At 44.4% G+C, this 288,358-nt stretch overlaps 3 protein-coding genes, 1 non-coding gene and 1 pseudogene across 6 annotated transcripts; 2 read left to right on the forward strand and 3 right to left on the reverse strand.

The window, feature by feature from the left end:
• Nucleotides 1-11,954: 11,954 nt before the first annotated feature.
• On the reverse strand, nt 11,955-144,088 carry Cryl1 (crystallin lambda 1). Its single transcript, XM_021182253.2, has 8 exons — nt 143,959-144,088; nt 128,486-128,593; nt 106,660-106,786; nt 48,318-48,479; nt 39,057-39,251; nt 21,798-21,903; nt 12,882-12,988; nt 11,955-12,549 (listed from the first exon to the last, which is right to left on the reverse strand). The coding sequence occupies exons 1-8, from the start codon at nt 143,997-143,999 to the stop codon at nt 12,436-12,438; spliced, it is 960 nt and encodes a 319-aa protein (XP_021037912.1). The 5' UTR covers nt 144,000-144,088; the 3' UTR covers nt 11,955-12,435.
• Nucleotides 75,281-75,389, reverse strand: LOC115029337 (small nucleolar RNA SNORA26). The gene has a single exon (XR_003834897.1). It is a non-coding gene; the product is annotated as a small nucleolar RNA SNORA26 (small nucleolar RNA).
• Nucleotides 130,601-130,967, reverse strand: LOC110309525 (large ribosomal subunit protein eL34 pseudogene; annotated as a pseudogene).
• A 28,139-nt stretch (nt 144,089-172,227) lies between the features above and the next one.
• Nucleotides 172,228-263,070, forward strand: Ift88 (intraflagellar transport 88). 3 transcript variants are annotated; one of them, XM_021181484.3, is made up of 26 exons: nt 172,228-172,340; nt 178,802-178,897; nt 182,853-182,915; nt 185,282-185,338; nt 186,290-186,343; nt 186,913-186,976; nt 189,055-189,124; nt 190,314-190,404; nt 191,268-191,372; nt 193,777-193,879; nt 195,037-195,151; nt 196,807-197,038; nt 199,702-199,772; nt 204,279-204,365; nt 218,913-219,012; nt 221,784-221,870; nt 223,385-223,571; nt 225,365-225,473; nt 225,778-225,928; nt 226,533-226,648; nt 232,431-232,483; nt 233,699-233,764; nt 240,861-240,967; nt 251,943-252,009; nt 262,117-262,227; nt 262,471-263,070. In XM_021181484.3, exons 2-26 carry the CDS (start codon nt 178,808-178,810, stop codon nt 262,590-262,592), a joined length of 2,478 nt encoding a protein of 825 aa, XP_021037143.1. In that variant the 5' UTR covers nt 172,228-172,340; nt 178,802-178,807; the 3' UTR covers nt 262,593-263,070. The 3 variants fall into 3 exon arrangements, with proteins under 3 accessions (XP_021037143.1, XP_085684810.1, XP_029325048.1); XM_029469188.2 differs by lacking the exon at nt 172,228-172,340 and adding an exon at nt 178,049-178,112; XM_085828684.1 differs by lacking the exon at nt 191,268-191,372 and having other exon boundaries at nt 172,258-172,340.
• Nucleotides 263,071-269,923: 6,853 nt separating this feature from the next.
• On the forward strand, nt 269,924-287,741 carry Il17d (interleukin 17D). The gene is made up of 2 exons (XM_021182594.3): nt 269,924-270,374; nt 286,996-287,741. The coding sequence occupies exons 1-2, from the start codon at nt 270,085-270,087 to the stop codon at nt 287,300-287,302; spliced, it is 597 nt and encodes a 198-aa protein (XP_021038253.2). The 5' UTR covers nt 269,924-270,084; the 3' UTR covers nt 287,303-287,741.
• The last annotated feature ends 617 nt before the right edge of the window (nt 287,742-288,358 follow it).

A 288,358-nucleotide genomic window follows, 5' to 3' on the forward strand; every position in this document is an offset into this window, starting at 1 on the left:
ATGTGCTTGGTGCCCTTGGGTTCAATCTCCAGCACTACAAAAATAAGTAGATAAATAAGAAGATGATTCTTGGGCAACTTTTCCTAACCTTTGTCCTCCTCATTGTCTCTGACTTGTCAGGGCTCGATTTTAGGAGCTCAGGCAAGACCTTTGCATGACAGTAAGAGAGATACCAAACTCCCAACAGATATCCCTAACAACTATATCAAGACATGATCTCCTCCCAGAGACAGAAGCCATTTAGCCAATTCATCTGTAAAGGAAGGGCCTCTTGAGAATGTTGGACATGTCTTTTGAGGTCTTTGCTGCCGGCTCTCTCCTCTTCTGCCTATTTATTCATGATAGAAATATATTTATGTTTTTCTTTAGAGTGAAGGGAAGTTTTCGAGGCAATGGAGGGCAAGAGGTGGTTTGGAAGATCTAAATTCTGAGTTCTATAATGTAAGCACCTGCTCACTTTCTTTGTATATCAAAGATAATATACACAAAATCCCTAGAATGGTATTGGGGTGGAGTAGTATATGCTCAGTAAGATGGAAGTTATCATCATCATCATCATTATCATCCTTACTGAGGATGCTATGGTTTGGGTATGGCTTGAGTGTGTCCCCCCAAAAAACTTCATCTGTGAGAAACTTGGTCCTCCGTGTTGCAGTAGTCTGAGGTGGAAGAACCTTTAATAGATAGGGTCTGGACATGGTAAACAGGCCTGGAGGTACCTCATGTGGGACATAGTTAGTTCTCAAAGGAGTTGATATAAAGGAGCAAGAGCCTGCTCTGCAGCCCCTCCCCCACATTCCCACCACTGTCCTCTATAAATCCCTCCCCCAGCTGAGGAGAAGCCAGTCCTTGCCCTCAAGCCTCCAAAGTAGGAGCAATGCAGGCAATTTGTTATCTCAATGAAAACTGTTCTAAGATGGGGGCAAAGAAATCAGAGATGAGGACTCTCCCATACAACTAGCCCTATGAACCACATCTGAGCTCCATCTACTAAAGAGGAATGTAGGCTTAGATTTTTCTAACCCGACTTTTAATATAGGTTCTTAACCTCCCTTCTAGCCCACCACCCACCAGAGGTAGTGGAAAAGAAAGGTTATTAGGATATGGGGGCGGGGGGGGGGGGGAGTGGACCGGTTTAGAAACAGTTCCTTTGAGCAAATCCATTCTGCATTGTCCAATTCAGTAGTGTCAGGATAGCAAACACAAATCAGCAGCGGTGGCATGATCTAGCAGGCTCCAGGTACAAAGTGAAGGTCAGCAAAGATGAAGAGCAAGACCAACAAAGCGTTACAAAGGTAGCCATGTAAGTCCCCATCACTGTCAGTTGAGTCATGTCTTGCCTCAGCAATACAGCACATGAATCTGTCTTAGCAAAACTCCACACGAGTCTATATTAGCTGACATCACTGCCAATCAGCCCGAGTCCATGGAAGCTGCAAGAAGCTGCCAGAACCCACCAGACGTTTTTTTGGTGCGTTTCTTTCTATGAAGTCATGAAAAACAATGACCACTAAGGAGTGACAAGGTATACCAATACCATCCAGCATCATCCACCACCTGTTGTGTTATATTTATATTCTTTTTTAACAGCATGTGTCCTTTCACATGTTTGCTTTAGTAAAACATCGTTTCACCTGGGTCTGCTTCAGCAAAACATTCCTTCACGTGTCTACCCAAGCAAAACACCATCCAACACAACTGACTTTCCAAAGAAACCGTAAGTTTCCACTTCAGATGAAGCTGAAGCTTAATTAGATACTACACAATAAAACTGTATGGCAATAGACACAGAATTCTGACCTTTGATGTCTCTTCTGACTCCAGTAGTCTATAATTTGCATCTTACAAAGGAGTGATTTTAAATGAATACTATAGTATAGAAGACAGTGATATTTGCCAGTGATGAGGGTGACTATAGCAATTCTGATGTTATTTGTAAAGTAAGCGTGGTAGTTTAAATAAGATTGGTTTCTATAGGCTCATACATTTGAATATGTAGACCCTAGTTAGTGGAACTGTTTGGAAAGGACTGTGGGGTGTGGCCTTGCAGAGGATGCTATTGAGGGTAGGCTTTGAGGTTTTAAAAAGTGTGTTGCTCCCCATTAGCTGTTTCTCATTTGTGATTTAGGATTATGAGTTCTCAACTGTTCTGACCATTACGTTTTAACTCCGCCATCTTGAACTCTGAAAGCCCAACCAAGTGCTTTCTCTGTAAGTTGCTTTGATCATGCTGTTTGATCAGAGAATAGAAAAGCAACCAATATACACTAATCGTATTGTTGCTGTGGCCAAAAATCCAACAAACAATTTAAAAAGAGGAATTTTTTATTCTGGCTCATGGTTTCAGAGAGTTAGCTCATGGCTGCTTGGCCCACATCCTTGAGCAGAATATCATGGTGGAGGGAGTGTAGCAGAGGCAGCTCACCTCAGGGTGGCAGAGACAGAGAGAGACAAGAAGTACCCTGGGATAAGATACTCGCAAAGACCAGCTCCTAGTGACTTATTTCCACCAACTAGGTCCTCCTAATGTTTCCAGAACTTTCCGAATAGTGTCACTTAGCTGACACCTGTGTCCCGGCACATGAGTTCATGGAGGGCACTTTTTCCCCCTTGGAGAATACTTTTGTTTAAACCACCCTACATACCTTCTGTAGGATCCACTATAGGTAGGCAGGAAGAAGAGCTGCACTTAGGGCCAAAGCAAACTACATTTTGTTGTTGTTTGGTTGGTCTTTGGTTTGTTTGTTTGTTTGTTTGTGGCATGGTTTAACTATGTTGCTCTGGCTGGTCTCAAACTCACACAGTAATCTGTCTGACACTGAGCCCTAGGGCCTGGGATTAAAAGCATGCACTACCACACCCAGTTTTATCTAAATTAACTAATAAAATATCTGGTAATCTGACCTAAGACCCTTTTTGTATATTTTGAATATTCAAATTTGTTTTATACTATCAAAATATTATATGTATATATTCAATCTGCCAGCAATTTGCACCCTAATTGGATCATAAACGGGAAAACACAGTTCAACTAACCCAACTACTTCATAGAGAAAGAGAGATGAATTTGCAGACATAGAAAGAACTGCAAAACATATTTTAAAAATGGGGAGGTTGATTTAAACGCAGCCACATCTGCCTGGAAGGGGTAAGAACCTGCCCAAAGTGCCCATCAAGTTGCAAGCCATTGAGCTGTAGAGAGAACCTGAGAGAACTAAGCACTGTTGAAGGAGTGTTGTTATTTTAAGTATGACAATGACAGTGGCTCTAACACTTAGCAACCTACCAGATAACTTGTATTTTTCCCACGCCATCATGCAAAGCTGTATCAATTCCCAGTGCCACATTAATCGTTGGTCCAGTTTTCAAAGGTTAACATGCATCAAGCGTAAGTTTTTCTTGTGAAAAGTAAACTTTCTATTCAAATCTCTGTCACAGTGAGAAACAAGGACTCTGGCTTCAAGATCCACAGAGATCAATAGATACATACCCTTTACTGTCCTCCCCTCTAAATGCATCAGAATGCCAGATCTCTGCGTCCTGTGAATATGAAGCTTTGACTCAGCTCCAGCTGCAAGCGTCTTTTCCTAGTTGACCACACCATAAGACATTTTCAAAGGGGCACCGCTTACTGTGTTCCTGTTTCCTCCTCACAGAAAAACACCACTTCCTCGAAAGCACAGCCCATGGTTACACGGCTGCGCTCTGAGGATTGTTGCTTATGAAATACTGTCGAGGACCAGAGAAGATTTGATGGACACCACGGAAGTGACACTCAGAAGCCAGTGTGACACTTCAGGAGACAGACCTGAACCAGTCTGAAGGACAGCTTAGTGTGCTGTATGGCTCAGTAGGGGAACACTTGCCTGGCATGGCCAGGCCTTGGGTTCAAGCCCCCTGATGGAATGAAGGGAGGATCCTAAGTTAACATCATCTAAGAGCACACAGGCAGCCAAGAGGTAGGAATAATTTGTTCTCCAGTGATTTATAGAGAGTCGTGTGTGACCTGACCTGTGCCATTGCAGCTGCACACTGACCTGAGCTGGCTTTCCCAGGTTTGCCTGTGCACAGTGCTTTAGGGAAAGACCTTCCCTTCCCTCTGAGTTCTATCTGATGCTTCGGTTCAACAAATGGAATAAAATGACATGCTAAGCAGGTGCCCCTCTAGGCAGCAGCCCTGGGACATCCTTTCCCAGAACCCTTGGTTCTGAGTGTCACTATTATGATGTCCATAAAATCTTCTTTTTGGTCCTTGACAACATTTCTTAAGTAGCAAGAGAATTTAAAGGTAGCCTTAAAACTAAAATCTAATAGCTGGCATCAGAATAAGAGGAAATGCCTAGGTTTTATAAAAGTTTTGTATATTAGACACATTTTAGCCTCTTATACATCCTCTAACATTAATTTGGGTTGACCCCAGTCACAGTGAGTTAGGTTAGTCAATGGGCTGACAGTCTTGTTTGTTCCTATCCCTATATGGGCTGTTTCTCCTTTTTACCATCATTTAGACTCAAGAAAATGTTTTCTGTCTAAATTACCACATGGCCAGGTATCTTCCTGTGAATCCTTTCAAAAGGCCTGAAGGATAAGAGACACATTCCGATGTCAGGGATATTTCCCAGTCGGCTTCAAGGATGTAAGCGAGATGAAATGGAGTTATTTGGGAGAATCGTGCAGGTGAGGAGGAAGATGAACAAAATCCCTCATGCTGTTGACTGCACTGAGAACACAAAATGGAAAGGCCGTTTTTTCAAAAAGAAAGAGAAGACAAGAGAAAGATAAAAGGATCAGTTAATATAGTCATGTAGGTATGGAGAGTGGCATTGGTTAGGTGGAAGCCAGAGACTACCAGCAGTCTGGCTGGCTAACCACCATGCAAGGCTACCCCTGCCTGCCCTATGTCAGGGTGGACAAGCCAGAATTCTGGTTGGGAAGTGAATTCTACATCAGAATGATAGAGGGTGACAGAGAGGAGATGACATTTGCACCTGAACTGATAGAAGATACAGAAAGTCAAAAGCCTACAGAAAGCTGAAGAGGTAGCTTATCTCTACTGGGTACAAATGAGCCCCCTCTCTGCACCCCGCCCCAGCGAGGAGACACCTTTTCACTAGTAAGATAAAAGGCTGGGAAGGGGAGCTTGAGAGAGACCTGGTCCTCTACAGGCCCCAGCTCCCTTCCCTTCTACAGCCTTTGGCTTTGGGCAGGAAGGATTTGGGGACACAGTGGCAGATGTCCTTGTGGCACTGAAGGTCCTATCTATACAGTGTGTTCTTTCTGGACAGCTTTAAGTGCTGACTTTAGAGCTGAGGTGTGGCATGGCGTGGCATGGACAAACCTGGTTAACTTTTACCTCAAAATCTGACTCAGCCCACAGGATCTTGAGAAACAATGGCTGACTAAGCTTCCTAGCCTGTGGTCTGTACTGCTCAGATCCAAGCAACAGGTGAAAGTCCCAACCACAAGTTTCTTGGGACTGAGGGTGTGGCTCAGTAGTACTACACTCGCCTAACATGTGTAGTAGTTTTGAGCCCTGGCACCACAAAAATTATTTTTCTCTTCTTCTTGATTTATCTTGTGGTGTTGGCCCTGAAAAGTGACGCTGACAGAGACGGTATAAAATCCAGACTTGGAGGGTCACCCCCTCTACTATCAGTGAGAGATGAGAATGACCCACAGATCTCCCCAGAGTCACCCAGAATGCATAGGGAGGTACAGACAGAGTCTCCAGCAGTGTTATTAGGTTGAGAGAGACCAGACTCATGCCTCACAACATGTAAAACCATGAGAGGTTGTATGCTGTTGAGGCCATCCCTGTGCCCCTGTGACCCTGTGTCACTCTACCTACAACTGCTAGCTACTGGGCTTGCATTATAAGCCCCAGACACTAAACAATTTCATATCAACATAAGACACCAAGACCCCAGGCAGCAAGGTCCAGAAGGATTGGGCAACTTGCACAAAGCTTCCTACTGAAGAGGGCAGGCAGTCTGGCCCCAGAGCCCAGGCTTCTAACCTCCATGTTTTGAGCCAGCCACAAGGTATAGTTGCATGGCATTAATCTTCAAGTCCATGCTACATTGGTCTTGTGTACCATTAGCTGGCTTCCCACTCTTCTGAAGGGGACCATCCGGCTCAGAAATCTGTTCTCAGGTTAAGTCTGTCCTCTCATCAGAATTCACAACTGGGTGATGAGGACACAGAATGTGTCGTGAGCCAAACATCAGACCCCAAGACTTGCCTGAGCTCCAACATGTCCCCATGGTCTAAGTCCCATGCATTGGAGCTCTTATTTGCAATGAAGAAATGCATTCTGCCTCATCTTAAAATGGCTTCCTGACTCATCTGTCTTCCTCTCTTCCTAGTCCATTCCCCAATTGTCATGGTGTCTCCTGGCTGCCCTTGGTGAGGCTCCTTTTTCCCAGGCCAGACTGGAGCCTGTGTTTGCCTGTGTACATCTTCCCAGAGTAGCATAGGTCTAGAGTCTCCTTTCCACATCCCAGAGAGGTCTGCCAGCCCTCCAGCACAAGCAGTAAGCTTGCTGCTTCCATAACCTTGGAGAAGGTCCCTTGGGAATTCTGTAAGTTTCATCTACATCTAAGGAAGTTTGTTTACTTGCTAATTAACTTTCCCTCCCCTCCATCTACACTCACCTACAATACCATACACTTCCTAAAGCTGGGGGTGCAGGAACTAGGTTAAGTCAGTGGTTACGGTAATGGCGGTGATGGTGGTGGTGGTGGTGGTGGTGGTGATGTTGGTGGTGGTGATGGTGGTGGTGATGGTGGTGATGATGGTGGTGGTAGTGGTGGTGGTGATGATGGTGGTGGTGATGGTGGTGGTGATGATGGTGGTGGTGATGGTGGTGGTGGTGGTGATGGTGGTGGTGGTGATGGTGGTGGTTGTGGTGATAGTAGTATTTAGACAGAGATAGTGGTGAGAGTGATGAAGGTGTTTGTGATGGTATTGAGACATTAGTGGTGAGTTACTGAATGTTCAGTAAGATCTTGCATTAGACCCCAGCACTCTGCGCTGAGAACATCTACTGTATGTCAAGATACTTGGTTTCTCTACTGCATACTGTTCCATCTGTACATGGTTGAATTAGTTTACTGAGGTTTGTCATATGGGAAACCTCATATGGATTCATGGGAAGCCAGCCAGGGGAGGGTGCTGGAGGCCATGTCCACCAAACTCTGGTTTTGAATGATTGAGAGTCCCTAGAGCAGGAGGTCCAATGTTAATTGCACCATGGCTTTTAGTATAAAAATAATACATGCTTGTGATAAAAGCCAGAGTATAAAGGAAAACACACATGCACACACACACACAAACACAATTAGAACTATTCAGAAATAAGCAAGCTTAACATTTCGAGGTCCTTCCTCCCAGGTGGTTTTTATGAAAATCTCCATGTGTGAACTAACAGCCTGTTATTCCCCAGTTGACAGATCAAGACCTCAAGGGGCTCTGGAGACTGACCCAGCTCTCCTTTCTCTGGAAAATTCCCTTTCTCACAAGAAGTTCTAGTGTTGCCGGCTTTGACCACATGAGAAATCACCTTTCCACAGGAGCTACACTTGGCGTGTGCTGATGAAGCCCCTAAAGTGCCACGGGGGTGGGGGGGAGGGACACAGGGGGGAGAGTGGGGGAGGCTCCAGCTGCTCACCAAGCCCAGCAAGAGTGTGCCTTGCCTCATGCCCCTCACGGAACTCCACCCACCTCATACTCAGACACCAATGAGCACTGCTTGATGCCCACTATGGGTCTCAGTGCCAGGGGCACAAAGGCGAAGGAACTTGTCAGTCTTTGGACTTGGGGGTCTTTTTCAGACTTCCTGCTGATACTCCATGCTATCACCTACATTTGGAAACCATCTTTATTGTGTGTGTGTGTGTGTACTGTCGGGGATGCTGTTTTGTACTTATTTCCATACAAGATTGTTCCAGTCATATTTACAGAAGTTTGTTGGGGGGGGGGTGGCAGGGGAGTTGGTTGGTTGTTTTTTGTTTTTAAGTAAGGATAATAAAACAAAAGAGATGTGGAAAAAAACTCTAAAGAACATGAAATATTCGTGTGGAGAACTCCTGGAGTCCTGCATTTGGGAAGTGGAAACAGGAGGGGACCCTGCCTAAAATAAATCCAAGCAAGCCAAATGCTAAGTCCAACTAGCTGTGACCGTCTCTTCATTCCAACCCACACCCACTAGGGGCTGCAGAGACTGGTCAGACTAGAAGGGAGCCAAGCAGAAGACACTGGACACTCATGTTGCTTAGTGAGTCAAGTAAGGCTTAGGAAGGTGCCCCTTGGGTCTGGGCAGGAGGCTCCTCTCAGAGCAAGACCCAGGACCAAGGCAAATTGGTGAGCTGAGCACAGGATGCAGCCACGCCACCCGTTCAGCTCCTTAGTACTTCCAAGTACAGCAGAGAGGGTGGCTATGAGGAGCCAGAACCCAGGCTACACTTGTTCCACGTATACCATGCTTCCTCTGCCCCTTTCATTACTCTTATTTTCATGTGTGTGTGTGTGTGTGTGTGTGTGTTCATGTGGAGTTCAGAGAACAGTCTGTGGGGATCAGTTCCCCCCTGCCACCACATGGGTCCCTGGGGTCGCATTCAGGCTGTCAAGCTTAGCAGCAAAGCCTCCACCTGCTGAGCCATTCCACAGGCTCCTGGCTTTGTTTCTATCCACACAATCAATCTGGTGGCACACTGGCAGCCATGTCTGACGTGTCTGCTTCTGTTTACATTGCTTACAACAATGTAAGGTCGGTGTGGGCAGTTTTCTTCTTTCTTTTCTGTCTGCTTTATCTTCAACATTTGAAGAAAGACTTGACATAATACAGATATTCAATAACTATTAAGTGAATCCACTGACAGTTAATAGATTTCTAACAATTGTGATAGCTAATGTGACAGTCTTGGCCATTCTTGTGGTTTCCCATAAGGGCCCACTCTCTGACAAGGTCAATGAGAATCAAGGCCACTCCTTGGATGGATGCAAGACCACTAGCTAGCCATATCACTGTGCATGACAGGACAATGCAGTCACCATTAAACACAGGGTACAAAACAAGGCCAAGCCCAAAATTAGCCTAGCAGTGAAGGTGGCCACAGCACGGGAGGGTTGCTCCCAATTACAGTGGGTCACTTGCATCAGACCTTTGAGTCTGTCTGAGCCTACAGGTGGAGTCTTCAAGGTCACTGACACTTATTCAGGGGACAGAATTGTTCTCTCAGCTCAGTGATCCTATCTCAGGCTCCTGAGTGCTGAGATTACAGACAAGTGGCTTTTAGAATGGAAACAAAGATGCTGGGCATTGGGATGCACCTATAACCCCAGTTCCTGGAGGCTGAGGCAGGAGGATCAAGAGTTCAAGGTCATTTTAGGCTATGTAAAACCTTGTCTCAAAGCAGTTATAGTTATCTTTTGATCCTCAGTTAAGAAGCTGAGCAGGAACTGTAGGCAGCCTGCTGTTGGCATCCCAAACAGGGCAATCATGGCGAGTCAGAACACAGAGACACTGTGACTGCTTTGGGAAAGACACTGGATACTTTCATCATGCTGAAAGATTTATGGCTTTGCAATCCCAAAAAAATGATTCAGAAACTAGTCAGGATGATTTTTGATTAGGCAGGTCCTTCTGGGAGATTAACTCCCTGTTTTGTTTTGTTTTTATAATAGTAATTTGAAATAGCGAAATCTATGACTGAAGCCTATCAACAAAGGTCCAGCAGTATTACCTGAGCATCGTAGACTCAATTATGATGTGACAAGGAACACTCTGTCTAGTCCCATATCAAATCTCCCTTGAACGTCCGTGTTTGGCTAAACCCAGATTCTACCCAGCTGCTTCCAGAACCATCTTCCTCAACTGGGGTCTATGTTCCCTTTCATTTGTTCTCAAGTTTGCTCTGTCTGTTATTTTCACTTAGGTGAGGGACAGCACTTGCATACCCTATCAATTCCCATTATAGGCTATGACAGCTACAAATAAGACCATGAAGCCTTCCCGCTACTATATCAGCTCCTCCCTAAATAGCCAAAGGATTGATTCCAGGATACCAAAATCCATAGATGTTCATGTCTCCCATATAAAATGGCTCTGTGTCTGCAAAAATCCCCCCTCCAATCCATCTGCATGCTGTAAGTCATGCCTAGATGATGCAACGTAAATACTGTGGAAATGGCTGTGACGCTCTATAGCTTTGACAGCGGTAAGGGGGACAGTTTGTACGTGTTGCTTTTTGGAACCTTCTGGAATCCTTCCCAAATATTTTAAATCTCTATTTGGCCAAATTCCTTAGATTGTGAATCTGCAGATATTTCCAAACATGTCTGACTTCCCCAGGAAGACACGGCAATGAAAGTATTAATATAGCTTAGACACACAACAAAGACCAACAGTTCTAAGTGGCACCACCTCTGTGCCCTACAGCAATGCTGCCTAGGACGAATGAGTGCCCTTGCCTAGAACCCCTAGGGTCTCACACATGAAGTCTCGGGTCCAGCAGCAGACATGGCCAGCCCTTCCAGGACTCTCCTGGCTCAGCAATGCCAAGAGCCAGACAGATCACAAGTGGGATCTACCTGTGCCCCGTGTATGGCTAGGTCATGTGGGCTCTCAGGCATGGTCTGGGGAATGCATGGCTTTCAGGTCTCAGGGAGGAGTTAGGCAGGCAGCTCTGAGAATAAACCTGTGATCCTGTAGTAGCCCTGGAAAGTGCCTGGGGGGGGTGTGGTGAGCCTCAGCTGCAGGGAGGTGCAGGGGCCCTCAATTGGATGGAGCAATAGCTCAGGAAGGGTGAGGGACTGAGTCACCAGCTCCAAGGGGCTGAAGCTCAATCAGGCAAAGAGGATGAGGCCTTTTGGGGCCCAATACTTCCTTTCCATCTTGTCACATGTCACCCCAGTGAGGTTTTCAAACACTTTCAGATCTCCTGCTCTGCCTCTCACTTTCTGACCTTGACCAAGGTAGCCATGGACACTAGCACTTGCAAGCCATGACAGGCAGCTCCTACTTGCAGGCATCCCCAGGTCACCCTTATAGCCCCACAGCAGGCTTGCCTCCAGTCTGGTCCTTTCTGCTGTCAGAGTGAACTTACTCGAGTCTGACCCATCTCGTACTGAAGAGAGAGTGAGTTCTAATCATTAGCATGTTCTAGGGCCTCTCTGCAGAGCTCTCTCCTGGCTGCTGTGAGCTGAGCCATTCTCAGCATAGCCTGTTCTGACCCCATGTTCTTCCTCTGCTGAGAGGTGCCAGCTGACTCCTATTGTCCACTGAGGCCCAAGTCCTTGAAGCCTCCCTTGCAGGGACTTTCAATGTTACCATATCCCTCCATGCACACGAGCCCTTGGGGCACTAGGCCAGTCTAATGGTCACTTGATTGTTTCATGGTAGTCCCAGATCCTCAGTCACAGGTGTGTGCTGAGGGCACAGGAGTGTACTGACCAGGACTCACAAACAAGTAAAAACGATCACGTCCTAGTCAGGATCACGGCTTCCACACCAAAGCAGCCTCCACCTTGAGGAGATGCAGCTCCCTACCCATGTGACACTGAGATCCTCGCCACCCAAAACTGCAAGGCCAGTGCCTTGCCAGAGCTGTCCGGGAGCCCTGTGATAGCCTCCAGTAACCAAGTCGCCGTGAGAGACATATGTACTGGTGTCCTCGGTGTCCTGGAAGCTTGTGCCCAGAACAGACATTATGTTGTAGGAGGTTCTAGAAATGACTGTTAAGCATGTGTCTCTTTGGTTGAACTCTGCACCATTTCATTTACTACAGACATGAAAATCTCAAAGGCTGGGAAGCCTGCAATGATTCTTAAACATCTGACCAGAGACCCACAGGGTACCACTGAGAAGCTTGGGGAAGCACTGTCCAAATTGGAGGACCGTACAGGTGTTTATGTAGAGTGTGTGTGTGTGTGTGTGTCCTCATGACACACACAGATTGTCCTCATGCAATCAAGACTTTTATTCAGAATAAGCGCCAGCAAACTGAAAGTGATTGCTTTTTTATGCAGGGTTACGGGACGCTCAGAGTGGGATTAGAAAATGATTACAAAAAAAAAAAAAAAAAAACTACATTTGAAGTAGATTAAGGTAACAGAGAGCTGCAAATCAGCACCTGGAAATGCACGCATAATCACACTGGAAAGAAAAGGTGAGAATCTTCAGCCTGTTTGCCTGGGTGGCAGGGAACCCACACCTCAGAACCTAAGCAGTGCTTCGATATCCCAATGCAGGGTTAGGCAGGAGTGCCCACAAGATACTTGGCTTCTATCACTGCCCATGGGGAAACACAGAGGAGCAGGCCTGGGCTTCAGGCCAGCTTCCTGGGCTTCTTGATGCTGCACAGGGATTGGATCAAGAGCTTCTCATCTCTCCAGTAGAGCTGCCCAGGAAGGAGGGGCAGCAGCGTTACAGGAAATTCACTTGGGCTGCATCTGGTACTTCAGTATGGAGAGCTTCATGAGGCAGTCGTCCCTCCACTGCCTCCTGGCAGCTAAGTGCTCCGGATCATCAGGAACCTTCATGCACATGTCCTGGGAGGAGAAAGGGGGAAGAGAAACAGAGTGCACATGCAGAAGTAGTAATCTGCCAGGAGTGCAACTGTCTTTTATGCCAGCTGTATGCATACCGCTTCCAAACCCCATAGTCAACAAAAGCTCCAGACCCTGAGATTCCCCAAGACAAGTCAAAACGAGCTGCTGGTCGCCATCACCTTGTCCTTAGGTATCCTGAAGTTCAGGATGCCAGTATGGGCAGTCAGGGAAAAGCAACCTTCGGAATCAAGGGTTAAGACTGCAGCTCCTGACAAAGCCCCACCCACAGGAGGTATGGGAGCAAGATAGCTAGGATTGGGTGGTCCACATACCTCACTAACTCTCTCCACTGTGGCCCCTGAGAACTCTGGAACAGGCCCGAAAGTACTGAGGACGCGCTTCATTCCTTCGCTGTATCTCTCACAGTAGCTAATCACACCTGCAATGGCATGGAAACGGGAACCCACGCATCAGCATCAGCGTTCCGGAACTCCCAACGGAGACCTCTGCAGAACAGTCTATCCTGGGAAAGGGGAATCTACAGAGAAGAGGTAGAAGGTAACCTCTGGTCTAGGTGAGCAGGACCTGCCCCAGGAGTCATTATCCTAGCTTTCTGGAAACTAAAATCCTAAAGAGAACTAGGGCCTTCAGACCTGCCATGTGTCCTTCACCAGTGCATCTCAGGGGTCCTTAGTGGGTGGTACTCATGCTCTGATGTATAGAAAGCATCCCCTTTAACCATGTGCTGTTGAGGGTGTATGCTGGGCTTCAGTGCATTTTTTCCCTTCATTTTCCTTTCTCTTTTACCTCCCACCCTTTTCTTTCTTTGGGATACAGGGGCTCATGTAGCCCAGGGTACATAGATGACCTGGGATGTCTAGTCCCACCTCCACTATTCAAGTGCTTGGATTATAGGCATGTGACACCACTCCTGCTGTATGTGGATCCAGGGTTTTATACTTGCTAAATAAGTACATCTTCAGGCTCCTCTCTTCCCCCCATCCTCCTGTTTTCAGACAGTTTCACTCTGTAGCTCATAATAACCTTAAACTCAAGGTAATCCTCTTGCCTCAGCCTCCCAAGTGCTGGCAGGCGTGAATCACCATGCATGGCCTCGATTCATTCTTTATGAACCCCAGATGTCAAAACTCAAGTCACTCCCTCCTTATCACACTCTTAAGCCTTGAGGGCAGGTTATGTTTTACCCGGTATTTACAAAGTGGGGCGGGCCGCACCGGAGGTCTATTCACCACTGGCTTATACTTCCAGTGTAAGGAGGGCTGGAGCCCGGCCTGCCCAAATCCCTGTGCACAGGCTGCCCCGCCCAGCCAGGATGATTCTTTTCCCCACTGCAGGGTCGTGGTGGAGAAATGAGTGGGAATGAGGAGGGGCACACAGTCAGTACGAGCAGCTGCAGGGCTGTGTGGGCTGAAGCCAAGACACTGAACCCAGATGAGCCCTGAAGGAAACTGCAAGCCTGGTCTAGCCTAGGCACCTTTCCAAAATGTAGCCACCCGCCCCAGGGTACTCAGTTCCCTCTTCTTTCTCCCTTACATGCTGAGCCTGGGATCTGCATGAACAGGCATGGGTTAGAGACAAGATAAGCTAGAAGCCAAAGCCTAGATTCCCAGAGGTCAAAGTGCTATGAGTCCTGGCTGTGCTAAGCCTGGCCCACTTCATTTTTTCCATTTTCTGATGCTAGACTTGGGTTCTACCATGAGATAGCCCTGGGAGCTTTGTTCAGTCTTCTGGAGCCACAAAGCCTCAGTAATAGAACTCGGGCACACAAAGTTGCAAACTTTGCACAGACTCTCATCTACCCTGTGAAGACAGTATCTGATGGATCTAAAACAAAAATGAGAACTGGATACTCTTTTATAAGAAGAGCTTGGTTTGGGGGTTTAGCTTTGATAGATCCACACTGAAACAGAAGCCAAAATTGTCTGGGTTTCTATTTTGTTTGTTTCAAATAGTTTTTCAGTGTGCCAAAGAGCCTTTGAAAAAAAAAAGTATGTAAAAGTGTGTGTGTGTGTGTGTGTGTGTGTGTGTGTATGTGTGTGTGTGTGTGTGTTGAGATTAGGTCTCATGTAGCTTAGGCTAGCCCCAATCTTACCTTGTAGCGAAGGCTAGCTTGGAAAACAGTCCATCCTATTTCTGTTTCCCAAATGCTGGGATTTCCAGCGTGCACCCTCCACACCCAGCTTGAGATTGCTTTGAAGGCAATATTAAAGCTGGCCAGCTTCCTGGCATTGGCACCTACAATTAACCGGTGGCTACTTTTTAAAGAGAAGATCTCACTGCATAGGTGTTAAGTCAGTAGTCCAGAACTCTGCAAATTCCTATAAATAACCCTTCCATGTTTAGTCTTCCGTAGTTGGTTCAGAATTACCACAGACCAGAAAAAGACGTAAATATGTCTTTCCCTTAAGAAACTAAGCATTTGTTTCATTTTTCCTATTTATTTATTCACACTAGCAATGATAAAATCTAGACACAGTGTATTCATTTAGAGTTGGGAGCAAGACACACAGAGTTGAATATACCTGAAAGATATTGAGTGATTACAAGTTAGTCAGCTTCCATCATTATGACAAAATCCCTAAGATAATCAATAAGGTGGTGAGACCAGCATTGAGACTATGTCCATCAGTCATTTACAAAACCACGGGGCGCTGGGTGTGGTGGCGCATGCCTTTAATCCCACCACTCGGGAGGCAGAGGCAGGCAGATTTCTGAGTTCGAGGCCAGCCTGGTCTACAAAGTGAGTTCCAGGACAGCCAGGGCCATACAGAGAAACCCTGTCTCGGAAAAACAAAAACAAAAACAAAAACACAGGGGTAGAAGGAGCTGGAGCAGCCAGACTTGCCTTAACCACACTGTGTGCATCCAGACCCTCCTTAACCACACTGTGTGCAACCAGACCCCCTTAACCACACTGTGTGCACCCAGACCTGCCTTAACCACACTGTGTGCACCCAGACCCACCTTAACCACACTGTGTGCAGTCAGACCCCCTTAACCACACTTTGTACAGTCAGACCCACCTTAACCACACTGTGTGCAGCCAGACTCCCTTAACCACACTGTGCAAGCCCTCCAAGCTGTGTTCCCAGCTCAGTCAAGCAGATTGGCTTCTCCATTGCTCCGGGCTGTTGGCAAGCAGAATGTGGTGATGGGAACACATGACAAGGAAAGCTGCTCACCTCACAATGGCCAGGATCCAGAAGAGAAGAGGCCAGCCTCCCAATATTCACACCCAAGGACACACCCAGTGGTCTAACTTGTTTCTAAACAGACCCCCAGCCCTTTTAAAACAAATTTGTTGTGTGTGTGTGTGTGTGTGTGTGTGTGTGTCTGTGTCTGTGTCTGTGTCTGTGTGTGTGTTATTTGAGTGGAGGTCAGAGAACAACTTGTGGGAGCTGGTTCTCTCCTTCTATTACCTGGGTTCTGGGAATCATGTTCAGGTCCTTGGGCTTGGTGTCAAGCCCCTTTCTTTACCCTGAGCCATTAAGATGGCTCAGGATTCCGCCTTTTAAAGCTCCTATGCTCCTTCCTAAATAACTCCACAAGCTGGTCAACCAACACTCTGCTCTATCACAGAAGAAAATGGGGAAGTTGGCTGTGGCTGCATATTTAATCAGCTTATAGGGAAAATGTAGCCTGGGACCCTCTCAGGAGCAGTTCTACCTCCCCGGCCAATGTAAGCAGCAGCCTCAAGGGGTTTGATACACAGACCACGCTTTATCTCTGGGTTACTTTACAGTCCTTCTATATGTGTTCACCTTTCACCATCCTGAAGCCATTCTAATCTCACAGAGATGTTCTAGAACTTTCTCTCTGCTGTACATTTATTTATATTTTCATTTTATGCACATGAGTGTTTTGCCTGTCTGGATGTATGAGCACTGTGTACGTGCTTGGTGCATGTGGAGTTTAGAAGAGGGCAATAAAAATGGCTGTGAGCTGGCATGTGGATGCTGGGAACCAAATCCTGGCTTTCTGCTAACACAAGTGCCATCTCTCCAGTGTCCATGGGACATTTGTTTCTTCAACATAGAATAAGATGTGGTAAAACTGTTTCTAATACAACTTATAACTCTTCCCCCACGCAACAAAATTTGACTTCTTTACATGAGAGGGAAAAAAAAAAACTGAGTGGAAATCGTCTCTAAATACCGATTCTACCAGAAAGGGACAAGCCCTGCCTTACCCTCTCACCCAGCTGGCTCACCCACACCTTCTTCCTTCCAGTCTCACTTTCCCTTTGCCCTTCCTTCTGTGCCTTCCTGCCTGTCCACATGAGCTTCACTCTTCCATAGAGCTTGCAGAGCTTGGTTTTGCAGAAGCTAAGCCTAGTTTTTTTTAAAGATTTATTTATCCTTATGCGCCTGTACAGTGTGTGTGTGTGTGTGTGTGTGTGTGTGTGTTTGGACTACACATGCGCCTGTACAGTGGTTATGAATCTCCATGCAGGTTCAGGGAATGAAACTTGGATTCTCTGGAATAGTAGCCTGGATTCGTAACTGCTGCTTCTCAGCTCTTTGACCCATGAGCCTGATTTCTTTTCTTTTCTTTTCTTTTTTTTTCTTTTCTTTTCTTTTTTTCTTTTCTTTTCTTCCCCCCCCCCACCCCTCTCTCTCTCTTTTTTTTTTTGAGACAGGGTTTCTCTGTATAGCCCTGGCTGTCCTGGAACTCACTTTGTAGACCAGGCTGGCCTTGAACCCAGAAATCCGCCTGCCTCTGCCTCCCAAGTGCTGGGATTAAAGGTGTGCACCACCACGCCCGGCTCCCAAGAGCCTGATTTCTTAAGAAATGCTTTTATGGACAAAGAATACCCAGAAAGGAGTTGATTCTCAAGATGAGATTTTGATTATCTGTTCTCTAGCTGTGAGACCTGCCAGGTAAAACAGGGGCTTTCTTTAACCCTAGCATCTCTACCAACAGGAAGCCCTCCTGTCTGCTGAATTTATGGGGTGAGACATGGCCCGCTATGCTGTACCTGGATGGCACACATGCCTGACTGACACTCCCCAGTACTGAACCCACACCTGCATGGAGTCACCTCAGCTAAGACAGTCTCACAGACTTTATGAAAACAGGTCAGAGGAGCCTGAAAACAGAATGACAATATCAAATGTCCTTCAAGGACAGGGTTGTCATGACAACAGGGCCCATTCCAGTACTGCCCCCTCCCCCTTTCCCCCAAGTTCAGCTGTTCCCACCGGCAATGGTGGGTAAACATAGACAGACAAGACCTCCAGCAGGCTTTCTTCTAAAAAACCTGGTAAGTGTCTACAAGACAAGGAACAATTAGTCCACCTGGAGGCGGGGGGTGGGGGGGGTGTGGGGGGGCCTGGGGCTGTCAGACTCTCAGATATGTCCCTCCACAGAGACAGCAAGACACAAAGTCCAAAAAGCTGCCAGGGACAGAGCAGGTCGGGAGTCTCAGCGAAGAAACAAACCTGGCCTGGTTGTAAGGCTGCCTCTATCCCTCAATCAAAAACTGGCCTCATCTAGACTTACTCTATATTTCTCCTTCCGGCTTGGGGGAAGCTTTGGGGAAAAAAATTAAGAAAATTGAAACCAAACAAAACCCCTGAAAGAGTAATAAATTAAACATGACAAGCAGAGTGAAGATAACAGTTAAACCTTGGGTGTGTAGCTCAGTCTCGCATGCCCAAGGCTCTGGGTTCCAGGCCCCAGCACTGCCACCAAAAACATAAGGATAAAACAAACAAGAGGTCATTGATTAAGCGTGTAATCTACCTGGACCACTACCTTCCAAGTCGTCTCTTTGCACATCTCCCCCATCCACCTGCCAGAAGGGGCTGCTGTCCCCCCACTGAACAGCTAAGAAAACTGAGGTGCGCTGAATCAAGTGGCTGATCTAAGCTGATCTCACAGTAGCAGCTAACAGACAGGAAAGCCAGGGTAGGCAGGGAGTATGGCTAACTGTCTTGCTGGCCAGAGCCTCTAGTGTGAAGCATATTATTTCACAAAGGATGCTTTTTTTTTTTTTAAAGTAGACAAGAAGGCAAACTGAGCAAGCATCCTACCCTATTGCTTTCCTACTTAGTTAGGATTTTCCCCTACCCTGCCAGCTTCTCAAAAGCACCCCTCTGCCTCAGGTCTTTCTCATTCTCGGGGTTTCTCAGCAAAGACTAACTTTTTTTTTTTTTTCTGTATTTCTATTCTTTCTTTTAGATACTAGCCAGAGCCTTCGAACCCTTTCCCTGGAACTCTGTGAAGTCTACCTTGATCTCCAAGCCTTCCCCAACCTTCCCCCACATAGCTGCTAAGGCTTTCCTAACACTCCCTCAAAAGGCAAAACTCTTCTTCAACACCCTCCCTGCCCCTCCACCCCGCGACTACTGACATTTACCGCTTGCCTGCCCTGGTGTTTTCTCTCAACTCTAATAAAATTATCCTTAAGTTTTAAAAAAATAAATAAATAATCCTGAAGTATCTGCAATTGCTTTGGAGGGGGAAAAAATGGAGCTTTTAAACCTAAAAACTTAACCTGAGATGAAAGCCACGTCGGCAAAACCAAGGAGCTTCCTCCCCACTCCAATCTTGATGGATTCCCAGTGACACCAGAAGAATTAAGGGCCATTGGTTCCCAGCCAGATCTTCTAACTTGTTAGCGCTGGGCTTTGGAATGCTCAGAAGTTGAAAACTACATCCGACCCCTATTATCATATTAAGCCAATTAAGCTTTCTTATCATATCAGTTTTGTTTGAAAAACTGTTGTGGCCTCCTTCCTGTCTGCCACCCCACTGACGCTGGAGTGTCTGGTATCCCTGGCTCCTGCTTCTGTTTGTTTGAGATTCAAAGCTCTTCTCAGTTCTCTCCCTATTGATTTCTCACAACCTTTAACTACCTTGGTTCTCTCGAGAAAAAGAAACACAGTGGTTATCAGGCAGGCCCACGTCCACTTCAAATGCTTGGCTATGCTCCCCACTCATACGGTCTGGCTGAAAAGACATCTGAAATGACCCAAGACCACTTCAATGACATCTCAAAACTCTTATTTCACTTGTATGAAGATGTCTTCTTGGTGTTTTCTTCTCATATTCAGCAATGATCTTCCCACACGAGGCATGGCGACCGCTGGGAGACTCCTTTCTCCCTTTGGCTGCTCACGGACGGCAAGGCTTGCTTTTAAGAAAGACACAGTTACTTAAGTGTTATTGCAGGGCTTGTGTAGTGGGTCCACAACACGTAATACTGTGTCTGCGAAAACTGCCATGAGTGTTGGTTGTTAACTGCTGTAGTGGAAACCTGACCGAGCTAGCAACCAAGCAGCGTGGGGATCATGGGACAAAAGTCAGACTCAGAGAGGCCATCGGCTCCAAGCACAACATGACAGCAATTTCCTCTCAACATCTACCAGGGCCCTTTAGTTCATCCAGGGTGTGAGCCCTCCCCTCCAGATCACTGGCACCAGTTTCTAGAAAGTCCTTTCTGCCACATGAGTCACATACGAAACACAAACCTGTCTGCCTGCTGTGTCCAGTCTTCCGTTCTAGTTCTGCCCACTCAGGAAGCAGGCACATAGCAGGATTGGGGAGGGGGGTGCACTCTGTAATCAGTCCCAACACTGAGAAAGCTGAGGCAGGAGGATTACTTGATGTCTGAGACCAATTGGGCTACATAGTATCGGGAGTGCTGGAGTAGGAGTGGGACCCTGTCTCCAAACTGAACAAAGAGAACACACTCCTACCCCTCTGCCCCACCCCTCAAAGGGAAGAAATCTCAATTCCTACCCCTCTGCCCCACCCCTCAAAGGGAAGAAATCTCAATTCCTACCCCTCTGCCCCACCACAGGGGGAAAAATCTCAATTCTTACCCCTCTGCCCCACCACAGGGGGAAAAAAATCTCAATTCCTACCCCTCTGCCCCACCACAGGGGGAAAAATCTCAATTCTTACCCCTCTGCCCCACCACAGGGGGAAAAATCTCAATTCCTACCCCTCTGCCCCACCACAGGGGGAAAAATCTCAATTCTTACCCCTCTGCCCCACCACAGGGTGAAAAAATCTCAATTCCTACCCCTCTGCCCCACCACAGGGGGAAGAATCTCAATTTCTACCCCTCTGCCCCACCACAGGGGGAAATCTCAGTATCTCTTGTGAAATACAGTCTTGACACTACAGATTACATTTGTTTTCTTTCTACTTTACTCCTTTACGGCTTAAGAGGACTCTGCTGGAGTAACGAACAGTCATTGTAGGAGCTTACAGCCACAGAGCAGTAAAAGGATGATAAAAGTTCCTTGCGGCTCAGCGGGATGGCGGTGGTGGTGGAAGGGTGCTTGCACGCAGAGGGCTCTAGGTTTGACTCCCCAGGAAAACAAAAGGAAAAAAGGGGGAGAAAACCCCATAAACACCATTTGCTATTGTATCAGATATGTCTCATGCCTATGGTTCCAGCATTCAGCAGGAAGACCATGCATTTGTGGCTAGCCAGGGCTATGTAGTGAGACTTCACTCCGGACAAAGAGAAAAAAGGAAGAGTTACTGCCATTTTAATACGGAGAGATAGCTAGCGTGTAGGGTAGCATCTTTCAGATTTCGGTGTATCGCGGCACTGGTGTGTTTTAATTTGCTCTGGGTTTCATCAGCTGGTCATCTTTGGCTCTTTTACAATCTGCTTCGATCTTATTCATCAATTATCTTTCTTTGGAATTACCAGGTCACACTGACTGCCCCCCCAGGCCTCTGAAGTAAGCTTCTGGACAGTTGTCTGGCCTGCCTCACCCTGCCAAGCAGGCCCCTCCTGTGCGACACCTGCCTTGTGACTCCTGTCCTTGGGGGTGGCCACCCCACTGATCTGCAGACGCACCTGAGGGCACTCCAGTGTAAACGATCTCCAGAGTAGACAAGACTACAGAAGCGTGTCTTTGTTTTCCTTCTTGCTTCTGTGATCAATACCTCGCAGAAGCTGCAGCCTCTCTCATCAAGCAACAGAGCACGATACACAGCACAGCCCCAGTCACAGCGCTTCCTTTTCTTCCTCTGATTCCATTAAGGACTCCTTGGCATCCAGAGCCTGAAGCCTCGCAGACCACTCGGACTTACATACCAGCTCACAGTCATCTGTGTGAGCGCCTGTCTGAGTTACTAGGGTTGATCAGAGTCCCTTCTAGGCACTGCCACTACTACTCTATTTAGAAGGAAACAGCAGACAATGGTGGCTAATAAAGCTCACAGGAATAGTCAACATCACATCTCTGTCCCAGGCATACCTTCAGCATTGAGGTGCATAGTCTCCAAGGGTCCGATGAAAGCATACCGCATGCCCAGCCCGTCTGACATGACCAAGTCCAGGTCGCTAGGAGATACTATTTCTTCCTACATGGGGAGAAGACAGCAACACACAGGTGAGCTCTTTGGAAAGGCAATTTCAAAATTGTGCTTGTTCTAACTTCCTGTAGGCAGTAGCACCGCCCCCCCCAAAAAAAAACAACAAAAAACTTACCAACACACTATAATATTTTAATCAGATTTTGTACAACCTAGCTACCCTATATGCATGGGTCCTTAAGAAATAAGACTGTATGGCACAGGCACAACTACCCCTTCTCCACGTTGCCATCCCTACATCTTGCCTGCAGCTTTGAAGACAGCAAAGTTAAAGGAGACCCAAGGAAAAGGTCAGGGGGCTTTTCTGGATATTTGTTGGGGGGAGGGGAGTTTACAACACCCGGAAGAACAGGAAATGGCTCTCAGGCTTCACCTGCCTGCAAGTCAGGCCTTGTTCAGCTTTTAATGAGTTTGTTTCTTTGATGAAGCACAGCTTAGGATGGGTTTGTTTGCGGAGGTGGGCCCTAGACATTTCTACAAATGTGAATTGCCAAACAAGAGGGAAGTCGCTATGTGTTGTGCTTAGAAAGCCAGCCAGCCAATTTGTGTGCATGGCTTTGGGCATGGGGCTAAAATCGTTAGTGGTAGAGCCTGGTGACACACTGCAGGTCTACTCTCTTCTGGGACCTCTGTACCCTGGGCATCTCAACTCTTGGCAAGGCAGATATGAGGAAAGAGGAGCATTTCCCTAAAACTCCCCGCTGACTAGACTGGCATCGTCCCTTTGGAACCTACCACGCACAGACTCTTTCCTGGGCAGTTCCTTTCAGAGAGGGCCCTGTGGGGCTTGCTATCAATAAAGCCACTAACCATGCCACCTTTCCTAGAAGCAGCTTGGGGGTGGGGACTCAGCTCTTAGCTGGAGGACCCAGTTCCTCCACAGAGATACACCCTGTCACGCTATGCACCTTGCTCCCAGTGACAAGCTCAGGCAAATCACCCATCAGACATGTCACCCCAGTCTGGGATTTAGATCTTTCTCTGAAAGGTCTGTCTGACATCCTTCTTAAGAAGACAAGCCTTGTCAGCCTGAAGGAGGGATCTGAGAAGTCACTACGGGTCGCCGGGTCATCATGGTTCCGCAGGGAGGAACCTTTTGTCCTTCTGATACCCCTGGGATTTGGGCTTCAGAGACTAAATCGCCCCCTGCTGGCCTGGGCAGCAGGGACTTTCCACTCCAGACTCCAAAGGTAACTAACTAACTTAGAGCTGCTGGCATTTTGGGCACCACCACTGCCACTGTACCCCAACTAACAAATGACATAGGGAGTCTTGAGTTTGTGTGTTCGGATCACCCCACTTCCACTTGAGGCAGCTTCAGGGAGAGAATAGTGATGCAGAATCAAGATGGAGGAGAGCCTACCGCCCTAGCAGGACAAACATAGCCATGTCAAAGAACCACTTTCCATCCAGCGGCAGCAGGTAAGATACAATCCCAGCACTCGGGAGGCAAAGGCAGGCGGATTTCTGAGTTCAAGGCCAGCCTGGTCTACAAAGTGAGTTCCAGGACAGCCAGGGCTACACAGAGAAACCCTGTCTCAAAAAACCCAAAACAAAAAACAAAACAAAACACACAAAAAAACAAAAAACAAATACAGAAAGACTGTGTGTTCAAGATGCACGCACAGAGTGGAGAGTTGTGATGAAACCAGGCACTGGCACCAGCTGTGGTCTTCCGAAAGTCGGATGCCCACCTCCTGCAATGACCACGTCCCTCAGTGCAGACTCCTCAGCAGCAGAGCTTGCTAGCTGCACATTTCTAACCATGCAGGTGCACAGTGCTCATTCTCATGTGACTTGATTCCGTTTCTCAATATCATGTTTTTAAGATACACACAGGGACGGGGATAGGGCTCTGAGAACTTTTAGAGCCTACGTTAAAAGAACTTCAAGACACTCAACCAATGAGCCACCTAGAGTCCTTAACCTTTGTTTTTCCTTTTTGGCTGGGAATGGAAGGAACCCAGCCTCGCATGTGACAGGTAAGCGCCCTCCCGACTCCCAGGAGCTGGCCTTTCTTTCTGAGGTCCTCTGGAGGAGGAGAACTATTTCCCTCAGTCCTTCCCCCACAGCACAGACAGAAGGGACGAATCTTCACTTCTGCATTTCTTTCTGCCCTGTGTGGTATTTCCAAGGGGATTCCTCAAGCCTGTATTTTTTCCCTAGAAGCTAATCTAGTGGAAGAAAATGGTCATGGGTATTTCCATCCAACTGTGACTGCGTTACTGCGGCAAACACGCACACTTCTCCCGGAAGCTGCACTGGGCGCACAACCTCTTACTCGGATGTGCTGATCCTCAGTTCTGCCCCTGAGCTCATTCCTACCCCAGCCATATCAGAACATGTATGACAGTACGTATAACAACTTCTAAGGGATGGAGGAGGTAGATACAGTGCTGATGGTGAGACACCAAGCTAACACATGACTCCTGAGACCTGGACGGGCTCAGCACACTAGTTTGCAGCATGGAACCCAATGCCAGTCCAGATTAATACTTATCGGAATAGCTACTGGTACTTCCTGCATTATGCAGCAAAATTCTCAAGACACACATACAAAGAACGGTCCCAGGAGGTTAGAAGAGTCCTAAAAACTCATACAAAGCAGTGAACACTGCTGTCACTGTTCTCAGCCTGGCTTTTGTACCTCATTCTGAGAAACCTCAGGGTGAAGAGGGCCCAGACACAATGGCAAGGAATCCCCTTTCACGGAAAAACTTCTGGGCTGGCCTTTCTTTAAGATCTGGGACTTAACACAGTCTACTCTGATGCATGAGGCTGGGGCCTGGGAGCGGCAAGACAGCCATCGGAAAGAAAACACAAGGCAGCAAACGAAGTGTTCAGTTACCCTGACACACATTTTATGCATAATTAAAGGTTTGGGGATTCTATTAGTGGAGACACACACACTCCTCCCTCGGTATCCATGGAGAGCTTATTACAAAATATCCTGTCTCCCCTTACCAAAGACCATGGATACTGAAGTCCCTCAAATGAATAGGTGCAGAACTGCCTTGAAGCCTCTATGCATTTTCTCATTACATCTTGGATACTTACAACACCTAACACAGAACAAACGCTGTGCGATAATTTGGTCCAGTGAGATGGCTCAATGGGTAAGGGTGCTTGCAGTCAAACCTGACAGTTTGAGTTCAATCCTTGGGTCCCACATGGTTGAATGATAAAAGGAGAGAACCAATTCCTGCAAGTTGTCATCTGACCTCCTTATGTATTCATGAATTCGTCACACACACACACAAATACATGTAATTTAAAATTTGTTATCACATCTTGTTCAAAGAACAAAGAATGCAACTCTATGTTCAATTTATAAAAATACGTTCAATCTGTAGTTCCTTAAGTCCGTGGGTGAAAAACAGACAGGTCACTCACTGTTTATACATACATGTATAAAAGACTTATTTCAACTGGCTTATGTGACTGTGGGCTGGTGAGTCTTGAGAGGCCTCAGTTCAGCTCTTTAGCCTTCTTAACCAGCTGGATGTGACCCACCCTGATTATAGAGAATAATGCTCTGTAGTTCAGGTCAGCTGATACACCAAGTCCCTCCAGGAACAGCTCCACGCTGTCTGACCTGCCTATCTGTGAGGTGGGAGAGGAAGGGGAAGATGCACGAATCCAGTGACTGACAGTAAGGAGATGCGCAGTGTGGTGACCTGGATTCTGACCAGAGGAGGGAAGGACGGAGGACAGGGGTCTTGTGTGGTGCACAGTATCTGAGGACTGCATCCTGTGACTGTCACCAGCTACACACACGTATCTTGCCTCCCTTTGACCGACCATGCTTCTGGTTTTCTCCTATGTGGCTGCTTTTCCCTCTTTACCCTCCACTCTTCTCTCATTTAATCCTGGCCACCTTCCCTTATCTAATTAAAAAGAAAGCCCAGTTTTGTTCTTCCATTTGTGCCTTGTTGATTTCCCCAGGCTTGGTCCTGACTTGTCAAGTATCTCAGAACACATATCCTTACTTGGCCACCACGGTCACCTCCAGGGACCCAGCCTTGTTACCAGGCATGCAGATAAGGTTCTACATGGGTTCCTCCCCTCCCTAACCTTCACCCAAACTGTTAGGATGTATGTCCAGTGTCTTAATTGAGAAACTACAGAAAAAAAAATGAAGGTTGAAGAGTAAGAAGTTATAACATGAATAAATCTCAGACTGTGGTATGTATAGTAAGACCTGAGACTCTGCCATCTCAGTCTACTAATGGGGACAGAAAGGAAGATAGATTTGTTTTGCTCTATCTTGGCCACTAGAAAGAGGTTACAGGCCACCCCTATTTACATGGAACAACCTTGAGCTGCAGGCAATGTCTGTCTCCTGTGGTGTTCCTGGGTAGGTTGGATAAGACAACCAACCAGTGTAGAAGTAACACCTATAAGAGCCAGGTTCAGAACTGTCCCATTCTAAGACACTCGGTCCTGGAGCCCTTGTAGATGGTCTACAGACAGAGTGTTTCAGGTATGGAGGTTTACATTGGGAGCTGTTTGGGCTCTGTAGCTTAGTAGTTAGAGCACTGGTCTTATAAACCAAGAACTACTGCAATGCATTTCACAAGAGATGAGATGAGACCATGGATTAGCTCTCTCCACTAGTACAGACTTCTATATTCTATTTTGTATTTTCTTCTCCATGTGTTACTGCTCTCTGATACACCACAAACATGGCAAGGGGATATGGGGATGAATGAGAGAGAGCACAGCAGTCAAGAGTGCACACTGCCCTCAGAGGACCTGAGTTTGATTCCCAGCATCCGTATCAGGTGGCTCATAGCAACCTGTAACTCCAGCTCCAGGAGCAAGAACAAAAAAGCCCTGGCTTAAACACTCCCTCCACACCCATGCCACCATCCAGGAGACGTGAGGCAAGAGGAAATCTTAATAAGGAGAAAATAAAAGAGAGCTGCTTCGTGACCCATAGTTACTCACAGGTTTGTGAGCAGCATGACTGCTTTCCAACACTTACAAGTTTCCTTCGAAGCAGAACACAGACATTCCTGCGTGATGACATGGGTAGATTTTGCTAACCGTGAAAGAACCCACACTTAGCTCATGCAACAAGACACTGAATCATGCCTAGGAAACACACCCTGTCAAGAGCCACCCCAGAGATACTAGGGAATGGAGATGAGAGAAGCCTCACTAGTGAGTCCGCTGGTAAGAGGCCCATGAGCCCCTTGGGTGGCAGGAGAAGCATGCATCATTCTGGGGGACATTTTGGTCACATCTAGCAAGTGGCAAAATGTCCTTCCCTGGCCTGGACTCCAAACTATCAATGAAAAGACTCGCCAGGACTAAGGCACAGGTGCAAAGGAGTCGCTGAGTCTAGGCCATGACAGAAACAGAAGCTACCTCCAAACAACCTACAATGGGAGAAACATCCAAACATTCAAAAGTCAATTAAATCAAATGAATATCAACGAATACTGGAGCATGTTAGGGAAGAGATGGATGAAAACCTGGAGGGAAGACAGGGATTTGCCTTGGGACAGGGCAAATACCTTGAGGTATTTTCTCCCTTTGAATTTTCTTTATAAAGTTTTGAAATAGGAACAAACCAAACCCCCCCAAAAAAAAACCCAAAAATATTGAATTTTCTGGAGCACTACCTCTCAGTGTACTGTGTAGATAGCGGTCTTCAGGGAGACAATGAACCATATTACCGAGTCTGAAGGACAAGGTATGTCTTCACCTTAAAACCAAGCAAAGAAAAAAAAAAAAGGATCCATCATTTTCTGAAAGGTCAAACAGAGTTTGCTACCAGACACCACGAGGACAGTAAGACAGACTAAGGGGCTCTTTGACTGGAAGGCCAACGACAGGAGTACACCCCAGGACCATCAAGGACTGGAAATTGTACAGTTCTTCATGCAGGAGAATATTTGCGTGGAGTACTGGTTGAGCACCCTAATCTAAAAATTTGAACATTTAATCTAACATTAGAATCACTAAATTTTATAGTCAAAAGTATTTCAGACTTCAGATGACTCGATTAGCAGCTCAGTCTGAACTGTATTTAATTAAAGGGTTTGGATTTGGTATAAAGATTTGAATAAGAAAACACAAGCCTCCAGCACCAAAGATACAGCATGGCGTAAGCCCTGGCTGCCTCGGGCACACCTGTAATCATAGAGCTCAGAATGCCAAGACACACAAGGGTGGGTGAGTAAGACCAATCTAGGCTACGAAGCAAGACCCTGACTTTAAAACAAAAAACAAAAAGATACCTCAAAGAGTTTTAGATCCCAAAGGCACCACCCAAGTTGGCCTCCACTTTCAGCTGGTGGAAGGTGACATCCCCTTACCCCAGCAACAAGAGTGTCTAGCTCTGGGTACCTGATGGTCTGTGCCTTCTCTTTGGGTACCAGATGTCTCTTCCTTCTCTCTGAGCACCCCCTTTATTCCTCCATTTTAGATACCCATTAACCCTGTCTGTTAACTTCCCAGTTTCAACCACCCGATTGGTCACCTGTGTGAGGGTTAGTAACGTGGTATAAAAACAGCATTTTCGCTTACAGCCTGCCTGCTTGCCATTCATCCCTTCCTCCCTGATGTTAAACTCAGGATCCTCCTGCCTCAGCCTCATAAACACTAGGCTTGCAGGTGTGTGCCAGCATACCCAGCATGGATTTCTTAGAGTTGTTATCTCTTCTCGAAGCTTTCAGAGGTTTCTGTCTGCTTGCTTTTGTTTTAAATACGCACGTGGTTATTGTTTCTCTCTCTCTCTCTCTCTCTCTCTCTCTCTCTCTCTCTCTCTCTCTCTCTCTCTCTCTGTGTGTATAATTAAATACATTTTAATGGAAAATGAAACATAAAATAACTCTCTTTGGAAAACAGAAATACTTAAATCTCTCCCATACATTGCTTGTCTTTAGGGCATGGTTTAATACTCACGAGAGTTCCACCTTCATTATTCTGATACTGCACTGGAGTGTAGAAGCAGATTACTGGAGGAGAGAGACACCAAGAAGCCATGTCTCAAAATAAACAATCATCTAGAAATCCAACATTTCTTAAGTCTATCTTGTGACTTAGTTGAAACTATTCTTTCTTGTAATTTTGTTGTAGCTGGTGCTAGGGCTGGAACCCTGGGCAAGTGTGCCAAGTGCTGAGACCCGCCCTCTGCCACCATGAGATTTCTTTCCTGGATAGAGCAGTTACCTCAGAAGAGCAGCCAGTAAAAAAAAAAATCTCCCTTTCCCATCATCACAACCCAATAATCAGTCATGCCACCCGCCTGCTGGGCCCCTTTCTCCTGATACACTGGGCCACCGGTCTGAATCCCTAGAACCTCAAAATTCCAGGTATCAACCCATGCCAGGAGTCAAATCTGAATGAAAAAGGCAGAGGTCTAGCCTCAGCCCTTAGCAGATCACTTCTTTATTAACAGCGCGTACTTATTAGCATCCGAGTAGCCAGCTTACAAAAAGGAGGTTAGGACAAATTCTAATGCAGACGATTCTCAGACAAACAGGCTCGGTTTCCCCAGCAGCGGGGCATATCCTGTAAATGGCTGTTACTAGGTATAGGCATGAATGTGCTCCCCTGAGAATGCAGACAGGGCCAAGTTGCTCAGCAGGAGAAAGAAGCCCTGAAGAAAAGCTGAGCTGACCCGTCCAGGGTGAAAGCTCCGAAGGCAATGCTCAGTTGCCGTTCCTTTGCACAGTGCCACCCGCTCTCCGGAAGAGTCCTACGCTCCTGGAAGCCCCACTTCCCAATATGTTTAATGTCCCGATCCTAACCCACTTCATGGGGTATCTATCTAGACTCTTCCCAAAAGACCACACTATTTCTATGGAATCTAGACAGAGATTGCACTGAATCTGTAGGTCTCCTGGGTCTGACATCTATAAAACACTGACTAAGGAAAGAAAAGATACAAATGGAGGTGTGGCCAGCGCTCATGGATCAGAAGAACTGATGGTGTTAAAGGTTCATCCCACCCAGGAGATTCACTTACTTGGGGAAATTTAAGTATTTTTATTTTATAGCTATTGCAAATGAGGGTTTTGTTTTTTAATTTTTGGATAGTCTGTTGCCAGTGTATAGAAATGGCTTTATACATTACACCTTTATTGAACTTTCAGCCTCAGTGTTCTGTCTGTGAACTGCAACTGTATCTGTCCTAGCAGAGCTTCCCCCATGGCATCTTTAGTATTTTCTGTATATAAGGCCACATAAGAAGAGGAGATGATTTAGTCTCTGTCCAATCTAAATGTGTCCTGTTTCCTCTTTTGTCTAGTTTATCCAGAAAGGATATCTAGTGTGGTATCCAACAGAAGCAGTGAAATTGTCAGCCCTGGTTTTCCTTGATCTTAGAGAAAAACTTTTGACTTTGAATTAATGTATGAGCTCCGAATTATGACATTTGCTGTGTTTGTTATACATGGCCTTTGTTGTGTTGTATTGTGTATGTCTGTCTTTCTGTCTGTCTGTCTTTCTGTCTGTCTGTCTTTCTGTCTGTCTGTCTGTCTTTCTTCCTTCTTTCCTTCCTTTCTTCCTTCTTTCCTTCCTTCCTTCTTTCCTTCCTTCCTTCCTTCCTTCCTTCCTTCCTTTTCTTCCTCCCTCCCTTTCTTCTTTTCTTTGAGACCTGTCTCTCAGGGTAGCTGGGCCCTCAGCCCTGCATCCTGCACATTGCTTCACTAAGAGCCCTCACTTCCCAGCCGGACACGCCCACTTCCCCTTGCTGCAAGCAAGGAATCTGGACAGAACTGTGATCTACAGCCTTCCCCGGAGCTGGGCATAGATTCCCAGACTGTTCCTCCTCCAGGTACCTGCTTCTACGCACATAGGTTCTCTTCCCCTGACAAGAAAGCTGATCACAATTTGCATCTCTGTTCAGGAAATCAAAGGGTGGAGTGTGGCTGGTGTAACACATATGAGCAATGCAGCCAAGGAGCAAGTCCAAGTGCGACAGGCTCGGGCTGGGAAACTTATGGTTGGTAGAGCAATTCTCATCTCTTGACAATTACAATCTTATGTTTGTTCTGACCTGTTTGTTATTGTTTCTTGAGACAGGGTCTCATTTAAGCCCAGACTAGCCCCAAACTCCCACTCACAGTTTGTGGTATCAAAACCAGCACCTCATTCCTCTCATACCTGCTTGGCAAGCACACTACTAACTGTGCGACTTCCCCAACCCAAATCTGTGTTTTAATGAGAGCAAATTAAGACTTTTAAAAAACAGTTTCTGAGTCAGAAATAGAGATAAACACTTTTAACTCCAAAACTCAAGGCAGATTTCTGTAAATTCAAAGTCAGCTTGGTCTACATAGCAAGTTCCAAAACAGCCAAGGCTACATAATGAGACTCTGTGTCAAAAATCAATTTTCACGTCCCTTAAGGAACAGTCAGAGGTATTTGGTGCTTTAAACTAGGGTTTAAATTCACAGTGTCAACATCACCTGAGTCTCTATTTACGTAGATGCTGGTATCAATGGGAAGCCTGCATCCCAGATAAAAAGACAGAACAAAACACATATAAACAGATGGAGAAAAATGAAAACAATTGAGAAATAAAATATCACATAAGACATGAAATGAAGACTCCATCAAGTACATGTTAAATTCTTATTAATATCTGATTAGGAAACAGAGCTGCCAGTCAACTAAGCTACCCCACCAGCTATAATGAGCAGAGTTTATCTTTGAACAGATGAAACAGTCTAGAGAGACCCTTAGGCCCAGGCCTCAGGGAAGTTACACTCAGGGCTTCTCCAATATTGACATCCATTAGAATCCCCTAGCTTGTCACAGAGCAGAGTCTGGCCCCACAGCCTGGGAAGACCTAGAGACTGCATTTCTTATGAGCACCCACATGAGGCTTGGGAACCCTGGGAGAGATCGCCTCTACTAAGCTGAGGATGTGAGGACCTCGGCTTAGGATGTCCCTGGTGACAGCTGCTGCACCTGAGAAAGAAGGCTAAATTCAGACGCTATCACCTAAGCTACGTGGCAGATACTGGTCTACGCCCTTACACAGAGACCCCCACCTAGTCCTCATCATAAACCAGAAAGAAATCATCCCTGCTTTATAGACCCTGCAGCAGAGGCAGGTCTTAATTTCCAACCATGCTGTAGCATGTGGACCAAGCCACTTAACGTATTAGTCAATTTCCTATTGCATAAAGTCTTTAGACAGCATGTTTCTCCTGGCATTGAGAAGTGACTGGCAGGTCTGAAAATGAGGTGATCGTGGGAAGTGGGAAGGAAAGCTTTCCAGGTTCTGAAATCCTACAGCAGAGGACAAGACTGCTATGAGCAGTGGGCTGCCCTAGGTGGGCTCGGCGAATTCCTAATCCTTGCTCCAATGTCGGTAAGTAATCACCTGTTAGTCTGATGGCATGACCTTGGAAGAACGCTTGGTTAACTGGAGTAATCCTCTCAGCACTTGGCACTCATGTCTGAAACAAAGCTCGGTGATGAAGTTCTAGAACCCCCAGGGCATCCTGACCAGATGCAGACTCAACCCCTTGTGGAAAATCAAGAGATAAAGCACTGAATCCAGTAGCTGGAGATGCAGGGGCCCTTAGACGGTCTCTCCACGACACAATACGCCATGTGATGACTTTAAATGGAATGTCTTGTGCGCTGGCAGGTGCTGAAGAGTGTGTGTATGTAGACTACCTTTTCCTGCCTGAAGACTAGACTTGCCAAAGAGGAAAATAACTGCCTTCAGTTTCTCTAACTTTCAGGAACTAAGCCTGCCTAGTACAGGATGAAGACTGAGAGGCCACCACACCTGGACAGACTTTGTCATGGGCCATTGTCTGCCTCCTGAGTCCATTCAACTTCCAAAAAGAATGGTTTTCCAGGTCATTCATTCTGCCTAAAAATCACTGCCCCTCAAATATGTCCTACAGTCCCTCATTTCCCTCCCCCTTACAAAGAAGGGCATACGGGCATCTGAACCTTGCAGGGTTATCCAGCACTCACTCACTGTCCTGTGATGTCCCTCTGGTAGGGTAACAAATTTGCATGCCTATCACTTGTCAATCTAGTCTTAGACCTCTCAAGGACAAAGGGGATGCTTTCTTCTCGACCCTCTAGAGCCCTAAGAATGGGAATCCTGCTGGGGATTATTCTGCCTACAAGGATAAAACATGAGGTAAGCAATTTCCAAGGCTTACTGCCAAAACATGCCAACCGGCTGAGACCCTGCTGATGGCTTCCTGACTCATTCCACCCACCTTGCCCCCGATGGGGAAAGAATTTATGGGCATTAGTCTCAGCTATTGTCTGGCCAAAGAGTTTTCATCACAACATAAATCCCCTTGCTGTGTTAATGCCTCGGGAACATAAACTTGAAATTACATTCCCAGCCAAAAGGATCTCATCACCCGGTGACCCAGCCCTGACAGGGAATGTTAGTGTTACTAGACTGCAGCCAGACCTGCCCTTTACCAGCTCATGAAGGTCTTGCGTGCCCCAGATATGAAGCCAAACTAGGAGGGGAGACAGAACAGGATTAACATCTGCAAGATGATACTACAGACCCCAGTTCCTTCATATCTTTGAATACCATTCTTCTCCAGAGGGGCGAGGACAGCAGCAAAGAGCCCATCATGGCTAGTGTGTGCAAAGTCAGGATAGGAACGTGCCTCTGGCTACTGCACATTCCCTTCTTACGTAGAAATGCTGCCCCGGTGTGGTACCCTCTTCACGAGCACCTGCCATGGACATGTCCACAAATGAGCCTTCGCCCCCATCTATCCTCCTTTGCTCCTCTTAGAATCCATCTTGGTTGCTTAGTCACAAGAATTCCACTATGTCCTCCCTAACTCGTGACTGGAATTGAAAGCAGTAAAATCAGACACTGACCAATGAAAGAAAAGGTTCTGCTGTTTAGACATCAAATGCCCCCCAAAGGCCCATGTGTTAACCCCTTAGTCTCCAGCTTGGAACTACAGGGAGGTGGTAGAGTTTAGTGGGAGGTCTTCAGGTCATAGGGAATGTGTCTCCAAAGGGATATAGAACCCTGGCCTTTCCTCTTCATCCCCACCCCCACCCCCAAATCTGGTGACTATAACATAAATAGGCTTCCATTTCCCCATGTTGATAGGCTGTCTTGTAGCAGGCACCAGTCAATTAGGGACTGAATCCTCCAATATTGTAAGATAAAATAAGTATTTGTTCTTTGAAAGTTGCTAATCTCGAGTATTTTACTACAGTGATAGAAAGCAGACTAATACAGTTTTGCTTCTCAAAATAAAATTTACAAATAGGTAAGATTGACAAATCCCTAACCAAACACAATGAAGAAAAGAAAAGCAGACATAAATCATGAAATTCAGAACTAAAGCCAGAGAGACCTCACTATAGACTCTGGAGGGCAGGCACATACAGAAGAGTGTGCATCAGTGCAAACATGGAGAGCAGGCACACACATGAGAGTGTGCATCAGTGCAAACAAGGAGGGCAGGCACACACAGGAGAGTGTGCATCAGTGCAAACATGGAGGGCAGATGCACACATGAGAGTGTGCATCAGTGCAAACAAGGAGGGCAGGCACACACAGGAGAGTGTGCATCAGTGCAAACATGGAGGGCAGGTGCACACATGAGAGTGTGCATCAGTACAAACAAGGAGGGCAGGCACACACATGAGAGTGTGCATCCGTGCAAACATGGAGAGCAGGCACACACAGGAGAGTGTGCATCAGTACAAACATGGAGGGCAGGCACACACAGGCAAGTGTGCATCAATGAAAACATGGAGAGCAGGCACACACAGGAGAGTGTGCATCAGTGCAAACATGGAGAGCAGGTGCACACATGAGAGTGTGCATCAGTGTAAACATGGAGATCAGGCACACACAGGAGAGTGTGCATCAGTGCAAACATGGAGGGCAGGCACACACAGGAGAGTGTGCATCAGTGCAAACATGGAGAGCAGGTGCACACAGGAGAGTGTGCATCAGTGCAAACATGGAGGGCAGGTGCACACATGAGAGTGTGCATCAGTGCAAACACGGAGGGCAGAACGGAGAGTCAAACACCACTGTACATTCCACAACTAAACACCATTATTTATCAGTTAAAACCAACATTTTTAAATTACAAAACAAAACAAACAAAATAAAAAAACCAAAGTCAATGAGCAAGTGAGAGTTATTCCAAACAGAGCTGGCTCCACACCAGCAATTTGTAATCCCAGTGAATGAGAAACACGGCAACTTCTCTGTCTATTTTTCCCATGTCGTCATCAAAACATCACCATGCTGGGTACAACAAACAGTCTGGGTTCCCTCCAGGCCTGGATGGAACTTGTCCTACCCTAACTTATACCCTAACCTAGGGTCAGAACATGGACAGGCACACTTGGCTTTGGTCTGCTCTGAGCCACTTTCACACCAATGACAGGGAACAGAAATACTCTTTTGGGCCTGCTGACCTAGCACCAGGGTGCCTGGACGAAAGGCACCATTTCTCACAAGCTTCCTTCACACCTACCACCAAGTTCTACCAAAGAACACCCCAGACTTGTGTGGGGCGGAAAGAGCCTTTCCCACTTCCAACTTGCTTTGTGAATCCAGAGAACAAGGAGACAGAGAACCCACAGTGATTTGGGGAGGTAAGGAAAACCTCCCACATATGGAAGTTCATGCTGTTCTCTGGGTCTAGCCACATGAGGAAGTCAGCCAAGTTTTTGTGCAAAGAGAGGGTCTGAGCCAGGTCTTGTGGTGCCCGTAAAGGAGGAGCAAGTGGTTCAAGGCTCACACAGGCTGCATGATGAGTTCCAGACTGGATAGACCTTCTTTAAATGACCTTGTCTACAAACGCCAGTGAGGGAGGGTGGGGACAGGAGGAAGAGAAGGGAAAGGGAGAGAGGAGGGGAGGAGAGGGGAGGAGCAGGAAGGGGAGAAGAAGGAAGAGAAAGGAAAGGGAGGGGAGGGGAGGGGAGGGGAGGGGAGGGGAGGGGAGGGAAAAAAGGATCGGGAAGGAAGGAAAGGGGAGGGGAGAGAAGGGAAGGGAAAGGAGAAGAGGAGAGGAAAGGAAAGGGGAGGGGAGAGAAGGGAAGGGGTGAGGCTTTGCAAGGCCAGTGACTAGCCTCAATTCAGTTCTTTTTAATATGTAAGTTTTGAAGCAAACAGAAAATCCCAATCAAGTTGAAACATCCCAAAAAGGTAAATTCAAGTTCAACTGGCTCTGTCTGGTTGAGTTGGAGTCACCTAACTCCCCGCCTACATAGAGGCTAAGAGCACAGCAGGCAGATTTGCAGCAGGGGGGTGGGGCTCTGGAGAGGTTTCTCTAATCCTTGCTGATTGCCCTGTTTAAAGAGGAACCAGGCCACAGGTAGCATAGACCTTCCTATAAAAAAAAATGTATGCAATAGTCAGGTATCCTTTAACCAGCTGCAGCAGGCACAGTGCTGGGGTCCTCTAGCTGGCACAGTGACTGTGGGGAGGACTTCTCTAGAGTCTATCACTCAGCCCTAAGTATCAGTCAGCTTTGGAGACCTGCAGAAAGGAAGGGATCCAATCCACATGGACACCTAGAAGCCCATGCCAGTCGCTGCTGCAACAATGCACCAACAGCCCCTGAGTCTGCTCAAGTCCTGGGAGAAGAGGTGAGGAGCTGCTGCTAAGGTGATATGGTGAAAAGGGAAGCGCGCTTCTGGATTCTACACCTCTGCCATCTTCGTCCCTTCTTCCTCCCTGCCCATGTGTAGAGCCCAGGGCCACACCTGCAGAGGGGAGACACACCTCCAGTTTAGTCCTAACAACCTTCAAGTCGCTTTTGCACTTGAGCATAAATTCTCTTCTAGAATCTCTTGAAAGGTGAGACTTTGGGTTGTAGCCCCACTTCCTCAGCATTCCCATGCCTCTTCCTGTCAACATCAAAATGTGTCCTGCCAGGCCTAAGACTCAGTCCAGGCTTGAGTGTCCATAGCAGCCAATGCAGAGGCACGTGTGAGACTTGCTTATTTGGGAGGCTGTCATACCCAAAACCATTCTGCCAACCAATAAAACAAATGCATCAGGCCTGCCAAGAGCGCCTAGAAAAGGGGGGCAGACAGAATGAACAAGCTGGTAGGGGTTTCCAGGACTGCAAACTCAGCATCCTTTCCAGGGTGCTTTCCTCTAACCATGCAAGGAGACGTACCAACACTGCTCAGATCTTCCGATCGATCTACAATCAGCTTCACTATGTGGTCAAAACCAGACCAATTTTTATGCACGCCTCCTGCCTAAGTCTACACATTCTTTCTGAGGTTGGTTCACACCTTTCAGAGTCAACTAAGCAAGATTTAACTCATAGCACTAACAACCAGACAGATCCCAAAGTAAAGCGCCCACACCCCCACTCTTTCTATGCTGCACTGTAGAACTGGTTTTTTTCCCTTGAGTCTATTACTAGATCTCTGTTCTAGTATTTTCAAAAGACCTCCAAGAAGGGTTTTTTAAATGCAGGATTTCTTTTAAAACATCCTGAAACTGATTGATTTCTAAAACATGCAAGGAGTGTGAGATGCCGGCACGTATCTTGTGGATGTCGAGTGGGAGGCAGATTTAAATACTGAGTCACGGCACAGCACCTCGTGCACAGTAAGTGGGATCCCATGATGACTCTAACAGGGAGAGTCAGACACATCATCCGCACCTGTTGAAGTCTGGAGGAAATGCTGCCAGGAAATAAAACACCCACAAAAGATGAGGTGCAGCTGGCTTCCTGGTTCCTGTTCTGGGTCTTCTGAAAGAACCTGCGGGGCTACACCCAGTGTGGATTGTCTGAGCCAAGTGCTGCCCTCCTTACCCAAAAACAAGGGCATTCTTCCTACACTTTACCTCTATGTATGTGGCTGCTTTATGCTTGACCCATGTCGAAGCTTGTCAAGAGCTGAAGATCTGACCCCTAGATTATGTGGCCCTTACCTCCATATCCTTGGGACCCCTCTGTGCCCTCTCCTGACAGACAGATCTTTACAGCAATGTTCATGACAACATATTCAGCCATGAGTGTTCTCATATGTAAAATGCTATAATTAAAGGATGAGGCCAAATCTATACAGTGAACCCTTCACATCCATGAGGTAGTTCTAGGACCCTCAGAGATACCAATGGATAGGTGGTCAAATTTATTACATAAATGGCTTAATATTTGTGAAGAACCTATGCAATCCTTCTATAACCTTCTATATACTTCTTTTCTTGTTCGTTTTGAAACAGGTTCTCATGTGGCTCAAGCTGGTTTCAAATACAATATGTAGCTAGGTATGACCTTGAACTCCTGCCCCCCAGCTTACACTACACAAGTGATGGGACTATAGGTGTGTGCCATCACACACGGCCTCCACATATGTTAGGCATACATATGTTAGGTAATCTACATGGCCTGCAATAGTAACACAATGTAAGTGCTGTGCTCATAGTTACACTGTACTGCTGAGGGGATGGTAGAGCAAAAGTCTGTCCATCTTCAGAAAATGCATTTTTAAAGTATTTTAAGCTATGATTAATTGAATGCGCAAATCCTAGGTATATGGATATATATGGTACACACATGTATACATTTCATTATACACACACATACACATATATGTTCCTTACTCATATGTAAGGCAAACCTTTTACTAACAAGTTTAGCATTCATCATGGTTTTTCCCAGTTCTTGAAATAAAACCGAGTCCTTTAAGGGAATACAAGTTTCCTTTGCATAAAAACAATTCTTTTTCATCCTGAAAATTTTAGACACCAGGAAGTAAAAATCTGTCTGTAGGAAAATGCAACGTGTCACCCACAGATAATTTTGTACAAAGGGCTGGAGAGAGTTTCTCATTGTGCCTTGCTATCAAATAATAAATTAGAGAGGGGAGTCTCTCAAACAGTGAACTGCTATATTGTATTCTGTCTCCAAATGGAATGCCCTGGGTCTCCAGAATACAGCAAGGACTCCTGAGTGTCCTCTAGCTTTCAGAGACCCAGAAAGTGACTCCTGCCCTACTCAGCCGTGGAGGTAGGGGAGGAAGGAAGGGAGGAAGAGAAGAAAAAAGGGAGGGAAGGAGAGGGGAGGGAGAGTAGAAAAGAGGGAGGAAGAGTGAAAGGAGGGACACAGGGGAGGAGACAGGTGGGATGGAGGTCAGGAGGAACAGGGAAGGAAGGAGGGACACAGGGCACGAACCTCCACCAGTCTCCAGGCCTCACTGATGACGGCGTACTGCAGGCGGTTCAGGACGAAGCCGTCAATCTCCTTCAGGACTCTCACTGGGGACTGCCCAATCTTCTTCATCAAGGCATAGGTTCTGTCCATTGTGGCTGGAGCTGTCTCTGGGTGGGGCACTAGCTCAACCAGGGGGACGTAATATGGTGGATTGACCTTAGGACAGGGGAGAGAAAAATAAGAGGGTCAAGGCCATGACCAACGGCCAGGTGTTGCTCTGGCGCACTCCATCCACCTATGTCAAGTGGCACAAGGGTGGGCAACTTTGGAAAGGTCCCTAGATTCTACATCCAAAGGTAGGTCTTCAGAAAGGAATGCACACAAACAATTGTATGGTTTTGCTTTTGAAAAGAACATACAAGTTGCCCCTTGTCATCCTGTTACATTTATGGAGAACCCATAAAAGTGCTCCAACCGCCTCAGGACAAGGTTTCTCCATCAATAACTGATGTAGCTTTACCCTTTCCCACTGTCCGGAACCACTTTCCCTTGCTGGTCTTCTCAGGCTCAGCCATTCTCCTGTGCCTGTGTTAAGAACAAGAACAGAAAAGCCAGGGGTGGTGGCTCCTGCTCGTCACCCCAAAGCCTGGGAAGGTGAGGCAGAGGACAGACACTAGCTTGAGTTGTGAGTTCCCAACCGAGTAAGCAAAAACACTCCACAGACAGAACCTACCAAAGCCTAGCTCTTCCCTGATTCCTCCTGGTATAGCTCACCTACTTTGGCAACCTCGTGTCCCATTCTGTTCTGGAAATCAGCAGGCCACACAGCATCTCAGCAGCCTTACACCTTGGAGTGGCTAAAGGTAGGAGAAACCCAGTGGTGTGGCCCCCAGTTCTGATTTTTCTCAGTTCACACTTAGTTCCTTGGCTATTTCCCATGAAGAAGTACCAAAGATCCCAAGAAAACACAGGCTTAGTAGTACCTAATGAGCCCGTACTATGCCAGTCTGGTCTGTGGGAAAAGTCCCTCAATGGCTTTTACTCTGTACACAGTGATGACTGTAGATGGTCACACAGCTATCCTCCACAATGACTTCTAATACTGTGTGTGTGTGTCATGCTCCTGTGTGTGCATGCTTGTGTGTGTGTGTGTGTGTGTGTGTGTGTGTATGCATGTGTGTATGTGTGCTTGTGCTCGGGCACACTGTGTGTGCATGTGAGTGTGTGTGTGTGAAAGGTACCACTTCAAAAAGGCAACTGGTTTACTCAAAGATATGCTTTATGATTTTAATGTTATTTTAAATTGTATTTTATTTTATTTGGTTTTAAAAATCAACTGTTGATAGGAAACTCACTATGTAGTTCAGACTGGTCTCAAGCTAACAGAGATTCCTCCTTCTCAGCTTCCTGGGTTCTGGGATTACAAGGATGGGTCTGTGGTTTTTTGTTTTGCTTTGATTGGTTGGTTGGTTGGTTGGTTGGTTGGTTGGTTGGGTTTTTGAGGCAGGGTTTCTCTGTGTAGCCTTCATTGTCCTGAAACTCGCTCTGAAACCAGGCTGGCCCCTGACTCTCAAAGATCCGCCTGCCTCGTGACAGCTAAGATTAAAGGTGTGTGCCATCACTGCCCCACACTTTTTTTTGTTTTGTTTTTAGTACTGGGGACTGAACCCACAGCTTCACTCACGCTAGGCAAATAGTCTACCACTGAGCTATATCCCTGACTCAACTCTAAATGAATAATTTATATAAACCAATGTCCTATTCTAATCAGCTGTCTCCTGCCAGATTCTTGTAAAAACTACTTATGACCTTTTTAAAAGTCAAGATTATGGGGGCTAGTAAGATGGATCGGGGGTAAACGTCCTTGCTGCCAAGCTTGACAACTGGGATTCAATCCCAAGGACCCACAGATTGGGAGAAGAGAACCAACTCCCGAAAGCTGTCTTACGACTGACCTCAGCATGTGTGGATGCACATACACCAAGCACACAAATATAAAATTACTCAAATAAGAACGTTAGGGTCATACAACACTGGAAGCACACCCACATCAGATGAACTGTACTTCAGTGCAGACTGGAGAAGCTGGGCTCCAAGTCTCTGCACCACAAGCAGAAAAAGCAGACGTGCATCTCCTAATAGCATGGAGACATTTTATTGTGCTACTACATCACAGGGTGTGCAGTGGTGGGGACTGGAGAGGGAACTGATGTTACACTTCCTTCAGGGAGGGAAGGTTTTCAAGATGGGTAATCAGGAAAAGCACATAGGTGTAAGCATTTAATGCCTCTGAGCCACCTCCTTAGGATGCTTAAAGTGGTCACCTCGATGGTAGGTGTATGTTATCACAGATAAAAGCCAAACAAACAAACAAACTAAAATCAGAAATTACAGTGTTCCAAACACCTCCCCTACCTCTAGCTAAAAATGCTGGTGTGATTTCCCATAGCCAGTATAAAAGTTGTGCGATGGCACTGGGCATGGTGGCTCAGGCCTTTAATCCCAGCACCCAACGCTCAGGAGGCAGAAGTAGGTAGGCCTCTGCGGCTAGCCTGGTCTACACAGAGTCCAGATCAGCTAGGGCTGTATAATGAGACCTAGTGCCCCCTCTACCAAAAAAAAAAAAAATGTGGTACAGCTGTCAAATATGGCACTCTTCAGACCTCCTGGACCTGAACCCACCTGCTCTTACATTATCCACAAGCTACAGGAAGAGCTCTCCAGGAAGGATGTTGTTACTTAGTCCACAGCACTTGACCTCTGACATTGAAGTCAGTCCCTGTTTGCAATGTGAAATAGCAGCGATAGTGCCCTGGGCCATGCAGTAAACTGAGGAAAGGGGAGTGCAAAATGTCCCAGAGGACAGAGGAAGCCGGCTTCAGATGGTGACACCACTTCTACGCCTGCCTGCCTGACCGGGTATTCTTCTCATGGGTCTGACTAAGGCAGAGTGATTTCCTGGTAACTGGCACAGATGTCTCCTTCCCCTCCTAGGTAATGGGGCCATGGTTTCCAGACACTGCAGGACAGTCATCCACCCACAGGCCATAGGGGTCCATCCTCTCAAGCTTCCTGGGAAGCAAACTGAAGACCCTCAGATAAACATGTCCTGATTCCAGCCCTCCTCCAGCCAGGTGCCAGGATATCCGGAAGCACATGTGTGCAGCACACCAGGGCTCCCTCAGCCAAGGGTGTAAATCAATGGGACTAATTTGGTGTCCAACCAGAAATTAGTACCTCCCCACCAAGAAAAGGCACAGGGATCTGGCCTTTCATCCCAGCTCCCAACAGGCTGAGGCAGGAGGTCTCAAGCTTGAGACAACTTGGATTTTTTTGGCAAGACCCTACAGAACAAGAGAGTTGGGTGTGGAGCTCGTTGGTACAGCCCTTTCCTAACATAAAGGAGGACACCTGGTGGCAGTGACCACAGACACTATGCAAGAAATCAGGCCCTTATCTACTTCCATAAAGAGATGCCCAGCAGCTGATAAGGAACCTGTGTCCACCCCAGCATCTGTGGTCTCCATCTAAGCTACCTAGCCTACAGAACAAAGCACCAAGAGGCACCATAGGTTCCACCAGACACCTTGATTCCTTCACAGATCAAGAAAGAAAATGGAGGCTACATTTTTAAAAGTGGGACCAAAACGGGTACAATGTTCTGTTGCTTGGGTGGGACAGTTGACACTGTACATTGGAACAAGGCCCCACCCCATCATGCAAGTCTCTCTAAAGCTACCCCCTATACATACCAACTCTGTCTTCCTCCCACAAGAAGAAAAGTTGATATAAAATACATCTGAGGGCAAGAAACACTATAACTGGGAAGGCAGGTGCATGAACACCTCCCCCCCACACACACCCCTTTGTGCAGCTCCCTGTAGCAGATCTTCCGCAGCCTCTCACGGGGCAGTCCAGGAAGCCCCGTGCTAAAGCCCATCTGAGGCCTCTGTGCTGACAGCACACGCCCACTTCTCAATACCTTCCATTCACCCTGGAGCAGAGGTGACCAGAAATTCGACCCTGCCTGTGCAGAAACCGTGCTTGAGAACAACGGAGCTGTCCTAACACGCTGGCTCAAGCATCCCTGTGTGGAGGTGGAGGCCATAACCTATTGCGTGATAAATATCCACTGAGCCAGGGCCTTGCAGGGGCATGACCAGGCTTCCTGTGCAAGCAAAGATCCCAGAGGACCACAGGGCTGAGGAGGTGAGAGCTCAGCCACTCTGGTCCGGTCTGTGGGGCTGGGAGAAAATGTAGACTCTCAAAGACTTGGAAGGACTCTTGAATATTTAGGACTGTCCAAATTATTCAAGATGCTACACCTACTCCCCTACGTGCCCTGCAGTGACAAAATCCAAAGATCCAACTTTGGCAATCTGATCTACTTTAGTTAACTCAATTTTGGCTAAAACAAAAACAAAAACAAAAAACTTATAAAAACAAAAAATTAACTCTCTGTGTGTGTGTATGTATGTATGTGTGTGTATATATGTGTATGTATATATGTGTATGTATGTGTGTATATGTGTGTATGTATATATGTATGTGTATATGTATGTGTGTATATATGTATGTGTGTGTATATATGTGTGTGTGTATATATGCATGTATGTGTATGTTAATGTATGTGTGTATATGTATATATGTATGTATGTGTGTGTATATGTGTGTGTATGTGTGTATGCACATGTGCATGTATACTCTTATGTCCTGCTAGGACTGAGACCTTTTGTAGGCTGGGTAATTGTTCTATAACTAAGATACAGCCTGAACCCAGAGATCAACTTGGGCTTCTATTTTTTTATTTACTTGTTTGTTTGTTTTTGAGATTAAAGTCTTACTCTATAGCCGCATGTCAGCTTTGAACTTATAAATGATCCTCCTGCCTCAGCATTCTTAGTCCTGGAATTACAGGGGTGAATCACTGCAGCTAATTCTAGAGAAGTTTGGTATTATGCTTTAGTTTGTGATGTTTAAAATATTTTTGTTCTTTAATAATTTTTTAATTAAAATATAATTAGACCATCTCTCCCTTTCCTCCCTTCAACCATTCCCATGTACCCAATTTCACAGCCTCCTCTTCGTGGTTTTACTATATTCCTAAATACAACATCCTCTGTCCATATAATGTTACTCATATGGATGTAATTATTAATATTTCAGGGCTGACCACCTAGTGTTGGATAATCAAATGAGGGCCACTTCTTTAGGAAAAACCCTTTCTCCCTCTGTCAGCATTCCTTAGTTACCTGCAGTTCTTTGTCTGGGGTTGAGGCTCGGTGAGATTTCCCCTTCCCTGTTAGTATATATCTATGGGTGCCATCTTTGTTCAAGTCCATGTTTAGGTCCTGAAAAGCTTTATGGCTGTAGTGTCTCCGACATTTCTAGGAAACACGATGTCCCAGCAGACTTCTTGTTTCTCTGGCTGCCCCTCTTCCATGAGGATCCCGGAGCCTTAGGTGCAGTTGTGTTATAGATATATTCATTGAGACTGGGCTCCACATGATCTCTTGTTCTCTACATTTTAATTGGCTGTGATTTTAAGAGTCTCTGTCTGTTGCAAGGAGAAGTTTCTTTGATAAGGGGTGAAACCTGCACTTACCGGTGAGTGTAAGGGAAATATTTAGAGTGTAGCTAGAAATTGTGCTGAATTAGTATTAGTAAAGCGGTGGTAATAGGATTTCCTCCATGATCCATGACTTCCTTCACCTTGACTTTCCAGTACCAGGCATAATTTCCCTTTTGTTGAGCAGGTCAATGCCCAATTAGACAGCTGTTAGCTGCTGCCAACATATGAGGGCCCCCACTGCAACCTTGGGATTATCGTGCAGTGCGGGTTACTATGGTGGCTCACAGTTATGTATCATAGCCAGGTAGGACTGTTGTTTGCTTCTCTCCCTTCATGTCTTGTATGTCGTGCTCTGGTGTCATGAAAGCAGTCCTCATGGAGGGCACTTTCAGGCCAGATCCATCTCTGGTCCTCCCCGTCCTGTGTCCAGGTACATTGTGCCTTCAGTATTTATTTTACGTTTCAGTGAGGGTCTCATAAAACCTGGCAGGCCTCAAACACACCATGCAGCTGAAGGTGACCTCCAGCCCCTAAGATCCCCCGCCTCCATTTCCTGAAAGCTGGGTTCCATGCCCGTGCTACCTGCCCCCGCCCCCACCCCCACACATACACACACATCAATTTCATACGTTGTTAGAGATCAAATCCAGGGCCTCTTCATTTGTACTAGGAAAGCCGTTTATCAACTGAACTTGTCTTCTGCTGTTCATCTTTGCCTAAACAAGGTGGGAAAGTCTTCTTGAAACTGTACAAGTAACTTCTGAAGTCTTTGGTTTAAGTGGTGTTCCTGTTTGATCTAACTCAAATGCAAAACAACTGATTAGAAACCAGTGGCTTTATACAAGCAAATGCCTTCCTCTGCAGTAGCCAGTGACTGTTTACAGAGGGGTGTGAGTGCGTGTGCGTGTGCGTGTGTGTGTGTGTGCATTTGTCATCTGCCTATCACAGGAAAAGAGAATGTCACAGCCTCAGTTAGTGTCCCCTTGGCTCTAAGGTCACGTGTGCATTTTGTACATGATGGCGGCCATTTCTAGTCTATGTTCTTTTGGTTCTGCGCCTGTGCCTCTGATGATTCATTGTCTTTCTTTCCACTGTATCTCACAATAGAGCAAACCATGGAGTGTGGACTGCATGTGTCTGGTGGGTGTCCAGTCAATCACCCCTTTTCTTCACACTGACCCATCTGGCACCTCCTCTCAACTGCTCTTCTTTGGAAGAAAACTTTCCATGCTCCCCACCCCAGCCCTGAGCCCCTCAGCCTTTCAAATACAGCCCTATGTACTGCATTGTGGAGGTCCAAACTGCAGGAGGCCATTATTCCCACACAGCAGCATTTCCAATGTGCCATGCTGCTGTGTACCTAAGATCACACAGTTCTTCAGAGTAACTCTCATGATCCTCTAGAACATGACTGGTGGGGCTTCACCATCCCCAGCATGTTCTGGATATCTGAAATGTTTTGAGCTCTGACACTGTGCTCAAAAATCTAAATTTTGGAGCTTTTCAGATTCAGGGGGGTTTTGCATTAAGACTGTTCAACTGGTAACAACTATGTAAATTCTGAAATACTCCTAGTCCCAAGCTTTTTGGCTAAGGAATACTGCTGTGGTTTGGATAGATGTCCTGTGAAGCTAGATAGGCAGCTCAGCAGTTGAGAGCACTAGCTGCTCTTCCAGAGGACTCAGGTCTGATTCCCAGCACCCACATGAAGGTTCACAATCACATGTAACTCCAGTTCTGGGGGATCTGACTCCTCCTCTGGCCTCTGCGGACACCAGACACACATGTAGTACATAGACACATATTCAAACAATCACCCATAACACATAAGTGGAGTATGTCAAATATATATATGCATATATAACATATATATTATATATGATATCAAGAAAAAAAGAAAAAGAAAGCCACTAACTAGCTTGTGTTTGAACACTTGGTCCCCTCTTGCTGGTGCTGTTCTGGAAGGCTGTGGAACCATTATGTTTTCTCAGAGGAGAGAGTGGGTCACTACATAATGGGTGTTGCAGTTCGTAGCTGACCCTGCCTCCAGCTCTTCTCTGCTTCCCTCCGCCTTGTTTTCTCTGCCATGATAGCTATCCCCTCAAGCCTAGAGCTAAAATGAACCCATCCTCCCCCATCTTCCCTTTATTTGCTTCCTGTCGGTTTGGCCAAATCAACAAGAAAAGTAGCTAACACAGATGTCCATTCTATATTCTCTAATCTTCCAACCTCCTCCTGCACTCCTGCCTCAGTGTGTGGGCTCTCCCAGTGACGTCATCATGACCCCATCCCACATAGTCCTGCTTGCTCCTGCCCTATGGCCTTGGCTTATGCAATACCTCAGCTCCCAGCACAGATCTCATCAACCTAGCCAGGCTGGCCCTGTTCCTCTATGTAGTTTTTGGCTAGTAATTATGCACAATAGGCCATCATATTTATCATGGCTGGAGCTAAATTAGCTTTCCCACCCAAACAGGCTGTCCTGGTTCTTCATGGTCATGCTGAGTTCACAGTCAGGACTCCAGCATCATTCACAGACACGTTAACCTCAGAAAGACTCGCTGAGCCCTCCCTCACCCGCTAATGAGAGCCTGTGGCCCAGCTCACCACATAAGGTGCTTCCGGTGAAGAAATGTGTTTAGTCAATTACAGTGGATGGTGAAAGGAACATCAGGGAAAGATGATTTCAGCTCAGACACCCTAAATCAGAATTTTGACAGTGACACCCATCAGATCTGCATCTTAACAGATCTGATCCTACTGTGAATAACACAAAGCAAGTGACATATCTACAAACTCCTGCATGACATCTCTCTCTCTCTCTCTCTCTCTCTCTCTCTCTCTCTCTCTCTGTGTGTGTGTGTGTGTGTGTGTGCCTGTGCATGTGCACATGTGTGCACACGTGCACATGTAAGCTCAAGCAGGTTCCTCTGTGTGTGGATGCACTTGTGCTATGGTCACATTTGGAGGTCAGAGGCCAATCTTGGGTGTCTGTCTTTGCCTTGTTTGAGAGAAGGTTCTGTGGCTTCATACATAGGGTGAACTGGTCCTTAGGCTTCAGGGTTCTCCTGTCTCTACTTCCTATCTCCCTGTAGGAGTTCTGGGATGACAGAAGCACACACTACTATTCTTAGGGATTCAAACCCAGGCCCTCACGCTTGCAAAGCACACACCTTGTCTACCCAGCCGCACCTCCTGCCCCAGCCCGGCCCACGTGGACATTTAATGAAGCACCCCCCCTCAACCCCCAGCCCACATGGATATTTAATACAGTACTTCTGCTCTAATGACTGCTAACCCAGCAACTAGCCCTATACCACATGATAAGTACCTGGAGGGTTAAAGCAGTAAATACAGTTTGTTTTATGCCATGACACCTTAGACTCACAGATAAAATTCCAAAGAATTTTGGATCCTATTCCTTTTCTTTAATGATGATATTGCATAATCCTAAGTGTCTAAAAAAACATCAAGTTGTACAATATTGACTAACAGATTGTGTGGTATGTGGATTATACCTCAATAAAGTGGTTTGAGATACTTGCAGATCCGGTGCAATTTATTGCCCCTAAAAAAGAATGAGATATGATCAGGTGCCAAACTTCCCACCCTCCCTGGGGCTGGAGTGCGACTTGGTACTTGCCTAGCATGTGATAGGACCTGGGTTTGATCTCCATGACCACAAGGGAACGAACAAACAATATACTCACAGGATGAGCCACAATGCACTGCTTCACATGAGCCAAGCCCGAGAACAGCTTGGAAGGCAGCAAACAAGAGCTGGAGCTGCTTAGGATGACCCGGTCATCCACAATGCGGTCCAGCTGGGCAAAGATCTTCTTTTTCAGTTCTAGGTTCTCTGGAACACACTCCTGAAAGGGACACATTTAGATGACTACTTCTGATCAAGACAACAGTTGGACTGTGTTGGCTTTGTTCCTAAAATGAACCAATTTGGAAATGGTGGATCTAGGGACCCATAATCCCACCATACAGTACCTTAAGAACAACTGAGGCAGGAGGTTTGCCTGGCTTTTCCCTGGCCTCCCCTTCTCCCCCTCCTAGAAGGCTATAAAACAGTTTTCTGCCTTTCCTAGAAGCAGGTCACAAGACCCTCTGCAGTAGGTATCCTGAGACACACAGGAGATATCTCAGCTTTGAGGTAAGGTATCTTAGCTTTGAAGACAGGGACCCAGACAGAAGAACCTACCCAGAAGCCTTGCTCATTTCCTAGTCTCTAACCACGGAATCAGAATCCCTTTGTCCACTCCTTTACCTGAACAAACACTCACTCTTTACCCAGCTGTAAAGCCACATGGGGTGTTTTGGATCCGACTTTTGACCAGTCCTAAGCCACATAAAACTTTATTAAGGTGCATGTGTGTTCTTATAGGGCTCTATTTTGTTAATAGAACCTCAGCTAGAGACCTTGTCAGAGGAGAGAAAAGATCACCCAGTGTCCCCTGCAGAGCACAGCAGGAGTGTAAGAGCTGAAGAGACTCCTGGCTAAGAAAGATAAATGCAGGGACTCTTGGTTTTAGATGGGTCTAAGAAGCTCTGTGAGAAGGCACTTGGGGGGTGACCCCTATTCCACTTCCCAGAACTAGGGCTTCAGGGAACCTGCCAACTGAAAGTTCTCATGAGGCAAAGTCAGGGAGCCCATTCTACAACAGAGCTCACAGGAGCCCTCCTCAGGCACACTGCTGTGAACCTGAGCGCTTTCATCAGGAATATCTCCCCTATCTGCCCCCACCATCACATCCAGGATTTTCAAGGGAAAAAAAATCTCATCCTCCTACCAAGGAAAGCATTGCAACTCCCCGGAGGCACCCAGGACCCATTTCTAATTGGGAGTCCTTCTGAAAAAGGCCTTTGTTTCTAACAATTGCAAAGCCCTAATGGGGTAGGCAACTGGATAGAGAAGATAGAGGAGTGCATTTGGATTAATTACTGCTGATAACAACCACTCTGAAATTCTAATTACAGGATTGGGTGGGCCTGAGATGGCAATCAACAGCCCAGGCCGGCCACAGGTAAGGAGTGTTCCTGGGAACTTGGGTTGAAGAGGCCAGCCTGCTCCAGATGGAAGCAACGCAGCATGAGAAGGCGCCCTCCTGCACCTATGGGGACCGCACTGAGGGTCACTCTTACCAAACCGGGTCCCTGTTCACCTGGGAGGCAAGGTACCCCCAACATCCCTTTATGGCATTCACTTTCTCTTCACAATGGCCAAAGAGCCAACAACTGGAATCAACCAGATGTTCCTTAACTAGAAAAATCTCAAGCCCTTATCCTTGAACTGATACGGGTAGGACTGAGGTACCTGCAGTTTTCGCAAGCATCCCGGAGATTCCTAAAGCTCAGAACCATTCTCAAGTTCAGCTCCAAAGAGCAATGTGACCTTTTTAAAGGAAAGAGTGGGTATGCCCCACATTTGGGATTCTACCAATGTCAGGATTCCCCCACCTCCTAGGTCAGTAGCATTTAACCTCCCTAATGCTGCAACCCTTTCATACAACTTCCCATGCTGTGGTGACCCCGACCATAAAATTATTTTGATTCTGTTATGAATCTTAATATAAATATCTGATATGCAGGATGTCTGTTTAGAACTGCTGTCTTAGCTGCTCACTGCCACCAACAGAGTCGTACTAGCAACTTGGTCACTTCTACAACGCTAATTGCCCAGCCAACTTCACTGGGACATTTCATTTATGTAACATTTAAGGGAATGAAAAGAACCCCAAAAGCCCAACTACAGAAACTCAGTGTCAAAGTGATATCAGAATAACTCCTCACAAATAAAAAATGTCAACAAGCCTATAATCCCAGCATTTGGGACGTAGAGGCAGGAGGATCAAAATGGTCAAGGGTATCTTCTGCTGAAGAGTTTGAGATTGAACAGGGCTGCACAGAGTCTCAGAAGAATATATAACAGATAGATAGATAGATAGATAGATAGATAGATAGATAGATAGATAGATAGATATACAGATACTCACAAGAAATAATAAACAAATAAAACAGAGGCTAGAGAGGTGGCTCCAAGGTCAATGGCATTTGTTGCTCTTGCAGAGGACCTGGGCTCAGTTCCCAGCATCTACATGGTAGCTCACAGCCATCAGTAAGTCCAGTTCTGGGGCATTCAATGCCCTCTTCTGGCTTCTGTGGGTACTAGGAACACACAGGTGCACAAATATGCACACAGTCAAAACACTCATCACAAAAAAATTAAAATTCTTAAAAAATATTCTTTTAAAAGTTTTATTCAAAAGGGAAGGGGTCCACACTGTATGTGTTGAAACTTTTTAAAAGTATAATCGGGCCACATAAAATTTTATTACGATCCAAAGGCCATATGAGCATCACATCTCAAACAGAACCAAAGAACAGAGTCATTTAAGAACTGTAAAGCCCATTGTGTTCTGTCCCCTTATCAAAAAAGGAAAAAGAGCTACAGTAGCTGGCCGTTCCCACTGAGTCCCTCCTGGATCAGTTAAGTCTGTGAGGTTGGTTCAGTTTAAATGGAGCCTTGTAGTCAAGCCAGAGGAGAAGGCCGACTCAGAGCTCCTGTGAGCCTGGAAAAGAATGGCCTCATTGTGTGCCATCATGCAGATTCTCCTCTGAAATTCTATGCCTTTCTCCAAATCGTTTGATCATGACAGAGGCAAGAAAACTTGAACCAGAGGAAACCCAAACCTGCTACAATTATGTAAGGGTTTCCAGTGGCCTGCTGGCTTGACATTTGGTTGCTCTTGCTGTGGTAGCCCAGTTGTGTGAGATGGATGGAGTCACAGACCTCAGGCTTCAAGCCATGTCAAACGCTGGGCTCAGCTCCCTGCTGTCCACAAAAGTAGCTCATTTTAGTCAGGATCTCAGACCCCAAAGGCTGCAGCCCTCCTTGCCCTGCAGGGCGTTTAGATGGGTCAGATGGCTACGGCAGAGGGGTGTGGCTTACTCACTTGTCTCTCCTCCACACCCTCCTGCTTCTCCAGTCAGTCTGCCTTGGAGGGGTGCAGTTCTATAAAAAGCTGCTTTGTGTGAAATACTTCTGGTGGCTGCCATCACCACAGCAGGCAACCAGCTTGCCTCTGCCTAATTAAAGTCTGACCACATCTCCCTACAGAGCTGGTTTATATTGTTTGTTTGTTTGGATTTGCTTCGTTTTGAGGGAGTGGGAATGAACACCACATCTAACAAATGATCCAGTCACACACAACCAACACCGCAGGCGTGCCCAGATTTGGGCAGCAAAACCAAGCAATGAACACTTGGGAAGTAGATTATGACAAAACTTAATTGTTAATTAAGAATTCCTTTTTTTTTGGGGGGGGGTGGTTTCGAGACAGGGTTTCTCTGTATAGTCCTGGAACTCACTTTGTAGACCAGGCTGGCCTCGAACTCAGAAATCCGCCTGCCTCTGCCTCTCAAATGCTGGGATTAAAGATGCGCGCCACCACCGCCCGGCAATTAAGAATTCTTAATGGCTGTAGAAATCAGCCTCCTTTTTTTTTTTTTTTTTTTTTTTTGGTCTGAGGCAGTAGTCAAGGCTGACCTCCCACTCGATTTGTAACAAAGGCTGATGTGAAACTCTAGCAGCTCCTGACCTCCCACTTCCTCCTCTCCCCCTCCCCCTCCCCCTCCTCTCCCCCTCCCCCTCCCCTCCCCCTCTGGCTTATGCAGCATTAGGGATCTAACTCAGGGCCTGACAACTGAGTCACATCCCTGTCCAACTCTCACTAGCCTCCAGACCCAGACACTAGATGAGGCTAAACGTCAACACTGCTGCCTTTGCCCCTTCCCTTCTCAAACAGAAGAAACTGAATGATGGAGTTATGAGTATACATTCTTTTAACTACAATGTTTATAAAAGTAAATCTCAGGCAAATGGCTGTGTCTGGTCGGCAGTTAAAGCTACCCGGATGGTTACGAGCTTTCAGGGCTGTACTCGGGTGAATCTGCACAGTGGCAGTCGGTCAGCTCACTGGGCTGGTTCCCAGAGAGGGCACAAGTACCTGCTTTTCAAGTCCTGCCTGCTGGCCACAGGACACGCAGTCCCACAGACGGTTGCCATGAAAGGCCAAGATGAGCTTTTGTTGAGTTTTGATTTTTCTTTAATGGCTCCCACCCCACCCTGCCTCACCCAGTCACCCCACACAATTTAAATAGCATCCTGTGACTCATGTAAAATATGTGGATGAAAACTTCAATGTGCTTTCCAAGAAAACCCACATATGACTGCAGTGCCTGAAGTACTTTACACACAACGTGGTTCTAGGAGCGGGTTTGAATGTGGAGGAAGCCGACTGGGAAGGCCAGGGAGACATTCTTGGGCTGGAGGGGGAGCAGAATTCAGACAGCACAGGCAGACTGTGAGGCTCTCTCACCTTGTAATCTACTTTCTCCTCAGTGTTTTCCCCCAAGAGCGCGGGTCTTTAAAAGCTATCATCAGGCTGCCACTCCTGAGGAGGAAGACGGGAAAGGGGAGAGAGGAAGAGGAGGCGAGTCCTGAGAGGAACAAGGAGTTTCCTTGCTCCAGAGGAAGTGGTGTCAAAAGGAGAAGATGTTCATTTTCAACACCAACCTCTCAGCCAAACGCATGGTACTCTGCCCAAACCAGGAGCTCATTTACCCCTGAACATCAAATTAAAGTGGTTTTGGTTTTTGGTTGGTTGGTTTTGAGGGTATTACAGGTGCTCACTCTGCTAGCCTAGAAGTTTCTGCAATGATCCAAAACAAACTACACCCAGAGATTTTTCCCAAGGGAAACAGCAGAGCAGAGCCTCCTGGGCAGGCGGGAGGTGGGGGAGGGCATCATGGGGGAGGGCAGCTGGGGAGAGAGGGTGAGCGGTCAGTTCCCTGAGCTTAGGTGTTCTGCTTATAGAGATTAACTGCTGTCTGTTCGAAAACGCAGTCCTGCCTCCGGTGACCTCACAGCGCCTCAGAAACAAACGTGGCTCAGCGCCATCCTCTGAGTACCTTCTCCCATCCTCATTCCAGGGATACTTCTGTACCTTTTATGAGGTCATCTATTTAGAATTTAAATGCTTGACATGAAAAAAATAATAGAATAAAAACAGTTCACTTACATCCCTATGTCATCGCTCTAGGGTATTTCTAGTCTTTCCTAGGAGGAAGAGGTGATGTCAGTCTAAGTGCCATGTGCTAAGCCATTGTACGGATGGAGCTTCAAGGGAAGTGACATTCTTAAATACAAGTCACTGAGGTTTCTTTGTTCTTGTAGGGTGTTTTTTTGTTTGCGTTTATGGGTCTGTGTGTGTGTTTAAACAGGATCTCATGTGGCTCAGGCTAGCCTGGACTTTACCGTTCTGTCTCCCCTGTCCACCTCCCAAATGTTAGGAGTACATGTGTGAGCCACTATACTTGGTTACAAGTTGGTTAAACTTTCAACAACAAAAAAGAAAAAAGAAAAGCTGCCCAACCACAGTAGACCAGACCAGGATCTCACTCTGTAGCCCAGACTGGTCCAGAATTCACTAGGTAGCCTAGGCAAACCCCATCTCTGCCTATGGCTGTACCACCATGCTACATTTTAAAGACGACACTCTGCTACTCTGCTATTTCCAATAAGTTAAAAATCCACTTTAAAGCCACAACATTTGTTTTATTTAATGGTGACAGCCAGATGCCGTGCTTGCTTCTCTTCCTGATTCCTTATCTCTCTGATCTGTTTTCCTCACCTATGCACTGAAGAAAGCACACACACTGCTCTTGCTTGAGGCAACACTTCATGTGTCCCCGGCTGGCCTCACTGTGGAGCTGAAGATTACCTTAAATTTCCCATTTTACAGGCACCCAGCACCAGGCCTGGTGCCTTGTGGCACTTGGCCTTCTGCAAGCTAAGCAGGTATTCATCATCCCCAGCCTGTTTGTGTTTTGTAATTCCATCTGGGATAGGATCTAGCTGGATAGCCATGACTGGCCTGGAATCTGGTTCTGGCCTGGCCACCTACTTTTGGAGATCCTCTTGCCTCTGCCTCTCAGTGCTGAGATGACACGCACACCACATCCCTCTCTCACCTCTGTAAAGAGAGAGTCCTAATTCTTCCTATTATGTACTGAATACTTGTTTCATTTTTTATAAATTGTTTTCTTTTTGAAAAAATGAAATCACACTGATTTTTCTTTAATGGTCTTATTTGGTGGTTTTGTTGAGTCAAAAATTTCTACTATGTACCAGACATGGAGGGAAACACACATAAACTTACCACTTGAGAGCCGGAGGCAATTGAATCAGAACTTTGATGCTGCCCCAGGCTACGCGAGACTTGTTTTAAAACATAAAACAAGATTTAAAATGTCTAACACACATATAGATACTCTAACCCTCGATTTCCAGGGTAATTCTAGTCTGTGTCAACATGAATAGTCAAACATGAGTGTTTGACCAGTCATATTGTGTGTGCTGTAGAGCAGAGACAGCCATGGAGTTCCCTTGAAAGTAGCAAGAATGTAGGGTAAAGACCCCATGTTGATGACCTGCATCACAAGGTCCCATAGAACCAAGAGAGTCTAGCGTGTGGCTGTGTGTTGGGGTAGGATGTGTGTATTGTTTTTAGGCTATGGTTGTTGATCCACAACTCCTTATCCAAGGCCTACTGTAGAAACCATAATGTTCTCCTGCCTTTATCTGGCCATAAAGAAATTCTCTGACCTTTCCTGACAGATAGGAGGTTATACCTCTCTTTCCAGGAGAGTGTTGCCTGTAAGGAAGGACTGCCAAGCAGCCTGCTGGGACACTTGCTTCCATAGCCCTTACTCACCAAGTCTCCCAGCAATTCAAAGGACAGGCTCAGATGACCTGCACCGATAAACAGGTGGGAAGCTGTGGACGGTGCAAGCCAAGGAAGGGTCTTCTGTCCTTGCCCCGATACCTCATCTGCAGCCTTTATGATAGGTTTTACAATAAACCAGGAAAGTCCTTTGTCTGCACCCTGTAATCTGATAGGACAAATTAATCGAACACGGTCATCCGTTGGACTATAGGAGCCCTGATTTATAAGAAGTTCAGAGAAAGATCAGGCCTGGGGCCCTTCAGCTGTAAATCACAGCAGGGAGAGGCAGTGGTAGGAAGTTGTAGGAATCCTGCCTGGATTACTAGTTCCAGGAGCAACACCTTGTCACAAAAACAAACAAACAGAAGAAGAAGGAAACCAGGAACTTCTGGAAGGCTTGCAGCGGGGGAGCAGCCTTAGGGGTTCTGCCCACCATCCACAAGATTGGTCAGACTCTGATTCCAGACAGGTAGATAGAACTTTCCAGATCTGACTTAGACAGCACAGTACAGCTTGCTTTGTGAGGGGTAGGGGGACCACACCCACTTCTGGAGTCTGTGTTGACTGTAAGACCACAAGGAAAGTATCACCTTGTGACTGACACAAACCTCTGTTGAGGCGCAATCTTGATGCTTTATCATCTCCCATCAACAGAGGAGTGGAAAAGGAGATGCTTTGTATAAGTGCATATGTGTGTTCGTTTAGGTCCCAAGATAGCTATAAAAAATTAAAAAAGATATATTCTATGACCCCAAAAACACAGGTAGACAGTTTCATTCCAGGGAGAGAGAGAGAGAGAGAGAGAGAGAGAGAGAGAGAGAGAGAGAGAGAGAGAGAGAGAGAGAGAGAGAGAGAGAGACTGAGACTGCCAAGTGGAAATAAACCTTTCTCCCATCAAACATGTGAAAACTTCTGATTCTAAAAATATGATGTGCTAGAAATTTAGTCCTCCCTCTTCAAATACTAGAAGATTCTACACAAAACAAACCGCCCTTTTAAATGAAGTACTTCACTGTCAGAAAGTTAAGAAAATCATCAAGTTAAAAAAAATATCAGGGCGGTGTTAACGTACACATTTAATCCCAGCACTCAGGAGGCAGAGGCAGGCAGACCATGAACTAAAGAGCAAGATCCGGGGCAGTCGTGGATAGAAAGAAACCATGTCTCAAAAACCAAACCAAACAAACAAACAAACAAACATCAAAGCGTCAGCATGGAAGCAGGTGCTGAGGCTGCAGGGTCAGGGGTCACTTCACTGTCTGGGTGAGGGTTGTTGCAAATCCCTTGTAGAAAGGCTGAAATGATGAGGCACGTTTAAAAGCCATGGTTCAGTCATCAAGACCCAAGTCAGAGACCCTGCCTTCAAAAATAAGGAAGACAGATCCCACCCAGGGTTGTTCTCTAGCTCCACATGTTTATCATACACATGAACACACCTACACACGTGTACCTACAAACATATTGTACACATGTTTGTACACAAAATAAAGAAGTGAATAGACAAATAAATGCATGAAATAGATTATGCCTTGCTGCAGGAAAAAAATAAAAATGGCAAGAGCCTGGGGTATAGTCAAATGGTAGGGCGCTTGCCTAGCATAAACAGAAGGACCTGAACTCAGCGTCTGGCACCAAAACACCAAAAATATTAGCAGACAAGCTGGATGTGGTGGGGCACGCTTTCAATCACAGAACTTAGGAGGCTAAAGAGGGGGCTCGTGAGTTCAAGGTCTCTATCTCAGGAACTGCTCACAAAATTTTATATATATAACACTAGGGTTTTCCCTAGGAATAATAGTGACAAGAGACAGACCAGTGTCCCTAAGAACTGAAGGTAAGCCTCAACTTAGCCCCAGCTCCAAGTACATTAGGGAAACAGACCAGTGTCCCTAAAAAATGAAAGTGAGCCTCAACTCAGCCCCAGCTCCAAGTATGTTAGGAAACCTGCTTGTAGCCCCTCTGTCTTCTAAGAACAAGTCTCTAGAGACAGAGCATCATCCAGAGCCTTGGCTTTTATACTGGTGCTATCTCACAATTAAACAAAAAAAGAAAATGAATACTAGAGACTCCTTGACTAAAAAGCAAGTGAAGCCAGAAACAGGGCCAAATGGCATTCAGAGAAGGTATTCCCAGATGTGTACTTTGACATAACAATAAATAATACATTTAATAAATTCAAAGGTTTTGAACATTCTCATAATAAAGAATCGAGTGGAAATTCAACAGCTGGAAAATACAATTAACTTCAATTAACCCAGAGGACAGCACTTCAAAGCAGATCAGACTTAGATAGAGACATGAAGACATATCAGGATAAAATATCCAAACTGAAGACTGCAGAATACAGGAAAAAGCAGGGCAGATGCATAGAAGTGCTAAGAGATGCTCATACCCAGGAAGGTGCACCCAGAAGAGGAGCAGGAAAGACTGTGGATGGATGGGGAGGGCACAGGAGGAGGGTGGGTAACTTCCGAGCCCGATTAAAGAAGTTGTTTTATGTGTTTGCTTGGGTTCCTAAGGATCTATTTCAAAGGATTTTTTCTGTAAGGGGGATGGATGTGCACATGTGTACATGCAGAGGTCAAACTCCACTTTGGTTTTTGAGACAGCATCTCTCCCTGGGACCCGGGACTCGCTGATGAACCTGGGCTGCCTTAGCCAGCAAGCCCCAAGTGTCATCCTGTCTCCCCCATGTCCTCTACCCAGTTCTAGGGTTACAGTGTCCTGGGGATTGAACTTGGATTCTCATGTTTTCAATGCAGTCACTTCCAGAACTGAGCCATCTCTTCATCCCTTTTTAAAGACTTTTGTTTATGGTCCAGCTAGCCTGGCACACTAAGCATGAACAAACAAACAAAAAAACTGTCTCAAACAAGGTAGAAGGCAATGCCTAACAACTTGAGGTTGTCTTCTGACTTCTACACATGTGCTGTAAGCACATGAATACACACACAATCACACATTACATTACACACATACATCACATACACTGACATAAAGTCTTTGGTTTTTTTATTATTTTAAGAATGAATTAATTAAAGTCCTATACTTGGGAGATGGCTTCTTTGTAAAACACGTTTGCCTTGCGAACACGAGGACCTGAATCTAATCCCCAGATACATGTAAGACTATGGGACATGGTGGGGTGCATGTGATATCCTAGCACTGGGAAGGGAGAGAAAAAAGGTTCCTGGGGCTCACGGGGCAGCTTGGCTAGCCTAGTGAGCCACAGGCCAATGCACTCACACTTTTTCAAAAAGCAATACCTAAACTTTCAGTCTAGGAAAAGCGAGTTCCCTTCCAAATGGAGATGTAGAAAGTTTCTGTAGCATTAACTACTACCAAATCAAAGATTCTCCTTCACGTAACATTTGCCCAGGGAAGAGAACTGAGTAGCATACTTAGCCACCATCTGGAATACAATTAGCCAATGCTTCAGATAAACAGAGTTACAATCTTTTTGATTAATAATACTACAGAAAAATAAAACTTTTGAAGTAGTGAGTCTTGGTCTTAAATAACAAAGAACCAAGAGAGGGGCACTTAAGTGCCAGGATTCTCAGAGTCGCTGCTGCTGGTCTAGTTAGTTCTCTGATGTCTACTACAGTTGGGGGGGGGGGTCCCTCAATGAAGAGCAAACCCTCTTCTTTCAAAAACAAAATGCATGACTGAAGAATGAATGGGGGGTATCTTGTCCCCCTAACCAGTCTACTTTAAGACTGAAAAACAATTCTACTGAAAACCCTGGGCTTAAAAGACTGCATTTAGCCAGGTACTGACTACAGCAAACACCCATGGTCCTCGTTATTAGAGAGGCTGAGGCAAGAGAACTCACTGAGCACAGGGGTCCAGGGCTATAGTATGCTATGTTGATTAGTATCCACACAGTATTTGGCAACCTTATGGTTACCTCTCAGGAATGGGGACCATGGGTTATCCATTCTGATCAGTAGTGGGAAGGTACCTAGGAACAGCCACTTCAGTGTCTGGACAATACAACCAGATCTTGTCATAAAAAAAAAAAAAAAAAAAAAAAAGCCATTGTCACTGTCATTGCATAGTCTGCATATTGTGTGCAACTTATGATATAGTTAGTTTTCTATATTCACTTTGAGAAGTTATTTAGCTCAAGATCTCTAAGAAGCAAGCCCAAAGATGGGACCAATCAAGAGTTAGCACATAACGTCTCTGCATATGCCAATGTAAGGAACAGACCTCCATCGGCAGCTAGAACGTTCTACTCTGCTTTGCAATAGCTTTTGGTGCTGAGAATAAATACACAAGGTTACTCCTGGCCGTGGGACAGAGTGACAGAAAACCCTGCAGTGTAGGAGACTTTCTAACCTATGTACAACTGCTCACTCACTCTCAGCAGCTAGGCTATCAGCTCCTCAGTATGACCGTCCACAGGAAAGTAGGGAGACTTGTTGGCCTTCCTGCTTGGATGAGTGGCATGAATAGCCAACAAAAACAAGCAGGAACAACTGAGGTTTTCTGTGACATCAAGTGTCTCCTGGAATGTGACATGAATATGTTTTTGTCTCACTGATAAGTCTAAAAGCAGGAGCCCTGAGATTCCCATTAGTGAGCTAAGTGAGGGGGAACAGGAATGAAAGCCCTGATTCCTGGAGGAGGGGCGAGAAGGCATGTTGCCCACCTCAGGAAGAGCCAGGAGCCCTGAAGAGCCTTGGAAGCCCCAGGGACACAAGACCTGAGACAATGGCTAAGCCACAATTTTGCCCAGACCTGAAGGGTCTTAAGCCATGAGTTAGAGAAGAGGACTTTGGGGAGGAGAACATGGACCCAGACCTTCATGGAGGACATGCGAAGGGAGGACAGAGAGATGAGAGTGGAGTACACATGGAGAGGAAATCTTATGGGAACTTCTAGGTAACTAGCCCTCATCTTAAGCATATGGTATTACTGACAGGAATGGAACCCTTCAGTGCATCTAGGGTAACCATAGAAACTCCAAACCTTACATTTTACCCAACTTCTAAATGTATTAACTCAAATCCCCATAGTAAAAGCCTAGTAGAAGGAAAAATGTGCTTAGACTTCCAGCCTCCAAAACTGTGAGCTGAGCAAATCCCTCTCCTTATCTCCCTGGGGGTCTAGTGGATAGAGTAAATATCTTTTCTTTTCTCTCTCTCTCTCTTTTTTTTTTAAAGATTTATTTGTATTTTATATATGTGAGTACACTGTAGCTGTCTTCAGACATACCAGAAGAGGGCATCATATCTCATTACAGATGGTTGTGAGCCACCATTGGTTGCTGGGAATTGAACTCAGGACCTCTGGAAGAGCAGTCAGTGCTCTTAACCACTGAACCATCTCTCCAGTCCCGAAATATCTTTTCTTTATGAAGTCCCCAACCTGAGGTTATTTTGTTATAACAAAGGAAACAAGTGCCAAACTGTCTGGTATAAACATGAAAGTAAGTTAAAGGAGCTATGTTAATATTTGAGAAGCAGACCTCAGGACAAAGAACAGCAAACAAGAAAGCAGACAAGGAAGAGCAAACGCCCTGGAAAGTTGATTGCAATGTTGCAAGAAGATTCATGAATCCTAAGCCGTGATGCCTCTCACAACAGAGCATGGGGTGGAAGAACGAGGAGAGAGCACAGGAGATTTTAGGACAGTGGGAAGACTCTGTTTGGTACCATAGTTACAGACACAGCTCAGTGTGCTCTTGTCCAAGCCCACTGAATAGAAGCCACCAAGAGCGAACCCCACCTTGAACTGCCAATGTGTTTCAGTGTGGTTTACCAATTGAGTTCACTGGTATGGGTGCTGAAAGGGAGGAGGTGGCAGCTGGGTGGTAGGATGGTTATGGGAAATCATTATACTGCCTTCATTTTACTATCACGCTAACACTTTTCTAGAGTAAGAATAAATAAAGAATTGCCGGGCGTGGTGGTGCACGCCTTTATTCCCAGCACTCGGGAGGCAGAGGCAGGAGGATCTCTGAGTTCGAGGCCAGCCTGGTCTACAGAGTGAGTTCCAGGACAGCCAGGGCTACACATAGAAACCCTGTCTCAAAAAAAAGAAAAAAAAAAAACAAAAAAGAATAAATTAAGATATTAGACAACATATTTTGGATATTAAAAACTAATTTCTTTATAAAGTTAAAAATAGAGAAGTAGGCAAATTCCTAGCTGCCATTATAGACCTCAGTAGTTATTTCTCAGGACAAGCACATAGCAAGAGCAATATTGTTATAGCAGCCAACTTGATCTGCTTAACTATTCATAGGCCACTTCTCCATCAGGAGAGGCTACACTTTCTTCCCAAGTGCACATATGGACAAGTCACAAAGATGGAGCATATTCTGGCCATGAACTAAAGATATCATCCAGGCATGCTCTTGCATTAAAACCAAATTAAGATAGAAATGTACACCAGAAAAATAATTGGGAAATATCCAGATGTCTAGAAATTAATTAATAATCCAGAGTGAAATTACAGTTATCATGGAAAATTGCAATTGTTTTGTTGAGACAAAGTCTCATTCTGTATCCCAAACTAGCCTTGGACTCACTATACAACTATATATAGCTTAGGCTAGCCAGACTGGAAATTAGAACATTTTTAATTTGACTAAAATGAAAACAATATATAAAATAATTGGTTTCAATGAAAGCAGAGTTGAAAGGGCAGTTTATAGTCTTACATGTGCATGGTGAGAAAGAAGGAAAAATTATTAAATTATTTTGGCTCCTTTGGTCCCTTTGACTTCTCTTTTTGTAAGCTAAAATTTCTCTGTTTGCTTGTTTATTTATTTTGCAGTGTTGAGATAGAGCCTGGAATGCTGACACATGGCCACTGAAGTGCAGGCCAGCCGTGGAGTTTTTGAGACCAGGTTTTGCTGTGTTGTTCAGGCTGGTCTCAAACTTGCAGTGCTCCCATCTGTGCCTCTCCAGCTCAATTTATTTTTTTAATTGATACACAAAAACACAAAAATCGAAGCTGGGGAGATGGCTCAGTGGGTGAGAGAGCTTGCTACGCAAACATCAGATTTTTATTAAAACGCAAGACCATCCCTTAAGAGAGCCGAAGAGAACTGGGCCGGTGCTGCATGCCTGTGATCCCTGCCCTTGGGAGGTAGAGGCAGGGGAACCAGGAGTTCAAGGCCATAATTGACTACATAACAAGTTCGAGGCCAGCTTAGACTGCATAACTCCCTGTCTAAAACAAGCAGGAAAGCAAGATTTCAGCAAACTAATTCCTGAAAGTGACACACAAAGTCGGGCATGTCTGTTGTGGGCTACAGAGCATGCTCACGTGTCTGAGTTCAATCCCTGGCATCGAGAAATCTTACCAACCATACAGAAACTATAAACAGACAAGATAGGTCAAACTTCGGTACACAACATTCTGAAGTCTACACATCTCAAAACACTGCATAACACCCTACAAATACATATCATTTGTGTGGGAGAGGTGTTGCACTCATGTGGCTGTACAGGCTCACAAGCCAGAAAGGATATTAGGTGTCTTCCTCCGTTGCTCTCAGCTTGATTCCCTCAGGTACAGTCTCTCACTGAACCTGAAGCTTGCCAACTGGCACTAGGCTGGCTGGCCACCAGTGCACTCCCGGGATCTACCTGTCTCTGGCTCCAATAGGGTTAAAGGGTGCACAGCCATGCACAGCCCTTTACATAGGTGTTGGGGATTCAAACCCAAGTTCTCATGTTTGTATAGCAAGCCCTCTCACCCACTGAGCCATCTCCATAGCCTCAATTTTTATGTTTTTATGTATCAATTAAAAAAATAAATAAATTGAGTTGGAGAGGCACAGATGGGAACACTGCAAGTTTGAGACCAGCCTGAGCTACACAGCAAAACCTGGTCTCAAAAACTCCGAGCCTGGCCTGCACTTCAGTGGCCATGTGTCCCCAGCATTCCAGGCTCTATCCCAACACTGCAAAATAAATAAACAAGCAAACAGAGAAATTTTAGCTTACAAAAAGAGAAGTCAAAGGGACCAAAGGAGCCAAAAATCATTCTGAGAAATTACAAAGTTCAATAATACACACTCCGATTTTCAAATGCTAGGTTTACGGGCCTGGACCACCACGCTTGGTTTATGTGGTGCTGGGCTCAAACCCAACGCTTCCTGTATGCTAGACAAGAAGTTGCCAGCCACTACATCCCTGCCCAGAAATGTTCTTTTAGGCCACTGAAGTTTTGGGGTTTTTTGCTTTGTTTTGTTTTGTTTTTTGGGTTTGTTTGTTGTGTTGTTTTTGTTGTTGTTGTTTTGGTTTGGTTTGGTTTTCTTCAAGACAGGGTTTATCTGTGTAGCCCTGGCTGTCCTGGAACTCACTCTGTAGACCAGGCTGGCTTCAAACTCAAAAATTCGCCTGCCTCCCAAGTGCTTGGATTAAAGGCATGCACCACTGCCTGGCCAGTGAGGCTTTTTTTTTTTTTAATATTTTTATTACATATTTTCCTCAATTACATTTCCAATGCTATCCCAAAAGTCCCCCATAGCGCCCCCCACTTCCCTACCCACCCATTCCCATTCTTTTGGCCCTGGCATTCCCCTATATTGGGGCATATAAAGTTTGCAAGTCCAATGGGCCTCTCTTTCCAATGATGGCCGACTAGGCCATCTTTTGATACATATGCAGCTAGAGACAAGAGCTCCGGGGTTCTGGTTAGTACATCATGTTGTTCCAACAATAGGGTTGCAGATCCCTTTAGCTCCTTGGGTACTTTCTCTAGCTTCTCCATTGGGAGCCCTGTGATACATCCAATAGCTGACTGTGAACATCCACTCCTGTGTTTGCTAGGCCCCGGCATCGTCTCACAAGAGACAGCTATATTTGGGTCCTTTCAGCAAAATCTTGCTAGTGTATGCAATGGTGTCAGCGTTTAGAAGCTGATTATGGGACGGATCCCTGGATACAGCAGTCTCTAAATGGTCCATCCTTTCATCACAGCTACGAACTTTGTCTCTGTAACTCCTTCCCTGGGTGTTTTGTTCCCAATTCTATGAAGGTGCACAGTGTCCACACTTTGGTCTTCATTCTTCTTGAGTTTCATGCGTTTATCAAATTGTATCTTATATCTTGGGTATCCTAAGTTTTGGGCTAATATCCACTTATCAATGAATACATATTGTATGAGTTCTTTTGTGATTGTGTTACTTCACTCAAGATGATGCCCTCCAGGTCCATCCATTTGGCTAGGAATTTCATAAATTCATTCTTTTTAATAGCTGAGTAGTACTCCATTGTGTAAATGTACCATAATTTCTGTATCCATTCCTCTGTTGAGGGACATCTGGGTTCTTTCCAGCTTCTGGCTATTATAAATAGGGCTGCTATGAACATAGTGGAGCATGTGTCCTTTTTACCGGTTGGGACATCTTCTGGATATATGCCCAGGAGAGGTATTGCTGGATCCTCCGGTAATACTATGTCCAATTTTCTGAGGAACCGCCAGACTGATTTCCAGAGTGGTTGTACAAGCTTGCAATCCCACCAACAATGGAGGAGTGTTCCTCTTTCTCCACATCCTCGCCAGCATCTGCTGTCACCTGAATTTTTGATCTTAGCCATTCTGACTGGTGTGAGGTGGAATCTCAGGGTTGTTTTGATTTGCATTTCCCTGATGATTAAGGATGTTGAACATTTTTTCAGGTGTTTCTCTGCCATTCGGTATTCCTCAGGTGAGAATTCTTTGTTCAGTTCTGAGCCCCATTTTTTAATGGGGTTATTTGACTTTCTGGAGTCCACCTTCTTGAGTTCTTTATATATATTGGATATTAGTCCCTTATCTGATTTAGGATAGGTGAAGATCCTTTCCCAATCTGTTGGTGGTTTTTTTGTCTTATTGATGGTGTCTTTAGCCTTGCAGAAGCTTTGTAGTTTCATGAGGTCCCACTTGTCAATTCTTGATCTTACAGCACAAGCCATTACTGTTCTATTCAGGAATTTTTCCCCTGTGCCCATATCTTCAAGGCTTTTCCCCACTTTCTCCTCTATAAGTTTCAGTGTCTCTGGTTTTATGTGAAGTTCCTTGATCCACTTAGACTTGACCTTAGTACAAGGAGATAGGAATGGATCGATTCGCATTCTTCTACATGTTAACAACCAGTTGTGCCAGCACCATTTGTTGAAAATGCTGTCTTTCTTCCACTGGATGTTTTTAGCTCCCTTGTCGAAGATCAAGTGACCGTAGGTGTGTGGGTTCATTTCTGGGTCTTCAATTCTATTCCATTGGTCTATTTGTCTGTCACTATACCAGTACCATGCAGTTTTTATCACAATTGCTCTGTAGTAGAGCTTTAGGTCCGGCATGATGATTCCACCAGAGGTTCTTTTATCCTTGAGAAGAGTTTTTGCTATCCTAGGTTTTTTGTTATTCCAGATGAATTTGCAGATTGCACTTTCTAATTCGTTGAAGAATTGAGTTGGAATTTTGATGGGGATTGCATTGAATCTGTAGATTGCTTTTGGCAAGATAGCCATTTTTACAATGTTGATCCTGCCAATCCATGAGCATGGGAGATCTTTCCATCTTCTGAAATCTTCTAGAATTTCTTTCTTCAGAGACTTGAAGTTTTTATTATACAGATCTTTCACTTCCTTAGTTAGAGTCACGCCAAGATATTTTATATTATTTGTGACTATTGAGAAGGGTGTTGTTTCCCTAATTTCTTTCTCAGCCTGTTTATTCTTTGTGTAGAGAAAGGCCATTGATTTGTTTGAGTTAATTTTATATCCAGCTACTTCACCGAAGCTGTTTATCAGGCTTAGGAGTTCTCTGGTGGAATTTTTAGGGTCACTTATATATACTATCATATCATCTGCAAAAAGTGATATTTTGACTTCATCTTTTCCAATTTGTATCCCTTTGATCTCATTTTGTTGTCGAATTGCTCTGGCTAGGACTTCAAGTACAATGTTGAATAGGTATGGAGAAAGTGGACAGCCTTGTCTAGTCCCTGATTTTAGAGGGATTGCTTCAAGCTTCTGACCATTTACTTTGATGTTGGCTACTGGTTTGCTGTAGATTGCTTTTATCATGTTTAGGTATGGGCCTTGAATTCCTGATCTTTCCAAGACTTTTATCATGAATGGGTGTTGGATCTTGTCAAATGCTTTTTCCGCATCTAACGAGATGACCATGTGGTTTTTGTCTTTGAGTTTGTTTATATACTGGATTACGTTGATGGATTTCCATATATTGAACCATCCCTGCATCCCTGGGATGAAACCTACTTGGTCAGGATGGATGATTGTTTTGATGTGTTCTTGGATTCGGTTAGCAAGAACTTTATTGAGGATTTTTGCATCAATATTCATAAGGGATATTGGTCTGAAGTTTTCTATCTTTGTTGGGTCTTTTTGTCGTTTAGGTATCAGAGTAATTGTGGCTTCATAGAATGAGTTGGGTAGAGTACCTTCTGTTTCTATTTTGTGGAATAGTTTGTGAAAAACTGGGATTAGATCTTCTTTGAAGGTCTGATAGAACTCTGCACTAAACCCATCTGGTCCTGGGCTTTTTTTAGTTGGGAGACTATTAATGACTGCTTCTATTTCTTTGGGGGATATAGGGCTGTTTAGATCATTAACCTGATCTTGATTCAACTTTGGTACCTGGTATCTGTCTAGGAACTTCTCCATTTCATCCAGGTTCTCCAGTTTTGTTGAGTATAGCCTTTGGTAGAAGGATCTGATGGTGTTTTGGATGTCTTCAGGATCTGTTGTTATGTCTCCTTTTTCATTTCTGATTTTGTTAATTAGGATGCTTTCCCTGTGCCCTCTAGTGAGTCTGGCTAAGGGTTTATCTATCTTGTTGATTTTCTTAAAGAACCAGCTCCTTGATTGGTTGATTCTTTGAATAGTTTTTCTTGTTTCCACTTGGTTGATTTCACCCCTGAGTTTGATTATTTCCTGCCGTCTACTCCTCTTGGGTGAATTTGCTTCCTTTTGTTCTAGTGCTTTTAGGTGTGTTGTCAAGCTGCTAATGTGTGCTCTCTCTAGTTTCCTTTTGGAGGCACTCAGAGCTATGAGTTTTCCTCTTAGAAATGCTTTCATTGCGTCCCATAAGTTTGGGTATGTTGTGGCTTCATTTTCATTGAACTCTAAAAAGTCCTTAATTTCTTTCTTTATTCCTTCCTTGACCAAGGTATCATTGAGAAGAGTGTTGTTCACTTTCCACGTGAAGGTTGGCTTTCTATTATTTATTTTGTTATTGAAGATCAGCCTTAGTCCATGGTGATCTGATAGGATGCATGGGACAATTTCAATATTTTTATATCTGTTGAGGCCTGCTTTGTGACCAATTATGTGGTCAATTTTGGAGAAGGTACCATGAGGTGCTGAGAAGAAGGTATATCCTTTTGTTTTAGGATAGAATGTTCTGTAGATATCTGCCAGATCCATTTGATTCATAATTTCTCTTAGTTTCACTGTGTCCCTGTTTAGTTTCTGTTTCCATGATCTGTCCATTGGTGAAAGTGGTGTGTTGAAGTCTCCCACTATTATTGTATGAGGTGCAATGTGTGCTTTGAGATTTACTAAAGTTTCTTTAATGAATGTGGCTGCCTTTGTATTTGGAGCATAGATATTCAGGATTGATAGTTCCTCTTGGAGGATTTTACCTTTGATGAGTATGAAGTGTCCCTCCCTGTCTTTTTTAATGACTTTGGGTTGGAAGTCAATCTTATCAGATATTAGAATGGCTACTCCAGCTTGTTTCTTCATGCCATTTGCTTGGAAAATTGTTTTCCAGCCTTTCATTCTGAGGTAGTGTCTATCCTTTTCTCTGAGATGAGTTTCCTGTAAGCAGCAAAATGTTGGGTCTTGTTTGTGTAGCCAGTTTGTTAGTCTGTATTTTTATCGGGGAGTTGAGTCCATTGATAATAAGAGATATTAAGGAAAAGTAATTGTTGTTTCCTGTTATTTTTGTTGTTAAAGTTGGCATTTTGTTCTTGTGGCTGTCTTCTTTTAGGTTTGTTGAGGTATTACCTTCTTGTTGTTTCTAGGGCGTGGTTCCTGTCCTTGTATTGGTTTTTTTCTGTTATTATCCTTTGAAGGGCTGGATTCGTGGAGAGATAATGTGTGAATTTGGTTTTGTCGTGGAATACTTTGGTTTCTCCATCTATGTTAATTGAGAGTTTGGCTGGGTATAGTAGCCTGGGCTGGAATTTGTGTTCTTTTAGTGTCTGTATAACATCCGTCCAGGATCTTCTGGCTTTCATAGTCTCTGGTGAAAAATCTGGTGTAATTCTGATAGGCTTGCCTTTATATGTTACTTGGCCTTTTTCTCTTACTGCTCTTAGTATTCTATCTTTATTTAGAGCATTTGTTGTTCTGATTATAATGTGTCGGGAGGTATTTCTTTTCTGGTCCAGTCTATTTGGAGTTCTGTAGGCTTCTTGTATGTTCATGGGCATCTCTTTCTTTAGATTTGGGAAGTTTTCTTCTATAATTTTGTTGAAGATGTTTGCTGGTCCTTTGAGTTGAAAATCTTCATTCTCATCCACTCCTATTATCCGTAGGTTTGGTCTTCTCATTGTGTCCTGTATTTCTTGGATGTTTTGAGTTAGGATCTTTTTGCATTTTACATTTTCCTTGATTGTTGTGCCGATGTTCTCTATCTTCTGCACCTGAGATTCTCTCTTCCATCTCTTGTATTCTGTTGCTGATGCTCGTATCTATGGTTCCAGATTTCTTTCCTAGGGTTTCTATCTCCAGTGTTGCCTCATTTTGGGTTTTCTTTATTGTGTCTACTTCCCTTTTTAGGTCTAGTATGGTTTTGTTCATTTCCATCATCTGTTTGGATGTGTTTTCCTGTTTTTCTGTAAGGACTTCTACCTGTTTGATTATGTTATCCTGTTTTTCTTTAAGGATTTGTAACTCTTTAGCATTGTTCTCCTGCAATTCTTTAAGGGATTTTTGTGCTTCCTCTTTATTGTCTTCTGCCTGTTTAGCAGTGTTCTCCTGTATTTCTTTAAGTGTGTTATTAAAGTCCTTCTTGAAGTCCTCTATCATCATCAGGAGATATGCTTTTAAATCCGTGTCTAGCTTTTCCGGTGTGTTGGGGTGCCCTGGACTGGGCGAAGTGGGGGTGCTGGGTTCTGATGATGGTGAGTGGTCTTGGTTTCTGTTAGTAAGATTATTACGTTTACCTTTCGCCATCTGGTAATCTCTGGGGTTAGTTGTTATCGTTGTCACTGTTTAAAGATTGGAGCAGAAGCTGTGTTCCACTCACCAGCAGTCTCTAAATCCTGCGGCGGGGGTCGTGGGTAGCTGACGGTACCCCGGTGCTGGTCCAGCCGGAAGAGGCCTGTGGTCCTACTCAGGCCGGTTTTCTGCTTCCCTAACTAATGCAGTCTCTGGTCCCGCGTGCAATTGGATTGGAGCAGAAGCTGTGTTCCACTCTCCAGAAGTCTTAAGATCCTGTGGTGGGTGTTGTGGGTAGCTGGTGAGTGTCAGCAGACCCTGCGCCCCAGCTGCCCTGGTGCTTTTCTGACCGGAAGAGGGTTGTGGCCCTATGTAGGCCGGATTTCTCTCTCCCCAGCCAGAGCAGTCTCAGGTCCCGCGTGATTGGACTGGAGCAGAAGCTGTGTTCCACTCACCAGCAGTCCCAAAATCCTGCGGCGGGGGGTCGTGGGTAGCTGGCGGGTGTCAGGCAACCCTGCGCTCCCGCTACCCCGGCGCTGATCCAGCCGGATGAGGCCTGTGGCCCTACTCAGGCCGGTTTCTGCTTCCCTAACTAATGCAGTCTCAGGTCCCGCGCAATTGGATTGGAGCAGAAGCTGTGTTCCACTCACCAGCAGTCCCAAAATCCTGCGGCGGGGGTCGTGGGTAGCTGGCGGGTGTCAGGCAACCCTGCGCTCCTGCTACCCCGGCGCTGATCCTGCCGGATGAGGCCTGTGGTCCTACTCAGGCCGGTTTCTGCCTCCCTAACTAATGCAGTCTCAGGTCCCGCGCAATTGGATTGGAGCAGAAGCTGTGCTCCACTCACCAGAAGTCTTAAGATCCTGTCCCAGTGAGGCTTTTTAAATGCGTAATTTATTTGTTTTGTGTGTATGTGTGTGTGTGTGTGTGTGTGTGTGTGTGTGTGTGTGTGCACCATGTGAGGCCAGAAGATGGTAGTGGATCTGGACTTACAGGTTGTAAGCTACCTGACATGGGTGCTAGGGGCTAAACTCAATTCTCTGCTAAAGTAGAAAGTACTTTTAACCACTGAATCATCTCTCCAGTCCCAAAGCCTATGAGTTTTATAACTAACTCACTTGTGTGTGTAGATGCAGGAGTATATCAGGGCCTGTGTTTGTGGGGTCCAGAAGCCAATCTCAGATGTAAGTCCTCAGGTACTATCCACCTTAGTTCTGCTTTTTGGTTTGTTTTGGTTTGTTTGTTTGCTTGCTTGCTTGCTTTTTCCTGACAGGGTCTATGTGGCCTAGAGTTTGCCAAGTAGACTGGTCTGGCTGGCTAAAGTAGAGACCCAGGGGTCTACCTATCTCCACATTGCAGGCATGGCTGGAATTTTTAAGTGGATTCTGGTGATCAGACTGAGGTCCTTATGTGTAAGTGTGCGACAAACTTTCTGCTGACCTCACTGTCTTCCCAGAACTATACCTCACTTTAAAAGAAAAAGATGTATTCATTTGTATTTTATGTGTCTGGATGTTTTGCCTGCTTGTATGTCTGTGCACCACATGCATGCTTGGTGCCCACAGAAGCCAAAAGAGGGTATCACATCCCCTGAAACAGGAGTTACAGACAATTGTAAGCTACCATGTAGATGCTAAGAATCAAATCCAGGTCCTCTGAAAGAGCAGCCAATGCTCTTAACCACTGAGCCATCTTTCCAGACCCCTATACCTCATTTTTGAGACCTACTTCAAATCATAGGACCTCTTGCCTGCCTGCTTCTCTCCCTCCCTCTCCTTTCCTTCATTACAGGGTCTCACTATGTATCCCATGCTAGTCTTGAACTCATAGTAATCCTCTAGAGCAAGCTTCATTTCTGTTCTCTAGTATGGACCGGTGCTTAGGAACCATTTGCCCCGACTGAATAAAGGGATTTGCCAGGAACCCTCCCCCCAAAGGATGCACCTGGCAGGGCCCTTACACACAGCCATGCTCACACCTCCATAGTACCAAGGGCTGTGAAAGACAAGAGATACTCAGTTCGTGAGAGCCAGAGGGAGTGCCATAGTAAGGAGTCTGCGTTGTGTTCTACTGATAGAGAAAAAAAAAAAAAGATAGGAGAATTTTAAATGATGGAGAGCCAATCAGAATAACCCTCAGGAAATCTAAATCAATGTCAGAAGAGACAAACGAGAGATGGATCTAAAATGAACTCAGGAAGTCGGGTGGATGGTGGGGGGTCTGGAGCTGAGGACCTGTGCCAGGCATCTGACTCAGTGGCTTGGCAGAGAGTGGCTTGGCAGAACTCTCCAGGCTAAGGATACAAATGATGGCCTTGGAGTAGGTGGACGCCGGGATGTGCTTCCAGCGCTCACACGGTAAACGCAATGATCCAGTCTGCAGCGTGAGAGCCAGGCAACAAAATAAACGAGGGCAGGTTTGAGCACTGTCCTAAGGGACGTTCTGGAACCCTCCCAACCTCTTAGGCAGACAAGATTTTCAGTGACTTGCCAGTGTGAATATCTCCTTGGCAGCTTCCATCACCAAGGAAGCCATTACATACCAGCACAAGCCATTTAGCAGCCTACACTTAGGATAATAATCAAGCAGTCACCCCACTCTTCACCATATTCTCAAAGACATCACAGGCTTGGTCTGCTCAGCCTTGTCTGGGCCTGTGGCTATGCAAGGCTCATAACACACGGGAGCCTCCAGTCTAGCAGTTCATTTAATTCTGGTCAACCACAGGGCCGGTAACCAGGTTTACCCCTTCCTAAGGCAGTGGGTAAATGGTGGTGTTTTCTAATACCTGCAGGAATGTGCCTTCCCACCGCCTTCAGACTCACATATCAGTCAATGGTGACGGCATGGCACCCAAGTGTGAAAAAGCAGAGAAATGTTGGCGTATGTTATTATCACTAATATTTCCAAGCATTTCAAAGGATACCCGGTACACAGCAAGCACTTTATATGCCATTTCATTTAATCCTCAGAGTAAAGTGGGGGAGATGTCTTAGTGGGAATAGTGCGCACCGCACAAGCATGAGGACCTGAGAGTGTATACCCAGCACCCATGTAAAAGCTGAGTGTGGTCATGTGCATCTGAAACCCCAGCTCAGGGCCTCGAAGCCACAGGGACAGGCAGCCCCTGGAACTCATCAGTCAGCTGATAAAGTCCATGTCCAGTGAGAGACCCAGTCTCAACAACTAAGGTGGGCACAGTGTCAACTCTGGCTGTCTCACACACAGGCAAGCACACCCACATATGCACAGACATACACATGCACAAGACATGCATGACGCGGACAGACGCACAAAAATAAGTAAGCAGATGTCAGAGTAACCTTGTTACAGTTTGGATTTGAAATGACCCCCATCGGCCCACGTGATGGTGCCTTAGTCCCCAGCCTATGACACTATTGGAAGATGGAACCCTTAGAAGATAGACCCTAGGGAAAGATCACTGCTCCCCACAGTAGGAGGAGCACCATTTTAAAGGGAACTGTATGATTGGTCCATTCCTCTTCCTCTTTTCTTCCTGACTACCGTGTATTCCCTCATCACCAGCCCAAGAGACCAGTGACAGGATAATACAGCCTGTTTTCTCCACGTTTTATAAATGAGGAACAGCCATGCACTCATGGAGCTAAGTCACAAACAGTAGTAGGACTTGGAGCCAGGTCTGTCCAGCCCACAGGCTTTGAACAAACAGGGGAACCAAACTCGGGTTCCCATCCCTGAGGCCAGCTCTTAGTCACTCATGCATCGCTCATGATTGCCAGAGACACCTGTGTGGGAAGCCTCTTTTAAAAACCAAGTCTGTCTGTTATCACTTCAAAAGCAGGATGTGTTCACTACAAAGAATTTAGGCAAGTCTTACTCAACTCCTCTCAAATAAAAAAATTGCAAAAAAAAAAAAAGTGGGATTTTTGTAGGGGAGGGGGAGATGACAGATCAGTGCACACACAAGCCTGTGTTGGAGATGGGACTTTCCAGTCACTACAGCCTGAACATGCACACCATGTGCAGTTAGTGGGAGCTCACAGCGCTTGACTTGACTTAGGAAAAAAAGTGAATGAGGCTCTCTTTGTATCATTCTGGTGGGAGCCAACTGGTATCAACTCAATCTCTCTCTCCCTCCCTCCCCTTTTCCCTCTCCCTCCTTCCTTCTCTCCCTCTCCCTCCTTCCTTCTCTCCTTCCATCTCTGTCTTTCTTTGTATGTCTGTATTTCTCTCTGTATGTCTGTGCCTGTCTCTGTCTCTCTTCACCCTTCCCTTCTTCTTTCTCTCTCTCCCTCCATCTCTGTATGTCTGTATCTGTCTCTTTCTTTCCTTCTTCCTTCTCTTCTTCCCTCTTCCCCTCTCTGTCTCTGTCTCTCTCCCTCTCCTTCTCGCTCTCTGTGCCTATCTCTGCCTCTCTTCATCTTCTTCCTTCTCTTCCTCCCCTCAACCCCCTCTCATTTTGTTTGTTGAGTCAGAATCTTGCCGTGGAGCATGGCTGGCCTGGAACCTGCTATGTCTCCCAGGCAAGCCTTAAACTCATGTCAACCCTCTTGCCTCCTCGGCACTGGAGTGCAGGAGTGCACAGTCACATCCAGCTAGTAAATCTGTCCTGTAAAAACTTTCTTTCAGCCTCCAGCAGGCTGGAGACATTTTAGCATCCCTCCTCTGAGTCAGGTGTTACACTGACCTCATGCCCCATTGTCTCCCAGAGGAGCTACGGAGCTTTAGAGGTCATTGTGACCTTGCTAAACCCACCTCCTGCCATCTCCTTAAACAGAGACAGGTGGCTCCTGTCTTTATTTTTAGTGTGAACCACAGATATGCAGATTAAGTCCATGCTTATCATGTCACACCTGAAAAACAAAACAAAATCTAACAAACCAAGCAAGAGCATGTGGATAGATTTCTTTACTGTGGTTGGAAAATTATGTCGAATGACACGTTTTGGACAGTATAATAACATGAGATGACACAAGACAACGTGAGCTGGATATACAGAAGTCCTCCAAGCCAGATACGTTAACACGGAGCATGCATGCCGAAACAAACATAGTCACGTGGCCACTAGGAGGCCACACACAGCTGTGTGGGACACCACTGTATCTAAAGGCAAGCAAGCAAGAAAACCTAACACCCATCAAATGGGGATTACATAATCTACAACACTGTCATGCCAACTGACTTATGAATGAACATAAGAGGGCTGATGTGCCGGTAAGAACAGACTGCAAAGAGTCTAAGTAAAGAAGCAAAGTTCAAAAACTACATGAAGCAGGTCACATTTAAATCAAACTTAAATGTGTACGAGTATTAAAGTATAATCAGGAAGGGCATCCATCAAGTTTGTACTGATGGCTGCCTTCAAGGGGGCGGGAGGGGGAACGATACTGAAGAGGGCCCACTGAGCACTTCTGTTAAGAAATAAAGGAGTCAGGCTATGATGGTGCGCATGGCTTTAATCCTAACACTTAGGGAGGCAGAGGCAGGTGGATCTCTGAGTTGGAGGCCAGCCTGGTCTTCCGTGTGAGATCCGGGACAGTCAGGTCTACATAGAAGAAAGAAATATAGGGAAATGCATGAGCTAAGAACACCCACTGGCCTGTCATGTCAAGGTGACAGTGAACGGAAGTGAGGTCACTCGCCACGCTTTTCTGTTTTTAATTTCTCACGGTTGATGAAAGGATTGTTATTAGGGAGTATTAAATGTCTAAAACCACATCCTTTTCATATCAAGTTGATATTTCTTTTTCCTGGTTTAGCTGTGGCTTCAAGAGGAGGTTGGCAGTGCCTTTTCTGAGTTAGTAGAGATTTCCCCTACCCCTCTGTGCTAGCCTCTTACAGGACTGTGTCAGCCTAGAAAGGGCCCAAACCGGTAAGTCAGAGCAAAACACCAAAAGACATAAAACACCTTCACATATTCTACAGAACATGCCTGTGACCAGGGTGGGCAGAGATAACCAGCAGGACAGCGCTTTTCCTCACCTGCCCTCAGGATCACTACTGCCAGTACTGCCAGGGGCATTTTTCCAAGCCTTATCATTTGTCACATGTAAAAAAACAAACAAACAAACAAACAAAAACAAACAAACAAACAAACAAAAACAGTAACATGTAGGTCATTGACCAACGAGGCTCACATTCCAGCCCTAGCACTACTGAAGCTGAAGCAAGAGATCAGGCCTGCCTGGGCTGCCCAGCAAGACCTTGTCTTACAAAACAAAACAGTGATGTAACGGAGAGACAGAGAAGGGATCTGCAACTTGGTCTCTGGATGTTCTAAGTCAGTCCAGATGAACCTACTTCCTTCTGGAGAACTGTAAAACACACTCCTACAGTAAGACCCCAGAGCTTTCTATTCTCTGAAACACCCCCCCACTCTACCCACCCCCATCCCTATCCCTGTCTCCATCCCCCTCCCCACATAACACCCAACTTGTTTTTTGTTTTGGGTTCATTTGGTTTTTATTTTGGGGGGAGTGGCAGGGGTGTATTTGTTTGTTGGTTGGTTGTTTTTTGTTGTTGTTGGTTTGTTTTTTTTTGTTTTGTTTTGTTTTGTTTTGGTTTTGGTTTTGTCGAGACAGCTTTCCCTAGCTGTCCTGGAACTCACTCTGTAGACCAGGCTGGCCTTGAACTCAGAAATTCACCTGTCTCTGCCTCCCAAGTGCTGGGATTAAAGGCATGCACCTCCACGCCCAGCTTGTTTTTTGGTTTTGTTTTGGTTTTTTTGTGCCCCCCCCACACACACACACACACACACAAGCTTCCCCGGAACTCTCTGTGTAATTCAGGCTGCTCTTAAGCTGTTGGTAAGCCTCCTCTTTAGGCTACAATTATAGCCATGAGCCACCACACTAGCTCTATTCACCTCTTAAAAATTACAGTGTGTGTGTGTCTGAGAGACAGAGACAGAGACGGAGACAGAGAGACTATACCATAGTGTGCCAGTAAAGAACCAGAGGCTAGAGGACAACTTTCAGAAGTCGGCTCTCTCCCTCCTCCACACGGGTCCCAGGAATGAGACTCAGGTTGTCAGGCTTCATGACAGTGACTATTCTCACAGAGTGTTCTCCTTCTGAAAAACACTTAGGCTGTTTTTAGTTTTCAACATTATAAACACTGCAGTGATAAACACTAGAATGTAAACTTTTGTGCAAACGGGGACTGCTTCTAAAGGGCCCAAACCTAGACCTGAAATTACAGAATATACTCACTTAGAACAAACAAGCAAGATGACATGCCAAAGAAAGAGTATGATGAAGACTTACCCTTGGTACCTGTAAATGTGACCCTATTTAGACACAGGGCTTCTATGGATGGAACCAAGTTAAGATGAGGTCTTCTGAGGGCCTACGGGACCCCGAGTTAGAGTGGACTCTAAATCCACTGTCTTATGTTTTCATAAGAAGACGGGGGAAGGGTGGGAGAGACATGCAGCGTGCCAGGAGCAGGACATGTGAAGACAGAGGCATAGGTTGGAGCAGGAGCGCTATCTGCCTGTGGACACCAAGGCTGACTCCAGAGAAGAAGATGGGAAGGGGCAGGCGTGGTGCTGCTCACAGCCTGCAGAGGGAGCAGCTGCTGGTGCCAATAGGGCCCTTTCAGAACTGAAAAACCCCATTTCCAATGTTTTAAATCACAAGTTCGCGGTGATTTATCATGGTGACCCTAAGGCACTAAAGCTCTCTAGTTTCACACATCACTACTAAGAACATGGGGGCATACCCTCTCCAAGGCTGCTTTAACAATCTTTGAATTTTACCAAATGGATAGAGAGAAATGCTTCCGACTTTCATGGACTTGAGTTCTTGTATAGTGTGTGTCAATCAGTTATCAAAGCATTAGGCCATCTCAACAACTGCACTCCTAGGATCTTTTGTGCTTCGTAGCAGTTCTTTATGTGTTAGCTTTCTGTTTGTTTTGTTTTGTTTTGTTTTGTTTTGTTTTTGAGACAAGATCTCTCTGTGTACCCCTGGCTGTCTTGGAGGTAGCTATGTAGACTAGGCTAGCCTTGAACTCACAGAGATCCTCCTGCCTTTGCCTCTCAAGTGCTGGGAGTAAAGGTGTGTACCACCATGCCCGGCTGTATTACCTTTTCTGAAATGCTATCTATTATAAAAAGGTCTCCTAAAATTCCCATTTACTGTCCGGTGTCTGAAAAGTTTAATCTGATGAAGATTGGTCACATTTGTTCTAGATACCATTTCACATTAGGAATCCCAGACAACTTTCAAGAATTTTTTTTTTGTTTTGTTTTGTTTTGTTTTGGTTTTATTTTTTAAGATTTATTCTGTGTAAGTACACTGTAGCTGTCTTCAGACACCCCAGAAGAGGGCGCCAGATCTCGTTACGGATGGTTGTTAGCCACCATGTGGTTGCTGGGATTTGAACTCTGGAATTTGAACTCTGGACCTTTGGAAGAGCAGTCGGGTGCTCTTACCCACTGAGCCATCTCACCAGCCCAACTTTCAAGAATTTAATAGAACTTTTCACTGGATATTTTAAAAACCACCAGCAGTTGGCCACCTTCACTGAGAGAAACACTCATTGCTCTTTTCAAAATGACAATGATGCTTCCTGCCCACAAATCCCCACAGGCCAATCCTTTAGTCGATTAAAATTTTTTCAAATGTTTATTTTATATATAATTTAGTCCTTTTTTTATGTCGTAGAAGTTGAGAATCCCATATCTGAGATGCTTGGGACTGGAAGTGTTTTGGATGTGGGTGTTTTTCAGATTTTGAAACATTTACTAACACATACTGAGACACCTCGGTGATGGGAGTCCTGTCCAAACCAAAAAACTCGGTTACTATTTCATTTATTCCCTGGCGTGGTCTAGATCTAGAATGTCTCAAGGATTGGCCACCAGTCTGTGGAGCCACTGGACAGTACAGAACCTTTACATTGTATGGCTTCCTATTCAACCCAGATAGAGAGGGTACCCACAGATCCCATATCTGGGTAGCATCCAAGTCAAGTTGGCTGAACTAATGAGTTTATAGGGGTTCTCTACAGGCACAGCAACAACCCCAACACGGATACCTTGGTTCACCGCTGAAGCTGTTTACCACATACTTTGTGAGTCTTGTGGGATGCATGATCCTTGTGTACCTCTTTCCCTACATACGGGAATATGCAGAGATGCTCTTCCTGTTGTGAGGCATGGCAGTTTTCAGGCTGTGCCTTACCTTGGGGAACTCCATTCTGCACTCAGCATTTGGCTCTATTTTGAGTGCAGAGGCAGGATGACTCTGTCTGTATCTCATTAAGTGTTTAACACCATCCAAGGCACAGGCTGATAAATAGCTTATTCCTATATGTAAACTCACCCAAGTAGATTAAAGAGACATGGGCTTATGAATGCAATAAAACCCTATCAGGGTAGAAGGCCCAATAATCCATTACACATATCAAGTACCTTTACCTGGATCCTACAAACAGGGAGCCACCTAAGGTGATGGCTATGTCCCCAGCCAACCTGTTATCTGAGCACCAATGTGTGCATCAAAGGAGGGACAGGCAGAGAGCTCCCATGTGTTCCCAGGGCCTCACATAGCATAGTTCCCCCCAGACCTATGCCTTGTCTCCCCTGCTTACGCCCCAGGTCTGAGGACTCTAACAGCTTGTCTGTGTCTTACTGAAGCACCCACAATGACTCTCTGCATTTTGTGTCAGCTCTGCTTCTGCCCCCAGTAAGCCTTCTTTGACTGCTTCCAACTTCTTTAACCCCTCTGTTGCCATTCTTTAATCTACATACATATGTAGATAGATAATACTATGTGAGTGAGGTGATCTTAGTGTTTATTCTAGTAATTAAGAGTATAATAAAAGAATCTATGTTTGCCATTGGCCAGCTATAAAGGGCTATCAAGACTACTTGTCAAATCACAAACAAGAGGTACCTTGTGGCTTTATTGTTATTCAATGCATTCTGAAAGTGTGAAAAGACACAAACATGTCTGCTATGCTTCAGGAAGAAAATGCTACACAACACTTAAAGAGGTGGGATATTTGGAAGGAGTTGGCCAGTGGGACTGGTCCCCTGGAAGGGTATGGGAACTCTGGTGCCCAAGACTGTTTCCTGGCTGCTATGAAGAGAACAAATCCCTGCTACACACTCCAGAAGTGACTGGCTGAGAAGGAGCAGGCCCAAAGCAACAAGGTCAAGTGGTCATTGTATATCATTAGACCTTCTAGTTGTCCCCCTCTCTGTCAAAAATCAGTCGCTCCCTCCCCAAGGAAAGCTGGGCATGCTGTGAGCCTACAGTTCCTATGGGGCTCTCTCCCTCCTCTGACAACCGCAGCACCCTCCCACCACTGCTCAAACTCAATACAAACGACTTATCTGTGGTGTGGTGTGGTGTGGTGTGGTGTGGTGTGGTGTGGTGTGGTGTGGTGTGGTGTGGTATGACATGTGTGGAGTGTATATAGGGGGGATGTCTATGTGGGAGGTGTCTCTATGTGTCTATGTATGTCTCTGTCGAGTGTGTGCCTCTGTCTGTGTCTGTCTGTATCTGGGGTGGAGGACCCTGCAGAGACCAGAAGAGGGCATCATTGTGGAGCTCATTGTGAGCTGAACTCGGGTTCTTTGCAGGAGTGGTAAGAGTTCTTAACCTCCTCACCATGTCTCCACTCCCATAACTTTACTCTTATTGATGCCTTGTAACTTCTAAGACATGTGTAAGGTCACGCCCCCCTCCTCAAAATTAATCCTATAAGAGCAAGGACACCACCTTGCTCCCTGGGATTTGAAGGGAACTGTTAGAACTGAAGGTGTGTTCACCATCTCTTCATGACCCTGCTGCGTCATGTAAGACCCAACACTACACAGTTCCTGTTCTGTAAAACTGAAGGCTCTCTCTCCTTTAGGATGCCTGGTGCTACCTGTGGTGTAAGGCCATAGCTCTTCTCACGTTCTGGGACTTGACAGCCCTTTCCTTCATTACACAGGACCTTCATTACACAGCCTGTCTCCCCCAAGGTTCTCCATCTCAAGGCCAGATCCTGACTGCCTGTGGCCAAGGACCTACCCTAAAAAAGCTCACCTACAGGGCCATCTCATGCCCACTTCCCTTCTGGGAACCACTGTAACAGCTTTAGCTCTAAAAGGCACAAACCAAAATCTCTGAGACTGAGCTAAACTAAGCCTTCCTCTTCCTCCACTGACAGTCTCAAGCATGCTGTCCCCATGACAGAAGCCCACTCACCTGTGCCTTCCTCACATACCTGAAAGTGTTGAGCATTCATGTGAATAGAATTATGTTTTATGAGAAAGTAGTGTAAAATTTTCCATTTGTGCCATCACACCCATACTCAAGAAGCTTGGGGTTTTTAGAATATTCTGGATTTTAGATTTTCGGATTAGTTATGCCCAACCTGGACCAACAACAACAATTTATGTAGAAAGACAAAATAATGTCTTTCTTTATCAGCCCTTCCCAAACATTCTAAGGTTGGATAATAGCCACAATTTAAAGGATTCAGACTTTTAAACATCCCAACTATTCGCTAAGTTTAGCAGGCTAAAGGACGAATAAACACAAGTTTCACGGCAGGGAGTAGCTTGAACAGGGCCAGGAAACGCAGCTAGGAGCCCCAGAGTTCCACAACCACTCCCCGCCCTGCTGACCTGCTGTGTGAACTCAGGCCAGTCACTCAAACAAAGACACAGCAGCTTCAACCCTAAGTCAGAGCACCCCAGCGTGCTAGGTTTCCTGGGGTGGGCTGGGATAAAGAGTTCCTAGGAACCCCTCTGGAGTGGACAAACTGGGAGGGTGGGTTTCATGTTCTCCCTTAAAAAAAAAAAAAAAGAGAGCCCTGAGCAAGCCTTGTGACACTTCCCCTGGGCCTTGGCGAAGACAGTTCAGCCCTTGAGAAAGAGAGAAAGAAAAGACAGGCGCAGCTCACACTGTGGCCACTCCCAGGCAGGTGGCTCACACACGCCTACTTGCTTAAGAGTTTGGGCATCTCTTCTCAGGAGAGGCCTGGCACTCACCCATAACGAGCTTACCAGAATATTGGCAGCTACAATCTACATGCCTCCTGAAGTCAGGACCTCAAGGGTTTCCAGCTGTCCTACTGGCAGAGTTGACAAGAAATTCTTAAACAAACATTAAAAGGCACAAGAGATAAAGGAAAAATGTTAATAAATTTAGTCATATTGGAAATGATGATTTATATACAAAAAGAAAAAAAGAGACCAAGAACACAGCAGGGCACCCTTAAGACAAAGGAGTTAGTATGTACAATTTACATGCATTTAGTATGAATCATTAAGAAGATTTAAAAGGCCGGGTGTGGTGGCGCACGCCTTTGATCCCAGCACTCGGGAGGCAGAGGCAGGTGGATTTCTGAGTTCCAGGCCAGCCTGGTCTACAAAGTGAGTTCCAGGACAGCCAGGGTTACACAGAGAAACCCTGTCTCGAAAAACAAAACAAAACAAAAAAAGAGTTAAAAGATTTTGCTTAAAAGAACAAAACAGGTTCTGAGCCATAGGCAAAGAAGAATTTAAAAAGTGCCTCAAATAATCAGGCTTTCAGATAAAGGAAGAACAGGTCACTACGTATCATAATCAGAGTGGCAAGCATTTACATCTCTCATGTAATTCTGGTGAGAAAATTAATTGGAATGCTCCAAAAAATTGTGTGTGTATGGTGTGTGCGTAAGTTGCTCTCATGTGTACTTAATTATTCATACAAATATAAATATTTATATAAATGTGTGAATGCTCACTAAAGTGTTCTTTTTTATTATTTAAAGATAATACTTTATTAAATTTTTGAGAATTTCATAAATGTATACAATGTTTTTGTTTTTCCAAGATAGGATCTTGGGCTGGAGAGATGGCTCAGCATTTATAGCACTAACTGTTCTTCCAGAGGTTCTGAGTTCAAATCCCAGCAACCACATGGTGGCTCACAACTATCTGTAATGGGATCTGATGCCCTCTTCTGGTGTGTCTGAAAACAGCTACAGTGTACTTACATATAATAAATAAATCTTAAAAAAATTTTTAAAAAGGCAGAGTCTCATCTAGCCCAGGCTAGCCTGAACTTCTGATCCTCCTGCCTGCCTGCCCGTACCTCTCGATTACAGTCAGGTACTACCACGCCTGGCTTTGGGCATTCTTTATAATTCAGGTTATTATAAGCTAAGGATGCTGAGGGGCCTGTCAACAGAGACAAACTACATGTGTAATATTTAAGCATGGCACTGAATGAAGACAAGTTGCAGAATAACACAGAAGGAGAACATTCATATAAAATTCAGAATCATCCAGTACAAATCTATGGCTGCATTTACCTGTAATGAAAACATTAGGATTGGAAGTACACATCAGTGTATAGCTCTCATGAGCAAGGCATGATATGAACCTCAGTGCTGAAACATGCACACACACACACACACGTGTGTGTGTGTGTGTGTGTGTGTGTGTGTGTGTGTGTGTGTGTGTGTGTGCAGTCACTGTGGCTCATGCCAGCAATCCCAACACTTAGGTGGCTGAACCGTGGGGACTGATATAAGTTCAAGGCCAACACAGGCTTCCTAGTGAGTTGCAGGCCTGCCTAAGAGAAAGACCCTGTCTCAAAAACAAAAACAAAACAAACAACAACAACAACCACAAAACCCACCCAAAATGGCAGGTTTCACATTTGGCTAAGTCCCTCTAGCTGCTGCTGTCTTAGCTCAGAAATCAAGCCACTTCAAGCTGCTGCTCACTGGATGGTTAAAAAGCTAGCCTTCTGTGGCTCTCCTTTCCCCAGCATCTGCTAGCCTAGCGCCTTCTGATATGCAGACCCAAGATAGTCTTAAATTAAACTTTACTTTTATCTAATGCCTTCGTGCCTTGTGTCACCTAGCAGGTAGGAAGGTCCCTGAAACCTACAGGATAAAGAAACTCCTTTGTCCTCCAGAACAGAAGGCCCTACCTCTTTAGGACTCTGGCTTGCTATTTGTGCTGGCTCCATCTAACAAAGCTTTTCTCTAGAAAGCTTGCCCTCCCCATCCAGGGCGCCGAGAGACCATGGCAGTGAGACTGTTATCTGTCCTAGCAAAGCTCTTCTGAAGGGTAATTTCTCTCCACCACCCTTCTACTGAACCAATTTTTTAAAAAAAATCTCTTTAATTTTTATTTAACATCATGTAGTGACCCTTTGAGGAAACATATTTGTGAAGTTGGGTTTTTAATTTTTAATTTATATTGTATGTGTGTTCCCATGTATGCAAACATACCATGATGCACATGTGGAAGTTAGAGGGCAATTTGTGGGAGTCAGATCTCCCTTGAATACTAGAGATCCAACTGTTCATCAGGCTTGGCAGCAAGCAAGTGCCCTACCTGCTGAGTCATCTCAGCAGCCAGCATTGGTTTTTTTGTTTTGCTTTGTTTAGCTCTTAAACCTGATGTTCCCATTATATAATTCTATACCATTTCGCATGTCTAGATTCTCTCATTAGAATGCTACCAGCCTCACCTTAAAATACCTGGAGCAACAGACATCACTGCCTTGACAGCCACGCTCCTTTATCTACACTAAAACATGCTAACTACTTGAATTTCACAAAAGAAGCTAAATTGCTGAAAATTTTCCAGTGTTGCAATCAGTGGGCTTCTCCCAATCCCACATCTACTCAGAACTTATTTTTCATGTTGAAACCATGCCTCAGCTATTCAGCTATCTTTGGTATGAACCCATGACCCCTGGTAGGATTTGCCTCCTTAGCCATCCGTGGAACATACTAGAACCTGTTGTGCAAGGCTTCGTTCTAGAAGTGCCTCCTTCTTTGCTGTACCTCGCCACCCAATTCCTAGTGTGCTAGGTGAGAGGCTAATGAGGCTTCCAGACACTCGTGTGTGACAGCGGAACACGGAGAGAGCTGACGTTGAGCTCCGTCACAGACAACACTGGTATCACAATCCACGTCCACAGCCAGGGTGCTCACCCTACTCCACAGTATCTGCTGGAAATACAACAAAAGCCAATTTTCTGGAGCTTTGGGTTGCCTCAGAAATCTTAATGCATAAAGGGCATTTCCTTCAAGAAACGAAGCACAGTATCAGGTAGGAAAAAAAAAAAAAACAAGCGTAAATTTAGGAGCTTTCTTTTCAATATATCCATCCACACCATTCAAATCCAAGCCCAATAGTGATTTATAAACACAACCTGACTTTAATCTTCCTTATACGCACCTGTAGACAAACAAGCAATATTTCACACCTCCAGTCCTGCCACCAAGCTTCTAAAGTGACCAGGCAGCCTTCTAGAAGGTCATGTCTGGGTCAGCATGTAATTTACAGTATGTGCCAGGCAAGTGCTTTCAGACAAAAGCAATCAAACACCTAATCCGATCTGCCTTGAACAATGAAGAAATGAGTTGGCTCACCTCACAGAAAGGTCAGACCTGAGGAAACTTGGGGTTCAAGTCCCATAGCAGCTTCCCACAAGCACATTCCTGCCTCACTCACTAAGGCAACCCCTGCAAAGGGGTGTAGTGGGGAGAGGACACCCTACCAGGATGTCTGTGCATCCTAGGCCCTAGCAGTGAGTAAAATGTGTCTGAGTTGTCTGAGGCATCTGAGTTGTCAAGGATGACAGGCCCTAGGGAACCTCAGGACTCTGAGGTGGGGTCAGCTGAGAGGACCCTGGGCCGCAAAAGAGAATGGGAACCAGCTAGCCCCTTGGCATTTGGGGGTGGGGTGGATAGTCTGTTTTCACAACTGAGCCTCTTCCTGTGCTGGTAGACATGGACAGTTGGGTTTGGGACAGAAGGAAATTGAGTCAAAACTACGACCTTCAGGCTAGTTCTCCTCTCGCTCCTATTGCCTGAGGTATGGAAACAAATACTCCATTTTCTTCACCACGTGAAGGAAGATCATGCAGAACTGGTGCCATGTGGCCAAGGACTGAAGAGTCAGCAGACAGGGTACACAGGTCAAGCCTCGGAGTGGGCAGCTGGCACTTGCTCTCTGCTGTCTGAGCCTCCGGACTAGCATTCAGAAAGTCCTGGGTTTCTCAGAGAGCTGCCTGGAGCCATGGAGGACAGAATCAAAGCCCACCAGGAAGCAAAGATCATATCTGGATATCAAGGCCCTGAGTCCAGGCCTAACGTCTAAATACAGCACTGTGGGCTCTGTGACAAAGTGACAAGCTTGCCACCAGAAACCCTGGTTACAGGGCTGCTAGAGGCTCCCATGAAATAATTAATGCAGAGATTGGAAGAAGAAGAAAGGCATACGAGGGCGGCATGTGAGGTGGCTGTCTTGAGGTAACTGTTATTTCATTTCTCATTTTATCACTGTTTAGTCAGCAGAACAATGACTCCCACATAGTCTAATGTCTTCTCAGGAAAGTACCACAACTAGGTTCATTGTATGTAAGAAAGAGAGACACTTCTTGCCACTCACTCACAGGGACTCTAATGAAAGGCCTCGCCCGGTTTCCGTGCGTTTCTTAATCTCTAGAGAAGGGATTCCCTGCCTGTGGACTGGGGAAGACATCAACAAAAGCATCCAGCACAAAGAGGATCGCACCATAAATGGTCCTGAGGACAGTGGGATGCGACAGTTGCTACCAGAAACTGTCCCAGTTAAGGACTGAGACAGACAATAGAGTTTAGGGAGTTGCTTTTTTTCTTTTAATTTGGTGTTTTGTTTTGTTAAGACGGTGTTTCAGTCTGTAGCTTACCATATGGCCCAGGATGACTCTGAGTTTGAGATCTTCCTACCTCAGCCTCCCTAGTGCTAGGCTGATAGGCACACACAGCCATGCCTGGCATAATAGAATTAATTACAAGGAACTGATGGTATTTTTCTACTTCTACCTTCTGCCATAACTGTGTCTATTCAAGTCCTCATGCAGGGCTCAGCTGAGGATCCAGGGGCGATTACACGGTGCCCATGGTCCCTGCTTTCTTCAGCTGCAGGGGCAACAATGAACTCCTCTAGGATGGCTAAGTTACAAAGACAGTTCACATTCCACCATTGATTAATGAAAGCAGAAGGGTTAGGGGAGACAAAGTTCTGTGGTCCGCAGTTTGACCCAGCCCTGGGAACAATGCACACCATCCATGCATGGAAGGAATCCTCATTTGTATAAGTGACTATAACTAGGAATTTGTTTACAACTAAAACATGTATCTCAAGGTTTAGCTTAAGGAAGGAAAAGGAAAAACAGGAAAACTTAGGAGGAAGCGAGTGTTCCTGGCCCTTTTCCTACCCCAGTACCACCCTTGTTCCCCCAGCCCCAGATGAAATTTTATTTTTCAGTTCCCAGCAACTCCAGATTAGGCTACTGTGGAGTTCAGACAACAAAACCCAAAGTACAGTGCCTTGACATGCTGAGTACATTCAATTAAAGGAATTAAATTAACTAATGGAATTGAAGGACTTAAAGCTGCTCTCAATAGAATTTGTCCCAACCCTTCCACCAAGTGCAGGGAGATTTCTCTGAAGTTCCCTGTACACACCGCATTGCCCACCGAGGGCAAGGAGAAGGCAGGGCTCTCCCAGGACAGTCTCTGTGACTCGTGTCCCAGGTGTGAGCGACCAACTGTCATGGCTTCTGAGAGATGGGAAGACAGCACAACCACTCAAAAAAGGGAAGCCGTCAACTGAAAGAAGTCTTTTTGGTCCCACCCACCCACAGCATTTCAGTCTGTGGACATCAACTTTCAAATGAAAATAAACAGCCAGAGGGGTGCAGAGTCAGCAGATGGAGTTCCCCAGGGGCTAAAGCAACAGGGTGAGTGGCAGGAAGCCTAAGGGCCAGGAAAACCAAACAAACGAAGATGGACGACTTCTCACGAGCCACCCAAACTCCAGAGTCCAGCAGTCCCTGTCTCGGCCCAGCACGGAGATCTGCCCCAGGTCCCTTATCAATATTAAGGAGTTCCTCATGCTCCTTTTAAACAGGCAGAGTCCCTGTTGTGTTCAGCACAGAACACGGGATCTAAAGGACTTGGCAAACGGCAGCCACACAGTGAGAACCGTGCATGCGAACACTTAGGGAAAAATACATGGAAACAAATGTGGCAGTGGTTAAATCCCTCCATGTTTATGCAGCGTTAACTCCCGGTGCCTCCAGACAGAGTGCTTACTTAGCACGCATCAGGCCCTAGGATTGGTCTTCAACAGTGTGTGTGTGTGTGTGTGTGCACTTGCACAAGCATGGCGTGACCACCCTTGCTGCCATCCTGTGTGTTCTAGCCTGATGATAAAATCAACTATTTCCCTAGCTTGAATTTGTTTATTCCATATAACATACTTTTATTTAAAAAAAAAATAGATGCCTATTCACTTCTACCTTAAGCATTAGCTGAACAACCTATAATCTGTAGACCATAATGAATATGATATAACTAGCACAAAGTCAAAACCCCACCCCAGAAATTCACTGTTCTATCCTTCTAAAATCCGTTCTGTGGGATCTTTTCAGAGATTTGGGCTTTCTGTTGTAAACTCAGAGGACAGCAAGGTCAGTAGGCTTGTTTCTATTTTAGTTTTGGTTTTGATACACAGCCCTACTGTGCAGAGCAGGCTGGCCTCAAAATGGTGATCCTCCAACCTTAGCTTCCCAAGTACTGGGATTACAGATATGTGTGAGCAAATTAAGCAAGCAAGAAAGAATATCAATGTTGGGTTGAGTGTGGTGGTACACACCTGTAATATCAGCACTTGGGATGTAGAAACACAAGGGTCGGGAGTTCAAGGTCAGCCTCAGGTATATAACAAGTTTGAGGACTACCTGGCCTACATGAGACTCTGTTGAGGAGAGGAGGGGAGGGGGAGGGGAGGGGAAGGGGAGGGGGAGGGAGAGAGGCAATGTTGGGACAGTGTCTTATTTAATCCATTTAGAAAGCAGTATGTACAATACTGGAAAACTTGAAATCAAGCCACACTAATAGATTGCTCCTAAAAAGGAGGGAGGGATGAGGAGAAATGGATCAGCGGTTAAGAGCACTTGTTGCTCTTACAGAGGACCCTGTTTCGTTTCCCAGCACCCAGATGGTTGCTCACAGCCATCTGTAATCCAGAGGGTCTGCTGCCCTCTTCTGGCTTCCTTCAGCAGAAGGCACGCACATGGTATGACTACATACATGCAAGCAAAACATACATATACATACACTAAAAACAAAATAAATAATTTTAGAAGGGGGAGAGGAAGATAAAATATTATCCAACAATGTGTATCAAGAGCCAGTCAGGCAAGAGTGTTCACCCGGAAATTCTGTTTTCAATGAAATCCCCTTTTAAACAGTAACTGGCAGCATGAAGGGATGCTTTGGGGAGATAACAAGGCAAGTGTGATTGCTTGAAGCACAGTACGGGTCTGGTCTGGTCTGGTCTGGTCTGGTCTGGTCTGGTCTGGTCTGGTCTGGTCTGGTCTGGTCTGGTCTGGACTGGTCTGGTCTGGTCTGGTCTGGACTGGACTGGACTGGACTGGACTGGTCTGGTCTGGTCTGGTCTGGTCTGGTCTGGTCTGGTCTGGTCTAGTCTGGTCTGATTTGGTTTGGTTGTTGTTAGGAATCAGAGGAACTGGGAATCAAACCCAGGGTGTCACCCACAATAGGCAAACTCTCTCCCTCTGAGCTGCAGCCCTAAAGTAGGTACTGAAGTAGCCATAAGAACATTACTTTCAGGGCTAGAGAGATGGCTCAGTGATTAAGAGCGCTGGCTATTCTTCCAAAGGACCTGGGTTTGAGCCCCCAATACCCACATGGTAGCTCACAACTGTAGCTAACTCCAGTTCCAGGGGATCTGATGCCCTCTTCAGGCCTCTATGGTTACTATAATATAATGCATGGTACACACAGACACTGTATTTACAAGTAGACTGCTACAAAGACCCTAGACCAGTGGTTCTCAACCTTCCTAATGCCGTGACCCTTTAATACCATTCTTCATGTGGTGACCTTCAACAATAAAATTATTTCGTTGCTACTTCATACTTTTAATTTTGCTACTATTATGAATAGTAATGTAGATAGCTGATATGCAGGATATCTGCTATCTGACCCCCAAAGGGGTCTCGACCCACAGGCTGAGAAGGACGGCCCTAGAAGAAACAGGCTCTAAGAATGGTGTTACTTACTGACTATAGAAACAGTCCCGCAAACTGTACCAGTGAGGACCTGGCATGATGGGTCATATAGAAACAATACACATGAAACTGGGGGCAAATAGATAAAAACGTAGCGAGGGTTTAAAGGCTTAGGGGACAACTGAATTAGATGTGTTTTCCTCTTTCTATCACTGAGACTTTGAGGATCACCAACATTTTTGGTTTCCTTTGCTTGCTGAGACGGGACCTCTACACATATCGTACACTGGCCCTGAAGTCACTGCGTAGTCTAAGCCGTCTTGCACTTGTGGTAACCTCCCTGCCTCAACCTCCCAGTTGCAGAGATTACAGCCACCAAGCCTGACCTACCAATACCTTTTAAAGGGGTGGTCTGTATCCTAGAGTGCCCTGAAATTTCTCCCAGAAACTGGCTGGCCCAGCCTGGGGAATGTCAATCAGAGAACTGGGGCTGTCCCCAGGTCCAGCTGAGGCAATGCCCCACTCCTAGCTTCCTCCTCTCCCATCCCCAAGGCAGCTCACTGTCACTGGGGACTGTCACCTGGGGTTCCAGACTAAGACAGAGCTCCTGCCTTCCACAGTCCTGCCCAGGACGTGGGCTTCATTCTCAGTCTCAGAAGGCAAAGGCCCGCAAGAGAAAAAAAGCCATGGATAGTTTCCTTCTGATCCTGCAGATCACACAATCTAAGACACACAGGTCATTGCTCCAGCTCCTTCGTCACCGAGGGGCTTGTGGGGTAATCAGTTGCTGGAGGGCAACCATGCTGGCCATTTTTAGGCCTTCCCTGCAATCAGATGGAATGCAAAGCAGGTACCCTGCCGGCCTGTGACTCTAATGTCCCTTTGTTCATTCCCTGACTAATCGCCCTGATTTGCTCACAGAACCTAATACAGTCATGTGTTACTTGATGGCAGGCATACTTCTGAGAGCTGCATGAGGACGTTATTTTGTGGTTGTGCAAACACACTGGAATGTAGCTGCTCAAAGCTAGAGCTAGTCCTGATTGGAGGCTGCACATGGTCCCTCATGAGGCATGGTGGCGGCTGAGGCGGTGAAGAGAAGAGGCCTGATATGCCTGGATTTCATCCATCCCTAGCACCACATGTAAAAACAAGACATGGTGTTTGTGTGTGTGTGTGTATGTGTGTGTGTGTTCTGTACAACAAGGTCTCGTGTAGCCTAGACTGCCCTTCAACTACACATGCAACTGAGGCTGATCTCAAAATCTTGGTCCTTCTACCTCAGTAACATCCCAAGTGCTGGAATTACAGGATTAACCACCAAAGCAAGATATATGTAAAGAGATATATAGATATAATATGTTATATATGATATGATATACATATATAATATATATAATCTATACTCTAAAATAATAATTTAAAATTATAGTATAAGCTGGGTACAGTGGGGCATTCCTGGAGCCCTCGCACCACGGAGGCAGAATTACTACTACAAGTTTGAGGCCAAACTACCTGGTAAGTTCCAAGCCAGCCTGGACTCAGTAAGATCCCATCAGAAAGAAAGAAAGAAAGAAAGAAAGAAAGAAAGAAAGAAAGAAAGAAAGAAAGAAAGAAAGAAAGAAAGAGGAAGGGAAGGAGGGAGAGAGAGAGAGAGGTATGCTATGGTAAACACACATACACTACCATTTTGCTTGTTATGATGGTTAAGTCTTGTGTACTGAAAGTAACTGTCCTGCTAGCATAAGACTTGCAGCATAGATCAGTCTGTACAGCATCACCAGAGGCATGACTGACACATTGCTGTATGGTGTTGGGGCACCAATGGCTGATGAAGATCTTTCAGCTCTCATATAATCTTATCAGTCCCATGGCAATAGTCTATGGGACACATCAGTTTGTCATGCAGTACATGACTGCATAACCACAAAGAAAAACTTGCCTCTGTCTCATATTATATGCTAACATATTTTATTCCTTGATTGCATTTTATCCTTGAGAGCTTTACATGTCCCCAGTAAAGAGGCAGAAAGAGAGAGAAGGAAGAGGGGAAGAAGAGAGGGAGGCAAAGGTGGAGGAGACAGAGAGAGAGAGAGAGAGAGAGAGAGAGAGAGAGAGAGAGAGAGAGAGAGAGAAAATATATAAATACACAGAAACAAGAAACCAGGCCTCCTGTGAAGCCACTGTGAACAGAACAAGAAGGAATTATCAGAAAAATACAGGTTCTGGTGAAAGGAAAGATGGACAGAATGTTTTTCACATTTTGCAAGTCAAATAATGAAGCTCTGTTCTTCCAAATGACCATCGAGCGGAGGGGGCCTTGTGCACGGGCCACTGTGGAGCTTGTACTCCTTACGGTCTGGAGCCATGAGCACTCTGAGATACGACAGACTTCTCTGATTACCAAGTGGATCAAGAATATCCAGGAAGCCCCTCTCTTCATCTTCCCCCTCCACACTCAGTGACACCATTAAGACTCAAGCCAAAACCACCATACCCTCGATGCGTGACAAAGCCAAATGAACCTTCTTCCCCCAAAGGTGGTTTTCACCGTGACACACCTCAGAAACCTTGCCCAGGGCCTCAGTCCACACACAATCTCTGCCCATCGCCACCTGCCTTGCAGCTCTGAGAAGACAGCTGATACCAAGATAAAGTCATTCTTTGTCAGGTACAGACAAAACTCAGAGCCAAGAAGACAAGGGGGAGAGAGTTGGTGCCTTGCGTATAGAAGATAAGAACTGCCTCAAGGACTTTCTAGAAAGCCCCACCAGAAAACCTTCACAGCCACATGCCTTACTCACGCTCACTGTACATACAGACTTCTGTGTCGAGGTTTCTCTGGAACATTCTGTGAGGTATCAAACAGACTACTGGAAGTGTTCTTCCAGTAGCCTCACCTCCAGCCAGCTAATGTCAGCCCCTGCTTCAGTCAGTGCCTAAGGCCCTGGGACTGTGTATGGAAGTGACTTATTTGAATTTCTCCCTTACACTGCCAAAGCTTCCCTTGTGTGGGGCACCTACACTGTGCTATAGCTTGCATCTGGATTATAACCCTTTTTCTCACTCCTGAACAAATTATTTCTGCTTGAAGGCACTTTCCTGTGGTTTCTTAACAGCCTCGACCCTTTGTAAGCCAGACAGGGCACACCTAGGCCCTGAGACTCAGCATGCAGACATCTGTGACACTAAGTCTTTGTTGCTTAAACCCAGGTTCCTACTTGTTAGGAATTAAAACTCAAGAGGTCCAGCAGTCAGCAAATTTTCCTTCTATTGACAGAAGGTATCTGAGGGGCAATGGCTTGGAAACTTTATCTAGAAATCAATCCCGTAAGAGTCAAACTTCTACATAAAGAGACCAACAGGGTGTTTAGTTGCTTTGTAGTAACAAGTCAACTAAATTGCATATTTAGTATTTGAGAAATCATTCTTGTGCTCTGAAGATGCAGCTCAGTGGTAGGATGCTGTACAAGGCCCTGAATTCTATCCCTAACATTCAAATAATATTTTTTAAAATGCCTTTAATAAGAATGTATAGCCTAAGTTAGGCAATATAGACACTATTCACATGGTCTGTATATTGTATTAATATTATAAATCATTTAGGGATGACTTACAGCATATGGCAGGGTATGTATAATGTCTGTGCGAATACTACACCATGCCATACAAAGGTCTCAGAGTTCGGTATTCAGAACAGGGTCTTAGAGCCAGTCTCCTACAAATCCTGAAGGTCACTTTAAGGACAAAGCTGAGCTCTGAAACCCAGAGCTTATGGCTTTTTAAAGAACAACCTAGACTAGAAGTGGTGGGCTGGGGACGGGCTCTCAGAGGGCCTGGCAGCAGCGAGAACCTTCTGCATAGTCAGCAGGAGTCAACAAACACGGCCCTGAGTCAGTGGAGCCCCTCCATGCTCCAAACCAACAATGAAAGATTTTAAAGCACAAACAAACACAAATAAAAAATACGCCATAGAGACTCTTCCCCAGCTCTCAAACCCTAGACTATTTATGGCCCAGACCTTAAAGAGAAGGTTTGCTGAGCCTTGCACTACAGTAAGCTTTACAAGAACTTGAAAAGACAAACTGAGGCCCATTAAACTTTTAACAGTTTAAATAAACCATGATCCCTGAAGCAGGCATCACCAAACCCAGGAGGGCCTGGGGCTCTGTCACTGGGATGTGCAGAGAAGGCTTGCATGGGATGATCTGATTGGCTGAAGTCTGAGCAGTGGTGTCACTTGACAACCCAGTGGAAAATCCCTTGTTACCCAGGAGTACCCAGTGACCCTTTATAATTGGCTAAGACCAACCTGCATTTACACAAGCCCAGGACAAGGAGCGCATTGCAGCCCAGTGAGCTCCCATTAAGTTATTTTAGACACAAACCTTTAGCAGTCAATCAATAGTATGCCCATTTACAGTCGTAACTATTTCAGTCTTCAATCCACAAAGATTACCTCAATGTGCTAAACTATATTGTTTCCTGGGCATTAATGCTCAATTGTAAAAAATTATAGTTAATGATTGAATGGTATACATGTAAGTGATTTCCCAACCTGCACAAATGCATAGCTGTGAAGGTCAGTATGATAAAGACGTGGAAAATGGATGTATTACTAAGTACAACTGTTTGGTCCTCAGGCTGGCGTCAAACTTGATATGTAACCAAGGACAGCCTTGACCTACTGTTCTTCCTGCATCCACCTCCCAAGTGTTGGGATTACAGACATGCACCCACCCGGGTCCCGGGATGGGACTTGGCCTTGGGAATCTAAGCCGTTCTACCAACTGAGTTAGATTTTCACCCCAGCTTCTAACATTGTTAACATGGAGTATTTGCATAAACGGGGGTTCTGTTTGGCCTCAGGCTCACTTAATATAGCCCAAGCATCCCAAACCCAAGATAATCATCCTGCCTCAGTCCTCCCGGTGACTAGCGAATTAGAGATGTGCGACTCCATGTCTAGCCCACTTTCCTTATGTCAAGTACTAGTGTTATGATGCAGCTTATAAATAAAGAAAAACCTTGGAATTCCACGTCTGCCTGGGATGTAGACAGCAGTTTGTATGTTACTTTTGTCCTTGGTATGTATGTGTATGGAGAACATGGATATACAGGCTCTGCTGGCCTCCACAGCTTCAGGCAGCCATTGAAAGTCTTGGGAATTACTTGTGATGAGCCAAGGGGAAGAAGGCTGCTGTGTTTGTTTGTTCTGTGCCTTCATCCATGATGAGTCAAAGCAAAGGCTCTTGTGATTTGATTTGTTTTCTTGATAGATACTGATGACAAAATGTAATAAAAATTACACAGACCAAGAGAGGGGCCATAGTAAGTGCAGAGTGTGCTAATGTGAGGACCCAGAAAGTCTGGGTGCAGCTGGACGGCAGGCAGAGCTTTCCTTGGTGGCAAAAGTATACAGAAGCCAAGTGGCTGCTGCTGAGAGAGGCTCATGAAGCAAGGACAAAGGATGCAGAGACATTCGGAGCTAGTGGCAGACCTTGAGTCACTATGGAAACAGCAAAACTCACCGGCAGGTTGACTTCTTGGATGGAATGCCATTCCATAAACCATCAATCTAAAGGGAAGAATTCAGTGGGAAATTACAGGAAAACACACACAAAAAGAAAGAAAAACAGCTGATGGAACGAGATCCAGTGAAAATCTAGAGACAGGGACCTTTAAACAAGGAATTTAAGTAAAGATCGCGATCTTAAATGTTCTGGTGACAAAATGACAAGGGATTTCAGAAGAGAGATGGATGCTGTGGTAAAATGTTGGGTGAAAATGGCAGAGAAAACAGCCTTTAATGCATAGTGGCTATTCTTCGAGATGGACCCTGGTGACACCGGAAATCATAGCTTTGTGTACAAAGCTCATGGTGAACAGGTCTGGCCTGTGTGACCTAGAGAATGAGGAAGGAATGGCCTCATGACCTCTGAGACTTAGTGTGGAATGGCCTCATGACCTCTGAGACTTAGTGTTCGTAATGTGCTACTCTATTGTGAAGGCAGTCAGTCAGTAGATCTCTGAGTCTCACTTGGCAGATGTGAGAAGTCTATCTTGAAAATGGTGCCCCAGGCTTGGCTGACAGCAGCCCTGGCCAACATCAGTGCCAAGAGAGAACAGAGCCAGAGCCACTTCGCAAAGCATCTCCAATACAAAATATGTTTACCATTGCTTTAAAACTGCACACCTTCCAGCTAATGGAGCATGCAGCAATAAATAACACAGCCAGGCGCATCGTCAGACTACAGAAATGAGGACCCAATAAAGCTGAAAATGGGTAGAAATCACAGAAAGAAAGAAAGAAAGAAAGAAAGAAAGAAAGAAAGAAAGAAAGAAAGAAAGAAAGAAAGGAAGAAAGAAAGAAGAAAGAAAGAAAGAAGAAAGAAAGAAAGAAAGAAAGAAAGAAAGAAAGAAAGAAAGAAAGAAAGAAAGAAAGAGGAGAGAGGGGGAGGGAGGGAGGGAGGGAGGTAGAGAGAGAAAAATGGAAGAGAAAAAGAAAAAGAAAGAGAAAGAAGAGGTGGAGGAGGAAGAAGAGGAGGAGGAGGGAGGAAGAGGGGAATGGAAAATGTAGGACTCAATCCAATTTTCTACATTTGTAATTTAAGCACTTAGAAAAAGGAAGACAAATCAAATCCAAAACAAGCAAAAGGCAGGAAATAAAGTTGACAGCAGAAATTGGTACACTCTAAGAAAAAAATCACTAGAGAGAAAATAAATAAACTAAAAACTAGTTCTTTGAAAAGATTCATAACACCGAAAATCTGCTTGAGGAAAAAGAAAGACTCCACTCAGCGTGGATATCTACACAGAGAGGAAGCGTTAAGAACAACTCGACGCACTGAATTGCCAATAAGAGCGTTGCTAATAATAATCCATTCAAACTGGGGCTCAGAACTGAACAAAGAATTCTCACCTGAGGACTACCGAATGGCAGAGAAGCACCTGAAAAAATGTTCAACATCCTTTATCATCAGGGAAATGCAAATCAAAACAACCCTGAGATTCCACCTCACACCAGTCAGAATGGCTAAGATCAAAAATTCAGGTGACAGCAGATGCTGGTGAGGATGTGGAGAAAGAGGAACACTCCTCCATTGTTGGTGGGATTGCAAGCTTGTACAACCACTCTGGAAATCAGTCTGGCGGTTCCTCAGAAAATTGGACATAGTACTACTGGAGGATCCCGCAATACCTCTCCTGGGCATATACCCAGAAGATGTCCCAACCGGTAAGAAGGACACATGCTCCACTATGTTCATAGCAGCCTTATTTATAATAGCCAGAAGCTGGAAAGAACCCAGATGCCCCTCAACAGAGAAATGGATACAGAAAATGTGGTACATTTACACAATGGAGTACTACTCAGCTATTAAAAAGAATGAATTTATGAAATTCCTAGGCAAATGGATGGACCTGGAGGGCATCATCCTGAGTGAGGTAACACAATCACTAAGGAACTCATACAATATGTACTCACTGATAAGTGGATATTAGCCCAGAAACTTAGGATACCCAAGATATAAGATACAATTTGCTAAACACATGAAACTCAAGAAGAACAAAGACCAAAGTGTGGACACTGTGCCCCTTCTTAGAATTGGGAACAAAACACCCATGGAAGGAGTTACAGAGACAAAGTTTGGAGCTGTGACAAAAGGATGGACCATCTAGAGACTGCCATATCCAGGGATCCATCCCATGATCAGCTTCCAAACGCTGGCACCATTGCATACACTAGCAAGATTTTGCTGAAAGGACCCAGATATAGTTGTCTCTTGTGAGACTATGCCAGGGCCTAGCAAACACAGAAGTGGATGCTCACAGTCAGCTATTGAATGGATCACAGGGCCCCCAATGGAGGAGCTAGAGAAAGTACCCAAGGAGCTAAAGGGATCTGCAACCCTATAGGTGGAACAACATTATGAACTAACCAGTACCCCGGAGCTCTTGACTCTAGCTGCATATGTATCAAAAGATGGCCTAGTCGGCCATCACTGGAAAGAGAGGCCCATTGGACTTGCAAATTTTATATGCCCCAGTACAGGGGAACGCCAGGGCCAAAAAGTAGGAGTGGATGGGTAGGAGAGTGGGGGGGAGGGTGTGGGGGACTTTTGGGATAGCATTGGAAATGTAAATGAGGAAAATACCTAATAAAAATATATATAAAAAATAATAATCCATTCAAACATTTAGATGAACAGACAAATTCCTCAAGAGACAACAACCACCAAAGCTATTCAAATAGAAGTGGGCAGCCCATCCTGCATCTCCTAGGACAACTGAGCCTATTGCTTAAACGTTTACAAACAACTAAATCACTAGATAGTGTTACCAGTGAAATGCACACATGTGACATTTAAAAAGAACTCATTCCCACGTAGGTCTGTTGGAGAGTGGAACAGTCCCTGCTTTAGTTTATAAACCCGATTTTATGCTAAGACAAAAGCAGATGAAGAAAAGAAATTTCGAATTAATAGCCCTCATAAAAACATATGTAAGAATCTTTTTTGTTTTTGGGGGGTTTGGGGGGGGGGTTGGGGAGGTGGTTTTTCCAGACAGGGTTTCTCTGTATAGCTCTGGCTGTCCTGGAACTCACTTTGTAGACCAGGCTGGCGCTGGCCTCGAACTCAGAAATCCACCTGCCTCTGCCTCCCAAGTGCTGGGATTAAAGGCGTGTGCCACCACCGCCTGGCAAGAATCTTTAATAAATGTCAACCAATTGAGGCCCATGAGACAACTCAGCCACTGAAGGTACTTCCTGCCAAGACTGACTACCTGAGTTAAATCCTGGAACCCAAGTGGTAGAAGGAAAACACACACACACACACACACACACACACACACACACACACACACACACACGGCATAATTAATTAATTAATTAAAGAATAACCAAATAAACCCAGAAAAGATAAAAAGGGAACTACATCATGACCAAGTATTCTAGGCATGCAAGGTTGATTCAAAATTCTAAAATAATCCAATAAAATTCACCACATGAGCAAGGCCCTGGGCTTGTTCTCCTGGAAGGGGTGGGGATACAGTAATAAATTAAAAAGACAACCACACAGTTCTCTTAGTAAACAAAGAACAGCATTTGACAAAATTCAGAGTTCAACAATCATTCATTATCAACACTCAATAGCCTGGAAATGAAGGGAATTTCCTCAACCTGATAAAAGGCACCAAAAATAAACTTAAAAGGGAACTCTAATACCACAATTGGTCATGAAAAACAGAATGCAGAATGCCCCCCTCGCAATAAAAACCATGGCACAGTGGCATGGGTATCAGATCTTACACTCCTGATCAATACCACATGAGACAGCTTAGTCAGCACCAAAATCATCTATCAATAAAAAGCATAGCAATCAGAAAATTATTCAGACACCTTCCTGTCTTAACAGAAAATCCTAAAAAGAAAACACCAAAAAGCTTCAAAGAGAGACAATGAAGGAGTTTAGCAAGCCCCCAGGGCATGAGGGTAAGGAGCAAAGCCACGAGGAAGGGGTTATTTCTGGCAGAGCTACTGAAATGGAACTAAAATCACTAAGTACTTATAAGTATATCTGAGAGAATGCATGAAAATTTGATATTAAAATCTACAAAACACAGGAGAGAAAATGTTAAACACTAACTAACTAAAGGGACACACCATGTACATGGCTCCCAAGGGGCAAGTTTGTCACAAGCCAGTTCTCCATACTAATCTATTGTCACCCAAAGGCCAACCGAGATCTCAGAGGGGTTTCTTTCCTTCTTTTTTTTTTTTTTCAGTATAGGGCAGAGTACACACGTAGGTGCTGGCACACATATGCACACTTCTGTGATAAAGGTCAGAGGACAACGAGCGTGGGTCACCACCATGTGCCTTCAACCTTTTTCTGACACCGGATCTCTCACTGGCTTCTAACTTCAGCACACAGACCAGGCAGGTTGGTCCTAGTGCTTCCAGGGATCCAACCCAGGCTGGCCTGGAACTAACAGCAATCCCCCTGCCTTAGCCTCGCAAATACTACAATCATAGGTGTGTGCCACCACACTCAACTGTATTGTTTGGGGTTTGGTTGGGGTGGGTGGGTGGAGTAGAGTTAATGTATTTATATTTTTTTATTATGTGCATGTGTGTTTGTCTATATGCATGCCCCATGTGTGCCAGTGCCATGGAAACCAGAAGAGGATGTTGGTACCTGAGGAACAGCAGTGATGGGCAGTCATGAGCTGCTGGACATAGGTGCTGGGAACCAAACTCAGGTCCTCTGGAAGCACACACAGCCAGCACTCTTAACCCCTGAACCACCTCTCCAGCCCAGGATATGTGGCAACTCTCAGGAGTCATTCTTTCCTTCCCACTCTGTGGGTCCCAGGGATCAAACTCAGGCTGACAGGCTCCGTGGCAAGCCGCAAGCCCCTTCATCTGCTAAACCACCTCTCCAGGCCCCAGATTGTTTTTTTCTAAATAGTTTCTTGTTCATGATTGGCTGGATCTATAGATGTGGAACACACATATTTGACAAAAGTGTACTATTCCCCCCCCTCCCCAAACTCAAGTTCCTCTGATTAAACATGAGTCCCAACCCCTCGGGCCTGTGTGGCTCACAGGCCAGCTGTGTCACAGGCACACAGTACTGAACACTGAGACAAGCCCACTCTAGGATACCTTGCCTATGTGCAGTAATGCATATCTGTCATCCCAGTAAGGGAGTTCAAGGCCAACCCTAGCTACATAGATAGCTTTATGCCAACTTAGGCTACAAGAGACCCTGTCACAGAGCAAACAGACAAATGAATAAATCCAACCTCAGTAAACCCAATTTTATTTCTTAAAAGTTCAAGAGAGCTAAAGCTACATTCAGTGGTAGAATGCTTGCCTAGTAGACACAAGACACTGGATTCAATCCCCAGGCAGGAATGAAACAAACAACAAAAACCTATATTAAAAAATATTTTAACATAGAAAATAGGTGTCACATGCCTAGTGAGGCCTGTTGCAAGAAGACATGCCACAGAGGAACCATGGAATTCAAGGTGTCACATGCCTAATGAGGCCTGTTGCAAAAAGACACGCCACAGAGGAGCCATGGAACTCAAGTTTCAATGCATACCCCTGCCAGCTCAGTGCTGCTCTCTCAGCAATCTGTGCTCCCTGAACCAACCCCATCCTCACTAAAGGACCATTGTGAGCCTCACTAAGATCAGAGGTCTGCTAAGCTGCTCTTCTGTAACTGAACACAGACATTTCAGTAACGCTGCCCCTTAAGAGTGCAGCTTCCTGTAACTGGTGACAGCATGGCTCTGGAAGTCCCTTCCAAGTGAGACCAGCACTTTCCAAGCTGTAAAGAAAGGGGAAGTCCAGATGGGACATCCCTTCATCTGCAGGGAGTGTGTGCTTAGGGATTCTAGGTTTCAGCCGTGGCCTTGCCTTTGGAAGCAAGCTCCATTTCAACTTTCTGAGTTAATAAAGCTACCCCTGTGGCTCCCACCCGACACCTCGATCCCCAGGGGGAGTGCTCGAGCAGCTAAGAAGCCAAAAACTCTTTGGTGGACGGCTTTCTCAGACAGGTGGACGGCTTTCTCAGACAGGCGTTTGAGATGCAGCTTGTTTTCCAGTACAGTAGACTTTCTTGCCAGGCGGGATTTGATTTCAAAATTGTACTACATACTAGAAATTTAGGTTTCCTTCTTGGAGGCTCTCCCATTTCAAGAGCACTAGGAAGCCTTCTCAACAGCACTGCTGCCCTCTGGGATTTGTGTAAGAGATTATGTGTGGGGTGGGGACTAAGCACACCTCAGTGGGGCTTTGGCAACAGGAACTAAGCAAATCCTACAATGGGGATTGGTTTGGTGGTGGTGGTGGTGGTGGTGGTGGTGGTGGTGGTGGTGGTGGTGGTGGTGGTGGTTTTCGAGGCAGGGTTTCTTCTCTGTATAGCCCTGGCTGTCCTGGAACTCACTTTGTAGACCAGGCTGGTCTCGAACTCAGAAATCCGCCTGCCTCTGTCTCCCAAGCACTGGGATTAAAGGCGTGCGCCACCACGCCCGGCTGGGAATTGGTTTTGGTTGAGGAGCTGTGGCAGGCGAGCTCCCTGGATATATCTGCTTATCCTCAAGCTCTGCCGCCTGCTTTGGAACGTTTCCCTAGAAAAACAAATTTAAGAAAAGGAAAGGAAAGGAAAGGAAAGGAAAGGAAAGGAAAGGAAAGGAAAGGAAAGGAAAGGAAAGGAAAGGAAAGGAAAGGAAAGGAAAGGAAAGGGCCTGCAAACAACCTGTTTTCTACAAGGAAGAGGGAACTGTGGGAACTGGGCATGGGTGCGGCTCCCGAGGCAGTACTAGTGGGCCAGTCTTAGTAACAAGCACCTATGAGGACAGTGCTTCTGAGCGAGAGGCAGGAAGGCCAGAAGTTCAAGGCCTGCCTCAGCTACTTAGCAAGCCACATTAGATCCTGCCTCCAAACAGAAACAGAAACAAAACCTGAAAGTCCTGGAGGTTTGTAGACACATCTCAGGGACAGAGCTGTTCTCTAGTTATGTGTGGCCGTGTGGGTAGGCACCAGTGGGCTTTTGAAACTTCAGCTTTCCTGACATTCGTAGATGGAAAATTAAATCCAAACACTGCACTTCTATCTGATACAGTCTTAAAGAAATTGAATATAGCAAGAAGTAAATTTGTTTTGGGATAATGGACCCAAGAAAACATTTAGTTCTCTGTGACATGTGTGTGTACATGTGTGTGTGTATCATATGTATATGTGTAGACACACAATACATAAATGTTTGTTTATGAGATGTGAACTTGCTGGCCTCTAGTCTGCATCGATCCCTTTGGCTCTACCTCTTAAATGGTGTAATTATAGGAATGAATCACCACACCCAGCTGTCTCCAAGTTGTCTATTTAACATTCCTGGATATTAAAAACATTAGCATAGTCTTTAGCACGTGTTGCATAGCTTGATATGGTTTCTCTGTGGGGGGTTTCTTTCATTTGTTTGCCTAGTAAGCCAAAGTTGAAACACTGATAGGTACTAATTATAGACGTTGGATTACTAAGTCTATCATTTGCCTGGCATGGTAGCAGGAGGATCACAAGTTCAGGGACAGCCTTTGCTACATCGAAAGACGGTCTTAACAAGCACTTGAGATGTAGCTCAGCAATGGGGAGCTTGTGTACTGTGGCTCAGCGGTGGACAACTGGCACACCACGTGCCACACCCTGGCACTTGACACCCACAACACACAAGGAAGTAAGAATTTTAAAAATTATTGTGTAAAGAAACTACAAGCCAGGTGTAATACAAGCTCATGACTATAATCCTGGATCTTGGGAGGCTGAGGCAGGAGGATATACTTGAGTTCCTGGGCTACATAGTCAGGATACCCTGGACTGAACAGGATGAAACCCTGGGGAGTGGGGGGGGGGAGGAGAGGGAGAGAGGAGGGAGAGGGAGGGAGAGAAGGGAAGGAGAAGAAAAGGCAAGGCAGCATACAAGCATACCCAAGAAACCCAATCATGTAGCACATGGGAAATCCACGCTTTCTCTCCCACCTTCCCTTTTGGTGAGTCTCACTCTCCTGGACATCTGTCTTGGGAGATTCTATTCAGAATATAAATTATAGCCCAAGCTCTCTCTCTCTAAAGGAAAATACCGAGCGCTCCAGTGTCATTATTGGCATATTAGAAATGTTAACTCATTTCGTCTAAGTAACCTTGGGCTGGCATTTAAGTCACCCAGAATCACCCCCTGCCTCCTGCTTTCTCCTCCACACTGCACCTGTCACAGTCACAGGAACCTTCTAGAACATATATTCTCAGTACAGTCCCCCCACCGTGACCTTCTTCCCCTCCCCAGCTCCACTTGTCAAGTCCTCTGTCTCAAACCTCCCCGGTCCTGTGCATTCTCTCTCTCAGTTTCTGGATTCCTGGAGGCAGTTTCCCAATGCAGTCCCTTACAGGAATTAAACCTATCAGGGATCAGGGTCTGAATCACTCTCTCCATTCTCCTCCCTCCCCCACTTCCCAGCTCTAGTTGTTCCGCATAACAGACAGAGCTCAACATAAACACGTTTGTTACTTGAAAAACAGAGACAGACCTTAGCTATGGCCTCAGCTGCACAGAAAATGCTACCTCTTGCCCCATGCCATTCATTTGTTGTCAAAAAAAATGTGCACAAATTATATAGTATATAACTTGTGAAATAACTATTGTTTATGAAACATTGGCTGAGTCAGACCTTATACGGTAGCACATGTCCCCTTAAGATTTTCCCTTAAAGGATTGATTTTATATACAAGCTACTACAGTGTCTTCATACTATTGAAGATTTCCATTTTAAGTTTATTTTATTTTACATGGATGAGTGTTTTGATTGTGTGTGTGTGTGTATATGGGTCTATAGAGGGTGTCTGGTTTCTTACAACTGGACTTGCCATTGGTTGGGCCACCATGTCAATGCTGGGGACTGAATCTGGGTCCTCTGCAACCCTAACAAGTTCTCTTCACTGCTCTGCCGTCTCTGCATCCCCACAGTATGCTAGCTTAGGTGGCAGTGATAACTATCTGCTAGACCAGTTTTCAAAAATGGGGAAACAAGTCAAAGAACCCCAGGCATGGTTGAGCCCACCTATATTCCTGCCCTCGGGAGCCTGAGGCCACGGAGTATTACTTGAACCCGTCATCCTTGAACACAGGTATATTCACTATCCCTGGGGCACGGCTGGCTGCCCACGAGTGCTGGGTTAACTGTAAATAAGCTTCCTAAAGGCAAATGTCAAAGGGAGCAACTTGACAGGTTATCTCACTGCAAACCTGTTAGAGAAGAGGAAAATAACTTCAATGTTTGAGAGTTAGTAACTTCGGATGGGATTCAATTCATTTCTTTCTAAGATGCTGTGCTCTGGGCACCTGACTAGACAGACCCAAGGTGCTGGAAGGAGGAGATGCCAGGCAGACCACAGGGCCGAAACACTGTGAAATGAGAAGCTGGAAATATTACAGTGTATGTCAACATATCCACATTTCAGATCATAGTCTATAACTAAATCAGATATGTGTGTAATTATAACAGTTCCACCACTTACATAGATATGGCTATTCCCCTGCATCAGCAGGTTCCAGGGATGCAACCAGTTTCAGACTGAAAATACAAAGGAAAAAGAAAAAAATGCCTACACAAGATATCTACAGACTTTTCTCACATCACCCCCTAAACTGGACAGCATAAGCACACAGCACATTTGTTGTGTTGGGTGTGATAGGTCATGGAGAGATTATTTAAGATCCACAGGAGGATGGAGACAAGTTCTATGCAAAGACAACACTGTTTTTATGAGGCACCTGAGCAGGCTTGGATTTCGTACTCACAGAGGGCCTAGACCACGCCCAAATGAGGTGATTTTTAATTCCATCATTAGCGAGGCAGGCCTTTGCCTTCCAGGAGAGTTACCTTCACAGATGCCCAAACAGAAATCCTCACACCACTCCAGAGAGAGGTGAGTACCCTCATGCAAATGACGAAGTGGAGCTCTCATTTGTATGCCAAAGCTTCCCAGACACTGTGTACCGAGACTGCTCCCAGACCTGTTCGACCTGAGTCTGTTCTGAGCCACAGGCTTCAGAGAAGGAGGCTTCTTCCTGTCTTTACCATGATCTGAATTGTTCTACCTCCTCCCGGCAAGATACCGGCAATCCCAGTACATGAAGTACACACATGCTTCAAAGCTAAGCCCACACAAGGAAGCTCCTCCACCAAGACTCAGGTGACTTCATTGCTCTCCAAAAGCAAGCCTGAGGGGTTGATGTTGAAGTGAGACATCTGCAAGCTCACCCAGACATCCTCTGCCTCCTCACAGGGCCCTGCATTTCACACCACCTACACCAAACCAAGAGACAGAGAGGAGCTGAGTGTGATGTGGGTGCCTATAATCCCAGCACTCAGGACACTGAGGCAAATGGACTGCTGCAAGCTCAAAGCCAGCCTGAGCTACACGGTAAGTTTCAGGTCAGCCTGAGCAGATATAGGGGCAGAGGTGGGGAGGGAGATGGAAAAGAAGAGAGAGAGAGAGATCCTTCCATCCACTGGGGATATATCCCAAACTACCCTGTGGATACCCAAACCACACAGATGGTCCCAAACACTGTTCCTGTTGTCTTTCCTAAACATGCACATAACATAGGTGATTAAGTTCAATTTATCACGTGAGAGACTTACAGAGACTAACAGCAGTAACTAACAATAAAGAAACACAGACTGACACACTGAAAAGTGTTTTGTGACTATGCTGTCTATGTCTGGTAACGTAGAGAACTTGGAGCCAGAAGAGACAAGGAGCCAGCCTCTTGGAACAGGGTCCACACACGAAACACAACTGGCCTCTCTGGCTTTTCCACATTCTGAGTGTCCCCTTAGAACACAAACACTGGGGAGTGTTGGGAATAGCCTTTCAGGTAAGCTCATTCCAAGCTTACAGCAGAGAGTGACAGTTATACTTAAGATGGACGGGTCATGGGCACATGAGCTGTGGAGATGGTGATGGGGAACGCTTCCTCCCAGCCCCTACGTGCCTTGAGCAGCCACTGCCATTCTCCAGGAAAACGGAGGGAACCATGTCTGAGAGAGTTCCTTTTTCCCTCTTTCAGTGAAGTTATCCAAAACCCTAAATGCTATGAAAGGCTTTCTTCTAGGTGACTTCTTCAGCTTTCTACTTGTTAGAGCAAGAATGTGTCCATTTAAGAAAGTGATAAAGCCAGACCTGGTCGTACTCACCTTTAATCTCAGCACTCCTGAGACAGAACTCTGTGAGCTCAAGTCCAACCTGGTCTATATACCACGTAATAAATCAGTGTCATCAGTCCAAAAATCGTATTTTCCTCAATATTTTAACAACTTTTAAGACACACCCTCATAGTAGTTGATGAGGAGTTAGACAAGAGATGATCCGATGACCCTGTTTCCTGTCACACAGAACAAAATTCTGACCTTGAAAGTAAAAAATGCCTACTTCTTCCTTGGTTGCATCTTGCCACCACGTGCTTCCAGAGACGCTGGAAGACAACCTCAGGTCTCTTCAAACCTGGGGCCTTGGCTTTAACTCACCTGAATGTGCACAGCGCCCTCTACTGCTTCGGCCAGGTTGCCACAGCCACTGATGAGAGACAGCTGCTGCTCTGCGCTCAAGGAGCCTTTGAGAGAACCAGACTGCACCAGGGATTTTATCTCCTTCCTGCAAAGGAGAGAGGAGTCACCATGGCAACTGAAAACAAATTTAAAGACAGATCCAGTGCGAAGTCACAACAAGGTACAACCTCCCATCGTTTGGATGTGACTATCAAAAAAGGAGGAGGAAGAGGAGAAAGAAAGAAGGAAGAAGGAAGGAGGGGAGGAGAGAGGGAGAGATATAGGGAGGTGGGGGGGGGGGGTTGGTGAAATTGTGGAGAAACTCAAACCCTTGTTCCCTGCTGGGAAAGCAGACAGTGCAAGGGAGCCGGCATGAGATTCCTCAAAACCTTTTTTAAAAAAGCAGCAAGGCGGGGGGGGGGGGGCGCAGGGGGGAGGGTAGGGGCCGGCGGGGGCTCCGGGGCCACACCGGGGGCCGCGGGCTAGCGCTGACAAGGGCCCGTTTCTCAAGATCTGGCACGGTGTTCGAACTGAAGCGCAAGTCTAGGGCATCCTCAAGCGGCTTCCAGAGGAGCAGCGGCTTTACAAGGATGGCCAGCTCCTTGATGATGGCAAAACTCTGGGCAAGTGTGGCTTCACTAGCCAGACAGCATGGCCACAGGCCCCAGCCACGGTGGGCCTGGCCTTCCGAGCAGATGACACCTTCGAAGCTCTCCCCATGGAGCCCTTCTCCAGCCCTCCAGAGCTTCCAGATGTGATGAAGCTACAGGATTCTGGAGGCAGTGCCAATGAACAAGCTGTGCGGTGAGGGCCTAGGCCTACCCCCTAGAGACCCATTCCCCCAATAAAAAAAAAAAAAGATTTGGCTGTCAAAAAAAAAAAAAGCAGCACACAATCCGATCATCTGGCAGTTTCTAAGTAACAACCGAAATAACAGAAGACAGTCCTTTTTTGGTGTGTGGGGTGTGCATATTTGTGCACGCATGGGTACGTGGAGAGGCGCTCATGTAGAGTGCACAGTGTGTAGAGTCCAGAGGTCAGCCTTGGATTTCATTCCTCAGGAAACATTCACTGTTTTTGAGACAGGGACGTTTAACTGCGGCCTGAGGCTCACTGGTACAGAAAGGCTGCCCTGCATCAAGCCGTAGGGATTCTAAGTGTGTACTACCAGGCCAGGATGTTCATGTGAGAGCTGAACTCTGGTCCTCACGCTTTATATAACAAAAATGTTATATAAACCTCACGTGGGAGGTGGTGACACATGCCTTTTTTTTTTAGATATTTTCTTTATTTACATTTCAAATGTTATCCCCTTTTCTAGTTTCCCCCTTCAAAAATCCCCTATCCCGGCCCCCTCCCCCTGCTCACCAACCCATCCACTCCCACTTCCTGGCCGTGGCATTCCCCTATACTGGGGCATAGAGGCATAGAACCTTCACAGGACCAAGCGCCTCTCTTCCCATTGATGACCATCCTCTGCTACATATGCAGCTAGAGCCATGAGTCCCACCATGTGTTTTCTTTGATTGGTGGTTTAGTCCCAGGGAGCTCTGGGATACTGGTTAGTTCATATTGTTGTTCCTCCTATGGGGCTGCAAACCCCTTCAGCTCCTTGGGTACTTTCTCTAGCTCCTTCATTGGGGACTCTATGCTCTGTCCAATGGATGGCTGTGAGCATCCACTTCTGTATTTGTCAGGCACTGGCAAAGCCTCTCAGGAGACAGCTTTATCAGGCTCCTGTCAGCAAACTCTTGTTGGTATCTACAATAGTGTCTGGGTTTGGTGGTTGTTTATGGGATGGATCCCCAGATGGAGCAGTTTCTGGATGGTCATTCCTTCAGCCTCTGCTCCGAACTTATGAAATTCTTAGACAAATGGATGGATCTGGAGGATATCATCCTGAGTGAGGTAACCCAATCACAAAAGAACACACAGGATATGCACTCACTCATAAGTGGATGTTAGCCCAGAAGCTCAGAATACCTAAGATACAATTTGCAAAACACATGAAACTCAAGAAGAAGGAAGACCAAAGTGTGGATACTTCAATCCATTTTAGAAGGGGGAACAAAATACCCATGGAAGGCACATGCCTTTAATCCCTGTATTTGGGAGGTAAAGGCAGGCAGATCTTTGTGAGTTCAAGGCTAGCCTGGTCTATAGAGTTGCAGGACAGCCAGAGCTGTTGCACAGAGAAACTCTTTCTCAATAAAAACAAACAAACAACAACAACAAACCTTAACTACCTCCGCAGGCCCCAAAATACAACCTTAAGGGTGTTCTGCATAACCATGCTCACAGTAGCACTGTGGAAGCAATAGAAGAGTCTGTTGGTTGACTCATAGGAAAATAAGATGGAGCATATATATACATACGATAAAGTATCACTCATCCTTAAGGAGGTGGATAGGTAAGGAAATGTGATCTAGCCAAAAGGAACACCATTCAACCTTTAAAAGGGAAGAGACCCTGGCACACACGATGTGGTTGATCTTAAAGGTATCATGCCAAGTGAAATAAGTCATCCAAAAAAAAGGCAAATTGTGTGACAGATCCCACTTGGATACGGTGCCAAGGTCAGTCAACTGGGAAGAGAAGGCAGGGTGCTGGCTCCAGGGCTGGGCGTGTGTGTGGGGGGGTGAGTGCAGGAACTCTGCTCTGGAGGATGAAGTGCTTCTGCAGACGTGTGGTGCTGATGCTGCACGGCATAGACTGTGCCTTGTGTATCAGCTGCACCTAAAACAGTGAGACAGCGGATTTCGTGGCATATACTTTTCATGTCTTGAAATTTTTAATTAAATTAAAAAAAATAAAAGGTGACACTAATTCAATGGTGGGGTGTGGACTTAACCACCCATTCATTCTCACTTCTGGCTCAGTCCCCTGGCATGAAAGAGTTAGCTGAAAACATTGTCTTAGCCAGGTATAGTGAACCTACTAGAATCACACCACTTAGAAAGCTGAGGCACGAGGACCATGAGTGTATGAAACCAGACTGGACCACATAGTAACACACCGACAAAAAAGGAGAGAGGGTTGGGGGAGGGAGCCAGCTCCAAACCGTGTACCTGGACAGTCACACTGGGCGCATGCTGCTTGGATGGGGAGCTCACACCCTCACTTATCTAATTATGTAGCCAACACTGCTTATAACGCATGAAACACTGAACAGGCAGAACATCTACATTAACCACATACAGCTGTCAGGCAACATCTGTGCCCCCTAAAAAGATACAGCAGGGTTTTTTAGCATCAAGTCGAACACCTTTTAATTCATCTCACATCAGAGATTTTACCTTTTGATAAGCAAATACATCAAAATGGTGCATGTTTATAGAGTGCCATGTGAGGCCCTGATACGGGTACACATTGTCTAATGGTCCAAGCACCGCACATATCCATCTTGCACTTGGCATCGGTGAGGTCGTACCTTCAGGACACCCTGTGACCTTGCTTTGTAACCAGCCACAGGGAGCCTTGCTCTCTCTTGTTCTGCCATAAAGCTACACTGGCGGCCTTGAGCAGAGCACCATGGCACAGTTCTGAATGCTGGGCCTTTATGTCTCACAGTGTCAGGGGCCATTACCAGGGTTGGTTTGGGGTTTATAATTTTGGTTTAGGTATAAAGAGAGTACCTTTCCATTGCTAGGGAGAAAAAGGAAAACCAAGATGTGCCAAAATATAAATAAACTTTCAGGCTATCTTTAACAAAAAGAATTTCCATGTAATGGCAAATCTACATTGTTAACTTGAAAAGATTTAGAACCACCCAGTTGACACACCTCTGGGCAGGTCTATGAAGGTGTTTCCAGAAAAGCTTAGGTGAGGAGGGAAGACCTGAATCTTGGCAGCACCATCCCATGGGGCTGGAGACCCAGACTGAAGGAGAAAGCAAGATGGCCGACAGGATTAATCTCTCTCTTCCTGACTGGGACCCACTGTGGCCAAGTGCCTCAGACTCCTCCCACCTTGATTTCAGTCATGTGCACTGTATCCTCTCTTAAACTATAAAGCAAATAAACCCTTCCTCTTTCAATATTTTATCATAACAACAAGGAGCTAATTCTCTGTGGGAAACGAGCCTAAGACCAACATGGGCCAGGCGCTGCAGTCTCTCCTGCTACAAGCAGAAAAGGGCACCAGTAGATTGTCACCACACATGGGAGTTGGACTTTTTTCATGAAGGGTCTCTCTGTGTAGCTTAGCCTGGCCTTGAACTCATGATTCCCCTGCCTCAACGTCCTGAGTGGCAGAATCCAGTTTTGGTCTTAATTTTCTCCTCATTATTTTCTTCTCTATTTTAATGGTCTCAAAATCTTATGACAGGTTTTTTTGTTTGTTTGTTTTTGTTTTTTTGGGTTTTTGGTTTGTTTTGTTTTTTGTTCAGCTGTTTCCATTTAAAAATACTGGTTTGGAAATCTAATAGTTTAAAACACACACACAGTGGTTAATAAAACACTCTCTTCCTTCTGAGGGGTTTATGATGCACTGTTAACCATTAACTAGTCTTTCGTTTTAAATTTATTTTATTAGTATTGGCAGGTGCATGATACAGCATGCCTGTGGAGGTCAGAGGTCAACACTGTGGAAACGGCACTCTCTCCTCCTCGGTGGAGTTCCAGGGATTGAATGCAGACTGTCGGGCTTGTGTGGCAAGAGTTTTCACCTGCTGAGCATCTCACTGGCCCCTGAGCCGGTCTTTAGTAAGCTTAATTAGCTACTGAGACAAACGTTTCTGAGTCATTCCTCCACCACTGGTGAATACTGGGCTGGCAGGTTATTAGGTGACATTCGGTCAGCCCTGTGAGCTTTCTTGGCAGGCCTGTGCTGGCTTTAGACCCCTCCACACTGTCCCTCGTAATGGTAATACTAATTGACACAGTAAATTCAAGCTCCTTTCAGTCCCTGCTCTTCACAGAGCACCAAAATGCATAAGACATACAACACACCCTAAAGAGACACAGCAAGAACACAAGCCTGGCAGCATCAGAATGCCCACTTATAGACGTACCATGCATCATGAAGACGAAGGCAGCGTGGCAGAGAAACACACGGGTCAGAGATCCTGGTGCTGAGTGCAGAGCTAGAGCAGAGAGACTCAGCAAAAGTACAGAACAGACCTCAAATAGGACATCTTTGTTAGTCCGCACTGCTGAGGAAAGCATCCACGAGAGGAAACTCTCCATTCTGAGAGAAAAATGAATCAAAGTCAGAGAAGTACAGGGCCATCCTTGGATGCTCAGGGAGTTCAAGGCCACCCTCGGATACACTAAGGTGAAGATCGGAAACTCTAAAACTATATGGGTTTGGAGAAAGAAAGAGAGAAAGAGAGAGAGGGGGGGGGGAGAGAGAGAGAGAGGGAGAGGGAGAGGGAGAGAGAGAGAGAGAACTTCAAGAATTCGATACAAGCCGGGCGTGGTGGCGCTCGCCTTTAATCCCAGCACTTGGGAGGTAGAGGCAGGCGGATTTCTGAGTTCGAGGCCAGCCTGGTCTACAAAGTGAGTTCCAGGACAGCCAGGGCTACACAGAGAAACCCTGTCTCGAAAAACCAAAAAAAAAAAAAAAAAAAGAATTCGATACAATGATTTTATAAGCCCAAAGTAGGAAAACAAAAGTAAAAATTAAAAATAAAAAGAATAACTAAATAAATAAAAGGCAAAAAGGATTCCATCAAACTAAAAGCCTCTCCTATGGAAAGAGTCTACAGAAGAAAGAGACAACCTGCAGAAAGGGGGGAGATCTAAAGGACCATACATACATAAGGAACTCAAAAACCTAACAATACTAAAAATCCAATTCCAAAGTGGGTAAATGGGGCTGGGGCGCACAGCACTTGCAAGGTTGTAGGCTCCATTTCAAGCACCACAGAGAACAATGGGCTGGGCAGTGACCTGTGATAATCCCAGAAACAGACCTGTAAAGTACCACTTTAAAGCCCAGTGTTCCCAGCTACTGCACACATTCGGCATGTATGTGATATGTATTATACTGCCATGAACTGCATCATGGCTTCTACCCATGTGCACAGAGAGGTGCTTACTGAAGTGTTCGTCCTGGCAAGGCCCCCTGTGTTCCTCTGAAGCCTGACCTTGCCATCTGAAACAAAGAGGGGGAGGGGGAAGGGGGGGTCTGAGGATCTAAGTCAGTGATGGACAACTGCCTGGCATGGGTGGGTAAGCCTTTAGTTCAAACCCTCGAATGGAAAATGGCTGCCTCAAACTCATGGCAAGTCTCCCTCCTTGGCCTGGGATTACAAAGCAAGGCACCTCAGCTGCTAGCTGGCTTTCTCCATCTTCAGCTGCAGTGCACACACACACACACTTCCTTACCCTTCCTCCTATTCTACTTGTCTCATCTTTACAAGTCCTCTCCCACAAGATTTACTTAGAGCACTGGCACAGTGAAGACATGAGCTATCCACATGCTAACGGTGAGAGGGATGTGCCATCCTCCCTTACCATGCACTCACACCCGCCCTTACTGTGCACACGCACCCTCCCTTACAAGTACTGCTCATCTCCACACCAGGGGTGCCAGGCTTGTACTTTGAATACAGGGCTCCCATTTTCCCTGCAGGTTCCCCCTCTGCCTGGCAGACCCACTGCTTCTTTCAGGGTGTTGTTATCATGATAGTGACTTTCTCAACGTGAATACGACACCTGGCAGAACAATTTCAAAAGGGAACAGGTTTTTTTGGCTCAGTGTTAAAAGTGTCGGTGCATCATAGCAGAGATGCCTGGAGGGGACAGCAGAGTTTATAGCGTACTGCCGAGAAGCAGAAAAGGAGGAGAAGGGACTAGATACAAAATCCCCAGAGATCAGGTATATGATGGTGCACACCTTGAATCCCAGGTGCTCAGGAAGCAGAAGCAGGCAGACTTCTTTCAGTTGGAAGACAGCTGAGGTTACACAACAACCCCCCCCCCGTCTCTTGTGTGTGTGTGTGGGGGGGGGGCAGTGTAGGTGTGAGTGTGTGTGTGAGTGTGCACGTGAATGTATGTCAGTGTGTGAGTGTGTGTGAGAATGTGTGAGCACGTACTTTACAAAGAGTTTCTATAATGTCACATCTAATATTTAGCTTTATTCTTTGCTTTATTGTGCACACAGAATTGGACTAATTATCACAAGGAAATTTTTCACCAAATTGTGCTGTGCCTAAAATAAACTACTCAGGGTCAGGCTCCCAAAGTTTGAAGCAAGATGACTGAATACTGAGTCACGTTGAACGGAACTGCCTTCCTCCCTCCTGCACATCATTATTCTGCTGCCTGTGGTAATGGCAAAGACCCCTGGAATTCTATATGTGTTTGTGTGTGTGGTGGCTTAAATAGGAATGGCTCCCACAGACTACTATGTGTGAATACTTGGTCATAGGGAGTGGCACAATTAGGAAGTGTGGCCTTGTTGGAGAAAGAGTGTCACTATGGGAGCAGGCTTAAGGTCACCCATGCTCAAGTGAGGCCTAGTGTGGCACATAGTTTCCTTCTGCTGTCTTTGGATCAAGATGTAGAACTCTCAGCTCCTTCTCCAGCACGTGTCTCCCACCATGATGATAATGGACTAAACCTCTGAACTGTAAGTCAGCCACAAAAAATGTTTTCCTTTATAAGAGTTGCCATGGTCAGGTGTCTCTTCATAACAATAGAACCCTAACTTAGACAGTGCGTATATATGCTTGTGTATCTAATGGTGCCACCATATGGGAACCAAATATTTAAAACTCTGCAGAGGGCATTTTATAGTCAAAGCACAACAGTCACCAACAGACATGCCATGCCGCGTCCCATGAGCACCCATGGGCTACACCTCTCTATACGGTTGTAGTCTACAATGTCTGGACAGCTTTCCTGAGCTCTGCACAAAATGAAGGACTGACTCCCTTTTCTTAGCAGGGCTTCCTTTTTTCTGCCTGATCTGAGAAACTAGACCCCCAAATCTTCTACCAAAGGAATGTCATGTGATCCTTGGTCCAGCTTCATGGAATGCCTCTCCATGCAAATGAAGTGTCCCCAGAACCTTCAACCTCAGCCAATGAAACATCACCCTAAGAAGTACACCTTCCCACTCTCTAAGGTTTATATATATAGCCCATACATGACCCAGAATAAAATGTATGTGCACAAGCTGTTTCACTGACGATCGTCTATGAGAAATGTTTTCTAAAAGAGCTGTAACACTGAAGAGCTGTAACACTGAAGAGCTGTAACACTGAAGAGCTGTAACACTGAAGAGCTGTAACACTGAAGAGCTGTAACACTGAAGAGCTGTAACACTGAAGAGCTGTAGCACTGAAGAGCTGTAGCACTGAAGAGCTGTAGCACTGAAGAGCTGTAGCACTGAAGAGCTGTAGCACTGAAGAGCTGTAACACTGAAGAGCTGTAACACTGAAGAGCTGTAACACTGAAGAGCTGTAACACTGAAGAGCTGTAACACTGAAGAGCTGTAACACTGAAGAGCTGTAACACTGAAGAGCTGTAACACTGAAGAGCTGTAGCACTGAAGAGCTGTAGCACTGAAGAGCTGTAACACTGAAGAGCTGTAGCACTGAAGAGCTGTAGCACTGAAGAGCTGTAGCACTGAAGAGCTGTAACACTGAAGAGCTGTAACACTGAAGAGCTGTAACACTGAAGAGCTGTAACACTGAAGAGCTGTAGCACTGAAGAGCTGTAGCACTGAAGAGCTGTAGCACTGAAGAGCTGTAGCACTGAAGAGCTGTAGCACTGAAGAGCTGTAGCACTGAAGAGCTGTAGCACTGAAGAGCTGTAGCACTGAAGAGCTGTAGCACTGAAGAGCTGTAGCACTGAAGAGCTGTAGCACTGAAGAGCTGTAGCACTGAAGAGCTGTAGCACTGAAGAGCTGTAGCACTGAAGAGCTGTAGCACTGAAGAGCTGTAGCACTGAAGAGCTGTAACACTGAAGAGCTGTAGCACTGAAGAGCTGTAGCACTGAAGAGCTGTAGCACTGAAGAGCTGTAGCACTGAAGAGCTGTAGCACTGAAGAGCTGTAGCACTGAAGAGCTGTAGCACTGAAGAGCTGTAGCACTGAAGAGCTGTAACACTGAAGAGCTGTAACACTGAAGAGCTGTAACACTGAAGAGCTGTAACACTGAAGAGCTGTAACACTGAAGAGCTGTAGCACTGAAGAGCTGTAGCACTGAAGAGCTGTAGCACTGAAGAGCTGTAGCACTGAAGAGCTGTAGCACTGAAGAGCTGTAGCACTGAAGAGCTGTAGCACTGAAGAGCTGTAGCACTGAAGAGCTGTAGCACTGAAGAGCTGTAGCACTGAAGAGCTGTAGCACTGAAGAGCTGTAGCACTGAAGAGCTGTAACACTGAAGAGCTGTAGCACTGAAGAGCTGTAGCACTGAAGAGCTGTAGCACTGAAGAGCTGTAGCACTGAAGAGCTGTAGCACTGAAGAGCTGTAGCACTGAAGAGCTGTAGCACTGAAGAGCTGTAGCACTGAAGAGCTGTAGCACTGAAGAGCTGTAGCACTGAAGAGCTGTAGCACTGAAGAGCTGTAACACTGAAGAGCTGTAGCACTGAAGAGCTGTAGCACTGAAGAGCTGTAACACTGAAGAGCTGTAACACTGAAGAGCTGTAACACTGAAGAGCTGTAGCACTGAAGAGCTGTAGCACTGAAGAGCTGTAGCACTGAAGAGCTGTAGCACTGAAGAGCTGTAGCACTGAAGAGCTGTAGCACTGAAGAGCTGTAGCACTGAAGAGCTGTAGCACTGAAGAGCTGTAACACTGAAGAGCTGTAGCACTGAAGAGCTGTAACACTGAAGAGCTGTAGCACTGAAGAGCTGTAGCACTGAAGAGCTGTAGCACTGAAGAGCTGTAGCACTGAAGAGCTGTAACACTGAAGAGCTGTAGCACTGAAGAGCTGTAGCACTGAAGAGCTGTAGCACTGAAGAGCTGTAACACTGAAGAGCTGTAGCACTGAAGAGCTGTAGCAACACTGAAGAGCTGTAGCACTGAAGAGCTGTAGCACTGAAGAGCTGTAACACTGAAGAGCTGTAACACTGGAATCTTCAGAGGAGACTTCCTCCCCACAGCACTCACTGCCGGACTAGGATCCTGCAGATCCACCCGTTCATCAGGTCCTGACATCTCTTATGGTTTTGGTTGTGAGCCTAGTCTTTAATGGCTGAGCCATCTCTCCAGCCCAGGTCCTGACATCTCAAGGGAGGAAGCAGACCATTGGACTTGGTTCCGCTCCATCCTTCCCCACCTGATGTGTGGCAGTGCCTGGACACCCCAAGGGAAGAAACAAACAAACAAACAAACAAAACAGGACTACATCCATGTTCAGGGATAAGCTATAAACTGACCTAAAGACAGATCTTACAGGCCACTCATCTCAGGGAACTCATGCCAAGTGGCAAGCAAGCAGTCTGCACTGAAACCCACCCACTGGACACAGGACAGGAGCAGCACAGAGAGCCAGCCAGAGGGAGTCACATGACGGTGAACTTTGGAAAAAGACCTGCTCAGTGAAACAACCAAGAGCTGCAGTGTGTTAACAGAGTGGTCACTGGACAGCCCAGCTCAGGTGTCCCCTGAACAATGTCCCATTGCTGCCACAGTGATGCATCTGCAGAGATCGCTTCCAGTCTCCCCTGCCCCCTCGCAGTCTTACATTCAGTCCTTACAAGTAGAGGAAATAAAGGCACCTCCATTCTCTGTCACCTCAGAGATCCCTGCGCCTGCTTTGCCTGGAGGTTAGGCAGGCCTCCTGGCTGAGGGGATGCATGGCACATCTGAATTACTCAGTTTTGAGTTAGCAATATGATTTGTGCAAATTTGATCGGTAGCAATATCTAAGGATTCCACAAAGCTGGACGAAGCCAGCACATAACCCAGAAATACAACCAGACTAAAAAAATATTCATACATCTGAAGAACTGTGTAGAGCTACCAAACAGAAACTCACTTTGCTCAGTTAGAAGTATCTGAAATACTGAGAGCCTCAGTAGCTGAGATACTGGGTAGCTCAGTGGTAGAGTGCTCGATCCCCTGGCGTGCACGAAGCCCTGGGTTTAGGCCCCAGCACAATATGAACAGGGTGTAGTAGACACACCTGTGATTCTAGCACATAGGAAGGCAAGCAGGGAGTTCAAGACCATTCTCAGCTACATAGTGAGCTTGCGGCCCAGCCTGGGATACATGAGACCCTGACTAAAAAAAATAATAATAAAATAAACTTAAAAATTAAGTATCCGACATCAAAAACAAGTAGTTGAGAGAGTCAGCCAGGGCTACATAGTAAGACCGTGTCTCATAACTGAAGAAAGAAGTAGAAAGAATACCAAGCATGCCACTGCTACTCCCCACACCAACTGTCACTGATCTGTCAATCCTTAAGTGACTATAATAGAAAACTTGCTCCGAGTCATGACCCCGCCTCACACAACCCAGCCTGTACTGAACTGACAGCATCTTCCTTTATTGGTTTATTTTACAGTTCTGAGAACAGAACCCAGGGCCTCCTGATGCTAGGCAAGCCCTGTACACGGCATCTTAGACTGCTCAAGCCCATCCATTTCATCCTGTAAGGAATTATCAAATATGCTCAGAGGCATCTCCTTCAAGCTGCTGAAGCCTTTTCGTCTTCGAACCTTTTCATCAACGCAAGCCACTAGATGGCAGGCTAACACTATGATGCAGAATAAAAATGTTTGTCAGCGACACCTGTGGTGTGGGCCCAACGCTTGGAAAGCAGATGTAGGATTAGTTCAGGACTATCCTGGGGTACACAGCAAGTTTGAGACCTGGCTGCGACACAGGAGACTGTCACAAAATCTGAAAACTTAGAAGGGAAAGGATATGCAAACAATTATCACTATAAGGTGAAATAAGGGTGGATTTTTAAAACTTTTCTAAAAATCGCTTTAATTTACATTTATTTACCTGTTATTTATTCATTCATCTGGTGTGTGTGTGAGCATTTGTGTGTACATGTGTGGGCATATACATACATGCCACAGTGCATGTGTGCCCCATTGGGTCATATGGCGGTCAGAAGACAGCTTGCTGAAATCTGTTTTCTCCTTCTGCCATGCAAGTCACAGGAATCAAACACAGGCCCCCACCTTTACCCACTGAGCCATCTCACTGGCCCCTTATTGCTATTTTAGACGTTGTATTAAAAATCATCAACTAGGGCCAGGTGTTGGTGGCACACACCTTTAGTTCCAACACTGGGGAGGCAGAAGCAGGTAGATCTCTCTGAGTTCAAGGGCAGCCTGGTCTACAGAGGAAGTTCCAGGACAGCCATGGCTACACAGAGAGACCCTGTCTTGACAAAGAAACAAACCATCAACTAGGAACTAGGGACTTTTGTCTTTAATCCTAGTACTTAGAAGGCAGAAGCAGGCAGACTTCTGTGAGTTCCAGGAAAGCCTGGCCTATGTGGCAAGTTTAAGACAGCCTGCTCTACACAGTGACACTTTTTTTTAACCACACAAAAGGCACCTGTCTAGGGCTAGAGAGATGGCTCAGTGGTTAAGAGCACCGGTTGCTCTTCCGAAGGTCCTGAGTTCAAATCCCAGCAACCACATGAAAAAAAGTCACCTGTCTAAATAGGTGAAGACAATGGGAAGCTGAAGCCCTGGCCCACTGATTGACAGGAAGAAATGAGGCTGCTGTGGGCATGACCATCCCTTGAAAATTAAACGCAAGGAGTTACACCAGACTTTTTTTTGCCAGCACACTGTTTTCTAAAACCTCGAGGACCTTCCCTCAAAGACTATCTGCAGTTGGCCAAGGGCCTTCTACCAAGTCATCACACCTGCTACCCACTCACCCAGCCAGCTCTGGGAATCCGGAACCCTCTCTCAGAGGCATCTAAGCTTGGACGTGCTGCCAAAAACAAGAAAGAGCCTCAGCTGCCCACAGGGAGTCCATGGGGCTGACTGACAGGCGGGAATGGGCCTTCTCACATCCACTCTTCCCTCCGGGGCTCTGAAAAGGGCCTCTTTAGAGGCTGGTGTCACCTCTGGGGCTCAGAAGCCAGAGAAATAGAGAAGCTCTGCTTAAGTCCTAGGACAGTCAATTTCACCAGAATGTACAGTGCAGTGTCTGGTGTCAGCACGCTCATGAAAGTGGCACTTGCTAGTGAGTCAGACACACGGGGAGACTGCTACAGTTTGGATGTGTACCACAAGGCTCATGGGCTGGAAACTTCCATAGTGATGAAAGGTGGCGGGACCTTTAGTAGGCACGGCCTCCTGGGAGGTGAGGTCTCACACAAATGAAGTGATGGGTACAGGTGTCACAGGAGTGGGCTAGCTATAAAAAGGAGAACAAGTTATAAAAAGAACCCCCTCCCTGGTTCCTGTCTTTCCAACTGGCACACCACCCCCTCCTCTTCCCAAGTCTTCCTTCTGTGTGATGCCATTTGTGATGTAGCAAAGGCCCTTGCCAGTGCCTGAGTGAATAGAGCTGCCCAGCACTGGATCTTCAGCATTAAGAGTGTGAGATAGTGAGTCTCCTCTCTTTATAGCACAGACAGTCTCTAATGCTCTGTTACAGCAACGTGAATCAAAATGGTGAGGCAAGGGTCACATCATTCCTTCTGAAATTTATTTCTAAAATCTGATTCTCTAATTTTTAAAGATTTGTTTATTTATGTATGAGTGCTCTCTCTGCAAGTATACCCGAATGCCAGAAGAGGGCATCGGACCCCATTACAGATGGTCGCAAGCCACCGTGCGGTTGCTGGGAATTGAACTCATGACCTCTAGAACAGCCAGTGTTCTTAACTGCTGAGCCATCTCTCCAGCCCTGATTTTCTAATTCTTGCCTGTGCATCCATGCAGGTGTGTGAAGGCCAGAGAGGGTGGCAGTACCCTTTTCCCACTCTGCCTTTTTTCTTTGAGGCAGGGTCTAGAGTTCAGTTTTTCCACTATGCTAGCAAGCCCCCGCAGTACTGTCCCTGTACCACCATGGTGCTAAGGCAGCAGACATGTTCGTGGCGCTTGTTGTCTGGGTGCTAGAATGGCGCAGTGAGCTCTCTCAACCATCAATCTATCTCTCTGGCCGCAAGTCGCATGTTTTTAAACATGATATCTTTCTGTGTAGCCCCGGCTGTCCTGGACTTGTTATGTAGACCAGGCTAACCTCAAACTCAGAGATGCACCTGCCTCTACCTCAGTCCCAAGGACTGGAAGTGAAGGTGTGCACCAGCATCCCCGCCCCAGTTGCACCACCAGAACCCACATCTTTTGCTCCATCTAAGCCCCCTCAGCCACACCCACCTGCCACCATGTCCCTAAGCAGCACACAGGGTTGAACGGAAACCCTGCCCTCAGGATACACAGGGACAGCCGCTTACAGCCCTACCATCTAGAGCAAGTCACACAGTATTCTGACTCCTCCTCGGATGTCAAATCCTCACATGTCAATCACATCAACTAGAGCCATTTCAGCTTGGATAGGAAAACAAATAAAGGAAATGAAGCAATTGTTTGGACTGCTGTGGTGACAGCCAAGTAACAGCAGAATCTGTGAACACCCAGATAACCGGGGTAAACGACCCAGCTGAAGCCACAACCTGGGGCTGTGAACCGCAAACCACCAGGCCTTAGACGACTCCTGGACCCGCACTTTGTGTGTCCTTCTAGGTGGTTAGACTGCATCTGCCTCTCCACTGACATACACTTTATTTACTATTCATCAATAAAATTAGATATGTCATCCCACCACGAATGCATCCATGATGTCTTACATTTATGCTTTAAAAAAAGAAAAAAAAACAACATATACACTTGGGAAGTGGTAGCACACGCCTTTAGTCACTGCGCTCCAGAGGCAGAGGCAGGCAGATCTCTGTGGGTTTGAGTCTACCCTGGTCTACAGAGCAAGTTCTAGGACAGCCAGAGCTGCACAGAGAATCTCTGCCTCAAAAAGCCAACCCCCCACCCCAAAAGAGCACACACACACACTTTTTAAACTACATATTTTATGGTTTTTATATATAAACAATCGATAGAAATAGTACCTTTTTTTTTTCTGTCACATGATGATATTCTGTCTACTTCCTTAGGGTGTTACCTTCAAAAATCTGTGTTCAAATGTCTCCTTTCCAAACACTTACAGTCTGCAAGCCAGAGGTCCCGGCTCTCCAGCAGCCTCGCAGTACTCCCGTCTCTGCCTGTTTCTCCTAACGGGGGAATAGCACTTTATGCGAGCATAGGGTGTATACAAGCTACAGACTGAACGCAGCAACAAAGTGGGTGGGGCTATGCTCTGCACAACCCCGTCTGTTTACAGAATGTCCCCAAGTGGCCCGGATTAGGGCCGTGAGAGTTACCCTGGAAGCACAGGACAGCAGTCTCCAAGCCCTGAAGTTACAGACCACAGAAACCCAGCCGGGACAGGTTTTTTTTTTTTTTTTTTTTGCTTTGGTTTGGTTTGGTTTGGTTTGAACTTTTCATTTATTCTTTGTGAGTTTCACATCACCCACCCCAATCCCACTCACCACCCTGTCTCTTCATATCTGCCCTCTGCCCTTGCAACCTCCCCCCTAAAAGGGAATAAAAACCAAACAAACAAAATCAACAAAGCATAGAAAACATCTCATCATAGAAAGCTGTAGAGTGTCACAGTGTGTCCCACAGTGTACCTCTCTGCCCACACATCGTCACTTGCAAATGTTCATTATGATTAGTTACTGGCCTGGCTCGAGGCCCCTGGCTTCCACTACACCATCATCAGTACTGTATCCTAACCAGGACTCCTCTCAGATTGTCACGGATATCCTGGGGCTTCGGATCTGCCGGACCGGCCCCTTCACAAGCTCCAGCAGTTCATAGATGGGATAGGCGTTGGGGTTGGGCCAGCTCAGAGCCCTGGATCTGGGTCTGAGTGAGAGCTGAGTCAGTCAGCCTGGCAGTTCTCCTAAACCCAGACTACCCAAGGCTAGCTCTCCAGCACTGCCCTGGCTAGCTCGCCCAATGCCACTGCCGGCAAGGGTCAGCTCTCCTGCCCTGAATCCACTCAGCAGGGCTTTCTAAAACAGCAGCAGTCAGACCATGCCAATGGGGGGCTGCTGGTCTAACTGGTCTAAGTTCTACATTCCTCCTCTGTGTAGCAGCTGGTGCTGGGGAGTGCCCAGGAGTCACAGTGAGCAGCCACGGAGGAAGGCTTCCCAGCCCCAAGTGACAGCCTCTTGATGCGCAGTGCCTTCCAGGCTTCTGCTGAGTCATGGCTAGTAATGCCCCACTGGCCAGGTCCAAGTCCAAGGTAGAGTCGAGAGCCACCTTGTGCTGGATTGACACACACATGAATTCCCAGGGCTTGGGAAGCCAACGCCACCTGCACTACACAGTGAGGCTCTGCCTCAAAACAGAACACAAAGTATACCTCAAGGAGCCAACAGAAGAGTGCTTGCCTTACGTGAGCCACAGGTTCAATCCCCAGTTCTTCAAAACACCAAAGAAGGTGGGGTGTGTCACCAGACCAGGTAACTTACTGTCCACCGTTCCAAAGAGTGGTTTTGTATTGCTGTTTTATTTCATGACAGTGTCTCATGATCTCAAGCTCCTGATCCTCCTGCCTCTACCACCCACATGCTGGGATTACAGGCATGAACCACCCCACGCCACCACTATTCCAGCTGTTATGGCCCACGGTGTTTGAGAAAACTAAAACTCGAGTTCCCAAGCAAGAGAACAGACAAATCCAGAAGAATCCAGGTAGAAACAGAGTTTAGGATGAAGTTTAGGCCCGGGGCAGACAGGAGGCTGTCGAGGTAAAAACAGGAGATCAGGGTCACCTGCAGGGCAGGAGTTTGGAAACGTCAGCTGTCTAGGAGCCAGGACAGGGCAGCTGCCTTGTTTCAGAGATCACTTCCAGTGGTTTATTAACTCCTGAGCCATCTTTACAAAAAAAAAAAAAAAAAAAAAAAACCTGAGGATTTTGCAGAGAGATAGGAGTGCCGGTGACCAGAGATAGTCAAGAAAGGCAGGTGACAGAGATGTCATCCAAAGATAGCGGTCACAGACCAGGACTTGAGCCAGTTCACACCTGAGTTGGGGTGAGCAGTCAGATGACCACCCCACAGCCTGCACCAGGGTGTGCTGGACTCTGGAGGACTTACAGAAACACAACAAACTATGAATCCCAAGAAACAACACGCTTAGATCTACAGGCAGCGTTGGTACTTTGCTTACTGGGTTTCAGTTTATCTGCTTAAAGTGTTCCCTTCGCCCTGAAGGGCTTTGAGACCCAACATCTACCCAGTTCCAGGCAACACAAAGGAGAGGCAGGGCAGTATGAGTAAGGCTCTCCCCATTAGATGCTGCCATCCACCTGGGCCAGCAACACGTTTCTCACTGTGCTCCCAGCTAGGAAAATGTTACTCTTGGGTGACTTTTTTCCCCATGTACTAAGAGTTCCTGTCACATGGTATGAGTTATGACAATAATTTCTTCAGTGACTTCTTGTTTCCTCTTTTTTTTGAGCCAGGGTCTCATTTTGTGGCCCAGCCAAACCTGGAATTTACAGCAATCCTCCTGCCTCAGCTTCCAAGTTCTTCTGGGGTTACAGATGTGAGCCACTATGCCTGTCTTCTAATTTCTTAATTTTCCTATCCTATGTCTGATTTCACACTTTCCAAATCCATGTGTACTATTTCTACTATTGAAGATTGGTTACCAAGAGTGGCAGTACACACCTGTAATCCCAGTACTTTGTAGAAAGAGGTCGGAAGGTTATAAATTCCAGTATAGCCTGGGCTACACAGCAAGTTTAAGGCCAGTCTGAGAGACATAAACAGATACCATCTCCAAAAATAAGGAGGGAGCATATAGCTCCGTAGCACTGCCCTAGGGTCAATCTAACATACATAGGATTTTCTAAGCCTGTCAAAAATAGGGGTGCGTGTGTGTGTGTGTGTGTGTGAGAGAGAGAGAGAGAGAGAGAGAGAGAGAGAAATGTGGGTTGTATCTGTGATTTGTCTGCATATGTGTGTGTGTGTGCGTCTGATATGTATGTGTATATGATGTATCTGTATGTGGTATGGTGTGTGTCTGTGATTATGTGTGTGTATGTGTGATGTGGGGTATGTCTGTATATGTGTGTGATTGTGCATGTGTCTGCACATGTGCATGGTAGTGTATGTGTGTGTGTGTGAGAGAGAGAGACCTGTCTGTATGTGTGTGTAGCTGTGTGTGTCTGTATATGTGTGTGTCTGATGTGTGTGTATGTGACATATCTGTGTGTGGTATGGTGTGTGTCTGTGATTATGTGTGTGTATGTGTGATATGGGGTATGTCTGTATATGTGTGTGATTGTGTGTGTGTCTGTACGTGTGTGGGATAGTGTGTGTGTGTAACTGTGTGTGTCTGTATATTTGTGTGTGATATATCTCTGTGTGTGTTTGTATGTGTGTGATATGTCTGTGTCTGTATGTGTGGTGTGGTGTGTGCTTTTTGAGTATAAGTTCCTGAAGAGGCCAGAAGAAGGGTTGAGTGTCCTGGAGCTAGAGTTACATGCTGTCGTCAGCTGTCTGAGATGGGCACTCTGAACACAGGTGTTCTTCAAGAACTGCAAGTGCTCTTAACCAGTGAGCCAGCTCACCGGGAACTGCTTGTAATTTCCTGCTGTCAAATTTTCAGAAAAATCAAAAGAAAGCCAGGCCCAGTGAGCCACTCTTGTGACTCCAGAATTGGAGTTAGGGATCAGAAAACCAGAAGGACCTTCATGGGTACATAAAGAATTCAAGGCCAGCCTGGGCTACATGAGATCCTATATCAGGAAACAAAGACTCAGAATGTGGGGAGTAAACCAAGTCACAGCGTGGGACAAATGGCTGGGGGAGGGGCCTGTGAAAAATATTATCAAAGCAAAAAAAAGGCAAGAAAGAAAAGAGGTGTCTCCAGGAGAGCTCTCTTCTGAGGATCTAAGACACTAGGCATCTTGCTCTACTTATATCTGTAGTATGGTGGGGAATCTTAGGAGAACTGTCTTGTGGCAAGCCTGGGCTACATGGGTTCTAGGTCATCTAGAAATTAGCATAAGGCCCTTCTAAAACCTATGAACACCTAGAACCTTTTATATTCCAGGCTCTGAGACAAGAAACATCATTCACAGTGGCTAAGAGCTCATGTGACATTGAAAAACGAGGACCACTGTAAACAAAATGCACAGATTGGACCTAATGGGGCCCCTGCCTCCTGCAGTGGTCACACACCACAAAACTGTCAGGTAACGCCGTAAATCCTGGGGCTTCAGGCATGTTCCCTATACATTAGCTTCAGGCAGTGTCAGGTGACTTGCAGCCAACAGCAACAGGATGATGATTCTCAAGTTAATGTCACTCAGCTCCAAGGCCACCAACCACGAACACAATCACCAGAATCTAGTGACAAGCCTAGGCCTGCTGAAAAGCTGTCACCATCCAAGGATACAATGCCAGGGCACATAACCACCGCACAAGGGGAGGGGACACTATAGGACAAGTGTGTGCTCCTACACTCAGCAGCCGGACTGTGGATACAATGGATCTCTAAGAGATGAAAGTCCTCTGGGAACCTCACACCGAGGCCAGGAAAGGGCTGAAGCCCTGATGCCAGCCCAGGGAGGAACTTGGCTTCCACAAGTGACATCATCATTCTGCTAGGTCATCAAGCCACCTTGTAGGGCCAGAAGATGGACAATAAGGGTTCCGTGATAGATGGGACCACACCTTGACCAGGACTGCTCAGATATGCATAACACGTTCCCTCTGTCCAAACCTAAGCTTTGTGTTAGGATCCCCAACAACAGACATGCCTGTCACTAGACTCTTTTTATTTGTTCCTCTTCCCCATGTGATCACACTGAATAAATCTCCTTTCTCTGCTTTTCACTATAACGCGTGCATTACTGAGCCCAGGCTTTAACCCTAAAACTCTGAAAACGGATGATTTTACCAGCTACCATTTCCAAAGCAAGGTCTGCAAAGCTCTAATATAAAGCACTCAGTATGGGAATAGAAGGCGACTGTGATAAAGTATTGCTGTTCCTCTGGTCTGCAGGTTCTGCATCCTCAGTCCCACCCAACTGCAGATGAAAAATAATCAGAATTATATTTTCCATCTGTATAGGACGTGCACAGGCTGTTTTCTTGTCATTGCCCCTAAACAATGAGTACGACTTCTGCCATAGCATTTTATCGCAGTGGGAATCACGAGCCCATCTCGAGACGACGGAAGGGCTACAGGGGGTGGGTAGGTTCATTATGGATGCTATGCTACATTCCGACAAGCGACTTGGGCATCTGTGGATTCTGGTGAGGGATGTACTAATGTAGTTAAATATTCTCTGAAGATTTCTACTCCCAGATATATGGTGGAACAAATTTCTGAAAAGTCACTTCACAAAGTCTTTACATGGGATTTTGAGCAAGAATTATTATGCTCCCGAGAGGCACCACAAAGAAAAAACCTTTAGGGTTTTCCCCTCCACCAAAAACATGTTTTTAATAGAAAGTAGGAATGAAATTGGGTCTACTTAATAGTAAAGCAGTGCATGCTCACACAATCGGGACCTTGGATCCAATCCTCAGCACCGAAGGAAGGACTGGAATATACAGGTGGCAAAACATCCATCATGGGGACAGTTGACCCATGTCACATGCTATCAGCAGATCAAAAACAAGATGATACCATTAGACACACACTGTGACTCACTAAGACCCAGGACACTGGCGGTACCTAGTGCTCACTGGGGTACAGAGCACCAAGAACTCCAACTTATCCCTAGGAAGAGTGCAAGACAGTACAGCCACTTTGTAAATTAGTACAGTGGCTCTTTATAAAGCTGAATATATTTTTGCCATTTAATTCAGGAAGTCATGATCTTTGGCATTTATTCAAAGGAGTTGAAACACGTCTACACTAATCTGCACATGAATATTTTATAGCATCCTCATTTATATTTTCTAAAACTTGCTTCCAAGCATGAATAAATAGTTCATTCTTCACTCTTCAGAAAGTGAATGAATAGTCCAGGAAATGGACCAGTATTCGGTGTTAAGATGGGCTAGGCTATTAAGACATGAAGGAAGCTTAGATGCACATTGCTAAGTGAAAGACGCCACTTAGAAAAAAGCTACCAACTGCCTGAGCCCAACTATACAACATTCAAGAAAAGAAGAATTATGGAGACAATAAAAATATCAGTGGTTTCCAGGGAAGGGATAATGAACAGTCAGAGCACAGAGCATTTTCAGGCAGTAGAACTATTTGGTATAGTCCTATAACCATGGACACAGCACACTTGAGAGCAACTCACAGAATACACAACACCAGGACAGAACCTTAATGTCAGCCAATAGCTCTGGGGGACACTGATATATCAGGGTAGTTTGGTTGACTGTAACAAATTACCAGTGGGAGAGGAATGTTGAAGGTGGGAAGCACTGACTTCAGGGAAGTTTGGGGTAGATAAGAAGCGGCCCATTTTTGCAGTGAGTCTAAAACTTCTCTAAAAGCTTAAAAGCTAGGGCTTCCAGCATAACTGCCACCCTGACAGACACTGAAATAACCACCGAGGCCCCACGTGAGATTGAAGGCTAACACTCACATTTGGCTCCTCCATTCCTCTCTCACTGGCCAGTGTAGGGCTCTCTTCACAGTAGGAGTCTCTTCTCTGGTCTGTGCCAGAGAACCTTAAACCTGACCTTTATTGTCTGAAAGTTACCGCAAAGGCTGTCCAATGAAAAAAATGGTCAACTACAGTCACCGCCTGGAGGACAGGAAGAGTGAGAGGAAGGGAGAGGAACAGGGCCATCATTACCTCCAGATGTGCGAGCCAGGCCTACCTGATATTTTCCAGGGCGTCTGTTATCTGCTGTTGCTCAATGTCATAGAGTTTCACCTTGAAGCCTCCACTGGCAAACAGCATAGCCCAGCTCCGACCAATGAGCCCACTAGGGAGAAAAGGCAAGAAGGATTCAGGTCATTAATCCCTCCAATCACTCTTCATATTCATAAAGCATCTATAAAAATTACAGAATAGCCCATTCTTTTTTAGGGGCTGTAAGAGTTCTGTTTCAAGACAGAGTTTCTCTATGTAGCCCTGGCTTTCCCATAACTCACTCTGTAGACCAGGCTGATCTTGGACTCAGAGATCCACCTGCCTCTGCCTCCAGAATGCTGGGATTCAAGGTGTGCATGCCACCGCCCTGCTACAAGGTCCCACTCTTACAACATTTAATAAATATCTGAAAAGTTTGCATCTTGACAATGTTATGTCTTAAACCATTGCCTGCTTCCACCTATACTGGGCACGTGCAGGGGCAAAGCTGCCATCTGTGCTGCACACAGAGACATTCCTTGTCATTTTTTTCTAAATGGTACAGTGTGACACCTGTTTACACAGCCCTTATGTTGGATTGAACACAACACAAGCAATCTAAAAGGAATTTAAATGGAAGATGTATGGCACCTCTCTGCAAACGCTACCACTTTTATTAACATAAGAGACTTGAGCATCTATGTTGATACCCTCTGGGGACCTTAGAACTTGTCACTCCGGAATACTAAAGGACAACTGCATCGTCTCTATCAGTCCTCCACCCCAGGTAATGGCTGCCACCATCATCACATTTGATCATGGAACAACTGTCAGACATCATAAGACACTTTGCAAGTCTTATCTCTGTTAATCTTTACAATAACCCTAGACAGTAGATACCATTGATTCTTCTTTTATACTTGAAAGGAAAGCATCAAGGGATTAATTCTGGCCTGGCTGCTTGCACTGTGAGGAGAAGATGAAGCCAAGAGTCTGACTCAAGTGCCCTTAATCTTTCTTTTAGGTTTTTGTCTTGATTTTATAAAGAAGAGTCGGGCTTTTATCATAAGGCGTTTTTTAATATACACTCCAAGCATGTGGGTTAAGAGAAAGAAGTACTAAGAAACACACACCAGAGAGCATGAGTGTGAGCTTCCCTAAGACGGGAAACCCCCAAGGTCTAACTTTTATTTTTCTGGCTTCCAGACAAGGTCTCGTGTAACAACCCAGGCTGGCCAGAGAGCAGAAGAAAACCTTGAACCGATTCCTTGGCTTCTACCTCTGGAATGCTGGGATTTCAGGCGTGTGCAACCACCCCAGTTTATAGAGTGCTGAAGAGAAAAGCCACAGTTTCTTCTGTGCTAGGCTGCACTCTACCAGACAATCTTAGACCGGAGCATACGTCTACCCTGTATTCTACCATCCCTTACAGACTTACTGTAGAAGACAAAAAAAACAAAAAAAACAAAAAGGTCAGTTTCCAAAGGACTAAAAACAAAATTATAAAACACATCCAAGAGCATGGCGCACATATAACAAACGTGTTATTCCAGAACCAGGGGGCCAGGAAAGCCCTGAGTTCAGGGCCAGCACAGACTGCATACATAGTAAGATATGTATCCAGAACACTTCCAGGGTCCAAACTGGCTCCTAATCCCATCCTTCAATCAAAGGAAGCAGGATACTTTAGAGAAATGAATAGCTCTAGGGCTGAGCAAGCAAGATAGAAGATGACCCTGGAGCATTCTGCAGCACCAGAAAGCCAGGAAGTGCTCAAGTTGATGCCTGACAGGCCCAGATGTCAGACAGACGCATACAACCATCAAGAGAGTGCTCAGTAGCCAAGGCTATAAAATCCAATTTCTATCACATAGAAATGAGTGAATAAAATTACCCTGCAGAAGAGTTCCAATAATTTTAGACAGCGATACCATTCTTAGAGACACATGGTTTCACTCTTTGATGACTGTTCTTGGTTGTGAACTTGACTTTATTTGTAATAAATAAAACCCAAGCAGATGGGTATGCCTGTAAGGCCTTTTCCTTAATTGAATCATTTCCAAGTGGGAACACACACCTTTTTTTTTTTCCTTTCTTGTAGACCAAGTCTTGATATTTATTACTTTAAAAAGTTGTATATTTATTTTGCTTTCTGACTCTATGCTTGTACCTTCAATACTTTCATAACTATTTTCTGCTCCTCAATAAGGAAAGCCTGCTTGATCCTGTCACGGACACACTTGGCGCATGCACATGGACCCACCATAGGCCCTGCGTCATGACATGCTGTGCTTCTTTGTCTTAGACAGTCTCAGAAGGACTTTGGGTCTCACAGCACGAACCCCTCGAAGTCTGCCTGGGCACACGCCACATGCAGATTTAGGTGCTTTCCCAACCTCCTAGTGTAAAGATAAACAATCCTGTTACCAGGGGTTCAAGACAGCCTACTTTTGTTAGAGGCTGTGTTATAGGAAAGCCCACAAACAGTATGTCAAAAGCTGGACCATCCTGAGTGCCTCTAAGCACTGTCCCCAGAAGAGGAAAAGCAGGAACACACATCTTTAATCCAGATCCTAGCAGTGGGAAAGTCCACCTTTAATCTTGGCCACTCCTTCTGCAGGTAGCCCATACAAAGGACATGGGAAAAGGAGGCATTTGTTCTTTGCCTGCCCTTACTACTTATTGGTAAGTCCATTTCTTCACTGGCAGTAGAGCCTACTTCCTCAGGATCCTGGTGCACACTGAAGACCAGCTGAGATATCCAGCCTTGTGGACAAAACAACTACTAGACTCTTTGATGTTCAACTGGGAGACTAGCTGGACCACAGCCCATAAGCCAATCTAAAAAACTATATAATATTATGTATAATATATTTCTATATACATATTATATAATACACGAATATAATATATATTCACTTGCTCTGTACATACATATTCATTCTATCAGATCTGAACCCTGACTAATACACCCTCCATCTACCCCTAAATGAAGTTTAAGCAGAGGCACTCTCAAAAGTACAGAAAGGAAGGAAACAGAGTAACTCAGCCTTGGAGAAACCTAGCAAACATGACCTCAGCAGGTGTTCAAGTCACTATCAGCCACGGTGAGTCACGCTGACTGTTCACTCCCTTGATATGCCGTGATGAGACTGGCTATTAACCTCTGAGCGTACCCCTCCTGCACCCCCAGCAACCGAGACCTCAGTGCTAATCAGGAGGGAAATATTAGGAGAGTAAACGGAATTCAACTTCTTGCCTAGTATTCTTCAAAATTGTCAAGGTCATCAAGAACAAGGAGTGTCTCAGAAACTGTCACAATCCAGAAACAATAAATGAAGTGGCCCTCTGCATAGGTGAGGAGTTAGCTCCAGGCCTTCCTGCCCCTGTTCTAGTGGGTGGCCATGTCCATAACCTAAAATGGCACAGCATTTGCTCAGAACCTTCACCCATCCTCCTACACCTCTATATCCCACCTTGAACATCTATAAACAACTTATACAGCTAAAACAATGAAAATACTATTGTGCAGGACTGTCATAGTCCGCTGTTTACATCCCTAACACTGCGACCCTCTAACACAGTTCCTTATGTTGTGCTGGCCTGCAACCATAAAAGTATCTCGTTGCTACTTCCTAAGTGTAATTTTTTACTGGTATAAATCATAATGTAAATATGTTTTCCGATGGTCTTAGGTGACCCCTGTGAAAAGGTCATTCAACCCAAAGGGGCTGAGACCTATAAGTCCAGAACCACTGGTTTGGAGGTAACCACAGGAAAAAGTCTGCACACATGAAGTCAGGCACTTTTTTTTTTTTTTGTCAATTATTTTTAGTCTTTGTTTGGTTAAATCTCCAGATATGGATCCCAAGGACACAGAAATGTCGAGACAGTCTCCATTGGACCAATTCTAGCTAAACTCTATTGTTGGACGATCTTCTGTGTGCAGGCAGGCCTAGAAGAAAATGGCACACCCAAACAGGACCTTGCTCCATCTAAATCTCCAGGACTGGAGGAGGTTCACTAGATGGCAGCTGGATCTTTCTTGTACTTATCTCAGCATGCAGATAACATTTCAGTTAGCTTTGTGCAAGGAAGCGGGAGTGGAAAGACTTTATACGCTTGTTTGACCAGATGAACCCCATGCTCTGGGAACCTTTGTAATCTTGGCACATTGTACAGTAGAGCTTGATACGTGTTAGTTATTGACAACCATGAAAAAAGCTGACTCTAGATAAAGGCCAGCGGCACATCCTATGGGGTCAACACAAGAGCAACAGCAGTTTGCTGGGGATACACAGAGTGCCAGCAAGCTAGCTGTGTGCCAGGCGCCACTCCAGCTCCTGACCTTACAGTGGGCGGAAGACAGCCAACTAACAGAAGTGCTGAGAAAGAGGAAGTAGCTGGAAGTAGGACCTTGAGTAGGAAATGGTCGGGACACGGAGAGAACTCTGAAAGCACCATCAGCAACTATCAGTTGGTTGCAGGAGTCGAGGGACCAAACCTGAAGGTGTCTGGAAGAAATGTGCCCTGGCAGAGCTGGAGTATGCTTGCAGGTCCGGGTGGGCAGGTCGGCACCACTAGCACGAAGGTGTTAGGAAAGAGAGACAGAGAATGAGGTCAGAGAGCGGAGGGCAGAGGGGTGATCTCATTACATACAGAGCGTTTTTGGAGGCCACAGCAGGATTCAGGCTTTTAATCTGGGTGTGACGGGTAGCTAATGAAAGGTTTTAGATTACAGACACGAACAGACTGGTTTTAAAAGTTTAAAAGGAGCAGTCTGGAGCTAGGGATGGTGATGTATACCAGCTTTCAGGAGGCTGTCAAAAGGATTTTGGGTTTAAAGGTATTCTTCACTATACAGGAATATCCTGCAGCATGCAATTAAAAACACACACACACACAATGGGCAGCAACTGCAGTTCCCAGGCAGCCCTGAGATCACCAAGGGAATGAGATGCTCCACTGTGTGCTGAGACATAAACTGGGCTGTGCAGATGGATGGTTGTGTTTAGGGCATTGTCCACTCCTGATATGTTCACCTTAAGATGGGTTTTTCCAACACAGCCTCGTCACAAGTCATGAAATGTCTGTACTTATAAGGAGTACAGAGGCCATTATAGGATGTGGTGGTGTACGTGGACAAGGGTAGCAGGGGGATGAAAAGTGGATAACTGGGTTCTTGATTTATATCTTAATAATTGCCAGTGGCCTATATGATGTGGGGAAAAGGAATCAATGCCAAATTATGTTCCAAGAAAGAATGAGATGTCATTAACTCTGTTGGTGAAGACTTTAGGAAACAATTAGGAGTTCAGTGCAGGATATTTTTAAGTGGGAAGCAGACATTAAAGAGGTATGGGGCTAGCACACAACTGGATAGGAACTAGGTTCAGAGTCAAGGCTTGGCCTAAGATGTCTGTGTGGGCATTGCTGTATGGACATTTCTAAAAATGTGACTAATGAGATCCCCAGGAAAGTGAAAGTTGACACAGAAAGCAAAGGTTTGGGCTTTGGGACAGCCCAACTTTCTCTCTTTTCCTTCCTTCCTCTCTCTCTCTCTCTCTCTCTCTCTCTCTCTCTCTCTCTTCCTTCCTTCCTTTCTTCCTTTCTTCCTTTCTTCCTTCCTTTTTTCCTTTCTTGTTTTTTTTTTTGTTTGTTTGTTTGTTGAGATAGGATCTCATTATATAGCCCTGGCTGTCCTGGTTATATAACCAGCAAAATGTTTCAACTCTAGTGGGGAAGTGCACAGCTGGCCAGATAACTCAACAAGTACAAGTGGTTGTACACATTGCCTGCCCACCTGAGTTCAATCCTAGATCTCCTAAGATGGCAGAAGAGGGGGCTGGTGAGATGGCTCAGTGGGTAAGAGCACCCGACTGCTCTTCCAAAGGTCCAGAGTTCAAATCCCAGCAACCACATGGTGGCTCACAACCATCCGTAATGAGATCTGGCGCCCTCTTCTGGAGTGTCTGAAGACAGCTACAGTGTACTTACATATAATAAATAAATAAATCTTAAAAAAAAAAAAAAAAAGATGGCAGAAGAGAACTGACTGCTGAGAATTGACTGCTCTGACCCCCACATATACCCTGTAGCATGAGCAAGTGCTATATAGATAGCTGGATGAATGGATGGATGGATAGATAGGTAGATAGCTAGATGATAGATAATAGATAGATGATAGATAGATGATAGAAGGATAGATGGATAGATATATAGATGATAGAAATAGATGCATAAATGATGGATGGATAATAGATATATAGATGATGGATAGATAAATAACAGATATATAGATGATAGATAATAATAGATGGATAGATAGATAGATAGATAGATAGATGACAACCAAAGGAGAACACAGTACCACCATGTTCACAAGCCACTGATCAGGTTCAGATTTGGGCTGACACTCAAGACATTGGGTTTAGCTGAATAAATAGGGATGTGGATCAATGTAAGGGCAGTCTTAGGGGTCTGGCGTCAAGAGGAGTCTGCCAGGGAAAGGCAAGGCAAAAGAAGCCTCTAATTATAACAACCAGTCTAGGGAACTGAAGGATTAAATGGACATAGATTTGGCAGTTTCTCAGCTGTAGGAGATCTGACTCCATGTTCTACATTATCAGAATCATCTATAACTAATATAAGATTATATACAAATTTTAATCAAACTCATAGAGCTCTAGATGTGCACTAATCAACATGTTAGACTTTAGCCATGTGTAGCCATTAAAATTTAAATTACAGTCAAGTCAATGTTAAAGTTCTGTTGGTGAGCAGAACGGGACACAGTTCAAGTACTCACTGTCCGTGTGTCTCAGTGGCTACCAGGTAGGACAGCAAGGTTGGACAGATGCCTCTCCACAGGTCAGACATTGGGACAACTTGCATCTGTTCTGAACATGTCGACTTTCCTTGGTCATTACTCCCTGAACAATAACCAAGCATTTACATGCTATTTACACATACTAAGTGGGGCATAAAGATGGGGAAAATTGAGGGGGGAGAGGGACACATGGGAAGGGATTGGACTCCTCGACCAGATTCTGGCTTAAGTCTTTCACCAGCTATGAGTCACAACAATAACAACATCCTCTGTAAAGTTTCTTTGCACAGAGACAATATTCCTTTTTCTTCCTTCCTTCCTTCCTTCCTTCCTTTCTCTTTTAAAGATTTATTTATTTAATACAACTACACTGTCATTGTCTTCAGACACACCAAAAAAAGGCATCGGATCCTATAACAGATGGTTGTGAACTATCATGTGGTTGCTGGGAATTGAACTCAGGATCTCTGGAAGAGCAGCCAGTGCTCTTAACCACTAAGCCATCTAACTCTTCAGTCCTGACAACATTCATTTTATACAAAGGTTTCTTAAGAAGAATGTTAAAACAGCAAAGAGTCATATTTTAGGGCTAAGAGTATACAGCCTTACTCACACATGTAAAATATAAGTTTCTGGGCATGCCAAACCTTGTGGCCTACAGTTTTAGCGTATTAGCTGTAATTCTATCTAACATACCTCAGAAACTGCCCTATAATCTCACTGAAGTTCATTAGCAACTCTTGAGATATATATTTAGAAGCCACCAAAATCTTTTTTTATATGTAATAAAATATAAGATAAAGCACATAGAATCGGACAAAGCAAACAAACAAAAGAAGATGAGCCACAGACAAGGTACAAGAAACAGAGACCCACTTGTTGACACACTCAGGCAGGGATCCTACAAAAACACTAAACCGGAAGCCATAGTATACCTGCAGAGGACCTGGTGCAGACCCTTGCAGGCCCTGGGCATGTGTCCTCAGTCTCTGTGAGTTCATATGAGCCTTGATTGTGTAGATTTAGGAGGCCTTGTTCTTAGTGTCATCCATCCCCTCTGGCTCTTACACTCTGTCTCCTTTTCTGCAGGGTTCCCTTAGTCTTGAGGAGAGAGATTTGATGGAGACATCTTGTTTAGGGCCGAGTGTCCCAAGGTCTCTCACTCTCTGCATGTCTGGCTATAGGTCTCTATATTTGTTCCCAACTGCTGCAGGAGGAAGCCAGATGCCACCAAAATCTCACATATGGTTATTATAAAGACACTTAAGCAGCCCTTTCTTTTAAGAAACCCACATTGTGTACTTTTTCTAGGCCTTAACTCAATATTAAAATCTCACTTGATAAGACTCCAACTCTGCTTCATACTGACTGGTCCCAAAATTCTTTTCTACAGCAGAATCAAGAATCCCAGCTTTACCTAAATAGAAGTTTCTAGAAAAACTTCCTTGGCTATGGGCTTCTCTAGCCCATTAGTTGGTTAGCAACGACTAAAGTGGATGTGCATAGGTTCTTGTTTAGCAGTGACTAAAGTCAACTATGATGTGCATAGATTCTATGCAAATGTTCCACTATATCATGTAAGAACTTTGAGCATCAGATGTTTGGTATCCTGTGAAGCAGGGTACCTTGGATCAACTATGTAGAGAACCTCTCGTCTTTGTGCAAGGTTCTATTAGACTGAGTTGTTCCAAACCATGAAGGAATGGGAAACCCATTTGATGGCGAGCTAGACTCTGAAGAGAAGGGTTCTAGGCTGAAGATGTATTTCTTCAATCCAGTCTTCTAAAGGGCCTTTAGCACCGTTTAACAGTTTAAGACTTTCTGTTTATAGGCCAGTGAATGTTCAAAACAGCCCTTGCCTGGCCAGACACTAGCTCTAGACACTTTTCTTCCATGTTATGTTTATCAGAATGGTGACTTATTTAACCACAAAAGAAGCCTCAGATGTGGTTAGCACCAGGCTGTATTGCCACTCTGGGGGCTTCAGTGATAAAACCATTCTGTGATATCTCATATCCCAGGCTGTCCCTCTCTATATGGTCCAAGCCACATTTCAACTCTTGATCCACCTGTCTCTGCTTCCTGAGTGCTAAAATTTCAGGTGTAACCCACCATACCCAGTGGGTTTAAAAAAAAAAGCAAACCAAAAGAACCAAGAACTTATCAGAGCTAGATATGGTATTGCATGCCTAAAATTCTAGTCCTTTGGAAGTTGCAGATAGAGTCAGGAGGCTTAGAAGTTCAAGGGAAGCCGGGCGGTGGTGGCGCACGCCTTTAATCCCAGCACTTGGGAGGCAGAGGCAGGCGGACTTCTGAGTTCGAGGCCAGCCTGGTCTACAAAGTGAGTTCCAGGACAGCCAGGGCTACACAGAGAAACCCTGTCTCGAAAAACCAAAAAAAAAAAAAAAAAAGAAGTTCAAGGGATGCATAGGATACAGTCGCAAATAGAAAAAAAAAATTGATGAAAGAGGGCAAGAAAGGAAGGAAAGAAAAAGAAATCCCTTTTACATTTCAATTTAGGAAGACCCTGCCGAGTGCCCATCCAATCTGCACCTCACCCACTGCTGATCAAACCACAGCCCTAGAGCGGTGTGGCCTTAGACTCCTGTGTGCTGACACACTGTGACAATGAGTAAGATGGACAGAGGAATGGTGGGCTGCAGACACAGGCGAAGGAACAGGCAGTGCTGGCAAGCTGCACACATATGGAAGGGTGTGTTCTCTCCCTGGGTCTATAAAAGCAAAGGTCAAAAACTATAAGAGATGAGGCCACTCACATCCAGCAACCTCCCTTAGCCTGGACAGCATTCCAAAGCAGGTGGGAGGGGACTAGTTCTGTTCGACCTTGTTCTTATTACCTCTGCTAGAGAGTGCTGAGGAGGAAACCCAAGGCTCCCTGTATGCTAGGCAATTGCTGTACCTGTTACTGACCCACATCTCCGACATAACAAGAACTGCTTTTGTTGCTTGTGTTTATTTTGTTTAAGCCACAGTCTCACTTTCTGCTGAAGCCTTCTGGGTGTTGGGAGTAAGGGGGTATACTGCATTGCCCCACTTAACAACATCTCATATTTCTTTATTTTTTATTATATTTTATGTGTTTGAGTGTTTTTGTGTGTGTGTGTGTGCATGAAGATGCGTGTGTGCACCAAAGTGTGTATGTGCGTGTGTCTGTGTGTGTGCACCAAAGTATATGAAGTGTCTGAGGAGACCAGAGGAGGGCTCTGGACCCTATGGAACTGAAACTACAGGTGTTTGTGAGCTGTCATGTATATCCTGGGATTTGAACCCCAAGACCCCTGGAAAGCCATCCGTGTCCTTAATCATCTGAACGTCTCTCCAGTCCTTTTCCATTTCTTTGATGCAGCTACTACAACATTCAGCTTCTCAGTGTGGCTTGTATCCGCAGCACACAATGAACATGGTCACTTCAGCATCACCCCACGGCTGGAAAGTTCCTGCCTGTTCCTTCTGCTTTGTCATCCCCAGTGCTATGTAATTAACTACTCCCACCCCCGTCCTTAAGCGTTCTACCACCCTCTAACTTTATCTAAACATCTAGACACCTGAAATCCATAGGACAAGAGCCCAGAGAAGAAGAAATGCAAGGTCCTTCCCATTTTGATGCATCTTAAAGTTTCAAAATTCCTAAATCTATCAGAAAAGCTACCTAAGGACACAGCAGCAAGCAAAGCATCAGGGAAAGGCTTCAGCAACAAAGTCGGTCCTATTATAGTTTTATCTCTAGTGCCAGCCAGATTTGAATAAGGTCACTCTAGGACCATTTTGTCTGTTTGTTTGTTTATTCTTTTTAAAGACTTGTCTTGTTATTGTAGCCATGGATGGCCTCAAACTTAACAGCAATTCTTCTGCCTCAGTCTCCTGGGTGCTAGGACTTCAGGCACCACCAAGCCTGACTCTAGCTACTTTTAAAATTACCTGTCTGTCTACAGGGCACGCTGCTTCTAAGATACTGATGTAAGTGAGCTGCGTAAAGCTGGACATTATTAAATGTTTCCTAGGAAGGACACATTAGTGTTGTCACAGACTCAGAGGCAGAGAGACAGTATGTATACCTCTGTATGTATGGTTCTCTGTATGTGGAAGAATTAACAGATTTTTCAGGAATATTCAGGGCAACACTTTAAAGAAAATATTTGTCTCAAAGAGTTTAAATAAAAAAATGTAGCTTAAGAGCCTCCACTGCTATTGACAGTTGGTGGCTTCTGGGGAAGGGAGAACCAGTTTTCTTTAGAAGTGTGGCCCCTGAGATGCTAACCGACCACTCATGGATAGTCCCATACCCATGAGTCTATACAGGCAGCACAAAAAGCCACAATATTGGGAGGTGTGGAGAGGTGGACATAGAGGGTGAATATGATCAAAATTCATTTTATAAAATTCTCAAACAATTCATAAAATGTTATATTAAATTACAGTTGCCCCAAAGCAAAATTCTGGAATCTTATTAAAGAGGAATATTCGAGAATATAAATCTCCTCTTTAATATTGTACTGGCCAGTTTTATGTCAACTTGGCACAAGCTGGAGCCCTCAGAGAGGGAGCCTCAACTGAGAAAATGTCTCCAGAAGATCCTGCTGTAGGCCAGCTTGGGGGGCATTTTCTTAATTGGTGATTAATATGAGAAGGCCCAGCCCATTGTGGGTGGTGCCGTCCCTGGGCTAGAGGTCCTGAACTCTATAAAAAAGCATATGGCTGACCAGACCATAAGGAGCAAGACAGTAAGCAACACCCCTCAATGGCCTCTGCATCAGCTCCTGCCTCCAAGTTCCTGGCCTGTTTTGAGCTCTTTCCTTGTGGGCTGCCACCTGGAAGTGTAAACTGATATAAGCCCTTTCCTTCCCGAGTTGTTTTAGTCATGGTGTCTCATCACAGTAATGGCAACCCTAACACAGACAAATATCAAACAACATCCTCCAAGGCCTTCACATATGTGGGGCCATCTCTATAGGAAATATTCGAACACCTGTCGATTGGGACCAGGGGGAGTAGATATGGATTAAAGTGCTAATGTGGGCAAGACAGTATCGGCATGTAGAAGCTTCCAGAAGCCAGAAGTTTTTTCTTAGAGAAGATCAGCCCCAAGCTGAGGACTAAATCCTATGTCTGGTGAGAAGAGGGTTCCAGTAAAGGCAGGTCCAGCACCAGGATATGCAGTGCTTAGCTTTAAACCCTGCCCTCCGTGCCCACACCCACCCTCCCCAACCGTCCTAAACAAGCTCAAGTCTAGAATAGGTTTGCCACCACAGAACAGTGGGTAATGATGTTCCCAGTGACTGGGAAACAGTTGTGTAAAGATGATGTGACAGTGACAGCCTGGGAACACAACTCAAATGCCTGTCTGTCCTCATCTCTATCCCAGTTACTCAAGTTGTCACTTCCTGGTTTTCAATCTTTCACTCCTACAGCCTCAGACCGTGAGGTTTGGTTTTGGGGTTTTTTTTGGGGGGGGAAGGGGTCCTCCATCCTTAGATCCCATAAGTCTACTCTTCTCTGCCATTTTAAAACAGCCTGCCCAGAAGCTCACAGGGTTACATGGTCCTAAGGAAAAGTAGCCTTGGTGGAAAGAGCAATAGAAAATAATTAAATCAAGGCCAAATTTCTAGATGGGTATGTTCTGTAATCCCAACACTGAGGGGACTTGGGGGAGAGACTGAGGCAGAAGGACACCCTCTGTGACATAGGAATTAGGAGTCTATAACAGTGACTCATATTCTCCTGCTGTTATTGTCTCTGAGGCTTACTGCCTCCATCTGCTAACCTAGGCCTAGTCCTAGAACCTTCTAGCTACTCTAGGCTTAGAATGCTTTCAGCCTCTGAGACTTGCTGCTAAATAAGCTCACACCTTTCTAGTTCTTTCTGAGCTCTGATTGGCTGGCTCAACTCAGCTGTCCTGGCTCAAACTCCTCTCCAGGCTGACTGGTTCCATCCAGTTTCTCCTTAATTACTTGGCTAGGCCTGCAACTAACTCAGGCCATCTGTTCTAATCTTCTGGCTCATCCTGTCTTCACCTGTGTCTACCTTGTTCTCCAACTTTCTTCTGTAAAACTCTCCCTCTCTCTCTGCACTGTCTCTCCAGTAGCTTCCTTCTCCTTTCTCTTCTCAGGAGAGTTGGACGTATCCTAGTCTGTGAGATCTTTCTCTGGTTCATCATTCTGTCTGCCACTCAATTAGACATCACTTTCAAACATGAGTGCCTCCTTCTACAAACTACTTTACTTTCGTTGTTTGGGTTTAAAGGTGTGTAGTAAAGGTATGTCTGTATTCCAGCCAGAGGGATAAGAGGTGTGTGCTAAGGCTGAGCTACACCACAACTAGAAACAGCTTTTTTTCAGTAAATAACACAATCTTGGCGTTCACAATAAGATTAAATATCTTGCATCAGAGTTCAGCTTGGGCTACCATGAACCCTGCCACACACACACTACACACACACACACACACAAACACACACTTACAGTGAGCCAGTAATCTGACACATATTCATAGTTCTGGCACTTTTAGAGGGCTGAATCAGGAGAACCAGGCCAGCCTAGGCTACATAGTAAGGTCCTAGATCAGATGGAGTAAAAATGACCTAGGGTATAGGTCAATAAGGAACTTATCCACACTTGCAGGGCCCTGAGTTTAATCCTCACACTTCAAGAAGAAGGGGAAGAAAAGGAGAGAGGGAAGGAGTGAGAGGAAACAAGATAGAGGGATGGAAGAGGAAGAAAAGCCCAGGGAGAGACCTGGGGTGTAAAGGTGTTTGCCAAGAAAACCTAGGGACCTAATCTGAGTTTGATCCCCAGGCCCCACGTAAGGGTATGGAGAAAACCAACTCCACAGGGTTGTTTTTTGATCTCTACTCATACTACATATACCTACACACACACACAAATATTTTTTTAAAAACTTGTCTAACTTCTTTCAAAAGAAAGCAGTGAATCGCTGCCAGGTCTATTTCTATGTTGTTTTTGGTTTTGTTTGAGACTCTTGCCCAGGTTGGCCTGGAACTTGAGATCCTCCCATCTCCACCTCCCTAGGATTACAGGCGTGCAGGTGCGCAGGGGCGCAGCCTTGCCAAGCTCTTCATCCAGGTGTTAAGGAATTGATTTACATTCTGGGCACCATCAGCTAAAATGGATATTCCCATGAGTCACCCATGGGGCACTGAAAGATAGAGATGGTCAGTGATAGGACAGAAATAAAGTTGATAGAGATGAGATAGATGGTAGAAGATAGGTAGTAGATATAATATAGATAGATGAATGACTGACAGCTGGATAAGCAAATGAGAAAGAAGGACGGGGAAGGATGAGGGAGTAAGCAGAAGACAGAATTTTCACATTAGAAGACAATAGCTCAGGTCATCTTGTGGTCCTTAAGATGTCCCGGCCCCCTTCTAGTTCCCCGTCCATGAGCTCAGAAATAACTGTTGAGTCTCTCCTTGGGAGTCTATGAACCACCCACAGCCAGACGAATGCAAAATCCAGTCAAAATGCCACGTGACACCTGTCAGGTGCAGGCAAAGATCTACTTCCCAATGGAGACCTGCAAAAACCTAGCCCGTGACACACCAGTGGCTCTCACAGAAGGTGAGGCAGCACAGTTCACCACAGGAGCAAAGTGCACATTTTTGATATTTTTTGACCATTCAACCACAGGCAACCACGGGAAAGGACAAAGGTACAGTTAATTCTACAGTTCTGTAAGAGAGAAAATAGCAACAGCATTCTGATACCTCCCTCCAAAGAACTCTCAAGGAAAAAGCCTGAACTTGGGACTGGACTGCAGAAAGAACAACAAGTAGCCAAAACTATAAGCAGGGACATGAAGCCACTCCTTTAATAGCTACCAACCAATACTAGTTATTATGTGTTGCTACACGTTGATAGACTTTCAGACAGCTAGGCAATGAAAGATATTCTAAGCGTTCTTATTTTTAAAAAGAAGCAATAAGGAGAAAGGGGAATCATGAGAACAGAAATTGGTGTGTCAGATGAACTTGGGCTGTTAAAGTGACTCAGACTCCTGCCTCGGGACACATACACACATGAAAGCAGAGTGCCTTGACTGACAAGGTTTCTGCCTCCAGAGATTTAGCCTAGCCCAGTGGTGCATGCGAACCAACCTCCTTGCCAACCCAGGCCAATAGTTATCCGTTAGTTACTATCATCTTGGTAAAACTCTTGTCTGCGTTCTTAATAAGAATAAGCTGTTTTCACACTGGGCGTGGTGGTACACACCAGCAAGCTCAGTAATCTGGAGTATTTGGCAGGAGGATCAGGAGTTCAAGGATAGCCTCAGCTACCTAGAAACTTTGAGGCCAGGATGAGCTACACAAGACCTCCGTCTCAAAAGCATAAGAACACAGTTTTCGCAGGTTCATTGCTAGTATTCAATGATGCCCGGCACCTCTGGCCTGCGCTGACAAAAGTGACCCCGCACCGGCTTAAGGCTCTCCTTACTGCTCGGCTAAGCCACGGCCACCACCTAGTCTACTGCCAGGCTAGCTTCGGAACCCAAGTGCGAAGCGCCTGGAGGAGCGAGGTAGAGGTAGAGCCTGATGCCCACCCGAGGCACCCACGGCCGCCCGCGGGAGGTCCCGCGTTCGGGACGCTGCCAGTGCGCCAGCCATTGCCGCACGGCGCCACTGAGACCTTTACCTGCCTACGATCACCACCCCGCCCGCTGCTGGGGACGCCATGGCAGATCCGGGCCTGGCTGTACAGCTGCGTTAGCGGAGGGAGCGAGCAAAGCAAAGCGGGTCGCGCGCCAGAATAAGGCTGGGCGCCTGGGTAGGCGTGCCCAAACCTCATGAGGACTAGCCCATTGGCTGACAAGCTCCGGGGAGGGGCCAAGGCGCAGGAGGGGCGGAGCCCTCGGGGAGAGACTTCAGGAAGGCCACTGGGCTCTAGCACGGGGAAGCGTGGGACGGTGGATGCAAACAGGGAAGACCAGACACTTCTGAGCTGAGCAATTTTTACTTTTCAGTTTCTAACAGGAAACCATTAAACCAGGAGCGGATACTGCCAGGTTGACTCAAAGGTTCACCCCAGAGACACTTTCAAGAAAATGTTCCTTTAAAGACGTTAGCACCAGTTTGTCACTTTAAGGACTTTTGTTCCACTGTTTACATTCTACTCTACACTGGAAATCCAGTTCTGGTGAGATACCTGCAGCCTGGCTTCACTGATGTGAACGGAGGCCCGGATACTTAAGGGACAGCTACAAATGGAAACTCCGGATGTGTTACTCTGAGAAACGGAAGGACGCGTTTGAATTCCTTGTAGTGTACCACAGCTTCTGTGTGCCTTACTTCCTTCTTCCAGAGGCGTGCAGTGCCAAGTGTGTTAGGAAAAGAAAAAGAAAAGCCAAGCAGGGCGTGATGGAATCCACCTGCTCTCGCAAAACCTGGGAGGCTGAACCGGGAGTTCCAAAACCAGGCTACATTTAGAGACAGCAAGACCCTGTTGCAAAAAAAAAAAAAAAAAAAAAAAAAAAAAAAAAAAAAGGCTAGTGCCCTGATGACACTTGGGTCTGAGACCAGAGAATGAGAGGCATTACACTGCATGACACAAGTTTTGTGCCCACAATTGGAAGTGGAAACACTTTTAGGCCAGCAGTTTGGGAAAAGCTGAAATCAGAACACACTCACACTGACAGATGCAGGAGAGTAGACACTTGCCTTATACTTGCCTTATTCCCATTCCCTTGCCAGGGATTCGGAAAGAGAAACCTCTGAGGCAGTCAGGTTTTTAAACAATTCCACAAATTATCAATAAACATTTGAAGACGCCGAGCCTAGTTTAAATGAGATGAAAAGTGGCACGAGGAAAACACCTTTTACCCATCAGATCGGCCAAATTACACTGGTGACCGGTCCCTCTCTGCAAGGGAGATTGTACTGACTGGTTTTGTGTCATCTTGACACAAGCTGGGGTCATCAGAGAGGAAGGCTGCTCAGTTGAGGAAATGCCTCCATGAGATCCAGCTTAAGGCATTTTCTCAACTAGTGATCAAGAGGGGAGGGCCCATTGTGGATGGCCAGTAGGCAGCTTCCTATATAGCTCCTGCATCAGTTCCTGCCTTCAGGTTCCTGCCCTGCCTGAGTACCTGACCTGACTTCCTTCGGTGACAAACTGCAAGACTAAACCTTTTCCTCCCCAACTTGCTTCTTGGTCATGGTGTTTTGTTGAAGTAATAGAAACTCTAAGACATATTTTCTTACAAACCTAAGGCAGCTTTAAACTGCCTCTTCCTTTCTGAAGAAGAAGGTCAAATGACTAAGGTTATGAATGCCACCTTATCCTATTTTGTGTCTGCCTAGACACTCCTCCATCTTCAATCCTGCAAAAGCCGTATCTGCCTTGGCAATGCTTTTTTTCAGTCCATGATCCTGACCATGGTCCAGGCATATTAACCAAAATAATTAATGTTTGCACAAGCTAAAGCTAAAACAACTAAGAGGATGTATAAATAAAAAAGAAGTAGTGTCTAAAAAATACTGCTGAGTTTTACAAGAAAACTTAGATGTTTCTAGGACACCCCAAATTCCTCACTGATGTGAACCCTACCTCTAGCACTAATGCAATTGTGGGTTTTGTTTTTTAAAACACCATGCCGGGGTTGGGGTCACAAAAAAAAAAAAAAAAAAAAAAAAAACAAACACCATGCCGCTGAGACATTTTGGAGTCATGAGACCTCGTTGGTCTAGCAATTAATAAAGGGTTCATGTACTTATAATAGGTTTAATTAGCATGGTTGCCAGTAGCTACCTCTTATGGATCATTTCAAGGTGTGGAACGCCTGACTCGCCAGCAAGAAAGACACCACAATAGGATCCTTCTGCACACGTTTATTGGGCTGCGCATTGACTGTGTAGGCGAAAGACCCCGAGCCCTGGGCCTCTCACTCTTATATACTATCAGTTCTCATCCACACAAAGCAAGCCACGCCACCTCACCAGCTTCAGCTAATCAGGGCAGCAGGGGCATATCCCCACCAAAATGGCTTCGCCAGTAACCTGGTACACCTGCGCAGCTCTCACGATGTTTGTGGTTTATATGAGGAAGTCAGGTGCAAGTCATACGACTTAGCTGCAGTCCCTGGCGCCTTCTTGGGACTGCTGCCACACCCGCTCCCCACATCAAGGTCACAGTAGGTCATTTGGGAGAACATCTGCCACAGTTCAGGATCAAAAGTAGCAACCCAAGATCATTCATAGTCAAATACTGAGCTGGAGACAAGAGGGACAGAAGCAGGGGGACGGGTCCCAGGGGAAATGGAGAGACCCGATTAGGTCATTGGGTACATTTTCCTTAATGTAGTTCTGGGCAACCCTAGTTAGTTGTCACCGAGCGAATTAGTATAAATAAGGCTAACCCACCACATGCATCTCCATGCAGCTATTTTTAATTCCTTCTTCATTGTGTTGTGCAGCCAAGGAACACCCAGCAGTGGCCAAAATGGAGGTCACTAATCTTGGACTGGTAGCCTCCCGTACTGTGAGGTAACACACATCCTTCGTAGAAAGCCTAGCTTCCAATGTGTGTTATAGCAAGAGAAAACTGACAACTCAGGGGAGCTGCTGCCGAGCTCTTAAAAGCCTCGCTATAACCTGAGCTCGGGAACTCTGGGTGAAAGGAACCCCTCACACTATGCAGAGCATGGCCTTTTTGTCCACACCTGAGTTTAGTTAGTGAGTGACTTGGGAAGGCCTCCTCAGGGTAGGGACCACTATCAGGGGAATGAATCTTAAAGCTAGGGAATAGGAACTTCTAACCTCACTATCAGGCTCTTCGTGAGGGTACAGGGTGGTTCAAGATCGACTTACCCATCAATAGCCAGTGATTTAATGAGATATTCCTGCACAATGACGCTGCCATACAACCCAAAAGGAAGGGGGCTCAGCCAGCTTCCTAGTAGTGATCAATAATGTATACACTAAGTGAGACAACCCAGGCCCAGAAAGACAAACATTCTATGTTCTCTCTCGGATGTGAATCTCAGCTTCGAATTTTTATATTTATGTGCTGAAGTAGGAGCAAGTGTCTCTAGGGACCAGAGAACAAGAAAAGATCATAGGAGGTGGCAGGCCAGGGATTTGTGAAGGACGATAAAAACACATCAGAGCAGATGAGGGAATAACAGAGAAGGGTTAACGACATGGGTGATGGGATAGGGAAATGCAGGAATTAAACAAAGAGTTAGCCAGAATTCGTGGCATCTGGAAAGGCCACAGAGAGACCTACTACCTTGCAAACTAACTCAACAATACCATTTAAAACAAAAGTACCCTGCACAGCTGCACAGGTGGTCAACACTCTTCCTAGATAGAAGTTTTTAATCCAAAGCTCCAGTGCTAGGTGTAGGGGACTCCTCCTCATGAATTCTTAGCCAGGAAGCCCCCAGAGGCTCACAAAACAATACAGGCTGTTGCCGTTGCTCTCGGTTTCCCACCAGAACTAGATGACAAGATCCTACAGCTGAAGATATCACACACTAGGACACAGAGAAACCAAGCCAGGACTCAGTTTGAAACGTCCTCCCTGCTGGCTAGCATGTGTAGTGCTAGAAAGTGTCATGTAGGTTTCTGGGGAGGAAAATTCACCAGTGGCCTTACCAAGCTGTGAACTCCTCCCTTCTACACCGCTGGCTGGTGAGGAATATATGCCCACTGAGGCAATAGTGGAATGACTGGCAAGCAACCAACTACTTTCTAATTAGATATGAGGCCCCACAGAAGAGTCAGGAGCCCCACAGAAGAGTCAGGAGCCGATGGCTGGAGAGGCCACAGACCCTGGAGGGCAAATTTGCTAATGATATTTTTTGCAAATGGTCATGTAGTCAAACTGTCTTCTCTATATATATTCAAACAACCCCCTCCTCCAATCAAGGGTGCAAAACCAGTCCAGCAGATAAACTCTCAAGCCCTGGCGTATTAGACAGGGATCCTTAGAGAAACAGTAGTTATAGAATAAATACATACAATATAGACCACATACATAGTACTACATTAGTTAGGGTTTTATTGCTGTGAAGAGACACCATGACCAAAGCAAGTCTTATAAAGGAAAACACTTTATTGAGGCTGACTTACAGGTTCAGAGGTTCAGTCCATTGTCATCATGGTGGGAAGCATAGCAGTGTGCAGGCAGACCTGGGGCTGGCGGAGCGAAGAGTTCTACATCTTGATCAGAAGGGAGCCAGAAAGAGACTGTCTTCCACAGGCAGCCAGGAAGAGAATCTGATTCCATACTGGGCAGAGCTTGAGCATAGGAGACCTCAAAGCCCACCTACACAGTGACAGACTTCCTCCAACAAGGCCACACCTCCTCAAATAAGGCCACCTCTCCTAATATTTCTTTGGCCAAGCATTCAAACACATGAATATATGGCGGTCAAACCTATTCAAACTACCACAACTACAAATATAAATATAAATAAACATACACATACACATATACATATATATAATGGCTTACAGGCTATGAGGCTATGGTCCAGCTAGTCCAACCATGTCTCCCAGTGTATCCAAGATTCCAGTAGTTGTTCATTCCACTAGGCTGTATACACTAGAATCCCACTTCCAGGAAGGAATGGACTCACTAGTGAGGGCAAGAGCAAGCAGGCAAAGTGAGAGCAAGCTTCCTTCTTCCATGTCTTTTCTCTAGGCTGGCAGCAGAAAGTGTGGTACAGATTAAAGTTGGACCTTCCTGCCTCCAAAGATATGGACTAAAGGTCTATCTTCCCACCTCAAAAGATAAAAGTGAGGCTTCCCATTTCCATTTCTTTTTTAAAGGAATTTATTTGTTATATATAAGTATGCAAAATTCACAAAGAATCAATAAAAGGTTTTTTAAAAATCCCTCACAGGTGTGCCCAGCTACTTACTTCCAAATATAGTCAACCACCAAGAAGAGCCATCAGATTTGGGGTTATCTTTGAGGTAAAGAAACTGGAAGCTTCTGGGTCATCAACTGCTTACAGGACAAAAGAAGCGCTGTGTCTAAACCATATGTGTGTCCTGAAGGAAACAGCTAGAAAGGGTAAGATCAGAGTCAGGTCCTTGTAGCACAGTGGAGACTGTGAATTCTGCAGAGCCAGGCCACCTCCCAAGCTCCAACAGTCAGAGTGCATGGAGCCAGCTCTGCATCCTCCTGGTGGCACAAGCTGTTACTGAAGCCCACCATTGGACTGTCTCATAAAATGACAGGGGCTATTCCCTAGAAATACCAATGTCTGTAAATAATGTCATCACTCAAAGGGAACATCGAGGATATTCGAAGGAGGTCTCTCAAGTTACGGAAGTGGGGACATCAAGAATTCAGCCTGAGCAGGGCAGTGGTGGTGGATACCTTTAATCTCAGCACTTGGGATTAAAGAGTTAGGTAATTTTGAGACTAGTCTCATCTACAGAATGAGTTCCAGGACACCCAGGGCTACAGAGAGAAACCCTGACTTGAAAACAACAACAACAAAAACCATCACTCCTCACCTCCCCAAATTCAACCTGGTGACCATTTTCCTTCCCTGACTTCTTGTGCAGCCTAAGTCTTACTAAGAGTTGTCATATACACACGGTTGATGAATGAGTGCTCTTGAGGAAATCCTCAAAGTGTGTGTGTCTGTGTCTGTGTCTGTGTCTCTGTCTCTGTCTGTGTGTTTCTGTGAATGTGTCTGTGTGTGTCTGTATGTCTGTGTTTGTGTGTCTGTCTGTTTGTATCTGTGTGTCTGTGTCTATGTGTCTGTGTCTCTGTCTGTGTCTGTGTGTTTCTGTGTGTGTGTGTGTCTGTGTTTGTGTATCTGTCTGTGTGTGTCTGTGTTTGTGTGTCTGTCTGTGTGTACCTGTGTGTCTGTGTCTATGTGTGTCTGTATGTCTGTGCGTGTTTGTGTGTGTGTGTGTCTTTGTGTGTGTGTGTGTCTCTGTGTGTGCTGCATTTGAGCCTTGATGCCCATGTGACTAAGGTAAGAAGGCGGACCTGGGAAGAGAAGTGCACTGCCTCCATGAACACATGATTATCAAGCAGTGTTCTGAGTTTCTAGAAACATAAATACTTTGATGGTGGTTGGATTTTTTTTAACCTGAAGGTTTCTATATAAATTATGAATTTGAATAACTTTTGATCTAATGATGGTCCAGTCATCAACATTGACAAGTTACTCTCTGGCAAGAGGGGTCATATAGGACTCCCAAGATTAGATGTGAAAGAGTGGGTCTATGTGTGTACTATGGGCCAGAGCAAGAGCTGGTGACATTTGAGCCATCGTTTCATGAGACCCAGTGAAGCTTGACTTAGAACAATAATAATTCACACTAATGTCAGGTTTTTAGTGTATGAAGTAATTTCATATCTAATTAAACCCCTACAGTTGTCTAACTCATTCTCCTTATCTTTACAGAACACAACACAAGCCTCAACAACATTCTTTGAACATTCCGTCATTCAATATGTGTTGAGTATATTATGTGTACAGTCACTACTCTAGCTCAGTGTTGTCCAGAACCTTCCACAGTGATGCTAAGGTTTGATGTCTACAGAGTCTGCTCTAGTCTAAGCTTTCCTCTTCTTTATTCTAATTTTCATGGAACTGAGGAATTAAATGTTAAATTAGTGTATTTGTACATGCACAGCAAGTCCTCTGACACTGAATTTGGACCATAAGAATCTCTCACGTGCCCACACGTTGGACACTTGGTCCCCAATCTGTGGCACTTTTGAGAGGTGATAGAATCTTTAGGAGATGAGACTTGGAGGAAACTAGGTCATTGAATAAATGAACAGTAACAATCATGGGTGGCACATTGGGATCCAGCCCTCGTTCTCTTTCCTTTTGCTTCTTGGCCACCATGAAGTATTCCAATCTCCTTAATCATTGCTGCCATCATAACGTACTTTATTGCCACAGGCCCAAAGCAGTGGGGCCAAGTGTTCATCAGTGAAATCGTGAACTTGAATACAGCTGATCTCCTCGGGTATTTTGTCTAAGTGACTGAAAGCTGACTAATATTCTTTTTCAATATGGTACTCCCCAGCCTCATGTATGGATTGGCACTTTAAATATGACTGAAGTAGCTGAGGAAATCCATTATACTTCAGTTAATTCTACTTTCAGTCAAATAACTGTGTGTATCCAGTATTGGATAGCTCAATTCTAGTCCTTGAGAACAGTGGTAACCAGGACCAATAAAGAAAGACCTTTAGTTTCACCAAGCTTCTTTTAATTAAAGACACAAAAACTAAACAAAGTTTAGATAAATAAATGGCACGATAAATATGGTTTGGGAATCAACGATTAGCAAAGGCCTCTTTAGGAAGATGAGATTTGAAGCAATGAAAAATGTCTGGGCAGTTCTTAAGGGTTTTGTTTCTGTTTTTGTTGTTGTTGTTGTTGTTGTCATTGTTGTTGTTGTTGCTGTTGCTGTTATTGTTGTTGTTTTCCATTTATTTTGGCTAGAGGAGGAGACGGAGGGGGGGTGCTTTATCCTTGGGACTAGCACATAGTAGGCAAGCATTCTACCACTGAGCTATGTCTTCACCCTGAGATCTGGGGTGCTGAAGAAGCTCTCTTTAGCCACAGCCTCTCCAAATCTCAGACTGTTTCTGCCAGAAATTACCTGAAGCTTTCTCTCCTTTTAAGTAGCCCACTCCATTCCCCCTGGCAACTATGACTACATCCATGACAGCTCCTCTCTTCTCTGAGCTGCTAGGATGCTGGTCACCAGCACCACACAGTATATAACCCAAAGCTCAAGTTTGGGTCATTCATTCGCTCAACCTTTATTTTTTCTTACATGTGTTTGTTAACAAACACTTAATGTTTGGTCTCCAACAAAATAATAAATGTTTTTTTCCTTACTAAGCACATACTAGGCTTAAGCTTCAATGATGTTCCTGCTTTCTCTCATTTATTTCCAAAACCAAGGGAAGGAACACAGCACTCTCCTGCTTCGTTTCCTTTTCCAGTTTGACAGTGACACCGTGCAGGTGGGGACACCGTTCCCACCAGGAATGTGCGTGGCTCCAAAGCAGTTTATTCTACTCATGCCCTACAGAACGCAAAAATCAAAGCCCTGAACCCCAGAGTAGACAACGAAGATTACTTTCCAAACAAGTCGAGGTGAAATAAAATCAACATAATAAGCAAGCCGGGAACATGGGCCGGTGCCTGTGATAGCTGCCTCAGGAGGCTGAGGCAGGAGAGTCGCCTGAGCCCAGGAGTTCCAGAGCAGTTTGAGTGACATGATGGAACAAAAAAAAAGAGAAGGTTTATCTTTAAGCCATAATAAAAAAATAAAAACATGTTCACAGCACTTTAGTTCTAGGTCAGCCTGGGCTATAAAGTAAGACCCTGGACACACCAGGGTGGGAAGCAGGAAAAAAGAAAGGGAGGGAACAGAATATGATTTTGTTGATGACAGGGACCCTAAAAATATAAACTGTATTAACAAAAAGTCCATCATTTTAGTGTATCATAGCATTATTAAAGTGATCAAAAATCAGATAAAAGTTAGCTGTAGGATATGTGGTAAGGCTTTTTTAGGGGCTGGAGAGCTGGTGCCTCAGTTGAGAGTACTGACTGCTCTCCCACAACACACAGCACCCTCTTGTCAGCTCAAACTATCTGTAACTCCCAATGACAACTAATATTAGCTTAGACCTAAGGAATCCAGTGCTCGCTTCTGTCCTCTATGGACACCAGCGCATTCATAGTCCACAGACATGCATGTAGACAAAACACCCACACACAAACAAGAAAAATTAATCAAGTAAGTAAATCTCAAAAGGGTTATTTTTTGTCTGAAGCCTCATAAATGTCTGTTTCATAACAATAAAAAATTTACTTAAGAGAGTAAACTACAGCCGCCAGGCAATAGTGGGACACTCCTTTAATCACATCAAGCAGATCTGTGAGTTCAAGGCCAGCCTGGTCTATAGAGAGAGTTCCAGGGCAGCCAGAGCCATACAGAGAAACACTGAAGAGAGAAGGGGGGTGAGGAGGAGGAGAGAGGGAGAGAGAAAATAATCTAGTAGATCTCATTTGTCAGCATCTGCTGCTGACTATGGTGTAAAGAACTCTGTGCAACATGTTCGTCATACTTTGAAAGACAGGCTGTCAAGATTCAGTTCTATTTTTGTCTGCCTATTTTCAAAAATGAAGGCAGGAACCGATTCCCCTGATTTTTACTATAAAGAGCTGGGTGGGCTCCTGAGCATCCTGCTACACTTGGGAATAAACATGCCGCCTAAGGGAATTTAGTTGTAAATACAGTCTCTGTCTCGAGGTTAAATCTCCTGCGCCCCCTGGCAGCAGTTCAGGGAGAGGGTCGGTCGGGTGGCTTCAGGCCTTCTCTTAGTCACCTCTGTCACAGCGCTCTCCTATGGCTTGGCTCTCTCTGTCTGACGTCAGGCTGGAGGACAGGGAAGGGCTTTGGATGCTTTGTGATTTCCGGATCCCAAGGACATTCAAGTCTCTCTTGGCCACTTGGACCAAACCTCCAGAAGGACTCTCCGGGGCGTTAAACTAACTCCTGTGACTGGGAAGAGCCCTTTGCCCCTTTGCCTCCCTTCCCGGTGGTGGCCTGCTTTGCCACACTCTCTTGTGGGAGTCTTGCTGACCCAGGTGAACCTGTCCTCTTGAACTGGAGTCACATGATCCCAGTGGGCTCCCAAGCGTTCCTCATCTGGGTTCACTTTAAAAACTCTGAATTTTGCTGATCTCAGCATAGCAACATCTCCCTGCCTTTGGTGTCTTTAACTGAGCACTCACTCACTCACAGCCCCCCGCCCCCCGCCCCACTCTCCACCGCATCCCCACCCCCAACCCCCACCCCAGCTACTTTTTTTTTTTTTAGCTCTGCAGGGTTTTTTTTCTTCTGCTTTTTAGATTTTTCCAAAGTCAAATATGATCATCGCTCTGTGTCCCAAACCACAGCTCTGAGTGGTCATGAGCGGTATAGTCAGCACTTCACACTTTCAGATCCAACCAAGCACAAGGGCGCGTATATTTTGGGAAAAAAAAAAAATACCACATTTGTAAGGAACACATACAGACTTTTCTCTTGTAACTGTTCCCTCAGCAATCAGTGTAGCAACTATTCCCACAGCGTTGGCATTGTTGTGGGTACTGGAAATAACCTGATGGATGTGCATCGGTTTTACTACTCGTTTTACTTAAGAGCCTTGTGCATCTATGGATTTAGGCATTTGCACCCCGATCCACCACTACTTCCAAATCCATGTCAGAATCCTAACTAGAAAGCCAGCTAGCTTTACATCCTCTTCCATGGCCACGTGGCCTTAGCTTGCATTCTGTTCTTCCTCATCAACCTAATATACACCGTTTTGGATTCTCCCTTCCACGTGTTATACTGGACCCAGTGTAGACTCCACACCTTCAGAATGGCTATTTTTAAGTGCGTAGAACGGTGGTTCTCAACCTGTGGGTCGTGACCCCTTGGTCTTAAATGACCTTTTCACGGGCATCAAATATCAGATATCCGGCAGGTCACATTTTTCCAGTACAACTCACAGCAGTAAAAACTACAGTTATGAAGTATCAATGGATAATGTTATGGTTGGGGTCACCACAACATGAAGAACTGTACTAATGGGTTGCAGCATTAGGAAGGTTGAGAACCACTGCTCTAGCTCATTAAGATGGATAAACTTTGAGTCTGGCTGATTTCAATGTATGATATATTTTCATTATAATAATGCTTAGGGTTTTGATTTTTAAAGAAACAAATCCTAATCAGAAAAACCTTGTCACAATTTTTGTGTGCATATTTTCAGGTCTGTGTGTATGTGTGTGTGCCTGTGGATGCATAGCTGTGTACCTGAGTGTGGGGGTCATAGTATCTTCCTCAATCGCTTCTACCTTGTTTTTTCTAGTTTTCACCCCTGCCCCCAGCACCAGGGATACATACACATCCCTGAACTGGACATTTATGTTTCCTGGTGACCCAAACTCAAATCCTCAAGCTCATGCCTCAAGCACTTCACCTACTGAGCCATCTCCTCAGATTCAAAGTTGGGTGTTTTTTCCCCCAAACAAAACCAAGATACTTTACTGCCATCTTCTGGACGATTTTTTTTTACTATTACTATTATAAATATCAAATCTATGGTGCCTATGATATAAATAGGACCACCTTAGGTAGCTATGTCCCTTTCAGGCAACACACAGCCTATCCAAACATGTGTAACAAAAGCCGCGATCATCATGTCTTAGTCAGGGTTTCTGTTCCTGCACAAGCATCATGACCAAGAAGCAGTTGGGAGGAAAGGGTTTATTCAGCTTACACTTCCACGTTGCTGTTCATCAGCAAGGAAGTCAGGACTGGAACTCAAGCAGGTCAGAAAGCAGGAGCTGATGCAGAGGCCATGGAGGGATGTTCTTTACTGGCTTGCCTCCCCTGGCTTGCTCAGCTTGCTCTCTTATAGAACCAGAGATGGCATCACCCACAATGGGCCTTTCCCACTTGATCACTAATTGAGAAAATGCCTTACAGCTGGATCTCATGGAGGCACTTCCCCAACTGAAGCTCCTTTCTCTGTGATAACTCCAGCCTGTGTCAAGTTGACACAAAACTAGCCAGTACACATCGTAATATTGTTTAGGGAACTTAATGAGCTTGGCTGTAACTACATTCAGACAGATGGTGGCTCTTGGTCACACAGCCCTGTTTGTTACAACCATGTATAAGTCTTGTGACTTCTTTCCAAGGAATCTCTGAAGTCACTAAAAGATGACATCACATATATTTTAAATGTGTGTGTGTGTGTGTGTGTTCCAGATGCTCTGAGTGGTGGGTAGATTATCAACAAGTGTTGGAGACGCCGAATGTGAAATCTACCCAAAGCAAGAAGCTAATTCAACAAGCACACAGGCAAGGAACTAGACTGATTGCATCATGACCCAGGGTGACTTTTGAGGGTTGTTTGTCTGTGCTAGAAATTGAAGCCAGGCTGAGAAAATTCTAACAAGCAGCCTTCTGTTGAGCTGCCCAACACTTCCTTTGACTTTCTATCCTGGGGTTTCAGAGGATGCACGTAGGTGCTCCTTTCGGAGCTGTTAATGCGTGAAGACGTACTTGTAACGACAAAGATTTTCTTGTTTTTTTTTTTTCTCACAGTTCTTACACCTGTACACACATATATCTAACTTGAATTTGAAAACGGAGGACAAGGACTCTTTATTATCAAAGTTTTAGGTCAGCATATAAAATAATGGATTTCATCATGGCATCTTTATACATAGGCTATACGTTTTTTTTTACACTATACTTTTTCATTTGTTCCCCTCCCCCACTGGTTTTCTCTGTACCTCAGTCCCCATTCCAGCCGCTTCTGCCCCAAGTGAGGCCCCCTTTGCTTGTCTGTTACATGTGTCCCATTACTGTCACCATAAACAAATAGAGAACAGCCAGGTGTGGAGGTGATCACTGAGGAGGCCAAGGCAGGAGGATCTCTATGAGTTCAGGGACAACCTGTCTACATAGTGAATTCCAGGTCAGCAAAAACAAAACAACAACAACAGAAAATATAGAACAAAGACTTTTGAAGGATATGAGTCACCTAAAAAAGTGTACAGCTGTGATCTGTGCATCCTATGTTGTAGAAAATACTTCCCAGTACAACCGTGACATGAAGGGGGGGACCTGTAAGTGGTTACTGGACCACAAAAGCAGAGCCTTCAGGGACTGGAGAGATGGTAACATTTCAGGAGTGCATTCCTGACAAAAGAATGAGTTTAGCCCTCTTCCCTCCAACCCTGTTAGTGATGATTGTAATGCACTACCAGGTACCGTATAGTGTGTAAAAAAATAGAAGTCTACCTGGCTTCAGAATCGAAGATCAAGGCTTGCATCCAGTAAGGCCTTCTGGCTGTGTCATTCACTCCACAGTAGAAGGGTGTGTTCCAGCTTGTTCTTTCCCAGGTTAGGTCCCTTTTGCTTTTCTATTATGTGTGGAGAAGCCCTTCCAGTGTTGATGCTTGGGCAGCTTTTGTAGCCCTTGTGTCCAGCAACAGTGAGCAAAGTGAGGACTGCAAAGGCAAATCAGCTTATACACGCTACCACTGGGTAATGTAACATTCTCTCCATCCTTGTAGCAGGATCCGGTTCAACTTTCTATGTGATAGAAGTGTTCTGTTTGTCCTCAACAATAGCCTCAGGGTGGCCTTGTTGAAGGAAGTGTGACACTATAGGAGCAGGCTTAAGGTCTCCTATGCTCAAGCTATACCCAGTGCGGCACACAGTCTCCTTATGCTGCCTGTGGATCAAGATATACAACTCTCAGCTCCTTCTGCAGCACCTGCATGCTGCCATGATAATAATGGACTAAACTTCTGAAACTGTAAGCCGGCCACAAATCAATGCTTTCCTTTAGAAGAGTTGTCATGTTCATGGTGTCTCTTCACAGCAATAGAACCCTAATTAAGACAGACTGGAAGAATTTATTTCAGCTTACAGTTTGAAGACCTGCAGTTTATCAAGGTGGAGATGGCATGAGGACAGGAGACTCCATGGTGAGGCTATGGATCTGGGCTCATCACATCACATCTTGGAGTAACCGGAGACAGAGAACATGCAGAAGAACCAACTCTACTTGACAGTGGGACCTGGAAAAATGGAGCTAAAAAATGAGGCAGACTAAAGTCTCATGCAATAGTCACCTTTATTCAGAGCATTAGAGAATTTATACTCCAAGAGTTAAGAAGAATCGTATGAGCTGGGTGGCGCGCGCCTTTAATCCCAGCACTTGGGAGGCAGAGGCAGGCGGATTTCTGAGTTCGAGGCCAGCCTGGTCTACAAAGTGAGTTCCAGGACAGCCAGGGCTACACAGAGAAACCCTGTCTCGAAAAACCAAAAACAAGAAGAATCGTATGAATAAAGTGTACAATCAAAAACACGTTGCAGAAACATGTTTTTTTCATTGAGTCATATAACAATAGAGTCAATAACAAATAACAATAGCCAGCTGTAATGAATAAATCTGAAGAAATTGTTAATCCCACCAGGTGAGAATAAGACCACTACTGTGGGAAGCCACATGTGCCGTTGCAGGGTGGTGCTGGCTTCTGCTGGCCACCACGCATACATAGGCAGTAAAGTTTTTTTGCCAAGATGAGGTTTTGAGAATTAACCAAAATTAACCAATCAGATGAGAGAGAAGTTAACCAATCAGATGAGAGAGAAGTTAACCAATTAGATGAGAGAGAAATTAACCAATCAGATGTAGGCATGCAAATGAGGTGGTAAGCATCCACCAAGCACAACCAATCCGGGTGTGAGACACGCCTCTCCTAGGCCTATATAAAGCAGCACCAGTGCTGGGCTCGGGGTCTATTCGCCTCTACAATCAAGCTCTCCCAATAAACGTGTGCAGAAGGATCCTGTTGCAGCGTCATTCTTGCTGGTCGAGTCAGACGCGCAAGACACTACCATGATTTTGAGCCAAATATGAAGCAAGCTTGATTTTATTGGGGTGTACCCATGAGCTGGCCAATGATTGTCTCTTAACTCAGGTTAAAAAGAACAAGCCCAGTCCATTTCTAGGGCTTCTTCTAAGGAGTAAAATCACAAGTAGTTGCAAAGCAGGTTTAGAGAAGAGAGACAGTGGGACAATAAGGAAGTACAGATAAATCTCAAAAAGAAAACAAAAAAACAAACAAAACCCAAAGTGGTTGCCATTCAATTAGGGAGGCTGATTAGGGAGAGAGGGAAGGTTAGGATGTTCTGGAAAACAAGTCAAGGTCATGGGTCTGGGCAGGTCGGGCTCCAGGAAACAGACTGAAAACCAGCAACAGTAGATGGAAACTTATTTCTAATAATACAGCATGATGGCCTTGCCTTCAAAATGGAGTCAGGCATATTCTGCCCCCTTTTTCTTTTCTTTTTTTAAGTACACTGTAGCTGTCTTCAGACTCTCCAGAAGAGGGAGTCAGATCTCATTATGGATGGTTGTGAGCCACCATGTGGTTGCTGGGGTTTGAACTCAGGACCTTCAGAAGAGCAGTCCGTGCTCTTAACCATTGAGCCATCTCTCCAGCCCAGGCATGTTCTGCCTTAAACTTACTCCTATTCACTACACGTGGGAGGGCCACAAAAACACACCCCAAGACAATGTCGTGTTTCTGAGGTCAAGAGACTCTTGTTTTGACTTCTTGGAGTTTTCTCATGAACAGTCAGAATTCTCCTCACACAACTCCATTCTTGGACCATGTTACAACAAGTGTTTAAATTCTGGGTGCTGCAGCCCTTGGTGGGCCTGGAGGATAGTGAGGGAAGCTTCCACAAAGCTGTAATAATAATAGAAATACAAGTGCCCATGTCTGCTGTCATACCACGCGACACAAAGTAGAGGATCCTTGCAAACTTGTGGCACCTCAGAATGGGCCCAGAACAAGGCAGTGGCTGTGTCCGGGTCCTTATGTAAGTCCCGTCCAGTGCTGGCAGCCTGGTATCTCACCATAGTGCCAATGGGATGGTTGACTACTCCAGAGCTTGTATCAATTCCCCCATTGGTCCAAAGGCTGTATTTAAAAACAAAAAAACAAAAATAAAAACAAAAACAAACCAGAAACCCCACTTGCTGTGCTCTGCATCTCGATGCTGGTCTCCAGAGTTTGTTTCCTGGGTTTGTGACGCCCTCTGCCCCCCGCCCAGTCGCGGTTCCCACATAAAGTAATGTCCTTTGAACCACATTAAATTTAGTTTGAAGCAGTCACCAGCAGCACGTGGCTCTGGATCGGGCAGCACAGCACATCTTGTGCGTGCTTTTCTATTTGCCAGGATTGCCTCCTTTCTGACGTACACGTTTGTGGACTCCCCATAACGAAAGGTTGACTGAAGAGTGAGCACGTGCGTTCTTTCTGCGAGGCCTTCGGGAACAGATCAAGGATGCTGAAAGCAGCATGTGGTAATTTTTCTGTGTGTTTGTTTGCTTGCTTTTATTTTTCTTTGTTTTGTGAAACAAAATGGAAGCTAGGACTCAGGGCTTTGCGCATGCTAGGCAAGTGCGCAACCACTGAGCTAGGGCCCCCGTGTCCCACTGTTTCTTATCATCAAATATAATATTCCTTTGGAGACTCTAGTGTTCTCGTTTGTTGGTGATTTTGGAGACTGAACAAGGGGGAGTTTACTTTGGGTTGGAAAGGACATCTCTGTTCCTTTCCAACCCACATTTCAACCTTCACTGATGCCACTTTTAAGGTGGAAGCTGAATTACGGATGAAATCAGCTCCACTGCTGATGCAGGCGAGCAGACAGAGTGGGTGGGGGAGGGGAACGCGCTATACCAGGCAAGAAGGCTTTTTATATAAGCAAGCACATTTGAAGTGGAAAAAGGGAACGCCCACAGGGTGGAAATTTACTTTGTACATAGGATAGACAGACCATCCTTTCAGAAACTGGCTTCAGGAAGCCTGGAAGCCCCGGCAACAACAAGCAAGCAGTGTGGCAAGCCCATGAAAGGGACCTAGTGTGGGCTCTTCAGCCGGCTCCACTTTGCTCCGAGCATACTCAGGGTCTCCTGGGCAGCAATGAAAGGGCACCAAAGACACCCCCCCCCCCGTCTACCCATTTTCCATCTATAAAAGCAATTTGAACATTTAATATTTTTCCATATGTCTTCCCCACCCACTATCTGCAACATTCCCCTCTGTTTTAATCAGCAATCGCCTTTACACTGAATACTAAGTGTTTGGCTTAACCCTAGAACATTCCGCTGGTTCTTACAGTGAGAAATCGGTGTTGACCTAAGTTTCCTTCGGAAATTTTTTATTTTTTATTTTTCCCTTGTGACCAACGAGGCAGTTAAGGGCCAGGGTCAAACTGCTTTCCCCGACAAGTCAGTAAAAGACAGATGAGATCAAAGACCCAAAAGCCATTAGGGTGCCAGGAAGTCACGTCTGTCCCCTCCCTGCCGGGGGTGAGAAAATGATTCTAGAACAAGAAGGACTTAGCCAAAGACGCACAGTGCTGAAATGGAAGTGCTGAAGCGAGAACCAGGACCCTGCCTTAAACACTCTTTCTGTATCAGTCAGTGGTCTCTCGAGTCTCAGAACTTAGGGGATGTCTCTCTATATTAAGGGAAATTATTGGAAAGACTTACAACCTGCAGACCAACTAATCTAACAATGGGCAGCTGTGAGTGAGAAGTCCAAGAGCCTTTGAGGCTGGGTGTTTCAGCTGGTCTTCTGTATAAGCTGGAATCCTGAAGTAGGTTCTAACAGATGTGCTGGCAAGTAAGGGCAAGCAGGTAAAGAAAGAAGCCTTCCTTTTTCCACTGTCCTTATGTTGGCCTCCAGCAGAAAGTACGGCTCAGATTAAAGGTGCATATCACCACACCTGGACCTATTCTTTACTATTCTTTACTTGGAATTTGTTCTGTCCCAGGCTGGCCTTGAACTCTGAGATCTGCTTGCCTCTGTCTCCTGGAATTTAAAGCATGTACCCACCTTGCCTGGACCTAAGATTTTCATAGCCACTATGCCTCAAGATCCAAATAAAAAAAAACCTGTGTCTTCCAGCCTCAAGATCTGGCTCACAGGTGTACTCTCCATTTCTGGATTATACTTCATTCCAGATGTGGTCAAGTTGACAACCGGGGAAAGCCACCACACTTCCCAGCACACTCTGGGTCGAGAATCAGCCCTCCTCTGAGCCTAACACTGTGCAGAGAAGTCTTTGTAAAATACCTTCCTCAGTTGGTGGTGGAAGCACAGATCCTGGGAGGCTGAGGCAGGAGGATCACAAGTTTTAGGCCAGCCTGAGTTATATAGGGCCCCTTTGTGATCTCTCAATAGCTCTTTGTAGAAAAACTTTTCTCAACTAAATTGAATTTTTAAAAAAATCTCATTAGCTACTTTTTATTAATGTAACTACTGACAGTGTGTATTTAAAACACCACTATACTTATGCTGAAGTCGGGAATTCAGGGTCTCTAGTGACCCAGGCTAAAGTCTGTGATGGGGTAAAGACATTTATGAGATGAGGATATAGATGCATGGTAGAGCCCATGCCTAACATTTGCCAGGTTGGAGCACTCCATCCCAAGACCAAAATAAACATTTTCTTTAAAAAAATAAATGCGCTAAAAGACATACAAAAAATATTATACTACATAAAAGTTACAAACTTCTAGTGTCAATTTCTTTCTTCCTCGACTCCACAGTGATGGCTCTGGAAGGCACAGATGTCCGCAGCTCAGCTAAATGATGCAAAGCAGTAGCTCTCTGACTCTGGTACAACAGTGGCCTCCATTCTTGTCTCTACAGGAGGCTGCATTCAAGATTCTCACAGCAGGCCACTTTTTCCCCTTGCTTTGTACCTCTGTGTGAAATTTAGGTTACCACCTTCAGCTTTTTCTATCTAGGTTTTTGGTTTTGTTTGTCTGGTCTTCTTTTTTTCAAACTTTCTTTTATCATTTTTTTCCAGGATGAACTATTCTTTTTTATTATTATTAATCATTTTATTTGTTTACATTTCAAGTGATATCCCCATTCCCGGTTACCCCTCCACACAACCCCCATCCCATCCCCCTCCCCTTTGCCTCTATGAGGATGCTTCCCCACCCACTCACCCACTCCTGCCTCTCTGCTCTAGCATCCCCCATGGGCATCGAGCCTCCACAGGACCAAGGGCCTCCCCTCCCATTGATGAAAGATAAGACCATCCTCTGCTACATTTCTATCTGGAGTCATGGATCTCTCCATGTATACTCTTTGGATGGTGGTTTAGTCTCTGGGAGCTCTGGGAGGTCCTGTTAGTTTATTTTGTTCTTCCTGTGGGGCTGCCATCCCCTTCAGCTCCTTCAGTCCTTCCCCTAGCTCTTCCATTGGGGTCCCTGAGCTCAGTCTAATGGTTGGCTGTGAGTATCTGCATCAGTATTGGGCAGGTGCTGGTAGAACCTCTCTAGGAACAGCCATACCAGGCTCCTGTCAGCAAACATTTCTTGGCATCAGCAATAGTGTCCAGGTTTGATGTCTGCAGATGGGGTGGATCCCTTGGTGGGGCAGTCTCTAGATGGCCTTTCCTTCAGTCTCTATTCCATTTTTTTTGTCCTTGTCTTTCATTTGGACAGGAACATTTCTGGGTTAAAAATTTTGAGGTGGGTGTGTGACCCCATCAGAGAGCCTCTTGCTTCCCTGGCCTCTGGAACTTTCTAGTTGCTACCCCCCGTTCCCCTTCCCCCATTGCTACATATTTCTTTTTGATTTCCTGGCCCTCTGTACTTCTCTCCTGTCCCTTCCAATACCTGATTTTGCCCTCCTTTTTTCCCCTCCCCCTCCTCGTTCCTTCCCAGGTCCCTTCCTCCCTCTACCTGCTGTGATTATTTTGTTCCCCTCTTCTATGTAGGATTGAAGCATCCACACTTTGGTCGTCCTTTTTCTTGAGCTTCATATGGTTTGTGAGTTGTATCGTGGGTATTCTGAGCTTTTGGACTAATACCCACTTATCAGTGAGCACATACCATGTGTGTTCTTTGGTGTCTGGGTTACCTCATTCAGGATGATATTTTCTAGTTCCATCCATTTGCCTGTGAATTTCATGAAGTTATTGTTTTTTAATAGCTCGTTGTGTAAATGTACCACATTTTCTGTATCCATTCTTCTGTTGAGGGACATCTGAGTTGTTTCCAGCTTCTGGCTATTATAAATAAGGCTGCTATAAACATAGTGGATCATGTGTCCTTGTAATAAGTTGGAGCATCTTTTGGGTATATATCCAGTAGTGGTATAGCTGGGTCTTCAGGTAAAACTATTTCCAATTTTCTGAGGAACCACCAGATTGATTTCCAAAGTGGTTTTACCAGCTTGCAATCCCACCAGCAATGGAGGAGTGTTCCTCTTTCTCCACATCCTTACCAGCATCTGCTGTCACTTGCATTTTTTATCTTAGCCATTCTGATTGGTGTGAGATCTCAGGGTTGCTTTGATTTGCATTTCCCTGATCATCTTTTGTAATTTTATTAGAATAAATTGATTATCTATAATAGTGATTTTCATTAAGATTTATTTTATGTGCATGGTAACTATATAGGTTCTGGGATCTGAATCTGGATCCTGGAGGAGAAATAAGTGCTCCAGCCCCAATAATGGGTCTTACTGTGACATCTTAGTATATTTTAATGATTTTTTTTATACCATCTGTTACATTTCCTTGTTCTCCTTTCACTCCTGCTGATCCCCTCTTCCCAACCATTTTTCTTTGGCCTTCACATCTTTGTTTTGTGCCCTGCAGAGTTTAACTGGGGCTGCTTATGTAAGCGTGGGTGAAGGGTTATTCATGAGCTCCTGGACACTTTACAGTGGCCACACCACTGAAGATGTCTCCCTCTTCTCCAGGACCCACTTAGTGTCAATAGGTCTGTTTGTTTTCTGAGCCAGGATTTTATATATCCCATGCTGGTTAGTTTTTTGTGAACTTGAACAAGCTAGAGTCACTTGGAAAGAGGGAACAGCAACTTAGAAAGTGCTGCCATCTGATTGGCCTATAGGCAAGTCTACTGAGGGCCCAGTGTGTGTGGTACCATCCCTCAACAGGTGGCATCGGGTGCATCTAAAAGCAGGCTGAGCAAGTCATCGAGAACAAGCCAATATGCAGCGTTCTTCTATGGCCTGCTTCATTTCCTGGCTCTAGGTCTGCCTTGAGTTCTTGCTTTCTTTCCCTAGCAGATTGTAACTCAGAATAAGCCAAATAAACCTCCTCAAGTTGCTCTTGGTCGTGATCTTTGTCACAACAGAGAAAAGTAAACTAAGGGGCCGGTGAGATGGCTCAGCGGTTAGAGCACCAATTGCTCTTCCAGAGGTCATGAGTTCAAATCCCAGGAACCACATGGTGGCTCACAACCATCTGTAATGAGAAACAAAGAACCTATGGAGCTGGGCAATGGTGGCACACACCTTTAATCCCCGAACTTGGGAGGCAGAAACAGGCAGACTTGTGAGTTTGAGGCCAGCCTGGTCTACAGAGTAAGTTCCAGGACAGCCAGGACTACACAGAGAAACCCTGTCTCGAAAAACCAAAAAGAAAAAAAAGAATTTAAGAACCTATGGGGCAGAGCAAGCGGGGCCGGAGCAAGAGGGAGAAAGGGAAGTGGGAAAAAGAGAAAGAAAGAAAAGTAAACCAAGATGTTATTATAACACATTACAACCTTGAATTTCTTATCCCACTACCTATCCCTTTCAAGTGCTGAGATAACAGGCGTACACAACTGAATGTTGCTTATTTATTTATTTATTTATTTATTTATAGTACAGAGTGTGGCGCCTCTCCCCGCAAGTTCTCAGTACTAGTGATGACATCAGCAGAGCAGGCAAAGAGCAAATGAACTTCCCCTTCTGTCTGCCACTGTTCTCACAGAAGGTATGGCCCAGATTGACTCAAGTCTGGCAATTGATTAACTGGCTGAGATGGCCTTTTGCCATGATCCAGTATAAACCTTCAATTTTTGAGAATTTTTCTGCTTATACAGATCAAACAGATATGCAGTAGGCTTCCTATCTATTTCATGCCTGGAGATACCATGATTGATTAGCCAATACCAAAGGTCCCTACGAGTCATGCCATTATAAATTTCACCTTTCCTGTGCTGACCATTACAGGGTATGTCATTATAAACATTGTTTTGTCTATGCTGTCCGTTGTAACGACTATGATCACCTTGCCTCCGGCGATTCAATGCTGCCACCTGGTCCTTGTTACCTCGGGGCCCAGTTAAACCCATTGAGTTTAATTCATCCAACTGAGCAGCAGCATCTCCTACCCTAAGGTCAGGCACAAGGAAAAGGGCAAGAACAAAATTCTTCAAATGTGCTGGTGCCCCCCTCACCAGTTTGCGTCTTATAGGGCTGGTGAAGGGCATGTCTTCTGGGCCTTCCCATTGTGGAGGATTAGCTTTTACACAACGTATCCACTCTAGCATTGCAATTTCCCTAAGCCTTAAAATCCCTTCATCAACACTGAGCCAAGGGATATCAGGCATCTCCAGCTCCTCTTCAGTCGGCCATCTTTTGATAAATACTTCAGCCAACCATTCAAACAAACTTCTGACACCTTTCTTAACTCTGCGAGCTTCCATATTAAACCTAACATCTCTACTCAGAGGGCCCATGTCAATAAACTCAGCCTGATCTAGTTTTATGTCCCTTCCACCATTATCCCACACCCTTAAAATCCACTCCCACACATATTCCCCAGACTTCTGCATGAATGAATTAGCAAATTTATAAAGCTCCTTAGTAGTGTAGTGAGCTTTCTCATGGACTACACTTCCTACCTCCCCTCTAGGGGCCTGATTTGCCTTGAGTCTGGTTGTGGATGTAACTGGTGAGCCTTGAGGAATATCAGTCTTGCCTTGCCTGACATTTTCTTCAAAGACAGACACTGCTAGTTTAGCAGACAACGAAGGATTAATTTCCTCAGCTGAAAGGGGCAACATCTCAAGGGGTGGGGCTGAAGATACTACTTCCTCAGGTGGGGCAAACCCTTGAGAATCTGAGGGTCCGAAGTTCTCTGCTTCAACGGGGTCTCCCCACACATTTCCATGCCAAGTTATAGGATCCCGTTCTTTGGCCATTAATGCCCTTCCTTTAACTGCTGATACTGTCTGAGGCTGAGACTTGATTTTTTGCTGTAATTCAGCCAACCTCATAATGAGGGCTTCATTTTGGTTCTCTGCTACTTGAGCTCTCTGGCTACTGGAGAGAAGATTCTCTTCGAGGGCACACTTAGAGACCTTTAGGTTGTTTATTTGCATCTGGAACTGGCAAATTTTATCATGCAGCTCATTCCTCTCCTTCATGCATTTATCCAGAGATGTTAAAAGCAACCAAGCAACGTCCTCAGTTTCCTTATTTTCCACCAAACTGTCAAAAGCTTCATAAACAAGGTCACCGGATCCATTGCCACGCACAACTGATGGGTTAAGGTTATCAAAGGCATGTGCCTCTTTAAGTTTGAAATATAGTTTCCACCATGGGCTTTCAATACCCTCTGAGTTCCCAGGAGAGAGAGTGTCTGGAGAGGTTTCAGTAGTTGAAGGTAGTGGTGAATTTGAAGGTGCTATCAAATTATAAAGCCTATTCCAGATACTTAAAAGATTCATCCTTATACTTCTGTTCCTCTGGAACCACTTTTGGTACCGAAATCTGTATTTGTCAGGGTTATCTAGAGTCAAAAAAAATTATAGAATGAGTATCTCCCTTCCTCTCTCTCTCCCTTCACCCTCCTCCACCCCCTCTCTATATATGTATATGGAATTTGTCATAATAACTTACAGGCTGCAGTCCAACTAGTCCAACAACGGGCAACTGTGAATGGGGAATCCAAGAATCTAGCAGTTGCTCAGTACCAATGAAGCTGGACGTCTCAGCTGGTCTTCTGGATAAACTGGAATGCTGCCTGAAGAAGTATGTCCGGATGGATGTGCTGGCACAGTGAGTACAAGCAGGAGAAATGAGCCCTTTCTTTTTCAGATGTCCTTATATAGGCCTCCAGCAAAAAGTGTAGCCCAGATTAAAGGTGTGCCTCAAGGTCTGGATTATGGGCCTTGTGTGTCATTTGGCCTCAGGATCTGGATGAAAGCCCTGTGTCTTCCAACCTCAGGATACAGATCAAAAGTCTATGTCCCCCTTGCCAAGCGTGGTGGCGCACGCCTTTAATCCCAGTACTCAGGAGGTAGAGGCAGGCAGATTTCTGAGTTCGAGGCCAGCCTGGTCTACAGAGTGAGTTCCAGGACAGCCAGGGCTACACAGAGAAACCCTGTCTCGAAAAACCAAGTCTGTGTCGTCCAGCCTCAAGATCGGGATCACAGGTGTGCCCTCCATTTCTGGATTGTAGTCCATTCCAGATACAGTCAAGTTAAAAACCAAGAATAGCCATCACAGGTAGTAAACTCAAAATAACATTAGAAGCACCTTTGAAACTCTCAGTGACATGATGCTTTTTCCTGAAAAATTACCATTTGGGATGAAAAAAGTCAGTGAACTGCTTATGATGCAGCTTGGTGGTCGAATGCTTGTTTAGCATGAATGAGACCCTGGGTTTGATTTCCAGCATCGAAAACAAACAACAAAACAAAAACAACCTCCCCCAGAAGTTTTAAGTATGTCAATAATTGTAGATATTTGTGCAAATCAATTCAACTACTTGATTTTTGTGGTAAACATTAAAATTTTTCAGTGGTAATAATGCTGAGAGCATGAGTGTAGATTTTGGAAGAAGATTTAAATGGAAAGAATGGTTCAGAACAAAACTCCGGATTGAAAACAGAGTGGGGCTGGAGAGATAGTTCAGTGGTTAGGAGCACCGGATGTTTGACCAGGGGAACGCTGTTATATTCCTAGCCTCACGTGGTAACTCACAACCATCTGCAACTCCAGTTTTCAGGGGATCTGGCTCTCTCTCTCTTTTGTCCTTCTCAGGTAACAGGCACACACATGATACACAAACATACATGCAGGCAAAACATCCATACATATAAAATAAATTAAAATTTTCTTTAAAAAAGTGAGAAACGAAGGAAGAGAAGGGGAAAAAAAGAAAAGAGAAAGCAGGCATAATATACTGCTTTGTTGACTAGTATATGCAGTGAGTAACTTTCTATTTGGGGTCATTACTTTTCTCCTTTTCCTTTTTTGTGTGTGTGTGGGAGAAGTTGCTGGTGGCGGCGGCAATGAGACATGGTCTCACTCTTCATCTCAATCTGGCCTCAAAGTCAGCAATTCTACCTCAATTTCCTGAGTGCTAGGATTCGAGAAGTGAGCCACCACACATAGCTTATTTTCTTTTCACATATACCTTTGAATTGGATTACCTTGTCATCAGAAGGCTAAGATGTTGCCTTTCTCATCCTTTGAAAAATCATCACTACTGGGCTGGGGATGTAGCTCAGAGGCAGAGCACTCACCCAGGATGTGTGAAGCACTGGATTTGATGACCTGCATTTAAAAAAGTCAAGAGTGACCTTTAGTCACCCATCTTGATACAGTCTGACTGGTCGGCAGTATTCTATGAAATGAACACTGAACCCCTTTGATATAAATTCTCTGAACAGAACTGTTATCTTTATTCACTGCCTTTGGGCCACGCAGTGTGGGTACAGCTTGCAGCACATCATGGCTCCTTGAATAGCTCATGTTAATTTCAGCAAGTTAGTGGCTGTGGTTTTAATGATGTGACTAGATCCTTCTACTAAGGTAATTTACAGTCCGGTGTCCATTTATTTTAGAACAGATTGAAATTAATGGCAAGATTAGTTTAACCTGTAGCTTAGAAGTAAGAAACTCTGCAAATCTGAGCTTTGGATTAAAATATGAGTGCACTCTTTATTTCCAATATAGGATCTAAATATTTATCCAAAGGTCAGCAGATTTCTTTGAACTTTTATTTTTATTGGTTTCAGTAGCAAAAAATAGTGTTTATCTTTTTAAAGAATTATTATTATTTAGTGAGATCCAAAATTGGAGACAAAGTCTATAAAAAGGTATTATGATCATTTAAAACATTTAACTGGACTTAATAGTATTTTCTGGATAGCATAGGTGGCAGTTCCTCTAGTGCTTACTAAATGTTCCTTATTAGAGTCACATGTTTATAGTGTTTAATCTGCAAGGCTGGTTTTGAACTCAGAGAGCTGCTTGTCTCTGTCTCCTGGAATTAAAGGCATGTTCCACCTTGCCTGGGCCTAGCTTTTCTTTAACTGAAACTTGTTCTGTAGCAGGCTGGCCTTGAAATAAGAGATCTCCTTGCCTCTGTCTCCTGGGATTAAAGGTGTGTAGCAACATGTCTAGGCCTAAGCTTTTTATTCCTCAAGATCCAGACCAAAATACTGTGTCATCCCAGGCCAAGATTCAGATCAAAAGCCTGTGTCTTCATCTTCAAGATCTGGATCACAGATGTACCCTCCATCTCTGGACTGTAGTTCATTCCAGAAATAATCAAGTTGACAACCACAGATAACCATCACATGCATTTTGATGGTATTTACCCACCCTCATTACTGTCTCTTGTCTTTTTTTCCTTTCTACATCCCCCTATTCCAAAAATACATCTTGCTCACTCACTCACAATCTTACAATCTTTTCTTAGGAATTACTGAATCCCAAGTGTGTATCTCAAGATGGGCAACTTTTCTGAGCTTTGATGATTATGATGATGCTGGAATCCAAATTAGGGCCTTGAACACAGCTAGCAAATGTTCTAACACTAAGCTACATTCCCAGCCCTCTCCTCTGAGCTTTATATTGTTATATTCAATTGCTTACTCAGTATCTCTTCTTGCACATTCTTTAGGCATCTGACACCTGATGTGTTCTCCCTCAAACCTGCTTTTCATTTTCATATTCACACATGGAACTCTCTTTCACTCCATAACCACTTCATGGGACTCAGGCTTGTCTGCTACCCGTCCCCCTTTATTTGTAACTAATTACATATGTTGACAGTTTATTCGATAATTAGTGTGGGAACAAATAAGAAAATCTGTTGCCTGATGAACCTTTATTTTAACAAAAACATAATGTCTTCTTCTCAGACAAGAACTGGGTACCCTGAATGTACAGGCATTAAAAAAAAAAAGTTTGGTGCCGGGCAATGGTGGCACACACCTTTAATCCCAGCACTAAGGAGTTTGAGGCTAGACTGGTGTACAGAGAGCTCCAGGACAACCAGGGCTACACAGAGAAACCCTGTCTCAAAAGAAAAGCAAGCAAGCAAGCAAACAAACAAAAGAGATTGACTCTAATATTTATCTTTCTTTATTGAAGTGCAGTAACTTGTAACTCAGTATTTTTTATCTTTCTTTTATTTTTTTTTAAGATTTATTTATTATTATACATAAGTTCACTGTAGTTGACTTCAGATGCACCAGAAGAGGGTGTCAGATCTCATTATGGGTGGTTGTGAGCCACCATGTGGTTGCTGGGATTTGAACTCAGGACCTTCGGAACGCAATCAATGCCCTTACCTGCTGAGCCATCTCACCAGCCCATTTTTTTTTTATCTTCCTATATTGAAGTGCAGTAACTTAAAAGATCCCCATGATGTTCACTAATTAACGTAACAACTACTTATTGACTATTTGCTCTGAGGGACACACAGTTGCCAGACACTGTCAGTTGCTGTAGGATATACCCCACTTGCAAGGTAACCTCCTGAATGCTGATACAACACGCCTGGATCAGAGATAAAGAGGTTTAGTCTTCAAAACACACCACGTAGCCCGAACCCGACCAACCTAATAGTTTGTCCCCTACATCTGTCCCCACCCCCACCCGTGGGAGGCTAAGGTGGATGTTACATATGCAATGACTTTCTGACACAACTGAACAGTGAGGTTAGTAAACTTCAGGTTTTTATAATGGGCTTCAAGTCAACATGCCCAGCCTTTGCTCTAGAGAGAAATATTATTTTGTCTTTAAGACAGGGTCTCCTCTTGCTGGCCCTGCTGGTCTTGTACTCCTGAGCGTCATCTCTACTCCCAAGCGATGGGATTGCAGATGTGCGTCATCATAGCTGGCATTACATTACCTTTACTTTTTTAATTTTTCAGATTATATTTATTTAGAGAGAACCCAGACAGGATTAATATGACAAATTTATGGGGCGACGGCGTACAATTCTACGCAATGTTCCACAGAAAACAGTCTTCCAAGGTTCCCAAGCCGCGTGATGGCTCCGGGACATATTCTATTCTATTCTATTCGCTCTGGTCTCCAGCTCTGGGGATGGCTGCCTCGGGGTTCACTCGACCTTGGTTTCCTTCTTGTGATGCCTGTAGCATCTCCTGGGCCACCATAAACATTGGGCCAGCCTCGAGAATCACTCCGCTGTTGACGGACCACAGGTCCCAGCAGCCCTGCACTTCCGGTCCGGAGCATCCGGCCTCGCCCACGCGGCGCGGAGGCCTGTGGGAGCGGCTTCCTTGGAGTCGCGCCTGGCAACGGCTGGGCGTCCCGCTCTGGCCTGCCGAGGCTCAGGCGTCGCTTCTTCCCTCGGCCCACTCGTGGTCAGCCCGCTCCTCCTCGGCGCGAGGTAGGAGAAGCGCCCGGCCCCTCGCGGCCACTCTCCGTGCTGCCCTCTACCTGCCCGGTGCGTGAGCGGCGGCGGGGTCGCGAGGGCAGGCGGGCTGGCGGCGCCCAAGCCCGGCTCCTGGCGACTGCGCCTCCATAGCCAACACTTGGTTGGTGCTCCTCTCAGGGGGTGGACTTCCCGCTCCACCTGGCACGGCGACCCAGGCTAATGTCACACGGCTTGGCGATGCCATGGCAGCAATGAAACTTTTAGAGTTTCACAGTGGGTTACAGCGAACATTTCTAATGCTTGCATCCGGTGAAGCTTTACCTAGTAATCGGGAGTAAAGGCAAAAGTACAGAAAAGAATGAATAAATAAGTCTTTTTTAAAAATACATTTTTAAAAATTTATTTATTTATTATATGTGTGTACACTGTAGCTGTCTTCAGATACTCCAGAAGAGGGCATCAGATTTTTGTTACGGATGGTTGTGTGCCACCATGTGATTGCTGGGATTTGAACTCAGGAACTTTAGTCGGTGCTCTTAACCGCTGAGCCATCTCATCAGCCCAATAAATCACAGTCTTACAAAGATAAAAACATAACTTCTGGGGATTGATTCTAGGACACCCAGTTTCCCTGGATACCAAAGTTCCCAGGTGCTCATTCACATACATAAGATGGTATGATATTTGTATTGTATATAAGCCATTTCACATTTTGTTATCTTAGACTGTTTATTGCTATGTAATTAACTGTTATGCTTAATTGTTCAGGGAATAATGAAAAGTACGCTCGGAGGGGTGGGGGGGGGGCGGGGAAGCCAGTGCATGTTCAGTTAAGGTAAAAAAAATTTTCCCAAATGTTTTCAGTTTCTAGTTGGTTGAATCTGAGGATGCACAGACAAAAGATATCTGACTACTGTTTTCCCAAAAGCCTAAAATTCCCCGTTTCCTTTTTGTCTTCAACTCTGGTTTGTAACTTTGGAGAAACTACAATAGGCATTTTGAGTGTGAACTGTATCAAGGTAGAAGTATATAAAAAGAAAGGACTTTGCCATGTAAAATAGTTTCACTGGCAATATTGAAGTGACAGCATCCCAAATTATTTTTGAAACACCTTGGAGAATATAGAAATCCTGAGTTGTATTATTCCTTAGCCATTCATAGTTGTTAGTAAAGGGTAATTAATTCATTTACTATTTCCTAGCCTTGCTTTCTACATCTTTAAAATTTTGTGTATTCCACTATTGGTCTGTTCAGCTATCTGTAATGTCTCCCAGGTGTGTGTGTGTGTAAATCTGGTTAAAAGCCAGAAAAAAGGTTTAGTTCTAAGAGCTGATTGTTTCAATACCTTATGAATAAACGAAAGTGAGATCAGAAGAGTTTGTAAGGAGGGAGTTTTTGAGCATATGATCTGAAAGTGTGATCGCCGGAGCAGCAGCTTCAGCAGCCCTTGGGAACCTGTTGATCAACATTCTGGGGCTGTGGGGATGCCCAGTTGGCAAAGTGCTTGCTGCAGAAGCCTAAGGTCCTGAGTTGATCCCTAGCACCCACCTAACCTAGTGTGGTGGCTGGGGGAGGCATGAGGATTTGTGCTGCTCACTGGTCAGCTAGCTTGGCTGAATCTGGCCCCAGGTCCTCCTTCCCAGGGGGAGGTCTTACCTCAGAAAACAAGGCAGGCAGTGCCTAAAGAGGATGGCCTCCATTTCCACATGCACACATTTACACCTGTACACACACAGAGAAGCCGTCATACCCATAACAAGGAATTCACATCTTGCCTGGGCAGAATAACTCATACCTGTTATGCCAGTGCTTGGGATGTAGAAGCAGGAGTTCAAGGTCAGCCTTGTCTACATGTTGAGTTCAAAGCCAGCCAAGGCCGCATAAGACCTTGTCTCAGAAACAAAACAATCCTCCCCTGCAAAGAAATCCCAATACATTGGCTTTCTGAGGGATCAAGGAATCTCCTTCACTTAAGATTTTCTGAAGCCGAAGCACTGGTGGCTGAGGAGCTGAAATGAAAAGCTGTAAGCTGCTGTCTTGTGCTCAGGTTTGAGCCACTGGTTTAGGAGAGAATGTCCCTCTTATCTGTGAGGGATATAGTCAAAGGCCCCTAGGGAAGTTTGAAACCTCATCACACACAACCTTTAGTACACTTTTTTAAAATATACATACGTATGTATGATAATATTTAAATTATACAGGCACTTGAAGACATTAACAGTAAGAGTAAAAGAAAAGTACTTATAATACTATATTGAGATGCAAGTAATATAAATATGGTTTGTTGTTCTAACTTTTTTTTTTTTTCTGTCCTGTTTCCCCCTGCTTAGATTGTGATAAAGTGAGTTGACACTTAAAGGAAATACTTTATGGCTTCCCTTTGACATGCTTGATTGCTAACAACTCTGTTCTTATCCAGTGATTAGCAAGATAACAGTGATAACAAGATAACAAGATACCAGAGCAGTTAACCTGGTAACAGAGATAGCTGCTAAGTGACTTTTGGGCAGGTAGCCTATGCAGTGTGTATACGCTGGAAAAGGGAATGGCTAACATCTCAAGAGGCATTGATTAGGATGGTGTGATATTTATCACTCTACTTTAAAAAGCAGGCAGCTGTTCCAGAAGCTAGCCCAGAGTTCCTGTTTGAACCAGACATTTCATGCCTAGGCATATACCCAGTAGAACTGAGCTCACCTGTGGCTAGAGACATGGCTCGTTAAAGACACTTGCTGCTTTTCCAGAGGTCTTCAGTCTCCAGTACCCATGTTGGCCAGCTCCTAACACAGACACATACATTTTAAAAAGAAAACATATTCAGGTAAAAACTTGAATATAAACATTCATAAGAGGGTTATTCATAAGAGCCCAAGGTAGAACCAACCCAATATTCATCTCCTAAAGAATAAAGAAGTCAAATGTTGTAATTTTATTATTCAGTCATGAAAAAGAATGCAGTATAATGAAACTATATCACAAACCCTGAAAACATGCTATTGAAAGAAGCCAGACATAAATGCCACATACTGTATGGTCTCTTGCACATGGAATCTTGGCTAATCTATAGAGGCAGGAAGTCGTTTAGTGGCTTTCAGGTGCTTGGGGAAAAGGAGAGATATGGGGTAACTGTCAAAGAGCCTCAGGTTTTTGTTTTTATAGGATGAAGAAAATGTAATGGCTGTACACTGTTTGAATATACTGGAACCCAATGGATAATACATATTATTTATTGAGACCTAAGCTGGCTGCTAACTTGCTGTGTAGCTGAGGCTGACTTTGAATTTCTGAGCCTTTTACATCTACTTCCTTAGAGTGCCACCACGCCCTGAATGATAGTTGGAAAGGAAGAGTCTTGATCTTCTTACGACAGAGGTCCTCAAACTGTGGGTCTTGACCCCTTTGCCACCAAATGACCCTTTCACAGGGGTCATCTAAGACCATCAGAAATATCAGATATTTGCATTGTAATTCGTAACAGTAGCAAAATTATAGTTATGAAGTAGCAATGAAAATAACTTTATGATTAGGGTTCATCACAACACAAACAACTATATTGAAGAGTTGCAACATTGGAAATGTTGTGAAACACTGTTCTAAGAACTGAAGTAAACAGTGAACAGGGTTCACTATTATATTGACCCAGAAAATGCTTCATAACTATACAAACCAAGAGGTCCAGCTCTCAGTGTTCAGAAAACAAACAAACACCCAAATCTCAGTGTTCTATTGGGTGTGGTAGCATATGTCTTTAATCTGGGCGCTAGGGAGTCAGAACAGGCAGATCTTGGCAAGTTGGATGCCAGTCTGCTGTATGCAAATAGTTCCAGGCTAGCTAGGGTTACATAGTAAGGCCTTGTCTCAATAAAATAATATAAAATAAAAAAGCAACAAAAAACAATCCCCTAAAGCAGACAAACAAAACTACAAATCACGTGTGAAACTGACCAAGTCATCAAAAGTAGGCATATCAAAAAAGAAAAAAAGAAAAATAAGCCACCAAGTACTCGAAAGCTGTCAGTTTAAAGAAGCAGTTTGCAGCCCTGGGGAATGATAGTAGTGCTAGTAGATGTGCCTCGGCCAAACAGTGGGCTTGGCCCCAGACTGGAGCCCAAAAGGAGTGCTGGAGTTTTATTTCACATGTTAAAGAATGGAAAACAGTGTTGAAGCAAAGGGTGTGTGTGTGTTTGTTGTTATTGTGTGTGCATGATGAGGGTAAGGGGTGAGTCCATGCCAAGAGCACCTGTGATAGTCAAAGGACAGCTTTGAGAAGTCTGTTCCCTCCAGTCATGGGCTCCGGGGATGGAACTCGGGTCACCAGGCATGTGTGCGGAGCACCTCTACCTGCTGAGCCATTTCACTGGCCCCTGAACTGAGGTATAAATGTAGAGTCTCGGTTATTGGTCAGACATAGGTAAAGGAAGCTCCCAAAGTGCACGACTGGGCTTTTATAGTTCATGGTTGGGATAACCCACGTCTGAGCTCCCGGTCACATTGAGGTGATCTTCACTAAAAAAACAAAAAAACAACTATTCCTAAGCTAGCAGAAGAGGCTGCACAGGAAAAAGTTCACAGGAGAAACCAATGAAGCAGAAACTTACAGGAGAAATCTGCAGAAAATGAAAGCAAATATGATTTAATTTTTGGGGGGTGGGTGAGGGGTAGGGGGTGGGGTTTACAGTATATGAATCCCCAGGGCACTATTTTACTATTCAAACGGTTCTGAGAAGCCACATAAACTTGGCATTATGCCAAACAACAAGAATAAATGGAATTTTCTTTGGAATTTACTAGCACACCACAGATACAAGTTAGATAGCCAGTGCAGTTCAGTGCTACATTTCTTTCTCTTTTTTTAATTGGATTTTTTATTATTTCATTTATTTACATTTCAAATGTTATCCCCTTTCCTGGTTTCCCCTTCTGCAAACCCCCTATCCCATCAACAGTGCTACATTTCTTGACTAACTACCTTCCCCACCACCACTCACAGTTTTCCTAAAATACTGACTTGATTTCAGCGACACTTGGGACCCTTTTCTAGATACTCACGTAATTAGTACAGATATAGTGTACACGCCTTTCCTTCAAATCTACTTTGTATCGACTTTTTCCCCCACCTTTCATTTTTCTCAGCACGTATAAAGACTTCCCCTGGGTGGTGGTGGTGGTACACACCTTTAATCCCAACAGAGGCAGAGGCAGGTGGATTGAGGCCAGCCTGGTCTACACAGAGAGTTCTAGGACAGCCAGAGCCACACCAAGAAACCCTGTCTGGAAAAACAAAACAAAACAAACAAGAGAAGTCTTCCAACTGTTCAGTGAACTGTAGACTTTTACAGTGACTGCTTGCTACCCATTGCCTCCCGACGTTTTCTATACTACTTATTATATGTCCACTTGCCTATCTCTGTCTGTCTGTCTGTCTCTCTCAATAGCTCTTCTTTCTGCACTTTTCTAAGTAAATTACAGATGTTAAACTTCCCTAAACACACTGACTGGCTTATGTTTGGACATCTGTTTAGTTTTTAGGTTTTTCCTAGGCGAGCAGAACTAAGCACACATTTGCTGGGTTTCCTGTGCAGGTGCTCTCCCATGGATTCACCCCCTGCTGAGCTTTCACCCTGTGTGCCAGTGTGACCCAAGTCAAACATTTATCATCATGCCATACAATTCTCTCATGCCCATTTTCTTTCACTCCCCTACTCAGGCCCAAGAAGCAGCCATTGCTCTGTTTTCTTGTATAGCTTGGCTTTGCCTCTTCTGCAGCTCCACAGACGTAAAGTGGTAGGTGCCCAGTGTGCTGTTTTTCCTAGGCTTCTTTCAGCGGTGTCTATTCCCTGCTCTTGTTACATTCTCCTTGTGACCAGTACTCCAGGGCTCGTGCTCTGACCATTCGTGGCTGGAGGACTAACACGGCTATAAACATTCCTACGTTAACATATAAACATATGTTTTCACTTTTGTCACAAAAAAACAGAATAGAATTTCTAGGTCACAAAAGGTTAATAGGATGAAACAGCAGCCCTTCTCCCAAAGTTGTAGCATTTTATGCTCCCACTAATGATGTGTAGGTATTCTGGTTGCCCTCCTTTTTCGCTGACCTTGTGTGTTGTTGGTCTTTATCATTTCTGGGGGTATAATGGATTTTGCCTTACATTTTAAGTGATCGTTGCATTTTTTCTGTACTCAACCCCTGAACGTCAGGGTAATCATTTACCCCACACACACACACATACACACATGTAACTTACATAAAAGACGTGGAACAAATGTGAATGAGGGAGGTAGATAGATGTTTTGAGAGTTTGGGGGATTTGGAAAAATATGAATGAATTTGAAGAATTCTTTGTTTGAACTAAGAATTATTTCTTAGATCTGGATGTGACTTGTAGCATGCTCTGGATTCAACTCCTAGCTTCAGAAAAATACATTGTTATATCAGGAACATTTTTATAGAGCTGATTTTTTAACAGGTACAAATGATGGAAAATGTTCATCTGGCACCAGAAACAGATGAGGACGACCTTTACTCTGGTTTCAACGACTACAACCCAGCCTTTGATACTGAGGTAAAACATTGCTCACGTTGGTCTTCTGGTAGCCAGTCCGGCTGGTTCCTGAGGACTCTGTGTTTAAGTGGTTCTTGCTTTTTATGTCCTTCAGACTAAGTAAGGTCTTAAAAACTAGAAAACTAATTATTGAAGAACCTCATAATTCCTACCAGTGACAGTGGCTGCAGCAGAAGGGTAGCTCATGAGAAAGACTAACAGAATAGGACAGCTATATCCCTGCACTTTTCTGCACTAGCTGTAGGCATAAATAAAGACTTAGATAACCTGGAGATACCAAAGATCAGATTATGTATATGAGTGTTTTGCCTGTGTGCTTTTATGTATACCACGTGCATACCTGGCCCGCAAAGGTCAGAAGAGAGTGTCAGATCCACTGGAACTGGAGCTACAGACAGTTGTGAGCCAAGGTACTAGGAACCAAACTCAAGTTCTCTCCAAGAGCATCAAGTACTCTTAATCACTGAGCCTGCTCTCCAGCTGAAGTTTGTTTTGGCTTTTCCAGTCTCTACTGTCTTCTTAATGGGGAGATGTTGACATACACCTGATCTGGATCATAGGCTGGGAACGCTGCTCAGTTGATGGAGTGTTTTCCTAGCATGCACAAGGCCTTAGCTTCAGCCTCCAGTGTGATCTTCAAGGATATTAGAGTAGAGGCCACCTTTGTAGTGCTCTAATTTTTACCTGCCTTGGAGTTATTTTTCTCTTGCTAAGCATATATTTTATAGAGAAATTGGGAAATAGATATGAGCATAGAGGAAAAATTACAGTCATAGAAACTGTTACCATGAAGACTAACTTAAGTGCTGATCTTACCAAATATTGTTCCCTTAGTCGAACGTGTGTGTATGTGTGCTCCAAGATCACATTGTGTATTAATTTTTCATTTTCATGAATTCCCACTTATGTAAGTTAATCTGTTTAATATTTAATGTTATAATAATTACAAAGATTAAATTATTACAAAGTCAAATTTACATTCACATCTGTTATGGAAGTTTCAGTTTCTGAATTCTGTCAAAACAAGATGCTAAAAGGATCTGCAACCCTATAGGTGGAACAACAATATGAACTAACCAGTACCCCACCAGAGCTCGTGTCTCTAGCTGCATATGAATCAGAAGATGGCCTAGTCGGCCATCAGTGGAAAGAGAGGCCCCTTGGTCTTGCAAACTTTACATGCCTCAGTACAGGGGAACACCAGGGCCAAGAAGTGGGAGTGGGTGGGTAGGGGAGTGGAGGGGGAGGGTATGGGGGACTTTTGGGATAGCATTGGAAATATAAATGAAGAAAATACCTAATAAAAATAAAAATAATAAACCAGAAAACTTTATACAAGTTATCTTAACCTAATATGGGTAAAAGAATGAAAGCACAGTTGGGCAGTGATGTGTACAACTTTAATCCAGCACTTAGGAGGCAGAGCCAGGTGATCCCTGTGAGTTTGCGGTGAGCCTGCTCTTAAAAAACAAAAGACTGAAAATGCATGACACAGTGGAGCACACCTTGAATGCCAACACTTGAGAGGCAGAAGCAAGCAGATCTCTGTGTGTTTGAGGTCAGTCTGGTCTGTCTGTATGGGGAGAGAACAGCAAGGGCTACATAGTGAGAACCTGTCTCAAAGAGAGAGAGAGGGAGGGAGGAAGGAAAGAAAAGGAAGGAAGGAAGGAAGGAAGGAAGAAAGAAAGAAAGAAAAGAGAAAGAAAGAAAAGAGAAAGAAAGAAAAGAGAAAAGAAAGATGTGGTTAATTTAGTTGCAAGCATATAAGAATAAAATACTAGTGTTTGTCGGACTTTAAAATTTGCATTATGTTTCTTTTCATTTGGCTTTCTGGAAATTTTACTTTGGTGTAATGTAGCTGTGAATTTGACATGTAGAAAGAAAGCAAGAAGGTAAATAGGGATGGCTTCTTTGTAAATCTCTGATACTGATCATTATAAGGACAGTAGTTGTATGTCCACATGCCTGTAACCTTAGCGCTCAGCAGAAAAGTAGGAAAATATAGGAAACTGGAGAAAATAAAGAATAAACTAACAAACTGTAACAGTGGAATAATTATAAGAAAATAGCAGATGCAGTCACCTGAAGATCATGTGCTCTGTATTACAACCTAGTATTTTGTTGTAGACCTTGTCCTTTAATATATGCAGTTGTTTCCCTCTGGTATACAAACACACATGTATGCAGATAGAATTATTCAGTTTTAGTTAAAATAGTTGCAAGCAGTTTCTAAAGTTAGTATTAAAGCAAGCAAGCAAACAAACAAATACATTGAAGCCCCCCTCTCCTCCCAGTTTAAAATTACATGCTTATCTACCCTGAGATCACCCAAACCAAGTAGCACATGCCCATTGTTGAAAACAAATTTGCTGATGACTGTCATTCAAAAACAACAGCATGTGAGACAGATACAGAAGTGTCCACCTGTAATCTTTGCACCTAAGAGGCTGAGGCAGGAAGATCATGGTTTGGAGGCCAGTTGGGGCTACATATTGAAACCCTGTCTCAAAAAATCCCATCCCCAACATAAAAGATATAATCACTATTAGTATTTTATTGTCTTTTATTTCTGCATATGTATACAATTTTTATCATATTTGGAATTGGCAATTTTGTTTTTTTTTTTTTCACTTAACATTATGTCATGATATGACATGTATAAATAGAATTTTAAGGCGGCATAACTGAAAATGCTCATTTGTTTAAACATATTTTCTGTTGTAGATTTCTACCCCCAAGGTTTTTGCAATTATAAATAACATTACAATAAAATTTTATTTGTGAATAATTTCTGTATTTTGACAGCAATAGTGGAGAAGGGCCAGTCTTACTCTTCCAACATCCTATTCTCTTGGGACCAGCATGACCATGTCTAAGCACAGCAGCCTCCACATTGTCTGTGCCACCACGCTGAGGACTCAGCCTCTATCCTCAACCTTAGCAGCAAGTGTGTTTTCAGGAAGCAGACTGAGATAGAGGAAAGGCAACCATGAGGGTTGTGTTCAGTGTATCTGAAGGTAGTCCAGAGGCAGAAAGTGAGAGGCACTTAGAAGATGGCCAGTTGGTGAGACAGGCTGCCAGGTAGCTCAGAAATGTGCACATCCTGTCTTGACTAGCAGTCTTTCCCACAGACTTCTCAGGAGAAATTAAGTACAGGTCAGGAGTCAGGAAAGTGTATTTTAGTGCAGATGTCAGTCCCTGCCTACAGTGAAGGTTTCTGGTGTTTCATTTGGTCTAACAGAAGAGGAACAGGAAATATTTGCCTTCTTGCTTGTAGAGAATATGGCCTTTCTATCCTGCAGCTTCCTTAGGTAGGGACAGTAGTGTGATCCTGGAATATTAGAGGAAGGTAGAAGAAGGAGAAGGGTAAGCAAAGAGAGAAAGGGAAAGATTTGAACCTCATCTCCACAGCTACTAGGGAGAAAGGGGAAAGGTCATGTCCTTGGATACTTGACTTTTAACCAAGTGATAGCACCACCCTCTTTTAGGGATTTTGGTTATTTTAGATGATGTTAAATAAGTACACAGTTCTCATAAAAACTGAGCACTGGGGAGGGTATGGGGGACTTTTGGGATAGCATTAGAAATGTAAATGAAGAAAATACCTAGTAAAAAAATTTAAAAATTAAAAAAAAACAAAACAAAAAACTGAGGACTTTTCTGTGAAGTGTGAAGTCAAAGGTACACAGTAGCATAACTAATTATCCTTCACTTTGGAAGATCTTTGTGCAAAAAAAAAAAAAAAAAAAAAAGAATTCCAACGATTCCAGAGGAGTAGAAGGAGCCTTGATATTTGGGGGCTGGGGGTATAGAATTTGAAGACAGCAGTCTGTATTTTAGGTAAGATGAACTAAAATCTTATAATCCAGATCCTATCTGGATCTTGAATATGAACCAGAAGAGTTTAACTTTTGTCATACTTATTTTGAATGTTAAATTTGCCTTTTTACTTTAGGAGTTGGAGAATGACACGGGTTTTCAGCAAGCAGTGAGAACCAGTCATGGCAGAAGACCTCCAGTAAGCAAACTATAAATAAGCTTGTAGAAACTATGTCATGAGCTTCCCCATCATAGTCATGTACAGCCCAGTAATGCTCACTGCATTTACATGCTGTGAGGCAGGCTTCAGAATCGTCTCCTCTTGGGAATGTAAAACTCTTGTCCGTTAAGGTGGATATTGGTGATGCAAGCCTTTAATCACAGCACTTGGAAGGCAGAGGCAGGGGGATCTCATTCTACAGAGTTCCAGGACAGCCAAGGCTACACATAGAAACCTGTCTCAAAAACCAAAGCAAACCCAAACCAAACAAAAATCCTCTTGTCTGTTAAATGACTCCTGCGCTTCTCCTTCCCTGACACTGGTAGCTACCACTCGGGTTTCTGCTACTAAGACCGACTGCTAGACCCTCCCACAGTGCGATCATGGGTGCTGGAACATTGTCCTTCATAAGTGTTCTTGAGGTTCATCATTATATGCTCGGTTTTGTCCTCATTCAGATCCATGATTAAGGATTTCCCTCCCACCCTGTGATTCATCTGATTTCATCTTGTTGGTGGTGTTCTCTGGTACTCAAAAGTTTCTGGCTCAGTGCAGTCCTGTTGGTCAGGCTTTGGTGTCCTGTCCTAAAAATCACTGTGAAGGCTAAGGCTGTCAGCTTTTCTTCTGTCATTTTCTCCCAGGAGATTTATTGCTTTTGTCTTCAGTATTTATGTGTGTGGTTTATGATTAAGGATCAACTTCTTCCCTCTGAATGTTGAAAGGATGCTCTTTCCTTCTTGAATGGTCTATTTTGATTTATAAGTGCTCACATAAACCAGTTATGTTTTAATTTTATAAATAAATTTATGTACAGAAAACTAAGTGTACATTTAACCCAATTTAGTGGCAAGTTCCTTAGCTTTTGCTTTTTCCACCTTGGCAATGTGAGCCACAGACTTAGGACCCAGGACATTGCCTCCCCATTGGTGGCGTGGATCTTATCATATCTGTCATTATAATTGGTCCTAATAGCTTCCACCAGCTTAGCCAGAGTACCCTTGTCTTCCGAGTTAACCTGTGTGAAGGCAACAGTGGTGCATGTCTTCCTGTGGAAGGGGTGCCCCAGCCTGGCCTTTCCCTTGATGATGCAGTAGGGCACCCCCATCTTTTGACACAGGGTAGGCAGGAAAACCATCAGCTCCATGGCATCTACATCATGGACAATCACCACCAGCAGAGCCTTCTTGTTCTCCACCAAGGTGGTGACTGTATTGACTCCTGCTCAGAGGACAGGTGGTCTCTTAGTTGGGATGTCCCCTTTGCCAGCAGCTTTCTTCTCAGCATGGGCCAGGAGCCTTTGCTTCTTCTCTTGCTTTGTCTCTGGCCTGTACTTGTGGGTGAGCTTAAGCAGCTGTGTAGCTGTTTGCCTGTCCAGGGCCCTGGTGAATGGGTTAGTGGCAGGAGGGACTTTGAGCCACCTAGAGAGGATGGCTCTTTGCTGCTGCAGCCTGTTGTAGTGAGGCCATCTGACGAAGCGTGTTAGATCTCTTTTGGGCTGGATGTCCTACCCAGTGCCAAAGTTCTTGGGCCTTTTTTCAAACAAAGGATTGACCACCTTTTTAGCCTCCTGTTTCTTGACAACAGTGGGGGCCCGGCCACCTTCTTCCCCTTGGCCTTCCTTTGGGCATCTTGCTCAGGTGGAGGAGAGAGAAACAAGAGGGAATTGTGGGTGATAAGTAAGCGGCCACAGAGATCCACATGAACCAGTTTTACTACTTCCTAACAATACCAGAATTCTGGATTGTTTTCAGAGCCAGAATTGCCACTATTGTCGGATTTCTTGGTTTGGTTTGGTTTTTCTGTTTTGTTTTGGTTTTTGATTTTGTTTTGATTTGTTTCGGGGATAAGTGGATGCAAGCATGAACACTGGGCTTACTTGTTAGGACCTCAAGTCATTTCTGAGTCCCTTCCCTTTAAAATGAATTTCAAACTCAGTCTCCACCTCAGCACTTTCAATAACTGAACTCCCTAGTATTTAAGCAATCATTCTAAGTATGGCATATTTCTTTCTTTCTTTGAGATTATAATTACATTTCTCTGTTCCCTTCCCTCCAAACCCTCTCATATACCCTTCCCTACTCTCTTTCAAATTCATGGGCTCTTTTTTTATTAATTGTTATTGCATGCATATATATGTATATAAATATGTATTTCTACATCTAATCTGCTCAGTCTATATAATGCTATTTGTGTGTGTGGCCATTTGGCATCGGAAAACCAACTAGTGTGTTCTTCTCTGGGGAGGATCACCAAATACAGCATACTTCTTTAGTGAAGAGCCTCTACCTTTTCCAGTATGTAGCATGATCTGAGTCCTGCTGAGGATGCTCTTTCTCCTCCCCAAGGTAACTGCTAAAATACCAAGCACAGCAGTCAGCAGACCCATAGCTACTGGATATGGGGTAGGTTCTTAAATATATATAAGTTCATTCAAGACAGTTCTAAGTAATTTGTGCTTTGTCAATTCATAATCCAGATGTATACCAATATATATTAAAAGGTCTAATTTGAGCAATAGCTTTGGATAATTCAGTAAGTTTGATTTATGCATAACTATATCTTATTATTATTTTTTATTTGTAGACCTTATTTGCTGATTGATTTCTGTTTTCTACATAATATAACCAACTCTGATATATATTCCATTCTTGAGTTCTACATGGACTAGATGTTATATAAGCATAATGGTGTTTATAAGAACTTAACCATGTAATCGATGAAATTTAAGAAAATGTTTCAGGGATGTATATCTGAGTTTTATCTTATTGACCCTTTGGGGAAAATAGTCTCTAAACCCCCTAGAGTAATTGTCCTTTAACCATATTTAATGTTCCTAAATATGTTTTGGCTCACATAAAATAAGAAAGAGACGGTAGAAGAATGAAAGACTGAACTGGAGTAACTTTTAGAACCTTTGTGATCGTGCACTCTACTATGGTCAGCAAAATGGCTTCAGAGCCCAGAGGCCCAGGAGATGAGCCTGAGGGTGTGTTTGCATTGGTCTTTCTCCAATGTAAGAAGTGGTGAAGGGACAGATATTTCCAGTTTGCAAATCAAATGGTCTTTGTCACAACTGTCCATGCAACGGTGTTTGTCATATAGCCACAGGCGATGTATAAATAGATGTTGTAGTCCAGGAAAACTTTATTTACAAAGGTGGATTGTTACTTGCCTACCCTTGATAAGAGTTTGTAAGTTGATACCACGCTATTAGGTAACAAATGGAAAACTTTTGTTTGTGCTTATGTGTAGCTAGAAAAAAAAAATCAAGAGGTGCCTACAGTTTTACCTGTAAAGTTGCAGGAGCTATTTTAATTTTAGGACTGTGTTTAACCTGTGTTTCTGTTTATTAGTCCAAGACATCCCTGACATCATCAATGGGAAGACCGATGACAGGGACGATTCAGGTCTGTTTGCTCCTGTGGTTTACTTCTGCCTGTCTTGTGACATAGAGTTTATTACCAAAGATTTTTCCTCTTCTTATATTTTAACAAAGTTGTTACATATGTAGTAACACCTTTTTATTCTGGGTTAATATTTGGGTTGTTTTGATTTTTCAGAAGTATGCTTTCTTGGATTTGTATGCTTCAGTCTCAAGTGAGAGGCTGTAGAAGTTGACATAGACTGATGCTTTGCCTTCTGGAGCAGCTGGAACTTGCTCTCCTGGGCTACCATTTACAATCTCTGTGGGTTCTCTTGTGGCGTATGGGAGACCAGCCAAAAGAGCAGGAGTAGCTGACAAATTAGCTAATTAGTTTATTCTTTTCAAACCAAAAGAATAACTGTTAGTTCCAGCATTTAAATGTTATAGGGGAAAGAGGAAGAGTCGGGTTGTTGCATGAGGATACAGAAGTAAGGCATGAGGAGATGGTTATTAAAAATCAGGGCTAGAGTAGGGTGTGTGTAACGTGCAGAGCTGTCAGTAGGTATAGTTCTTATTCAAGAATAAGTTTGAAATGCTTCTTGCTCTTTAAAGGATGGAGTTGCTCGACCGATGACAGCAGTGAGAGCAGCTGGCTTTTCCAAGGCAGCTTTGCGAGGTTGGTGCATTCTTACCACACTCACCCCCATTTCTGTATATGCAGATCATTTACATTTCAAATATAATCAAACATGCCATTGATTATAAGGCACACCATGATTTTCGAGAACTCTACTAAGAAAGAAAGGGGTTAAGGTGGCTCTGGTGATTGACATCTGTAACCCCAGCACTTGTGAGGCTAAGAAAGGTATGCCACCTGTTCTCTAGCCTGGGCTACATATGGAGAGCCTGCTCTAATACATGACTTAGAGGAAATGGCTGGTGCAGTTGTGCTATAGCTCACTTGCAGTGGTGGTTACACCAGTGTGTAATGTGTCGAAATATGCTGAACTATGCACCTAAAATATGGTGTGTGTATGATAGAACTTGATCCTAAAAATGAGAGGTAAAAATACTATTTGAATATGTAAGCTAAACATTTAAAAATAAAACCAACAAAAATGAATGTTTATTGTATGAGTAAAAATGATAAAGCTAATCCCAGATTATCCCTTACAGATGCTTGATAGTTTTTTTTTCCTTTTTTTAAATTGGGTATTTATTTCATTTACATTTCCAATGCTATCCCAAAAGTCCCCCCCATGCTCCCCTCCACTCCTCCACCCACCCACTTCCACTTCTTGGCCCTGGCGTTCCCCTGTACTGAGGCAGATAAAGTTTGCACGACCAATGGGCCTCTCTTTCCACTGATGGCCGACTAGGCCATCTTCTGATTCATATGCAGCTAGAGACACGAGCTCCGGGGTACTGGTTAGTTCATATTGTTGTTCCACCTATAGGGTTGCAGATCCCTTTAGCTCCTTGGGTACTTTCTCTAGCTCCTCCATTGGGGGCCCTGTGATCCATCCAATAGCTGACTGTGAGCATCCACTTCTGTGTTTGCTAGGCCCTGGCATAGTCTCACAAGACACAGCTATATCTGGGTCCTTTCAGCAAAATCTTGCTAGTGTATGCAATGGTGTCAGCGTTTGGAAGCTGATTATGGGATGGATCCCTGGATATGGCAGTCTCTAGATGGTCCATCCTTTCATCTCAGTTCCAAACTTTGTCTCTGTAACTCCTTCCATGGGTGTTTTGTTCCCAATTCTAAGAAGGGGCAAAGTGTCCACACTTTGGCCTTCGTTCTTCTTGAGTTTCATGCATTTAGCAAATTGTATCTTATATCTTGGGTATTCTAAGTTTCTGGGCTAATATCCACTTATCAGTGAGTACATATTGTGCGAGTTCTTTTGTGATTGGGTTACCTCACTCAGGATGATGCCCTCCAGGCCCATCCATTTGCCTAGGAATTTTATAAATTCATTCTTTTTAATAGCTGAGTAGTACTCCATTGTGTAAATGTACCACATTTTCTGTATCCATTCCTCTGTTGAGGAGCATCTGGGTTCTTTCCAGCTTCTGGCTATTATAAATAAGGCTGCTATGAACATAGTGGAGCATGTGTCCTTCTTACTGGTGGGAACATCTGGATATATGCCCAGGAGAGGTATTGCTGGATCCTCCAGTAGTACTATGTCCAATCTTCTGAGGAACCGCCAGACTGATTTCCAGAGTGGTTGTACAAGTTTGCAATCCCACCAGCAATGGAGGAGTGTTCCTCTTTCTCCACATCCTCGCCAGCATCTGCTGTCACCTGAATTTTTGATCTTAGCCATTCTGACTGGTGTGAGGTGGAATCTCAGGATTGTTTTGATTTGCATTTCCCTGATGGTTAAGGATGTTGAACATTTTTTAGGTGCTTCTCAGCCATTCGGTATTCCTCAGGTGAGAATTCTTGGTTTGATGCTTGATAATTTTAGAGTTCACAGAAATGCAGATCTCTGAAGGAAGAAAGTGAATACTGAGGGAGTAATTTATTTTGTTTCTGTTTGTTTTTCTGTAAGTTTTGTTTATAGTTCCGTGTTTGTTAAAAATCCTAACATTTCCCATGCAATATTTATATAAGTGAATAAGTACAGGTGTAATAGCTGTCTTTCCTATTGGGCTTACACCATTTAATCAATGATAACTTACTATGTACAAGATTCTCTTCAACTTTGCTGGATCATAAACTGAAACTCTTGAATTGTGTCTCAGGCTCTGCATTTGACCCCCTTGGTCAGTCCAGGGGCCCTGCTCCTCCTTTGGAAGCCAAAAATGAAGACAGGTATGCAAGGCCTTCGACTGCTGCTGCTGCTGCATGTTTTTGTTTGTTTGTTTGTTTGTTTGTTTGTTTGTTTCTAGATACATAATATTAGCTTGTGTGAGCAGTACACTGATGAATCTTCATTCCCAATTCTTGGCCTCAGTAAAGGAATACAAATCTAGGAATAGTTATGTGAAGTCATACAAATTCTTAATGGTTAGTTGACTGAAGTTGTTGTCTAATTTTCATGAGTAGTGATTCTTTTGAAGGCTGAACAGGATTATAAATGTTATGTAATTTTGAAAGGGTATGTTTTCAAAGAAAAACTTAGTAGTGTGTCTTCAGTGGGATTTTATTTAGTTATCAGTGCGCATTAAGAGTTACACTATTTCCCTGGAAGAAAAGAGTAGCAAGGCAACAGTAACATTATTTTCAAATGTGACTGCTTTGGCAATTGTTTGTTTGTGTGCGTACATGCATGGGTGCGTGCGGTGCGTGTGTGTTTGAGTCAGGGCCTCACTATGGAGCCTTGTCTGGCCTGGAATGCTCTATGTACACCAGGCTGGCTTCTAAGTCAGAGATATGCTTAGGTCCTGGCACTAAGGCCTATGCTACTATGTGGGGCCCTGGAGCCAAGTCTTTTTAAACTGGCTCTTATTTAGAAATTTCCTTTACAACATTTTTATGTTCATAAATAATTTTAAATCTCTTATGAGCTTTAGTTTTCCTAGCCACTGGGGAAGTTTTTATTTTTCATAGGATCTCAAAAAATATCCCCTTCTCTCGGGAGCAGTGATGCAGCTGCGATGGTCCAGTGTGCCTGACTGCTCTGCATCCGCCCTCTATCACTTACTAGTTTGTGATCTTGGCAGAACTTTCTAAGCTAATTTATTTTTTCAGTAAAACATAATTACAGTTCTCACATCAAGTGTTTTATGAGAAGTAAGTGGAGTTGTTAGGGCAGCACATTTAGATTATTACACTTGACACTAAATAAATGTTCAGTTTATTTTAATGTATATTTATTATGAATAATTCTCTAATATAATTATTAAGCACAATATTGTGGATTTTTTAAACAATTCCACATATATCCTTATTTGAAATCTATTCTTAACGTGTAATAGCATTTAATAGACAATGCTAAAAAGTAACTTGTGATATAGATTTTAGTGGTTGGATGATTTAAATAATACTGTTTTCTCAACAGTCCAGAAGAAAAAATTAGACAGTTGGAGAAGAAAGTAAATGAGTTGGTGGAAGAAAGCTGTATTGCCAACAGTTGTGGAGACTTAAAACTGGTAAGTTGGTAAACTAGGAGAACTCAGATTAAGATATGTGCAGATGTCTGTATCTACTTTTAAATATGCATTTATTTTATTTTATTTATTTATTTATTTTTGCGGTTGACTGGCCTTAGGGTTTGAGTAAGGCAATTATTTTGAGAATTTTGCCTTACAAACTCTTATACCACAATTGGATGATTATACAATTTTTGACATTACCTTTTTAAGGTTTATTTATATTTTGTGTTTATGAATGTTTTGCCTGTATGTGTGTATGTATGCAGTATCTGTGAAGGAAAGCATGTTGGATCCCTTGGGTCAGGAGTTACAGACTGCTTGAGCTGCCATGTAGTTGCTGGGAACCAAACCCTAGTCCTCCAGGGTAGCAGCAATGCTGAGTCTTCTCTTCTAGGTTGCTTTGTTACTTTACTTTCACCTCAGACCATGAAAGTACAATGTTCATGACTTAAAAGATAAGTTTCAAGCAGATCATGGTGGCTCACATCTTTAATCCCAGCACTTGGGAGGCAGAGGCAGGTGAATTTCTGAGTTCAAGGCCAGCCAGGTCTACAGAGTGAGTTCCAGGACAGCCAGGGCTACACAGAGAAACCCTGCCTGGGGGGGGGGGGGGGCGGGGATAAGTTTCTTATTATATTTCTTTGTGGAACTTGCAGTAAATAAGCCCTTTCTCAGCAAGACCACATAGTCAGTCTAGGAGGCAAAGCTCCAGGTTAAACAGCATTCTGGGATTTTGTGTGAGGCCATAGGGACATTCAGAGTCATCTGATGTGGGGTAGGCACTCGGTTGTTCATCATATAGATGCATAAATGCTGGCAAATGCAAAGAACTATCTTACCAAGTGTAAGTCTGATTTCAGGCCTTAGAGAAGGCAAAAGATGCAGGAAGAAAAGAGAGAGTCCTGGTGAGACAACGAGAGCAAATCACAAGTCCAGAAAATATCAACTTGGACTTAACCTACTCCGTAAGTGTTGGTGTGCCTGCTGAGGGCAGTGTGCTTACCAGGGTCTCCTCGGTCCTTTTGTTTTGTTGTTGTTTCTTTCTCTAGTGTTAAGGATCAAACTCAGGTATTGTTCATGCTAGTCACATGCTCTGTCACATACATCTCTAGCCCTCTTGTAGTATTTGGGAAAAGATTTTTGTTTTCACCAAATCATAAATTTGATACAGACTTATGGGGTACTGTCTTAGTTATTTTTCTATTCCTGTGGCAAAACACCATGACCAAGGCAACTTATAAAAGAAACGTCTTAATCTGGGCCAGTTTTAGAGGGTGAGTCTGTGACCATCATTGTGGGGAGCATAGCAGCAGGCAGGCAGGAATGGAGCTGGAGAAGGAGCTGAAAGTTCACTTGTTGAGACAACTACAAAGGAGGGAGGGAGGGAGGGAGGGGGAGAGAGAGAGAGAGAGAGAGAGAGAGAGAGAGAGAGAGAGAGATATTAACCTTAAAACTTACCCCCAGTGACTTATCTATTTCAACAAAGCCACATCTCCTAATCCTTCCTAAATAGTTCCACCAATTGCTGACCAAGTGTTCAAATGTATAAGGGCCATTCTTGTGTAAACTACCACAGGAACCGTGTGATAGTTTGACAAACGTATGCATTGCTTAATGCTTATGTCAGATTGAGTTTATCTATGTTCTCAAACATTGATCATTTCTTTATTATAAAAGCATTCAAATTCCTTTCTTGTAGCATTTAAAATTATATAGTATATTATCATTATTTTTGGTTCTCTTGATGCAAAATAACACAATGCAGCTTTGTTTTGTTGAGACACTTATTTTTTTTTTTTTAGAATTATTTATTTTACTTATGTGAGTACTCTGTCACTGTCTTCAGACACACCAGAAGAGGGCATTGGATCCCATTACAGATGGTTGTGAGCCACCATGTGATTACTGGGAATTGAACTCAGGACCTCTGGAAGAGCAGTCAGTGCTCTTAACCATTGAGCCATGTCTCTAGCCCAAGATACTTTTTTAATACACAGCCTGAACTACCTCAAATTTAATCCTCCTGCCTCAGCCTCCTACATGATTATAGCATGTGCCATAATGCCCAGCTACACCATAACTTCTCCCTGTAACTGTAACGTTGCACTCATTGGCCAGCTCTTCCTCTCCTTTGCTTCTCCTGGTCTTTTTGGTTTTGCCCAATTTTATTTTTTAAAATTTGATTGTTTCTTCTGATTTCAGAATTAGTCTAATATATTTAGTTTGTGAGACATTTTTGTTTGTGGTTTGCATAAGATCTCTTTTGTTTAGCTGTTCAGTTAATTGTTTTTATTTCTGTGATGGGAACTGAGCCTAGGCCCCATGCGTGCCAGGTGCAGGCCTCATGGTGACCTGCATTCTCAGCCATCAGTTGTCTTAGTAAATAATTGCAAGCTCGTGGTCTTATGCTGCTACTCACAAGCATTGTTACTGTTTATGCTACCCAGTGCTGTCTTAATGAGATGCTAATGTAGATTTTTTTTTTTTAATCAGTGACTATGTGAAGACATTGGGGAAAAACCAAAGCCTTTGATTTCTACAAAATGTGTTTAATGCTGAAAAGATGCTTGTTTGATATTTACATTGCTGTTAAGGAGTCCTATATGCTAAATAATGGAAAAGGAAACATCTGAAATGTTAAAATGCCAGATAGGCGCACACTGTTAATTCCAGCACTCAGGAGGCCAAAGCAGGCAGATCTCTGGGAGCTGGAGGCTACTCTAGTCTATGTATCTAGTTCCAGGCAGCCTGGACTACATAGTGAGACCCTGTCTTAGAAAAAGGTCATGTTAGATGAAGTCTCTGATTCACTTTACTGTTTAGGCTACTTTAAATGATACTTCGTTTCTATTTATAAGGAGAACTAAATAGTCCTTTTCTTGATTATTCTTTTTCTACCGGTAACACTAGCAATGCACATTCATTTTTTGTGGGCCTTCCCAAGATTATTGAATGACAAGTACTATGCAAATTAAATAAAATACATAGAATATAGAGTGAAGTTTCGAGGCCAGCTCTCCATCATCTGCAGTCTATTTACTTCTTGTGGCAAGGTAGTAGTTGTATATGATTGGCTGAGTAGCTTGAGACAACAGCTTCATTCAAATAGGGTTTTTATTGTTGTTGTTGCTCTTTTTTGTTTTGCTTTTCGTCTTTGAGACAGGGATTCTCTGTATAGCTCTGGCTGTCCTGGAACTTCCTCTGTAGATCAGGCTGGCCTCAGAGTCACAGAGGTCCTGCTTCTGCTTCCTGTGCTAGGATTAAAGGCGTGCCCCACCACTGCCCAGCAAGTGTGCTAACCTCTAGAATGACTGCAGGTGAATGGGGCCTAGAATGGTCATTATGTGGCTTTTTATGTTTCCTTCCTAGGTTCTTTTCAACTTGGCCAGTCAGTATTCTGCTAATGAAATGTATGCAGAAGCACTAAACACATACCAAGTTATAGTGAAAAATAAGATGTTTAGCAATGCAGGTAGGTGTCTATAAATAGATTTGTAGCTCTTTTACAGTGTTAATTACATTTCCTCACTTTATTTTTTTTTTATAATAAAGTGATCTTTTCTTTAAGTAAATTTATATTTATGGTGTGGTGTCCTGCTTGAAGATACTATGTGTGAAAACCTATACGAATACAGGAAGAAATGCCATTGCCATGAGATAACTGCCTATGCTAAACAGAAAACATATTCCAAGCTGGCGAGGTGGCTCATGCCTTTAATTCCAGAACTGGAGGCAGAGGCAGGTAGATCTCTGAGTTCACTTGGACTATATAGGGAGCTCCAGGACAGCCAGGGCTACATAGTGAGACCCTGTCTCAAAAAAATAAAATAAAAAATTAAAATATTTTTTGTCCCATCATCATAGGAAGAAAGAAGCATGATAACCATAATATTTCTTTCCTTATGTGACTGTTCTCAAGAGATGAGTGTACATTTATATTGTATAATTTTTGTCATAATAATAAGATTTATTAGTTTCCTTTAATATTAAAATTATGTAGCATTATTGAGTAACTTACAGATGTTTCATATTCCTTTTTTAAAGTGTGTGTGTGTGTGTGTAAATACAAATGCATGTATGTGATGCTGTACTTGTGGAGACAGAGGACAGCTCATAGAGTCTCTTTTCTTCCTCTATACATCCAAGTTGGAAGCAGCCCTTCATGCTTGCACAGCAAGTGCTTTTAGCAGTGTCTCTCCTGTCTCATGGTTTCCTTAGCACAGTGCACTTGAGACTGTAATAGAAATGGTTGTCTAGCCATCTTAAGTCTCATGTATGAGCATGTGACAGTGGTGTACTGTTTTGATGTTAGAATTTTATGTATAAAACTTCACAACAGGACCCATGAGATGGCTCAGTGGGTAAATACTCTTGTACATATGACTTATGACCTAAGTTTAGTCCCCAGATCCTAGAAAGTGGCAGGAGAGAACCAACACCCACAAATTTTCCTCTGACCTCCACATGTGTGCTATACCTGTACACATACACACACAATACATTTTAAAACATTTAAAGCTTCCCAACTTGAAAAAAAAAAGTTTTAGAGAATATAGGCTAAGATTGTCTATAATATCATAGGAAAAGTACAAACATGAAAATGCTTTATACTCTTTTTTTTTTAATTAGGAAGACTGAAAGTGAATATGGGAAATATTTATTTAAAGCAGAGAAATTATTCCAAAGCCATTAAGTTCTACCGAATGGCCTTAGATCAGATCCCAAGTGTCCATAAAGAAATGAGGTAAGTGTAAAATATGGTGTCTACATTTTAAGTATCTCTTCATAAATAAGATGACTTGTGATTTGATGTCATTGGGCTGAGCGTTTTGAAGTGTTTATAGATGAGAGGTGTTAGGTTCATGGTTCAGATGTGGTATTTTGCTCTGTTCGCCTGTGACTGTTTGCACACATCTCTATAAGGGCAAAATTAATAAGGTTAAAGAAATAGTGTATGACCAAGTAAAATAAAACTAAGATAGCAGTGCAGCTTTTAGTAACGTTATACAGCTTAACACCAACACAGCCTTGACAACAGTGCTGACAGCACGGCAGACCACAGTGCATGGCTAGAAACCAAGACCCAGGGGTACACTCCTCCTGCTGTGTGAGACAAGTGAACCTAAATGATCACTGTGGAATATAAAAGGTGGAGAAGTTGGGATTTTTTCTACCCCTGCAATATTCAAGAGCAAAACCTGTATTTATTGGTTTAATGTTCCCTAGGACATTTCATTTGTGATAGTCCCTTTAAATGCTACTATTCAGCAAGTGCTACCTAACTTACATAATACTCTAGAAATACCCTTAACTCAGATAAGACCAAGAATTTGAGCATGTCAAGAAAATGTAATTTGGGGGCATATATTAAATGCTTAATAATGACTGAGGCAGTGGGTGCAGTAGTAATTTAGCCAAAGCAGTAACTACTGAGGACTACTCCGAGTTCTTTAAGGAAGGGAACTGAGGTGGGTTACATTCGTGGAATGAGTGACCCTGATAATAGTCTGCTAATTATGAATAAACAATGAGATTATGTTCAGATATACTTAGAAAAGGGGCGGGATCACACCCACTAGAATGACCCAAAAGGACAGGTATTGATGGAGATGCTGATAAGTTCGACATTTTATGCAATGGATATGTGAAATGCTACAACTACTTTGGAAGACAGGCTAATCTTAAAAGGTAAACATTTACCATATGGCCATCAAGAACATTTACACTATTTCAAAGTATTCATAGTAGCATTAATCATAGCACTAATCTAAAATTCCACCAGGTAGGCAGTAAACAAGAAAATATGGTATGGCACACATCTTTCATTCCAGTACTCTGGAAGCAGAGGCAGGCAGATCTCTATGAGTTCAAGGCCAACCTGGTCTACATAGAGTCCCAAGCCACCAAGGCAGCCAGGGCTACATAGTTGAGACCCTGTCTCAAAAAATAAAATAAAATATAGTATATCTATGCTATAGAATACCACTTAGTGATTTTAAAAGGTGGTGAATCACCAATACTACAGTATAGAGGAACCTCAGGATTGTGTCAGGGAATGAAACCCGACACCTCATAGAATTCGACTTATAGGCAATGACTAGGAAAGGCAGGGAGACAGGAAGGCAATTCGAGTTGCCCAGTGCTCACTGTTGATGGGGAACGAAGGGTTTCTCTTCAGGGTAAGATGTGGTTATTGTCCTGCATACGTAAGTACAGCAGTAATCACCAAATGTCGTGATCTCCTGTCACTCTATTAAAAAGCTTTTATAAATTAGAGAGTAAGATGAGAAAGAGGCAGGGAGGTGCAGCTCCTGGGCGTCAGAGCAGGATTCACACTGTTTAGGCCGATCGGTGTCCCTCTTTGTTTAGCATTAAATAACCGGTGTTTTCTTTGTTTAGGATTAAAATAATGCAGAACATTGGAATCACATTTATAAAAACTGGTCAGTACTCAGATGCCATCAACTCATTTGAGCACATTATGAGCATGGCCCCGAGCCTGAAGGCAGGCTTCAACCTTATTCTTAGTTGTTTTGCCATTGGAGATCGGGAGAAAATGAAGAAGGCATTCCAAAAATTAATTGCTGTTCCGTTAGAAATTGATGAAGATGATAAATATATCTCCCCAAGTGTGAGTATGCAAATGAGAGTTAACAGCATCTCCTGCTTGTCTGTCTTTCTGTTTCTGTAAATGAGCTAATTGGAATTTCTCAAGGGGCAGTTGATATATTTCATTTGCTATTTAAATTGAGAAAGGAACTCTTGAAATAGAGCTAGAAATATGGTTAAAACAGACTATGCAATTTAAGTCAAAACTTTAAAAAAGGAATCATTAAAAATAAGATTTGACTATACCTAGACCATGTGACCATGGGATGTTTATTTCCTGGTTAGTTTTTGTCAGCTTGACACAAACTAGAGGCCCCTGGGAAGAGGGAGCCTCATCTGAGGAACTGCTTCTGTCAGGTTGGCCTGTAGGTGGGTCTGTGGAGCCTGTAGGTCTGTGGAGCATTTTCTTGATTCAGGTTTGATGTGGGAGGACCCAGATTGTTGTGGGCAGTGCCACCCCTGGGCAGGTAGCCCTGGGTTGTATGAGAGAAGAGGCTGAGCAAGGCATGAAGAACACTTTGATGGTCTCAGCTTCTGTTCCTTGATGCCAGGCTACTGCCTGAGAGTCATGCCCTGGATTCCATCAATGGTGGACTGAAACCTTCAAGCTAAATTGAACTTTCCATACCTAAGTTGGTTTAGTCAGTGTTTTTATCAGAACAGTAAGAACAAACTAGAACAGTAGTACTGAGGGATGACACTAAGGCTTTGCACATGTTCTACCACTGAGCCATATACCCTGCCCATCTACCATGGAACCGAAAATTCTTGTTTTGTTTTGTTTTGTTTTGTTTTGTTTTGTTTTGTTTTGTTTTGTTTTGTTTTGTTTGACATAGGATCTTATTATCCCAGGCTAGCCTCAAACTTGCTATGTAGTTAAGGGTGATTTTGAATTTCTGATACTGCCTTCACTTTCTGAATATAGCGCTAAGATTATAAGCATATGCGTTTATGCTTATTCAGTCTTGGGGATTAAACTCAGGACTTCATGGATCACAGGGAAACATTCTATCAACTGAACTACATCCTCTATACCCTCAGCCTCTGAAAAGTCTTGTTTCCAAAGAATTTAAAGAGGGAATATTATATAATATTAAGAGGTATAGGTATTTTACACATGAGAAACTGGTAGAAAATACACCAAAATAGAAATAATAGTTCCTGGCAGTTGGATGCTGTTGCTTCTTCCTCTTCTTTCTCCTCCTCTTCTTCTTTTTTCTTAATACTTTGAAGAAATTTCCCAAATATTTATGCATAAATTGTTAGCATTCTATTACATTAAGTCAAACCACATGAAATTTCCTGTATTTATAGGTCAAAGCAGTATTTTTTCAACTTAATAGAGTTGAACTCCACTGTTTATTCTTTGAGGGTCTCTTAAATTTGGGTGGCCTGGAACTCATCATGTAGCCCAGGCTAGCCTCCAAATTCTGAATCCTCCTGTCTCATCTCAACCTCTAAGTGCTGGGATTGTAGGCTCACCATGCACCATGCCCAACACTAGATATTCTCCTTCCTCTCCCTCTCTCCCTCTCCCTCTCCCTCCCCTCCTCCCTCTCCCCTCTCCTCCCCTCCTTCCTCCCCCTCCCTCCCCCTCCCTCTCTCTCTCCCTCTTTCTCTCTCTGCCTCCCTTGTGTGTATGTGTGCATGTATGTATGTATGTATGTATGCATGCATGTGTGTACCTATGATATGAAAGCCAGAAGTTAGTAATGGGTATCTTCCCCAGTAGCTCACCACCATATTTTTTGAGACAGAGTCTCAAAACCTGGAATATACTGATACAGCAAGACTGGCTGGCCAGAAAGCCTCAAGGTTCATTCCTGGCTCTGCTTCTCCAACACTGATTCTTACATGGGTGCTGGGAATCTAACCTGGACCCTCAAACTTGCACAGCAAATTCTTAACCGAGTGTCTCCCCCCCCACCCCCCGCCTCTCTCCCTCTCTCCCCCAGAAATAGATTTTTTTCCTGATACAATATAGGGGTACTATTGTTCCTAGAAAAGAGTGGGTGTAGGCTATGAAGCCTGATGCCTGGCCCGCCACTCAGAACTTACTCTCCTTGCTGCTCGGTTCCTTTATAATGGGGCAATTATGACATGCTATATAGGATTGTGAGGGCGGAATGACCAGTAAATGTAAGGTGTTGAAAGTATATGTAGGGCATAATGCTGGATACATGTGGATTAGTATGTATTATTTTCATACTGAGAAAAATGCTGTGTGTTATTTAAGAACCATGGGTGTTTGTCTGGGTGGTGCTGACAACCCCAAGCCTCCCATGCTTAAGTTGGTAGAGTGCTGGTGGGCTGTGTCATCCCCAGCCTCATTCTTACTCTCTCAGTAGGAAGTCATGGGGCTACGCTAAGCAGTGACTAACCATGAACAGACTTGGACTTGAATTTAGAATTTATAGTATCACATATTTATACACACAACCAGAGTGTTTGTATGTTTGGTACTATCCTCTCTGGCCTGGCCCTTTCATCTGCTCTTCAGAATATGTATTATTCCATGGAGAGTGTGATAGGCCATTATCAAAACCACAAAACCAAATCTGCCCTATATAAGGAAAATAGATTAATGCATGCACTGTTTCATACATCTAGATGTTGGGTTTTGATTAGAAATCTTAAGTTTTTTTATTTTTATTTCGGACTTACTTTTCAATTTTCTTTTCCTAGGATGATCCCCATACTAACTTACTGATTGAAGCTATAAAAAATGACCACCTTAGGCAAATGGAACGTGAAAGGTAACATTTCGGCCACTAATATGACTTTAGACTTTAGAAAACGACTGCCTTCTTATTGATTCTTATAAAACTTGTCAGTATCCCGGAGTGATGTTAAGCACCTTTAATTCCTACACTCAGAATGCAGAGACAGGAGGATCTCTTAGTTCTCGCCTGGTCTACAAAGCGAGTTCCAGGACAGCCAGGCTACATAGAGAAACCCTGTTTCAAAAAACCGAAAACCGAACCAAACCAAACCAAACCAAACCAAACCAAACCAAACCAAAGGTCAGTTGCATCTGTTTCCTGAGCTGAGCTGTTACCCACCACTCCTCTGGTCTCCTACGGCCCAGTTATCTTTATTAAACTGTATGTTTAGCAGTAGGAGGGTAAACCCAGGTCCCCTGCTCTACCACAGATTACGTCTCTAGCCTTTTTTTTGCTTTTTATTTTGAGGTAGGTTCACTAAGTTCTCTGAGTTACCCTTGGGTTTATTCAGTAACCCAGGCTGGCTTTGAACTTGTGATCTTCTTTCTTCAAACTGGGATTACAAGCCTATTTTACCAGGCCTGGTCTTATTTAGCTATTCGTAACCATTTCTCTGTAATTCTCTCCCTATCCATTTGGTATCATATTACAATTTAGTTACCTTTGTTTTGTTCAAAAAAATTGTCTTATGCATTTTTGTCTTGCCTGCCAATTAAATATCAAATTTAAGGGAAAACATGTATGTATTTGTTTTCTGTTCTTTATTTTTATTTTTCATACGTGTGCATAATGAATTTTTATTATATTAACACTTTTATCTTCTTCTCAATAAGTCTTCCTCCTCCTGTTATGTCATGTGTGTCTGTGCAAGTGTTTGTGTGTACATGCGTGTGCATGTTTGTTTGTATGTGCTGTTTCTAGTTCTAACACCAAATATGAGCCTTTCCACACCAAGATTATCCAATTCTCTGGAAATTCAGTGGGTGGCCAAAAATTCATTTTCATACCATCTAAGTTCATACAGAGCCACAGAGACTCAGTCCCACAGGCCTCTTCAGCCCCTAATAGAGTCAGCAGCAATAAGCAAAGCCTTCTGTTCTGACTTCATAAGAGACAAGTTTGTTTGTTTGTTTTAAACCAACTCTTCTTAGGATCTATAATTTGCTAGAAGTGCACAGAACTTGGGGAAACCCTATGTTTGTATTGCTAGTTTATTGTAAAGGATACAGCTGAGAAACAAGCAAGAGGCAAGGTACACAGCATGAGCTCCTTGGGAGACTTATAAGGTTCCATGTCTTTCCATCTGTGCCTCCTTCTTACCACCTCTGTGTTGACCAACCTGATCCTCCCTAAGCGAGGCTCTGCATTAGAGACATGACTGATTATGTCGCTGCCATTGCTGATGGCTTTGCCTTCAGCTCCTTTCCTTTCTAGGCACTGGAATGTGTCTTAGTCACTGTTCTATTGCATGACCATGGCAACTCTTATAAGAAGAGCATTTAATTAGGGCTTGCTAACAGTTTCAGGGATTTAGACCATTATTATCATGAGGGGAGCATGGCAGCAGGCATGGCGGGCATAGTGCTGAAGAAGTAGCTGAGAGATAGATCCTGATCCATGGCCAGAAAGAGAGAGCCTGAGCCTGGCATGGGTTTTTGAAACCTCAGAGTTCCTCCAACAAAGCCACACCTCCTAATCTTTTCAAAGAGTTCCACTCTCTGTTGACTAAGCATCCAAATATATGTGCCTCTTAGGAGCCTCTTATTCAAACCACCACAGGATGAGAAACTGAAAGTTCTAGACATTTTATCACATGTGTTGATTTCTGTCAATTCAGCTCCATTTTTTATCCTCATTGAGACAGGGTCTCATGTAGTCTATGCTGTTTTCAAACTTGTTCTTTTAGTAAGGATGGCCTTGAACCTTAGTCCTTCTGAATCCACCTGCTAAGTAATCATGTTCATCTTTGAACCTTTTTTAGGGACCATGAGACATCATCTCATTAGCATAACTCGTGGTCAGAAAAAAGCATACTTTTAGCATAGGAGAAGTTCCAAAAGTTTTGGGAGCTCTCTCTCGCTCTCTCTCCCCCCTCCTCCTCCCCTCCCCCCTTTCTTTTTCTTTCTTCTTTTGAGGGTTTTACTGTCGCCTGCCTAGTACTCTGACTTTGTTTCTTATTCTAATGCATTTCCTCACAGAGCCATCCTCCATCAAATGTGACTGGAAGGTCTAAGAGTTATTAAGCATGCAATATGTATGTTACATGGTAGAAAACAACTTTTGATTTTCTTAATTGTGACAAAATAGATACAATGTAAAATATACCATCCTAACATGTATTTACTTAGACAGGTCTTACCATGGAGCCCAGGCTGGGCTGGAGTTTATGGTCTTCCTGCCTTCTGGGGTTCAGATGTGAGTCACTGTGCCTGACACCGAAACATTTACTTTTTTTCCCCCTCAAAACAGGGACTCTGTGTAGCCCTGGCTGTCCTGGAATTTGCCTGCCTCTGCCTCTGAGGGCTGGGATTAAAGGCACGAGCCACCTCACTTGGCTTATTTAGTCATTTTTCAACTATATAGATCAGTAATATTAAGTACATTTACATTATTTTGTAACTAATCTCCAGCACTCTACTCATTTTCAAAAACTAAAGTTCGGTACCTGTCACATTTATTAAACAGCTCCCAGTGTGTACTCAAATACTACTCTCTGGAAACCACTCTTCTACAGTCTTTCTCTGTGATTTACAGTAGTGTAGGTACCTTATATAAATGGAATAATAGACTGGTTTTCTTTTTTAAGATCTTTTTATTTATTTTATGTGGATCATTGTTTACCTGCATGCATATGTATATAACACACACATGCCCACTGCCAGTGGAGGCCAGAAAAGAGCATCAGATTCCCCACAGGACTGGAGTTAAAACCACCATGTGGGTGCTGGAAACTGAAAGCAAGTCTTCTAGAAGAGAACTAGTGCTCTTTAACCACTGAACATCTCTACCCCTCAAGTCCATTTTAAAAACTGCTATGTCTATAATTCTAAGAAAAGTAGATTAAGATAAATATCAGCTATCATTTTAAATTGCTAAATCCCCTTGGAATGCAACTTGGCATTTTCCAGTGATGGTGACAATGTGCATTTGATAATATACAAGTATGTTGCATACACACACACACACACACACACACACACACACACATACATATATACTTTAGAAAGTAACATGCAGCTGGGTGTGGTGGCCTACTCCATGACTTTAATCCCATCATTTAGGAGGTAAAGGCAGGTATGTGGGTGTCTGTGAATTTGAGACCAGCCTATTTTACATAGTGGGTTCCAAGACAGCCAGGGGTACACAGGGAAACTTTTTCTCATAAAACAATACAAAACAGAACAACAAGAATAATAGTTTCTTTTGGGGGGTTGTGTGCATGTATGGCTTGTGTGTATGCATGTTCATTATGTGCTTTTGCACATATGTGTCTGGATGTGCAAATGTAGAAGCCAGAAGTCAATGTTGCTTGTCCCTTATCACTCTACCTTTTGCTGACCGAGTCTAGAGCTCAACCAGTGGCTGGAGTGACCACGCAGTGAAGCCCTAGGATCTCACCTCTCTGCATCCCAGTGCTGGATTACAGGCACATACCCCTTGGCTTTTTATGTAGGTACTAGGGAACCCAACTCAGGTCCTCCCTGTGCTTGCTAAGCAAACGGTAACCCACTGAGCCCCTGCCCAGCCCCATCCACTATTTGCTTAATAGTTGTACAGCTCTCATTCATGTCCATAGGTAGGTTATGTAATGTAGCTATGGAGCTTTGTCTGTTTCATTCTTTCTTTCCCTTGTCAGAGGCATCATCTCAAGAGCAGGAGAAGAAAGGCACACAGGTATCCCAGGAGGACTCACATGGCGAGTTGTGTTTGCTAGTTGTTTTAGTCTGACTTACATGTCTTTCAGGATGTGTGAGTGGTAGTAGTGGGGTTGAACCAGGTTTAGTCATGATGGGCAAGAACTCTAGTACTGAGCTGCAGTCCTAGCCCTTGCTTGGGGGAACAGGGGCTTTACTCTGTAATCCAGAGTGGCCTGTGACTGGCTGGCCTCAAACTCATGATCCTCCTGCCTCTACTACTCTTGTGTTAAAATTATATACACCACCACTCCTTGCCTTTTGGGCTTTTTGTTTGTTTGTTTTGTTTGTTTTGTTTTGGTTTGGTTTGGTTTCATTTTAGTTTTAGTTTCAGGTGTTTAGTTTGCTTGTCTGTTAGTTTTTGTTTTTTGAGACAGGGTTTCTCAATATAGTCCAGTCTGTCCTGAACTCCAATCCATCTGCCTTTCCCTTCTCAGTGCAAGGAGGCAGGCCCTGCTCAGTCCTAACCTTTATGAACACATATCTTATGTGGCCGTCTGTCCTCTACTTAGCTTCTATGGTGTGTTAGTTTTGATAGATAATCTTTATACTTAAATTTTGAGAATTAAATATAAATTACTTTTATGTCACATCTAAATATAACTCCTTTGTTTTTATAATACAGGAAAGCCATGGCAGAAAAATACATCATGACAGCTGCAAAACTCATTGCTCCTGTGATCGAAGCATCTTTTGCTGTGGGTTATAATTGGTAAGAGTGGAATTCAGGCTTGAGAGTCTAGGCTATGCCTTTGTTCTGAGCTTTGGGCACTGGTGTCTCTTGCTAAGTAGGTTTGCTGGTGACTAGGAGCCTATTGCACGTGACCTGTATTTTTTTTTCTAAAGGTTTTAATAATTTTCCCCTAGCTTTCTTTTAAATTCTTTTAAATTCTTGAACCATATGTTTACATTTGTCTTTGATTCAAGAGCTCCATAGATACCTACATAGTCTTGTTTCTCTTCAACTTGGGGAAACATCATATAATATTCCTTATAAGTTGCTCCCTTCACGCCTGTTTATCAATTTCCATCAGACTTTAGACTTCCATGTCACTTTCCTTCCCTGATTTGGTATTTTTCTCTGGTGATTCTTTGATTTCTAAGACTTCATTGGACTTCTCATGCAAACTTCCTCTGTATGTGCGTACGTGTGCGTATGTGCGTGTGCATGTGTGCGAGTGTATTTTTCCAAGAGCACAGTTTTTCTCTGGTTGTTTCTTTTGGAACTATGGAGGATGAGGCAGCCTTTCGTATTTTATTTTATTTTTTTTAATGATTATTATAGAAGTTGTCTTAGCCTTCTCACTGCTAGTTCACAAAGTGTTGTACTGAGGATTTACCTAGCTCACAACTAGTGCAACTGCAGTTTTCCTCTAAGTAGGTTTCAAATTTTACTTCATAACTGTTTTTGTTATGTGAGATTTAGGTTATGCCAGGCTAGGAGATTCTCTTCCTTCTTTGTAAGTTTTAGACAAGGTCTCTTGTACCTCGGCTGCCTTTGAATTCTCTGAGTAGCTGGGAATGACCTTGCATGATCTTCCTTCCTCCATCTCCTCAGATTCTGCTCACAGGTGTGCACCACTAAGCTAGCCAGCTAGCTTGCCCGCCCCCTTCCCTCTTCCTTTTAAGATAGGTTCTCATTCCGTGGTTATATTAATAGGATTCTCTAAAGGAACAAAAGTGATAGAATGAAAAAAGAATATAGAGAGATGGTGAGATGGCTCAGCAGTTAAGAGCACTGACTGCTCTTCTAGAAGTCCAGAGTTCAAATCCCAGCAACCACTTGGATGCAGACTATTACTAGTTCCTTGGGATCCTGGTATACAAACATACATGCAGACAAAATACCCATATATTAAAAAAATACATATTTAAATAAGTCTTTAATATAATGCATAACATATATTACTAATATATATGATTTATTTGAGGTACCCAGGTTGTGGTCTGTGTAGACAACAGTGGCTGTCTTGTGACTGAAAGGCTAGATATCTCATGGTCCCAGTCTGGCACTAGTTCCTGAGGATTTCAGCAGAGCTAATGATCTTCAGTATCCATTGGCATCTCAAAATTCATTTTAATACAGGAGAAACAAGATAAATGAATGTGCCAGAGACAGTGAGAGCAATCAGTCAAAAAGCAAAAGGTCCCTTCTCCCATCTCGATTAATGAGAGCTGCCACTAAAACTGTGTTCTCAAATAATCCAGTCAGGGAAATCTCTCACAGTAGTGCCTAGTAGCCTGGACTTTAGTTCATTTCAGGTTAGTCACATTGACAACCAAGATTAGCCATTACAGTGGTCCAGTCTGGAACTCACTTGATCCTTCTACTTCAGCCTCCCAAGTGCTAGGATCACAGGCATAGGGGGCAGTATACCCAACTCCCATGTGTCATCTTTCTCTTAACTTTCCAGATCATTCAAGCCAACCTGCAACCTAAGGACCCTTGCTTCAAGCCAAGGTGAATACTTTTGCTTGAATATGTTTCAGCTGTGAAATGATAATCATCCATTTCAAGGAAAGACAGGTTTGCTTAAGAAATGCTGATAAAGCCGGGCAGTGGTGCCGCACGCTTTTAATCCCAGCACTCGGGAGGCAGAGGCAGGCAGAGTTCTGAGTTTGAGGCCAGCCTGGTCTACAGAGTGAGTTCCAGGACAGCCAGGGTTACACAGAGAAACCCTGTCTCGAAAGAAAGAGAGAGAGAGAGAGAGAGAGAGAGAGAGAGAGAGAGAGAGAGAGAGAGAAAGGGAGAAAGAAAGAGAGAGAAAGGGAGAAAGAGGGAGGGAGGAAGAAGAAAGGAAGGTAGGGAGAGAGAGAAAAAAAGAAAGAAAAGAAAGAGAGAGAGAGAAAGAAAGAAAGAAAGAAAGAAAGAAAGGAAGGTTGATAAACAGCTACACATAGATGAGCATATCAATATTGGAACCTATCTAAAAAGATGCATGTCAGACCATATGTAGTGTAGACCAACCTAATGAAGGAGGAATCTAGGCAGAACACTTAGTCAACAGGTTCTGTCACTTGATTTCCAGATGTACCCTCATATAGTTTTATCTTGGACTAACATTTTAAAAGATAAAATATAAAATCTGTTTTATTCAAAGAGCATAGTGTCCTATTATGTTTCTTTCTTAATTTTTATTATTATTTTGTGTGTATGGGTGTTTTGCCAGCATGTATGTCCGTGCGCTGTGTGTGTGCCTTGTACGTAGGAGAGTCAGAAGAGGGCATCAGATCCCCTCAAGCTGGAGTTATAGAAGTGAGCCACCATGTAGATGTTGGAAATCAAACCCAGGCCCTCTGCAAGAACAGCCAGTACTCTTACCCAGAGCCATCTCTTCAGTCCCTTCTGTATTTTTATCATAACAGAACAGATTGGTGTGTGTGAAGACAGGCAACTGCAGTTTTCTTCTCTGATGCTTACTGCCTGAGACTGGACGCCCACAGAGACTTCCTACTGAGACACGCTACTGTGCTCATAAGTGTGCGACAGTCCTTTATTCCTATCCTTGCCACCTCTGTCAACATCCCAGGGCTCAAGCCTCGCAGGATCTGGCAGTAATTGACATGAACATATATACAAATATGTGTGTATAGGTGATTATTTTGTATCCATGGTATAATATACATACATACATACATTATATACATACATACACATACTTTAGAGAGAGCATAGTAGATCACACTCTTTGGAGACAATGTTATAGTTTATGATTGAGATTAAAGACTGTTTTGAGCCTATATCTCTGAACCTGCCATCTGCCCACCATCTTGGGGACCCATTGCTGTGTCCTGTCCCTGTTGAAGAGGTCCAGGAGGCTCTGTACGCGGCTCTGGCACAGCATCTGTAACCGTGTGAATGTGCTGTTATGAAGAGAACCATGAGGAGGACAGTGGGGTCCAGAGGCCAGGAATGGAGTTGCTTATCCTCTGAAGACATAGCTGTGCATTTCACCTGCTAGGAGTGGCAGGATCTGGGTGCTGCTCAGAGGTCCCTCTGAGGGATGGGATGCTGGATGTCCACAGCAGCTTGGTGTCCTAGAGGCACTGCATGCCAAGCCTGAATTGCTCTCCAAGTTGGAGTGTGAATTTGGGCCATGGGATGTATCAGAAGTCTCAGTCCACAGCCTTCTAGAAAACGCCTAGTTCCAGGGGGTGAGTGGGATGAATAAATTAAAGGAAGAATTTAGGTGAAGTTGTCTGCTAGTTTGAGGAGAAGAAGATGGATTGCACAAGAGTACTCAAGGAGGGTTCTACTGCTGTGTCTCAGGGCAGTGACCAGATTTGAACACATGCAATGGAACCCATTTCCTGTTTGCCCCTGTCTGCATGCTGAAAGTACCTGGAGGGAGAAAGGCTCTTCCTTGGCATATGAGAGAGGTGGGATGTCTGGCGGCATTCTTTATACACTTAATATAATAGAGAAATGGAACAAAAGGCAGAGGGCAGGCGGGACTTAACCCGGGCTGAGGAATAGGTGAGAGTGGAGAAAGGCGGGATTCTCCAGAGTGTGCATGCAGAGAAACATTCCATGTGAGTCATGGTTATCCTTCCCGCCTTTGCTCTTTTCCTGCATGTCACCAGCTGCCAATGAGTAAGCCACAGGCATTTCAAGACGTGACAGCTGTTCAGTGTTTGGAGAACTTTTAAGACTTGAAATTAAATAAAACATTTAAATTAAGCTATTTGATATCTGTTTTGTTTATATCATTTTAAACTGACATTTGTAAGAAAGATGCCAATCAAACCTTCTGTTTAATTTAGCTTCTTGGGGAGTTCTGTGTTTGTATATATAAAATTATTCAGTTAAAGGGAAGTAATTTTGAGATTCAAAGACTACTTTCTGTTCATTCAAGCCAGTTCTTTCCATCTCATTTCCACTTAAAAGGTTTTCAGTGGCAGCCACGGGTTGTTTTTAAGTCACTAGTTTTGCTGTGAAACATTCCATTCCCCCCACCCCCATTTGAGATCTGCACTATAGCAATGCAGGGAGGGGAAATCCCTACAGGCTCTGCTGCTGACAGGGAAGTGATTCCTATGAAGTAGGAAGGAAAGTGTGGTTCTGGTCAACTTAGTTAGGCTGGGTCAAACTTCAGGAGTCAGATGCCAGACAGTTTATTATTAGAGTCTTTAAACACAGTACAATTTGGAAAAAAGTTTCCAGGCAAGAATCATTCCAATTCTAAGTACACAATAAAGCTCAAAGAATGGTTAAATAGAAACTCTTTTGCAAAATACATGGGACTATGAAGATGGGTTCTATAGCTTAAGGATCTAGATCTGGTGTGGTCTCTGACCAAGAGAGCAGACAGGTCCGCAGCCTGTAAAGTACATGTGACATCTCCCCTAAGAATGGGTTCTATTACCTGAGAGCCTAGGGAGGGAGAGTGCGGGATAAACATCCTGGGGCATTGGCATTTGGGTAAGGTCTGGCTCTGTAGATAGCACAGGTCACCAGGTCAATCATAACATCCACTCTCAGTTTTCTGAGTAGAAAGCAGGCATCTCCTCCTTAAGGAGATACACTTGAGTGATTACAATTCCTGGTTCCCGAAGTGCTCAGTGGGCACGAGAACCTTTGTGCCCCCAGCGTGCTGCTAGCTCAGCTTTCAACATTTTACTGATTCTATAGAGTTATAAAACCATGAATGTTTTGTTTTTGTTTTGTTTTGTTTCTCTAAAATGAATGGAGTTATTGACCCCTCTCTCCCATCCCCCATATTTCTGAGCTAGTTTTCAGTGAGCACCTAGCTCAGGCTTGATGCTGTTTGTGATTTAAACTGTGGCTTCCTCCAAAAGGTTAAGCTTCCGTTTATTGATAACAATTCAGTTTTGCTTCCTTTTTTAAAGAGATTTTGTCTTTCTCATTATTTATATATGTGTGGGGAGTGGGGTGTGCTTATTGTTATCTCACGGAGGACAGAAGAGGAGAGCATCAGATCCCTTGGAGCTAGAGTTACAGGCGATTGTGAGCCTCCTGATGTGGGTGCTGGGAACTGAACCCTGATCCTCTAGAAGATCAGGACGTGGTCCCCCAACCATTGAGCTCTCTCTCCAGCCTCTGGAATTCTTTGTACCTTGTTACCGAGGCAGAGTCTCTCTTGTTTGCTGCTGCTACCCTCTATCCTAGGCTGGGTGGGCCATGAGCTTCTGAGGAGTTCTGACTCTGACACTCATCTGCTTGTAAGAGTGTTAGGACTACAGACACATACCAGGGTCTGGCATTTTGCATGGGTTCTGGGAATCCACATTCAAGTCATGAGACTTGGGAAGCAAGCACTGTGGCCCACTGAGCCTAGCCTTTTGTTGCTTTCTAAGGCAGTATGGAGCCCTGGATGGGCTTCAGCTTTGGCACTCCCAGTACTGGGATTACAGGCATGCACCCACTTCTGGATTGCTCTGGTGACTCACTAAAGGAACAGACAGTACTCACTTTGATAGGAAGCTCTAGCCTAGCATTGCAAGGAGGGATGGGCACATGGCTGATGTGAGCCAGTCGCCCCTCTTCCATAAAGCTGTAAGGGCTTGTAGGTGAGAAGTGAGCACTTGGGTGTTGATAACTCCTCCCACCAAAGTGATTCTGATATGTGCAACACTTTTGTTGTTGCTGCTGCTGCTGTTAGCAGTGGTGTCTCCTTTGAATGAACATTAAAATTGTCAGGGGATTTAACACATCCTCGAGGGGCAGTCTGTAGTTTAGACTAATTAAATCAAAATGCCTATGTTTAGGTTACAGTCCTGGGGGTTTCCTTACATGTGACTGACATTGCTTTGCATCATGCCAGTAGCTCATCAACCACATGGCCCTGTTAAAAGTGAAGATGCAGGTAATCTTACATGGGACAGCTTTCCCAAAAGGGCCTGGGTATGGAATAAGCAGTCTTGCTTTGGTTTTATAATTTCCACTTATTTCCTCTGGCATTCTTCTTAACTTATTCCCATATGATTATATCATTTTAACATTTTTTTTTTTGGTGAGAAGTAAAGTGTACACAAAAATTATACAGACCAGCTGGGGGCACTGACATATACAGCTGTGATACCAGCTCAGGAGGCTGAGATAGGGGTTTCATATGAGCCCAGTAGTTCAAGACCAGCCTGAGCAATATAAGTAAAACTCATCTAGAAAAATAAGAGTTATACAAAACAGTATTCACTGAATGATGTATCGTGAAACAAACACCCATGTGACGACTGTATTAGCTTGGTAAGTAAAATGTAAAGACTGGTAGCATCTTAGAAGGTCCTGGTGCCATCACCACACTCTTCAACCAAACGGTGGCTGGGTCTTCTCTTCACTTCCTTGCTTTTCCTCCTTAACCACGGCAGGTGTCTCTGCATTCTCTACACACTGTAATAAAGCTTTTCTGGCTTTAAATCAGGCATAGCTCTGTATTAGATGATAGAGAATCTGTATTGTAGATAGAATCACACCGACTGTGTTCCTTTGTTCATGGCCTTCTTTACCTTATGTTTGCAAATGGTTTCCATGTCCTTGTAGAGAGCTGTGGTTTTTGTTCAGTATCATTGCTTCTGATGTTGTATTACTGTGTATCTGTTTTCATGTTAGTGGGCATTGTGGCAGTTTTCAGTTGGAATTTGACACTATTATCAATATTATTATATGATTGTGGGTATAGACCTTATTTATATGTGGGATGGTTTTGATGCTACCAAGTCCTGGCCCTTCTCCCTCAGCAGCATATAGAAATTCTTAGCATATTTTGTAGATGTTCATCTTAACTGAACAGCTTGTTAGCATTGTGGTTTTTGATGTGCACTTCACTAATGGTTGAATAGTGTCATATGTTAATTTGTCACACAGTTATTTTTTTGTGTGCTGAGTGCCATTTAAGACTCTTGGCCACCCAGCGTGGTGGCACACGCCTTTAATCCCAGCACTCGGGAGGCAGAGGCAGGCAGATTTCTGAGTTCAAGGCCAGCCTGGTCTACAAAGTGAGTTCCAGGACAGCCAGGGCTATACAGAGAAACCCTGTCTCCAAACAAACAAACAAACACCCCCCAAAAAAGACTCTTGGCCTTGTTTTGGGTTAGTTGGTTAGTTGGTCTTCTTGGGGATACTTTTGTTTATCTCAACTTCATGAAAATATTTTCCTGTTTTCTTGAAGAGTCTTTGGGCTCGGTTTTGAGTTTGTTTTTGAGACAGGGTCTCACTATGCAGTCTTGACTGTCCTGGAGTTCACTATGTAGACTGTTACATGGTACTGACCAAAGTCCAGAGTGAGGGTCTATATTAAGCTGGCCAGAGACTGCCTTCTCACAGAGAAGCCTCTAAAGCATTTTACAGGGAGTGTTTAAAGGCAAAGAACACAGAAAGCCTGCATCCTGCTTGGCCATTGCAAGAGAAGCCTCTAAAGCATTTTATAGGGAGTGTTTAAAGGCAAAGAACACAGAAAGCCTGCATCCTGCTTGGCCATTGCAAGAGGAAGTAAAGCAAGCAAGCAGTTTAACAAAAACAATGCATTCAGCTGGGGCATTTTGACCCCAAGTTTCTAGAGCAGGGTTTGGTAGTTTCCCACAGGACTTTTAATGTTGGGGGTCAGGAAAAGGAGGTCAGTTTGAAGTTAAACCAAAGATGGCTCTAGCTGAGACAAGAGGGAGGAACCTTTGCCCTGTCACAAGACCAGGCTGGCCAGAAGCTCACAGAGAGCCACCCGCTCCTACTTCCCAAGTACTGAGATTAAAGGTATGTGCCACTGTGCCCAGCTTTTTTGAAGTTTTACCTGTCACATTTAGATGGATGATTTATGTGAAAGTATCATTCATGTAAAGTTAAGTTTAGTTTTTCTTTTTTCTTCCTTTTTCTTTTTTGGGCTGTCACTCAACTCTGTATCAGTTGTAAAATAATTATGTTTTTCTCGTGGTGCTATAATGTCATCTTTGGCATATATCAAGTGCCTGTGCATGCATGGATTTGTTTATGGAGTCTTTAATCCATTTATTCCAGCCCTAAAACCACATAGGTTTGGATTTTGTTTTTGTTTTTGTTTTTGTTTTTGTTTTGAGACAGGGTTTCTCTGTATAGCCCTGGCTGTCCTGGAACTCACTTTGTAGACCGGGCTGGCCTCGAACTCAGAAATCCGCCTGCCTCTGCCTCCCAAGTGCTGGGATTAAAGACGTGCGCCACCACACCTAGCTCAAACCCACATAGTTTTAACTTTTTGTAATTCATAACAAATATTGCTATATGACAATGTTATAGTGTAAATATTCATTTTTCTACAAAATTCATGAGTTGAGATCTTAACCACCAAGATCTTAACCATTAGGAGATGTGATTTATGGGATGTGATTAAGTCATAAGAGTAGAACCCTTATGAATAAAATTAGTTCCCTTGCAAAAGATACTCAGAGAGTAGCTAACTCCTTCCAATTTATGAGGATACTGAAGAAAGACAGATGACCCTTTTCAAAAAGCAGACCCTTGATCTTGGACTTCCCAGCCTGTAGAATGCTCAGAAATAAATTTGTTGTTTTTTAAGCTACCCATTTGTGGTACAAGACAGAATTACAAGAGTAAACCCTCTCCTTTGTTCTTCAGGGTTGCTTTGACTGGTCTTGGACCTTTAGAATCAGTTTTTCAATTTATACTCTCTGTTTCTGTTTCCCTCTCCCCCAATCACTGGAATTTAAACTTAAATATATAAAATACTATTAATTTAAGAAATTAATAGACTTTGCCAGGCGTGGTGGCGCACGCCTTTAATCCCAGCACTTGGGAGGCAGAGGCAGGCGGATTTCTGAGTTCAAGGCCAGCCTGGTCTACAAAGTGAGCTCCAGGACAGCCAGAGCTATAAAGAGAAACCCTGAAAAAAACAAAAAAAAAAAAGAAATTAATAGACTTAAATTTTATGGAGTGACAAAATTGAACAGAATGTACAGAGTATTCCCACATTTCCCTCGTCACCTACCAGGCAGACTCCCTCACCATCAACAGTCTACACTATGTAGTAAGTACATTTATCACCACTGATAAGCGCATATAGATACACCATTATTACCCAAGCCTGTGGTTTAAGATTCTCTCTTTGTGTTGTGAAACGTGTGTATTTTATGTATCTATCAGTATAGTGTCATACAGAATATTACCTTTGCCATAAACCTCCTCTAGTCATTCCTCATCAGCTCACTGCCTTAGCTGCCATAGATCTATCTGTTGCTTCCACAGCTTTATCTTTTCCTGCCTGTCATAGTGCTGGACCCACATACTGTGCAGCTCTCACATCATATCTGACATTAGTGAAATGCCTGTAAGTTTCCTCCATGTGTTCTGTGGTTTGATAGCTCACTACTTTTTAATTCATAGTAGTGTTTCATTTTACAAGTGTCTGCTCATTGACTATTCAAGGACATCTTGGTTGCTTCTAAGTTTTGGCAATTGTGAATAACACTGGTAAAAACATCCATGTATAGGTTTCTATCTGAACATAAGTTTTAAACTTTTGAGTAAATACCAAAGAATACAACAGCAAGGTCATATAGTAAGGACATTTTGTAAGAAACTGCTCACTGTGTTCCAGAGTGGCTGTACCTGATAAGTTATTTCTCCACAAATAAAAGCCATTCAATTATATTAAACACAGGCTTTTTGGTTTTTTTGTTTTTTGTTTTTTTAAAGCTGCTCTCAGATAAGTTCACTGGCCCCCAAGGAAGGATGCCAGGAAAGTCACCATGGAAAGAGAGAGAAGTGAAAGAGAAATTAAAAAAGAATGTGCCTGCAGAGAAAGAGGGAGAGAAGAAGGGAGGGAGGGAGGGAGGAAAGAGACAGAGACAGAGACAGAGACAAAGAGAGAGAGAGACACACGAGTAGGTAGACCAGAGTGTCTGGGGAAGGTAGCCCAGCCCCTGGGTTGGAAAGTTCATGGTTGAGGGCAAGGTATGCTAGGTAGGGACTGAGGGATCCTGGGAGAGCCTGGAGGCCAGGTCTGCTCTGGTGTGTAAGTATGTAGCTTGGTCCCTGGTTCCTTGTCCTGAGGTCTGAATCCAAACAGTACTGTTCTGCATTCCTTCCAGTGGCGAGGGAGAGTTCCTGTTGCTCTGCATACTTGCCAGACTTCATTGTCTTCAGTTTTGTCTTTTCTAATTGATGTAGAAAAGCGTCTCACGGGCGTTGTTATAGTTTGTAATTTACCAGTGAAATCAAGCATCTTTTCTAAGGGCATTTTTATTTGCCAAGTGATTATTTTATATTAGCAGTTCTTTGCGAAATTTCAATTTTATATTTATTTGTTGGCTGGTGCTAGGGAGGGAGCCTAGTACCTTATGCAGGTTAGTCAAGATTCTGCCAAGCTCAGCCCTTGGATTTTTTTTTCTTTTTTCTTTTTTTTTTTTTAGTGATTCAGGTTGGTCTTGAACTCCCTATCTATCCCAGACTTCTCTAGAACTTCAGTCCTCCTGCCTCTGCCTGAATCCTGGGATTTCAGGAGTACACAATCCTGCTCGGCCCAATTTTATAGTTTTCCTTTGTTCTTGTTTGGTTTCAGGAGTCCTTCACATATTTTTTTGTTTTAGTACTTCAATGAATAAGTGCCTCACAACTATCTTTTCCCAGTCTGTAGGTTTTTGTACTGGCTGGTTTTGCATGTCAACTTGACACAAGCTGGAGTTACCACAGAGAAAGGAGCCTCCCTTGAGGAAATGCCTCTGAGATCCAGCTGTAAATGCCTTCATTTTCTCAATTAGTGATCAAGGGGGGGAGGGCCTAGCCCACACTGTCAGTCTGGCTTCTACCTGGGTTCTATAGTTTACTCACTGAGCCATCTCCCTTGCCTGCTGTTGATTTTTGAGACAGAGTTTTCTGTGTATCCTAGGGTGGCCTCAAACTGCAATCCTCCTGCCTCTCCCACCATGCCCATCTGAGCTTCTTTCCCTTACTAGATGACTTAATTAGAGTTCCATTGCTGTGAGCAGACACTGTGACCAAAGCAACTCTTATAAGGACAACATTTAATCGGGGCTGGCTTACAGGTTCAGAGGTTTAGTCCATTATCATAATGGCAGGAAGCATGGCAGTGTCCAGGCAGACATGGTGCTGGAGAAGAAGCTGAGAGTTTGGCATCTTGATCTGAGTACAGCCAGGAGAAACTGACTCTTCCACACTCGGTGGAGCCTCAAAGCCCACCCCCACAGTGACACACTTCTTCCAACGAGGCCACATCTACTCCAACAAGGCCACACCTCCTAATAGTGCCATTTCCCATGGGCCAAGCATATGCAAACCAGCTCTCTGGCACATCTATTTCAATGCTCAGAAGTGATGATGTAGATATTTTTGCTTAGTTTCTAGTCTCAGAGGACAAAGCTTTCAACAGTATGCTCACTTAATTTTACAATATAAATTGATACACAGACTGCTTCATTGGTAATCCGACTTTAGGAAGCCATGACTACATTCCCTCTAACCTTTTACATTTTGTATTATTTTGTCAGGTGTCTTCATACTGAAAAATTTTTAATCCAGCAAGAAATTACTACAAATTGTTTTCCAGGAGGGGTTTTAGAAATGAGATTAATCAGTCTTTTTTTATCATTTATGATTTTAATGTTATGCTTAGAAAGCCACAACAAAAGCAAATACTTGTTCATCGAGGCCAATGATAGGTCAAAATTTTTTGAAGTTTTTTTAATTCAGTAAGTTTCAGTTGAATTAAGTTGATAATATATTAACAATAACAAAGCAATCTAAGTGATCAATACCCTGACATAAAGTAACACTTTATAAGGTACTATTCCCTCATTTAATAGGAATGCCTAATTTATAAACTGGGGCTATAGAAATCTTATATTGATATCTGGATTGAGAGGTAAAGAATTAGTAAAGATAAAAGTGGGTAAAGAGAGTATTCTAATTAGAAGGAAGAATATTCTCTACGTTCCAGATATCTGAAGTCTTTTACACACATACACACATACCCCAAAATACTTAAACTCTAAGGTGGAAGACCCCAGATTCCTTCAGTTAATACACTCCTTTGCTAAGGACCCTTCCAGATTGTAATCACGTTCTCTTTATTTATACGTGAATGTTTCTGTGGATGTCATGGTGTGCATAGAGAGGTCAGGGGACAGCTTTCTGGAGTCCATTCTGTTCTTCTTCCTTTAGGTTGGGTGTGGAGATCCGTCTCAAATGGTCCGGCAGTATGTGCTTTATCCACTGAACCGTCATCACATTCTTCAGCTGTGTCCTTCAGAATGCTCTTTGTGATAAACTTGTACAGTTCTGAGGGCCGTGATAGCAAGGAATGGAACCTGAGGAGCTCACAAGAGCCTCTTCTCTGAGGCAGCATCAGGCTGCAGTGTGAACCTCAGCCTACCCTCACAACAGGGACTTAAAGTGTAGGGTATTGTCCTGTGCTCATCAAGTCAGTGGCAGAACTGGATTAAATTATATAACAGCTAGGTTTTGTGCTGAGGGAAACAGAAACTTGCTTTATGTAGAAGCCTCGCCATTCTGTGTTGGAAGTTTGGGTAGAAAGTTTTCACCTCAACACTTGTGCCTCTTACTGTCTCTTATATCTAGTCAGTTCCGAATGCTTTTTCTAAGACTCAGTATTGTCTTATAGGCCAGCTCAGTCTGTTCTCTCAATGTAATTCTGACTTTTCAGCCCCAAGCATAACCTCTCTTTTAGCCCTGTTATCCTGTACTTACACGCCCCATCATGAATTGCACATCAGAGATGATGGGACCAATAGTTACCTGATTGTCTGAGCTAAACTTATCTCCATGCCCTTTATCTCAGTGACCATCCACTAATTCTGCCTCCCTTTCTCTCGGAATGACTGCCTGTCTCCTCTTTCTACCTATATAGATATAAACCTCATTTTGTTCAGGACTCATCCATTCTGTCTACCTATCTTCTGACCCCCATGACTGTCAGTGCAAATTGGCATATTTGGTAGCATCTTCAATCCTTGTCTGGGACTTTCAGGGTGCCGAGTGCATTCTTTTTGTCTTGCCACAGAGGCTCTAAATGATGTAGCTTCTGCCTGCTTCCCAGGACATCTTTCTTTCCATGTTTTGAGTGCTTTCTGCTCCTTGTAGCAGTTGCATCTTAAATAGACCCAGCTCTCTGGCCTTAGACATCCTTAGAGTGTTATTGATTCATCCTAGGAGGCCTTTCTTTTTCTCAAGTCGTTCAGACTTGGCCTTCACACTGAGCTACAATATCTGTGGAATCTCTGATCTCTCACCTGTCTTCTTGTACTTCTTTGTAAAGAACTTGCTTTACTATTCTTTCCTCACAGGTGAGGCATTGTATTGTATCTACTCTTGCAGCCCCTGTACCAAAACATAATGTCTGACATGTAATAGGCATTTCATAAATATTTGCTGTGTATGCCTGAGTTCCCAGATTATTCTTTTGGAGCTGAAATTTCATGAGCCATGTCTTCAGATGGGGACAGATGGTCATTCAGTGAGGAATATTGCGGGAGGGAGGGGGGGCACGGGGCTCAAGTCCTCTATCCCTATTTCAAACAGAAAGACTCTTTTATATATGGGACTTTTCAGGAAAAGGTTCTGTTGGAGAAGGGGATTCTTTGTTTTTAATTATGGTCTGGGCTAATGAACCACACCCTCAGTGCCACATACTTTGTTTTATTCACGAAGCAGGGTTAATGAAATATCCATGACCGCATGTGTAATGCCTTCTGTTGTTTTTATCCTTGTTTCTAAGATTGGTATGTGTGGTGGTTTGAATAAGCATGGCCTCATAGGCTCGTCTGTTTGAATGTTCAGTCACTATGGAGTGGCTCTCTTGGAAAAGCTAGAAGGGTTAGGATGTGTGCCTTGTTACAGGAAGTGTGTCACTGACAATGGCCTTTGAGGTCTTAAAAGCCCACGCCATGCTTAGGCTTTCTCTCTCTGCCCATGAATCAGGATTAGCTCCCAGCCACTTCTTTAGCACTATGCCTGCCATGCCTGCTGCCATGCTCCCCCAGTGATGATAATGGACTAAGCCTATGAACCTGGAATGAAACCTCCAATTAATGCTTTCTCTTGTAGGAGTTCCATGGTCTCAGTGGAGAATGATAGGAGGATGGCAGCTGACATTGACCCCTGGTCTCCATATGTGCACGAATACACACATATGTGTGAACCCAGAAGAACGGTGCAGGCGCGCGCGCACACACACACACACACACACACACTCACACACACACTCGGGGAGAGAGAAAGAACTAAAATAAAAAAACTGAAATAAAGCAAGTACCGCTTTGTGTCTCGCCCTTCTTACAGGTGTGTGGAAGTAGTGAAAGCCTCTCAGTATGTGGAGCTGGCCAACGACCTGGAGATTAACAAAGCAATTACTTACTTGAGACAAAAGGACTTTAACCAAGTAAGTGCCACCGCATTCTGAGTTAGTTGGTCCAGGCAGTGGATCCAGGGAAACTCCCTTCTAGAATACTATAGAGTGCTCTACCCCTGAGCTTCACCCTCCCCATAACTCTGACAAGCTTCTTCTACATGTTGGTTCTCTTTGTTAGAGTGTAAATAGCTTCCATATATAACATAGTGTTAAGTTACAAAACCTTATTCCGCTCCAAGCCTGAACATTTCAGGCTGCTCTGCAAAGGACTAAGGCCTGTAGAAGCCAGTGTGTAGGGATCCCAAATAGCAGTCTGATGTGCTTCCATTTTGTCCTGTGTGGAACAGCTTTTCTTGAGGCTGTTTCAAATGTTTCTCATGACAGATGGGCTCCCCATGCTAGACACTGGCTTAGAACTCCGGGATCCCTCACTGGCAACTGCCACCTGTTGTCTTGAGGATGGAGTGGCCTGTCAGCCTTTCAGAGATCGCTCAAGTAGAGCAGAGCTGAGACAAAAGCGAAGTCCACAGAGTTTTAAGAAAAAGAGAGGATGCCAAAGAAGAACAAGCAGAATACACTGGGTTTCCTAGGTTATAAAACTGATGGCTAGTGTCCTAAGTACCTCTGAAACCTTCTAGAAACTCCTTATATCTGCTGTCATTTTACCACCCTTTAAAACACCTGTTAGGGCTGCAGAGGTGGCTCAGAGGCTAGGAGCATGTATTTCTTTGGCAGAGGTTCCGAGTTTGGTTCCCCGTACTCAGATCTGGTAGCTCACAGCTGCCCATAAATCCTGCTCCAGGGGATCTGACACTTCTCTGGACTCCCTGGTGACCTGCACTCACATGCACATAGCCACTCAGGGACATACACATACATACATTTGGAAAACTAATAAAAGCAAATCCTTTTTTTAAATGCCATGGTCAGCCTCAGTGGCTCATGCCTGTAATCCCACCACTGGGGAAATGAGAATCAGAAATCCAGGGTCTCCTCAGCTACTGGTGAGTTTGAAGTCACTCTGAGCCCCATGAGACCCTTTATCAAACAAACAAACAAGCAAATAAATATGTAATCAGTTATTGTAAGTTCTGTTGCAGTAGAATCGTGTGATGTGAGACAGATTGATTGGTCTCTGTTTTCTTGCTGGAGTGATCTTGGGACCTGAAAAATAATTTATGTGTATGAAGGAGTATACTGCTATAGATGACACAGTAGAAAAAATTGTATTTATCTATTTTCTCTTGGCATTTTATTTTTACATTTTATTTTACTTTTAGAAGGGTTAATAGTCCATTGCCATAGTTCATGTTTTATAACTGTTCATCCAAAACTAAGCACTCTTATGCGCACACACATGGGGTTATCTTGTCTTTGAGACAGAATTTTGCTCTGAAGCTCAGGCTGGCCTCTAACTCACTGTTATTTTCCTTCCATAGCCTGAAAAGGTAGGATATGATGTTTGGATGTTTCCTATCCAGTGTTAGACTAGTCTAGAAATGTCAGACAGTTTTGTAAGGCCATGAACCCTTTAAAAGAGTACTAGCATACTCATATGGGAACCAAAATTGTGATTTGTGATACTAGGCACAAACTAAGACCTCTATGCATTCTAGATAGGCATCGTACCTCTGATCCACACCTCTAGCCTTGGAATCTGGTTTTAAAAACTCTTATTCTTAACTAAACCTGAACCAGCATGCTGGCTGGTACTTCCTTGGAATCAAGCACTGCACGGCATGTTCTTCTGGCTAGTTGCAGCAGGTGTAGCTGATGGCAGCAGTAAAATGAGGACAGATGTTTGCTTGGACACAAGTGCTTGCCGTACATAGGAGATACCAAGATGCCAAGCATAAATGTATGCTTTTTAAAAGGGTGAAGATAAAGCCCACTCTCCCTTCCACCTTCTCCTTCTCATATCAAAGGCATTTCTAAGTTGGATCTCCATGCTGTTCATGTAAGGTGCCTACTGTTCTGCATGCCATTTGAGTAGCATTATATCAGACTTGGCAGATGGCCAAGCGTGTACTTTCATTTCTCAGGACTTGAAGATGAAGTTATATTTATCTACTTTAGATAGTATTTTGGTACCATTCCCAGTATTATTGTCTGTTACTGATTTTGAAAGCTGTTGAGCCACCCATTTTTCTTCTCTCTTAGCACCCCAGTTACATGTAAAGAAGCCCCTATCCCTGTGTTTGCCTCTCTTTTGTGTTCATTTTAAAGAACATCTTTCTTAAAATATATGCATCCTTTAGATGTACCTTATTCAGAATGTTTTCTGGGATCTTGGTCCTCAAACTCTCCAGCGCCTTCCAAGTTGTTTATAGTGTTTTATATAAATTTTCTGGTTGTTCTCTATTGGAAAATGGTCCATGGATTGCTGTGTAATAGCTGCAACCAGAAGCCCCAGTATATTCTGTCAGGAGGAAATTGGACTGTGCCAGGTAAACGGTATGAGGTTCTCATCCCAGCCATTGTGCAGGACGAATAGGAAACTTCCCTGACTCACAGGGTTCAGGGTCCACAGCTGGCCTTTCCCTGTCATCTGTCCTTTCTTCAGCTGTGTCTAATCCTCTGTTAAATCCATCTGTGTGCTCTTAAATTCAGTTCTTATTTCTTGTTATAGAATGTCTACCTTTTCTGTTTAGTGAGATCTTATCTTAAATGAAGTTCTTCTTGAATTTACTGTTGTTCCCTCCTATGCCCTCTGTCTTCCACTCCACACAGACCCTTCCCCAGACACACCTTTGCATTCTACTATATGGCAGTGGTAGTAACTTCAGACAATCTGTTTCTAGGCTGTAGACACATTGAAAATGTTTGAGAAGAAGGACAGTAGAGTGAAGAGTGCAGCTGCGACCAACCTCTCATTCCTGTATTATCTGGTAGGTTTGGTTTTTACAGCTAAGGGTTGTTCATATGATAGTTTTGCATTACTAAATCTGCCTAAGAAAAGGCCTCCAAAGAAGATTGGTGCAAACTGTAAGTGGACTGCGGTGCACCAAGGGCCTGACTGACAGTGCTGAAGGGGCTGAAGAAGACTGTCCCTTTAAAAAGGAGGGGAGACTGGTAGTGAGGAAGGCACCAGAGAATGACGGACTGACAGCTGCAAGCTGAACTAGAGACATTTGACCTATCATGCTCATGACAAAGGAAGTGCTATCTTACTACTTAGAGCTAGCTGCACAGCACCATCTGTAACATGCATTCATTGAGTGCCCACTAGATGCCAATCACTGGGATTCCTGAAAGTAGGTGGGCGCCACATATGCCAGTTGCCTTCCAGCTACAGACTTGATTTGCCTCTTAGTCTCAGATAGCAGCTCCTTCCCACCTCTGCAGTCTCCACCGAGTTCCCCACCCCTGCAGCCCTCTCAGCAGCCCTCTTCTGAGTTCTTTTTGTTGTCCAGAAGACAACGCTATACATTTTAGTCTTGTTCTCAGCTGCATTCTACTTGGTGGAACCAATTTCTGTGTGATTTGTGGTTTGGAGTGCACATAAAGACTCAGACATGAATGTCCTCAGCAGCATTGTTCATAACAACCAAAAGGAGAATGTGAGCAGCCTGAGGATGCACCAGCAACAAGGGGGAAACCAGATATGGTATATCCATCCACACTGGACCTTAGTCAGTCATTAGAAGCAACAGATTGTTAATACATGGTACCGTACAAACACACCAAGTAGAAGTGGCCCTACACAAAGATCCCACTTAACATCCAGTGTCCAGGATAGGAAGGGAAGTAGAAAGAATACAGATTTCCAGAAACGGGGAGGAGAGAGAGGAGAGTGTTGCTGCTAATGGACACAGGATTTCTGTACAGAGGAAGAAAGCCAGGAGGGAGGCAATAGTGGTAACTTCCCAATGCTGGGGAGCGTTTGTCATTGAGTTGGGCATTTTAAAGGGGTTCTCAGTTTGACTGAGCTGACTAGCCCTGCCCTAATGAAATAAGGCATCCACAGGCCTCATATGAACGATAAGGTCCTTATCAAGCTTCTGGCTGAGAGAGAAAGAGAAGGCAGTACATAGGCATAAGTGCAGGCTCCTAGTGGGTGAGGCAGCAAGGAGCAAAGCAGGGGACAGGTGAGGCCCTTCCAGCTATTTCAGTGCTTCAGGTGGGAAGGCAGTGCACAGCAAATGAGGACACGGGTAGGACGTTGAACATGGAACCACCTACATATAAATGCTGTTGTTATCAAACCACGAGACTAGAAAAGCCAGCCATGAGAAGCTTGGCTGTTTGAACTTGACAGCTACACATAGCCTGGGAAAACCAAGATATTTAAAATATTTGTTTTGCTCATCATTGTTTATCATCTCAGAAAGTCGTTTCAGTAATCTCTGAACATTCTGAAGAGACCTGAAGAAATGAAGTCTATCTTTTATACTTCATTTAGGAAAACGAATTTGCCCAAGCCAGCAGCTATGCAGATTTAGCTGTGAACTCGGATAGATATAACCCGTCAGCTCTCACTAATAAAGGGAACACAGTCTTTGCAAATGGTGATTATGAGAAGGCAGCTGAGTTCTATAAAGAGGCCCTGAGAAACGACTCTTCCTGTACTGAAGCACTTTATAACATTGGTAAGTTCAACATGGCAGAGTGCATTAAGGAATTGCCGGCCTTCTTTTAAAAGTAACAGATATTCTAAATGGAGTTGATAATTCACAAGCCATGCTATGTAAAATTTGGGTCAGTGTTATGTTGCTCTCCAAGAAGACTTTTCCAATGTCTATATCTATCACAGTTAGAACACTATGTCCCCAAGTTTCTGATTATATGGGATGATGCTTTTAAACTTTTCCCAAATAGGTAGAAGGAAAAAAAATCCATCTTTCTTTTTAATTTTAAAAAAAGTCAAATATACTAAGTGTTTAGTGCCACAGTTTGAAACATTTTAACAATGCCAAATATGTCACAGAGTTTTTTTTTCTGTTTCATGCTTGTGGGTGTTTTGCCTGCATGCCTGTCTGTGCAACACATGTGTGGTTGGAACACACAGAGGCCAGAGTAAGGTGTCAGATCCCCTGGAAATGGAATTATAGATGTTTGTGAGCCACCATGGGTACTAGGAACCAAACCTGGGTCCTCTGGAAGAGCAGCCAGTGTTCCTAACTGCTGAGCCACTTCTCCAGCCTCTCAGATTCATTTGTATTGTCGGCACTATTGCAAGTCACAAAGGCCCTTCCCCCTCTTCCTCCTCCTGTCCTTCAGCTGTTTCTTCCAAGCTGTTCCAAACAAATCCATAGCTTTAATACTGGCCTCCTTTCTTTAGCACTGATGTTTCTTTTAAATTATGCTTCTCTGTGCAGGTGTTATTGCTTGATTATGAATTTTGTTTGTTTGCTTGTTTCTTGTCTTTTGTATATTGTTACTTTTCTTTGGATGTCTGGTCTTATAAAGTACTTCCTGGTGTTTAGCAATTTGCAGGTAAAAGCTAAGGGGGGAGGGTGCTGGGCAGATGGCTGTTACCACACAAGCAAGAGAACCTGAGTTCTGATCCCCAGCGCCTACTTAAATAGCCTATAAGCCCTTTGATTGGTAGGCACAAAAAGGCAGAAAGGGAGAAAGGCCCACTGCCAAGCCTTGAGATGAGGTGCAGTTGAGGCACCTTGCGAGAGATGGCAAGAAGGAACGGAGCATGTGACATCTGAGGTCTGCAAAGGGTTTTACTGGCATATGAAAGAGAAGAGCAAAGGCCTTCCTAGAAGAGCTTAACTGCCTATTTACATGCTGATTTTTTTTTTACTTTATAAATTCTAGATATTTTTAGATTCTTACAGCTTTATTTTTCCTGTGTAATTTAAAAGTAAATTTTTAATTTTTAAAATATTTTATTAGTATTAATCATATATAATAATAGGTTTTATTATGACATTTGCATGAACATAATGCATTTCTATCATATTTACCTCCTCAGTCTCATCCTACTCTCTTATGTCCCCACTCCCCTGATCCCTTTCCTCTTCCTAACTACCCTCGCTTCTGCTATTATGTCTTTTGAACTTTTTTTTGTAATGAAATAAGGACCTGCATTTGTTCTCAACATTAGCAGTCAATCAAGTGTCACATTTATCCTTTCATCTCCACTGACGTTAAATGTCTATTTATTATGTTTATAGCTGGATTCATATCTGAAGTATTTATTGCATTTTTGAGTCCACTTGTTGGTTCCCCCACCGCACACACTTGAAAGCTCACTGGGGCTGTCTGTAGCGATCTGCTAGGAGAAGTCTCACCTCCTCATGTTTTTTTAAAAATCCTCAGTTCACTTTCATTTTCTCCTGGGGATAAATATTTGCATATATTTACATATCGATCCAGTCACTTTGAGTACAATTCTGCCAGTAATGCTGCTGCTTTCTTTCTTCCCAAGGCCTCACCTATAAGAAGTTAAACCGTCTGGATGAAGCCTTGGACTCCTTCCTGAAACTGCACGCAATCCTTCGGAACAGCGCTCAAGTTCTTTGCCAGATAGCAAACGTGTATCTCACTTGAAAACTTAGGGACATTATTAATTCCTCAATTGGAAATTGAACATTAATTATTAAGTAGTATTAACCATGGAGATAATTGAGGATAACTTAACGGATTAAACTGCTATAAGTAGTTCAGTTGGTAAAAGATCATTTGAATCCCAAGAGGAATTAGTTAAAATTTAAAACTTGAAAAACTTTTAAAGTTTTAAATTTCCCTACTCACTGTTAGAAAAGCAGGCACGAGTTATGTTTTTAATGCCTCTTACTATATTGGAAAAGCACTTTGATTTCTTAACTGACATTGTCCAAGATATGAGTTAATGGAAGATCCCAATCAAGCTATTGAATGGCTGATGCAGTTGATCAGCGTTGTTCCAACTGACTCCCAAGCTCTGTCTAAACTGGGAGAGTTATACGATAGTGAGGGAGACAAGTCCCAGGCATTCCAATATTACTATGAGGTAGGCATGCTGTCTATGTGCCTTTCAATTTCTGACATTGTACAGGTTTTAAAGGAACAGGCCCTAACACTTTAGAAAAGCATATTAGTCTAAAACTAATAATGATTTAGTTAAAACAAAACATTCTTGAACTATAGTTTGCTTAATTTTAATGAAAATGAAAAATACTAACTCATTTTAAGAGTTATTTATTTATGTATATGAGTGCTCTATTTGCATATTCCTGCATGACAGAAGAGGACATCAGATCCCATTACAGACAGTTGTAAGCAGCAGGTGGTTGCTGGGAATTGAACTTGGGTCCTCTGGAAGAACAGCCAGTGCTCTTAATTGCTGAACCATCTCTCCAGCCCCTAACTCATTTTCTTTAACCATGATTTGCATCACCTGATTCTTTTAAATATTTTCTATGACTCAGAGCATATATAACTGAAAACTGTCAAGTATACCTAAGTTTTTTAAGTCTTGTATAGTTTTAAAACTCGTAAAATTCTTTTGATAGCTCGTACTTTTTATAAGTAAGTCCACCTAACAGATAAATTAATTAGGAGTGCATTCTGTATTGCTACTGAAGCTGAATTGTTGACTTCTTTATTTTCTCTAGTCATACAGGTATTTCCCTTCTAACATTGAAGTCATTGAATGGCTTGGAGCTTATTACATTGATACCCAGTTCTGCGAGAAAGCCATTCAGTACTTTGAAAGAGCTTCCCTTATACAGTAAGTAACTGAGTTTTATATTTAGTCAATATCTTACATTAATACTATTTAAAAATACTATTTTTATCCCTAAAAATTAGTATCTGGTAAGCCTAATAGATTCATGAAAATATCTTAATGAATTATTTTCATTTTCTTGTATTTTGTTCATTTTTCTTTCCCTCTATTGTGGCTATATTTTCTGTTGCATAGGAATTTTAAATACCTTTTATAATATACTTTATCTGTTTTCCTTGTTCATACCTCAGTGAGGAAATAGAATTTATTTACAAATCAGAAAGTGACTTTCTCAGTCGGGACAATTTTATTGCTGAAAGAGTCTTAATAGAAGGAAGTTGTGTTGGTTTCAATTTACAATTGTTGTACATTGAACATTAAAAATTAAACTGTTTTAAAATTTAAGTGTTTTAATATTTTTAAGTTCACAATGGATGTTTTTCACATATCTGATTCAAACATAAATGAATGTATGATATCCTTTGTCTCCGGCCATATTAAATTATGAGATGAACTGTAACTTAAAATCATTGGGAGGACAGCAGAAGGCCCAGAGATTTAAGTAATCTTTGTGGGGAATTTACATTTGGCAATTACTTTTTATTACATTGGTTTCATATAAATGTTTTGATAACTATAAAACTAATTACCAATATTAGAATAATAGTTTTAGTTCAATAACATCTTTATGATTTAAGTTACACTTATTATACTTAATTGTACCCTAGCCTAGCCATTAGACCATTCCTCAGTAAGGTGTGCTCCACGTGGTTCCATCCTTCACTCTGATTTTTATGTATCCTATAAAAATGGTGTCATAGTCATCCCCAGACGGGTATAGTGGCTCAGGCTTGTGATCCCGGCATTCAGGAGACTAAGACAAGAGGATTTTCCATGAGTTTGAGGCTAGCCTATGCTAAAGAGTGAGATCCCATCCCAAAACCAGAACCAAGAGGCCAGCAAGATGATGACTCAGCAGGTAAGAAGTATTTGTCAGCAAGGTGACACTTGAAGGCAATCCCTAGACCCCACGGGGACACACACACACACACTCACACACACACACTCACTCACACACACACACACACACACAAAATAGACAGGTAGAAAGGTAGATAAATAAATAAATAAATGTAATTTAAAAACAATAATGAGGTTAACTTCCTTAGTGTCATAAGGTAAATATACTTTAGATTAAATTGGCTTAATTAAATAAAGAGTCTATTTTCTTAAAACAAATTTTTCCATTTTTCTAATTTTCTATTTTTTATAAACTAACTTCCAAAGCTAAAAGGCAAAGTGTGGCAAGCCACTCTTCATCCAGTCCATCTCCTTCCCATTTCCTCAGTACTCCAGCCTCACCACGCTGACTGCACTGACTCCACTGAACCTCAGCTCTTCCATGCTAACCACATTAGCATCAGTAAACCCTCTTCCATCGGTAGCTGTCCAAACATAACTTCTCTCTCTGAGATATGCTCCCTGTTTAATAGTGGGCCTCCATGGTGAGACTGAAGCCTTCAGTCCCCTTCCCTGTTTTTTTCTCTTTCAATCCCAGCCTCCTCCTGGCTTCAGATCTGAACACAGCCTTTCTGGAATATCTGTCTAATTGGTCATGTCTCTTCCCTTTCTTAATGGTATACTCAGTTCCATTTTCTCTCTTCTTTTGCTGCCCTGTCTGTTCTCCCAAGTTTTATTCTTGGATTAATATAACCATTTTTTCCATTGGAAATAACTTTCATGGCCTGGTAAATGGATGCCATATAAATGTGTGCTGTCTGAGCACTAGCCTTGTCTTCAGTGTCTCCCTGTCTCCTCATCCTCCTCAGAACTCTGTAGTTCCTCTCTGTTTATGCTTCAGTTTCCCTGAAGATGAGGCTCTTTCATGCAGAGTCCCTTATGCTTCTCTCCCTAGCTTGCTCTGCATTTACTTTCATTTGCTTCTGTTCTTATTTTCTTTAGTTGACAGAGGCATTTAGTGTACAAAAATTACATTTCCTGTATAATTTTAATCATGTACTTTCTGGTATGCTAAATCATGTAAAATATGTTTTTATTTTCAACTGATACGTAACAGTTGTAGTTATATGTGCCAAGTACTTATTGTTATATAAAACCTGTCTCTACCATAAGAATATAAACTTTTATGGAGTGGGAATATTCATTCTTCTGTCACATAGATCCTTATACATTACAGACAGTTGGCAAGTGGTTTAATTCAATTTAATTTTTTGTAATATTTATAATAGTAAGGTCTCTCCTGGTTGTATTGCTTGTATTTTTGAGATTCTTAGTAATTTAGTATGTTTAGTATGTTTCTAATTGATTTAAGCCTATAGTTTTGTTTTATTTTTCTCTATCTATAAATTACATTTTTAAAATATTAAGAACTACTATCCCAAGCTGAGTATAGTTGCTCATGTCTGTAATCCAGTGCCTGAGAGCTAAAGCAGGAGATTTTCTATGAGTTCAAAGCCAGCCTCCTGGAATAAAGTATGAAAACCTATTTCAAAAAAGAACAGAAAGAAAATGAATTCTACTCCTATTGGTCCATTGTTAATCAATCCTATTATTTAATAGTTTTAGAGATTGCTATTTAATATGCTCATCATGGCTATTATCATAAAGCACCATCAGAGGGCCAGTATATGTGTTATGGGAGGGAGCTCCAAAAGAGAGAGAAGGGAGCAGAGAGACTACTGAAACACATTGTGGCCAGCATTTCCCACATTTGAGGAAAGTTTGTGGATTTGTGAGTCTACAGAGCTCAGTGAACTGTAAGTGGGAAAAACCCAAGAGAGTCCCAGGGAGACACTCTAGCCACACTACTGAGGAAGTGGTGAGAGCATCGAGGTATGTCGTCATGTACAAAGCATGCTGGGTAAGATTAAGTAGAGTCCTCAGCAGAAACCTTGAAGGCCGGAAGACAGTAGATGGTATATTAAAGTCTTGAAATCTCTGATCATAAAAATGATCTTACATGCCGGGCATGGTGGCGCACGCCTTTAATCCCAGCACTCAGGAGGCAGAGGCAGGTGAATTTCTGAGTTCGAGGCCAGCCTGGTCTACAAAGCACTGAGTTCCAGGACAGCCAGGGCTATACAGAGAAACCCTATCTCAAAAAAAAAAAACAAAAAAACAAAAAAACAAACAAACAAAAAAATCTTACATATCAAAATTTGATTAATATATGCACAAAATTGAAATGCAATAAATGAATTCAAGAAAGTTGTAGTATGGGAAAATCACATGAAAATCTTTTTGTATTTCTGTAGACTTGAATAAACAAACAATTCAAAAGGACAACTATGAAATTGGTATACAATTCATAATAGCATTGAAAAGCATAAGTAATAAGAATTCTTTAAATCATGTAGCTAAAAAGCATGCACTTAAAGCTGTGAATCACTCTTGAAAGAAATTAAGGACATTAAAAAAGTGGAAAGACACCAAATACATGGATTGGAAGACCAGTGTTGTTAGCAGTACAGAGTGATCTTACGGTCAAGGCTCTCTGTTAGATTCTCCATAGGATTTTTATAGACATAGGAAATCCACCCTGATAATCATAAAGAACCTCGAGAGATTCTAAATAGTCAATCCAAAAAGGAGCAAAGTTAGAAAACTCAGAATTCCTATTTTCAATATGTGCTTGCTTATGTCATAATAAAATAGTGTGGTACTAAAGAGGGCTGGAAAGACAGACGAAAGAACCCAAAATTAGCTCTCTCATACATGGGAAGGTGATGTCTTTTTTTTTTAATTTGTTTATTTTATGTATATGAGTATACTGTACTGTCTTCAGACACACCAGAAGAGAGCATCAGATCCCACTGAGGTGAGCCACCATGTGGTTGCTGAGAATTGAACTCAGGACCTCTGGAAGAGCAGTCAGTGCTCTTAACCACTGAGCCATCTCTCCAGCCCCAGAAGGTGATGTCCTACAAAGGCATCATACCATGCAATGCAGAAAGGACAGCCTTTTTAACTAAAAACAAGCTAGATATTTACATGGCAGAAAAAGTAAAGTTTGAAACCAACTGGTGATACACCAATGGTCTCAGTACTCTGGGGCTGAGGCAGGATTGAGAGTTCAAGGCTAGGCTGGGCTACAAATCAGTCCTTCATCTCAAAAACAACAACCACAAAAAAAAAAAATAACCTTTAGCTTATCCCATAAACAAAAATGAACTTAAAGTGGATTAAAGGCCAAATAAATGTAAGACTAAAAATTATAAAACACAAAATTCTTGGTAAAAATTGTTTATCCCATTGAATATAGCAAAGCTCTTAGAAATGGCATCAAAACACAGAAATAGACAATTAGACTTCAACAAAATTTCAATCTTCTGCTTATCAAATGAAACAAGAGTACAAAAGCAATCCATAGAGTAGGTCATTACATAGGTACATTTCATAAAGGGCTTCTGCAACTCAACAGTAACAAAAGTCTCCAAAGTTTTTGAGGACTTTTTCTTCAAAGATATTCTACAGACTGCTGATCAGCATATGCAAGGATGCTTACCTCCATCCCACTGCAGAGTGCACGTCATGGCATGCACACGTGGGCAGCAGGTTGGTCTTAGTGAGGTATTTAGACAGAAGATAGGAGTTGGGAGTGGGATGTGTTAGTAGGGGCCTAGGAAAGTTGGAAGGGACTGTATAGATAAGATTATCATATTCCATTGCTTATATGCTTGAAATTCTCAAAGAATCAAAAAATAATGAGGGTGACAAGGTCTCACTATGTAGCCCTGGTTGTCTTAAAGCTCTGGGAACAGGGGGACAGGGTAACAAGTGTCAAGGAGGATGTGGAAAAACAAAGGTTTTGCAGATTGCTAATGAAAAGGCAAAATATTATGTCATGTAAATAATTTACAAATACTCAAAAAGAAACATTAGACTCACCATAGGACCTAGCAGTGTGGTACTCACCATGGACCTAGCTTTGTTGCTCCTAGATAGGCATCTAAAGGAAACAGAAGTGGGTGCTTATCCCATCACTTGAGCTAAGAGCTGTGGAAGTCAGATGGTAGTTACAATATGAAGAGGAGGGATGATGCTGGTACTCAGAACAAAGATAAACCCCTGTGTGGTAGCACAATGCTGAGAGTCGGGTATTAGGAGCTGGCATAGCATAGTTGTGAAAGGACATCAGAGGCTGGGATGGGCCTTCTGACAAAGGGAGTGTGTGGGACCCAGAGTCTAGTTTCTGCCTGGATTTGCGGAAGCTGAAGGTTCGACATTGAGTAGTGGATGAGAACTGGAGAGGCAGAGAGGGACTGGAAGGAATATAGACTGGGTTAGAAGCTGGGTATAGCATGTAGGTGGAAGGTGACAGGTGTAGGAAGAAAGTATATAGTTTGTACATATTTTATTTAGATTGCAATGGGTAGGGGTGTGGACAGTGGGTTTAAAATTAATAATTTGCCATATAGCAGTGCTGAGATTGAGGCCCAGCTCTGGCCAATCCCAAAGCTGGTAGGCTTGACATCAAACTAGGTTGGCATTGGAAGGTTGTCTGAAAGTCACTAAGTAAGTAGAAGGGAGATTTGAAGGGCAGGGGAGTATTAACCAAGTCCCTAGGCTGCTCCTCATTCAGATCCTAGGGTGGGGCTGGTGTTGGTCTTGTTTTAGGTTCTAAATATGTGAGCTTGTATATTATTAATACAGATTAAATAAACTAAAGGTCAGAAGGAAATAGAGATAGAAAGCTTAATGAATGTTTCACAGTCTCGTTGTTTTTGTTCTGTTTCTAATTTCCACTCATTTCTTGCTCTTATAGACCCACACAAGTGAAATGGCAGCTGATGGTAGCTAGCTGCTTTAGAAGAAGTGGTAAGTGTTTTGACTTTTTTCATTTCTTATTTAGTTTGTGTCTATTCTTTTGGGTAGTTATGAATATAATCATGTCCCAGTTGAATGTTTGTTACTTAATATTAGCTTTCTAAATAACTACACATAATTGAACCATATCATGTAAACAAAACCATAATTACTACATACAGAAAAAGTCATGCTTACAAAGTGGGTGTGTGTTGGTTTTGTTTGGAGCAAGGGCAGGGGTTGGCACTGGATTTGACTTTAAAAGCAAGCCTGAGTACACCCAACCTTCAAGGTGGGACTAATCATGTATTCTAGTTGAAAAACACCCCTAAAAATGGGTTGTTTTTCAAAGTTAACCACAAAATAATCTTTTTATATTAGTTTCTATTTCCATTTTGTGCCTGAGTGATTCTTAATTCAGAGCTGGGACAGTGGGAACTATGTATAATTACAACAAAGATCACTGTGTGCAGAGGGTTATGTTTCTGTCCTAATGGTGCCTATAGCTTAGAATGCCAGAGCTCCAACTAGGAGGTCCATGTGAAGAAGTTTATAACACGCCCCACAGACAGGAAAAGTCAGCCGCTGTCCCCCCACCCATACCCCAGAAGCACAGGGTGAGGCTGTCACTGTTACCTGCATGTGGGAGCTTTCCTCATCCCTGTTAGTGTCTTCAGAGTGGCCCGGATATACATTACACACTTAGTGCGGTCCTAAAAGCGGGCGCTGGAGGGCTCGCTCTCTAACACTGCCATGGCTCCTGTCAGATGGACAGTGTGACTGTGAGGTGCACACTCATTTGTGCAGGACCACTGAGCCACATCTCAAGCTCTGAATGGATCTTAAAGGTAGCCACTGAATTATTTCTGTTGAAAAACTAAATTTCAACCATTCCTACTCTAATCTTTTTCAGTTTTGTTGGTTGGTTGGTTGGTTGACCCGGTCTTACTGTGTAACCCTGGCTGGCCTCTCCTCAGCAGCAGTCCTCCATCTGCTTCCATCCACTGACACAGACATGAAACATCACACTTACAGTATATGGATATTTTCCCCCAGACATTATTCAAGAATGACACATGCTTGCTTGTGGCAAACATAAATACCTTCTGCTAACCCATTAAAGTATGCCAATGCTTTGGATTAGAATCAAAATTTTTATTAAATTTAATAAGATTTCTATAACTCTATATAGCTAGCTACTATATTTTCCTCTTTATTTATTTACAGGTAACTACCAAAAGGCATTAGCTACTTATAAAGAGATTCACAGGAAATTTCCGGAGAATGTTGAATGTAAGTGGCCTTTCATTTTATACTTTGAAGGCAGGAGCACGGTCTGTGCTCTGATAGATAATTAACGTTGCTGTAGTAATTGTGTGTAAGTGATGCCTCAGCTGTGACACAGATGTTTAAAGCTTTGATTTGCTCAGAGAGTTTGACTCCATAGTATGCATTTTATAGAATTTAGTTGTTATGGGTTTAAGTATAACTCATTCTATTTATTATTAAACAAATCTATATCTGAAGCTTTTATGATAAGGTTTAAGAACAAATTTGGGGAAAAATAGCTGTAGCACCACTGGTAGGATGCTTGCCTGGCATGAACTAAAATCAGATGTGCTGACACATGCCTGGAGTCTTGGTGCTGAGGAGGTAAAGGCAGGAGGGTTGGAAGTTCAGAGTTCAAGGTCCTCCTCAGTTACCTGAGTTCATATAAACAGTGATGCTTTATAGGGAAGGCATTTGTAGGATTTTTATTGGAGTATGTATATATAATGTGTGGATAGGCACACTCATGCCACAGTGCACATGTGCAGACCATCCATGTATCTCCTCTTGTTGTACTGTGGATTTGAAGCCATTCACAGTGATAATGAAAAGTATTATAGCAGGAACTACAAAAGCTAGTGTAAGAAAAATAGAAAATGCCCACCTGCATCCACTGCACCTCCCACCAAACTGTCAGTTTCATCCTGAGTTGACTTGGAGTCAAAAGCAGAAAGTCATCGTCAGCTTGGAATTTTTACCACTGTTGTTAAAAAGCGAAGAGCAATTCCTTGAGAAGAAATCTCTTAATTCATGGTGAAGATAGTCATTGAGAGGTGTGGGAGGGGTTGAGAACAACGCTATAGCAGAGAGAACATCTTTGAAAGGTCTTTTTCATTTTGTCCTCAAAAATAATAAACACATGCAACACATTACAGTAAAAACACTTGTTTCCTGAGCCCAGATTTCTGATGGTGCAGCCTGATCCAAGAAGTAGGCAGAGTCTCAGCTGGGCTCTTGTAAGAGCAGTGCAGTAGCACTGCAGAGAGGATAGGGCTATCTAACGCTGCTCTCATGAGGCAGTGGCCTAAGGGCAGTCACTTGCAGAGCTCTTAAACAGTGCAGACTTTGAGCTCCTCCTTCAAAGGCTGTTTAGGTTTGCAGTGGAGCTGGGCATCTATTTTCTGTTTCTATTTAGACACCTTTCAGTGTGGTCCTTAGTCTCAGTCACTTTACAGTGGTCCAGGAATGTGTCTGAAAGTAGAACCTGCCTGCCTGGCACCTGAAGTTAGTGGATTGAGGGGGTCCCTGCAGGTATCAAACAGGAGAGTCCACTGCCAGGTGGAGCATTGTCAGCATATTTGAAACTCAGTGCAATCTGGGAAAGGGTTTCCAGTCAGCAATCAGCCAATCCCAGGCTTGTGATAAAGCTCAGGGAGGAGGAGTCTGGGGTGATCACTGGGGAACTTGGGGAAGTTCTGCCTCTAGAGCAGAAGGTGGGTGAGGACTGCCATGCCCACTTTTTTCTCCACAGATAGCAAAAAGGATACCAGATCCTTAACAAAATCCATTCCCAGGCTTCTTCACAGGAAAATGGGTGTTTTAGCCCCTACAAGAGGCTGCTGTGTGCTTAATGTTCCTGTGTCGCTAGTGAAATGTAGGCAAAAGGACCTTTGTGAACCCAACAGTTAATCCTGAAGTGCAGGCCGTCAGCAGGTTGCATAAGCAGATGCTCAGCCTCCACCTAGACGTTAGTGGCACTCCTGTCCCAGTTAGTGGCACTCCTGTCCCACTTGTGGAGACCTGAAGTCTCCAGTCTTGAGAAATGTCCCTGAAAGGGTAAAATTGCTTCCTGATGAAAACCACTAGAGGAGCCACAGTGCTTTGGCTCAGGGACAGACCAAGGCCACATTTTAGTTTATTCTTTCTTTCTGTCTGTCTGTCTGTCTGTCTCTCTCTTTCTTTCTTTTTTAAAAAGAATTATTGATTTATTATATGTATATGGGTTCACTGTCTTCACACTCACCAGAAGAGGGCATCAGATCCCATTACAGATGGTTGTGAGCCACCATGTGGTTGCTAGGATTTGAACTCAGGACCTCTGGCAGAGCAGTCAGTGCTCTTAACCACTGAGCCATCTCTTCAGCCCCCTTATATTTTCTTTATAGAGTGTTCTAAGAGTTGCCTTAAGACCCAGATATAGCTGTCTCTTGTGAGACTATGCCGGGGCCTAGCAAACACAGAAGTGGATGATCACAGTCAGCTATTGGATGGATCACACGGCCCCCAATGGAGAAGCTAGAGAAATTACCCAAGGAGCTAAAGGGAACTGCAACCCTATAGGTGGAACAACAATATGAACTAACCAGTACCCCGGAGCTCATGTCTCTAGCTGCATATGTATCAAAAGATGGCCTAGTCGGCCATCACTGCAAAGAGAGGCCCATTGGACTTGCAAACTTTATATGCCCCAGTACAGGGGAACCCCAGGGCCAAAAAGGGGGAGTGGGTGGGTAGGGGATTGGGGGGGTGGGTATGGGGGACTTTTGGGATAGCATTGAAAATGTAAACGAGGAAAATACCTAATAAAAAAAGAGTTGCCTTAAAAATTAAATGAATGATTATGTACATAAAAGAAATATCTAAGATGACTTTTATCTATATAATTTTTAAAACAAGTACAATCAATTGACGATTATAACTGAAGCCATAGGTAGGGAAATTTGTAGAATTTTATCTGAAGCAGAATCATTTCTGGTGAACACAACAATACAATGGCCTGCTTCTAAGGGAACTGCATACATGTGGTGCACAGACATACATGCAAGCAACACATTTTACACACAAAATAAGAAAACTTTTTAAACTTAAGATTGGCCTGCCTTACAGATGATGCCATGCATTTCAGAGAACAGCTACCAAAACTGTTTTGGGGTTTTGTTTGTTTGAAGTCTCCTGTAGCCCACACTGGGCTAGAACTTACTAGGTAACTCAAGCTGGCCTTGGAACTAGTTGTTTTTATTTTCTATAAATTGCCTCTAAGCTGCTCTTCTGAGGCAGGGCAAGAGAGAGAGCCATTGGTATATCATTCACAAAGCATAAACTACCCTCGAATTGTGAACTGCTAAGGTAATGTGTACACAGGTGACTTACATAATAATTTTGACCCAGCACTGAGGAAAAAAAAAAAAAGTAGAAGTCACCAGCTGGAAACCACTGATCTTAGAAAGTCACTGGGGACGTGGAGGCAGAGACAGAAGAGTAGAAGGTGTAAAATGTCAGGTGGGAGCGGGGAGTGGCTAGCTTCAGAATGTGTAGTCTAGGGAACCTTTTCTTTAAGGATGAAGCGGTGGCCATTTGTTGGCTTCGGGGAATGGTGTAGTATAAACGGAGAAACTGCAGATGTGCCACAGCAGCACATCAATAAAAAGCAGTGTCTGTGGAGTGCAGATGCCCATAGACAGTGGACAAGAGCTGGGACACTTACACAAGAGAGGACTGAAGCGGGATGGCACGGACCTGCTTGTAGAGCAGGACAGGACCAAGGGAAGACCACAGGCTTCTCTGTTGGCAGATAGTCTGGATAAAGCTCTCCTCATCTGAGCACCAGAAAGGGGAGAGAGCCAGCATGGAGCAACGGAAAGTACAGCTTACCAAAAAATATAAATAAACTCACAGGAGTCAATCATAATATAAGTTAATTATTATATTGCGAATGTAGTATATTAATAATCATTAATAACAAACTGCTGTTGTTAGTCTATTGACTAATAATTTAATGAAAGGGTTAACGTGGTTCCTGGAGCCAGAGAGGATGTGAAGAAGTAGTTGCTCCCTCTGTCTCAGAAACAAGAAGTGTAATTGGTGAGAGTGCTCACAAGAAAGGCTCACCTGGAAACTAAGGATGTGGGAGAATTAAAGTCAAGGGATGGAAAATTGGGAGGTTTTTAACAGAGAAAACAAAGATAAAGACAATAAGAATTTTAAAAAGAAGGCAAAAGAAAGCTGAAGAGATGGCTCAAAAGGTAAAGGCATGAGCCTGATGACCAGTTTAACACCCCCTACTCCCAACACACACACACACACTAAAAATAATAATTTTAAAGTTACATAACATGTTCTGTTGAGCCCAGAGACAACCTGATTGAAGGGTGTTGCCAAAGAGTAAACTAGCACAACGATAATGAGAGCAGAAATCACAGGTACAAAAGAAGAAAACGTTCCAGAACAGAAAAGCACTCATCTACAAAGAAAGCCAGACACAAGTAGCCATCAGCACTGCTGAACACCAAATACCAACGGCAGTGGGACAGTCTACCTGTGTGTGTGAACGCAGCAGAACCATAGTCTTAGAAACTTAGGGCCTAGCAAATATGCTCATTTCACTTCTTGGAGAAGCAAGAGGCTGGCTTAAAACTTAGTTTGGAAGTTCACTAGAAAGCTGACTCAAAACTTTAGAGCTCAGTGGTGGTGCATGCCTTTAATCCCAGCACTTGGGAGGCAGAGGCAGATGGATTTCTGAGTTTGAGGCCAGCCTGGTCTACATAGTGAGTTCCAGGACAGCCAGGGCTATACAGAGAAACACTGTCTTGAAAAACCAAAAAAAAAAAAAAAAAAAAAATAGAAAGAATTAGAGCTCAAGTGGGATATTTTTTCTATGTTCAATCAAATGAGGGTAGAAATTAGTTTAGCATCTAGCTAACACTTTTAAAGTATAATTTTGATGGCAGTTGTGGTAAGGGGAGAAATATGCTGCATACCTCCTTATTTTAAGGCTGTCAAGGAATATGGTTTAAGCCTGGCAGGATGGTAGGAGCCTGCATCCCAGCAGTACTGAAGGAAGTTAGATAAACGGCTTGGGCATCCTAGTGAGAGCAGGAGAGAGAATACAAGCCTGTATCCTGGTAGACAGAACCATGACAGTGCCAGTACCTCCTGGTGAGCAGCACTCCACTCCTCTGGAAAGGAATGCAGTGACTCAGAAACTGATGTTGCCATTGGAAGCTGGCACAGGTTACTGGAAGCTGGAGTTGAATTCCTATCAGGAGCCTGGGTGGTTAGAAGTTTGAATTCACAGAATCTTCTCCTTTGTAACTCATCCCAAGGAATAGGCTTATTTTGGGACTACTTTTTCAATTAAATAAATACAATTTCAGCATATCATTGGATATCTTTCAGGTACTAGAAACTATTTTTCAGAGACGAGAAATATAACCTGGTAGAATATGTGCCCTGCAACCAAGGAGCCCTAAGTTTGCTCCCCGGCATTGCTGAAGGTGGGCGTGGCGTTGCTTGCCTGGAAGGGGAGACAGAAGGATTAGAAGTCATGGGCTTGCCCCAGCTATATAATGAATTGTAGGCCACTCTAGGGTGCATGAGACCCTGTCTCAAAAACAAAACTAGTTTTTATCTTAGCTTATGCTTATTCTCTTGATAACTGACAATAGAATACAAAGAAATACCCAAAATGTTTAGGTTTTCTGGGAGTAGAGAAGGAATGATTAACTTTCATTTTTCTTTGTGCCTTTACATATTTTATAAATATTCTGCCATAATCTGCATTTCTGTTATAATGAGAGAACCAAATTATTTTGAAATGACACACAAAAAAATCTCAAAGTATTGAGACAACAAATCGTAGAAGTCTTATTAATTAATTTCATTCTCATAAGTTAGAAAGAAAATCACTTTGGTTGTTTGTTTTGTTTTTAGTTCACTCTTTGTATCTTTTTTTAAAGACTTTTTTATTTATTATATGTATGAGTACACTGTAGCTGTCTTCAGACACACCAGAAGAGGGCATCAGATCCCATTACAGATGGTTGTGAGCCACCATGTGGTTGCTGGGAATTGAACTCAGCACCTTGGGAAGAGCAGCCAGTGCTCTTAATCACTGAGCCATCTCTCCAGCCACACTCTTTGTGTCTTAAAGCTTTGTTATTTGAGACAGGGTCTCACTCTTAGTCCAGGCTGACCTGAAACTGGCAGTCCTGCCTCAGCCTCTCAATTCTGGGATTACAGATGTAAACCACCACACCTTAATTTAATTTTGTTAATTTTATCAATACAATCTTAAATCCAGATGCAAACTCGAATATACACAACAACAATAGCAACACTAAAGCAGGCTTGGTGGCTTATTCCTATAATCTCAGCTCTGTGAAGGTAAAGCCACAAGTCAGGGGTTTGTTCAGGTTGTCTTCGCTACCTAACAAGTTTGAGGCCAGCCTGGGATACATGAGACTACTTGTCTCTAAATAAAGTCATTTGTGTAAGCACACCTAAACATATTGTGTGAGATGTATGTAAGTGATTACTGTTTTGTGCAGCAAAGTGATGAATACACACAGGAATTCCAGGAATGGAGGTGTGGGATCCACACAGGCCAAGGCAAATTGTGTGAATATTCTACTTCCTCACCTTGCTATCATCTCAGAGGTATACACGTCCACTCTCTTGTGTAATTATCTTATACATATTTGATATTGGCTTCAAGGCTGACTATAAAGTATATGTTTCTTTAACATGGGTAATATTGATTAAAAGAATAAATTTAGCAACAGTAAAAAGAGTATTTACTAGTAGTATCATCATCTTTATCTTTACCTGTACAACCTACGTTTTATTGCCAAGTCTCCCTTATAATCTTTCCGTGTATGTATGTATGTATGTATGTATGTATGTATGTATCTCTCATTGGCACATACATTATCAGATGTTAAAGCTGAGTTCTCATCCAGTGATTTCCTTGTGCCTTGTTCTTCCTGTGGTCTGGCAGCGTGAAGACAAGGAAGGGCCCCTACAAGGAAGTCCATTCTCCTAGGTCTACAGAATACAAGGTGTGGTTATGGGTCTGGGGTAGGGTAGAGGGAAAGAGAAGTTCTCATATGTAGCCCTGACTGTTCTGGAAGACACTCTATAGACCAGGCAGCCTTGAACTCACAGAGATCTGCCTGTGTCTGCTGGGATTAAAGGTGTATACTATAACACCTGGCTATAATTCTAAGAGAAAATGAAATGCTCTCATCACGCCTCTGTCAAAGGCCAGGATTGCTGATTTGCAGGATTGAAACTGCTCTGTGCAGCTTTCCTTTCTTAATTTCTATTTTTTTTTTTAATTTAGGTTTGCGTTTCTTGGTTCGTCTCTGCACAGATATTGGATTAAAAGAAGTTCAAGAATATGCCACAAAACTCAAGAGGTTGGAAAAAATGAAAGAAATGAGGGAACAGGTATCTCATATGGGCCGAAAACTACTGTCTTTTAATTTTCAAAATGTCAGCCTGCTGTAGTTGAAACGCACAGGGCTAGGAGCTTGCATCAGAAGGCAGAGCTGGAATTTTATTCAACTGTAACAAACAATGAAATTTGCTGGAAAGCGAACGGATCTGGAAATATAATATTAAGTAAGGCGACTCAAGCTCAGAAAGATAGACCCACATGTTCTCTTTCATACGTGCATCCCAGCCTCTGTGTGTGTGTGTGTGTGTGTGTGTGTGTGTGTTTATTTGTAAACTGTAAAACCTAGAAAGGAGACCAAGAGAGCATAAAAATGGGTGCTGAGGATGGATGGGGGTGGACATAAGGACACGTGAAACATGAACGAGATGGCTTGGGGGCACAAGGGGAGGACTGAGGGTAGCGGTGGGTGAGACTTGAGGGGAAGGAGAATCTATTGAAGCACATTTTGTTCAAGGGCTGCAATGGTATCTATATTGTGTATGCCAGCTTTCAATGGTATCTATATTGTGTATGCCAGCTTTCACAACAAGAAGGGATTTTAGAAGCCAGTACAGAACTAAGTTTACTTGGCAAACTAAAATCTGAGAATGATGTGTACATTCTCAGACACTTGAGCAAACATTTCCATTTAAACCGTTGCATTTTTACTATTTAATGGCAGTTGTTTTCCCTAGTGAATAAAGTAACGATAAAACGGAAACCAGTGTTTAAAGCCGAGGTGAAGAGCTGGGCCCTACCTTAAGGCAGAGCTCCTAGTCTGGCAAGGAAAGAGGAGGCAGGATTTCCCTTTCTGCTCTATTACAGTAGGAAATACCACTGAAATTGCAACCTAGGTTTGAAATCTGGTCTCTGCAGGGCAGGTTCTAAGGGCAGGCTTCTTAGTGGAGAGCTACTAATACATAAATGTTGCACTTTCCAGAAGATGGAGTAACTTAGAGGTTAATATGGAAATTTGATTTTTATTGGTGAGAACTGTGTCCCATGAAAACCTGCCACTTGCTGTGGCATGAGTCCTTCATTCCTGAGGGATCTGCGTGGTGGAGCACGGTGCGGAGAGCACAGTCAGCAGACTTTTTAGTGCACTTCTGCAGCAGATGAAATGGCAGTGTTTCCACTTCCCAAAGAATCCTCTCTCCTGTTTTAATATTGGTATATTAAAAATAAAACCCTTTGTTTTTTCAAGACAAGGTTTCACTATGTAGCCTGGCTGTCCTGGAACTCACTATGTAGGCTGGCCTGGAACTCATGGAGATCCTCTTGCATCTGCCTTCCTAGTGCTGGGATTAAAGGCTCATGCCACTATGCCGGGCTAGAAATATATTTCTAAGTAAGGAATAATGTGCTGGCAAATGACTTGTTTCAAAAATGCAATTATCCTGGCTTTAGAAAAGGTCTGATTCCACATATGCTTGCACAATGTGGCCGGTTGTCTTTGCTTCTAAGGTGTGGCTGATCTCTTGTAAAAATATTATAAGCAAACGTGTTTTGCTTTGAAAGTCTTTAAAATACCAAGCTGTCTTTATTTGCTAAGCTAGGCTACACTATTAAAACCCACTGTACTGGCCAATCTCTGCTTTGTACCAAATGCTAATGAAATTACACAACTGTGACACATAAACCATTGTAAGAACAAGTTGAAATTATTATGATTATAGTTACATATTTAATAAGAATCCAAAAAGTATGTAAACAAAGCACATTTTGGGATTGAATTCATTGTATGAGACCCCTCATACAGAACCATGAGTGCATGTGCGGAGTCTCGGTACTGAACAAGCGTTCAGTTTTAAGTCATTACAATCTGCAGTGAGCCCAAGCTTCCACGGATACAGTTGCTTATGCAGCCTCTGCCCCTGGTGCCTGCTTTCCTAGACTTCTTTTTTTTTTTTTTTTTTGTTAAATATATCTTGAAACAACTCTTTTTTTTCTTTTTTTTTAATTTTTAATATTTTTTATTACGTATTTTCCTCAATTACATTTCCAATGCTATCCCAAAAGTCCCCCATACCCTCCCCCCCACTTCCCTACCCACCCATTCCCATTTTTTTGGCCCTGGCATTCCCTGTACTGGGGCATATAAAGTTTGTGTGTCCAATGGGCCTCTCTTTCCAGTGATGGCCGACTAGGCCATCTTTCGATACATATGCAGCTAGAGTCAAGAGCTCCAGGGTACTGGTTAGTTCATAATGTTGTTCCACCTATAGGGTTGCAGATCCCTTTAGCGCCTTGGGTACTAGCTTCTGAGCTTCTTGGAGCTTCCCTGTGGGCAGTTCATAAGCAGCTTTTTTTTTCTTTTTTTTTGGTATTTTCAAGACAGGGTTTCTCTGTGTAGCCCTGGCTGTCCTGGAACTCACTCTGTAGACCAGGCTGGCCTCAAACTCAGAAATCCGCCTGCCTCTGCCTCTCAAGTGCTGGGATTAAAGGTGTGCGCCACCACCGCCCGGCTGCAGCTTTTATTTTTGAGACAGGATCTTACTATGTAACCCATCCTTACGGGTTATGAAGAACTCTGCAGCTCTGCCTCAAACTGGTGGCAATCCTTTTTCCTCAGCCAGCTAGAGCTACAGGTGTGTGCCACTGCTCCAAGGCCACAGTGGCTTTAATGTAAACATAAACTTTAGGAAGCACTGACTACAAAGGATTCCTGGGAATTCAACACTAATTTAATTCCATCTTCCAGTGGAACTGGGTGGAGTCCACGTAGCTGCCATTCACGAGTGGTTTCTCTGAGAGTCCTTTTGCCCCTGCTCTTCCATTTACAGTCTCTATAGCAGCATGACTGTTTCTAAAATCTAGCTGACATTTTGGGACTAATATCCACAAGGACTAAAGAACTTTACTAAATGTAAATGAATTGAAACGACTTTCCCTCCTCCGGTTACTACACAGCCTTTTCTTTCCTCTGCATCAACATACTTACGTATTTATTAAGTAGCTTTTGCTTGTTTCCTGTGTAGACCTGGGCTATTTCATATTCATCTGTACTTTGAAAAAATAAAGTTTGTATGGAGAAAAAGAATGGTTTCTTCTGAGACGGTATCCTGAGGGGATTAGACCCAGTATTTGGTAAGCCTCATCATTAGAAGGATTCAATTGATCATGTAAACTGTATATCAGGGCAAATATTTAAACATCACAAGAACAAACTATTTGTACAGGACCCTAAGAGATTAGAGAAATCTTTTTAACCAATAAATGATTTTTTTTTATCTGAAGTTAGTTTTCCCTTTATTTTTGTTTGGTTTGGTTTGGTTTTTGAGACAGGGTTTCTCTGTGTAGCCCCTGCTGTCCTGAAACTCACTTTATAGATCACCCTGTCCTCAATCTTAGAGATCCGCCTGCCTCTGTCTCCTGAGTGTGAGGATTAAGGTGTGCCCACAACACCCAGCTTGTAGTTCATTCTTACCCTGAATAGCTCACTCAAAGTCTCCCATGTTTGCTCACTTATCACCCATATTAACCATTCTGTGCCTGTTGAGTCTCCTCAGATACTTCCTCACTGACCTCATTATAACCTGTGACCCTACTGCCACTTAGACATTGTCTGTTGTTATAGCTTCTCCTTAGCATTTTATGCTCCACCACTAACATACACCAGTCTCCTTATATTAAAAGTCTTAGTCCATGACCATGAAGTATCAGAGAACACTAATCCCTCTTCAGTTTCTGTGAAACCTATTTGGCTGCCACAGACTCTGTGCCCTAGCTTTTTCTTTCTCCCCCTCCACCCGTGATTCTATTTGCATAAGAACATTGTTTTCTTTGTTCTTCAGTATTTCTCCTCACATCATACATTGAAAAAACATCTTCTGGCTGTTCTCTCGCTTAAGTTTGGCTTATCAACATGGAATGGAGGGGAGCAGAGTAAGAGAAAGGTCATAGGAGTGAGAAGGGCCAAAACTGGACGAACTGACGAGTGTGAAAGCGTGCTTCTGGAGTGATTGTTGTGCGTCCCACTTGAGTGTGTTGTTCTTAGACGTGAGCCTGTGGGGCAGGGCTCTGTTTACTGGCTTGGGTAAGGAGATTCTTGGTGTGATGAAAGCAGTCTTTGATTTCTTCCCGCAAGAGAAGTTGACTAGAGATACTCTTTGCAATAGCCACGTGATTGAAATCAACCCCAGATTTTGCCCAGAACTGCTGGGAAATGCAGATGTGACCATGTCCTCAGAAAGGAAAGGAAGAAGAAGGGACCATCCATTTGCCTTCTGCTAATGCAGTGGTTTGGCATCAGGAAGGCAAGCCAAAGCACAGGGTTTAGGTACCCAGCTCTTGAGTGAGCTGGCAGCCTTCTCCATGTTTGTAGCAGCAGCTTTCCCTTGATTAACTCTAGTGCATTGACCAGGCTAGACATTAGCTATAGCCATGGCGACTGGGCCTGTAGCTCGGAGCTGAGGTGCTGCTCAGGATGTGGGGAGACAGGCACTTGGCTAAGCATTCAACCTGTGTTAGCTAACTCAACTGTTACAATGATCCTGTAATGCTAGAGACATTCATGATTGACATTTCTTATGAATGTGAGAAGCATAGACCCACAGTGGCTACAGATCTTGATCTAGGTCTTGTTCCATGGCTGCTCTTTTCCTCCCACCTCTTCTTCTACCCCCATCCCCCTCTCCCCCAGCGCCTAAATGGGATTGGCTTTTTTTTTTTTTCAAAATAGTAGTTCTATTTCTTTTTCATACTATTCAAACAATAAAATATTCTTTTAAAAATTCAGAGCTGGACCTGGGAGCTAATCCTAGCTACTCAGGAGGCTGAGGCAAGAGGATGGCAAATTTGTGGCCAACCTGAACAACTCAGCAAGACTGAGTTAAATAATTCAAATAGGACTAGAGATACAGCTCAGTAGTTGAGCACTTACCTGGTATGTAAGGAGCTCTGTGTCCAATCCCGTACCATGGGTGGGGGCACCGATTCAGACAGATTACTTTTATTAATAATTGATTATTGATTCACTAAGACAGGGTCTCACAGAATTGCCCAAGGTGATCTCAAACTCAGTCCTCTTGCCTCTGCCTTCCAAGTGCTGACACTGCGGTCATGTGCCACTGTGACCAACTCTAAGTTTTCATTCAAATAAAATGTGTAAAGATAAGGGTGAAATTATTCCTCCCATTTGCAGAGATCACTTAATATGATGTTTCCAGGCATGTTCACAAATGCACATAGACATGCATATGATGACATATAGTCTTTTCTTTTTTGGTTTCTCAAGACAGGGTTTCTTTGTGTAGCCCTAGCTGTTCTGGAACTCACTCTGTAGACCAGGCTGGCCTCAAACTCGAGATATGTCTACCTCTGCCTCTGCCTCTGCCTCCCCAGTGCTGGCATTAAGGGTGAACATATATTCTCAAAGAGTACAAAACTACGACCTTACAACTTTTAAGTTAGCTAAATAACCTAGCCAGATAACACAGGTGGCTGGCAGTGCCAGCAGCTGTCGAGGCTGTCGGTTTTACTCTTTATCCCACAATATGGCTGCTTCTCACTTAGGTAAGCACCAAGGACCTAAGAGCCTTGTTGTCATGGTACCGACGACTCCTTCTGTATCTACCCTCACACTCCGCCTGAAATCAGAGTGACTCGCTGTGAATTTCATTAGCAAACCTGTATCTCCCACGTGGCAAGAATGTCACAATGCTTTTTAACAAGCTGCTGTTGTATTATTGAAAGGGAACTGACCCTTAGCTGGGTCTGAAGTGGGCTGTGGAGCCTGGGGAGCTGGCAGGCCACCATAGCCAGGCTGCCACTGTGGAGTCACAGAGATTAGCTACAGGTTCTCATTTGCATCAACTCTTTGTAGTCTTTAATTTTTCTCAACCCTACTCTTAATAATGGTTCTTAAATGCTTTAACCTCCCTTCTAGTCCATCACCCACCAGAGGAGGTGGAAAAGAAAGGTTACTAGGATATGGGGGAAGTGGACCTGTTTAGAAATGGTTCTTTGGAGCAAATCCCATCTGTATTGTCAGGAAATGAGCAACTCAGTTCATAGGTCAGCAGTGGCACCTCAGTCCATTCGCAAACTCTTCATGGTTATCCCAGCAGTTCAGTTCAGTAGTGTCGGGATAGCAACAGTGGCATGACCAAGCAGGAACAGCCAGGCCTCAACTGAATCAGCATGAGTCAGCAGGAGGGCCAAGACCATGGGACACAGAAAGAAGCGAAGATCAGTGAAGACTCAAGACCACGAAGGCAGCTACGTCTACAAGCAAGCCCCTCTCACAGTCCATTGAGTCCGATTCATACTCCCTTCAAACATCGGGTGTCCTCCACAGGTCTTGCCTCAGCACGTGAGTCTACATCAGCTGACATCATTCTGCCAATTGTTCCAAGTCTAAGGAAGCAGCAAGAAGCCGCCAGCACACCACCAGAAGTTTTTTGTGCCTTTCTCTCTCTATAGTCAATACAAATGGAGCTCAACACCACCATGTAAGGGGACCAGTACCTCTGTGTCATTAGCGAAGAGTCCTTCATCACGCATCCTATCATGTGCTTGCTTTAGCAAAACATCCTCTCACCTGTGTAGCTTCAGCAAAATGTTCTTTCACGAGTCTGCTTTGGCAGAACATCCTTTCACACCTGTGTCCACTTCACGGAAATGTTCCTTCACATGTTTGCTCCAGCAAAACAGCCTCCGATACAACTGACTTTCCAAAGATTCCTTAAGTTTTCCCTTCAACTCTTCTTACATAAATTATACTTTTGTGCCTATTTGACTTTCCTAGTGTGATGCTCTTTCTCCAGAAGGCTCCTCCTTCTTGTTAAGCCTCTAATTGCACAAAGTTTAGCTCTGCCCCAGCATTATATTAATAAACTACCCACTCAGCCTCTATTTTCTCATCTCAGAGGTGCCTGGGCTCCTCCCCTCCTCCCTGCTGGCTACTGCTTTAGTGTACTTGCTGTGATAGGGAGGGTCTGTCTTCCTCCATCCAGCCGAGCAGGAGCTGTTAGGTAGCTCTGCAGCCTGGTCCCTCCTGAGCTCTTCCTACTCTGTCTCTGCTCTGCCCTGGAACCCCTGAGGGCACACCAGAGTTGGATCCATGGCCTGGAGGGATTGCTGTTGGCATGGCTATGTCCCTGGGGGCTTTCCTCTGCATCTGCTGGGAAAGAATGTATTCTGTTGGTCAGACCTCTATCTTGTATGAGGTGTTAGACTCGAAGAGCTAACTAACTTTGAACCTCAGTGTCACCTTGAAGATTTATATGCAAAATCCTTATCATGGCTGTTAACAGTGGTTGGCTCATAGATTCCTTCTGGTGGATTTGTTGGTTTTTAAAATTTGTGTTTGTGTGTGGGTATGTATGTAGGAAGATAGAGTGAGAGCTACAAAGAGAAAAGGAGATACAGAGAATATGAGCTTGTGTGTGTCAGTGTGTATAAAGATCAGAGGGCATCTTTCAAGAGTTGACTTTTTGCTTCCACTGTGAGTTTAGAGGTAAAACTCAGTGATCACGCTTACACAGCAAACACATTTATCCACTGAGCCATCTGGCTAGTATTTGTTGGATTTGAGTGCACATGGATGTTGATCTGGAAATTAGGATGTTAGAGAAAAGCTTGAGTCGGCAGAGACAAGGGGGAAGCCACAAGGGACACACATGCATCTCTGAATAGAAGAGCTGGAGGAAAACTGCAAGTCTGGCAGGTGGGGAGGAGAGCCACATGCCTAATGGGAGGCTCCACCTCTAGTTCCTGCAGCAGGCAGGTGAAAAGGACAGAACAGAATTTTGTAGGCTTGGGCCAAGACTCTGACTGTACCATTGGTGCCCTGAGGAGTCCATCTGTGTGGTTGGCCATTTCCTCGTGTCCTGGGAAGGAGGGAAGGCACAGGAGCAACAGAGGCTTAGGTTTCTTTTGGTGAGTGAGCCAGAAAGATGAGTCAGACAAGTGCTGACCAAGGTGGGCCAGGAGTCTAAATGGACAGAGAGAAGACTTAATGGTTGTTAGGAACATAGCGATCAACCAAGGGAGTGGAAGGCTGTTAGGAACATAGCGATCAACCAAGGGAGTGGAAGGCTGTAGATGAGGACAGGAACAGCATGGTGAGTGAAATAGTTTGACACTTGTAGAAGCTCATTCCTTCCTAAGTGTCCTGGGCTGGATGGAAGAGCCACCTTCACATTTGCTAGGGTGGCTCTGAAATTGGGCACTGTGGTACTTACAGCACTGTTCGTTCTGGGTAGGATTGCTTTGGCTACTTGGGGGTCTTTAGTTCTATTCCTAGTTTCTTCAAGGCTTTCATCACGAGGGAATGTTAAATAATGTCAAAGGCCTTTCTGCTCTATTGAGGTAATCATGTGATTCAGAGATACTTAGTCTGCTTATGCGCTGTATTGCATCTGTCCACCTGTTCTACATCCTGGCAGTGTGCCATCTTGGTTACAATGTATCATCTTTTTAAATGTGTTTTAAATTCAGTTTGCAGGTATTTTATTGAGAATATTTATACCTATGTTCATCAGTGAAATTGTTTCATAATGTTCTCCATTGTTTTGTTCTGTCCTTTCCCAGTTTGGGTATTAGGCTAATGCTAGATTTGTAGAATGGGTTTGGTATAGTGTTCTTTCTCCTTCTGTTTTATTGAATAATTTGAAGAACAATGGTGTTAGCTTTTCTTTGATTGTATGGTACAATTTGCAGTGAATCCATCCAGTCCTGCGCACTGTTGTTAGACTCTATTGCAGCTTCAGTGTCATTGATATTTATAGACACTGTTAAGTTATTTCTATCTTCTTTTTTTGTTTTTTTATTTCTATCTTCTTGATTTAATTTTGGTGAGTTGTATGTGTCTAGGAATTTATCTATTTCTTCTAAATTTTCTGGTCCCTTGGAAGTTTTCAATATATTCTGTAATAATCCTCTGGATTTCACTGGAATTTGTAGTAACCTCACCTTTTTCATCTTCAATGTTATTAATGTGAGTCTTTTTTTTTTTTCTCTCTTTATATGGGTTAAATTGGCTAGGTATTTTCAATCTCTTTTGTTTTGTTTTTTCGTAGAATTCTGTGTTGTTCTCTTAGTCTCCATCTCACTAATTCTGCCCTGATCCTATCATTTGTTGTTTGTTCTCTTAGTCTCCATCTCACTAATTCTGCCCTGATCCTATCATTTGTTGTTTGTTCTCTTAGTCTCCATCTCACTAATTCTGCCCTGATCCTATCAATCATTTGTTGCCATCTATTGTTTCAGAATTCAACTTAGTTTTGTTTCTCTAAGACCTTGAGACACATCATTAGGTCATTTATTTCAGCTTTCTTTAATTAAAAAAAAAAGTGTTATTGTGAGTGTGTGTGTGGCTGGGGGTGACACATATGCGACAGGCATGTGTGGAAGTCAGGGGACAACACTGTAAAATTGATTCTCTTCTCCTATCTTTAAAGTGTGGTCTGCGGAGCCAGTTCAGGTCACATGACTTGCAGGGCAGGTCCCTTTACCCACTGAGCTATCCCACTGGCCCGCTAATGGTTAATGTGTACAGTCATAGCCATACACTTTCCTCCTTGAGCTGCCTTAGCTGTATTCCAAAGGTTCTGATGAGTACTGACTTCATTCAATTCTAAGACGTTTTCAATTGCTCTCAATGTCTTCAACAGCCCGCTAGTCCCTCAAATGGGATTGCTCAGTCTCCAGCTCCTCGTGTGTTTTTGGTTTCTTCCTGCTATTGACTTCTAGTTTTATTCAACTGGTAACTGAAAAGATAATAAAGCATTCATTGTTATTTGTTCGCTGCTGTTAAGACTTGCTCTGTTAGAGAATATCCCATGGGCATCTGAGGAGAATGCATATCCCATATCCACTGGATGGAATAGCCTGTAAATATATTAAGCATATTGAATTTCTATTTTAACTCTGCAGTTTGCTCATTTCTTAGCTTGGATGATCTAAGAGAAGAGTGATGTGTTGAAGCCAGTTATTTTTGTGTCAGGACCTATCTAACCTTTTGGTGTTGATTTTTATGAAACTGGGAGCTCCAACATTCAATGCTTATATATTACAGTTATTATATTTTGTCAATAAATTGTTGGGTTGAAGACAAATATATGCATTTATGAATATTAAATAATGTATTTAATTTTAAAAATAACTCTTAAAAAGTTTGACACTTAAGCAAAACACAAAAGAACCTTATATTATGGAAAGAAATTTAAAGAAAATCACAACTTCCCATGCAAGCCTGAAGGACCAGCACCCGAGTAAAGGGCACATATGTAATCCTAAACACAGAAGGCAGAGACAAGAACAGAGGCCCTAGAGCTTGCCAGCCAGCCAGGTAGCCAAATACCTGACTCCAAGGGTTAGAGACCCTGCTTCAAGAATCAAAGTAAAGGACAACTAAAAAGACAGTTAGCATTGACCTTTGCCTTCCATGCACATGTGTGGTCTGGTGTGTGCTCACACACATACACACACATATAGGCATATATATGCGCACGCGCACGCGTGCACACACACGTGTGCACACACACACGCACATGATGCCATCACAGCCTGGCCAAATCTTAGGTATATGTGAGATTTTAATGATGCTTTTTAGAAGTTTAATGTCAAAAGCCATTGCCCTTTTTAAACCCTCCAATGGTCTGAGACAAACTATTACACAGTACGGATAGGGGAGGAAATGCCCTTTGGCACATACATGACTTTTTTCCTCTTCCACTTACTTTTCTCAAACTCATATTATGTTTGAGTCCTGATACTTCTCATCAAGAAAATGGTGTTTGACTTTTTAATTGATTGGCTGTGCAAAGGTGGTTGTTGTTGAGTGGAATGCCGATGTGTACTCTGTAAGTTCCAGGTGGTCACACTTTCAAAAGGATTCTGTCCCTTTTCATGTTGAATCAGCTCGTGATGATGTGGCCCTGAGGGACATGTGGTAATGCTGGCTTTGAATTTACTGTCTTTGGCTGTGTATTCTGAAAGGTTGTCACTTACTCTCCTCTATCTTCTTATTTCTTGCTGTAGCGCATAAAATCGGGCAGAGACAGCAGCGGGGGTTCTCGCAGCAAACGAGAGGGGAGCGCGGGCAGTGGTGAGTGTCATCTGTGTGCCAGAGCACTCAGGTTCCCAGAAACACTGCAGTCATCCAGCAGTGTCCTATATGTGTTTTATGTTCTTTGTCTGTTTGTCTATATACACAATAAAACCTCACTTACTCTAACTTGGCAAGTGATTGTTCTGATAGGGGTATATGTTTATAAATGTTACCATATTTTAGTTCTTAAATTACAAACCTGCTTCTGCTCATTGATTATCAAGTGCAGGTTGTGGAATGGCATAGATGAGCATATGAATGAGGTTTTACTGTGTTTTAATTTTAAAATTCTCAAGTAAAAAATGTAGCATGCGAAGTGTGGTCTCAGGGATGCTGACAGCCTGGATCTTCAGTCTGCCCTCAGTGGCAGTGCAGTCTAATGAGAAGATGTTGTCGAGTCCTTCCTTGATCTTGACAGCACACTTGTGCTTGTGTGCCAGCCGTAAACACTTTACATACTTTTGGGATTCTTGACATTTTTAAATCCCTTGATTTGGGCTCCTTGTGACATCATTTTTAGTAAAGCATTATAGTAACCTTTCTGTTCCGTTTTCTCAGCTTCTGTGAGGTTGCGGTGGTGGTGGACATGTGATGGTTCTAAAGAAGCTGACGGAAAGAACCAAAGTGCTAAATTGATATCTCTGACCTTTCCCTACATCCTCTCATTCCCACGCCCAGGACTGTGTGTCCTGCACACGCCTGCTCTGGCTAATTAACCAGCAGTGTCACCTTGTAGCTCTTCTTATCCATGAGTATGATGGTGACAGAGGGAGAGGAGTAGGATGTGGTCATCTACTCAAGACAAGACAGTTGACACCTAGGTAGGACACAGGTTCAAAGCCACTGCCGGGGCTGCATGGGCAGGGAATACACATGGGTTTTCTGATCTTTCAGTGGCTAGAAATGCAGTTGAGACAAAGATTCTAGCATGAATTCAGAGCTCTACTTTGCTAACTAAGTTTACACAGTTGTAGTTATCAGTGGCAGGTAGTTCTAACCAGACAGCTTGGTTCCTTGAGAACCAACTCTGACCTGTTTCTCCTTAGTCCACAAGAGCCATGACACAGTGTGAGAAGTGAGAACAGTGTTGAGCCCTAGTTGAAGGAGCATCAAAGGCAGTTTGCCATGACCAGGAAGAGTTGTCCTCCTTGGCAGCATCCCGTAGCCTTGTCTTCTTACTGACCCTGGCTCCCAGATACCTCCCCAGCTCCTGCTCTGTAGAATCCACGTGATCTCCAGTCAGACTGAGCTGCATCTCGAGTCTGAAAGATGTAGGTCACCACTCCCTCATTAGCTGGAGGCCGCTGTAAAGCCCACAGGCCCCTGTCCAGGTTCTGAGCGAAGCATGCTGTGAAGCCAGAAGTTAGTGTGGAGTATTAGCCATATCTCCTGGATAGCCACATACAACACCTCACTGTGAGGCACGCACTGTGTTCTTAATCCAGTGTCACATATGAATAGCCTCACTGAGGAAAATCAAGCCTGAACATAGCTCCTATCATGGTGTGTACCTAATAAGTTCACACATGGCTACCTGAAAACCTGGCCTTCACAGCACACAGACTTTTGAACTGTAAGTGAGAGACTTAAGAATCTATTTCAAAAAATCGAATTAGCCAAGTATTGTGCAGCAAGAATCTGTATATGCATTAAAAGAAACTCTTGACCCAGGCCAAGTGTCACCCACCTGTGACCTCAGCCCTGGGCCATCAAGGCAGAAAGAAGATCTGGAGTTCTGGGCCAACATGGTCTACACTCTAAGACCCTGTCAACCCTCCCCTCCCAAAAAGAAATGAACTCCATAGAAGGTTCCCCGAACAAACTGATAGTACATGATTATAGAATCAGGAAGACATGTGACCCATGCTCTTTCATAATGAGTGTCCCTTTTATAGCTGATCTTTTTTTTTTAATATTTATTTATTATATGTAAGTACACTGTAGCTGTCTTCAGACACTCCAGAAGAGAGCATCAGATTTCATTACAGATGGTTGTAAGCCACCATGTGGTTGCTGGGATTTGAACTCAGGACCTTTGGAAGAGCAGTCGGCGATCTTAACCACTGAGCCATCTCACCAGCCCCCTATAGCTGATCTTTAGGATAGCCGCTGCATTAAAATTCTGGGACTAAACTGGGTCCCACATGTAAGTCCCACACTTCAAAGGCTGAAGCAGGAGGATCACCACCACAAGTTTGAAGCCAGCCTATGCTAAATAGTGAGTACCAGGTCTGCCTGGTCTATAGAGTGAGACCCTGTTTCAAAATACAAAACCAAACTTCAATAAAAGAAAAAAATTCTAGCATCAGCCTCCTTAAACTCTGAGGCTACTTGTCTGTAAAGCTTGAGTTTTCAGAATAAAGACTAGCCTGTTCCCAACACTCACCACCCACACTTGGTTTTCAGGTCGGCCTGTTCATCTATAGACTTGGGAAATCCCTCTGAAAGCCTTCTGTACAGACCCTAGGCCTGTGAAGGATGCGCTGCAGGAGGGAGTCTGGAAAGCCTGTCCAGGGCTCTCAGTAGTATGCAGGAAGGCTGCTCAGCCTCACCTCTCCTGAATGCCTCCAGCCTTCACAGCAGAGTGAGAGAAGGAAGCTTCTGTCAGGGACACTGCCCCAGCCCCACCTCCCCATGGCTCCACTGCCAACTTTCATCAAGTTTGCTTTCTCCCATCCAGTGCATTCCAGGCCAAAACAAATATTAACACACAAGTGCGCCTTGTGCTCACAAAAAGCTGCTCAGCGGAGAAACTCAACCCTGGTGGCACTTTCCAAGCAGGGCCTCGTGCCGCTTGGTTTGCTTGGCACTAGTTTAAAGAGCTGCCCAGGCCCTTCCCTGGGTGCTGCTGCTTCTCCTCACTTTGGCCTTTTTGTTCCTTATTTTCTAACACCTCAAGTGTGTCAATCCTGACGTCTTCACCTCATCCTGTCGTCAGGTGTGAACACCTCTGTAAACACCCACCCTGAAATCAGTATATACAAGCTATGGCTGCCTTCTTCTGTCTTGCCTTGAGAGTTCCCCACTCCATCCCTACCCTACCCCAGGACACCCTCAGGCCTGCTGTGCTCCATCTTCAGGCACTCTACCCTTCCATTCCCTTTTAAGGGTTCCTGGAAGGAAAGAGCCCCTTCTCCACACCATCATGGTTAACCTGTGATTCCTAACAGTTTTTCAGCATGGCAACACTCAGCCTCCACACATCCACAGATCATATGGGGAAAAAAGGCTTTCAACAGGGATCTACATAAAGCCTGCCTTAAGCAAGTGTGGTACCTTAAAAACAAATGCAGGGCGTGGTAGCACAGGCCTATAGCCCCAGCACTCAGGAGACAGAGGCAGCTGGGTCTCTGTGAGTTCTGGGATAGTCAGGGCCATGTGGAGGTACCCTGTCTCAAAAACAAACAAAAAATGCAGTGCCGCAAGCTAGCTTTTGAAAGGCTTGTCTAGAAAAATTCAAGGAACCTGGATGTATAAGGATTACTGGTGTATATAGCATAGCTGTCTCTGCAGGGTTCACCTCTTGAGGGCTCTGAGTTTGTTGTTTGGGGTTTATGTTTCCGAACCAGAATAGACTCACTTCTTCCTCCCCATAGTAGCTCCAGAGTCAGAATCCTCCAGAAGGCTTATTAGATTGCCAAACCCCACTCCCAGTGTTTCAGTACCAAGTCTGAGGAGCTCCCAGCCCTGCTGTTCTTCTGTGGCAACCCAGCCCTGCATGTGGAAGAACTATGGCTCCACTTGAGTTGTTGTCAAAACTCGAGAGTCATGTGGTTACAGGAAAGGTCACTGCTGCTGTTACCGCAGCCAGTTCCCAGATGTGCCAGTATGTCTTTCCCCTGTCATTGTTACTACAAGGGTGTCACCTTGAGATGCCTCTTTCCATAGTTCCTTGTTTATCCTCACCTACATGATACCTGTTGTCATAGCTGTTTTGAGACACTCGCTATGGTGGCCAAGGATGACCTTCAAACTCGTGGCCGGACTGCTTCAGTCTTCGGTGAACTGGGGCCACAGGAATGCGCAGACTTCTTTTTGAGCTTTATGTTTACAGAATTAACTAAAATGAAGTAAACAAAAATAGTTTTAACCACTTGAAGTAAAAATGCATTGCTCTTCCACAAGCTGAGTTTAGGAGTCACCATTTAGTAACATACTGATAGACATACAAAATAAGCCAAGCCACAATGAATGTCAGCATCTAAAGTCAGAGCCACATGTTCTACAATCTCAAAGTCTTAACAGTCCCATACTTCTGTTCTCCATGGATAAACTGAGGCAGAGGAGAACCCTGTTCTCACTGGTGTGCTGGGTCCATTGAAGAAGCCAAGAACCCACCTGTACATGTCTCCTTCTCATGTGTACCTGTCCTCACGGCACAGGATGCCTCCTGCTACAACAGTCATTATCCTGTCATGGTTTTGTGGATTAATTTGAGTACTGTGTTATTAAGGACTTCTTTTAAATTGCTCTTTTTTTATTTGTTCTGTGTAACTTAGTGGCTTGCTGTGTTTTTCGTGTGATTTTGACAATGTCCTGGATGTGAATTCCCCCAGTAAAAATGTGTCTTTTATGTTCCAAGTGCTTCTAAAATGAAAAGAAAGCACTATGGCTCAGTGAACAGAAATTCCCTTTTCAGTCAACTTTTTGAGGGACATCTGATTTGGAGATTATAGTCTCAAAAGCGGGCAATTTTTTGTTTTATTTTTTGAACCAGAATAGCTCTCAATATTTTTTCTGGGTTTTTATGGCATTGCAAAGTGTGAAAAGATCACACTCCTGTGCCCCAGGAGTAGAGCAAGCTCCAGATTGTGTCCTGGAGTGGTCACTACAATCATACCAAGGAGGTATTACACCTGACACCTGAGTCACCTGGAGGGAGGGAGTAGGCCACTCCTGTGGAGAAGCAAGCCCTGAGGGCAGGCTGGAGACTGTCCTGTCTGAGCATTGTTCCTGCCAACCTCACCTTGGGCAGCCCTTCACTCCAAAGATGAAGTTGCTGGTATTGCTGGACACCCTAGTGTCTGACCACTGTGCCCCATGTGGCCTTCTTAGTGATAAACATTAGAGGATAGAGGGACCCACCATGCTAAAGTCCCTCAGTGTCAAAATCAAGAACTGTACACATGTTAGTACCCATTGTTAGCTGTTCTGCAGGGCATTCCATTTGGTTTAGCAGTTCTGTAAGCTGACCCAGACCATGGGTTATCTAGGCTGAAAGCAAAAAGCATCTATATACATTGTACCAGTGTTCCATCAGACTAAATTATTAGACATAAGGATTTGAAGGCCATTTTATTGAATGTTCCAAAATATTATTCTTTGCCTTTCCCCAACCTCTGAAAACTATGTAACTCTTTCTTAGCTTGTTTAATGTACGAAAAGACTCAGGCCTGTAGTATGTCAAACCCTGCTCAGGCTACGCTTTCTATGATGGTAGTGACAAGTAGTACCTAAGAATTTTCCTTGTTATCAAAGTGCTGGTTCCCAGGGCCTTAGCAAACACACATCCCGAGCTGTGAGAGTCTGTGTCCATGACCCTCTCCTAAAACTTCAGTAGCCTCAGCCACCTCCAGAAGCATCTCCCCTCACAACACTGTGGTCTGTGGTCCACCTCTGTCTTCAGTAGAACACATGCCCTTCCTCTGGCCCTTAGCTTGTCCTCAGTTTAAGATCTCTATGGTTAGTTCCCCAGTCCCTGAACTCACCTGGTGTCTATGAACTCCTTTGTCAAAACATGGGAAGTTAGCCTGAGCAAGTCACTAAGCACTTTTGTCATGGTTCCCTGTCAGTAACATGAGACTGAAAATAGGGTCCACCTTCATGGGGTTGCCAAGAGGAAGAAGTGAGCTTACATAGACCAGGCTGGCCTTGAACTCACAGAAATCCACCTGCCTCTGCCTCCTATATGCTAGGATTAAAGGCTGTGCAACCATTGCTACGAAACACACAAACTTATTTTTATTAGTTATTCCCTTGTTTTTCCTTCCTTTGTTTTTCCTTTTGTTTTGAAATAGGTCTTGCTGAGCCAGGTGTGGTAGCAGATGCCTTTAGTCCCAGAGGCAGGGCAGAGGCAGGCAGATATCTTGATCTTGAGTTGGAGGCCACTCTGGTGTACATAGGAAGTTCAAGGTTAGCTTGAACTAAAGTCAGAGCTACACAGAGAAACTCAATCTCAGGGGAAAAAAAATTAAAGAGTGACGGTGTGTGTGTGGGGGGGGGAGGTGGATTCTTGCTCTGCAATCCAGGCTAGCCTTCAGCTCTCATTCCTCCTGCCTCAGCCTCCAAAGGGCTGGGGTTTCAGATGTGTACCCCCATGCTCCAGTGAACCTCTCTACTAACAAATAAGTGTCAAGTCCCTAAGCACAGCAGGTGCTCAGTACAATGCCACTGCCCTTCTGCCTCCCCTCCAGATCTGATTTCTGTCAGGCATTGAAAACTCTACTCACCCTGTGTTCCTTCTGCTCACCTCTTCACTGAGTCCCCACATAGACACCCTCGCCCTTGTGAGGGCTGCAAGTGACTGCCGCCGCTGCCAGGGTCAGCTTTCCCAAAGTCTCCTCCAAGTCTCCTCAGGTCAGCCGACTGTGCAACAGGGAAGGGGTGAGGGTGAGGAGCAAGTGTCTGTGTAAGTGGTATTCCTGTTTGCATTGGTATTCCAGATGCAGACCCTTCCCCACATTCCAACACTGTATCTTCTCATTTAGTTTTATATCAGTATCATCTGGGGATGGAAGAAAGGCCAAAAATAACTTTTTAAATGTCTACCAAATTAGGAAATCAGAGTTATAGCTTACAAAAGGGAATCCTTGAAGAACAAATGTGAAAGCATTATAGCCACTATATTCATGACATATTGTGAAGAATGGGCACTTTTATTTTCTTAGAAAAGCTTTGTTTTAGGAAGTTCGTTTTTTCAAAAATAAGAAGCTGATACCTGACATTGAAGGGTGTCTTGGCTTAAGAGAAAGCCAAGGTTGAAGAATCCGTGGGTATCAGCTGTCCACCTGGTCCCTGATAACTTAGAAGGGCCAGTGTATCCCTAATGAGAGCCATGTCAGTCCAGTCAGTAGCAGCAACCACAGGGAGAGAAGATACACACTGTCCTTATGTACATGGAAGTAAAATGTGCAGGCTCGCTAGACACAAAAGACAGGCCAGCGAACTTATAAAATTAGCATTGCCTTAGAAAAATATCCCAAGAGTGGCAAGCTGCAGCAAGACCGTCAAGAGTTTTGTTTTGTTTCTGAATTTGAGTGGGTTTGGTTTTGCTTGTTTTCTTGAAATGGGATCTCCCTGTGTATATGCTCTGCCTATCCTGGAACTTGCTTCATAGCCCAAACGAGGGTCAGGTTTTCAGCAGCCCTCCAGCCTCCGCCTCATCAGTGCTGGGATTATAGGCACACACACACACACCCCAACTGTGCCCTCAGGATGGGGAGTCTCTATAAACTCAGTGCCTCCCACCCTGCTGAGAGTGCCTGATGATGTTCACCAAGACCTTTAAACTGTCTGAGGTCTTGGGGCCAGAGAGAGGCCTCGGCAATTAAGAGCACTGGCTGGGGCTGGTGAGATGGCTCAGTGGGTAAGAGCACCCGACTGCTCTTCCGAAGGTCCAGAGTTCAAATCCCAGCAACCACATGGTGGCTCATAACCATCCGTAACGAGATCTGGCGCCCTCTTCTGGAGTGTCTGAAGACAGCTACAGTGTACTTACATATAATAAATAAATCTTTAAAAAAAAAAAAATTAAAAAAAAAAAAAAAAAAAAGAAAGAGCACTGGCTGCTCTTGCAGAGGATCTAGATTCAGTTCCTAGCACTGACATGGCAGTACATAACCATTTGTAACTCCAGTTCCAGGAGATCCAATTCTCTCTTCTGGTCTCTCATGCAGGTGGCAAACAGATATACATGCAGGCAAAACATCTATACACATAAAATAATAAAATCAAATGTCGATGTCCTTAATAGAAGTTATTTTTAAAAAGATAATCAGGGCTAGACAGATACTAGCTCAATCTGTAGATTACCTACCATACAAACACAAAAGGACCCAGGTTTGATCCCCAGAACCCACATAAAGAGGTGTGTATAGTAGTACCTGCTTTATGATCTCAGTGCTGGGAGACAGACACAGAAGGGTCCCTGCAGCTTTGCCAGTAAGACAGCCTATTTTAATCAGTGACTGCCAGGCCAATAAAAGACTTTGTTTCTAAAAAGTAAGGTCCAAGGTTGATGAAGTATGCACAAGTGAGCATGCACACACACACACACACACGACACAGGGTTGGGGGACAATCCAGATTCAAACAAAGATTTACACACGCATTTAGCATATTGAGTCCCCTATGGCAGAGTAATCACTGCAGGCCCCTGCTCCCTGCCCAGGACAGGATCTTCTACCAGGCTTTCTGGCTATCTTGTTATGGAGAATTTTGCCTTTGGGATCCCTAAGATTTGGACACTCTAACATAACAATTTACAGAGGTGCTGCCAGAGTGCAGGCATAATGTAAACTAGGAAGTGTTCAGAGATCCATAAAATGAGAAAAATGCAAAGAATGTTATTGGATGTTTAAAATGTTTATGAATGTGACTTCATGGAAATATTTAAGATAAAAGCCGCCCTCGGGCTGTCAGGTGTTGTGTCCTTTCCTCTTGTGCAGAGCGCATTGGGGTGCAGCACTCACAACACTGCAAGCAGCACAGTGCAAGGCAAGGAGCCCATGCATGTGGGGTTCTCACTGTCATTCCTTATGCACATGTGACACACACTCAGTCTGTTCAGATCCTTGCTTTTGGGTCTGATTTTAAAACCTCACTCTTCTAACTATCTAGAAAATTAACAAAAATGAATTACATTATTTTCTATGTTCTCTTTACAGTTTTTTTTTTCTGCCTCGAGTTTATCAACCACTGTAAATAACCCTCATTCTTAACACTGATAGTTACCAGTGGTCAGGGTCTAGGCTAAGTGTTTCCAGGTTCTTGGCCTCTTGAGAATAAAATAAAAGCCCATGTAGATTGCAGAGTAGCCAAGAACCTTTATCAAGCAAATAAGTAGAACAACCGAGCTAAGCACTGTCAGACAAACAGCAGGCCACCCAGCTGAGGGTTCTCAGGGCTCCAGCTTCTCTTTTAGGGCTTCCTATCTTGGAGTTCAACCGAAGGGGGAGCTTGGTTAGTGTGGATAGTTTAGGTGGTTCTCTTTCTTGCCTGGCAGGTTTCAGTTACAGGGCCCTTGCTTACAGTGCATGTCCCTTTCCATAATGCACCTGATTTTAATCATATGTATGCTCCACTTACACACAGGCAAAGGGGATCTTTAAAAGTTCACTTTGAGGACATACATATTGTACATGTACCCAAAATCAGTCTAAGGTGGATTGGCCCACTGCCTATAGTTCCCATATGGTATTCTAGGATCTGTTCAGTACTACTACTTCTACCAAGGACTATCACAGGTTGCTCAGGAGAGTAACTTACCATTCTTGTTTAAAGCAGGTGTATTCACAGCTCTATGCAGGCCAAGGCCCCAGGTTGCTGTCAGGTTGTAGGTGCAGTGCTGAGAGATGGATGTGTGCACAGCCCAAGTTATTCCCTGTGCTCACCTGCCTCTTCAGGAAGCATACTCTTTGTCAGCTTCTCTCGGGAATTTTTATTTAAAGAAAGCATATGGTGGAAGTGTATGTATATAGGTAAGCCTTAGCCTTATTTAGTTTAGTGAATAGACCTAATATCGAAAAGATCACTCTGTCAATGGAGGCTGGAGAGATGGTTCAGGGGTGAAAAACACTTGTTGCTTTTGTAGAAGACCCAAGTTCAATTCCCAGCACCATGTGGTGGTTCCCCACCCTCTATAACTCTAGTTCCAGGGGAGCGGATGCTTTCTACTGACCTTCACAGACATCAGACATTCATACAGTGCACATACATACAAAAGTTTTATGCAGCAAAACATTCATATGCATAAATTAAATAAATCTTTAAAAATGTCTTTAAGAATCACTGTCACAAGAAAAAAAATAAGAGTGCATATGTAAGAAATGTGGTGTTGTGATTCCTTGGCATGTTAAACAAATGCATTTTTATTTTTGTTTTCAGACAGTGGCCAGAACAATAGTGCCAGTAGTAAGAGTGAACGACTGAGTGCCAAGCTCAGAGCTTTGCCTGGGACAGATGAACCTTATGAAAGTAGCGGTAACAAAGAAATAGGCAAGTGCTGAACCCCCTAGCTCCCAACAACTCCTCCAGCACAGCTGGTCTAAGGAAGACCGACCGGGAGGTGGCAAGTGTGTCCCGGGGAATTGCTGAGAATGTGACATGTGCAGACTGAAGTCACAGCCTTGGAAGAGCATTTCTGTTCACTCTGAGTCATTGGGTTTGCACTGTCTAGATTACTCTCAAGCTGCTTGTTGTCTCTGCTGCTCTAACAGTGTGATCTCTTTTGAAACCTAGATGCCTCCTACGTGGATCCACTGGGCCCTCAGATAGAAAGACCAAAAACTGCAGCCAAGAAAAGAATTGACGAGGATGATTTTGCTGATGAAGAGTTAGGAGATGACTTGCTCCCAGAATAATATAAACTCTAATATGCTGTGTGTGTGTGTGTGTGTGTGTATAGGCCAGAAAACAGCCTCAGATGTTCCTCAGGCACCATCCATCACCTTTTTACATTTGTGGCAGGGCTCCTCTGGCCTGGAACTTGCCATCTAGGCAAGACTGGCTGGCTGCCCCCACGGGTCTGCTTGTCTCTGCTCCCTGGCTGCGGAGATTTATAAGCACCACATGCAGCTTCCTTTAAATGGACTCTAGGGCTTGAACTCAGGTCCTCCAGCTTGCAAGGCAAGCACTTTTCCAATTGTGCTCTCTCTAGCCAAATAAGTCGTTTACCAAAGAAAAGAAATTGCCTTATAAGGTAATGTTCATGTTAAACCTGGATCAAATGTCCAAACTTTAATTTTGTACACCGTTGAAACTTTAAATAAGTGTATTTTGTTCTCTGAGGATGGATTTGTGCTGTCATTTTTTAAAACGGAATAAAAACTATGAAGCTACTACCTGAGGCTAATGACTTCCTTATTGGCCCACAACAAGCCAATAAGGCTTACAGTAGTGAGCTTACTATATTTCACGGCTTAGAAATTATTAAGATAAATATGATCTTTAGTCAAGCAATACTGCCTAGAGTTTAGAAGGTTGTCTTTGGAGTCTTTGGGATTTTGTCTCATTATAAAGATGGTTGGTTCTATTTTGAAGGCAGTGCAAGAAAACAAGTAGAGCAAACACAAACCTGTAACCTTGCCCTTTTTCATGGTTCCCACTAGTAAGTGCATGGGCTGTCCCATCCCTTGCTTTGGGTATGAGGCTGAGGCAGGATGGCTGGTGTGTCTTTAGATATGTCTGAGAGGCTCTAGATAGTCCAAAGGATTGGCTGCTCCATCATACCTGTCTTGAGACCAATTCTTCTCAAGGATAGTTGGTCTTGAAATTGTGGGCTCAAAGGATCCTCTTGCCTCACTCAGCCCCTTGAGTAGCTAAGCCTGTAAGCAAATGCCACCTTACCCAAAAATATTTTAAAATATGAGGGTATTGTGGGGTATCCAACCCCAACTAATATATTCCCAATACAACCTAACATTCAGGAAAAATCATGGAAGATGAGGAAGAAAATTGTGAGAGCCAGATAGGACATCTGCGTGAGACAATGTCTTCTATATATGAAGAAGAAGCTGCACACATGAGCTCTCAACAATATGGCCGCCTGAAAAAGATCAGCATAACCATATCACTAGTTGACATGCCAGTGTGAACAGGAACAATTCCACAGGATCCCACCTCTAGACAAGCTATAGGTGGTCAGCACCTGTCAGAGAATAGTCTCCTCCAGGGATGAACTCCTGAATAAGTGTCCAAGCTCAACTGTCAGCCCTGGCTGGACATACTCATAAAAATAGCTTATATATATATGCGTGTGTGTGTGTGTGTAAGTATATATACACAATAATAAAAAGGTCATGAATTTGAGAGGTAGACATGAGTTGCAGGGGAAGGGGGGAGGTGATATATAAAGTTCTCAAAAGATTTTAAAATACATACACACACACACACACACACACGTGCGTACACACGCACGCACACACACAATGTAGATCCATTGAAACAGGAAAGGGCAGGGAAAGCTCAACCCGACCAAAGGTATAAAGGAGCAGTCAACCTTTACAAAGAAAATCTCATAAAGATTTTAACTTTGCCAATAGTTAGATACTGTGTATTATGTCATCTTGTCAAATAATTATATATCATGTATTAGTATTATTATCATCTTTGACCTTATCAAAGTCATTTCAATGAGCTATTGGGGGAAGGTCCCAGGCTGGAATACACTGAGCAACAGAAGTTAAGACTTTTACAACCAGAGAACAAAGAGAAGCCACACTTTGCTGTCAGCAGAGCAGAGAAGGGACACGCCCAGAGCGTTAGCCCCTGGGGTCATAAGGTTCCTAAGATGTTTCATGGAAGGCTGAGGGTGTACAAGCTTGAGTGCAAGTGGGCCAGTGTTCATGTGGTGGTGGAGGTGGTGATGGCTCGCCTATGTCTCTGGAAGAAAAGGAGAGATTTGATGAGAACAGATCTAAGTGACCTTGGAGAAGGGGGAAAAAGTGGAAAATGTAAAAGGATATTTGTATCAAACTCTATTATCGTCTGAATATGGCATGTCCCCACGGGCCCGTATTTGAATGTCCAGTCCCCAGCTGGTGATGTTTGGGGTGGCTCTATCTCCTGGTCTACTGAGCTGTGAATGAGCTTCTTCTGCCTCTACACTCTTGCATTCCAGTGCTTCCTGCCACCATGCCTTTCCTGCCATTGACTGTATTCTCTCAATCTGAGCCAAAATAAATGTCTCCCCTAAAGCTGCTGTTTTCAGGTATTTGGTCAGTGATGAGAAAAACAACTAATATAATTAGCTTTTCACTACTGTGACAGAATGCCTGAGCTAACCAATCTAGAGTGGGGGAAGTTTATCTCAGCTTAGAGCTTCTCTGGCTTTAGTCTCTGGTTACTTGGTCCTTGTTATGGTTTGTATATGCTCAGCCCAGGGAGTGGCACTATTAGAAGGTATGGCCCTGTGTCGCTGTAGATGTAGACTTTAAGGCCCTCATCCTAGCTGCCTGGAAGTCAGTCTTCCACTAGCAGCCTTCAGATGAAGATGTAGAACTCTCAGCTCTGCCTGCACCATGCCAGCCTGGATGCTGCCATGCTCCCGTCTCGATAATGGACTGAACTTCTGAACCAGCCCCACTTAAATGTCCTTATACGAGTTACCTTGGTCATGGTGTCTGTTCACAACAGTAAAACCCTAAAACAGTCCTATTGCTTTGAGCCTGTGCTGGTACTTGTTGTGGTGTGAATGGGAATGGTCCCATAGGCTCATACATTTGAATCACCAGAGAATGGCATTGTTTGAAAGGATTAGGAGGTCTGTCTTTGCTGGAGGAAGTGTGTCACTGGGGGTGGGCTTTGAGGTTTCAAAAAGCCCATTCCAAGCCCAGAGTCTTTCCCTTTCTGTTTTTCTGTGGTTCAGGATGTAGAACTCCCAGCTCCTTCTCCAGCACCATGTCTGCCTGTGTGCCACCATGCCAACTGCCATGATGATAATGGACTAAACTTCTGAACGGTAAACTGGCCCCAATTAAATGCTGTGGTCATTGGATCTCTTCACAGCAATAGAACACTATGACAGAATATATGAACACAGAACACTATGACAGAATGTATGAACACAGAACACTATGACAGAATGTCTGAACCTCATATGACAGACATATGAACATAGAACACTATGACAGAACATAACAGAACACTATGGCAGAACAAATGAACACAGAACACTATGACAGAACATATGAACCTAGAACTCTATGACAGAACATGTGAACACAGAACACTATGGCAGAACAAATGAACATAGAACACTATGACAGAACATGTGAGCATAGAGCACTAAGGCAGAAAATAGGAACCTAGAACACTATGACAGACATATGAATATAGAACACTATGACAGAACATGTGAACACAGAACACTATGACGGACATATGAATATAGAACACTCTGACAGAACACTATGACAGAACATAGGAACCTAGAATACTATGACAGATATATGAATATAGAACACTCTGACAGAACACAGAACACTATGACAGAACATAGGAACCTAGAATACTATGACAGATATATGACTATAGAACACTCTGACAGAACACAGAACACTATGACAGAACATAGGAACCTAGAATACTATGACAGATATATGAATATAGAACACTATGACAGTACTGGAAATACATCATGGTGGAGCAGCTCCATTCATCTCAGGGTTTACCCCTTCAAGAACTGAGCCCCAGGGACTACCTTGTATACATAGACCTTGGAGGACATTTCTCCAAACCAGAAAAAAGAAATTGCTAATCTGAGCCAGATGCTAGTCCCAGCTTTTTTGCATTGATTCTGGGAGACTGAACTCTGGTCCTCACGTTTGTATAGTAAGCACTTGAGTGGCTGAGCCATCTCCCCAAACCATGTGTGATTTAAAAAAAAAAAAAAAAGAGCTTAGTGCAGACAAGTACTGCAGAATAATGGAGCACCAAAGGACTGTAAGAATATGTTAATAAAGATGAGCAATGAAACTGGACTCGAGAAGATACGAGGACGGAAAGGTGCGATGTGGGTGGAAAACGGCATGATCTGAAGATAGAGGTGCAGGACAGCACATAGGTGAGTGCTGGAATCAGATCCAAGGATGCCGTCAGCTGTTTCTGATGAGGAGACCTTGGATAGGGCCACACAATTTAATGTCAAAGATCAGACTGGGGTTGGTGGGGGATGAAACTGCAAGTGGGCACTCAGAACCAGAGTGTTATTGTGTACGGGTTGATGGTGCAGGATTAAGAAGCAGAACCCAAACCCAGTCTCGAAAAAAAAAAAAAAAAGAAGCAAAACACAATAAAAGGTCCAATGAAGAAGTATAGCAAAGTAAAAACAAAATTCGAGGCTTTTAGGCCCAGGCTTGGAAGTGTGGTCTTTGTGGCTTAGTGCTCCAGGTGCTGGTCATAAAACAGATAGCGACATTCCTTCCTCCACCCACCCGCTTCCTGGGTTCAAAGATTGTTCATTCAAAGAAAGTGACCCTGACCCACCCTGACCATTGCTGGAACCTGCAATGCAAATGTGCTATCGTTAGGGGCTCTTAGAAACTGTCTTGAGAAATAACCCTCACAATTACCAAGTATTCCTTGTGACATTTGTGACTTTACACTTCCTTGTGACTCTTAACTGGTATTTTTGGTATTTTCCAACAACACCCTCCCCACCTCCTTGAGTTGTGGTTTCTTCCTTTTAAATACCCCCTTACTCAGCTACTCGGGGCGCCACGGTCCTCTACCCCTGCGTGGTGTATGACCGTGGACCCGAGAGAGCTCTTGAATAAAAATCCTCTTGCAGTTGCAGCAAGACCGTTTCTTGTGTGATTTGGGGTGTCGCCTCTCCTGAGTCAGAACGTGGGGGAGTCCTCACGTTGTGGGTCTTCCACCAAGTGCTAAAAATCTCCATGAATGGGAGGAGCTTGGTGCATGGCAGCTGTGCGGATTGCTATGTGAGGAGCCTCTGAGGAGAGAAAATGTCTGCACATGCACCTTATGCAGAAATCCAAGGCCAGGATGGAACGAGCCAATCCCACGCTGGCTTTGGAAGCCTTGGAGATGCCCAGCGGTTAACACTGACCATCATTCTCACTGAGGACCAGGGTTCAATTCCCAGCACTCTAATAGGCCACTTACAACCCACCTGTGATACCAATTCCACGAGACATGATGCTCTCTTCTAGCCTCATGGGCACCTGAAAGATTGCTTTTGCAGCTTTGCTAGACTTGGAACAGCAGAGTGAAGCCACCTGAAACTACAGTGTCGGATGGCTGTGAGCCACCATTTTGGTACTATCATCCAAACACAGGTCCTCTGCAAAACAGCCAGTGCTCGTAACTGGATTAATCTTTAAAATATCTTTAGAATTGTGTAAAAAGTCACATATGTGATGGCACACACACTACAATGCACATGCAGGTCAAGATGGATGGATGTGCAGGTCAGAGGACACTTTGTGGAGTGGGTTCTCTCCTCCCACCTTTATTTGGGACCCAGGGATAGAACCTGGCCCACCCCTAGTACACAACAACCCATTTACCCACCGAGACATCTCCCCAGCCTCAAGTCTGGAATAATTATTAACATGTTTGTATCTTCATAAAATGCTCAGATCTGGGAACTTTTTTTAAATCTGCACCTATTTATAGCCTTTGCTCCCCTGTGTAATCACAAATGAATCTTATGCTCTACTCAGTTTAATTTAAGTTTTCAGTAACTGGAGGCTTCCACAAACTGGTCAGACACTGGAAGGTACTTTGTTGACTGGCACAGTGAGTAGTTCCCTGGAACTCTGATAATGACATGCTCGCCTCTAAAATACTCCTACACTGTACCTTTCAAATGGAAAATAAGTAGTACTTGAGTGCCGATGTCTTTATTCCCGTTTTACTAGAAAGGAGACAATGTTAACAATGTTTATGTGCGAGTCAGTGTTTCATAAAGCCAAATGTGTTTACTAGGAATTGTACAATGTTTTAAGCTGTAAGGGTTGAAGGGACTTTTAACTGTAGAGCCGCTACAAAGTATTTCAGTTTTAAAACATTGAAGGCAAGTGTTTTTCTGCATAGCAAAACTGAAATGCAGTTTAACAACTGGTTTACAACTTGGTTAAAACCCAAAGCTGCAAGCCGTTTTAGGGAGTCAAAAAATATTTTGCACACTTTCAAAAAGCGTTCAGCTAGTCTCAGCCATTTCTCTTTATTCTCAAAGCGTAAATGCTCAAAAGTAATCATACGCACTAGCTGGATGCCTGGCAAGCGAGACATTTAAATAGTGAACAAGTAAGTGAGCAAGCTCTCTTCAGCTTCAAGAGTCTTTCATTTGAGCTGATTTCCCCTTAATTTATTCACAGAACTTTAGGCTCATTTTACATGTCTGCTCACACAATTCATTACCGTGATTGAGTTCTCCAACACTGTAAAACTAGACCAAGAGATGCCCATTTACAGCATGTGTCAGGTGGGGGAGGGTATTTATTACTCGGCCCTTAGCTGAATAAGAGGCATGGAGTCATTTTATGAGTATTTAAGGGAAAACGGCCTCCTCTCGCCTAACAGAACATAACTGTTTTTTAATCTCTTGTATAATTCTTCGAACTATGAAATCCCAGAAGAGGAAGTGGTCGCAAGAAGGAGAGTCCTTCTAGGTTGGAGTTCATTCATTTCCAAGTGGCCTGTCCAGCTCCTGGACCGCTTCAATGTCTAGAGAAATCCGTTTTCTCTGAGCCAAAGTCGGCCTCCCGACTGCATCCCCGAGGCCCCACTGGTCCGTGCCGAGGCGTCGAGGCCAGTCACCACCTCCTCCTCCTCCTCCTCCAGCCAGGCGGACCGCCAGTCCACTTCTGTAGGGGCGACACCCAGCCCGCAGGCCACACGCCCCGCGTGTGCGGCGCCTTTATTTACTTCGCAGAAGAGCCTTCAGCCCCCCTCCTAACAAGTCTGGAAAGCATCACGGCGACGCGATGTTGGGGACACTGGTGAGCGCCCTCGGGGGTACCGGCGAGGCATGGCCGAGGCCGGGCTGGGGCAGAGGGACGGGGGGAGGACGGCAGGACGGCCCGGAGAGGCGTCTCACAGGCACTCGCAGCCCGCCGCGCAGCAGCCCGGCAGGCACACGCACACGTGCACGCGCGCCCCGCACCCGCCCCCCGCGCCGGCTCCGGCTCTGGGCGGCGGCGGCGGCGGGGGCCGGGGGCGCGCGGGCCGGCGGCGGGCCGGGCCCCGGGGACCGCGCGGGCGGCGGGCGGGCGGGGACGGCGCTCGGGGGCCGGCCCGCGCGGCGCCCATGCTCGGGGAGGGCCTCACGGTGTGCGGAGCGCCGGGCGGGTCCCGCGACGCTGAGCTCGGCCTGTCCCGCAGGTCTGGATGCTCGCGGTCGGCTTCCTGCTGGCACTGGCGCCGGGCCGCGCGGCGGGCGCGCTGAGGACCGGGAGGCGCCCGGCGCGGCCGCGGGACTGCGCGGACCGGCCGGAGGAGCTCCTGGAGCAACTGTACGGGCGGCTGGCGGCCGGCGTGCTCAGCGCCTTCCACCACACGCTGCAGCTCGGGCCGCGCGAGCAGGCGCGCAATGCCAGCTGCCCGGCCGGGGGCAGGGCCGCCGACCGCCGCTTCCGGCCGCCCACCAACCTGCGCAGCGTGTCGCCCTGGGCGTACAGGTGAGCGGGCCCGAGGGGAGGGGCGGGGCCTGCAGAACAGGTGGGTGGGGCAGGGTGGAGTCCGTTGGAGGGCGGGGCGGAGCACGTGGGTGGGCGGGGTCGGGTGGGGCCTGGGCGGGGCCCGGCTGCCACTGGAGCGGTATAGGTGAACAGTGCTTGAAGGAAGGGGTGGTAAGGGGGATCGGGTGGGGTCGGTTGGAGCCGGAGGGGAGTGTCAGGACCGTGGGGTGATGCTATGGAGATGCAGTGGCGCCCGAGGGGCGGGGTCTGAGGAGCGGGCCGAGGTGATGGGTGGGGCCGGGTGGAACTACTGGGATGAACCACGGGAGGCAGGCCAGGTAAGGCCGGTGTCTACTGGTCCTAGAGCTCAGGGAGGGGCTAGGAGAGGCAGATGGGATAACTAAATTGGGAGCGATTGGTTTCTACAAAGGTCTGTCACGTTCTTTGAAGAAATGCTGCTTCAGTATTTGTTATGCAATAAATACCAATTCTCTGCCAGATACACCATGAGGAACCAGGCCACATGACCCTTTTTTACAGGAGGCCTGTAGGAGTGTAATCTAGAAGTGCTGGGGCACCGAGAGCTAAGAGGCACGCCCTCTGAGAGTGTCTGGGGAAGCCAATATGGGGACAGAACCTCAGGTGAGAAGCAAAGTTCCCAGCGTGAGGTAGCCTGAAGTTGAGGGAGGAAGAGAACACCCCTTTGAAGGAGAAAGTGACATTCAAGTCTTGTGGAGAATGGGCAAGATTCTGAGGATGGCCCAATCCAGGTGGTGTGTCAAAAGAAGAGCATGCCCACAGGAAGTGTGGGGATGTGGAGAAAGAGCGTGACCACAGTGGCCTGGGCAGATGCCCGTAACAGGATGCATAAGTAGCACGGATGAGGGAGCCCTCACTCCACCCTGTAGATGAGAAAGATAGGCAGGCACCTTGGACGAGAGCCTTTCCAGGATGGGGGTGAACTCTAGGTAAGGACTGTGTGGGCAGAGGAGAGGAAGAATGTAGTGTCTACAGAGAGCTACCAGAGGGGCTTTGTGGTTGTTTGTCTTGTCATGGTGGAGATGGAACCTAGGGCCTCAGATTTGCTAGGAAGTGTTCCACCACCAAGCTGCATCCCACCCCAGTAGCATATTGTTTGGTTGGTTGTTTTGAGTCAGAGTCTCTTTATGTAGCCCTGGCTGTCTCAGAACTCTCTGTGTAGACCAACCTAGTCTCGAACTCACAGAGATCCTTCTGAGTATTGGAAATACATGTTTCTTGATTTCTAAAGCTGTACAGTGATCCCCTCCTGTATTCCAGAGAAGATGTTATTAGTCAGTTGGCCTTTACCGTAACAAATACCTGGGCCAACAGGTTAACTCATCAGATAAAAGTGCTTGCTGGCAAGCCTAAGGACCTAAAGTTTGATTCCCAGAACCCACACAATAGAGAGAGAGAATAGACGCCAAGCAAGTGTCCTCTGGCCTCCACATACAAGGTGACCACCTGATACACAAAATAAGGAAATAAGTCATAAAAACAAACAGCTGAGATAATAAAGTGAAAAAGAAAAAAAGGGTTGGTTCAGTTTTAGAGATGCCGGTCTATGATCAGGCAGACCTGTTGCTTTAGGCTTCTAGTGGGGTACCAGGTGGCAGTGTATAAGGGGCATGTGGCAAAGCAAAACCTCATTACTGAGAAGCGAGAAAGAGAAAAAGGAAGTGGTCACAGTATCACAGTCTCCTCCGTGAGCACACTTAGTGACCCAAAGGCCTCCAGCAGCTGGGTCTCACCTTCAGAGGCTCCACAACCTTCCATTAGCAGCACCCTGAGAGCAAGCCTTTGCCACGGGGGAGGGGGGGGGCTCGGGATGACGTGGGGGGGGGGGGGACGATGACGAGGGATGACTTAAGTTACAAACTGTAGCAAGTAAGAGATGTATGGCCCAGCAAGCATGCTGTGGCGCTTCCAGGAGACAATGAGGGCCTCAGCTGAGGCAGCAGAGTGGAAAGAGACAGGACAGGAACAAGGATACTGAAAAGGAAGGGCTGGCTGAGTGGCTGGCTGAGTAGCAGGAAGGGGGTGGGGGGCATCAGGGGTGTGAACTATGTCCTGGGTCAAGGCTGGGGCCAATCTTCCCTTGAGCAGTAGCCCCTCCCCCAGGTACCCAGCCCTTGACCTGGCTGCTCTTCAGGCAAAGCCCACCTGTGGTGCACCCTTCTCACAGCTCCACCCACGTGGAAGTGGGCCCATATGGGGGACCCTCTGTAACAAATCCCAGCTCTGTACAGGGACACAGTGTTGGAGTTGAGGCTGGCCAAAACACACACAGGTAACACACAGCAAGTCTCAAGTCCTCTCTCTCTAGGCATGTCTCCTACGGTTCTGACCAAGGCTGCAGAGCAGAGTCTGTAAAAGATGTTTGAAGATGGAGTTAAGTCTTGAGCTTGTTGAGTCTTACTGCCTTTGGGAGGGACAGGTGACAAGGACTCAAGAGATGGGGGGGGGGAGAGAAGGGGGGGGGCTAGAGATCCTCCACTCAGCATCCTACATGGGAGGTTAAGCTGGTCCTGATGCAGGAACTTGTTTCTTCCATGGACACATCTGAAAGCAGGGAAGGGGCATGGAGGGAAGTGGTTGGTGACCCCCCCATACTTGAGGTGACTGAAGGGGGGACTGTTCCCATCTACCACTCACAGATCACATAGCTTCAGGCCCCTTGTTTATCCCATTCAGTCTTCACAGCAGTGGTGAGTTATCACCCCCATCTTCCCTGTGAAAAAATGGGGGGTCAGGTAGCTTATGCTGACTAGAAGGAAGCTAGGCTTCAGGGGACCATGCAGGGCCATTGTTGCAGATGCTGTTGAAGCCAGCCCTGGTTCCTGCCTCTCTGGGCACTTCCTCCATTGTCACTCACCTCCTGAGTTAAAGAGGGTAGAAAAAGTGCATTCCAGGGCTCAGTGGTTAAGAGCACTGACTATTCTTCTGGAGGTCATGAGTTCAAATCCCAGCAACCACATTGGTGGCTCACAGCCACCCATAATGAGATCTATGGGATCTGAATAAGAAAAAACAAAAACAAAACAAAAAAAAAAAAACCCTGTGGGCCAGAGCGAGCAGGCCGGAGCAAGAGGAAGGAAAGAGGGAGGGAAGTGCATTCCAGGAAGTGCAGAGGCTCACCTATGAGAGGGTTGCACAAATCCCACCAGCTCAGATGCAGGATTTAGTACCAGCTGCAGAGGTGGTGCTCTCAACCTTCTTCTGATCTGCGGATTGTGCATCCACAGAGCCAACCGACTGCATTGCAAGATTATCTGAGAAAGCTTGCGTGGCAGAGTGTGCAGTCTCTCCCATCATGACTCCCAAGGGCACAGCAGCATACAGAGCATGGCTAGGTCAGGTCACATTGTAAGCCTGGAGAGATGGCTGAAGTCTACAGGAGAGTATGAGAGGTCCTGTGCATATCCGACACCACTGCAAGTGTGGTTCCTGAATGTCTGGGGAACTTGCTTTTCTTCTAGATTCCTAGAGCCGTCTCCTATGGGGATGGAGGCCTGAGATGCCCACATCCCTATAGGCAAAGTAGAAGCTCAGGAAGATGGGTAGGAAAACAGATGTAGAGTCAGAAATACCACAGCACAAGAAAGATCACTGTAGGTGGAATTCAGGTTTTAAAGCAGGCACCGAGCTATCGGCTGGCTGTTTGGTTTTAGGACAGCTGGGTCTCCAGTTGGAAGAAAATATGGTTGGATCTTGCTCCTGTGTGACAACAAATTCCAGATGATTGGAAGATTTAAGTGTGAAAAATAAGGCCACAAAGAGGAAGAAAAAACACGAACAATTTTATTTATAATCTTGGTGTGGAGGAGGCTTGTTTAGTAGCTCACAGCCCCAGACATCATAAAAGATAAGACCAAGAAACGTGGTTACATAATTACATGCTGTGCTGTCTTGTGGAAATAAAAGAGTGCAGGGCAACTCATGTCACTAAGGGCTCCTTTCCCAATGAGCTCCCACAAACCAATAAAGCCAGTGACATCATGGGAAGGTGGGCCAAGGTCAGGGCACATGCAGGGAAGGAAAACCACGTGGTCTGACTCTCTCTCAGTGAAGAGCTGATTACTGCAGTCAAGGGAGCAAAACACATGGAAACCACAGCGAGAAACTGTTCTGTGCAGCCATCGGGGAGCTGCTTTGACAAAGGCGGGGGAAGAAGGAAGCCGACATCCTGGCACAGCCGAGGGGTGTGAATTGGGATGACTTGGGAAGGAGGAAACAGGGACTGTAATTATCAAAAATATGTCTTGAGAAGGGATCTTGCTGGCTTCATGCTCTGGGCTAAAGTGATCTCCTGCCTCCACCTCCTGAGGTTGCAGGTGCACCCCTGTGCCTGGCTCAGTATCAGTCATTATCACTCTGACCCAATGAATCTGCTTACAAGCATCTCTCCTGCAAACCCAGGTGTCCACACACCAAATGACTGGTGGGAAAGGACATTAGTCATTGCTGTAGTGGCAAGGGTGGAAGGCATCGCGATATCCACCAAGAAATAGGGAGTTGCATAAAACAGCAATGAAGGAGGAGATAGCTTTCAGATCACTTAAGTAGATCAGTCGCCCTCCATGAAGGGAAAGGTTCTGATCAGCACCTGCCACATTTGTGCTCAAAGAGAAATTAACATAACACATACATAATAGTAGCCACCTACCCTCCCTCCCTCCCTCCCTCCCTCTCTCTCTCCCTCCCTCCCTCCCTCCCTCCCTCCCTCCCTTCCTTCCTTTCTTTGAGCCAGGGTCTCAATAGTCCCAGCTGGTCTGGAACTCATAGAGCACCGGAACTAAAGGCTGAGGTGCCACACCTACCTGCATAGTGAGGGTCTCACTATGTTGCTTGGGCTGGTCTCAAACTCCTGAGTTTAAGTGATCCTCCTGTCTCAGCTTTCCGAGTATCTGGGACTACAGACCTGTGCGACTGTGCCAACTAAAGATGTTGTCTTTGTTAACAGAGAGAAGGGAAGTTTCCCAAGCATGAGGAAAAGGCAGAAGCTGCAGAAACAAAGTTTCAGCCTTGGAGAGACAGCCAGAGTCTCTGTTTGAAGGGGCCGGGGGCTCACAGAAGGGGTGCTGTAGACAGTGAGGTGGGGTTCTTAGAGGCCTGTGGCTCCGTTGCTGTCGGGCTGCACTCTGATGACCGTCACAGCTCAGACTGTAAGAGATTATGACCAGGTGAAAGACCCAAAATAGTAGACCTGGAATATGGGGCACCTCAGACTTCCTCCATCCAGCTCCTGGTCTGTTATTAGGAAAGCATCATTCATCTCCCAGAACATAAAAATATTTTCTCATTTACCTTGTGGCATAATATGTTTGTTTCTCCTTCACTTCAAGAACAAAAATGCCAAAAATAAATCAACTTGATTGCTCAGGCACATTTTTTAAACAGCAACTTAATATATTCCGAAATGTACTGCCGGGACACTGGAGGTTATTACCGCGTAAAGACACACCAGCTTGTATGATGACACCCCAAAGATAAACACCTGCCGGTACTCGAAGCAATTTTAGCTTGTTTATTCTTATAGTAGAGGGCTAAAAATATATTTTCTCTAGGATATGAATAATGCAAAATAGCTTATTTTGAGGCATTGTTTCGTTTTTATATACCCTTTCCTCCTCTAAGAGCCTACATCTAGCCAGGTGTGGTGCACACCTTTAATCCCAGCACTCGGGAGGCAGAGGCAGGTGGATTTCTGAGTTCAAGGCCAGCCTGGTCTACAAAGTGAGTTCCAGGACAGTTAGGGCTATACAGAGAAACCCTGTCTCGAAAAAACAAAAAAACAAACAAAAACAACATCAAAAAAGAGCCTACATCTAAATTTATTTCACAACAAACAAATTTGTTGGCTCTTGGTGACCAACTGTGAGTAAATGTCACAGGCCTGTGGGCAGATGCTGAGGTGACCCCTTAATCCCTTGCAAGCATTCTTTTGTGTGTGTACTGTTCTGGAAGCCTGAGGTGGGTTCATATGCTCTTGACTTTCCTTTTTTCCAAGGCAACTTCCAAGTTCAAAGTTCTGCATTCCAGAGTTCTCCACAGGAAGAAATTCCATTTGCTTCAGCCAGCACCTGGGCTGTGATGACTTTTTATAGCCCACCCTGTCGTGAACACCCTGGCTGCCCTGTGCCACCCTGTTGAGGGTGGCCCTGCCACCTCTTCAAACATCTCAGTGGAACAGTACTGAGAGCAAAGGTTGGAAAGGACAGGTGACTTTAAAACAGACATGTGAACCACCAAGATGTTTGAAGATGTAACTTAGCAAGGGATTAAGGAATCACTTGAGCATCTGCCTATAGGCCCGTAGCATAGTTTCAGTGTATGGAGAAACGTCTCTCTAAATGTACTGATGCAGTTCATACGGCCTCCAGTTACTATACTAGTGAGCAGTCAAGGTTACCCCTGCCCAGTGATGGCCCAGGCATTCCGGGTGAACTTGGGCTCTGACATGCTGTGGTCTGCTCTCTGTGGGTGCTGATTTATAGAGGCATAGAAGGAAAGGCCAGGCCAACAGAAAGGATGGCTCATCTAAGCAACCCTCTTATCCTGTGAGATGTCAATTAGTTATTCCATCTTCCCCAAACCTAAGGCCACATTTACCCATCAAATGTTAACAAGGGTTTTACAGGGCCTTTACCGGAACAAGGGGAACCACTGGCCCCAAATGCTGATATAAGCGCTGATACTGTTCACACCTCTTTCTGCCCAGTAAATCTTGAAAGAAAGAAAGAAAGAAAGAAAGAAAGAAAGAAAGAAAGAAAGAAAGAAAGAAAGAAAGAAAGAAAGGAAGGAAGGAAGGAAGGAAGGAAGGAAGAAAGAAAGGAAGGAAGAAAGAAAGGAAGGAAGAAAGAGAGAAAATAAGTTAAAAATCAGAGGCAGTAAGGTGGTATGACACACACCCACCATCCAGCTTTCAGGAGGCTGAGGCAGGAGGATCATGTTTTTGAGGCTCTTGGCCTACATAGCATTACGCTGACTTAAACATCAAAGCATGTAATGTTGGAGAGTGGTAAGGAAATCAAGGCACTGTGGCCTCCACCTCCCTCCTCCTTCCCCGTGACTTGAATTACCCAGGGCCAACTGTGACCTGAGAATACTAAAGGGAGAATTCCAGAAACCCATATGTTTCAAACGCAGGCAACCTCAGCAGTGCCATGAAATCTTGTCCTTCTGGGACTTGAACTACCGCTTTGCGCAGTGTAAACACACTGTGCGCTCTGCCCTCTCTGCAGCCCAGCCACACAGTCACACAGTAACCATCTCAGCTGTCACAGTGGCATCCCAGTACTGCCATGCTGTGTACAAGTGACCCTTGTACAAGTGACTCTGCACACTAGCCTTACTCAGTTCATCTCATGTAGACACTGCATCTCCTCACGAGAAGCATGAATCTCAAAATCAATGACGTGTTGAGATTCACATACTATAGTACTGACTCTTTTAGCTAACCTAGAGAACCTAATTTACAACTTAAACTTTAGTTTATAAGCAATGAACTCTGAAGTTTTAGGCACGGGGAGGCATGTTTCCAGGAAGGTATCTAGTGGCTAAGGGTTAAGAGGAATCTGTAGTTTAATGTTAGAGGAGACTAGCCTCTACCCTTTAAAATACCTACCCTTTAAAAACATTCCTATTTGCCACTTAAAAACACACCTCTCACTGTAATGCGTTTTCAGAGGTTTTTTTGTTTTTCTTTGTTTGTTGTTTTGTTTTGTTTTGTTTTTTTCCTCAGGCTGGAGTACAGAATTCTGCAAACTGACCAGAGTTCTGGACCCAGGGAATCCATCACTCTTTGCAGAGGCGCCACTGACCAACAGGGGGCAGCACAGGGCAAGCATCCTGCCAAATGGTGGCCCAGGGCCTCTCAACTCCTTGGAATTTGGGATGGAGGGTCCTTTCATAACTAAGCTTTGCCTTGGGAAGGTCACTCTTTCCTGTGTCTCTGCTCCGTAGCTGTGGGTTGCTCCAAATGACCTTGAGACAACGTCACAGACCTCTTTTGTCTTCCAGGAAGATGGAGATTCTGTTTTATCTAATGTGCTGGCATTTATCTCAGTAGTGCAGGTACTATGTTCTTCCTACACCAGCTTACTAGGCTAATGTTTGTTAGGAAAAGAGGGACAAACACCCAAGAGAATGCCTTAGGTCTGGCTGGGGGTCTTCATAATGCTGTTTATCCCTATTGGTCACTGTAGAAAAGGAGATATACTGTTTTCCAAGCAGTAAGAGATGTTGGTGTTTTCATATACATAATACACACACACACATATATGTGTGTGTATGAATTTGTATATACATATGAACTTATATATATACACATGAATATATACATATACATATATATGTATGTATTTTAATGGACAGATGACCTTGGCTTTGCTCAAGGACAAAGCTGAGTTTCCCCCAGTGGGCTTCTCAAAACCCAGCCAGCTCTGCCGCATCTATCACCTGTCAGGGAATAAAAATAAAAACATTGTCATGGAGCATTGTTCCCGGATTACCGTCGGCTTTGATGGTTGGCTCCGCAGGGCTGGGGCTTTACTTTAGCATGCAGAGAGCTGCCAGCGAGGATGACAGTATTTCACTCCTGATACCTCTTTCAACGCTCTTCACCTGAATAAAATGTGGGTGCCTGTGCCAACAGAAGGATTTGGGCAAATGCAGGCGGTCCCACACGGGCCACGAAGTGACATTCCTTCTGATATTGTCCTCCACAAGTGGCACATTAAAAAGGTGGAGGACAGAGGATACATCTCCCCAAATTACTGCGTTGTCAAGGAGAAAATACCAGGGGCTCTTAGAGTTGAAGGAAGGGGCCAGAGGCTGGTATTTGTGAACTGCCCCTCCAGGGTGACAGCTGGCGCCACAGACCAGGTGGGCTCCTCCCTCACACATCCAGCCTCCTCCCCCATTGTTCCAAGGTCGGGAACATCAAAGATGGTTCTGGACCCACATTCTGCAGCTTCCCCTGGAGAGCCTAGCCATCCTGTGGGCATGAGTGAGTTTTTCCTTTGAAGAGATGCTTCCCAGCTGCTCAGAGTCACATTTGCCATGACAAAAGAATGAAAGCCTTGGAGAAGTCTGGGCTGTCCGGCTCATTCCATTCTCTCCTTGTGCAAGGCCCCACCACCACCATGAACTTCCAAATTCTTTCCTAATGCTCTGTCATCTCACTTGGCCACTGGGTGAATTGGTTTTACACAGAATAAGTGGATTCCCAGGTTGGACCGTCACTGTGTACCAGGTGTGGGACTGGACATTCTGTGTCCCTAGACTACACTGTGGTCACTACCGTGAAGGCTGACCCAGGTAGTCAGGTGCCATCATTCTAGGACCTCTATCTCCCCGCATGTGTGAGAGGAAGGTGGGCAGGTGAGCCTTCCTGCTGCTGGTAGCGGTGAGCTTGCTGGTTCGTTGGTAGGAGAGCTACATTTGCTCTGGAGCGGCCGCAGGCTCAGCCTCAGCTCTGCCAAGTTCAGATGGCAGCAGCTAGAGAAGAACTGACCTCTAACTCTCCCTGGCCAGGTGAAGCTGAGGGGATCTGCGTCCTACTCAGGACTGCTGCAATCCCTGCTGAGTTTTTCCATGTCCTCTTTCATGAGAAATGCACAGTGGTTTCTTTTAGGGGCCAGAGACTCGTTTTTCAGTGCATCTTGGCAGCAGACACTGCAGTGCTTTGGCTCCCTGGGGCCTTAGCAAATGGAAGAAGGGAGGAGCCGATGGGCCTGCTGGCTACAGCTTCCCCCTAGAGGGAAGAAACTGTTTGTAGCCTCCAGTGTCCCCAGTTAGCCCTGCTTCCCTCAGAGCCCACTGCTCCAGGCCCTGGAGCACCGGACAGTAGTTTATGTACAGGGAGATTTCCTGTGTGATGACTCCTGCCAACCCCAGCTTCAGGGCTAATTCCAAAGATATAATGGAAGGTTAGATAGTTTCCCCCCAAGCCCACCCCGATGCTGGGAATAGAGCCTAAAGCTTCTCCCACAGAGAAGAACCCAGCTGTCAAACCCTGAAGTCATTCCTTCTTTTTGTTTTGAGACAGGGACTTGTTATATAGCCCAGGCTAACCTCGGACTTGTGGCAATCCTCCTGCCTCAGCCTCCCAAATGCTGGGAATGCAGGTGTGCACCATCAAGTCTGGCTTCACTTTTCTTAAATGTGGAGAGCAAACAGCCTGAACAGAGCTCTCCGTGAGAGTGATCTGGGAGGCTTCTTCAAAAAAACAAAAAAAAGCAACATCTTGGTTCCACGCCAGAGCAATTAATTCAGAATCTCTAGGGGTGAGGGAAGAGCGCTGCTATTTTTAAAAAACTCACTTATGTGCCTCTAGTGAAGTATGACTAAGTCCTACAGCCACCCTGAGGCAGTGCCAGCTCGGGTCATAATGACCTTCTGTGTGAACTACTGTTAGCGAGGGTCGGGTGGGCACTGGGAAAATGTGTCATCCAGTTGTTGGCCACCAGCTGCTACACTCTCTCCGTGGTAACACTGGCTAGCCATCCAGTGCAGCTGTGGCCAGACACTGCTGCTTGATGCAGACATATATCTGTGTATTCAACAAGATGCCCTGTTTAAGTGAGCAGAGCAGGTCACTCACTGGACAGTCAGCGAGTAAGCACAGAGCCGTGTACTCTGAGGGCGGACAAGAAGACTGGAAACCGTAATTGTTTCTATTCTTCTAAGGTTAATTTTATTAGCACAATAATTTTGCATATCCATGAAGCACCACGTGTAAGGTTTCAATACATGAGTGAATTATCTAACAAACAAGTCAAGATGATTGGCACATCTCTCAGGAACTAGGGTCCCATACTCAGTGCAGCCCGGGCTGGCCTATAGCTTACAGTCTTCCTGCCTTAGCCTTCTGAGTGCTACATGGACATGGTGTGTCACACACCACACTCTGCCAGAACCCGCCATTTTCAGTGAGAGCCACACATGTGCTCTGTAAACTCCATGCCGGCAGTCTCGCTTTTGTCTCCTGTCTTGTACTGACAGGGCCTTCTCAGAGGAACTTCGCTCGCTTTACCGAGGGAAGCCGCTTACCCCTGGTTATTTCCCACCATCCCGGACTTCCTTCCCACTGTCTTTCAATCCCATCCAGTCTCTTGGAGACTCAAGCCCCTCATTCTCCCTGGGACGTGTCCTGAGGCTCTGGGCCTTTCTTTTCCTTCCCTGTGAGTTTCGGGCTAAGCTGAGCTTTTTGGGTTGGATGTGCTGATGTTACCGGACTAAAGGAATACGCGTGCTTGAGGAAATTCCCAAGACCTTGGAGCCTCAAGCCTGGTCTCAGGGCCTTCAGGAGACTTGAGAGGTAGCGTTTCTGTCAGGCCACCTCCCTCAATAGGCAGCATCAGTGATGGGCAACTAGACTGTACCAACATTTTCTTTGCAGGACTTAGGTCTGCCTTTTCTGGAAAATGTGCTGAGCTGAATTCACTGCCCCTGTATGCATGAAGTCAGGCTGCCCATTTTGTCCCCACTTACTCATAGATGCCTCTCCCCTCTCCCCCCCCAGGACCCCCAGCTTGGAGCCTGGGAATGGGGTCTTTGGGTTGCCCAGAGGGAATCAGCCTTACTAGGACTCCGCTGCTTTGAAATGGAAATGTTTTGTGAAGTGGGAGACTGTGCCAGTGGCTGCCAGACTACCCTTGGCCCTCACAAGCGCACCTCAGGTGGCAGATTGGCAGATTGCTTCCGGAATGTGTTCATTGTTCTCGGAGTTCCTCCTCCAGACCGCTTAGAATTGTTTCCTACAGTGTCCAGGCCCCAGGGGCAGCGCTCTTTTTCTGTCTCTGCTGTCACTTAAATTCCTCCAAGAGCTCAGCTTCCATCACCTCTAATCATCTCTGGAGGGCTTGTCCTTTGTTCTTGGATTAAGCCCCGACAGCTGTCACTCACCAGAGCCAGGGCCACGCCACTGATTCGTCAGTGGGGAAAACTTGATGTGTTTTAACCAAGTCCTAGGCCAAGTTTGCACAGGGCAGTGTTCAGCAGACTCAGATGACAGGAGACTGGCCTCAGAGGCCAGGCGTGGTTTCTGCCGGGCTGTATTTCCATGTTTGGGAAGAGAAAGGGTCCCGACTGAGGCCTTGTTCTTCTCCACGGAGCTGGTGATTTCTCTTGATTTGGCAGAAAGCTGGGTATCTGCCAGCTCAGGGGCCACTTCCCCTTCTGTGCTGCTGGTCCCTCTGAGCTGAGTGAGAGCCACTGCCATGAGTGGCATATCTGGTCTCTATGTTGGGCATCTTCCTGTTGGAGGAAATAATTTAGGTGTCAAAGGCACATTTTGAAAATCCCCTTTGTTCTTCCATTCTCTCCCAGGTGGCAGGTGGTATGATAGAAGGGAGTGTCTTGTCACTGGCCTTAGTCCAAAGGCTTCAAGGGAGAAGGGAAAACATTGGCTTGGGGACCAACTGGTGTATTGGGGTGGATATTTTTAGTTGGATGAGCCTATCAGGTACCCAAGCTGGAATAGAAAACTAACCAGAGTGACACCTGAGTGCTGGCTGTCCCCAAAGGATGCCCAGGATGTTGGTCGATATTGAATTGGATAGATGATGGTCTCAGGGCAAACATATGTCAAAGAGAGGCGCCTCATCTTTGTAGTTCTTCTGAGAGGTTCCTTGGCTTCTCTGGGAGCCTCTCTGGATGCTGGGTGGTCTGTCTTCTTTCCACATTCAGAGAGCTGTGAGATTAAATTCCCGTCCACTGCACTGGCTCCAGGGCTGTTATACACCCCTTACCACCCACCAGATTCCCTAGCCTGCCAACACATACATGAGAACATGTGCTCTCATGGTCTTACTCACAGACTCAACACATACATACATATATTCTCAGTCTCCCATGCTCACACATTCGAACATGCTTATGTCCATATGTTCAGCTGTGTACTATACATGCTCGCATAGCCTCACATCTGCACACACACACACACGTGTGCTCATATCTCACACCCAACCTTTTCCCATGCCTCTTGTTCACACATACATGCTCACACACAGTCATTCTCTCCTCCATACTCATGCATATACACACCCCCATGTCCTGTGTTAACCTTCATGCACATCGCTCCAGCCATGGGACTTTTTGCAAGTCATCTCTTTTCTGGTCCAGGTTTGTGTCACTGCATTGTGTCTGCAGCCTCCTCTGGCTCTCTTCTTAGCGAAGCCTATACTTCAACTTCCAGGTCCCTGTAGCATTTCCCAGACCCTCCTCTGGAATTGGCTATGGTCCCAATGCCTGATGCTCATGGTCTTGCCTGTCCACAGATCTGTGTGATCTTAGAAACAGGTCCCACATCCTTGCCCAGGTCACCAGGGTATCCAGGGTCATCATCAGTCTCCATTGGTGAACCAACCACCAAATGTCAAGGGTGTTGCCACACAGACCATGGTGTCTCAACACACCAACTGTTAGTTCATTCACTCTGATGCCCTCTGTGGTTAGTCAGGCATAGATTTCCATGACTCTCCCATGAGGGAGATTTAATAACAATGTTTTTTGAATTTTTTTTTTCTGGCTCTTCATTTAAAAGCAATTTCAAGCTTAGGAGTGGTGGCACACAACTCAAAAGCCAGAGACAGATGTCTTTTTTGTTTGTTTTTCAAGACAAGTTTCTTCATGTATCCCTGGCTGTCCTAAAACTCTCTTTCTCTCTCTCACTCTGTAGACCAGGCTGGCCTTCAATTCACAGAGACCCACCTGCTTCTGCCTCCTGAGTGCTGAGATTAAAGATATGTGCCATCACACACCTGGCGATATTTCTGAATTTGAGTCCAGCCTGGTCTACATAGCACATTCCAGTATGGCCAGGGCTATATAATGACACCTTGTCTCATAAAAACAAAACAAACTGGGTGGTAGCTGATCTCTAGAGTGAGTTCCAAAAATGTCACAGCTACACAGAAAAGCCCCAACTTGAAAAAACGAAACAAAACAAAGAAAAGGAAAAGTGAAAGAAAGAAGAAGCTTGGTCTTTGAGTCCATGTGTTGATGGTTTGTTCGGGGTGGGCTTGGGAAGTGATTGGGTCATAGCACTTTATTGAGTCCATGTGTTGATGGTTTGTTCGGGGTGGGCTTGGGAAATGATTGGGTCATAGCACTTTATGTTGGCATCAATAGCTTCATAATGACAGGGATCTGAGCTGCAGTGACTGGTCTGTCTTGCCACTCCATCTGCCCATCATGTGAAATGCTTTGAGAATGCCATGTTCTTGAGCTTCTAAGACTCCAAAATCAACTGAGCTAAATGTTAAATAAACATCTCTTGGTTGAAACCAAGCCATACGATATTGTCCACTCTGACCTTGAACTCATGATCTTCCTGCCACTACCTCTCCGGCGCTGGGATGTGCCACCATACCCAAATAAATGTCCTCTTCTGTATGAATTACCCAGTCTCTAGTGTTATGTTATAGCTCCAGCAGGTGGACTGAAGCATCCTCTCTATCCATCTGTCTGGTGAGCTGGCTCCATCCTCACTGAAATTCTGAGTGGCCCCATCTCCGCTCTGCCTTTCTCAGCCTGGAGCACTAGTCTCTGTACTCAAACTTCCTGCTATTCAAAAGCTGGTGTCTCCCACCGTCATCCTTCTCCCTCACACTCCCATATCTAACTACAAACCCTATCCTAGACCAAGATCTCCCTCTTTGTCCCTCACGAGCTTCTACCAGGAAGTCGAGGGATCTCTCTAAAGTGTTGCTTGCTGGACCACATCACTCAGGGAAGCCTGTCAGGGTCCGATCCAAATCCTTGACTATGGTTTAAGTTCCTGACACAGCCTCACTCTCCTCTCTGACGCCACCCACTTGGTACTCTCCCTTCTGTGACACATTGTCCAACTCTGACTCTGGCCTCTTCTCCAAATGCCCTTCTACCTCTCACTCTGGGTCACTCAGTCCATGTGATTACTTGTGCTCACCTCTGCCACACACCTTTGGGTGGTACATAAGTGTTCTGCCTGGATTCCAGCTACCTGGAATAGAACTGAGCTGAGTTCTACGTGTTGGATAAACGTTGGAAATAATTGCAGACCTTATGCATCCGAGCTATTTAGGACTTCCTCCTCCTTCATATGTTCAGTGAGAGGGAGCGTCAGGAGACAGATGGGTCCCAGCAAGGACTCGCCAGGCTCATTCTGCTCCCAAACTCCTGATGGTGGAACTGAGCAAACGGGAACAACAGACTTCAGAAGTGGATGTTTGCAGACTTTGTGCTGGAGGGGAGCACCGAAGGGCAGAGGTAGGGTTTGTTTAGACTGCATTTGTCTCCGCCCTAGTCATCAGCTTTTACTCAGACCATTCTCTGGTCCCTAGAAACGGTGTGAAAGGGAAATTGAACGGTTCTATGCCCAGGAGGCCTTCCTGACCCCAGGTACCTCTCCCCAAAACAGCACCACCGTCTCCAGTGCCTGCTTTCTGCAGACCAGTTCCCCTCCATGGCATGTGTGCTCTGAGTGGAGCTGTTTTGTTGGCAAGTGCCCTCGTTAGTAGTAAGGATGTCCTTGGATGGGCACCGACTCTGCAGGAATGGCATGCCCACTGCCCCTCCCTCACATCCCCAGGTTAGAACAGAAAGATCTCCAAGCCTGTCCCCTCTCCATCTCTCCATCCTGCTTCCATTTTCTTCACTAGATTCAGAGGCCACTGTTTGGTGCATAGTGGGTCTTCAGATGTGTCTGATTCTCGACATGTTAGCCAAGGTCAAAACTGTGACGATGGATATGAGGGTCTCTAGAACTCTGCCTAGAGGAAAGAAAAGACCTATAAGGGATTGCCTGTGTTCTGGTTGGATGGGTTAGTGGATGTGAATTTAGGCACATAGAAGTCTCACAAGCAGTGGGGATGACCCTTGCTTCTGCAAGGGGACAACCAAGAAGAGTCCCAGGTTCCCCCTGAGGACCCCCTGGGTTTCTGTAGCTGTGTAGGTGGCTTCTTTAGCCACAGGCTAACCCAGAAGTACTTACATTTGGCCACAGGCTGACCCGGAAGTACTTACATTTGGCATCTGAGTTGAAACTTGCAAGAGTTGGAGAAAAATCAAAGTGATGGAATTTAACCCATCATTTTCACTTTTCAAATATCCCTGGCCCCTGCTGTATGTTACTTTAGCTCCTTTAGAGAGCGTGCATCTGGACAGAGTCACCTCACGGCCTTTTGTACATGTAGGGAACACACCTAGACCTGCAGAGCCTGGTAGGCTTGGAAGTTGGCATCACAGAGATGGCTCCTCAGAACTGACATGGCAGTTCAGGAGAACTACTTGTCCTGATGCGGTGGTCACCTGTGTGGGCGCTAGTGATTTTAACAGCGGGTAGTTTTACAGGCACTCGGGATGGTGGTTCATGCCGCCTTCAGCATCTGAAATGATAGAGGTCAAGTGCCATGGCAGCATAATCTTTTCCCGGTCGGGGCTCACAGCCTAGTGTTCCAGATAGGCCCTTCCAGGGTGCTTACTGCGGGTTGCATTGTCAGATCCAGCTTTCTCAGGCCTTCTTCATTTGGCCAGGCTTGCAATGTAACTCAAGCTGGCTGCGAACTCACAGTGATGCTCCTGCTGCGGCCTCACTCTCTCGCTCTGTCTGCAGGATTTCCTACGACCCTGCTCGCTTTCCGAGGTACCTGCCGGAAGCCTACTGCCTGTGCCGAGGCTGCCTGACCGGGCTCTACGGGGAGGAGGACTTCCGCTTTCGCAGCACACCGGTCTTCTCTCCAGCCGTGGTGCTGCGGCGCACGGCGGCCTGCGCGGGCGGCCGCTCTGTGTACGCCGAACACTACATCACCATCCCGGTGGGCTGCACCTGCGTTCCCGAGCCGGACAAGTCCGCGGACAGTGCGAACTCCAGCATGGACAAGCTGCTGTTGGGGCCCGCCGATAGGCCTGCGGGGCGCTGATGCCGGGGACTGCCCTCCATGGCCCAGCTTCCTGCGTGCATCAGGTCCCCTGGCCCTGACAAAACCCACCCCATGATCCCTGGCTGCTGCCCAATTTTTCCAAAAGGACAGCAACGTAAGCTTTAAATATATTTTTCAAAGTAGACACTACATATCTACTACTATTTTGAATAGTGGCAGAAACTATTTTCATATTAGTAATTTAGAGCAAGCATGTTGTTTTTAAACTTCTTTGATATACAAGCACACCACACACATCCCGTTTTCCTCTAGTAGGATTCTTGAGGGCATAATTGTAGTGCTCAGATGAACTTCCTTCTGCTGCACTGTGCCCTGTCCCTGAGTCCCTCCTGTGGCCCAGGCCTACTAAGGTGATAATGGGTGCTCCGGATCTGGGCACCGAAGGCCTCCCAGGTCCCTGGAGAGGGAGGGACCTCTAGTTTATGGATGGTCTTAACTTTATAAAGATTAAAGTTTTTGGTGTTATTCTTTCATATTTGAAAGCCGCTGGTCTTAATTTGTGGCAAGAGGCCGGATGTGACATCTTAGCCAATTCTCAGGGAGCCCCAAGCACAGATGGGCCGAGTTTATGGGCTTTTGGATCCAGCCAACCCTGAGAAGGAGGAAGAGGGAAGACCCAGTCTTGGGTGTTAAACTGTGAACTTACTCTCATTTAGGTGTGAAGTCTGCTCCTTCCTCTGCACATTCTTTTGCAGTCACTAAAACAACAGTGGCTGAGGGATTCCCTGGCTGTGTACATTCTATTTCTTTCCAGATTTTGCTTGGATGAACGTGTTTGGACTGTTGGGAGGGAACCCAGGCCTTTGGACATCCTAAGTAGGATCTCTATCTGTGAGCCACACCCACTCCTCACTCACTGTCCTCAGGGAGGTCCCTAGGTCACTGCAGATGTGCCCAGGGGGATCTGTCTCCTGCACTCAGCCTTATACCTGTTTGCCTGTCACAGGCTCCTTGGTGCCACCATCTGGCAAACCTACCAGTGACCAAAACAATGAGTCCCACTGACCTTCAGTTGGAACGTCTAGAACTGTGAGC

This window comes from Mus caroli, unplaced genomic scaffold (genome assembly GCF_978045245.1).
Source record: "Mus caroli unplaced genomic scaffold, Mus_caroli_1 scaffold_12, whole genome shotgun sequence".
In the NCBI taxonomy this organism is placed as follows: domain Eukaryota; kingdom Metazoa; phylum Chordata; class Mammalia; order Rodentia; family Muridae; genus Mus; species Mus caroli.

Coding starts and splice junctions, on each gene's coding strand:
- Cryl1 (XM_021182253.2), bottom strand. CDS start 143,999: ATGGCGTCCCCAGCAGCGGGCGGGGTGGTGATCGTAGGCAG. Junction 21,904..39,056: donor AGGCCTGGAGACTGGTGGAG/GTTCGTGCCCTG, acceptor CTCCCCATGTAG/GAAGAAATAGTATCTCCTAG. Junction 12,550..12,881: donor CAGTGGAGAGAGTTAGTGAG/GTATGTGGACCA, acceptor TTCTCCTCCCAG/GACATGTGCATGAAGGTTCC.
- Ift88 (XM_021181484.3), top strand. CDS start 178,808: ATGATGGAAAATGTTCATCTGGCACCAGAAACAGATGAGGACGACCTT. Junction 182,916..185,281: donor GTCATGGCAGAAGACCTCCA/GTAAGCAAACTA, acceptor CTCCTCCCCAAG/GTAACTGCTAAAATACCAAG. Junction 199,773..204,278: donor AGGCAAATGGAACGTGAAAG/GTAACATTTCGG, acceptor TTTATAATACAG/GAAAGCCATGGCAGAAAAAT.
- Il17d (XM_021182594.3), top strand. CDS start 270,085: ATGCTCGCGGTCGGCTTCCTGCTGGCACTGGCGCCGGGCCGCGCGGCG. Junction 270,375..286,995: donor GTGTCGCCCTGGGCGTACAG/GTGAGCGGGCCC, acceptor CTCTGTCTGCAG/GATTTCCTACGACCCTGCTC.